Genomic DNA, 245,250 nt, shown 5'->3' with positions numbered 1-245,250 from the left:
TATTCCACATTGGTGGTTTTTTTTTTTTGTTTGTTTGTTTGTTTGTTTTAGCAATATAGTATATGGAGTGATTCTTCTAGTGAATAATAGGAAAAATACAAGACGTTCAACTATAGGAAGAAAAAATAATGGAAGGTTTGGTTCATATAAAGGATATCAAATAATAAGAATAGGGAAAATGAACACAAGAAAGGTGCCTGGGGAAGTAAAAAGAGGTAAATCTAGAAGAGTTAAACAGGGAATTCCCAATTAAGTAGTAGGAGTGGAATTAGCAGTTGTTCCTTGTTAACTTGTGAATGAAAGATGCAGAAAACTCTTTCAGAATACAGTTATTTCATTACCACCTGCAGGACTGTTAATAAAGTTTCCCAGAAACAGCCACCACTCTTTAAGTGACTGACAAATGACACCCTTGCATTGGCAAAATACCAGTGAAAAAGTGTGAGACATCATTGCAAGTCTTTATTTTATTTTCAGACTTAGTATGAAGTAATTTTCTTGTAACATGAAGAATCATCTTTCTTAAACATTACGCTCAGGCTACTATAAATAATCCTCTTTACCCATGCTCAAGCTTTTACGTCTCATGCATTCAAGCAAAAATGGTCTGTTTAAATGTCTGTATTCAAGGGGAAAGAGTCTTTGGATCAGCATAACTGTATATAAAAACGAGTAATTAATTTATACTTCTTGGAGAGGGTTTATTTTTTTCTTGTTTGGAACTTTTGAGGTGTATTCAACAGGAAGGTCTTGAAGGACAAATAAGTTCATGTTCAAAAAACCTCCCTTGGCAGTACTGAATACTATGTATTAGTACTAGTAGTGAGAGCTATCACTGAAGCTGCCAAAGGCTTGTGGAAGTTGCCTTTGTCTTTTTTCTAAAGTAAACACCTGATTTTGATAATTCATAATTTTACAACAGTCTGAGTTCTTCAACTGAAATGATCAGTACTTAGCTTCAGTTTAATGGAGTTCTTAGAGGACAGGGGCATTCTTGTTTTAGTCTCTTCAGTTTCAATCACCCGTGTAATTCTGTATGGTCATTGAAAACTGATGCAAAGTACAGCACTTGAAAAAATTTTGCAGAATGAGGCAGAGTTCTTCATTATGTTTGTGAACAGATGTAATGGACTGGGATTTTGCCAAGCAGAAAAATATAGCACAGAGTTCCAGAAACAGCATGGGCTCAATAAAGAAGGCTTCTGAGACACACTTTATACAGGTGGCTTATAACCTCACTATCAAGTCTGATTTCTGTATAATACAACAAGAGTAACTAGCTTAAGGATGATCTAACAATTTGATGGTGTGAGTATCACAGAAACCTGCTCAAAGTGTAACACAAGCTGGAGGAAAGCTTAATGTTTTTGGAGAGGAACAACACTTCGGTACTGAACGATGACACACAAACCCACTTTTCCAGGCAGGACTTGAGGGCATGTTTGTGTGGTCGTTTTGCTCAGGTGGGTGGCTGAGTTCCACCACGGCCACTCTCTCACTCCCCCTCCTCAAAGAGGAAGGGGGAGAAAAAGACACAAAGAGCTCAAGGTTTGAGATAAGGATGGGGAGATCGCTCAACAATTATTGTGACGGGCAAAACAGACTCAGCATAGGGAAATAGTAAGATTTATTGCCTATTACTAACAAGCTAGAGAAGTGAGAAACAAAGGAAAGAAACCAAAAACGCCTTCCCCTCATCCGCCCTCTTCCACTTTCTCCCCCCAAGTGGCACAGGGGAATGGGGGTTGCGGTCAGTCTATAGCACTTGGTCTCCACCACTCCTTCTTGGTCACTCGTGCCCTGTGCTGTGGGGTCCCTTCCACGGGATGCAGTCCTTGCCGAACTGATCCTGCGTGGGCTTCCCATAGGCAGCAGCTCTTCAAGAATTGCTCCAGATATGGGTCCATACTACAGGGTTCATCCCTCAGGAGCAAACTGCTCCAACCTGAGTCCCGCACAGGCAGCAGCTCCTTCTAGGTCCTTCTAGCTCCTGTGTGGGCTCCTCTCCACGGGCTGCAGCTCCGGCCCGGAGCCTGCTCTGGTGGGGGTCCCCCACAGGCTGCAGTCTCCGTCAGTGCAGGTCCACCTGCTCCACCGTGGTCTCCTCCACGGGCTGCAGGGGGACATCCTGCTTCACCATGGTCCTCACCACAGGCTGCAGGGAAATTCTGTTCCAGCGCCTGGAGCACCTCTCCCCCTCCTTCTTCACTCACCTTGGTGCCTGCAAGGCTGTTTCTCACTCCGCTCACTCTCCCAGCTGCTGTGAGGCAGTGTTTTTGTTGTTGTTGTTGTTGTTTGTTTGTTCATTTTGTTTTGTTTTGTTTGTTTTTCCTTTCTTAAATGTGCTCTCACAGAGGCACAAGCAACATCGCTTATTGGCTCATCTCTGGTCAACAGCGGGGCCATTACCTAACATGGGGCAGCTTCTAGATTCTTCTCACAGAAGCCACCCCTATGGCCCCCTGCTACCAAAACCTTGCCACATAAAGCCAGTACAGTTTGGAAATCAGTAGCTGACAGAAGACAATTTAAATTCTGGCAGTATTAGTTTTCAGGGCACCAGACGTGGTTTTGTGTAGGGAAAGGTACAGCGGAAAAGAGGCCATTCTTTCAACTGAAGAGAAAATATAAGGTATTGCAAGACAAAATACACTATTGATACTTGTGGACAAAGAAGAGTTAATTTAATGAAGAATATCTTCACTTAAGTTGAAAACAGAGATACTTTTTTTTAGAAGAGATACTTTTTTATATAGATACCCAAAATCTGTATTTCAAAAGGGATGTCAGTCCACTGATTTCTTTCTGACACTGAAACTTATTTCATGCACTTCTGCTGTACTGTGGTTTTTCTCTTTGCTGTTATGTAAAAGACACCCACCATGAACAAGAGACAGTTGGGTGTTTGGCAGAGAAGATTGTCTCAGTATGACAAATACCTTTTTCTTTGACAAAGGTAAAGATTTAAAAAATATTTTTTTTCCCTTCTGTTTCGAAGATCTTTGAACAAGTTGTGTTCTCTTTTAAGTGCCTTCAAAGTGAACTTTGCCTCTGAGAAATCAAACTGACAGGAACTGTGCACTCACCAGGATTGCAGCAACTCAAACCAGGGCACGCAGTACACAACCCATTTGCAGTTTAAATATAACAGCAAGATTTTTTGCAACAAATACAATTGCAAAAATGTAAATTATCCAGCAAGGCTATAGCACAGCACAGCTGGTGCAGTGCTGATCCAAGTCTAACTTGAAAAAGGAATTATCTGCAGCACAGGCAGGATTCATAATTTTTCAACTGAGGAAATAGCAGGGCAAAATGAGGAAAATAACTGGATTTAGTTCTTTGTAACTCATATATCTTTCTGCTGTATCCAAAAAAATTCTAATCATTGGTCTCTATTTGCCTATGATTAAGTCTGGAGTTAGAACTAAAATAAGTATTACGTGTTAGAAATCTAAATCATAAGGTCCACTTAATACCTCATTGTCATGGACATGGGCAGGCGAAGCATGAATGGTCCTGACAGAGCTCAGCTCTTTACCTCACCTACGCATCCCTCTTTCACTGTATTGCCGACGGTAATGAAAAGCTAGCATTAGGGTTGGGGGGGAGGTTCTGAATTAGTCCTCAAATCTCTCCTCAGGTGTACCTGTGCTTGAAGCTGGGGCTTGGTCAAGCTTTGGAAAGATAAAAACTTGAAGGGATCTGTTGGCAGATTTTAAAAGCCCCATGAGTTAAAGATAGCTGGCAGCAGCACGGATGAGGCATGTGGGGTTTTGTATGCATGTGTCTTAATGATTCATTCCCCTTCTGGTCTTCAAATTAGGGTTATGATTTGTATTAAAGTTAGATTATAGGAATCTAGTGATTCAGCTTCATGACTTTCAGTTTTAGGAGTGTTTCGGGCAGACCCTGTTTACTCCCATTTACCACAGAGATTGATCAATATGTTCATGTTATTAAGTATGTATATTGGCTCAGAACACCCAGTTTTGAAGTTCAGTTACTAAAGCTTAACTAAAAGGGTAAAAGGAGGGATGGGGATTGATGCAGATATGTTTCACTGTAGAAATTGGTCTTCAAAGTAAAATATGTTTTTTGTAGTTTGCACTATTAAGACCCTGATATGTGGCTACATTGTTGAGTAAGGCTCAGCAATAGTGTTACAGTAATGTTTGATTTATGTTTCAGCTTCAGGATACATTTTCAGATTACTTGCATATTGCTTACTGTAAACATTGGCCACATTCTTATAACCGAGGTTAGTGTAAGGATGTGGGCTGCAGCTAATATTGAGGAATTTTCAGCTTTAAGAACCAAGAAGCATGGGCAGACATGCACCACAGACATGTATTTTACTTTTCTAAAGGGAATGATCTCTGAGTATTAAAAAAGATTAAATTTAGGTTGCAAAGATCCAACAATTCAATACACCAGTATATACATTATCAAGGAACTACAGAGATTAGGTTAGAGTTATACATTGGATTTGTGTTGGAGCGTAATAAAGGTTTGTGATTGTAAATGTTCAAGAGCTTCCACTGTTAAGGGCTCTTTAGAGTTAGTCTGCTACCAGCAATTGCTCATGACTTAGGTTTTCTTTCATTGTTTAAGTGAGGCCCATAAGAATGAGTCCTGTAACTAAGTTACAGTGGCTTAGGACAGAAGTATGAGAGTTTTGAAATGCCTGTCTTATCTCCGAAAAACAAGAGACAGGGGAAAGGGGTGTAAAATTATCCTTAGATTAGTAACCATTTAATTTTAGAGTGATTTTAGCTTCTTGCTCTATTTCATGGGCACTGGACATCTAAGCATTGGATTGATGTTAGTAGGAGATAATGTTTCATGTTGGGGGGTGTTTTTGCATATATGAATCCCATAATTATGGCAGAGTTCAAAAACCCAAAGGCCAGACGTCTGTAAACCTCATGTTAACCAGAGACATAAAGAAGAGTTTTTTTTCATCAGAAGGTCTAGTGCCTTATATGCTGGCTTGGGATGCAAATAATACTTTAGATTTTTATTAAGTTAATTTAGCCATAGGGTTACACTAGAGGCTGAGAAAACAGCACTCCAGGAGCCTTATTTGTTGATGAGTTGAAAAGGGTCACAAGAGTCAGTACTAGTCTGTAGTTGGTAGAGAACTGGTAAAGAATTCAGGAGTTTGCATCATTCTGAGTGGGGCAGAAGTTTTACGGATAAAACCTGTCATAAAAAAAAAAAAAAAAAAAAAAAAAAAAAAAAAAAAAAAAAAAAAAAAAAGACCTGCAATAGAAGCTAGGTGTGAAAATGGCATCTTTCCTTGGCTGGACTGTGGTGACGATTCCCTTTTTTAGTGTAGCCTGTAGGAATTCATCTCCATTTTTTTTCCCCTCAAAGTTAGAACAAGTTTTGGATGTGAGGTTCTGCAGTGAAGAAGGAGGTGCCCTTTGAACTGGGATGCCATGAGAAGGTGTTTCAGGTAAGTAGCAAGCCATCTTTATAAGCTTCTGCTCTTCCAAAGAAAATCTCATCCATTAGCACTTAAACCACCGTGGGCATACTCCCTTGCAGGAATTCCCTCTGTTGGGCTCCCTAAGTTGGCAGCCAGTATCTTCTGGTCTTCAGCTGTATGTCAGTGAGTGATCCTGAGTCATGGCAGTTTGCTTTTTTATTATCATTGTTTCACAGTAATATTTTCACAAAATTTAGAATCTGTTCAGTGCTTTTCAGAACAAGAAAAAGTCCTCACTGTGTAGATCTAACAACCTAATTTTAGTATATCATGGGAGATGTATCTGGAGGATGGGACTTCATTCAGACAGCTTCCTTAGCCTTTCATACCAAGCTCAATAGAAATTCAGATCTCTTGATGTTTTGATTCCTCTTTTTTTTTTTTCCTTGATTCTTTGGGTATGCAAGGAATAGACACATCAAGTGTGTAAGAATATAACAAGTGTTTCAGTTAAGGATATGCCCCAAATCTACCATCCTTTTATGAAGAGCAGTTCCTTCAAAATATTTTGTTTTATTTTTAGATTTAAGTATTTTTAGGAAAGTGTAAGGTGAGCTCCACACTTTAAAAATGGCCTTTTGAATCCTAAAGTTTGACCTCAGTTACTAGGATGAATTATTAGGAAAGGTGTAAGGATGGAGAAGGTAAAGCAGGTGGATTACAGACAGTCTGGGCATTCTGAAATTCATCTTAGAACTTAACAACAGTGCATGACTTGTGTTTACAGGTAAGGAAAGATCTCCTCTGAAAGTACTGTATTTATTTTAAATAAATCTGTTCTAATGTGGGCTTATGAGACATGTTTAAAAAAGAAATATCTAATATTTAAACATGCACATAAAATAATAGATGGTATGGTAATGTATTCCTGTCTTTTACCTCCTGGCAAAAATACTACAAAGAATCTGAGCCTTTTTTTTTTTTTTTTTTTTCCCCAACATGGAATAGATTTTAAGTATTAGAATGCTTTCAAATTCCCAGGAGTTATGTAAAAGGTAAGTCATCTTCCATTCTAAAACAGTTTTGCAATATGTACGAAACCTGAATATTGTTTTGATGCTTTATTGAGATTATTGATTTTTTGAAACTATTGTTTTTGGTGTGGAAAACTTGAAGGACAGACTGGCACTACTGTCAGGTTGTCCCTTTTCTAGGTGGTGTAGGTTTGTGATAAGGCCTTTTGTTTCACTTCAAAATTACTGAAACAGCTGGTGAAATAAATGGTATCCTGTGTTGGTAGTTGTCTTCTGTTTTGACTAGCTGCATTATTAGATCTAGTGACAAATTGGGCCAATTAAGGTAAACTTAAAAATTTTTTTTAAAGTAAGATGTAAAATTTCACATCCTAGTGTGAAGTTTAGCAGCAGCATTACAGGCAAGCTTGAATCCCTGGCAGGAAAGTGCAAGGAGACCTTAGAGGACATAAGTAAAGACTGAGTGGCATTGAAAGCATAAATGAATACTGCAGTACTGGTGGAGATGAGGTATTGGTTTGTTTGGCCAGCGTGGCGTTGATGTTAAAGGGCTGGGTCGCAGACACAGGACGTGTGAGAAGAAGGAGAACTCAGTGTCAGGAGTCGGCCACCAAGCCATAAGCAGCGGAGACTGGCTGGAATATACAGTCATGAAGGAAGCAGGAACATGCCCTCTGCCAGCAGATAGGTTTATGTTTTTGTCCTTGGCAATCCTATGGGGGCTGTATGAGAAGGCTGTGGAATGTGCAGAGGTTGCAGGAGCCTGGCAGACTTTCAGGACTGATGTTACGTCCTGTTCCAAGGCTCCGGTTTGGGCTGATGACTCTGCCTTACTTCATGGTAACGCCCTAACATCCTGCTCCTGAGGGCTCGGATTACTCAGCGAAGTTCATTATTTGGCCAGATAAAACTTTGCGGTTATTGTGACATGTTGTTGAGATTTTCTGATGACATTTAAACCAGAACATCGTAGAGGTCCGGTGTCCTAGGTTCACTGAAAGTGGAGATCATAACTTAAAAATATTAACCCAACACCATGGGTTACTTAAATATTAACCCAACACTATATGGGGTATTATGAGCACATTGGACTACCTATGCACAAGTTACCGAGACTGAAACAGGTGAAAAAAGGGGCTAAAGCAATAAATTAGGTAATGGAAAGATGCAAGAGGAAATTCTAGAAGGGTTTGTTTTAATTCTAGCAAAGAAGGGCTTACAGTTTTATTCCTTAGTACCTCCAGGCAATAAGGATTGGAGGGACTGAGTGGAAGAGGGTTTTTTTAAGCTAAAGGGAACTAAGAGCTAGAAGTCAAGTAGTTCTATGCAGTGTGCAAGTAAATAAGGCAGAAAATTAGAATAAGGTTCTTAACCATTGTGTCACTGAGGGTTTGAAACAGCTTTCCCATCAAATAAGTTTAAAGATGGAGCCCGATACATTTTCGAGCAGGGTATTTTTGGAATGTGGCTGCGTGGGGAAGGGCACGCACAATGCTGCTCCTGCCCAAGCTCCCCTTGGGCAGCATCACCCAAGGGTGGCCGTGGAGCTGGGGCCGTGCTGGTCACCTGCCGCCACTCTGCGAGGCTGCTGCTGTCAGACAGCGCAGTGGTGATGGTTACTTTAGAGACATTACTTCACTGTAAGTGGATGTGACCTGTTTCCACTTACTAAGTCGTTTATCATGACCATCTGTAGCAAAGACCTTTTTGGGCAGCCAGGAAAGCTTTGCCATTACGTAGCTACATGGAGAGGCAACAACCTCGTTGTCTCCAGTTCCCTGGTTCTGGAACTCAAATGCCAGTGGCACTAATATTTTGCTCGTATCCTTTTTCTGCTGAGGGCAGTTTCCTTCTTAGAGTATTTGGGCGTCTGGGAAGAGGAAGCAAGAACTCCATCTTTCCTCTGAACTTGGTTTTTCTACTTCTGTGCACTCCCTGCTTCTCATACTGCCTTTCTCTTGCTAACCATGAAATTCAAGCAGTATAAATTTTTATGAGAGCAAGAGTCACAAAAACTATGTGTACCACAGTAGTCCTAAAAGATCAGGCATGTAGCGTCTGCAGCTTTGTGTGTCATATAAAATTTTATAGAATATTAATTCTTGTTGTTCAACACCAGTTCCTTTCCAGGTTGTTTTGTTTTGTTTTTTATGTTAGAAGGAATGTTGAATTTGATTGTGTTATTGTTGAAGATGATGTTGTTAGAGCTTCCTGAGCACAGTATAAGGTCATTTTTTAATCCAATTTTGGATCTAAAGCTAAATTTAAGCTTATATCTTCTTAGTGACAAAGATGATAACCTCCAATGTTATGCACTACTATTTCTCTGAAATGACAGGTTAGGATAGTACATTGCATTTAAATGCAGCTTTCCTTCTTCATGTATTTTATAACAAAATCACATCAGTAAATAGTGGAGAGAAAGTGTGTGTTAGTGATTAGCCCCTCCGTGTTACTGTCAAACAAGAGGAAATAGTTGTATTAGCCCAGCTGTAAAATAAGGTTAATGTTTTTGAACATTAACCATTCCAACATTACTTTTTGGGGAAATTAGTTTAATTCATGAGTCTCAAACTTAGCTGTCTCACTTCATTTATAAACAGTAGTCCTTTGGAGAATGAGGACATCCACAGAGCGTGATAAAAAGCTGTTGTTTTCTCTCCTGTTTTTGTCCTTCTTTGTGATCATCATGTATGTTCACTCTCTGGGATCTCAGACTTGTGCCAAGATGGTAGTTCATTTGTGATTCATATGTGATCCTCAGAAAATATGAGCACTTAGTGATAATTTGGGGGATGTGATGTTACTTCTGTCCTTTTAAGGTTTTTACATTTATTGTAATGGCTGTGTCTGGAGTAAAATTGCAAATAACATTTATTTGGAGAAATTACTCTTTCACAAGACTGTCTGGGAGATTACAGAATTCTTACCAGATGTTCTGATCTACAAATACTGTTGCTTGTCTTTCAAAGCAAAATGATTTTAAATAGGACCAAAAAAACCCATTGCATAATATGTGGATGCAAACTAATATTTTATTTACCTACAAAATCTGTTGAAACCTCCTGAAGAAAATTCACTGAATAACTGTCATATTAATGTTGCTGCTGCCAGCAGAGCTGAAATTTTTATGATGTTTGAGTTTTGTGTTCATTGTGTTGTTCTGCTGTCCAGATTTAATGTAAAAATTGTGAATTAATGTCTTCTGAGAACATCCAGCAAGAGGAGAGATCCTTTTCCTTTGCCGTGATAATTCAGATAATAACAATTATTTTGCCAAACTGAAGCTGCATTCCTTGTGCTCGAATCAGCTTATTTCATTGCTTCAAAAGCACTCTGAGATCAGGGATGGGGCACAGTCAGCTTTCAACTTTCACAGATCCGTCTGGATCTGTGGGAGGAGCCTCTGTTACCTGCTCCTGTCCTAGCCACTGAAGATGTGAAAAGGAGATCATTCCCTCTGTTTTGCAACAATTTTTTGGTTACCTGCAGGCTGTTCCCATGACTATCCTTAATTTACCACCTTTCAGCTATCCTTTTGGTTCTAATTCCTACATCGCATTTTCCAAGTTTCTCTTAATTCATCTCCTCATCAGAGTCTCTCAGAAACGATCTGCTGCTTTCTTGGAACATGGGGCCCAAAAATGGGTACGATACTCCAGATGAAATTGTATAATAAATAATAGAAAATGAAGCAAGAATACATTGCATATCTTGTATGCTGTGCTTTGTTCGAGTATTGGTAGGAAGCCTTTTCCACCTCAGAGTATGAACATTAACTCCCGTTTAGCTTGTGATCCTGAGTAATACCTTGAAATGCAGCTGTCACCAGACACTGTACATGGTATTTTTGTGCAATTGCCTTTTCTTGTCTAATGTGCAACACATCATTTTTGATCTTTGACCAGCACACTGTTTTTACACAAGGCATCTTCAACTGATCAGCTTTGTAGTTCAAGTCCTAATTCTACTCTCTTCCTCTCGGGTTGTCCGCTAATATTCACCATGCCCCAGTCATTCATAGAAACATATAACGTGGGTACCAAAACCAGCCTTTGCAAAATCCCATTGAATGTCTCCTTCAGACTGGACAGTAAACAAATAAGCAGTTGAAGGAAGTCTGGTTGCACAAAGTACAATGTGTGCCATCTATGGTTGCCTTCCTTGTGTTGTATTGTAATTCCATATTTTTCTCTACCCTTAGAAGCCTCAACACAAGAAATGCCAGGTGCTTATTTCTGTTGACAGACTTACAAATTTGGAAATTGATGTTCCTTACACACATGTCACAATGTTTCAAAACCCAGTATTTAATCTTCAAAGTTCAGAACCAAGGTCAAGCCCTATCACTACAGACATGCCTGTCACTTAACAAAGCTTTTTAATACTATGTTTATTGTGCTGTCATCAAAAGCATTCCCAAACATACAAAAAAATAATACTATCCATTGTTTCAGCAAATGTGGACTGACATTCTCTTTTTTGAATTGAAATTGTTCCAGTGGTTGCATGGTTGCATTGCAACTTGCATAGAAATACAGTTGCATTTATAAGCACTCAAATACTCCGTCAGTAGTTGCTCCAGATGCTGTGGGGAATTAGTGGTGGTTCTCACTAGGACAGGCATCATTCTGTAAATCCACCGCGTAATATACAACGGGATCCAGTGCTCTCTTACACCTTTTCTGATTTAAATGTAGAGATAGTCTTTGGTTTGGACTTTTTTTTGCTGTTGGTAAGAGACACTCATGTTCATTGATGCCCACAGATCCATGCTTTTTTTTTGTTTTTTCCCCAGTAACGATCACTTGAGACCATCATGTTGGATAAACCAGATAAAGAGTACTGTTTACAAACATGACATTATTCTGGGAAATGTTTGTCTTCCAAAGCTACAATAATTTTTATTGGAAAAAAGATGATTTCCTCCTTATCATTACTTTTCTTTCTCATAGGTATGTGTTTCCCTGTACCTTTGTTTTCCGCTGTCTTTAATGGCATCCTACCAGAGGAGCACTCTGGAGGAAGCTTTGGAGGAGCGAAATTAAATGCTTTTGTGTGCATGAGGCGCACTTCTGCTACGTACAAAGAGCACTTTTAGGGGAAGAGCAAACTTCTTGTCTAGTGAGTCTGTTTCTTGACGGTAAGGAAAGACTGCAGAGAACATGAAAACAGAGAAGCAGCAGCTCGTGTTATGTGGCTAAGGTAAAAGTCTTTGTAGCAGCAATCCATGTTATGGTGAATGGGGAGAAAAGGATGTGCTGTGGTCAGAGAAAAGGTTATTGCTACTAATGAGAGACAGCTGGGAAGTCTGGGCGCTCAGACACTTAACACTCATTGTCATGCTGCAGTGGTCATTATGGCTTTTCATAGATAGCCATGTTGTTATGGTCAATTAAAAAACACCACACCACCACCAACAAAAAAAAAAAAAAAAAAAACACGTTCAAACTAAATTTCAAATTAATTCAAACTAAATATCTCATTTGAAGATGATGTCCAGGTTGTGCAGAGTATCAGAAATACTTCCTGAAAGAGGCAAAAGCTGGGAAAAATGCCACTGAGGAAACAACTTTGGTTTTGCCAGGTTGAAAAGATATACATCTACCCATTTGGGGATGTCAGAGAAGCTGAGATTTATTTTAGCCAGAAGAAAAAGGGATGGGATTTTCTCAGCTCAGCTTTAAGTGCTTAGAGATCTTTGGCAAAGTACTATCAATGTTTCCACCTGAAACAGTCCTCCTTCAACGTTTGTAACTGGAAAATTAGCTAAGTATCCAACCATGGCACCTAGAGATCATGAAATAAATCAGTTTAGAGACAGATGGTGATATGCTGTGTAATAGGGCAGGCAGTCCCAAGGTAAACATGTCAAAGACAAGTGCGTATTGCAAAGTGTTATACAAATTATATGCTAGCCACTGATGGTTTCCCTCATACAAATACACGTAAATGTCTACCAATGGTTAATTTCTTCAAATTTCTTTAGATCCTGAAAATGTCTCAGATTGTATCACAACCGATTTAGATTAAAGGTGATTATTTTCTGTTAATTCATTCGTAGCACACAAAGTAGAAGCAAAACCAGTGCTATGTGATTTATTTAGGTAATCAACAGGGCTTTATAAATAAACAGTGACTAATTTGGCAAAGGCTGAACTTCACTGCTCAAATAACAATCTTACTGCTCCAAAAAGCTAGTTCCCAGCAACATACAGAGGATTTTGACTCACTGCTCCGTTCGAAGTATCTTAAGGCAATGTTTTGCTGTTGTTATCATCTGCTGAAAACTGGTTTTATGATTAAGAGAGATTGTATTGGGCAAGATTTCCAATTCAAGGACCTTGGGGTTGTCTAGAAAGGTTGTAACTGGCTCTCACTTGATGCCACTCTGGAAATCACCGGTGTCTTTTTTTGTTTGTCCAGAGTAAAGCTTATAGATGGTAAAGGTACCTTGGCATTCCCTTCCTGTGCAGTTCAGTTGGTGAACACAAATCACTTTTGTGATAGAGCCTCATCTACTAAGGGACATCATTTTTTGCATCCCAAAACTTTTCAAAACATGAGCTGCAAAATGTTAGCAGTAATACTTTGGCAAAGGCTTTGCAGGGTTACACCCAATTTGAGGTTCCCTATCAGCCTCCACATTGCTGAGAGCATCGCAAATGAACCAGTAGGCAAACAACAAATATTCTTTTAAAAAAGGCCAGACCACAGAAAACACAGAACACAGTCTGACCGGTATGGTTAGTAAATATTTGAAGATTTGTGAGCTAATTCTGTTAGCAGACAGTAATGAGGAGGGATGAATAAATTTGATGTAATCTGTGTTATTTATGAGGTTCGTATTCAAAGTCCAGTTCCTTTCAGCAGAAGAGGAATCAAAGATGTGACAGTTCAGTTGCAGATTTGTGTGTCTTTTCAGCCCATCTCCTGCTCATATACTCTCTGCCATTTAAGAGTTTTTGTCGAGTGGTGACATGCCAGCACGTTTATGCAGAAACCATACTACTCTGGTACAAGAATGTCTTGCCTCTGCCATTTATCACTAAGGCTCCATCAGCATGTGTTTTTAATGTCTTTCCTCTGCCAGGTGGCTAGACATGTGGGTAAGGCTCCCCCAAGCCCTCCTTCCAGGCTAAACTGTTCCAGCTCTCTCGGCCTCTTCTCATATGTCAGATGCTCCAGTCCCTTAACCATGGCTGGACTCCCTCCAGTACATCCGTGTTGGTCTTGTACTGGGAGCCCAACACTGGCCACAGCACTGTTGATGTCTCACCGGTGCTGAGCAGTGGGGAACCCCCTGGGCCAGCTGGCACTTCTCCTCCCAGTGGTGGCCTTTGCCAGCAGGGCACATGGCTGGCTCATGCTCTGCATGGCGCCCACCAGGACCCCCAGGTCCCTTCTGCCAGACTGCTTTCCAGCAGCTGGGGTTGTTCCTCCTCAGCACCTGGTCTTTCCCCATGTCAAACCTCACGATTCCCCTCTGCCCACTTGTCCAGCGAAGCCTCTTTCCCCACTGATGTCCTTGACTTAGGGCAGGGCACGACTGAGCGCAGAGATTCGTGTGTGCTGTAGGCTGCGGGGATGCCACTTTCAGCCTGCTCGTTCATCTGATACCAGATTGTGTAAATGTTGTCCTCGATGTTGTAATGGTAGGCACTTGGTGTGGAGAAGTGTGAGTCAAAAAGTAGTGGTGGGTGAGATCAGTAGCGTTCACTGTTACTGTTGATAGCTACTGCATGCCAAAAATTTTAGACATCTTTTTCACTTCTCTGTTCTTGTTATGTGTGATGTGATGACAAAGAAGATGTGTACAGAAACTTCCTCCTTAGTGTCTGGGACCCTAAGCTCATCACTCGGACTCATCATTGGGACGTGAGAACAAGGTGGGCTGCAGCACTGTGGGTGTGCCGTGCTCTCACTGAGGCAATGTGAGTGGTGTTGTCTCTTCTTTTTGCATGCCGTCTCTTTCTGTGCCTTATGTGATGCCAGTATTTTCACTGGAAACATGGAGCTGCATTGCTGCGGCTGTCACTGAGACTAAGGGCAGAGGAGTAACCTGGTGTGAAATAGAAAGGTTTTTCTGTGGCTGTTGGATTTCCTTCGTTCTGTACCCATGTGGGTACACTAGCTGTGCTGGCAGCCTCCTGCTCTCCCAGAGGGTGCCCTGGGATATGCTCCCCGGGGCGATTGCTGCCACTAAGCTTTGCAGCACTCCCCGGCCTTGCCATCGACAGAGGGTAGGGAAGGGATACCCCAGACACATGGTTATTGCACAGTGCTGCTTCAGAGCACATCCAAACTACTGCTCTGGGTGCTGAGCTGCTTCCTGGCATGATTATTCTCCCGATACCTTTGTCATCTGGCAATTCATAAATGATCAGGTGAACCTCTGTGTAAAAGATTAAAGCTATTTATTTCTATATTTATTTATTTTCTATATTCATTATCTACATTTATTTAATTTCTATATTTATTCTATTTAAATTTTAATTTCTCTATTTATATAATTTGTATCTCTGTGCCTTCATCTGTAAGCAGGTATTCTTCGTTTTTATTCCTTGTATAAAATTCATCAAATCAGGAGACAAAGCAGCAGTGCATACCGTCTGGCACCAGTTGAATGTTCAAGGTACTGGAGAGCTGAACTCAATGACCTAAAAAAGTAATTGGAGTTGTGTTCATTGCATCCACACATGCAAATGTGCTTATAAAAAACATCTGCTTGCACAGTAGGAATTACACCTAACATTGTTTAGGAGGCACAGCTGGATAAATTGTGCTTGGTTGTTAAGTCTATTCGTGCAATGCTGCTGGCTGTGGTATGCGTAACAGCCCCTTTTAGTTCTGTTAATCTGCTGACACTCTGTAGTGTTTCTTGTCTTTCCCAGCTCACACCCAGAGATATCCTTGGCCTGGCTTTCCCCTTTCTGTTTCAGAAAGTACAACTGGGGACAGAAAGGACAGAATCACAGAATCATCTAGGTTGGAAGAGACCTCCAAGATCATCCAGTCCAACCTCTGACCTAACACTAACAAGTCCTCCACCGTATAGCTAAGCTCTACTTCTAAACAGGAAGGTCATCTGCTAAGGGTGTCTCACATCCCACGTGGAGCAGCAGGGCCCAACAAGCCGAGCTCCCAGAGCACTGCCACAAGTGCAGGAGCTGGAACCCCCTCATGCTTCCCAGTAAGAGATCTGGCTGTGCTTGAGCAAGGCAGTGGCTGCTCAGGCTTTTTACCATTTATGACCGTTGGTGTAAGAACGTGTTTTAGCTTTCTGGACTTCACTTGATTTCTCAATTCGTTGTTGAATAACTACAGATGCTAGTCTGTCTGGGTTTGTGCTGATTCTCCGGACAGTGACCAAACCATGTGTGAAGAACAGGTTCAAGCCCAGAAGCCTGGAGGAGCCTCCATCTGCCCACAGGTTTTCCCCAGGGATGAAGCAGCCTGGCCTGGCAGCGCTCAGCCCCACAGCTCTGTACGTCAACACACCTTGGCGGGCGGGCGCGGAACGGAAATGTGCCAGACTCCTGCAGCGCCGTGCCTCGGTGAGCGGCCATGGGCAGTGCAGTGGTGGCGACACATCCCTCCCTGCACCGTCCCACCCATCCTGGCCACGGCCTGCATGCAGCTGGGGGGCGGATGGTTGGATTCCAGTCTCATAAACTAGTCTGTGTATTTCAAAGGTCATAACGTGCTGGCAGTGGTCTTAGAGTGGAGCTGCCAGAAGTAGAAATGCCTCTGAAGTCAAAGGGTGCCAGAGCTCCCACTTGTACCCTGAGAACATAGTCCTGCTGGAATCGCCATGCTGCCGTGGGAGTGATGACGCTTGCTTTACTCATTATCCTTCTGCTTCGTTTAGCATTAACTCTCTGCTCTGTACTTGGCAAGGGGACATAACCTGTCAAGCACTGTTACTCTCGCATTTTCCGAGCATCGTTCTCTTCTGGTAACTGTTTCCCCTTCCATCCATAGTAGTGTGTGCCCTGCATTGATCCATTGCTGTAAGCATTTAATAGCTTTTATATTCAGCCAGTGCAGGAAAACAAACAGTGGTGAATTCCTGGCTCAAAGCCTTGGCAAGCCAGCCTTGTACAAAAGGTGTGGGGGGGTCCCCTTACCCATCTCTGGTTCCTGAACACATCCTGTGTAATCAGTGGGATTGTTGCAGCTTCCCGGCCTGCCTCTGGCTCCTGGCCCAGGGCTCCTCCCTCCCCTCCTTTTTGTGCTGTACTCCTCTGCCAGGACTTAGATCTGGAAGAATTGCGCAAAGTGCTGCATCTCCGCATGGGTTGCAGTAAGCAAGTCATAAGTGGGAATGGCTGTGCCCTAGCAGTATGGTACCCTAGCTGTATGGTGCCCTGGGTGGAGTAACGCAGGGCCACGTGGTGCACAGGGCCGGTACCCAACGTGTGCATGCACAGAGACTTGTGTGACTAGCTGTGTGCCACTGGAGAGCCACAAGATGTCACACTTAAACCACCAGCATATATAAACTCATCTCTTCAACATATAAAACACATTTGCCATCTTTTGCAGTGTCTGCTTCATCTCTGTAGCACAGTTAGATGCTGCCCTGTTAGTGCCTACGGGAGGCCCAGGGATGCAGCAGGTATTATGGGTGTGGGTCAGGATGAGGATCAGAAGGAAAAGCCATGTCCCTTCCCTGAGAACTGAAAGGCAGTGGGAGTAGGCTCGTACAAAATCATCACACAGCCTCTAGGTAGCATGACATGTTACTAGCTTGCTTTTTGGCCTGTCTGAAAGAATCGAGAACTGGGACCACTGGCTTACTTGTTGTTCTAAGGTCATTCAGTGCTCTTCATACAGCTATTGTACAGCATGAAACAGCCACCAGCATATACTGACCATGTCCCTTAACAATTCCAGGATGCGAGCAGGAATGGTGATAGTGCACTGGGACAAACAGCAGGAACCAGTCAGTTACATGTGGTAAAGATCAGAACGTTTCCTTTACATACTTCTCTTTGCATCTTTTAATGGCTACATACTTTGCTCTTTGTCCTGGTGGTGGGGTGGTTGTTGTTTTTAATAAAGCTTTAGGTTCTCCTACACACCACACTAACATGCTAGGAAGGGTGTTTGCTCCACAATTAGGTAGCCAGAAAGTAACGAAAGGTATTTCTGTCTGAGAAAGAGGCCATGTGTCTAGCTGAACTCCAACAGTGTTCCTGACTCTTTGCATGGTTCCTCCCACTAAGCACAGTGGCTTCAGCACCAGGGCTTTGTCCCTGCTGTGTGCCTGTGGCTGTGTACTGCTAGCTGCAAAGAGAAAGTCAGTCTCTGGGCTGCTTTTAATTTTTAAGCCACATGATGGACAGAGATAGTAATTAATTTCTACCATTCCTTGATGCATTATTTAATTAAAATATAGGGTGATGACTGGGTAAGGTCAATGGGGAACCAACAGTTTGTTTTCAGCACTGATGCCAATGTAAGTGAGGCTCCCTAGGAGATCCCGTATTGCTTGCTGGACCAGCCCCAGTTCTGTAGAGGGGCACTGGCCAACAGGGCTGCAGGTTTGAGCCTACAGCAGCAGTCCTTAGACACTGAAAACCCCATGGAGTTATCAGTTTTAATGCAAAAGATAAAACTCCATCCACAGGATTTTGCTAACTTTACCTAAAGTAAATATAAATACAGTAGAATATTTATTGTTCATTAGGATTTATACAGATTTTGTTTTTAAACACTAACAATTAACAACTGCACAATTTGATGCAGGCATGTACACATGCACAAAAACCAACCTGCCTCTTACCACGCAAGTTTGTTTACAAACTAATGGCACAGCTGACATTCTGGCCTGTTAGGACTAGGGTCAAATAGTTTTTGGAGGTAGAACTGAGCAGATCTATTTGCTCTGCCAGTTAATCCAACATTTGTGAGTCTTAAAGCACAAGAGATTGGCGTTTTGTAACATAGAATGAGATGTTCAAGGAAGAGAAGGGCATGGCCTATATCTCCCTTTCTAATTCAGAAGTTCCCTTCAGCCAGTAAACCAACTGAAAACCATACAGCTTATGCCATACAATAAACCTAATTTTTTGCTCTTCCCTCAGGCCTGCGGTCCTCTGGCGCCACCTCAGCATAAGCAACTGCTTCCAGATGGGCAAGCGGCTCCTCCTGTTAGAGCTGCAGCTGGACACCTGAAAAACACAGCATGGGAAACCAACCAGAAGTGACAAAGATGTGGATCTGTCTGGAAGTGTCATTGATTTCTGTCTGGTAAGTTCCTAACCCTAAACTAAGTAATAAGGTTGCCATAAAGCATTTGAATCCTATTATTTATTTCCCCTCTCAAGTAGCGTATAATAGAAGCTGGTTCTTTTCCTTCATGCCTCACAGTGGAAATAAATTCCTTCAAGGGAATAGTTTTCAGTGTGCTTATCAGCCTTAAAAGAAATCGCATGACTGTACTTCTTAGCACTTACTCTAGTTTGTAGTTCCTTCTCATCTTTACCATGAAAGTTATCTCCTTTTTCTTCTTAAATTGCTTTTACTTTTCAAGTCAGGCTTACAAGAAACCAACCTGTTTCATTTGAAATCTGTCACTTGTATAAATAATTTGTACAAAGAGCAAAATGATGTTAAATAATCCTTATTTTTCAGGACTGTCTCACTTCTTGCAATGGATATTGAACAAAAAGCAGCTGAGGAAAACTGGTAGGGCTTTCACTAGGGACCATTATTAAGGGAAACATAGATTCAAAGTTCCATTAAGGAGTCTTTTGGCCCTGTTGTGAAAAAATGCTCTTGAATGCTGGTGATAATCGCTCACTTTGCCTTAGTGTCAGGTGGAGGGAAGACAGCAGCAGTCAGGTGGGTTATCACTGGCAGGAATTACTCTTGGGCTATTCCATGCAGCCCTATCATGCTGCAACAATCTGAGGCTGTCTCAGCAGCAGGGGTTCTGTTGACATCTTGTTCTCATGTTGACTGAAAAACTGCAGAACTTTCACAGGGAAAACTGATAGTTGCCAGTAGGTTTTAATCTCAATGCCCTCTGTGGATTTTTTTTTCCCATTTTCTTTTTTTATGTGCATTGGAATTATAGCAATGTATTTAATGTTTGGCAAGAATATTTGCAAATAGACACTTCCTATACATGCAACAAAAATGTAACTTTTTGCAAAATCTATTTCCTCAGAGGAAATGACATGTCTCCTAGACAGTAGATGCTGGCTAAGCTAAGAGGCCTTGGTGTAAGTAAGAGTACATATGGTAAGTGCAACAGCCTCCATGACTTCTGAAAAACTGGAGGATGGGGGAAGCCAGAAGATCACTAAGCAGGAGACATGGCTGCATTTGTGTAAGCAGCTCCCTGGTTTGCTGGGCACAGTACCTTTTGCATTCTTCTCTGGTACTAAAGGCAAGTGTGCCTTACACATAGGAAAGATTTTATTTTTTTTACAATGATAAAACTTGCAGCAATCTCAAAGGCAAAAGGAACTTTTATTTTGATTATTTCCAATGTACTGACATTGTCCTCTTATGAAAACTTAACTGTAGAACAGTCTCGAGATACTGCATAGAAAATACAAATAGGAAAAAACATATATACACTTTCATAAAAATAGAATACATCTTGGCAAAATTACTTGTGTACAGTGTATTGACATTATTGAACCAAACATACTACATCTTTGGAGAAAAATGTTCTATTTGAAAGAAAACAAAAAACAAAACATTTAAACTGAGGTGGGAGTACTGAAGTGGATATGGTTTTGAGCTAAATAAATGGCTATACCAGAATGTCAAATGTCAGCTAAAAAAAATTATAAGATACTTGCTGTATAAAGTAGAAGTAGCCATGTTGTTTTTTTTCTTCCAAACAATAGTGATGTTCTTAAACTTGCACAGGAAGCAAATGTACCAGTTCCAAATTCTACGGTAGATTCTTTAGCTGAAAACAAACTTTACTAATGTCATGTTTCAGCACTTGCAATCATTAAGTACAGTGGTATTTGTGTTTTGTTTTGTGTTTTGTTTTTTTTTTTTTTTTGAGCACATGACATAGTATATGTACAGCCCTAGTTCTATCAGGTATTTGATAAGAAAAAAAAAATCTAACAGATCTAAAATTTAACATACTTAGCAACCTTTAACATATGTAGACCATTTGAAATTGCCATTTCTTCTGGTTAGGCATTCCTTTAGTTGCTTTTAACAGAGGCTGCTCCTTGCTTACTGCTTTTGACCATATACTTCAGCTCATACTTTGATTTGTTCTGCTGGTTTTCAGAACAAACTATGGAAGATGACTACTAATGTAGCCAGTTGTGTAATAAATACAGGAAGCGGTAATGGGTCCTCAAAGCCATGGATTTTCCTCCTGACTTGGAATAATGGGACTGTATAGGCAGCCTTGGGGTAGGAAAAAGAAAAGAACATAGCACCATTTTCAAGTTACATGGTTCACAACTGTTTGGCAGGCAGTAGAATCAGTCTGGAAGTGGTAATACCCATTGGCATTTATGAATGTGGTTAAAATACTGTGATTACTGTCAAGTATTTTGGGTGTTTAATAGGGATAGGCTGACACAGCTATATAAACAATGAAAGTTGTCTGATACTCAATGTTTCCATCAACGCTGTAGGATAAGGCTCTGACTCTCATGCGGTATGTCTTTGGCTCTCGCAGTGGTCTGATGGTGAACACAACTCCTTTCAAATTCTCATCTCTCAGGGCAAATGGGATTGTGGGGTCCTCATCTGCCATTAAAAAAGTTGTCCTTGGATGCATGACTTGATCTTGTGTATAGGCAACCAGCCGGATTAGATCCTGACCAGCAGCTATGCCAAAGGGGAGGGAAAGGAGTTTGTATTCCAAGGCGTAGGTACTCAGGGCACACTCCAGATCATTGGCTGGGCAGTTTTTGAGACAGAACCTGGGAATAAACAGAGCACTGTAAGTCCTACTCCAGTACCTGCTACGTGGTGCCTAATCCCTTGGCTAAAGATCTTCTCATTGGTCCTGTTGTGATACACAGATTCGAACTTCCCAAGAGAGCTAACCTCATGCACTCTTTATCCATTCTTCCTTAAAGCTGCATCCCAGTTTAACATCCCATTTTCCTCAACAGGATCATCTCAGAAAACACCAAGAGGATATACAAAAGAAAAAATAATGAATGCAGTATTTGCCATTGAAGTAAATAGTGCATGTTTTAGTGACCCTTAAAAATTACAGTTGACAACATTCGTGTAAAGTGTACTGGCAGCTCCATGTGATGTGTTTGTGTCTTAAATCATAAAACAAAGAATTTGGAATAAAGAAGGGCAGAATTAATTTTACTTCTACTAATCTGTAGTCAAAATAGAAGGTCCCTTAACTCTGTTCATCAGTGAACGTTTATCCATTTCAATTTAAGTGTAATTCTAGCTCGTACTCAGAAACCATCTTTTGTGATCAGACTGAACCAAGCTATTTCCCTGCTTACATTTAAAGATTAAAAATAGTTAATGTGTTGTTTATTTTCCAGAAGAGGAAAAACAGAGTAATTTAAAGAAAAACTGCCTATGAATTGTAGTGTTATTTTCACAATGAAAATAATACTTTCAAAGCTTTGAAAATGATGGCACATTAGGACTTCACAGAAGTAAGTCAGAAAACTTAGATGCAAAGGTAGCTCTGTAAATGACAAACGAATGATGCTGACTCAGGAGAAAGGATTAAAGCACGCTGCCTTCCAGAGTTCATTTAAGAAAAAGACATTCTGATGTTATTTCCATGTGAATTACTAGTAACATTCTGCATGGATACTGAGAGCCAGCCAGCTGCCCGGACCTCGTACTTTCTTGTTTTGCTGGAAACAGGGAATACTGCTCTATGAACTCCTGATCATCCTGAGTTTTAATGCTTTGCCTTTTGCTAGAATAAGCTTTATTTACATCAGTTAAACTTAGATAACTTTTAATCATCAGAAGAAACTTTAAGTATTTGAGCTTGGAGTAGGCAGGAAAACAAGACCTAAAAGGGGCTGCAAATAGAACATACCCAGAAAGAGGCTCTCGCTGATAGTTTGGTGGACAAGGTGTGTCTATGCACTGGTAGCTGCCTCTCATGTTGAAACACATTTGATTTGATCCACAATCAATGTTCTGTTCGAGACACTCATCGATATCTGAAGGTCACAAAAAAATAGGCAAATTAGTCACTGGTACCATGATGAATTTAACAGAATTAGAAACTAGTTGGATCAGTAAAGGCTGAACAAGAAGACAGAGGGCACATGTACCCATAAGTGAGATTTTTAGAAACCTGTCTTGGTATCTGAGGCAGTGGTTCCAATAATATGCATTTATTATTTTTCATAAACTGTAGTTGTCTTGTCAATAGAGGCTAATTGTTTTTTTTTGTTGTTGTTGTTTTTTGTGGAACAGAAAATTTGACTACCTCTTTTTTTTTTTTCCTGTCTTTCTAATTTTCTCTTTTTTTTTTTTTTGACAGAGAATGTTAAAGATTTTATTGGCTTTGACCCTAGAGTTGCTGTGTACTTGCATGAGTTAAATGTGTAATGTAAGGGTACAAGAGGTAACTTCAGAGAATAAGAAGTTGCAGTTGTCTAATTTGCCTGTGTTGTAGGAAGTGTTATAACGCGAAATACTTGCCATTTTGAATGCTGTATCTCAAACCAAATTCAACAAGTGCTTATACATGCTCTGAATATGATCTAAATCTTATGATTTACAAACACGTTTCTGAACACTTAAAGAGACTTTTGTACCTTGGCAGGTTTTGCCGTTGGGTGTGAGACGATAACCAGGTGGACAAGTACATTGGTAACTTCCTAGGGTGTTTCTACATTCATGCTGACAGGTATCTCTGGTTTCACATTCATCAATGTCTGTGGAAAAGAAACATCGAAAGATAAAAATCAGGCTTACCAGAACATAAGTATTTCTTTATTTCTTGTTCTATTTATGTACAAACATATGGGTAGAGTTGGAAGTTACAGGGATCTTGTTTTCTAAGGGGGTTGAAAGACTAAGCTTAGCAAATTCCTTCACAACTTACCTGCTCCCATTCCCTATAGCTTTTAAAGCCACCTGTCCTGGTTTCAGCAAGGATAGAGTTGATTTTCCTCCTAGTAGTTGGTATGGTGCTGTGTTTGGGATTTGGAATGAGAAGAATGTTGATAACACACTGATGTTTTAATTGCTGCAGAGCAGTGCTTACACCAAGTCAAGGACTTTCCAGCTTCTTGCTGTCCTGCCAGCGGGCAGGCTGCGAATGCAGCAGGAGCTGGGAGGGGAGAAACCCAGAACAGCTGACCCAAACTGGCCAAAGGGGTATCCCACACCATATGGGGTCATGCTGAACAATTATATGGGGAGGCTGGCCGGGTGGGGGGACTGGCTGCTTGGGGATAGACTGGGCATCGGTCAGTGGGTGGTGAGCAATTGCATTGTACATCACTTGTTTGTACACATTATTATTAGTAGTACTATTATCATTATTATTATTATTATGTTCCCTTCTTTTCTGTCCTAATAAACTGTCTTTATTTCAACCCACAGGCTTCATTTTTTCTGATTCTCTCCTTAGAACCAGAGAGGGAGGGGGAAGGGTGAGCAAATGGCTGTGTGGTGCTGAGCTGCTGGGTTAAACCACAGCACCACCTTTGAGGGGATTCTCACTTCCTCTGACAGCAGCTATGACAGGTCTCTACTAGCTGGAGAGACCAGTCTGATACAGAGTTCTGGGAAGAAAAGGGGATACACAAGCTACATAAATCCACAAAGGTTACAAATATAGTCTTGTCCCAGAAAGCAAGTCAAGCTGCCTGACGATAAGATTTTAGGCAGTATGCTTAGCATATACACATATCAGTTTTCTTTTCAGAGAAAGCCTTCACCCCAGGGAGTTGTTCTTACAGTTAATCCCTCCTCTGGCAAAGCTGTTTCCTCTCCAGACCAATTTCTCTCATGCCATGGGAACGAATCTCAGTATCTGGAAAGACTACCAGTAAATGCTCTCAAACCTTTTTTTTTTTTTTTTTTAAATCTCCCTCTCAAATATGGAAGTAGCATACCACTTTATTTAAAATTTTCAAAGCAGACTAATGTGATTTAGATCATATATAATTATTACTTCTTTTGAAATTTCTGCCTGCTTCAGGAGGGTAACAGAGCTTCTACTCAAGTTACTCTCATGTGCAGGAATTAAGACTTGATTAAAGCAGTGAAAGGACAGTCTTTGCTTCCCCTCTCTTTGTCTGGTTTACAGGTCTTGCATTAGATACAAATGCAAACACAAAAGAGAAACAAATGTGACACTAAATATTTAATATGTGTTGTTATCAAATCCTGATTGTTGTCTACTCAAAGGACCCTCTTAAAAAAAAAAAGGAACATTATTGGGATGTGTTTTTCATATTAAACAGTAAATTTTAAATCTACATATTTATTCCTTTGAAACAGAAGTACAGGAACATTAACTACCTGGAACTGGAAGCTGGGGTATGGATCATACAGTTCTAGTTCTTTCAATTAAAGCTGCTACACCCATAACTGTATCTATGAGACGTCATTATAACGTATATACAAGGTTAATCTGATGTCTATTTATCTATATTATCACTGATAAAAATACATTCATATTTTTCAATATTATATATTGCTATATAATCGTGGCAATAACTCTGGTGGCTGGAATCTAGCTGTAGATCACTATTTATCCTGGAGGTATATTGCTCCTCCTATGATGTGCCATTGGTATATATATTAGGTTGAGGCACGTATCTAAAGCATTACAAACTGCTATGTTAAACGTGCTGGGAAAAGTTCTCGTAAGAGCTAGACTGCAGTACCCTTGGTCTTAAACTCAGCAGTATTATCAAAAAATGATTGACTATATATATATATATATATATTATGATATAATATATATATATATATAAATAAAAAATATATGTATATATATATGTATATATATAATGATACTCAAAACATGAGTTAACGTGGCAAAAACCTAAGAGAAGCTTATTTCAGAAAGAAAATATTTTTGCTATGCTTGCTTGGGAAATAAAAACATGCATAACTCACTGAATATTCATCATGGTAATATGAAAAAAAAAATACAGCACTGCAAACCATAGGCCCCTAACATATATATAACAGTAACCTAAGAATAAGGCCTAAAATAGAAGAATTGCATAGATATGACTGACATTTACCTACACATCTGTCATTTCTTGCCTCATAGCCTTCAGGACAAGTTTCTCTAATGTTCCTTCTAGTCCTGGAGAAAGGTATTCTGCTGTTCCTATACTCTGAGAAGGAGCTGTAGAGATTTGAGGAGTGCCTGTAATATTGTTGAGGTTGATAGTTGTCTCTCACAGGGGAGAATTGAGCATAGTTATAGCTATTGTAATAGGCACCATTATTTGGCAATCTCTCCAATCCAGCGCAAGATTTCCCATCACCTAATAAATGTTGTCCAGGTGGACAGATACACTTGAAGCTGCCGGGGGTGTTGGTGCATTGAAATGCACAGGGTTTAGGCACTTGTTCACATTCATTAATGTCTGCTCATGTGACATGATCCAGAGCAACAAACCATGTGGAAAGGAAAAAAAACAAAAACAACACATAACTATATGTGTATATATATATACATATATACTTAACTCAGTCTGCGTAACAAACTGAAGACAAAAGTGAGATCTTGAAGGCAGTACAATACAAAGAACACAAATGCCAAGCAGGGAATTTTTCTTCTATCCTGTACAGTAATATACCTTTATTCTTCTTGTAAGGCTACCTGTGACATAATATTTCTCATATAGGACAAAAAATCTGTTGAAGGTCTTGCCTTGATAGCTACTGAAGGTAAGATGTGACTACAAAACAGGGATCCAAATCTCTTCCCCTGCTTTTGCAGCAGCAGAGCTGTGTGACAGCCTGACTACTGCTGACTGTAGTGAGCAACTCCTGTTCACCCAAACAGAAATAAGTGACCCCTAGTACCCAAGCCATTCGTTGTTTCCCTATAAGCTATAATCACTGCTACTACAGAATAGTTTTATTTTTTTTACTTTCTTTAGTGCTCTGCAGATGAGCAGGAGAAGCTGTGGGGCTCCTTCTTAAAGGAGGACACAGCACAAAGCACTCTTGAGAAGTACAGTTAGTCTTCCAGGTCCTTCAAGCTGGTACTGAGGTAAACTCGAAATGCACTGATACGGTTGTTGCGCTGCTCTGTCAGGGGAAAAATCCCGTCTTGAGGACGTGTTGCAGGGCTGCAAGGGAAGAAGGCTGGGTATGTTCTAACCTTTTACATTGTTATTGGTCGTTCCAGTTATGAATGTTTTAACACTTACCAGTACATATTAATTCTCTTTCATACAATTTAAAAATGGAGTTATTTCTGTTTGCTTAGGGAATCCTTTTCTCAGGTCATTTCTATTTCCCTTTAAACTGTAATTCCAAATAACTAGACCAACCCTAGCAGTAAATTGTCATCTTTAAAACCAAAACAGAGGGGTGAGCATACAGAGTATAGCAGCATGTTTAAGGATATAACACCATGAGTGTCCTTGTGTTCTTCAATGAAAATAAATTCAGGATGAGTGCTGGATATTGTAGGACCCACAGTCTCTCTGGCACTAGCAGAAAAAAGTTTACCAAAGTTTTCACTGAGTTTCTCTGGCCCAACTTAAAATTTGACATATACGGTATTCAATTCCAAACTTGCAAACGTCCTATACTAGAAAAAGGCAAAAGATGGCCAATTCCATCCAGGAATGTGCAATTCTGGAATGACCGGAAATAACCTGATATTACTAAGATATTCTTAAAATACATGACATGTCTATTAACTGACATATATCCCACAACTTTTTAAACTACAATTTAAAGGTTATTTTAATGGTGACTCAGTAAGGGTTTATTTCGTATTAGTGGAAAGTGTGTATTTCTAAATTATTACTGTAAAAATGCCATTAAACTAGCATTACGGTTTCAGTTGAACATATTTTGTGCATAGTGTGTAAACCTATGCATACTAATGCATAGCATGCATGCATACTAATGGTATTTTGAGAGTAATGCTGTTTAGAAACTTGTTTTAAAGATTTTTTTTTTGGTCTTAGCAATTTAATGCTTTGAGAATCAGAAATCCAGGGGTAATTTATGGTAGAGTACTACAGTATTATCCAATTGTTACTTCAAAAACGCATAGTTTAACAGATACATGTCAGTTATCATTGGTGTAATATTGTCGGGTGTTGTAAAAAAAAAAAAAAAAGCAACTTTATTTTTAATAAAGTAACAACTAGTATGATTTTTAAGAAAACCAGAGCAAGTTCTTTTGCAAGGAGCAACCTATGCAGTATCAACAAAATTGAATACAACAAGCCATTGCATTTACATCATTGCCATCCTTGTGAAATTTGATCACTTACAGACTGGTAAGCCAAAGTTTCCCTGGACAGTATCCCTTTGATCATGCACCATAACTACTAAATATTTACAAGAATAAAGTGAAATGACTTTGAAACTTAAATTCTCGGGCTTTCTTTTATTTTAAGAATATTATTTGATTTTAAATTCTAGGTTACCTTACATGTGTTGGATGCAAAAATGCATTACAATAGCTTTTGACAATGCCCTTCCATCTACAATGTGGCATGTTGAGATGGGACATAGTTCACAGAAATGTTATAGTTAAGCTGAATGGGCACACACAACATATCTATCCATGTTTTGATGACAAATACCTTACCCCATCTAAATCTAACAGTCTGTGAACTGTGTCACGAATGATTTTACACAGGGCAGCAGTGGCACAGGTAGGAACAAAGTTCGACTCTTCTGTTTCAGTCTGGGTTCCTACTTACTTTTCAACTCTCCCATGTGCTCACTGGAAACACTAACACTAAAACCTATTTTTATTAACATGTGAACTAATATTCTTGCATATATGTTTCAAACATATTTTAAACAGATAAAGAAAAAATCAAAGGAGCATAAAAGTCATACTTCATTAATTTCAAGAGGGAACTTTCAGTTGTCGTTACCCGAAAACAGTTTTAGGGCAGCTGCTGTTGTTTTCTGAAAATCTGTAGTCCTAAAGTTCATCCCATTAATTACTGTAAGAAATTTAAATGTTTTTTAAGATATGTTAAGGAGTCTGGGACTGGTTTTATTTTAGTAGAGAGGAAGCTGGTGGAAGAAATTTCTTGGTCTGCAGCCAAACAGTTTCTTACTGAAATTTAATCTTTAAAAAAGCATTTCAGCCTGGCTTTTGGCACTACAAAAATTTAGGTACTTTAAAAAGAAAAAAAAAAATCCTATCCTCCAAAGCAGTTATTTATCACTTATGAAGCGTAATATTGAAGGAGTCATCATGGAGGAAAGCTTCTCTGATATACGTCAGAGCAATGGAAACTGACTTCACTTAGATGTCACATACCAACAGTTATAAATGATTATATTTTAGGAGGAAATTCTTCACTGTAAGGATAGCGAGGCACTGGAACAGGTTTCCAAGAAATGTTGTGGATGCCTCATCCCTGGAGGTGTTCAAGGCCAGGTTGGATGGGGCTTTGGGCAACCTAATCTAGTGGGTGGTATATCCCTGCCTATGGCAGGGGGGTTAAAACAAGATGATCTTTAACGGCCCTTCCAACCCGAGCCATTCTACATATCTAAAATTCTGCGATTATGAGCAGGGTGGATCAGCTATTGAATTTTAAATATTCTACATATATAAATTGTGAATATAAATGATCCTAGTGCCATGCTGAGGTCTGTGAAATGCCAAGGGATTTTTTATTTGTTTTTACACACTTGCACTGACATCATACATTAAATAAACTCTCTTGCTATCCACATTAGAATTACGAGAGTATCTGTGAAATGCTGTGTGTGTTTGCATGGGCCAAAGGTCTGCACATTTTTGCCAAAGGGTTCTACAGGGGAGTAACTACATGGTCAGCATTCCTATGTCTGTGGGGATTCCTCCTGTGATCCACCCAAATCAGAAAAAGGAGTGTTAATTGATAAGTGCAGCTTCATCCCATATGGGGAAAACCCTCTGCAATTCCAGAGGCTAGATAAGGGTGGTTGTGACATTTGCTTGCAGATGCAGGTTCTGGGTGTACCACACCGCTTGCAACACACTTCCTTTGGGTGTTCTCCTTTAGTAGAGTCCACATTGCTCCCTGCTTGACTAGCTTCAGGTGTGAATGGTTGCAGTCCAGTGTAGAGCCAAACATGTGTCACTGTCCAGTCAACTCACAAAACTGATCTGAATTTTATAAATTAAGCCTGTTGTTGAGTGGTAGGTTGTTGCATCTATCCATCAGTACCTTAGAGGTCCTCAGCCCTTGTACACTTTGTTTTCAAAGTATGGGTCTGAAGCAATCTCAGCTTGGAATCACTGAGTTTTGACTGGGAGACTGTTTTATATGGGTAATTTTGAACTTCAAAGCAGATTTATCTACATAGAACAATCTTCAAATAGAATAGAGTTGTTGGATGTAACTGCAGAAAGCACAGACAAAACCAGTAGCAGAAAATATGCAATACTAGTGTGATTGGACAGCTTACCCACACAAGGTCTTCCAACTCCCTGGGACCGATATCCTCTTGGACACACACAACGGTAACTTCCTCGTGTGTTCTCACAAATCTGGTTATAGCGGCACTGATGGGTTCCATCCCGGCATTCATCAATGTCTGCAAGCAATAAGGCAAGAGGACAAGAATCAGATTTTTTCTTGAAAGTTCCTACAGCTTTACATTTTTTACATGTAATGAATGCAGCTAAACCACAAGCAAATTTGGCTCTTTAGATAGATTTTGCTTCTGAATACACTTTTCTCACCATGATGAAAGGTTAATCTTTAACAGTTGTTACAAATCTGTGAAACAATCTTTGTTTCACAACCTGAAAGCAGATTTTGAACAGATACACATATTTTTTTTTAACTGCACTGCATTTACTCTTTCCATTAACTTTCAAAACTTTGAATTGAGGATTCCAGTTCTAACAGTTATGCCATCCAAATAGACATAATCAATCTTTCTCTCGTATCCCATTATATTTGGTAACCTCTGTGATGCTGGTTATGTTTAGAAACAGCCCTGAGTAGCAGAAAGGATCGCCAGTCTTGATTTAGAGCTCCTGAGACAAACTAGTTAGAAAGAACTCACATGAGTCAAAACATTTCAGTCAATGAACGATTTCTAGAAATGAAGGTGACAATGCAGAAGAGATGCCAATGAGAAGTTCCCCGTTCTCATTTAAGAGCAAAGGAAAACTGGAAGTGGTAAGGATATCTAATGTGTTTTTTGATTTGTTTTGTTTTAATTGATATTAAAAGAAGTTAAATATATATGTTCCCATAAATTAAACAAGTCAGTGCCTTGATATGTGTGAATCTTAATAACTGAAAATGGACCGTCTCAAGGATTTATTTCAAAATATATTAATAATTGTCCCTGTGTTTACCATCACCATACGGTACACTAATGTTTCTACTCACCAATGCAAGTTCCATTTTCTGCTTTGGTCATTCCATTTGGGCACAGATCGATGCACTTATAGCCACCACGGGTGTTTTTGCAAAGTTGATCAGGCCTGCATACATTCTGCCTGCATTCATTTACATCTTATTAAAAAAAAAAAAGCAAAGAAAGCAAGAATGGAAATGAACATAGTTCCTTATGTTCAGTTCCTAAAGAGCAGAATAATCCAGGTGTAGTTATGCTGTGTACATACATTTGAATGCATTTCATGTACATTTATTGGTCAGCCCAGTTCCCACTCTAGATTTTAGTAGTACTTCACAAACAAATTCAAAAATACATCCTGGTATCATTTGTAGTAGGAGTTTCATTCATAAGGTTTCAGATAAGATTGCATATAGTAACAAATACATATTGAACTATTTCCTTTATAAAGAGAGAATGAAAATTCAAAATTGATTCATACCCATGCATTTTCTGCCCTTTAGCTGGAATCCTGGATCACAGCCACACTGGAAACTTCCTATAGTATTGAAACAACGGTGGTGACAGGAGTTGGGCTCTTGACACTCATTAATATCTGTTGGACAAAACAGACTGTCAATATCATAGCTGTGAATCACCTTGTCGTCATTTAGATGAACGGTGTTTTGGTTTAGACAACATTTTGGGCTCTGGTTTGAACTCTGTTTATTACACTACTGACATACATTTGGAAGTGTATACTTTTCTCACTTCTTCATAGAAGAAAATGCAAATGGGACACAAAAGCAAGATTTTAATTTATTTATAAAGATGGAAAAAGCAAAAGGTTTTTAAAAAAATCTTGCTAGGGTAATATTGAAGATTTATAGACACCTTAGTTGCAGATGTATCTTCTTAAAAGTTACTTTTTTTATTTTGTGTGAAAGACATTTTCAGTTCATGAAAGCTAACACCAACAACCAAAAGGTAACTCCAAACCTTGGCAGCTAAATCCATCAGCTGTCCTTCTAAAACCATTCCCACATCTAACTACGCAACGGTATGAACCAATGACGTTTTCGCAGTCTTGGCCAGCATGGCAGGTATGTCCACCTAATGCACACTCATCAATATCTGTAATTAAAAAGAAGCTGTAAACCTCACCATGGCAAAATGACACAGACTAAGTAGCATCTTGAACATGATGGATTATGAAATACTTAATGCAAGCATACTCAGAATAATTAGAACACATTTTGTACAATGACAAAACTGCCCAGCCTGAACAAAGCATTTACCCAGCGATTTATTTGCCATGGGGCTTTTTCTGTCAATAACATCACTCATCTTACCTTGGCATGTTCTACCATCTGCGGAGATGGTGAGGCCTTTTGGACAGGAGCAGTGGTAAGTTCCTATGGCATTATGACAGGTATGGGAACAAGGATTTCGCACAACACATTCATCTTCATCTGGAAGAAGGAAATATTAGAAAAAACAGTCAGACTTTACAGGACTTGAAGAGAAACTACACCAAAATAATCTTCATAGGAGGTATATGTCTGGTACAGATCCCAGGTCAAGACTAATCTAGCAATTGAGCAGCTTCACAGAAACAGTTCAGCAATGCATGCTCCTTCCTTCCCATCCCCATTCTGTTCCCATGGTAAAGAGCACCTGCCTTGCTCTTTGTGTCACTCAGAACACCCCTTCACGGAACTCCCAGATCACATCAACAAATCTCATGAACGCCAGTCTCTGCTTGTTTGGCCCTGCTCAGCTAAAGCAAAAGGCCGCTGTGGTCAGCAGAACTACACCAGGTGACCACGTGCAGTCATCCTTGGCGTGCTTTAGGAAAGTGAGCAGAGGCAATTAGCAAGGTGCAAACCGGAGCATAAAAATGCTGTGACTGAAGTTCTAGTTAAAATCTTAGTAATAAACCCCGCTGAAGCCTCCTTTACATGTTACTGGTGCGAAATGCCCACTGCTACACATTGAGAAGACTAGAATTTGCATATAGTACATTCTCTATGTCTAATTTAAGATCCTGCTCTTTACTGCTACCAAACCTACACTAAGGTCCCAGAAGTCTTGCTTGTGTTAGATCTGCAGGCCTGGGCCACTATTGCAGTAATGAATGTTTGATACAATCTATCACAGGTAATCTCTATACAGCAGAAAAGATGGAGTTCAGTGTTATTCTTACCATTCCCACATAGACTTGCAAAGATTATTACATTTTTTGTATTAAAATTTTAGAACTCACTGTTTTACAGAAAATCTGCAGGTGGAAAACTTTTAAGCAGCTTTATTATTTTCAGCTTTCCTGGTTTTAAATTTTTCTGATGCCATAGCATTTTATTTTTAACTTCCTTAATTTTTAAACTTTCCAGGGGCAACGAAGTAAGTCCACAAAAGCATATCAAATGATTGTTTCCTAAAACAAACATGACTCAGTTATCTAGAGGAGACAGCTAAAACACTTGTGAGTTTCTTTTCACACTCACTCCCCAGGCAACAGTTGTTTTTTTTTAAGTGGGCTGTTGTCTAGATTGGCAACCCTCATCCTTCCTCCCCACAGATCATGTGTTTCGCTGCCTTGCAGGCTCAGCAGATAGCATAGTTCAGCATCCCCAGCTCACATCTGAAGAAAGGCTGCCTGGGCACTACTTCTGTTCTAGATGAATACAGAAGTGAAGTTCTTACCCACCTCTGGGATCCACACCCTGTAATCAACAGTAATTTTCACTTTTTGAAGTATGTACTGCATGCTTTGAAACTGCAAATAAGTTGCTGGTAGTTGATTACATATTACATTTGTTACATCATTACCTGTACAGTAAGGCCCGATTGAGTCCAAACCAAACCCAGCAGGACACTGATTGCTGCGATCTCCTACATGGTAAAGGAATCACATTACTTGTGGATGAAAAGTAAGGATGAAAAGTACGATGCTAGTAAATGCTAGTAAAATAGGATATTATTTTTCCATTGTTTTATTTCTGTGAAAGAATTGAACAATACCTTTTGCAATGGAAGCATGGATTTTAAAAGCCACAGTTTCTTCCTGGGGGTTGTATTCTGTTGTGATAGAGGAAGCATGGAGTGTTTCCACCAAGAAAGGCATTTTTCCTTTAGTATAATCATAGGTAATAGTGTGGTTCCATGTATAGGGAACACTAACTCCATCTATAGTGAAGAGACGAGTAGAATGGGCATACAGCTGCCCAGGGCCGGTTTGAATATAGTCCTCTGTGTAATCCTGAAATAGCAAACATCAGCCACTGAGCACAATTAACACCACTGGGGTCTTCATGTTTAAAGATTAAAACAAACAAACCAAAAAAAAGCAAACACTTTTTCAGAATGTACTAGATGAGCAAATTGTATTTCACATAATGTCTTTACTCTTAATTTGTCTTTCGAATCTTAACAGCCTCTGTATGTTTCTTTTAACAAGAAATAGGATGATGGTCCTGATAATTGGGACTACTATTCTACAAAAAACAAACCTGGCCATATTGTTCAATAACAATATTTTGAGGCCTAAATATTTTTAATCTTTTAAATCAGATTCTGACAACATGTACTAAATAAACAGTCAGTAGAGAAGAATTATGCTACTGAAAAGGGGTATAAATATTGAGGTTGCTTCTTATAGAAATGTAACAAAACACTGAGAATTTCATAAATATGTATTGTATTGTGGAATTAATATATGTTTGTACAGGTTACCTACCACCAACTAAGTATCACCTATGTAAAAACAACTTTAAAAAATGCTTTTTCTTCCAGAGTAAAATCAGTTATCAAGCACATGATTCTAACCCAAAATTTTAATACCATGAATCATATTAAGTAAAATGTTTTTCATGGCTTACACTAAACCCAAAAGGTAGAAAAAAATTCCTTTGAACTTCATCATTCTATTAAGTGTACAGGGCCAGTAACAGAAGCTTGCTTTCTTACTACTAGCATATCCTGGAAAAAACAGACAGATTATAACTTCTTACCATAATGTCATGCAAACCACCCTCTCTAATCATTCTTGAAAAAGTTTGAGAGATTTCATTCTTTGGAAAGGAAAACTCTGGAAAATGTTTCAGAGGCATTGTGTAACGGGACTGTTTGCCATATTAGATACATGCACAAGACCAAATTTTGATGTTATGGCAGAGAAAGGAGCATATCCTTAACAGCATCATGACAGCATGCGTGACATGAATGCGTAAAATGGCCTGTGATGTAATCTGATTTGGAATCTGTTAATGCTGTCATTGCAATTTTCTCAGCCAAAGAAACGTTTCTCTGCCAGACTATGTATAATTGTAGCTGCAAACAAATCATCAGTAACATTCCAAAGTTTTTTTGCAGGGTGCCGTGGCATAGAAAAACTGATGAAAAGCTGTAAAATCAGAGAGCCTTAAGACACGCTTCATAGCTCTATTAAAAGCCACACATGCCTCTCTGCAGTACCTAGCCCTGAAGACACTACAGTGTTCCCTTCTAACATCTCAGAATTTTGAGTGACCATTACTACCTTTCTGACAGCATCTTTTAGTTTTCAAAGGCAGTGTTAACGTCTGTCAATTAAACCAGGCATGAAATAAGTTACATACAGTAAAACATTTTTCAGGACTTAATGTCTAGCACTTTAATATAGATAGGTGAGGAAATACGGAAATATGTATCAATTAGAGAGGAGAGGGCGGCATCTGAGGGCAGCTTTACCTTCACATTAACATCAGCTAACGACTGGAGCTGCAGAACATGGCCACTCACAACGACATCCAGCATTAAGGCTCCATCTGAATCTAAGCCTCGGGCAATATGAGTCATTCGCAGAATCTCTCCTATGAATTTTAAGAGCATGCTGATTTATAAAACATCCTAACTAGGGACTCCTGTAAGCCACACAGTATCTGAACCAGATCCCTTGACCACTTATTTTACACTAGTATTTTTATAAGGCATACCATACCTATAATATAAACATTACATGTTCCAAATTAAAGCTCTAAGGGCTATATTTAAGCCATAGATACTCAGAAAACAGTGTCATGAGCACAAGACAAAATTCAGCAATGGTGAGGTGGTATTTTTAAAGGAATGTGGTATCTATTAAGCTTATTGGAAAGAGATGGTGTATCACAGGTAGCTAACCAGTTGCAAACTCCACTTGAGTTTCTCTCTTGAAGACCGCATCGGTGAGTGTAAACCCATTCATTGCTTCTCCAATTTCTTTTGCAGTTGTCCAATAAACTGGGCTCAGAATAGAAACAAGCTTTCTAATGGCTGGACCTGAAAGAAATCCAATATAACATGTGAGTTTTTTTCCCTAACTGTGTATGTTCCACATCAGTAGGTGCTGAAAGAAGACAAGTGCCTGAATCTAACATATAGCCTTAAGATTTAAACCACAAAAATTTATATAATTAAGAGGAAACATTTTACAAATATTAATATACTGGAGATAAATAGTGAAGATTGCCTTTTCCCCACTCTGTCTATGAAAAGTTTAGGTCAGTTTCTCCAGTGACATTATGGAAATGAAGTAGTGAAAACTAACATTGCACAGAATTCAATCTAGTTCAAGAAAAAAAGAAAAAAAAAGTAGCAAAAAGCCTACCAAGGCTCTGAGGGATGTTGGTAATCTTTGCTTGTATTACTCTGTTTTCAGAGTCAAGGCTGTCTGTTACTGTGGCATTCAGGAAAGCAATTCCAAATTCAATATTGTTTATGTTTCCAATGATACTGCCTTTGGCACGAGAAGGCCCACCTGTGCAGGGGAGGGAAGGGAGGAAGGGAAAAAAAAGTGCCATATGAAAACTCAGTTGTCTGATATTTTGGGGGGAGAGAAAATCCAGAAATATGGCCTATCGTGTTAAGAAATAAAGGTGTTTCTGCATATGTTATTACTACAATAATTGCAACAGTAAAGCTTACAACCTGCAAATAAGAGGATGCTGTTTATATATGATCTAAGATATACTCACAATAACATAGTAATCACCTTATACAGTCACCTCTGTCAGAAAAGCAGCTATGCTTTAAGAGCATACTGTAGTGCTACATAACAAGTTACAACAACAGAGTTATCCACCTGCAGTTGCAGGGAACATGTAAACCAAAAAAATGTACCAGTTAGATGAGGAGAACCACAGGCCTTCGTGACATTCTCACTCTGTATTGCTGTAAATCAACTCACCTGGACATGCTTGGACATTGCACCTGGAGATCTGAGAGGAGTCTCCAGGACAAGGACGTCCACGATTTAATGGGGCTGGATTGCTGCACAGCCGTACTCGGGTCTGCTCTCCTCCTCCACATGAAGCAGAGCATTGGCTCCATGTTTGCCACTGACCCCAGTTTCCATCCACTTGAAGAAAGAAAGAATGAGGAAAATAACATCTCAATTAAAATGTTTTAGATTGCATCAATCATGCTTTTGTGTCAATCCTTCTTGGTGGAAACAATGTGATAAAGAAAAGATAGCTAAAAGGATGATAAAAAGACCTTAATGGGTAGAGGTGAACAGTGAACACTTCTTCCTTCAAGAAACACACCACCTTCAAAATTTTGTTTGTATATTGGCTATACTGGAAATGAGGAGACTCCTCCAGAAAGCATTTCCTGTACAATGGTTGGGGATTTGGCAAGAGCTGGGCAAAATTCTTCCCTGTGTCATGTCGAATAGCTACTTCTTCATGGTTGGCCAGGAAAGTTTTGAACAGTGTGAACTATGCGAGTCCCTCTGCACAGCCGTGTACGACCGCACCAAGGGCAGTGTGTCGAGAGGCCCACAGTGCACAGAATTATCTCAGGCTGCCTCTGGGTGTGCCTATGCATCATGAAGTGATGGGTGAAGATAATCATAACCACGTAATCAACTGCTGCCTAACTTCTGCGAGCTGCCCTGTCCAAGAGCTTCTGTAGAGATTCCTTTTGCCAGTCTCTCTGCATCTGTCCTGAGAATATCAAGCTACACAGAAACTGATTTCAAAACTAAGAAGCAGTGTTGAATATATGCAGATCCATCAGAAACCAGTTTGTAAAGAACCACTGTCAATATCCACAATCTCCTATCATCCTTTTTGGTAGTCTTAGTAGAGAAGCAACCTATCTGTTCAGAGCTCTGGGTGCTTTTCCTCCTAAAAAGAAGTTATCTGAAATTGCATGAGGATAAAATTGATGGAAGATTACAAGAAACCAAACAAATCATATATTTTGCAAATAAAGAACACACGTAAGAGCTCAATTAGATTTGGCTCAAATTACATGGAGGGGGAGTCTCCATTGCCTCCTCTTGGTAGCATGGCCTCAGTCACAACAGATGTAACTATAAGAATGTGGCTGTATACAATGTGAACAGACTATCTGGAAACGCCTTATCAGAGCTGACAATTGCCCAAAACTGACAATGGTAAGGAGAAGGTAACAATGAAAAGTTTGCCTAACACAGCCATTGGCCGAATTAAGCAATAACTGGGGAAATACTAGGAGACTTTCTAATAAAGGGGGAAACTGTTTGAAAAGTGATATTAGGTTTACATGGCAAGGGGTTGGTAGCAGGGGGGCTGCAGGGGCGTCCTCTGTGAGCAGAGCCCAACAGCTGCCCCATGTCAGATCAGAGCCAGCTCCAGACGGCTCCAAAGGGACCCACTGCTGGCCAGAGCTGAGCCAGGAGGGCCTCTGAGAGAGCAGAGTTAAGAAAGGGAAGAAATTGCAGCTGGCAGAGAAGAGTGAGAAAACGAGAGAGAATGAATCCCACAGACACCGAGGTCAGTGCAGGAGGTGCTCCAAGCACCAGAACAGAAGTTCCCCCGCAGCCCATGGAGTCCCATGGTGAGGCAAGCTGTCTTCCTGCTGCCCGTGGTGTACCATGTCAGACTAGATCTCCACACTGTAGCCTGTGGAGGAGCAGGTGGATCTAGCCTGCAGCCCATGGAGAGCCCCCACAGGAGCAGGTCCCAGGTTGGCACTGCAGCCCGTGGAGAGTAGCCCACGCAGCAGCAGGTGGATCTGGGGGGAGCTGCTGCCCTGGGGGAGGCCTGTGATGGAGCCAATTGCTGCTAAAGGATGGACCACTTGGTACAGACCAATATGGGAGCAGTTCTCAAACTGCACTCTGTGGGAAGCCCACACAGGATCATATCAGGAAGGATGGCATCCCATGGGAGGGGCTCCATGCTGGAGCATGGGAAGGGAGTGACCCTGAAAGAGAGGCAGATAAGAAAGCAACACGGACTGATTCAGCCCCTGTTCCACTGCACGGCTCAGGGGGAGGAGGTAAGAGAGGAAGGGTGGGAGAAGGTGGTTTTAGTTTGCTTTTAGTTCTCACTGCCCTACTTTGATATTAATTGGCAATAAATTAATCTTCCCTACACTGAGTCTGTTTTATCCCCTGTCCTTATCCCATGACCTTTTTTTTTTTTTTTTTTTTTTTTTTTACATCATACGTGTATTTTCTCATTCTGTCCTTCTGAGGTGGGAGACTGAGATAGCAGTGTGGTGATACTTAGCTACTTACTGGTGTTAAACCAGCACACAAGTATAGAAGCATCATGAAAATCTGTGACTGGGGGGAGAAACCCCAATACAAGGAAGGTAAACAATCAAGTCAAACTGACCCTGCCAGAAGTTGTCCCATCAACACTGCAACCTCCATCAAGACCTGATGGAGCACTGTCCCCCTCACACACCATGAGCAGCTGGGATCCAAGATAGAAGAGCTGACGGTATGGGGTGCAAGAAGCAGAGGTCCACAGCCCATGAGTGTAAATGTGTCCTTGGTAGGGGCTTTGTCACCAACATGTGGGTCAGCAGGGTGTCAAAAGTGGCACGGGTACACAAAAAGATGCTGCACCTCCCACAAAAGACAAGTGTGTAAAGGAGTGTGCACAGAGCAGGGGTTTAATAATTTCTTATTATATCAGGAATACTAATAATTTAATAACAATGCTTTTCTGGGATGAATTATGGAAGGATGTTTAGAACTTTGTAGGTTTTTAGTAAGTCTCTAGCATCATGGTTTATCTCAAATATTGCTGATATGGATTTTGAATGCGTTAAGTTCAGCGACTGCCCTTTGGTTTTGTGTTGTTAGTACTGCTTTTATCATGACTTGATTTAAACCACATGAGCTTAGCATTCTTCCTTGCTCCTGGAATACATTATAAAATTTTGCTGGGAGCCTCATAAACTGTATTTACTGTAAAACAAAAGTAGAATTTCTAGGAGTAGGAGTGATTTTCATATGCTATTTCCTGTTTAGGATTATTCCACCTCATTTTGGTAAAACCTAACATGTGAAAGGGGAAAGCATGGTAAGGTGACAGACATGTAAAGAAGAAAAAAAAAGGTGGGAGTAGATTATTAGGCCGTATGAAAATGTAAATTACAAGAATGTTCTACATTCCTCTCACAACATGAAAATATTGTATACATTATGTGACCTGCAGTATTCCAGAGGAAGCTGCGTTTAATTTCTCTGTTAGGTTGAGGACTCACCAGGGCACAGTTCAGTGCTGCATCTCTGTATTTGCATATCAGCCCCTGCACATGCCCTTCCACCACTGACAGGGCGAGGATTGTCACAGGTCCGGTATCGCCTCATCTGCCCTCCGTTGCACGTGCGACTACAAGTTCCCCAGCTACTCCATGGGCCCCAGTTGCCATGAACTGTGAAAATAAATGTTAGATTTTATCTACATTCTCCTTAATAACAGACACTAAAAACAGACACTCAAGCTAGGAAAATATTCCTATTGGACAGTAATTTTTAAATACTTTTTTTCCTAAAATAAAAAACAAAATAATCGACTGACAGACTTACAAAAGTTATCTTGTCCAGCATTCAGTGATTTCTCAGTGTGTATTAACCAGCTTTGGAACATTGTAGCTCATTAACTGACTAATATAGAAAAGCATGAAGCAGATATTATTAACAAAGGGAATCACTTAATTATGATGTGAGATCCCAAGAGATTTGATTTGCAGTATTTTGTGACTGGACAGTTGTAACTTTACAGAAGTGCACAACCAGGTCATCTTGATGGTTAGACTTGATGATCTTGAAGGTCTTTCTCTCTCTAGATGTTCTGTGACTTCTGATAGTCTGGCAGGAGCTTATGCACCAGCTGCCACCGGTTTGTGTTCCTACCAACTGGTGTTTAAAATGCCACAGTTTTGCTGATGCAGAGATCTAGTACCACTTACCTGTGTTCAGATCCTCTAATTTTTCTGTGCACATAGAAAGGGAGTACAAATGAGTGTATAATTTGTAGAGGGCTTCTGTCCTCTTATCCATCCCTACAAAGCCAGTAGGTGGATAAGCAGTTCAACCTGAAGCACTTACTGGGACAAGGATCACTGTTGCAAAAATCAATCTGTATGTCGGATCCTTCACATTTGTGACCCCCAAATTGTGGGGCTGGGTCTGAGCAGTGCCGTGTTCTCTGCCTGCTGCCTCCTCCACAAGATACAGTGCAGGCACTCCAGCTGCTCCACGTGGCCCACTTCCCGTCCACTGGTTAGAAAGGCAAAGCATAGTACAGTTACAGTCACTGATGTTAGAAACAACAAAGTCAGGGTTACACCAAGGTAAAGCTTACTGTAATATGTTATTGGCAGTCTCTATAGAGTATCTCAGCTATGTAGGGATTTATACATAGGGATTTCCAGGAGTGAAGGCTGGTGAAAAGCACATGTCTTTTAGATAAGCTGTGAGCCTGACTAGATCCACAGTGAGGGATCATTGAGTCCTTGGGCTCAGTCACTCTCCTATTTTTAGGTATCGATGTATAAAGTGATGCCCAAAATTACTGCACATGGTACTCGTGCCATCCTAAAAATCTAGTTTTTAGTTGTGTCCTCCCTGATTGCAGCTGCACTCTCTGATGATGTGACAATTACCATCATCTCCCTGCTCCTTCTTAGCCACGCTTACTGCTTCCTTTGACTTACAGGCTCAGCTGTTTATGTGAGTTATTGTTAAATTATCTCACATGAGCAGGTCTAAGCATTTGAATAGTAGGGGCTTTGCTCTCCCACCACATCGTGGCACAAACTGTTATGCATACATCCATGTGAACACTTGAGCTGGTAGCTGAGAAGAGGCAGGTTCATCACAAATCAGCTGTGAGCAATAGCATCCTCTGCAGAGGTACCTCTATCCAGGTAAGTGTGCAACATCAAGCCCTCAGTTGCTCAGCTACTACACAGACAGTTCTCTCTTCTACTGCTTAATAGTTACAGGAGACACAGCTTAGAATCTGGCATGAGCAAAATGGAGTGTGAAGCCAGAGGAATCTAATCTGAACTGCTGCATATTCCACTTCATTAAATTTCCCTTCATTATCCCTGCAGTCAGCCAAATACAAAGGTCATATTTCAAAAATGAGCTTTCCTATCCAGTCATTGAGATGTAGAAGAAAAGGATAAATGAGTAACAGAACCTAGGAAAATTTAAATTAAAAAACAAGCTTAGGAAACCTGTAATTTAATTGCCAAGGATTCAAAATGCTGCTTTTGCACAGTGGAAGGGTAAAGAAAAGGACTGGAGAAGAAATCCCATGTTAAGTCTCTAGAGGATTGTTGAAGATGGTGAGAGGGGGCCACTGAAAACAAAAGACTTCAGTGGAATATTTTCTGGGATTTAATTTTTAGTACCGGAAAGCATTAGATTAAGTACAAATTAAGTAGAGTATGGAAACAAGAAGTTTGTCATGTTTCTCTTTGTATTTGATGTATCTTACCTGGGCAGCGTCTCTTGTTGCAAACCTGCATCTGTGCATCGGATCCCTCGCAGTATGATCCATCATGTGAAGGAGGAGGGTTATTGCAGAGCCTCAGTCGTGTCTGAGTACCTTTCCCACAAGTCTCACTGCAAGGACCCCATGGCAGCCAAGAACTCCACTCACCATCAACTGCAAAGGCAGCATAGCCATAAAACTGTTTAAACCATACAGCTACTTTACTTGAAATTATAGTTCCACAGCCTAAGGCAAAAAGAAAAGAAAAAGGGGGGGAAAAAAAAAACACACAACAACAACAACAAACACCACTACCTTCTTTAATATCAATAAATGAAATACTCTGAATAAGCACTTTAAAAAAACAAAACAAAACAAAACAAAAAAAAACAAACTTCACCTTGAGCAACAGCTGAAACAGATCAGAAGTTTCCAAAGGAGAGATTTTTTCCTTTTTGTTTCCTGAATCACTTCACCTGATTACAATCTTTAAACAACAGAACTGAATGCTCGAACAAGTCTGGTGTTTTCATAAATTACCTGGATCTGAATGTTATGTACTAGCTAGGCTGAAGGTCTCAGTAGGAGAAGGGGGCATGTCAGCTAAAAGCTGGCACACCAGCTTCAGGGGCTACCAGTAAGCAGGAGCCAGAACTGACTTTGTTGCCAGGATCCAGAGAAATCAATCTCAGGCTGTGGATGAATGTTTGGCTTTGTGGTGGGACGAACATCAGGGGAAAAGGGAAAAGTCAATATCATAAAAAATGTACAGAAGGAAACATGCCAGTGGTTACAGGCTATGAATAAACTACATCCTGTCAAATGGAGTAGGTAGTACCAAGGCAGAAAGGAAACCTTAATATTCAGTTAGTGAGGAGAAAGACATATAGCTGAAAATTTAAAAAGCAGAGAAAAAATACTGATAATATCTTAAAGTATTAATTAGCATGCTTTACATGGCATTTTTATCTTTTTTTTTTTTTCAATTTTAATAGGCTTTGCAGAATAGGTTTAGAGTAGTAAGTTTTACTCTGTGATCGTGTGTAATAAATACTGAAAAACATAAAAATACAAAATTTTATACAGCATTTTAATTGGGTATGGGAAAAAAAAAGAGCGCTGAAATTTCTCCTTGTATTTAGTTTTATGATTTCTATTTCCAAGAAGTGCTCCCATTCAATACATTGCAAATAATGTTAAAACAAACTAAAAAACAAAGGGCATTTAATTCTTTTATAAGCTAATCACTTGAAACAAATGGAAAGAATTTAGGTTTTTAGAAAAACAAGAAATCTACAGAGAAAGTGTCTTAAGCAGCTAATTCTTAACCAATTTTCCCTTACCTGGGCAAGGCCTAATATTACACATGACTGAATCCACAGCACTACCATCACATGGCTTCCCACCGTGCTGAGCTGATGGATTGCTGCAGATTCTTGTTCTGGTCCTGTTACCTTGTCCACAGCTCTTTGAACACTCTTCCCAAAGCCCCCACTCTGACCAGTTGCCATCCACTAAGAAAGAGAAAATTCCAGCTTTATTTTTTTTTATTTTATTTTTTTTTAACAGTATATGCTGAAATTTACTTTCCACAAAAGTCAAGATGAATTACACCTTGTTAAAAAAAAATCCAGCTGTCATGAAGATCCATGGTGATAATTGTTTATTACTAGGGCACTCAACATACAGCAAATGCATCAATTCATTAAAGAAATACCTGGACACAGCTTGTTGTGGCAGCTGCGTACATCTGTATCAGGCCCCTCGCACATCTTCCCACCATTTGCTGGAAGAGGGTTGTTGCACTGACGAATTCTCTCCTGAACACCTTGACCACATGTTACGCTGCAAGGTTGCCATTCAAGCCATTCAGAAAATCCACCATGCACTGCAGTGGGAAAAATGATGCTCTGTTTGGAACATGTGCTTGTGGTAATAACTCTTAGATTGGCAGAGCAAAGAGAAATATACATTTGTGAAGCCATACTTGGAAACTCAACTCACTTCATATCTTCATTACTGCAGAAATATCTTTCTACAGGTTCAGAGAACACCTCCAACTGCTCTGAAATAGTTAGTGTTTATGTTTCTAAATGCTTTTCTTTAGAGATATGATGAAGTAATGGCTTATGTTCTGATAATGGGATCAAGATCCTTTCATTATTATTTATGTCTCTCACTCCTTCACATTCATCTGTCTCACAAAGCTGGGTTAGGAGCATAATTACATGAAGGAGCAAAATTACATGAAGAACAAACCCACTGACATCTCAGACTAGATTTAACATGCACCTAATGCAATCTGCAATCACCTAATGCATATATGGAAGGGATAAAATAAAATCTTGCTCTTATACTGAGTTAATGCTGGAATCTAGCAGTTTGACAGTCACAGTCCTATATTTTGTGCACCTACCCTGGACAATCAGTGGTACTCTGACAAGAACAGATCCCATTAGATTCCTTGCTACACACTCATATTCAGACGTATCTTCTTTCCGTGCTGCAACAATACGCAAGGAGCCATTAGACAGGACAGTCACTCTCTCCTCACTCACAACTGGATGACCTTGACGGGACCATGTGATGGTTGGAGGAGGTTCTCCCTTTGCCTGGCAGTTCAGCATTGCTGTGGCACCAGCTTCAATAACAGTCTCTGCAGGTTCAATGGTGATGACTGGAGGACCTTGAAGAGAAGTAGCACATGGGTACATTTTTTCATTGGGATAAATAACAAAAGTCTGGTCAGAAAGAGGGCACAACAAAGCTGTTTTTAATGTGTAGCTGAGGGCCACGGTTGGGACTGAGGCCTAACGGTATGAGCGTACAGTATTCCTATATTACTAAAATCTATTGTTTTTTATAAAACCTGCAGGAAGACGCTATTAATCATACCTATTATATATTAAATTATGCATAATATATTAAAATTAAAATAGCTGTTATATAAATTATAAATAATATTAAATTATGCATTATACCTATTATATATATATATTAAACCTACTATATATATATTAAACCTATTTTACATTAAATTATATATTAAATCTCACACTATTGTATTAATCAGACACTATTAATCATTATGATCTTCAGAGGTCCCTTCCAACCTCAGCCATTCTGTGATACCCTAAGACAACTGAGACATAAGTAATACATCCATATGAGTTAAGGTTATAATAGAAAAAGGATGTTTAGAAACTACCACCAGTGAAAAAATATTTCTAAAATATTATTTCCACAAAGCATAAAATATTGTCAGTGAAGGCTGGAATTCATCTCATATAACTTTCTTGTTGTATGGACTCTAAGTCAGTTATGAGAAATGGACCCCTTCAGAGGGTGATTCTTCCCTATCTAAGCTGGTTTCTAAGATAAATGGGCTAAATCATTCCCTGCATTCTTTCCTTCATTGACCTCAGTCACTAGCTTAACCACTAATGATGAAAGATGAGGTGAATCTTAACCTTAAGTGCAGTGAGGTGCCCAACCTCCAAAATTTCAACAGGATCTGCATATACCTATCCAAAGGTAGATTATTGCTCCAATCTAGAAGTATTGGACTTTTCATTTTGAGTCTTACTCTGAAGTGTTAGTGTCAGACTGCGTTCCACCACACCAGCGTCATTGGTAGCCACGCACTTGTAGTCACCAGCATCTTCATTCTAAAGAGCAAATAGCAAGCAATCGTATAACTCCTCAACATGTTTGTAAAGAAAGTTTCAGTTTATAGTGCACCTCATGTAAGTGAATTTTCTGCAACATGGCATGCACTGGATTCTAAGAGGCACACTGTCAGATTTGACAGTATTCAAACATTTTGTTGTAATTAACAGAAATACTGTGAATTATTTTTACTGTGATTGTTCTATTTCTTACTACCTTGAATTTTTAAACTTTGAGGTATATATATATATATTTTTCTCCTAAATCAACTCCAGGGAGCTGTTTTTAACCTTACTTCAAAATACAGGCATGAGTTTATGGCAGGGGGTGGGTGGGAAGGATCTTGTCATTCATATTAAGAATTTTGATGCTATGAGGTTTTCACTTGAAGAACACAATTGCTTTTTAGCTGACCTAACTGGGTAGCACTTGGGCTCTTTTAAGGTCCAAAGAAAAATTCCCATGTAATTGGGCATCACCAGGATTTCACATGCCCAAGATTAGTGTGCAGATGCAGTCCTTCTTACAATTAAATAGAATGATGTCTCTCTGGATTTTTTGTCACGATAACTTGAGTGTATTCTAGCCTGAACTAAACCAACATTTGTTAAAGTTAAAGCAAAACTGGATTAAATGCCTAGCCTCAGTCTTTCAAAATGATACGATCTAGAATGCCTTTATTAATTAACTGCAATGCACAAACACATTCTAACAGTCCAGTGACTCACCACAGTGCCATAAATAGCAAGAGAACCATTGTTAAGCTGTTGGATCCTGTTGCTGATCTGAACATCCATTCCTTTTTTGCTCCACTGGATGGTTGGAGGTGGATCTCCTCTGACTTCACAATTCAACATAGCATTGCCACCCAAGGGCTCAGTTCGGATAGGATGGTAATCCCCTTTGAAGACTGGAGGCTCTGAAATTCCAAGTGATAGCAAACAAGTAGCAGAGTCAAAATAAAATGCCCTGAGTGGAAACATTCTTCCATGGCTTTAAGACATTCTGAAATGTGAATTTCAGCCTGTTTCTATTTTTTCCACTTAACCATAGACAAGGTACCAAATAATATGAAGACATCTGCATAAAACTGTGACAGTGATCACAACTGCTGTTATTTATACATACCTTTGACATACACAAAACCAATAGCTTTGATTGAGCCAACTGTGTTTTCTGCTGTGCATATATATGTACCGGAGTCATCTTTAGATACTCTATCAATAACAAGTTCACTGTGTCCATTTACATCATCATACTGTGCTGAAAGGAGAACACACAAGATTACTTCAATGATTTTAAACATATATTTCTTATGATTTTTTGAATTACCTTGCTATTAAGCAGCACAACGGCATCATGCCATTTAATTTCTGAGATGCCTCAGAAACACACAGAAAAGTCACAGCTACAACATTTGCCCACATGCATGTATTCATTTAAATTGTCTCTTAATTTCATTCTTTGTGCATCTGTATTCTATGAACTGCTGAGGTTTTCTTCATATTCGAGAGAAATAGCTTTAGCTGTTGGATAAATGTCACCAGTTACTGAAAGTTTTTAAAGTGTTACATTATTCACTGCAGAACAGGAACAATTTCTTCATTATCTTTCTTACAGCTGTGTCTCGGCAATTTAATCACGTAATTGCAGAATACTGAAGATATTTCTCATACAACTGCTGCCTAACAAGTTTCTCTCTGTATTCTTTTTCTCTCTTATGCCAAACTAATTGCAGTGCTGTGTGGGGAAAAAGTCTAGAACAGAATGACCAGTAAGATCCAGTGTTTCCCACCTGGAATGATGTTATTGTTAAAGGTCCATGTTATTTTGGGTATAGGTATCCCAGTTGCTTTGCAAGTTAATCTGAGTTGTTCTCCTTTAGTCAAAGCTACGTCTCCAGGCAGTTCACTAAAAGCTGGGAGTATCTGAACAATGAGAGTGACAGTATGTGTCTCTTCTCCAGCAGCATTGTTAGCAATACAGGTGTAATTGCCAGAATCTTCAGGCTGAAAAATCATATTAGGAAGATCTCAGTTTTGATATATCCTAAACAAAATTATCACATGTACTGACAAGAGAAGCTCAAAACAGCATTCAGTAGAATTGCTCATCTGTACTCTTGCTTCCTCTAAATTTGAAAGATGACCTATACTTGCTTTTGCCTTTTCTGAGAATTTATAACAAGTTTTTCACAGACATTTTACTCTTCAGTTGAAAATGAAATATTTATGAGGACTTTGCAATATTAACAATGAGAAAACAAGCAAGCAAGCAAGCAAGCAAACAACAAAAAAATAATCTAGAAATGGGTGAAAATGAAGAGAAGTAGGGTTGTATTATGTGCAAACTAGTCAAGTCAGACCTTAAGTTTAGTGAACTTACAACGACATTGTCCAAAATGAGGTCTCCATCTGGCATGGCCTTGTATTTTCCCACTCTCTCTGTTAACAGTGTATTGTCCTTCTTCCAGTTTATTGTTGGTGTTGGAATCCCATCAGCCACACAAGTCAGAACAGCCCTGGAGTCCTCCATGACAGTGTATTCCACCTCTGTACTGCGAATCTTGGGTGGAACTGTGAAAAGATTTATTTAAATAAATAAATAAAGTTACCTCTATGTGCTATCCAAGCTTTACTGTGAAAACATACAATAGTGGATTGAAGAAACTTGGATCTTATATATTGTTTCTTGTCTCAATCAGTGACCTCCCATCAAACATGCCAGCTAAATGTGTGAAATAAATGAAGCAAAGCAGAAATTGAGCTCAGGGAATGTAATACTCTTCCTTAATTCAAACAACTGGCTGATGCTACAAACCAATAAACTTCACACATTAAGGAGCATAACTTCTCCCTTACATCCTAGCTCCTCACCCTCCACGGGTTCATGCTGTCATACTCTACACTGTTTCCATACAATCCCACTTACTGTGCACAATGAGGTCCATGCTGGAACTGCTGGACCCTGCCAGGTTTGCTGCTATGCATGTGTATCGGCCCGTGTCAGCAGGCTGCACAAACACAATCTGCAGAGTGCCAGTGCTAAGAACTCTTCTTCTCATTGACTCAGTTATCTGCTGTCCGTCTTTATGCCAACTGATCTCTGGCCCAGGGTAGCCTTCAGCTTCACACTGCAGAGTGACAGATTGATCTACAGGAACAACATACTCCTTCAGGTGAGACTTGATGACAGGAGGAACTGAAAAAGAAATAAAAAATATTTAGAAAAGAATCAGATGATGTAAGAAGCATGAAACACTTAAATTCTTCGTGAAAACAACCCTAAAAGCAATCTTTGATCCTAAAGTAGACAGACAAATAAAGGGAATAAACCTCCTAGGCTCTGCTCAGTGTCACATCAAATAGGGAAGCATTAGGTCTTTTTGTGTTGCTCATATTTAGGCTTTGACTAACAGAAAATGTTCATGAATTTCCTGTCCATCAATCACAATAGTTTAGAAGACAATCTACCTTGAACTTTCAGTTTGATCTTCCCCAGAGCAGTGCCAGCTGGATTTTGAGCAACACACGTGTAAGTACCAGCATCTTCAACAGTTGATTTTGCAATCTGTAAACTGCCACTGGGAAGAACCATGTAACCGTTGCCTAAAACAAATATAAGCAAAGTATGACTTTCTTTTATTTAAATGAATGGTTTTCTTAGACATAAATTTGAATATTCATAGAAGAGAGAGAAAGTATCTGAGTTCCAGTAAATAGGCTAGAATTACAGGCTTCCAGAGGATACCTGCTGTGATTACATTGATGCCTTCCTTTTGCCATGTTATTATGGGTTGAGGTGTACCCATGGCTTCGCACGGTAATAGGACGGGATTGTTCACAATGACATCCAGCATCCCTGGTTGAGTTTGGATAACTGGTGGTTCTGTACAACAAAATGCAAGGCAAAATGCAACTGGTAAATTTTCAAGGCTAGATAACACAGAGGATATTAGAAATCACATAATATGAGGAGTCTGAAAAGGCTGAATTAGCAACAGCTTGATTCTGCCATCCTTTTGAAGAGCTCAGTAAGTGCTCTTCTACTGACAGTCCAATCTGTGCTTACCATTACTCTACAGCACTTGTACTTATCATATAGGTAATGCTTTCTGATAGAATGCATTTTCTCCTCAGCTTCCCATCTTACCCTGAACATGAAGAGTGGCGTGTCTGTGAGCAGAGCCAGCTGCATTGCGGGCCACACAGGTATACCGACCTGCGTGCACTAACTGCGCAGCAGGTATTTCAACAGCACCTACATCAGAGATAGAGAACATTACGACATACAGCAATACCCTGTATTCATGGAGAACTCTCTTAAAGCATTCATATTAAGAGGTCTATACTCTTATTCTAATAAAATTGGACAGTTGTGCTTTTTTTGAGAGACTGTATTTAATTTATTGCTTCCAGATATGCACAATTATCTCCCCAAACCCTTCACTAATTTTCTGCATCTGAACTCCATCCATGCACAGTACCTGAAGACAGTATTCTGTAGCCGTCTCCTCTGGGAATCAACTTTACGCCATTTTTGGTCCAATGAACTGAGGGAGTAGGAACCCCTGATGCGGTGCAGGAAATTATTACTGGAGAAAGCTTTGTTACCAACACATCTGTGGCTTCATCTGCTATGGATGGGGGCACTAAAAATGAAGATCAGTGTTACTTGCTCACTTTTATTTGTTGTTCATCATTGGAAATAACTTACTGTCTTTCTTGGGAATACCATAGACTTAAGGATATCAGTATCATAAAAGAACCATATACAAATCTCATTTTAAGATTGGAATAATCCAGTGAAATGCTACACATACACATGTAATAGCAATATCCCCTCTACCTTGAACAGTGAGTTCAACTGCTCTTCGATCTTCTCCTGCATCATTTGACACAGAGCACTCATAGACAGCTGTGTCATCAACAGTAGGAGAAATGATAACTAAGGAACCAGAAGACAGAAGTCTGAAAAAAGAAAAGAAAGTAAAAGACATTGAAATACTTCTTCTCAGGTAATCAGACGACTGATTTTATAGGCTATTCAAGATTACATTTATGTATGGCTGTTTTTTAAAGTGCCAGATTCATCACTGAACATTTTAAACCCACAAAGAAATGAAAACATCCCTCACCTGTAAGTATTCTGGTTCTGATCAACACTAAGAAGATGGCCATTCTTTTTCCAGCTAATTGCTGGCCTGGGAATTCCAGTAGTTTCACAGGGCAAAGTGGTCTGCACATTTACAGTAACTGTAATATTAGTATGTCCAGGAGCAATAGTTGGAGGAACTAAGGACAAACAAAGCCTAATTATTCAGAATCATTATACACACATGTCCATCCACCCCTTCCTCCCCCCTCATATACACAGAGCTGCACCGCCTGAGCACATTCACTTGATTTTTATACAGAGTAACTTGGCAGTAATTAACCTACTAAACATGTAGTACTGGATGTGTCACGTCTTTCTATTTCCAGTTGGTGTGCACACAACAGATAACAAAGAATAAATATTTTCTTTTCACTTATATTTGGTTGTATTCTTAAAGCTGTCAATTCATTTTTTTTATTTTATTTTTTAAACAGAGAAACTGAAAAGGGACTAAACTTAATATTGGATCAGGCTGAACAAGAAAAAATGATATATCTGGACTTTAGACTTGTAAAAATAAGTATATTGATCTAAACCCAAAACTTTTACCAAGGACCTGCAGATCAATTCGTTTGCGCTCAGTGCCAGCTGTATTAGTCGCCATACACATGTATCTTCCTGTGTCAGTAACATGTGCTGAGTGGATGTGTAGAGATCCATCCTCTAATATGGAATATCTGAAACAAAGCCACACAATTTTTCCTACTGTCCAATCAACAGAACCATAGGCCATTCTGATAGTACAGACAGAAAAGATGACCGTCTGCACAACAAATAACCTCAACACTCGGTGTCTGAATTCAGGCACATACAGTTTTCTCATTTATTGCAGTTATTATGACTTCATTTTTTCCCAGCACATCCATTTTCTTAAGAAATTATGAAATCTAACTGACATAGTACTCCTACATAAATGATGACAGATTTGCAGATGTCCAAAACTTGTTTTTATGAATTCCCACTGAACTTCAAAAACAAAACAAAACAAGTTAATGCTTGTATATTTTTCTTTGAAATATAACTGAATTCTTAACCATTTGCCCAGTTCTAGAAAATGCCTAGCTAATTTCCCCTAAAGCATTCAGAAGACAGAAGACATTCATTATAATAAATGAGATCATTCATTATAATAAACGTGAATACTAGAACATATATAAAGTATACTATATTGGAAGCTACAGAGTACACTCAAGGAGCTTTTGGACTGCATGAAATTGCTTGGCTTCATCCTGAATCTTCAAATCTATCAAAAATTGTAAACATCTCCCAGATTTATTGTTCAAAATCTTCAATACCAAAAAAAATCATTACTTTGAGGTTGTCAAGGAGGCTTTTGTTGCTGGTGGTGGTGGTTTTTTTTTTTTGCTTTTTTTTTTTTTTGTCTTTCTTAATAGTAAAAGGGTGAAATCTTTGCTACTGCTACTTTTCTGAAGAACAACTTCTTTAGATATCTATTTTTGTCACCGTATTTTCCATATTTGGGTCTATTTGAGATTATAGCACAAACAGCAGTTCTGATCTGTGAAAACAAAACTCATTTACGAGTTCTAGAAGCCAAATCAAGCTTTCTGTAACTAATACATTGTTGAAAAACAACAACGAATAAAAAAAATAAGGAGAATATTTATTCTGACTATTGCACAATACCTCGTATTGTTTCCAGTAAAAACAACCCCATCTTTCCTCCATGTAATTCTGGGGGTTGGTACTCCTTCTGCAATACACTCCAGAACAGCAGATGCGTTTATATGGACAACAGTAGTCTGAGGGCTACTTCGGATTGTTGGAGCCACTGTAAAGGAAAAATTCCAAAAGGTATCAGAAAAAAAAAAAAAAAGAATTCTGCTCTGACTGAAACTCTACACATGAAAACACATGCAATAACAGGTACAGGGAGGGTTACAATGATGGAACTAAGTTTCTTACCACTACATAATTGCAGTACATAATTGCCACACTGCAGTAAGGAATGAAAAACAAAGTCTGTCTTAAATGCATTGCGAAGATCACCTTTGCTAGTTACTGTAAAAGTTACTACATAACTAAATCAGCAGAAGAGTTTAGCATATTTAACTTAGCAAAATAAGGCTGTGAAGTGATATCCTTGATTAAGGAGGAATGAGGAACAAGCATTTTAAATGGACAGATAAGTACAGTCACTGTGGGGGCACAGCATAATGCAGGTACTTATGAGTGAGTTGCTAAAAGAAGAGAAAGAGGAAAAACAGTTTTTCAGCATCATGAGAGTGTGAGAAAAGAATAGTTTCTAATCAGTCTACAGTTGAGGAAAACAAAACAAAACAGGTTTAAAATGAAATTCAGAATGTACCAGCAAGCTGATGTTATTAGAGGGCATGTATCAGGATGCACAGGGCCCTCCAAACATTATGTGCCTACCATCTCCTGCTTGGAGCTGCAGAGAAGCTCCAGTTTTAAATAACTTGCAAAACCATTGGCCAAAACAGCTATGCAAACCAAGTCCCCCAAGATACCAGTGAATTGCTTTAACAATTTACATAAATTTGCCCAAGAGCATTTCTCTGTCTTGGATCTGTGTGTTCAGTCTGGATGTATCTTGACTCTGTATCAGGATGAAGGCAGGATGCACAGCACCCTCTGTCAGCAGGAAGCACAGGAGCCATGGTGAGTCCCCTGAAGGTCTTCTAGCATGGGGGACAACTGTGAACTGCAATGGTGAAACACGTGAGGTAATACACCTGGTTTCACAGTTCAGATGCAGCCTAAGTGGCCTGCACCTGGCTACAAAGGGACTATTAATGCTTCTTTCTTGCCGTTTGAAATCCAGCAGAAATACCATGCAAAGATCAAAACCAACAAGAACAGTTTCATAATTTTACCATGTACTGTCAGCACGAACTCCCTGGTCATTTTTCCTGCAATATTACTTGCCACACATGTATAGCTTGCTGCATCACTGAGGTCAGCATTATTGATTTGCAGGTATCGCCCACTGGATAGGATTCGAACTCGAGGAGTTCCCTAAGGGGAAAGAGAGAGAGTTTGATGGATTTAATTTTATGATTGTTCTCTTTCTAAAGATAGAGCTTTTTTTTTTTGTTTGTTTCAGAGTATGAACAGCCATGAAAGAGAGACAAAGATAAACAAAGGACTGAATTAACTGCTAGTTTAACTTTATTTATAGCCATGAAGATAATAGGATAAACAAGGTTTTAATAAGTTATCATTGAGTAGTGGTTCCACCTTGAAACTCCTTCTGGGGCGTGTGCCTGAATAAGGTGGCTTTTTGGGTTCACTAATCCACAACGTACAGCCAAAGGGCTTTCGAGTTTTTACAGAAAAGGGGAAGCCATTAGCACATGATTATTATCTTTTTCCCCCAAAATCCGTGCATACCACCAGCAGAAGAAATACCAGTTTCTCTAGACTGTTCTTCAAACATTACAAGTCTTGACCAGACAGGATCCAACATAAACTTAGCCTATTAGGTTTGCTAGCCAGCATTTCTGGATATGAGGAAACCACTCTTTTCAGCTCTGAAAATGTACAGCACCTGTTCAGCAGCCTTTTTTTTTTTTTTTTTAACCACAGCTAGTCTGGATCAGAACAGAACGACTGAACGACTGAATGACAGTAATGCCAACTACAAGTGTTCAAAAAGCTGACTGGATTAAAAAACAGTAACCCACCGCCTCCTCCCCCAAAAAAAAAACAAATAAAAAAAAACAAAAAACTTTACAGTATGCACTATGCACACTTCAGATAACATTTGAAGCCAACATTCCCATTTGCTCTTTTGGTTAGAAGGTCTGCAGAAAGTTAGAAGGTCTGTTGTAGCAACTACAACAGATATGTGAAACAATTCTGGTTCTGCACCTCTCTGTACTACCACTCAAGTACTCTGCTCTAACAATAGGCACCAACACAGCAAGTCTAAGGATGCAAACCAGACAACAGTGTCGGAGCCTCACAGGTGAAATGATTCACCACCAGGATGGATTACAGACACAGAAGGCAAAACACAGGCAATGAAGCTATTGTTTAAAACTTTCACTATACTCAAGGCATATCAGAAACATCAACTTTAAAAAAAATACAAATTCAGAAATTCTTTTAGTTTCTAAATAAAGATGGACTAGGTCCAGACACTCCTATTTACTTATTTTGGTAACACTCGAGGTGCATTTCCCAAAAGCAAGGAAGAGTGCCGAGACTATGACTGCCAAAGCTGTCCCAGGCTAGGTCTTCCTATAGTTCTGCTACTGAAAGTAGTGGTGTTGCACAATTACATCATTAAACACAGAGAAGTCTAGTGTTTTCAAAATCTGCACAGTGGAAGACAACAAAATGAGGAGGAATGACACCCTCTATTACCAGGCCGTTTCAAAAAGCAGTGATGACTTATACCAAAGTGGCACTGCAATCTGAAAATCTGACTTCTCAAGTCATCTCTTGTCATTGTGAATCCTCAATGTTCCCAAGATAAGGAGGTCCGTATCACAGAACCACAGAATTGTAGGGGTTGGAAGGGACCTCAAGAAATCGTCGGGTCCAACCCCCCTGCCAAAGCAGGTTCCCTAGAGCAGGTTGAACTGGATGGCATTCAGACTGGTCTTGAATATCTCCAGAGAAGGAGACTCCACAACTTCCCTGGGCAGCCCGTTCCAGTGCTCCATTACCCTCACTGTGAGGAAGTTCTTTCACATGTTGGTGTGGAACTTCCTGTGCTGCATTTTTTGGCCATTGCCCCTTGTCCTGTCCCCAGAAACCACTGAAAAGAGGCTGGCCAAATCCCATTGTCTCCCACACTTAAGATATTTGCAAACATTGATAAGATCCCCTCTCAGTCTTCTCTTCTCAAGGCTGAGCAGATCCAGGTCTCTCAGCCTTTCCTCAGGGAAGATGCTCCAGGCCCCGTATCATCTTTGTTGCCCTCCACTGGAGTCTTTGCAGGAGATCCCTCTCTTTCTTGTACTGGGGAGCCCAGAACTGCACACAGTAATATTCAAGGTAACGTTCCCTAGCAGCACTTAGTAAGACACAATCACTCCTCGTATTCTTACTTCTACCACAGATATTTCATTCTTCTAAATTTACAATAAAAAAAGAGCCTGAAGAACGGGTTGACGCAGGTAAAACAAAGAAGCAGAACTTTGTATGAAGACTACTGATGGGCTACAACTAAGGGAGACAAAAGTCATAAGACAAATTTGTTTCCTCTTTATTCACAAATAAAGATCAATATAGGGAAAATTATTAATTATTTTCAGTTAATAGCTTAATTTAAATTGTTCTGTTGTAAATCATCTGGCTTCTGAGTCATCATAAAATGATGAGAAATTTAGAAAAGAAAAAAAGAATACCGTTCTGTTTAAACTATCCTCATCTTGCTAATTGTCTCTCAACCACCAAGGACTCAATGCCTTATATGACACTACATGGAACCATGAGTGAAAAAGATGCATTTGATACAAACCCGTGGTGGTTAGCAATCTGTGGTTTGTTTTTTCCCCAATGTAAAGAAATTTAATTCCTTCCTAAATGCTACTAGAATATGAGGATGCATAATATACCCAAAGGAAACATATAGTGTAGTCTTCTCTCAGCTACCTTTCCTGGGAAGCCATTCAGGAGTATACCGAAGGCTTCTAGGATTGTTCAGAGGATCCAGGAGGAGCAAGGGATCCCCCTAAAGGAAAAAAGAACAAGTAACAGCGGGATGGCCACTTCACATGCTTGCTAGCTTCAGGTACTCATTTAGGACTAACTGTATTTGTACTGGGGCAGCTCAGCTTGAATTCAAGGCACTGTAACTTGGCTGCACTGAAGGAGCAAGTGAACAGAATAAGAAACCTCAAGCATTGTGTGTAAAAACTAAAGGGAGCAACAAACTAATACAAATAATATAACTGCTGTACCTCTAAAAGTTCTCCATTTTTAAGCCATGAGATTGTCGGAGGTGGTACAGCATCTGACTTGCATTCCAGTATAACTTGTCTGTTCTGCAACACAGTGAGGTCCTGTGGACCACTGGTACCAGCAATATTAGGAGGAACTGTTACAAAAATTAAGAAGAAAAATAAACACCACAGATATGAGCCACCATTAAAACTATTAATTGAAAAATTTGATTTTATTTCTCAATATTTAAAATAAAGACAAAGCTATAGTGCCACTGATTAGTTCTGCTCTTCAATACTTGTGTTAAATACACCATGTTTGTATAACTGAACCTGTTTCTTACATTACACACTGGAAACTACTGTGACAAATTAAAGTCCATTCTCAGCGAAGGCACCAGCATTTAAGCCAGGCAGAGTGGGGATCACAGAATTTCCATAAACTCTCCATCAAGAAAAAGGGAAGCTATAACCTTCAAGAAGAAACCTTAGTCATATTGTAAAACTGCATGAATCCTGGTGTATTCTACCTTAACTGACACTACATTTTATGTATTCATTTGTAAATAGATTTCTTAAGTTTTTCTACTGAAAAACTAATATCATGGACATCATTACACTTTATACTCTTTTTAATAAGCATAATAAACTCAGTTCAACTGATGTCGATTATTGATATCTGTAACCTTTCTGTTTACTCAAAAAACAAGACTTGGATTAAATCAGGTAGAACTTTCCCTTTTAATTGCTCATCAAGTTTAGAATACTTAATCTTATACAGAAATGTTAGTTATATGATATAACATCATTTTCTCAAAACACTATTTCTTCTTTAGTAATACATTAACTGTTAAATTACGATACTGTTACATACCTTAGGAGTTTACCGTTTGAGGAATATTTTTTGCCTAAATTAAACTTACCGTGCACTCTTACTAAATATTCCTTATCATCATCTCCTGCTGGGCTAGATGCCAAACATGTGTATCTTCCTGTGTCCTCCACCTAGAAACACATGGACAACTTCAGCAAGAATTGCAGTATCTGGGAATAATTCAGAAAAACAGTGAAATATAAACATGGACAACAAAATTTAAAGGGCAGCACTTACAAGTAAAGACAACAGATAAGAACTGTCTGAAAATAAATGAAAAAGAGTTCTTAGACTCATAGAATGGTTTGGGTTGGAAAGGACCTTAAAGATCACGTAGTTCCAACCCCCCTGCTGTAGACAGGGACACCTCCCACTACATCAGGTTGCTCAAAGCCCCACCCAACCTGGTCTTGAACACCTCCAGGGATGGGGCATCCACAGCTTCTCTGGGCAGCCTATACCAGTGCCTCATCACCCTCTGAGTGAAGAATTTCGTCCTTGTATCTCATCTAAACCTACCCTTGCTTAATTTAACACCGTTATTCCTTGTTCTGTCACTAAATTTCCTGATAAAGAGTCTATCCTGTAGGTTACCCATTTTTCCTATAGGCACCCTTTAAACACTGGAAGGTTGCTATAAGGTCTCCCTGTAGACCTGTCTTCTCTAGTTCTTGGAAACTTGCTTCTGTTGCCATGGTAGGATGGTACAGAGATTGCTTAGGAGCAGCAGGGCTCTAAATAATCTCTCTGGGTAATTTGCTTCCAGGAAGAACCTCTTCTCTTTGTGATGCTTTCTGCTATAGTTGATCAATGAAGAAGGAAGCAGCTGTAAGTATGCATCTACATGTATGCAAAGGTCAGTTCTAGGTACTAAGGAAGTTTTTTTATGCACAAATCCTAAAATGTCTTCATGCTTTCTCTGTCCTGTAAACTCCTCATTGTGAAGATGAAAAGTGTTTGCTTTAGAAACAAAACCAGCTCAAATGAATCAAACCGCTCGTCCTTCTTCCTGAGCCCCATCCCACTTGTGTTTGGTGACCTTCAACCTGGCTGAGCGTAGCTGAATACAGCTTTAGTTTAGTGGTCTAGTTCTGTGCAAGTTACTTTTCCATGGACTCTTTTATTGTCTGAATTAATCTGAAAGCCTTTGTATTGTCTTTATTTATTTTTATTTAACTTTCACATAGGTGGCTGCAAAGGCATTTTTTTCCCTGCAGTCTATGGCTTATACATGTGAGAAGAAAATAAATATTAGGAAAGTCTCAGTTCTCTGAAAAAGAAGAAAGGCTAAGGAAGAACTATAAAATATGGAAGAAGAAAAACAAGCGACAGTAACAAGATTCAAACAGGCAGGAAATCAACAATATAAGAGTACGGACACAGACTAAAAAGAGAAATAAACCCAGAAAAAGGCACAAGTCCCTAGACTTGATTGTTCTTCGTGTAAAAAAGCAGCAATAAATAAAGAATGAACTTGAATAATGCTCAGAAGAGGCAGAAGTACTTGGTCACTCTTAACCCACAATATTACTGCTTGTTTTGTATGGAAAATTCCTAGGCCAAGGCTTGAAAAATATATTCTCCAACTGTACATGCAAGCAGATTAATTGTATAGAGGTTTTTGAGGACCTTTCTTAGGACGGCCCTAATAGTGGACGATTTTGTATACTCCTCTAGAGTTGGCTGTTTTGAAACAAAATGTTTTCAAAACTTTTGAGACTGTTTTGAAACAAATGTTTTACCTGAGCACTGGTTATTCGAAGCACTTCTCTTAGGACATGAACATTGTCATTCTGCAGAAGTGGGCGCCCATCCTTCATCCATGAGATTTTGGGGACTGGAATGCCAGTAGACATGCAAAGAAGTTCAAGGGGGTTGTTGACAATCACAGAGAGCTCCTCTGGTTGATCAGAACCATTGATGTGAGGAGGCTCTACAGAAAGAAAAGCATTCATGTTGTTTACTGACTCAGCCTAATTCACCAACTTGTGTTCAGAATTTATAGAATTAGTCTGCATCAGTATTATGCCTGGCTGTACAACTGGGTATATCATGATTTCCATCTGCCTCTGTTTAGAAATTTGCACATTTTGTGAAATTAATTTAGTAGTCAATGTTTTCATAATCCCAGGGAAAAAAAATTTACATAGAATCAGCAAAGACTTTTATTATCTCTTTAGTTGTTGTACCTTCAGCTGTGCTATCAATCTGTCAAGCTGAATTTCCACTAACCCAATTTGTTTGTTTATACGAAATTACTTTGCAAATCACTTTACTGCTAGTTGGCATATTTCAGTACTCCTGAGATTTTGAGTAAAAATACATATATTACACAAACATCTTTAGGTATGTTCCATATCCTATTTGTCTTATTAAATACAAAAGATGTTTATTGAAAATACTCCCTTATCACTAGACAATTTTTGAATTGTTGCCCTGAGTAGATACTCATTTACTGCTCGCATTTTGTTCAGCTGACAGGTTAACCTTACCCAGCACTTTCAGGGAAAAGTGCTTGCTGATATCTCCAGCTTCATTGGACGCTACACAAGTGTATTTGCCTGTGTCACCAATTTCTGCTTTTACAAAATGAAGGACCATTCCTTGGTCACTTGAAGTTAGGTGAGCTCCAAGGCTTAGAGGATTTCCATTTTTAAACCAGGACACAGTAGGGGCAGGAGTGCCATCAGTAAAACACTTCATTGAGGTTGAACTGCCTTTTATTACAGTCATGTCCTCTGTTCCTCCAGCATTATCCAAGCTTGGTGGTACTGCAGAGAAACAAAGAGCTGATTCACACAGAGTACACACAATAGTTAATTCTGAATATAAAATAACTGCAGTGCAGCTACCCTTTTGCATCTCATCACCTGCACTCCTTATTTTATATTAAGTAATTGAGTTAAAATTCACTTGAAAATTGTACTTTATTACTCATTCTAAAAAAAAACAACCTGTGACACTTCATGGGTGTCAATTCAAGTAAGAACTCTTTGAAGGTTAAAATACTGCATTAAAACAAAACAAAACAAATAAACAAACAAACAAACAAGTGAATGTATTTCTAATGATTATCTAAGTATGAAACACTTGTGGATGTCTGCAACTTTGTGTTTATGAGAAGGAAAAAAGAAGATTAGGTTTAAGAAATTAACTGAGCAATAGATTTTTTACATATAGCTTTTCAGAGAAACTTACCAAAAATTTGAAGGCTGTAATGCTTGTTGTCCACTCCAGCTCTGCTAGATGCTACACAAGTGTACACACCAGCATCAGATATCTGCACTCGGGCAAGCCTAAGGAGAAAATCATTTTAGTTGAGCTGTAACTGGAATACAGTATCACACTTTTATTATGGTATGGTTTGGATCAAATTTTACTCTTGCTTCCAACAATGCTAGCTAGCAAAAGACAGAAAACCCGGCTAGCTATGTTAAAATAAATGAAAACCAACCTTAGAATTTGCCCAGCTGACAGCAACCTGATTTGGGAGGAGACAGACAGAGGAAGGCCATTCTTTAACCAGTTTATCTGCGGAGATGGAGTTCCAGTAGCAGTACATTCAATATTTATGGAGGTGTCCAAAAGAACAGTGAGGTCCTCTGGTTCACCTTTATTATTGGTTATTGCTGGAGGAACTACATTTTGTGAATGTTGAAAAGGAAGATGTTAAGACTGCTTCTTAAAATCATTCCATATATGTAATTTTGCAATACCAGGAAGCCTATGAAATCTTGCACCTAATGTCTCACAGGCATTAAAGAAAGAAGAGGCTCCCCAATTTTTTAACAGTAAAAACTCTAACAATAATATTGAGCATTAATAAATATTTGCTTGCATATTTAAAACCAGATGCACTGTAGAATGATTGTAACACTCCCTCTTATTTGTGCTGGCTGTGGCAAACAAGATCTTTGGGCTCAGATCCTGAAGCTCATGGGGAAAAAATGGCATTTCAGAGGGGAGCAAGTGGTCAAGAATTGGAGGGAATGGGTTGAACCTCTTAAAGGCCAAATGGGACTTTGCAGTTTGCTACCAAAGGTATCTACTTCAATGAACCTTAAATAACATGAAAGCTAGAATCACAAAGGAGGAAAGTTAGCTTAACTTTTAGATGTATAGGCTGACAATTTTAAAGTATACAGAAAACTTCAAAATGACTGGTTAAGTATTCTGGATCATGATTCTAAAAAAAAAAACATTGTTTTTAGCTGTCTTTTTGTTTGGTTTTATAGTCTGAAAGCCTTTTAAGTCTTGGGGGCAAAAAGGGACTCACTTTATAAAGAAGGTCCAGGCACATGCAGCTCCAAGCTCTGACTGACTTAGGATCCCATTGCACACCATTACAGTTGTATGGTAAGATGACTTAAGTTGGTTATTGCTTGAGCCTCAGCCAATACAAATTGACCAAAACAGTCTCCACTATTGTATAGGGATGTGACGTGGTACTTTTTTCAGTATTATTTTTTATTATATTAAAGGTCACCTTGTTACTCTTCTCACACTCACATTCCAACTAATTCTGACTCTCACTGTATAACTAGGACACATGCTTACACCTCTGTGAAATGCTTCCTATGCAGAACTTCTTCACACTACTTGCAGCACATCAGGATCTTATTTTGCAAAAAATAAAATGTCCACATACAACAATGGCAAAGAAGAATTATGCTGTCTTCTTTATATCGTTTTGTGTAAGAAAACAAGAATTTCATCCCAAACTATATCATATTTCTTTTAAACTATAAATAATCTATTTCTCAGGGAAGAGGGAACCTTTAACAATTAGTGTTCTACCTTATTACTTTGGTTTTACTGATGTACTTTGACAAGAATTAATGCAAATTGATTAACAGAAAAAAAAAAAAGGAATATCATGGTAAATCAGCCCCTAGTGAATCTCAACAAGAAAAAAATTAACAAAAGCAGAATTCCTCTATTATAAAATACACCAAAGAAACTAATTTCTGTTTATCCTACAACGTATTTAACAGCAATTTAAATAATCTTGTCATTGACAGAACATCCTGTGTAACATACTGTGATATCTACAGTACATGAAATTGGAAACGTGCATGTAGTATTATCCTGAAGACAGGCATTCATTTCTTGGCCCTCTCTTGAGTGCACTTACAAAGATAGGATTATGGACCAGATTTTAGTTTCACATCTGTGAAAACTCACCATATACATTCAAGTTGAAAATTTGATCTTCCTCTCCTGCAGGATTAGTAGCCACACAAGTGTATTTTCCTGTATCAGAAGTGAGAGCTCTGAAAATGGTTAATGTGCTGCCATCTGGAGTTACTCTACAAGGAAGGTCATAAAACACAGTGAATTTGTTTATATATTATTATGACCTGGCAAATAAACGTTCAGTTTTGTACATTTAAATCAATTCCCTCTATCCTCTTGGGAATTTCACTAGATAACCACTGTTTTCTGTAAATTATTATTTATTAGATATAGGCTAGGAAGCTTTTTTTTTTTTTTTTTTTTTTTTTAAAGATGTCCTGTTTAACCTTGTAGTAAGATTTAATTCCAAACAGGTTTTTCAAGAATCCATAACAAAAAGCATCAAGATCTTTCCCCTCCAAAAGAACTTAATGGAACTTGCAGAGCTTTACAAATTTGAATTAATCTGATGAACTTTCAGGGAACTTATTAACTGAGAAAAAAACAGATATCATATATATATCTCAGTATAATTTTATTTAAAAAAAAGCAAAGTAGTAACAGAGTATACTAGAATGATAAAAGATGAAGAGGGAGATGATGTTCTTAACCTGGCTAACCAAGACTCAGACCCTCTTTAAGCACACTTTAGGAACCTAGAATTAAAGAATGGTTCCTCTTTCCTGTCCTCTTTACACTCTTCGTATTTTAAATTATACAAGACAATAATTCAGTACCTGCTAATTTTTACTTGCCTTATTCTTTGTAAATCATCACTGGCAACTGTTTTTCCATCTTTAAGCCATTGCATAACGGGTGTGGGCACACCACTAGCATCGCAGACAAGCTGGATGCTTTCTCCCAGCAGGACACTGACCTCACTAGGCATTTCAGAGCCGACAATATTAGGAGGAACTAGGAATGTAGGATGGTAGGAAGAGAACATTCATCAGCAAGAGACATAATTTAAGCTATAAAAAGTAATGCTACAGTAGCTTAGTGCTACTACTAATTATTGTAGTACCTTCAACACAAAACTAGTTTAGAAAGTATAGTATTACTTTGTTTCTAGAGGAAGTTCTGTGAAGATAAGTTCAAAGCCCCTTTATTCATTTCTGAAACCCACTCATTTACAAGATTACAGAAATCATGTAATACTTGCTATTTAACATCTACCTACCTGCTCAAACAAGGCTGACTAACATGAACAATAACATTATGACAATCCCAGTTCACGCAACATCACAATACACTAACAACAAAATGCCAGCTTAATTCTTGAGCATATGCTTAGTACACAGTCAAACGCCCTACTGCATCAATGACAATCATATTCCCATCAACAGACAGACACTTGCTCTGCCCTAACCAGCAAGCCATTTTCAGTCTGTTCTCCTAAAGAACACGAATGACAGTCATGCTATCTGTCACAGTATCTGGTCCCACTTGTCAAATTTAAGTCATATTAGATCAAGCAATATTCAGTTCCTAAACTTGAGGCAAACATGCATGTAGACAGGGATACACAAGAATTAGTACCCCCACAGAACAACTGCTCTTTTGAACAGTCACTGGATCTGTGTGGCCTGCTGATGGCTAGCTGTCACATCTGTACCTGCTGGCACACCCAGCTCACAGCTCCTCTGCCTCTTCCCCAACCAGCAACTGCTGGCCTGGGAAGGGACCACAGCAGAAAGCTGCAGATGCTGTACAAGCAGTGTGTTACTGAACATAGGAGGCTAGTGAAATTAATGGGGATGAGTCATTAAGAACAGAGGAAAATAGAGGTGCTTGCAGTGTAAGAGTGATGTATAGGGAGGCAAGAAATATACAATTCCCTAACAAATAGGGGTTTCTTATTTGACTGAGGAAATAATTTTTTTTTTAATAAGAAAATTCTTCCAGTACTTCTCTTCTATCTCCTTCTGTTTGCTATGAGGAAAAAAGGCAACAGGTATTATTACTTCTAGAACACCATGTATGTGTGGTGTTCCACACTTGACCGGTGAAGCTTCAGTGATCAGCAGAAGGAAGGATGTGATCAGCTGCAAACACACAGTGTGTCAGTTCCTGACAGCTTTCAAGTTCTCCTACTATGAGAGGTAAATAATATTCTTTTTCATGCAAATTTCTCACTAGCTACATAATCTTCTAACCATTTTTTTCCCAATGGTTGCAAATGATAGGAATACTGGTCCAAATTCTCCACTTCTCTGTGTATGTTACCTCAGTGTCTCTAGTACAGATACAGCATCATACTCAAAAATTACTAACCAATTCTGCCCACTGCACTCATATGACTTACCTTGAATGGAAAGAACGTAACTTTTCTGAGCTTTTCCCTCTATATTTGAGGCAATACATGTGTAGGTCCCACTGTCCAGAAGCTGAGAGCGAGCAATCTGAAGCTTGCTTCCACCAGATAAAATATGAACTTCAGGAGAATCAGAATTTTCTGAAAATATGTAAACAGGTGGTCATTCCAAAGCAGGCCACAAAGAGTAAACATATCCTGAGAAAATTTTTCATCAAAATTTCAGAACAAAATAAAAAGATTCCAATCACTTAACGTAAGAGTCTACCTAGAGACAGATGAACAACAACAACAAAAAAAAGACTACAAATTGCACAGCAGTACTCCAAAGGGGGAAAAATGAGCAGGAAAGAGTATGAAGGAATGTTACCTAGTGGTTTTCCATTCTTAAACCAGGCTAGTTTTGGTGGAGGAATTCCAGTAGCATCACACACGAAGGTAATGGGATTACCGATTGTTTCATTCATCCACTCTTGTTCGGGGCCTTCTATATGTGGTGGCACTACAAATTGAATGGAAGTCTGAATAGTTTGCTTACCAAACATTTTTGTAAATTGATTTTGAATTATCTGCTCTACAATATCTATGACATTATAATACTGACTACTGAAGATAGTATGGAGTATGCTCACCATAAACATTAAGATGGAAATTTTTATCATCTTGTCCTGCAATATTTATGGCTTTGCACACATACTGGCCAGTGTCAGAAACCTAGAATAAAAATTTAAGAAAAAATTAAAAATAATATAAAACAAAAACAGCTTATTATGTAGATCTTATATTAATTCTACAGTATAGAGATATTAACAGATTTTGCCAACTCAAAATCCTTTTCACAGAATTAAAGGCCTCCAGCAAATGTATCTCCTACATACGTCTAGTAGAACACACCCATAAAGAACAAAAGAATTGCTTAACAGTAGTGGAGTAGTGGCAGATGCAGCATCCCACAAGCCTGACCTACCTCCGCACCCTTGATTCGCAATGTTTGCCCATCTGCTAAGATCTCCACATTTGCAGACTCTGAAATTATACGCCTGTTCTTGTACCAGGTGATGACTGGTGGTGGGATAGCATTGGATTCACACTCTAACATCACCGGGGTGCCCACTCTCACGTTGAGCACTGTCAGTGAGGTTCCACTATGGTCTTTGATGCTTGGGGGGACTGTAGAAGAAGCTCAGAGTTATTTTTGCCTTTGTTTTGTGAGAGGGAAAAAAACAACCTAAGAAAAAAACAAAATACTGCATTTTCTAAGCAATAGATATTATCTTAGGAAAATAGTAAAACTAAAACCAAACCAAGGACAGTTAGGAAGCTCCTCTTCTGACTTTCCCCAGCTTGGTTTCTGGCAACACAAGTATATTCACCATCATCTGATAGTTTGGCTCGAGGAATCTGCAGAGTCCGAGCACCTGAAGTAAAAAGAGAAGCGTTCATATTTATTCTGTGGTTATGGTATCAATTTCAAATACGACAACAGAACTGACAACAGATTGTGTCCAACAGACTGGTCCAACATAGGCACCAAATTAGCCTCAGATTTAAAAATGTACACAATTGCCATTGTTTTTTAAGCTTCATTAATCCATAAAAAAATCAAAGAAGAAAATTTTAGGGTCTTTTACTGGTGCTGTTAACTGTAAGTTTGGACCACTGACACACCTTTAAGGACTCTTTTATTTCATAGTTGCTAAACCCTCTCTGCTAACTTAACTATGCTCTTTTCCCCAAGCTCTGTCACTATCTGATCCTTTACTCCCTATATATCAATTGTCTCCATTTGTGAAGCTACTGTCTGCACCTGGATTACTAAACTGCACATATGCCTCTGCTGCTTTGTGGTGTAAATGCCTGAAGTGACTAGGAAAATAAAACTAACATTCACACTTTTAAGGAAAAGGTACAGCATTGAAGAGGCTTTCAGGGTAGGGCATAACTGCATTATCTGAGCATTCCCTAGGCTCCCAACCTTAGATGCTATCGCGCTGGGGAAACTTGGTGTGCTAGCTCTAAGGAACACCACGGAGCGTAGAGTGGAGTGGAGACACCACGGCGAGGCTCTGTAATCAGGTGGGGCCTCGATTGTTCTTGTGCACAAAGCTGCACTTTTTGCCACCCTAAGCCAAAGACCTGTCATGTTTTGACAAATGCTGTACCCTAGTGTACTTTTTGCTCATTATAATATCATTATAATACCAAAACACACCTCCATCCCAAAAGCTACCCGCCTCCAAGGTGCGACCACCCCTCACTGAGCATGCGCTCTGAATTTCTCGGAGCCTATTACTTTAAACAGAAACGGGAAAACTTTACACCAATCATAACTAAGATATGCTTGACTAGAGCCACTCAAGCTCCACCTAAAAGATAGAAAATAATATAAATTGGCCCAAGAGAGAGGGGATGTTAGGGAAGATACCATCGTCAGGGGAGATACCATCCCGAGGACATACAACATCCTTAGGACCTCCTGACTCCTGGGATCAGTCGACGGGCTGAGCCTCTCTTCCCCCCCCATTGGGACGCCTTTGGGTGAGATCTGAATATTTGCTTATAAATCTCTATAGAGTCTTTGATCCTTTTAATGCGTTTATTTCTAGGCTGCGCACCTAGAACACCTAGAACACCTAGAACACCTAGAACACCTAGAACACCTAGAACCCACACCTAGAACCCACACCTAGAACCCACACCTAGAACCCACACCTAGAACCCACACCTAGAACCCACACCTAGAACCCACACCTAGAACCCACACCTAGAACCCACACCTAGAACCCACACCTAGAACCCACACCTAGAACCCACACCTAGAACCCACACCTAGAACCCCTGTAACACCTGTGTATTTCATGCATACTAGCTTGCTTTTGCAGATAGTCACTATCACCGGCAATCCAAAAGAACCTGATTATCTGTTGCTGTAATAAACCATACTTGATTGCATTGTGATAGCTCTCATTAATGCAACTAGGGTGAGGGTGGTTATCCGTGATAGTTCGGTGTTCTGAATCTAACCAGACCCCCAGACGGTTAATGCATTGTTGGTGAATGTCTGAACGGACCCCCAGGTGGTTATTACGTTTTTGGTGAATGTCCGAACGGACCCCCAGTTTTGGTGAATGTCCGACTGGTTCAGTACTCTGAATCCAACCGGGCCCGTAACGGTTAATCAGCTACACCCCTTTAACGCGACATGCCTTTAAGCAAGTTCCATGTCTGCACTTTAGTCCATGCTGTTAACACAGCCCCCAGCCAAGTAATAGCTGTAGAACAGGACTGAGCACCACAGCAAGGGATCTAGATATTCTGGACTGAACATAAGCAGGAGTAGAAATGACACACTCACTCATCTAATTTAGTGAGGAACTTTGAATGAGTAAGGAGATAGCAGATACAAGGATTTCTTCTTAAGAATTCAGCAGTCACTAAGGGTTCACCCTGTTTCCCATGGAATTAATAGGAAGGTTGTTAATTTTTGCCATCTAAGCCAGCAGAACTAATCCCAGACTCCATCACTACTTCTGATCATTTATTTGCAAGGCGAATCAAAGTGCCTCAACTTTAATTGATAACTCTATCAGAGGACCTCTGTTTTACGTGACTTGCCCAACAGTCTTTTTCACACAGTTTATTTCAGTGCTTTCCGTCAGAGCTAGTTCTCCTTAGAAGAGAACCCATCCAATAGCCAAGACATTATTAAATGCTTTAAAAACACAATAGGCCAAGTGTCTTGTCTACTCACTGGAATAATACTAAGAATATACTAGCTCCATGAATGGCTGTCACCCTTATTAATACAAAACAGACAAAAGTCCAGTACAAAGGCTGTATAAATAGCTGAGATTCCTCACCAGGCACAATAAAAGTGTTAGCATTCAAACTGATAGGTTTTCCATTCTTGAGCCAGCTGAGATCAGGAGGTGGAAAGCCAGTGACCTCACAAGTCAGAGAGATGAAATTATTCACCACCACGGTCAAATTCTCAGGATTAGTACCAACAACATTTGGAGGAACTGCAGAGAGAAATACATCAATAGTATCTTTCACAGCATCAGCAAACAATATTCTGCAAGATGCTGATCTACTAAAATAAAGCTGAATTGCTGAGCTTTGCCAAAGGGCAAAGTTGCAAAAATCTTTCACACTTTGTGAATGGATCCTCTGCTTTTTGGATGTATCTGGAAACAATTTCATCTACAATTCTTCTCTGCTTGGAATTTGGGAAAGTTCAGTGACCTCTAAAAGATCTTACAATTCCTGATCAAAGTATTATGAATTTTAAAAGAATGTATTCACAGAATGTTTGTTACATAAGGCAGGGCAAATTTTACTTTGTCAGGATATCTAAGAGGGCTAAGCAACATTTCTTGCTGATATAGTATTTTTCCTGTTCTTACTGAAATATACTATTTTCCCGTTATAGAGAACCAGAGTACTTTTTTAAACCAGACAAACCTGTTGTGTAATAATGAGCTAAGCAGTTTAAAATTCTGACACACATGCATTGCTCATAGGGGTGCATTTTTAAGCTTTCAAGTCCCACTGCTGTTAAAGAGAAGACTATTTAGACATTTGACCTTTTTACAATAACTATTTAAAAATAAATAACTGTAAATCTTTTCCTTGTAATAAACCCCAAGTTTTAGTTTCCACGTTTTTGCAGTGTGGTGTATTGGGTCTGGCTGGAATGTTAACTTTCCCGGCAGCAGCCCATACAGTGCCATACTCTGTACTTGTAGCTGGAACAGCAGTGTTATCACACCAGTGTTGTGTCTGCTGCTGAGCAGCAGTGGCACAGTATTAGGCCTTTCTCTAACCCTCCTAGGGGGTGGGCAAAAGTTGAGGAGAGAAACATCACTAGGGCAGCTGGCCTAAACCAATCAAAGGGATATTCCATACCATGTGATGTCACACTCAGCAATAAAAGGGGAAAACAGGAAGAAGAGAGGAGGGGTGGGCTCTCGTTTGGAAGACGTCGGTCCTCCTCTCGAACACCGGCTGCGTGCGTTGAGGCCTTGCTTCAAGGACGTGGTCAATCATCGCTCATTTGTGGGAAGTAGAGAGTAATTTCTTTCCTCTGCACTTCCATATAGCCTTCATTTATTTTGTTTGTTTGTTTTCCTCCCTTCTTTTTATTTTCCTTTTTTCCCCTCCCTTTCCCCTTTCCCTTTTTATTTCCCCTTAGTTAAATTGTTAGTTCGGTAGTCTTTATTTTATTATTATAATTATTTTCCCTTTAATTAAATTATCCTTATCTCAACCCGTGAGTTGTTCTTTGCTTTACTTCTCCCCCTCCTCATCTAAAGGAGGGGGAGTGAGAGAGCGGTTGTGGGGTTTAGCTGCCCAGTACGGTAAAACCACCACAGTCCTTTTTGGCGCCCAACGTGGGGCACGAAGGGTTGAGATAACAATAGAATTGATTAAACGCATATAACTAACACGCTTGCTTGCTAGTAACCATGTACATTGCCCTGTTAATAATAATAGCTTTGTTCCTATGTCATGCAATCCGTGTCATATTCTCCTTTCTCCTATATATCCGATCCGACAAAGTGCTACAATCTGTGTTCACTTTTTTTAATTCGCTGTGCTGCCAAGCACTGACCTTGGTTTTAATCTGGAATTCAGGCTCTGCACTGTTATCATTTGGGTCCCATGGAAACTATCTTTCAGAGAATATTCAGAACTACACTGCCTTCCTTTTCTCATCTGGACACCAGTTTATTAATAATATTAAGAATGGTACCTTTCCCTCCTTTCACAGTGGGCTAATTACAACCGTTTGGGAGTATTTTGAAGATCCATCTGTAACCCATGTATTGCTATTTCTAATTCTGAACAACCAGTTTCATTTTCTCTCTAAGATTAGTCGATTGTTTAGAAAACTTACTTGGGAATCTGTCCCGAAACAGTCTTGTGGTGAGTGGCTAGGTGTGTGGGATGATGTTAGCAGATACCTGTCACGAGTGTCTCCTCCAATAGTTTTGAACTTCACCCCTGAGCAAGTGCTAAATCCTAAAAAATTAGTAGAATGTTTGAGAGTTGTATGTCCTGACCCTGATAATGCCGGAGAACGACAGCTTGCAGCATTGTGCTGGGTCCTGGCTTATTCCTATCAAACACTGTTTAACATCATCCAGCAACTTGAAGAGAGGGAGGAAGTCTCTGAATATGATGACCAAGTAACACACGATGTGGCTGACCCAAAAGACCAACCAACTATGGTATCAGTCGCCCCCATAGTCAAGTCAAAAAAATGGAAACGGAAATCAGCTCGTTTAGTAAGGGAAGAAGGCTCTCCTAAGGAGGAGGAAGAAGAGGAAATGGCAGGCACCTCTAAAGCAGGGCCATCACAAAAACAGCGGGAAGACGAGACAGAAATCATAAAGGAATCAGAAATCACTCGATCCTTATCCCTGAGTGAGATGCGAGAAATACGAAAGGATTATGGTCGACGCCCAGGTGAACACATCCTCACTTGGCTGCTTCGATGCTGGGATGCTGGGGCCAATAGCCTACAATTAGAAGGCAATGAAGCCAAGCAGCTGGGATCCCTCTCTAGAGAAAGGGTAATCGACAAAGTAATCGGGAGAGGAGCACAGGCCCTCAGCCTCTGGAGACGACTCCTGGCGGCTGTGAGAGAAAGATATCCCCATAAGGAAGATATTGTATATCAAATCGGCAAGTGGACCACTATAGATAAAGGTCTCCAGCATCTGCGGGAATTAGCTGTGCGGGAGATGATTTATAGTGATTTGGACAATGCCCAGACACCTCAAGACCCCGATGAAGTCCAGTGCACAACATCCATGTGGCGTAGATTTGTGCGGAGTGCACCACCAGCACATGCCAGTACCCTGGCATCAATTAACTGGGATGAGGGGATGGGACCAACATTGTATGATATGTCCTGCCAGCTTCAAAAATATGAAGACAATCTCTCTGCTCCGCTACAGTCCAGTGTCTCAGCTGTGGAGAAACTGTCTAAAGGACTTGACAAGCTCGTGGAACGAGTGGAACGAGTATATTCCCCCTCATTTGGACAGAGTGATACTTCAGCCACTAAGAATCAGCATTCGCGCACTCAAGAGAGAGAGTACCCAAGACGTACACCACGTGGCACCTTGTGGTTTTTTCTGCGTGACCATGGGGAAGATATGAGGAAATGGGATGGTGTACCTACTTCAACCCTAGCTGCTCGGGTACGTGAACTGAAAGGAAATACAGCAGCAAGAAGAGGGGTTCCTAAGAGAAATGCTGCTCCAGTTTCCATGGGGCAGTACCCCAGAGGCAGTAGAAGAGTTGATGTTATTCTTGACCCTGATGAAGAGACCTCTACCTCTCATTTGCAAGAATTAAGTGGCAGACGCTCCAGCCAGGACTAGAGGGGCCCTGCCTCTGGCCAGGTAGAGGAGAGGGATAACCGGATTTATTGGACTGTGTGGATCCGATGGCCTGGAACATCAGAACCACAAGAATACAAAGCTTTAGTGGACACTGGCGCACAATGTACCATAATGCCATCAGGCTACCAAGGGACAGAACTCACCTGTATCTCCGGAGTGACAGGGGGATCCCAACAACTATCTGTACTGGAAGCTGAAGTGAGTCTAACTGGGAATGAGTGGCAAAAGCATCCCATTGTGACTGGCCCAGAGGCTCCATGTATCCTTGGCATAGACTATCTCAAGAGAGGGTACTTCAAGGATCCAAAAGGATACCGGTGGGCTTTTGGCATAGCTGCTTTGAGCACAGAAAAGATTAGGCAGCTGTCTACCTTGCCTGGCCTTTCAGAAGACCCTTCTGTTGTAGGATTGCTGAAGGTTGAAGAACAACAGGTACCAATTGCTACTACAACGGTGCACCGACGGCAATATCGCACCAACCGAGACTCCCTGATTCCCATCCATGAGTTGATTCACCGACTGGAGAGTCAGGGAGTAATCAGCAAGACTCGCTCACCCTTTAATAGTCCTATATGGCCAGTACGAAAGTCTAATGGCGAGTGGAGGCTAACAGTGGACTACCGCGGCCTGAATGAAGTCACGCCACCACTGAGTGCTGCAGTGCCGGACATGCTGGAACTTCAGTACGAACTAGAGTCAAAGGCAGCCAAGTGGTATGCCACAATTGATATTGCTAATGCATTTTTCTCCATCCCTTTGGCAGCAGCATGCAGGCCGCAGTTTGCTTTCACTTGGAGGGGCATCCAATACACCTGGAATCGGCTGCCCCAGGGGTGGAAACACAGCCCTACCATTTGCCATGGACTGATCCAGTCTGCACTGTAGCAAGGGGGAGCTCCTGAGCACCTTCAGTACATTGACGACATCCTCGTGTGGGGCAACACAGCAGAAGAAGTTTTCGAGAAAGGGAAGAAAATAATCCAAATTCTCCTGAAAGCTGGTTTTGCCATTAAACAGAGCAAGGTCAAGGGGCCTGCACAGGAAATCCAGTTCTTGGGGGTAAAATGGCAGGATGGACGTCGCCATATTCCAATGGATGTGATCAATAAAATAACAGCAATGTCTCCGCCAACTAGCAAAAAAGAAACGCAAGCTTTCCTAGACCTCGTGGGATTCTGGAGAATGCATGTGCCAGGCTATAGTCAACTTGTGAATCCTCTATATCGAGTGACTCGAAAGAGAAACTATTTCGAGTGGGGCCCTGAGCAACAACAGGCATTTGAACAAATCAAACAAGAAATAGCTCGTGCAGTAGCCCTTGGGCCTGTCCGTACTGGACCAGCTGTGCAAAATATACTGTACACTGCAGCTGGGGAGCATGGCCTCACCTGGAGCCTTTGGCAAAAAACCCCAGAAGAAACTCGAGGCCGACCTCTGGGCTTCTGGAGTCGGGGCTATCGAGGATCAGAAGCCAATTACACCCCAACTGAAAAAGAAATACTCACAGCATATGAGGGTGTTCGAGCTGCTTCAGAAGTTGTGGGTACAGAGGCACAGCTCCTCTTGGCACCACGGTTACCTGTGTTACATTGGATGTTCAAAGAGAAAATTCCCACTACACACCATGCAACTGATGCTACATGGAGTAAGTGGATAGCACTAATTACACAGCGGGCTCGAATGGGAAAACCCAATCGCCCAGGAATCCTGGAAGAGATTATGGACTGGCCGGAAGGTAGAGATTTCGGAGTACCAACAGAAGAGGTAACCCGTGCTGAAGAGGCACCACCATACAATGAGTTGCCAGAGGACAGAAAGCAGTATGCGTTGTTTACTGACGGATCCTGCCGTGTGATAGGGAGTCATCGGAAATGGAAAGCTGCTGTGTGGAATCCCATACGACGAGTTGCGGAGGCCATGGAAGGGGAAGGTGAGTCGAGTCAGTATGCAGAAGTAAAAGCCATACAACTAGCCCTAGATATCGCCGAAAGAGAAAATTGGCCAGTATTGTATCTTTATACTGACTCATGGATGGTGGCAAATGCTCTGTGGGGGTGGCTGCAGCAATGGAAAGAGAGCAACTGGCAGCGCAGAGGTAAACCTATCTGGGCTGCTATCCTGTGGCAAGATATTGCTGCCCGGGTAGGAAACCTGGATGTTAAAGTACGTCATGTAGATGCCCACATGCCCAAGAGTCGCGCTACTGTAGAACATCGGAACAACGAAGAAGTGGATCGAGCTTCGAAAATTGAAGTGGCTCAGGTGGACCTAGACTGGGAACGTAAGGGTGAGCTGTTTGTAGCTCGATGGGCCCATGAAACATCAGGACATCTGGGGAGGGATGCCACTTACAGATGGGCTCGTGATCGAGGGGTGGACTTGACCATTGAAGCCATCACACAGGTTACCCATGAGTGTGAGACCTGTGCTGCAATCAAGAAAGCCATGAAGGTAAAATCTCCCTGGAACAGGGGGAGATGGCTAGGGTTTCAATATGGTGAGGCCTGGCAAATTGACTATATTGGACCACTTCCAAAAACCCGCCAAGGCAAACGGTACATACTCACCATGGTAGAAGCAACTACTGGGTGGTTGGAAACATACCCTGTAAACCATGCCACGGCCCGAAATACTATCTTGGGCCTGGAAAGACAAGTATTGTGGCGTCATGGTACACCAGAGAGAATTGAGTCTGACAATGGGACTCATTTCCGAAACAATCTTGTTACCTCCTGGGCAAAGAGGCATGGTATTGAGTGGGTATACCACATCCCTTATCACCCACAAGCCTCTGGGAAGGTTGAGAGGTACAATGGACTGTTAAAGACTATGTTACGAGCATTAGGTGCTGGGACATGGAAACAATGGGACACAAATCTACCAGAAGCCACTTGGCTAGTTAACAATAGGGGGTCTAACAGCCGTGCTGGTCCTGCCGAAACAAAACCCCTACACACTGTGAAAGGAGCTAAAGTTCCCGTAGTGCATGTAGGAAGGTGGATGGGGAAGGCAGTGTGGGTTGCTCCTGCCTCGGGAAAAGGCAAACCCACTCGTGGGATTGTCTTCGCCCAAGGACCAGGGTATACCTGGTGGGTCATGCAAAGGAATGGGGATATCAAGTGTGTGCCTCAAGGAGATTTGACACTGAGAGAAAACTAATCTGTAATCTAAGTTATATGTTGTAGGAAGATGCTGTAGGATCAACGACAGGTCATCATTGCAAGGAGCCGGGCAGTGCAACAAGAACTTGAGCTAAGTTGGTGCTCGCGTCCAGACATCCAACTCCACCTGCCTTGAGTGGCCACTTTGGCAGATGAAGACCTAATCATCAACAGTTCTTATGAACGTTTTCCAAGAAAGACCTATGGAATGAGAAGATACACCTGCCTATTAATCTTGTCCTATTAAATCCTTGTCCTGTTAAAGGACAAGGAATAATGATGAGGATGCTTGTATGCTAAAGTATGGGGATCTGAGTGTGACACAAATGTTATGGAATAAGGGGTGGAGGTTGTATTGGGTCTGGCTGGAATGTTAACTTTCCCGGCAGCAGCCCATACAGTGCCATACTCTGTACTTGTAGCTGGAACAGCAGTGTTATCACACCAGTGTTGTGTCTGCTGCTGAGCAGCAGTGGCACAGTATTAGGCCTTTCTCTAACCCTCCTAGGGGGTGGGCAAAAGTTGAGGAGAGAAACATCACTAGGGCAGCTGGCCTAAACCAATCAAAGGGATATTCCATACCATGTGATGTCACACTCAGCAATAAAAGGGGAAAACAGGAAGAAGAGAGGAGGGGTGGGCTCTCGTTTGGAAGACGTCGGTCCTCCTCTCGAACACCGGCTGCGTGCGTTGAGGCCTTGCTTCAAGGACGTGGTCAATCATCGCTCATTTGTGGGAAGTAGAGAGTAATTTCTTTCCTCTGCACTTCCATATAGCCTTCATTTATTTTGTTTGTTTGTTTTCCTCCCTTCTTTTTATTTTCCTTTTTTCCCCTCCCTTTCCCCTTTCCCTTTTTATTTCCCCTTAGTTAAATTGTTAGTTCGGTAGTCTTTATTTTATTATTATAATTATTTTCCCTTTAATTAAATTATCCTTATCTCAACCCGTGAGTTGTTCTTTGCTTTACTTCTCCCCCTCCTCATCTAAAGGAGGGGGAGTGAGAGAGCGGTTGTGGGGTTTAGCTGCCCAGTACGGTAAAACCACCACATGTGGATACATGAAACACTTAAGAGGAAAGCAAAAGCATGTTCTTGGCTCAAACGGGTGGAAAAGTCATTCCAAAGTACACATGGAATCCTCTTCTTCAAAGACAGAAGTGTTAAAGTATTTTGGATCATACCCACCAGAAATACTCCAGCTGCTTTCTGTCACTTGAATGACACAAAGCAGTCATTAAGCCAAGTTTATTGCTCCTCTGTGGCACAACAGAAAGAAGAGGAGTCGATGGAAACGGGAGAGTTCATTCCATATTTTTCAGCATGGAATATCTGAGGGTTATTTCCCTAATAATGAGTATAAAACAGTTCACTAAAATTAATGGAGAATTCGGATCTGATGACATTTTATAGATATTTATATTTATTTCCTTTTACAGTTACTTTCCCACAGATGTGATTACTGGCAGTGCAAGACAGTGGACAATTAAATAAAAAGGGCCAAATCTAAGTTATCTTTTAATGAATTTTGCTTAAACTGCATTTCAAATTCTGCAGGCTTCTACTGTGTAAGCAAAGCACTCATAAATGCACCACCGCAGGTAATGCACATATACAAAAGTATTTTTATGTGCATAAATTTGCAGTAATGGGCTCAATTTTAGCATTCAGTGTAAAAAATGGCCTGTTTATTGTTTGTTAGAGACAGGGATTTTTAAAAGTGGATGCTTATTTATTTTCAGGATTGTTAAGGTTTAATTTTATTTTTAAGGTTTAATTTTATTTTTAAGGTTTTATTACTCATCTTGGAGGTAAGAATTTTTCAACTTATTAAAGATAAGTTGATACACTTTAATTTTACAAAAGCAATGATGTTAAAAACATAAAAATAGTAGAAAAATAACCTTTTTTTTTTTTTCTGATGCTGGGAAAACAAAGATCATGCTGCTTAACGATAATACACTTCCATCAGTGCTTCACTTTGGGTAGTCCTTTCTTAACAGCATTAGTCTAATTTTTCACATGAAATTACATTCAAAGATTAATAGCCGCAAATTAGTAATATTGCTGAGCTAGAAATCAAAGAAGCTTCATACAAATATTTATTTTAAAATGACACTATTAGACTATGGTCATTGTAAACAAATATTTTAAAGACAAGAAATTTAAGTTAGAATACAAATGTCAAGAAATTAAATTTAAAAACAAAGCTCAAGCATCAGGAAATCTGGGTAGATTCCACTGAAAGAAAAGAACCTCTCAGAGAATAGGGGCAAATTCTTTCCATGATAACACTATTTTTTGGCCAATTGAATCACTGAATTGAAAAAAGCACTATAATTTGTTTCATTTACAATGTAAATTTGCTGCAAGATTTTTTTCTTTTGTATGTTATAACCTAAATCATCAGATGTCTCGGATTACAGGACTACACTCAAATAAGACAGAGAAGACTGCATTTGCCTTCTATCTAGTGTGTAACTGTAAGATTAGCTAGCTAACAAGGATATGAGAAATGATCCTTATCATATGTAGAAAACTCCAGAGGCTGGAATGGATGATCTTTAAAGTCCATTCCAACTCAAAACATCCTATGATTCTACGTCTCTAAACTATATTGTGAAAGCAAATAAAAAATTTAGTTGCCAGTATTCCTTGGTAGGTTTCAAAATGCAATTGTGCTGCTGACTTTGGGGGAGTAATGCTTATTTCATCTTCAGTTTGGAATAGAGAGGTTAAAGTGGTGGGATGAAGAGTGAGCAGAAATAAAAGGGGAAGTTATGGTTAACTCTGAAATGTTAATTAGAATTAACATGATCTTCTGAACTTATCAGAAAAGTTTAGGAAGGTGGTAGAGAAACATTTTTTAAAATAATGAAAAATGTTTTAATTTCTTGATTATATTTGTTTTAGACCTGTGACACCAAAGGCACAAATTTATTTCAACCTTGCTCTAACTCAACAGCAATAAAAAAGAATATAAAGGAATCTTAAAAGAGGAAACAGGAGAATACATAAGGTTTTACAATGCTTCATCTCTTTGGTTTATGTTTCTAATCATAACTTTCTTGAAAAATGCTTTTCTTAAACAAATCAAAACAGGCTGTTATTTAACCTGTTTGTAATTCTTAATCATAGGGCTTAGCAACACCTACATGATGTACACACACAATAACAATTTCTACCTATAAAGATGGGGTAGCAAAAGCAATGTACTGCCAAGGTACTACAAACTTGTATTTAATTTCTAGTACATGAGAATTTCCATTACATGCAATATGGTGACTTAAACACATAAAGCTAAGAATGTACCTAAATGCTCTGCTAAAACATTCAAATTGAACTAACATTTGGAAAAAAAATACATCAAATTATGGATTTATACTTACCATGAACATTTAGGTTAAAATACTTCTTGGCACTTCCAGCTATGTTTTCCACAACACAGACATACCTGCCGGTATCTGTTATTTGGGCATTCGAAATCTAAGAGAAAGAAGACTGTTGTTGAGACAATATATATATAAGACAACATTGTCAGAACATCAAATTTTGGGGTCTCCCCAGAGACCCCAAGGGTCTTTGGGGCTTACAAGTCTACAGGTTTGTTTGTTTGATTTGTATTTTTTGGCTAATGCCTTTGTAGTGTTATGAAGAAGTCTACCTGAAAACTGATGATACTTTCACTGATGCTACTCCTTTCAGAATCTCTTCTGCAAAACTGTGAATCTCAAACCTCCAGAAAGGTCACCGTAGTACCTTTCCCATTAAGTTCATTCAAAATTAATAACAAAAATAATATTCACAAAATAATTTAAATAAAAATCTCAATATTCCATATGGCTTTTACATTTTATATTATATTCCTAGATCATGCTATGAAAACAGAGAGAATTAAGCTCAGCTTTTTAACTGTTTTAACAGTTTGATTCAATTTCATCTACTGATAGGAAGGGAGCAGTTCTTCAGAATACATTTGTAAAAAACAGTAAATTTTACAATAATTAAACACCATTATTTTAGCACAATTGTTAATTAGTTTAACATGTGTTAATTGTTTAACACAATTAAACTCTCAGATAAAGATGGCAGCACTATGTTGTTCTCCACAAAAACCAATGCTATTTTAAACCAAGTGATTTCATTGATGTGGTTCACAGCATGACACCACAAACAGTTGGGTCAGTACAACTGAGGGAGCTACAGAGGAATGGGAATATGCAGCTGAGGGACAGAGACAAGGGAAAGAAACTCCTTAGGTTTTCAGCACCTCGTAAAAAAACATCCATAATCACATACTCAACAAATCTGAACAGATTTGTCTTTACAGGTGATTTTTGTTTGTGATGCTAAAAGAGTTCTCTATGTTCTTCACTTAGAGCTACCTGTAGTCTTCTTCCATTGGATAAAAATGCGGGTTTGTCATCTTCTGCCAGAAGGTGGCCATCCTTCTGCCAGGTAATACTTGGAGAAGGGCTGCCACTTGCGACACAGTCCATCACTGCAACCTTGTTCACAAGTACCGTCACTTCTTCAGGCAGATCACCATCAGCTCCACTGATGGATGGTGGTACTAGAAAAGAGCAAAACATATAAGAATACTGTGACTTAGCATGTTACAGAGGTATTTTTCTTAAGATGTCAGAGAATGGGTTTGCAGAAGGAAACAGTGAAATCTTCAGTGACTACAGTGAAAGATAATAAAATCCCAAGAATAGTTCAGCTCAAAAGAAACCGTATAATTCAAGGGACTGCAGGAGAGCTACAGTTATTCACAGCAACCATAAAGAGGAGGGAAAACTCATTTTCCAGCCAATCTGTTAAGTTCTTTGCTGCCAGAACAAAGTAGGATTTCCAAGGCAGGCCGTTCTTCCTAACAATACCTCAGTGCTTTCAGTGATAGATATAGAAATAGAAATAAAGGCAAAAACCTTGATTACATCAAGGGGCAATACAAGCAACATATAAATATTACACAAGATTTTTGTGCAATATCTGTAAATCCATCATACAAAATGGACTCTACAGGCATTCAATGGTGGATCTGAATCATCAATTCCCTTCTGACTTTGGGAGTTTTGCAGATATTTGAGAAAATCATGATGAAAATCAGGGGAGAAAAAAGTCTAGAACAAGTCAGATTTTTGAAATGGAAACTGGATAGAAAATAAGAGATACCAAGATAAAACCAGGACTTCTACATACACTTTTCTTTACAGTGAAGTGAAGCATGCTTGGCATAATGTAATTGAGTTCCTGTTACAATAACCGAAAGACATCCAGAACTAACAATATGACCAATGTCTTCATCTAATTCTATATATTTCTACAAAACTCTAGAAACTTATATAAACATATTAAAAAAAGAAAAGCAGAAAAGCTCACAGAGCACGCGGACATCGTAATGAATGGAATCCTCCCCAGCTTCATTTACTGCCACACACATGTATCTCCCTGCATCTTCAGCCTGTACCCGTGGAATCTGTAACACTCGGCCTCCTGGAAGATAAATCCATTTAAGATTTAAATGTAAAATCGAGCCATTTCCATCACTTCCACACCACATTTCACTAGAGACTTGAGCAGGCAAAATTATGAATGGTCAGCATTTGTTCTGAATTATAAGTAACTAAAGACTTTTATTTCCGAGCTACTTTCTGTACTGGCAGATACTTTAAATTCAGGAATGTTCATACTGATATGTTAGAAATGAGTAATTAATTCCACAGGAAAGAATAATGTTCTTCAGTAACTCACAGCCAGATGTTATCTCTAGCACTGTGCTTCTTCACAGATGCTACCCAAAATCATCCTCTGCACAGAAAGACCTTCCTTTTTGTACTCAGCATTATCATACCATGGAATTATGTCACAGAATGGCTCAGGTTGGAAGGAACCTTAAAGATCATCTTGTTTTAACTCCTCTGCCATGGGCAGGGATACCACACACTAGATCAGGTTGCTCAAAGCCCTATCCAGCCTGGCCATAAACACCTTCAGGGATGGGGCATCCACAGCCTCTCTGGTCAACCTGTTCCAGTGCCTCACCACCCTCTGACTGAAGAATTTCCTACTAACATCTCATCTAAATCTCTCCTCTTTCAGTTTAAAGCCATTCCCCCTTGTCCTGTCATTATCTGCCCAAGCAAAAAGTCAATCTCCATCTTTTTCATAAGCCCACTTCAAGTACTGAAAAGCTGCAATGAGGTCACCCCAGAGCCTTCTCTTCTCTGGGCCGAACATCCCCAGCTCTCTCAACCTTTCTTTATAGGAGAGCTGCTCCATCCTCTGAGCATCCTTGTTGCCTCCTCTGGACTCACTTTAACAGCCCCACATCCTTCTTGTGCTGGGGGCTCCAGACCTGGATGCAGGACTCCAGGTGGGGCCTCACAAGGGCAGAGCAGAGGGGCACAGTCACCTCCCTCGACCTGCTGGTCACACCTCTGTTGGTGCAGCCCAGGATGCAGTTGCCCTTCGGTCAGTCTTCCCTCGTCAACTGATGCAGTCACTCCATCAGAGAAGGCCACCAGGCTGGTCAGGCATGATTTGCCCTTGGTGAAGTCATGCTGGCTGTTCCGGATCACCTCCTCATCCTCCATGTGCCTTGACACTGCTTCCAGGAGAATCTGTTCCATGATCTTCACAGACACAGAGGTGAAGCTCAGTGGTCTTTCTTTCTACCCTTTTTACAATCAGGAGTGATTTTTCTAGTCACCAGGGACTTCCCCTGACTGCCAGGACTTTTCAAACAGGATGGAGAGAGGCTTGGCAACTCCATCAGTCAATTCTCTCAGAACCCTGGGATGCATGTCATTGGGCTCCATGGACATTGTTCATTTTCATCAGGTGGTCTAGAACCTGCTCGTTGCTCATGGTGGGAGGCACTTTGATCCCCCAGCTCATGCCTAGAGGTTCAGGGAAACAAGAGACATGGGAAGCCTGACTGGCAGGGAAGACTGAGGCAAAGAAGGTGTTGAGTACCTTCTCCATGTCTTTTGTTACCAGTTCTCCCTTCTCTTTTATCAGAGGGTGTACGCTCTCCTTGTCCTTTCTTTTCTGGCCAATGTACCTATAGAATTCCTTCTTGTTCTTTGCATCTCTTGCCAAGTTCAGGTCCATCTGTGCCTTGGCTTTCCTGATCCCATACCTGCACATCCAGACAGCACCCCTGTACTCTTCCCAGGCCACATGTCCCTGCTTCCAACTATTAGCTCCTCTCTCTCTTTTGCCTAAGTAGAAGCTCATGGTGATTTTGCTACTGTAATATTTCCAAGTCTCTGTCCCTGGTTGAGAGGCTTTTCTACTTTAATTGTAATTTTGTCAAAGCAAAACATATTAAGGAAATAAATTAGAAATACATCAGAAATACAACATATTATTGTATTTCATTTTTCAACGGTGCTCACATCCTCACCATTTCTGCATTTTAAATGAAAAACGGTAACAGTTTGCTTAAAACTGATCACTGGAAAGAAAGCCTGAAAGGAAAATTAATGCAATGTTTTCAAGGAGAAAAGTTACTACAAGCATTTGTATGGTAGTACCAAACACTACTTCTTAAGGTCCTAGTTGAAGTATTTTAATACTCACCAGGTAATATTAGTACTTTATCACTAGAGCTCAGAAGATAGCCATCTTTATACCACGTAAGAACTGGAGGAGGAACAGCATTGGTCTCACAGTACAGAGATAGGGGATTGTTGACAATCACATCTTTATTTTCTCCACCTCTTCCTGTATCCACCATGTTACCAGTTTCCCATCCTCTATAAGGCTTTTGGAAACTAGGAGGAACTATGTTTGAGAAGGAAAAAAAGATAATTTTACAGTGGAAACAACTAGTTATGAAGTCAAGAGATACAAAAGATACTGTAATTGTTAAATAGAAGTAAAATAAAGTTTATTAAATTAACCCCATTTAGATTAGCCAGGATAATTCTAGTTCTTTTCAACAGAACAAGCAATTGACCAATCTACTGAATGGAGGCTAATAAATAACAATGTAAGAGGACCTGATAACAAGACACAGAGGGTATTGATTAACAATAATTATTAAAATAGCAAACTACCTGCTTTTAATCAAATTCTAATTTTGTTTAAAATTTCAGAAATGACTAATGAATGTCTTGTATTTACACAACGTGTAGGCCAACTGGGTGCTTATGCCTGGAGCCTCCAAGTACTACCTGACACAATTAATAAAATACAACCTCTCAGTTTAAAAGCTAAACTAAAACTTTTTCATGTAAGGCAGAGGAAGATCAGATCTATGACAGCATTTCACTGATTTTACATACACTCCATGTCACAACATGTGAAAGAAAGAAGAATCAAGTACCGTATTTCTTAAAGATGAACTAAATATACATGCAATAGAAACCACACAGAACACAAGAGTATTACAACAGACCAAGAAGGGCTAAAGGATACAAAAATTATAAAGAATTCCAACATTCCAGAACATAAATAAAGAGGCTCAGACTACCAAAAAAAAATAGGAATTTTATTATTTGAATTCTGTTTACCTTGTATATTTACATCAAATTCCACTTCATCCTCTCCAGCAATGTTGGATGCCAAACAAGTGTAACGACCAGTGTCTGATACTTGACCCTCTTTAATCTGCAGAAAATGGCCACTGGCTTGGATAACGACATGATCATCTGGTTTAAGAGGCTGTAATGTATTTTTAACATGTTAATTAATAATATGGAAATCATAAATTAGGAATAGCCCTATCTGTGGTAGCAGTATGACATCATCTCTCTTGGTCAAATTATGATTGTTGCAAAATCCTTCCTAAGGCAGTATACTGGGAATAAGAACTTTTTTTTTTTTTTTTTTTTTTTTTTTTTTTAGTATTTCCTCTGTTTTGATAACACTGACAACCAAACATTCTTCAATCTTTGGTTATGCTATCAGCAAGGCCCACTTTCAATCCATGCAAGGGAAGCAGTTGCTTACGACGCCGCTTGGGGTGCAGTCCTGAGCCAGGTGCTCCTGGGCTGGCATCCCTGGCCATAGGTGGTACAGGGGAAGGAAAGCTTTGCCTGACAGTAGCAAACCCAGCTCTCCTCCTTCATTCCCTCAGCCCAAAAGCTGTTCCTCCTGGAGTAACTCTACTCAAGCCCCAAGCCCTTAACACTGGAGACAGTTTTCTTTTCATCTTTGTCAGACACTGTGTATATACACCTTTCTAATCTTGGTAGCTGGTCTCCCAAGGGGATGTTGTTTTACATCACACCTAACCCTGTCTGCTAGCTGCTGCTGAAAGGAGCAATGCCACCCTCGTCTGGCAAGTGCTCTTATGGCATCTGATTAAAGCAGGGTGACTCAACCCCTGAAGTCACTGGACAAGCTGATGAGCTGATGGAAAACCTACACATAGAAAAGAGTTTTCTGTAAGTTTTACAACCTGATCTAACTCACCCTACAGACACAACCACTACAATCTGCTGCCCAGCAAAAGACATGGTGTGAACATAAAACTGATGCAGTAGACATACACAGGATCAGATGTTACTGTACCTACAAGTTACGTCACACATGACAACACAGACTACAGCAATATAACCTACATCTCAATAACAAAAATGGAACACATTAGGGAGTCACCTAGTTCATGGCCTTCAATTCAGTCCACAGATATGAATGGAAGCCATTTTCCTGAGGGCATAGCAAGAAAAAGCTGTTGGATGTCAGTGCTCTGTCAATGGCATCAAGCTGCTTATAACCACTATCCTCCTTTGGGGTCCTTTCAATTCTCATTGGCAATATAATCAGTACGCCCAGGAGGGCCTAGAATTACAGCATATGCTCAAAGCAAGCAGAATGTATACACAGTCTCTCCTGTGACTTCAGATTGTTTCTGCATGCTCCTTAAATCTAGCAAGAGCTGGTCCAGCTGCAGAGATGCAGCAGTCTGCCACATATATGCCCTGCCAACAACAGCTAAAGCAAGAGCTGTTATGTTCTCCTTCCTTACACAAGAGTTGCACTGTTTCTTTGTTATTTATAGCAACTCCCAATAGGCTACATATCAGTACGATTCTGTGGCATCACCCTTCAAAACTGCTTCTCCTCCAGACAGATGCTGCTGCGAAGGCTGCGTGTGGCAGGAACCATGCCTCATTCCCCCTCGCAGAGGATCCAGATGCTTTTGTGGCTTTGCACACTCTGCCAGAACCAAGTGGGAGGCTCTCTGCAACTTCTGCAAGGGCAGGAATTAGAGGAACCAAGCATGGGGCCATTCTGCACCAAGGCCTTTGGGGAATACAAATGATGGCAAAGCAACATGTGGTAATACCACAGGATGCTACTTCTAGGTAGAGCCCTCCCTCTTTAAAGCACAGGCCAGCAGTAGGCCCTGGGAACCCCATGGCTGATGTCTCAGTTGTACTGCCGGGCACCCACAAAGAAACGAGGGGCAATTTGCAAAGATCTGACCAGCAGCAAGCATCCTAACAGACTCGAGGGGTGATTCTGCCAGCAGGAGACAGGGGAAGATGACTTCCTACTGACTTTAGCAGTGCAAGCGAGCGTGCTGCGCTACATAAATGTTCATTAGTAGTGATAACGAATATGCAGTTGTTTCTGTAGGAAATCCACCTATTAGAAGGAATTGAAGTAGTCACTGACCTGTCCATCCTTGTACCAGCTGATCGAAGCAGCAGGAATGGCATGCGCTTCACACTCCAGGGTAAGGCTGTGGTTTACTTTGATCTTCACTTCTTTAGGGGAGAGACCCATCCCTGAGCTATCACCCTTGTTAATGGTGGGTGGAACTGCACAAAAACAAAGGGAGTGAGAGAGACCTTCCTGAGATACTGTCTTATGCAGAATTTCAAAAACTAGCCTGACAAAGGGAAAACCCAGACAATAACCCTGGGAAAACCAAGTGCATTCCCCATATAATCTGGCTCTTTCCCACAGCTCAGTTAATATAGTTCAGCCGTATTCAATATTTGTAGACATGCAAACCTACTATAGCCTTACCTAGCTACAGCACTTTATTATGCATTTGGCTTAAATTCTACAAAGTTCAGTGTACTGCAGTCATTAAAAAGCATTTTAATGGAAACCAATATTCTCAGAACCATATGTTAGAACCAAAGTCCACACTCAGAGTAACTGGATAAAACTCAAAATTTCCATTCAATTGAAACCCCAATGTTGCAAAATCTTGTTTCCTTCTGAATCAGAATGAAAACAGAACATTTCAAAATTCTTAAACAACCCCCCAGCCTGGTCTCATAATACCTCTGAAATTCTTTTAAATGCTTTCAAGAATTTATTTTTTTTTCTTCAATGTGATATCTTAAACTCTCCCTAATGCTTACAGTACCATAATAGCTGACAGTTGCAATGGCAGTGGTGGGGGGCCGGGCCGGGGGTACTATATAGTCCTACTTCAATTATGAACTCTCTTCTCATTATTCCTAGTCCAATGGGGCCTTATTGTGTAATTACACTTTGTGTAATTAAAATAACAACATGGTTACTGTGACGGAGCAAACCAAACTCCAATTCAGACTGAAAGGTTAGCAAATTAAAAAAGAGAGAGAGATGAGAAACTATGCTTGACTGAGCCCATAATGAAGAGTTCGAGCATTAAAATAGAATATTAGGCACAGATGCCCAAAGGACAATGTGCTGACAGGAAAGCTTGAATGGGAAAGCTTTTGTGCATACGGTCTTTTACAGGAAGATATAAAAATAGTATCCTCCTGTTTTACCTTAGTCAAGAAAGTTTTCCATTAGATGTTAGGACTCCCCTCCTTTTTTTCTAAAAGAGTTTCAGTACTCATGAGATTCTCTGCTCACATCTATTGTACTGCATTTGCCTGATTTTAAAATCACGACCAAAAATATTTCAAAAGAAACTGAAGTTCATCATTTCTTAAATGTCTTCCCCTTGGTGGTACAAAGATTCTTGGCCCTACACCAGCACTTGTAAAGGATGCAACAGCAAACTTTTCCAGTACCTTTCAAGAAATGACATGAGCTAATGCAGATGTTTGGTAAACAAAACCACTAACAGAAATCCCTTTGTGCACCAGGATAGGTAACACTGAAAAAAATGGAAGAATGCAAACAAAAAAAAATTATATTGGAAGCATCTCCTTACTGTAGACTTTCACTTCATAGTGTTTCAAAGTTTCTCCAGCCTCATTTGTGGCTATGCAGGTGTATCTCCCAGCATTGTCCTCCTGTGCACTTAGAATCTGCAGGGTCCGACCACCTGCCAAAAAAGGTCATTCCTTAATAGGGTCTAAGTTATATTTTTTCTTTCTGATTATTTAAACAATTTCTGCAGCATATTTTCAATCCTTTGGTCTCGATTCTACCCTTAGATGAGCTTGAGAAACTGAATATTTACCACCATGTATACCCTGCAATAAATGAGTGTATAATTCGCAGCAGTGCTTTGGATCACAACACCTGTTAGTTGGAAAAATCTTGGAAAATCTGTTAACATAGTTTTTTATTAGAAATTTCTTGAAGATAGTTAGAAAGAAGTGACTTAGGATTCTGCACTTCATTCACAGAAAATGGAAAAGTAGGCATTACCACTGAAACTAAGCAAAACGAGAATATCCAACATAAATTAGTAGATGTGAGCCTCTGAACTGCATTTCATTTTCAGTGCAGTATTTCATATGAAATAGGCCCCCAACTCTCTCTCCACAGAATGGATAGAAGCAACAGCTACAATGTGAAATGAAATTTAAATATGAATGAATCAGTCGGATTTAAGACTTCAGGTGGCCTTTACAACTTTGATATCCATCAATTTCCTTCCCATACTGTCTTGTTTATGATTTATATTGTCTGCATTCTCAGAGATGAGTCACTGTTTAATTTGGCTACAACTTTTTCCAGACTCTATTCCTAAGGATTGTCCCCCCATGTAATAATTCACTTCCTCGCTGTCAATATCAAGACTCATTCCTTCTACGAACAGCTGCAGCTAATAATGCTAAAGTACTGGTTCATGTACATTACTTCAGTGTTACAAGTAAAGCCTTTTCCTGTTTTCAACCTCCATAGATGTTTTAGGTAACAGTTACTCCACAAATTAGAAATTGCAAACTACTAAATGCATAGAAAAATGACACCTCATTCTTATCACTAGCTTTGTTGTTTTTCTCTCTCCATCAAGTTCATTCCCACACTTAATTTCAAGATACTTCCATTCATTAGTAACTCCAATTAACTTGTTTGCTACCATTTAGCTCTATGGAACAAAAGGATAAATACTTGAACACAAATAAAATACACATAATTAGTCAGTTGGTTGTGAAGCACTTAAAAATAATAGAATTGCCAGTGCTAAAATGGTAAAAATATTGCACTTCACATAAATATACTTGATTTATTAAAAAAAAATGTAGCAGTAACCAAACAATAGAAGAGCAAAACATTATATTAGTTCTCAACAAGAACAAAAAATTTACCTGGCAAAATGCGGATATTTCTGTTTGATTCTAAAGGATTACCACCTTTCAGCCAGGTGACTGTAGCTGGAGGATAGGAATAAGCCTCACAAACCAGTGATGTTGGGCTGTTGAGGATAACAGTGATCTCTTCTGCATTGCCATAGCTGTCTGCACCCACAATGACTGGAGACACTAGGAGCAACAAAATCATCAAACAGAGAAACGACCGCTCTGAAAAGCCATTTTTGTGTTCAGTGTTCAGCCTCAGAATCTGGTTCCAGCCTCAAATAGCTGTGAGGCATTCCTACTAGGCATACTGAAAACCAGAACCAGACAGCATTCATTTGGTTTTATGTTTTGTACTGCAGTCAAAGGTCAGCCCCTGTTGGTGGAATCCATCCACCCTTAGATCTTGTCAAACACAGGTCAGCAGGATGCCAGCCACTTCTTGCACAGCAGCTGGCAGACTCGCTGCCTGATGATCCTGTGTGCAGCAAACTGGTAGGAGGTATGAGCCTAGGAAATGAGGATGTGGAAAACAAATTCACCATTGTTTGTATTTGGTTATGCAATAACTATTATGAAAAAAGCAAACTGCAGATGGTTTCAGCTTTTACAAAAAGATTACGATCTGATACTCTTTCCTTGAATCACAGTAAGCCAACATACTGACTTGCTTATTCACCACAGATAAGGTCCTCTTACAGCTCTACATTTTCTACCTCTATATTGTTTAAAGCATGGAACTGCTGTTTCTGTTGAACTACTGTCATTTATCAGTTACATAGCCATTAAACTTTAATCATAGCCAGGCAACTTAAACCTTGCCATAATTAAAAGACGACAAATTCCAATGTGATTATCTGTTTGTGTTTTTTTTTTTTTTTTTCCTGAGATTAATATTTTTCTCTAAGAGCCAGCCCAGCTGTCTTACCAAGTACATTAAGACTGTAACTTTTGCTCTTATCTCCAGCTGTATTGGATGCAATACATGTGTATCTCCCCGTGTCAGTGACATGAGCATTGGTGATTTGCAGGAAACGCCCACTGGACAGAAACTTGTGATCTTCATCCTCAGCTAGAGGTCGCCCATCCTTTACCCAGGTGATCTGTGGTACAGGATTCCCTTAATGGAGTTAAGAGAATTGCAAATATTAGCTGTTGTATAGCCTCCAGGATATTCCAAGATTTCTGAGTAACAGAAAAATTTAATTTTGATGCCACCTTACAATATATTTGTTAGGAAGATGCTTTGGAATATATATTCTATAGTCTCTGAACATCCTGAAGTAATATATACCTCCTCTTAAATTCTACAGGACTTTAGAGAAGAAATACCACAGCACCTAACCTCTTGGTTACGTTTTATACTACCTTTAAACAAGGGGTGCTAGTCCTGCCACATACACTAAGGTTAAATCTGAAATTTTAAAATTCCACTGAAAATTCCATTTAAAACACCCTGTTCAGAACCAGTGAAGATCAACACTATGAGATCAGATCAGTAAAGGTATAAATACTGTATATTTTTACCTATCACTTCACATGTCAGGGTAACACTGTGCTTCTCTTTCACTTTCATATCTTCCAGCTTATTTTCACCCACAATCCCTGGAGGCACTGGAATCAAATAAAGAGACAATACCAGCAGCTATTACTTACAAACAGTTTAAATATAGCAAAGACTTATTCAGGCCATGTGTGTCAGGATGTACTTCCCTTAATCACAGAAATCAATAAATGGCTCCGCTCTGACAAAAATAGCTCCAGATGAGAAACAGTGTAGAGCTACCCTGCCTGGACAACAGCTACACCTCTGTTCTGCACCCCTTAAACATACTGATTGATCCATGACAAGGACAAGAGAGGGCCATAGGCTGAGTATACTACCTCACTTTTTTCACAGCTAAAGAGAGTCAGGGTGCTGAGGCATATTCCCCACATTTCTGAGTATGGTTATTAGGGCAACATGGATGAACACTTGAGTTACTAATAAGGCCAGGTTTGATTGTATACACCACTAAGTTTTAAAAGTTTGCAAACAAATTGCTTCACTCACATTAAGCAGCAAATGATTCATTTGCTCAAACAATGTGCTTAAGTTTAAGAGTTATTTTCCAACATTAATTGAAAGCATCCATCTAGAAGTCTAGGGAAAGAACAGATTTAAAACAAAACAACAACAAAAGCAGTTGGACAGAAAAAAAGCTTGCTTGTTCACATAATATGTTTTTTTGTTTGTTTGTTTGTTTTTTGTTGTTGTTTTTTTTACAAGCACACAAAGCAATACAATAGATTGCCAACAAGTAGGTGCTCTGTAAAGGCACAAAAGTGTTTTATGCAATTACAGCAGCTGGAGAGGCAGCTGAACAAATTACACATCTTACTATGGTACAAATCATGTTTCTCTGGGGAAATAAAAGATAAAGCCATACCATTAAAAATACCTATCCATATCCTGAATAGCTTATTCTGTACAAGAAACTTGTACTGTGTGACTGACTACTTGATGATGTGTTTCCAACTAATCCTGGTCAACAGGACCACAGAGACTAACACGTTACTGGATGAGGGAGGCCAAGCTGTCAATGTGTTGGTGAGGAGCCTCTCAGGCCCACAAACTTCCAGAGCACTGATGAACTGCTTCGTTCAAAGTAGAGGTATTTGTAGATCCAGGATAAAAGAAAATGGCACTAGAAATCAAAGTAGGCATGGAGTATTACATATTTAAAAGGAGGCCTGCAATTATAAGAAAGCAGCCCAATCTTTAAGAGATTTGGGGAAATTTTATAACAAAAATGCTGGACTAGGGAGCCAGATACTCCTCTTTAATAATCCTATAAAATGCAAACTTTCAGCCAATATGGAAGGTCTAAAAAAAGAGGAAGTAAAATATATTCAACAGCTTATTTGTGACCTACCAGTAAGTTGGAATTGAAAGTTTTATTAAAATAACAACCACGATAATATGCAGAATTCACTGTTAAAAGAGAAAAATAGTATGATACATGTGATCTTCCATACTAATGAAGAGTGCAAACTAGAGTAAGGGAAAATGAAAAGTTAAAAGAGATTCGAATTTCAGTTAAAAGAGATTTCGAATTTGAAGCAGCAAAAATGCTGCTTCAGCACATCGAGAAGTTGGTTTCTGAACACGACACATGGCAAGATGAGGGTTAGCAGAATTTAGTATGCAGGAAGATGTGGCTGGTACTGGCAATTTTACCCCCTTGTGGTACAGGTATGATGACATATGATATGTGTCCTAGTGTTCAAATATGACAAGACAAAGATGCATCAACTGGAGGAATTAGATGGGATAAAATATAACCTATGATTATACAGGTCAGGACATAAGTCTGGCCAGAAGTTAGTATGCATAAACAGAGCAACTCATCACTTTGGCCCCAAAATAACACAGTAAGATGTCAACACATTTCAGAACTAAGACAAAGCCACACCAAATGTTTTGCAAATATGTAAGTATTAGGCTTGTTACACCAAGTTCTCCATGCAATCTGGCTTGCCTGTTGCATCTCCTACACCAATTTAGAGAAACACCAGGATGTCTCTGTATGGTTCCTATTTACAGTGAGCTGGTGAATAGTCTGTGTCACCATCAGACCACATTCCTGTAACTTTCCTCTAGAAGGACAAAGAAATTACTGGGGGGAGGGAAGAAGAGACTGAACAAAGGAATTTTCCACTTAGCCCACTTGAAATCAGCTTCACTGAGCATTTGTCTTCAAGGCAAACAAAGCCTATGCAAGAGAGATTCCCAAAAGCATCATGAACACCCTGCTACTAACACCTTCCAAAGAAAACAGTAAAACAATGAATGCTTTTCAGTGTTTATACATCTCTTCCATTCTACCAGACTTACACTTCCATGAGCTCATCAAATAAACATGAACTGACATGAAAATAAGTTATCATTTACAGACTGAATATGCGTAAGTCAGCTGAAGGCAAGGGAAACTGATAGCACTCAAGAGCTTAAGGCACTTGGAAACTTAAGGCAATTTATATACAGTAATGCTGCAAGACAACTTCCATCAGGCCTGCTAATCATTGATATAAACAATAAATAGCTACTCAACCATAAAGCAGGAAGTGGGAGGGGAATTAAGTAATGTGACACAAATTCACATTATGAGTTCCAAACAGCCATTAATAAGCCTGCTGTGCTTGTATAATATGCTAGCAGGGTCACCCACTACTACCACACTTAGCTATTTGCTTTACAATACCAAAAGCTCCAAGAATTGAAAATTTCTGCTGGATCAGAGATCTGGTTTTCAAAATTGATTCTATCTCCAGTGTTTAATCTCCCTGTAGGCCCTGGCTTTGCATTCACATCTTTGTTGCAACAGATTATCATCATGCAAGTCAGCAATACGCATTACACCCAGTGCTGATTTTAATTCATGAGCATCATCATACAGGGCTGCACTCTTCCGCCTTCAAATATTAGGTGCAACAGACAGAACAAGAACAGTTTACGTGGTTTTCTGAGGCTGTAGGTTTTTTTCAACTTTAAAACAGCTTAAATTCAGGCTGGTGCCAAAGGAAACGGTGCTACTTCCCCAACCACTCATTCTTGTCATCTTCCTTTCACCAGCACTGGCATTTACAGGCTATGTGGTGAACAAGCAGGGAACTGACCTGGCTGAAAACTAACCAGACCAGGAAAAAACAACCTCCCCACTTTTCCAGATCACCTATAATCTGATTCACATTGTTCATCCTATTCAAGGCATAGAGAAGCTATGAGCAACAAGCAACTGAAGGGAGGGTGGGAATCAGGCTGTAAGCATCCCCCCAACTTCCATGATACTGAAATAACAACGTAACTGAAGCCAGAGGTACGTCGACACAGATCCTTTTCAGAAAAGGACCAACAAACCACAAAATCTAAGTAACTGCCAGTTATTCTGAATTATGCCTGAAGAATCCTAGTTTTTAAAAACTAAGAACACAGCAAATTCACATGTAAAAGCAATTTCTCTTTAACACCTGATTTTCCAACCATGTTATCAGATGCTTCTTTCTTTCCCCTAAGGACATTTATTTTGGCATAATGATTTTTTAAATACCAGCAAAATATACAGTATAGCCCCGTATCTTTTCTTCTTCTATTGTAACAGAAATTATCATGTACCTACCTAGAACAGAAAGGTCAAAATCCTTCCTCGCTTCTCCTGCAGCATTGGTCACTACACAAGTATACTGCCCTTCATTTGATACAGTTGTGTGTGTCAAACGGAGCGTTCTACCCCCTGAGAATGAAAAAAATGTAGAATTATTAAAGTTCTGCTCCAACCAACCTGCTCCCAAATTGTTAGCTCCAATTTCTTATGTTTTACTTAAATTTACAGGAGTACTTTCCTCTTTTTAATGTGCTTATTTTTGTTATACAAGGAATAACGTAAACTGACCTTACTCCTACTCCCATAACTGCTGTGTCCCTGTGCAGCTCCTCAGCTTCCCAGTATTTTTAGACCCATGCTTTCCATTGATTATAATACTCTTCCTATCCAGTAATTGCCAAATTACCCTGACACATCCCTTCTCCCTCCATTCCCACACCTTTTTTTTTTTTTCAATCAATTGTTTTCTGGAAGAAATCAACAGATCAAATTAAAATCACTGAAAACTTGCAGAGAAAGAGCATGCAGAGAAAATGCAACCTGCTCTAGACAGGTCACAAACTATATACAAACACATCAGAGGTACAGCCCACTCGAAATTCATTGGTTCAGTGCGGACACTGGATGTATCAGGCACACTGTGTCTGCAATACGCAGGATTTGTGCACATTCCTTCTGTGCAGGAAATCATGACAGAATAGTGTCTAAGACAGCAGGACTTTTGCTTACCTAAGTACTTTGCTGTACTGGAATCTACATGACTGTACAGGAAAAATAATAAAGCAGAGAGAGAAAGAGACAGAGTGATGTACACAGAAAAATAAGTCTATTTTTTATAAACACATGCATACACTTGTATGGTTGACCAGAGGACCCCACTTCGACCTAGCAGCAAAACTTCTCATTGCATCCCTTTGGCAGAGGAACAGCAAAACGAGCATCGGTGACCATTTAAGTGTAAAAACAAATGTGGTGGCCATCCCTTACCCTTTTCCACTTTCTCATCAGCTGCTCTCACATTAACAATCATTACCACACAGAACACTACATCTAAACTGTCTGTGTATCTCTACTGGGTCTCATTACCAAGATGTATCCCACAAATTTATGTTCCTGGTCATGTGCTTTGAAGGAAGAAACTTAACCCGCTTGATGGATAGATTTCTTTCACTGAAGAAATCACACCTGCTGGACTGAGGAAGGCTCTGTTCTTGCAGTTTCATGTCACCCTGATCCCTTCTCCGACCCATACACTGAACAAAGCTACGTAAGACTCAAAATGAAACAGACACCTGCCTGTAGGAGACTAACTTTCCATGATTTCACACACTTGCATACCCAGAGCTCCCGTGCTGAGACAGGATATGATTCTTAACATTCAGCTACAACTTAATAAAAACGTCTCTCCTTTCTAAAGCTAATATGAAGCTTAATGCATGGTCTGCAAAACGGCAGATGTGGTGGCATAGTGAAAACTTTTTTTTTTTTCCCCTAAAGGAACTATATCAAGTATCTCCAAAAGGAAGCAGCAGCATAGTATCTGAATTAACAGACAGTTGCCAGCAGTGTGTCCACACATTTAAATCATCTGCAATGCCAAGTATGTTTTCAATCAACAGAACTGAAATATTGCTTTGGCAGAGTATTTTACCTCTTAAATATTAGTCAGAGTTTTTGTTGTTGTTGTTTTTCTTACAGCTATACAAGCACAAAGGGAGTCTCAAATGCCATGTTGGTCACAGATCACTACCACAATATGTAGATTTCCAAAGAACTATATGAAAGCATGAAGTTTGCTGGAAAACAAAGCACTGAGTTCTGGCTTGCTTCCCCCCTCCCACTGCAGCTAACATTCAGAGACAATAAACATCTACTTGTGTCTCACCCTTCCTGACACTGCAGTCCGGGTGGTGATATTAGTGTGGGTGTAGAAATCAACAGAGTAGGAACAATCAAGCCCAGAAAACATTATTTTTGTTGATGGCAACTATGCACCAAAAGGAATGCACACTAATTCAGATACTGCATAATAATCAGACACCACCACCCCTTTTTCCATGTGCCATAATTAAAAATAGGAAAGAAGAAAACAGGGCTACATGCAACGTCAAGTTACACTGATGGAAAAAATGCCTGATAAATTCCAGCTTCAAATGCAGTCTTAGCTGAGCTTCTAGTTTCTTTACCTTTCTGATAGTTTTCTTATGTTCATGCTGCAGGATGCCTTGTCTTGCATGGTGGCTACATTAGAATATTAGAAACTTTGTGAAAACTTACTTTCATGAGATTTCTGGTGGCAAACCCAAAATCAAAAGAAACATCTCTGTTGTTGTCTATATGTATCAGTTCTTAGCCAAAGGAACAGTCCACAAAGCTGATTTCCAGACACAAGAAGCCAAAGCAAAACATGTTGCCTGCTTGGTACACAACTTCCATTTTAATATCAAGGGTTGCTAACTCAATTTCCTATTGTAAACAAAAAAAAAACCCACAACTGCTGCTGCTAGTCAAATACTCTCACTTCCCTACAGTATTGCAAGATGGTTTACAGAAACAAGTGCTAAGGCCTCTTATTTCACATGCGTCTGTCAATTGCTACTGTCATAAAAGGATGCTTGAAGTAGTTCTTTGTAGGTTATGCCAGCTTGAAAAATGAGACCCCAGTGAATTGGGTCTGTCATTCTGAACACCTGTCATACATTTCTCCAGATCCCTTGGGTTTCATACTATACTTGCTAATGAAATATTCTGCACTGTCCTTGACTGATCATGCAACCCCAGCTTTTACAAAATGACATTCTGAAGGTCAGATTCAATTAGCTTCAGGGCTAGTAAGTATTTACATGCATTAATTGCTGAGGCTCATGAATAGATTTCCATTTGTTTTTATATACAGACACAGAGAAATGAAAGATGTATTTTGTTTATGGTCATCTGTATTCATCTGAGGGGAGAGGAAATGTCATATTATAGCTTTCTATGTATCAGCACTGACAAATAAATCTATATCTGACGTATTTCTGGAAACACAGATACTGGACTGACATACAGCTAGGACTATGGCTTATTGCATGACAAAGACTGAACAGTTACCACACCTTTGACCCACGCATGTAAAGTTTGGTAACAACTTACACAGTTTACTTTAGCTATTTGATAGGCACTCCAGCATGATCTGATACAATTTACTGAATACCTTGGATAACAGTTTCTCTTCTCTCCATGTCTTTACACAATTATTAAATGAAACTTTCTTCCATGTGAAATACCTACAGTACAGATTCAGAAGGCTCTTCACTCCGTTCCCTTTTTCAAAGATAACTACAGCTTTAAATATGTGCTGTACCTGAGAGGATGCGCACTGAGCTGTTCAAAGTGACAGGCCAGCCATTCTTGAGCCATGTTATTGATGGCAGGGGAATTCCCGAAGCTTCACAAATCAGAGAGATGGGATTCTTCTCCACAGTGCTGATGTTCTCAGGCACCTGCAGGTCACCAGCAATACTTGGGGGAACTAAAGAATAAGAGAAAAGTTACTTCAAAACAAATCAAAAAGCTTTTGCTCTCAAAACATTCTGTCAACCAAATAATAATTCACTGAAGCTACGATAAACTTGGCAAGTGAGGATCAGTGCAAAACTGAGATTTATTACAATAATGACTTTTCTTTTTAAACGGTGCAGCTGCATGGAAAAATTAAAATTTAATTCTACCAGTACTTTTACCTTTGTCTAATGTCTTAAGGCACCTAACGAGTAACAGTAGTTCTGTCCATTCTACATTAATTATAATTTCCAGTATCTAACAAAACAATATGGAAAATTCTAACATTGTCAAAAGTACATTTTTTTTCTACCTAATTTTTCTGTCTAAAGACACTTGAAAGCCTCTGTGATACAGTGGGATTCGCAGAGGAATATTGCAGCTAAACCCCTGTAATCTGATGTCCTGATTCAGTCGCATAGTAACTCCTGAAAGGAGTATCTCCCTTTCTTAGGGATAGAACTCCCTTTCTTTCTTGGTTTTATCCTTTTAAAACATAAATATTCAGAGTTATATGAGGCATTAAAAAACACATGCAAAAAAACGTTCCACCCAAGTTACAGTGGCTGTACCATAGCATCATGCTATAATCCATTCCATCAAGTAATTTTTAGTAATTTTTAAGTAAAATTACAGCAATGAATTATAGTTGGAGGTACCATCTTAAATTCTTCTGAGAGTAAAAAACAAGAGAACTTGTCTGTTAGATACTTGGAATACTGTCTATATTCATGACTGTCTTCTGGTAGAGGCCACACGTAAGGTGTTCTTGGTTAAACCTTAACTTGTATCTCCCAAAACAGAACCCAACAGAATATTTCCTACCATGAAACTCATCCTAATATCACATGAAATTGTACTGTATCTTGCTTTTCTCCTCTTGGGAAATACAGTAGCTAGGGGGTAGATTGATATTCACACGGACGGAGGTAAGATTTTAATTGGATTTGGATTTTTGTAATACATCTGCAATTGAAACTGCATTATGTATAATGCCTGCAATAAACATGGTTTGCAAATTTAGCTACACAACTATTTATTGAATATCCTTGGGTGAACTTAAAGGTCTACTTTGTTTGTTATGTATGCCCCACTTTTTGCATACTCACCATGAACATTTAGATCATATTTTCTGTCAGACAGCCCTGCCACATTGACAGCAACACAGACATAGCGGCCTGTGTCTGACACCTGGGCATTTCTCAGCTGAAGAAAGCGACCATTATGAAGTATTCCTATGTCCCTTCCACTGACCAGCGGATGGCCATCCTTCATCCATGTTACTGCTGGTTCTGGAATACCCTGAACCTTGCACTCCAAAGAAATTTCATTTCCCTGGGTGACAACAACCTCTGAAGGGTGGCTACCACTGTTGAATATAGTTGGGCGAACTACAAAAGAAAAAGAAACACAATTTACAAGTCAACTAGAAGCTACATTTCAGAATATTCACCTGCTTCTGAAAAGAGCAGCAATCAAGCTTGTCGGATGAGTATTTTAATGAAGACAGTTATTGCAGGCCACTACTGCCAGCCCAGTTAGGGGCACTCTGCAATTCATAACATTTTCCACGGGGTTGAGAAGTGACAAATAACCTCTCTTTCCTGCAGCCCACAAAATAAAAGTGTTGTTAAAGTAACTTACAGGCAATTTTAAAAATAAAAACAGGAAAATAACTTGAAATTTTAAAAAAGACTGCTCAATATTCTGTCAATCCATCCATATTTTTGGAGATTATCTTCTTCATGGGATTGTTTAAAAATACCTCGCTTTATTTCTGACTGAAATACCGAATTAGCAGTAAAACTGGAAGATCTAAGCTCAACTAGTTGTTATCACTAATACAGTTCAGTGACAAGAAACAGTGCACTAAGTAAAGGGGGCTATATCCCTGCAATCATCTCTGGTCAAATGCATTTTAAACAGATTTCTTGGTCAAACTCTAAGTCCAAATCATAAAAATTATATTTACTTATCTCCTCTGAATATCCTGCATTTGTTCCAGAGTAGACATTTTGCAGTTTAACATCACTATACAGATGACACTTTCATAACGCACCTTTTTCAGAACAGAATATTTAATGGTAACTTACTGTATACTTGCAAACTGTATTCTTTCTTTGCACTTCCAGCTACATTTGAAGCAATACAAGTGTAAGATGCAGCATCAGACTTCTCAGCAATTGAAATCTGCAATTGCCTGCCTCCAGATAATATCCGTACTCTTCCTGAATGGTCAGCCACAATTGGAGAGCCTGCAAGAGACATTCTTTCAGATAAAAACACAAAGAATAGTAATGAGCTAGTCCACTAAAGTCCACTGGCTCATTTAAAAACTACAGAGCAGCACAATTGTCTATTTTAGAACTGCCGTATCAGAGTTTCCCTGGACATCGGAAACCTTGTAGGTAGATTCTGAGGACTTCTCATATTAATTCCTGACTGCATGACACAGAGCAACCTGAGCTAAAGCACAGTAACTTTTGCCATGCTTACATACATCCAAAGTGTCTTGGACACTTCCACAAATTCAGTATTTTCAGTAAAACCTGACTTGTTGCACATACAGTATATGATCGTCTCAGCCAGCCCAGCCAGTACAGCACATCTTACACCTATGTGATGTAGTCTGAACTCCCAGACCATCTGCGTATTGTGTCACATGGCACATGTGAATACACTTCTGCTCAGCAGAAATGGTACAGTCGCAGCTCAGCAAAATGATGTGACATTCTCTGAGCAGAATTTTCAATCTTGGAGACCTAAGATTGGGCAACTATCATCACCTTTATAAACTGCAGGGAGATTTTGTGACAGCAAGAATATACCTCCCACTGATTATTCCTACAAGCTGAATTTCCACTTCTCAGTCACACATTTTAAATCCTCCCTCCAAAAATGTGCACTACATTTCAAAGGTGATGATTAATCTGGCTCCTGCATAACATTGAAAATTGCACTACTTTCTCACCACCCTTCAAGAATTTCAAGCAGGTTCAAGTTTACTTTCTGCAGTTTAAGCATACATACTTCAGCACTGAAATACATTATTATAACATCTTAGTGTCCCTTTTGGCTTCCAGTAGAGAGGGTTTAGAAAGAGCTTGATAAAATTAATTTTCTCTGAAAATTTTCAGCAGTAAAGAAAGTGTTTTGTAATTAAAATCTGCTCTTTCTACAAGTCATAATTAAAGTAGGCACACACTACACTGAAATGTACCTTCTGGGAAAAAAACAAAACAAAACAAAAACAAAAAAAAAAAACACACAGATAAATAAGATAAGATTGATTAATAACACAAAAATTACCATACCGGAAGAATTCATCATTTTGCTTTGTCTATTATTCTGTCTTCAACAGTGCCCATGCTGAAAAGAAGGTGTTAAAAATACCTACTTTCATAAGAACACATTTGTCGATGATTACTTCAAACCCTAAAGCAAAAAGGTGTGAAGACTACTCTTAAATATTACGATGGGATGAGAGAAAGGTTCAGCAAGCCCCCAAAGCAACTGCTATGCTAGATGCATTTTCATCACTTGGCTGTGTGCTACAGCTGCAAAAATCAAAGTAAATTTTGAGGAGACATCTATGTTATGCAAGTGGATCACAAGGTAGAGACCCCCAACTCAGTCCCACAGTACAGCACTGTGACTCAGAGCCACGCCAGCTGGGATACATGAATAAATCTTGAAGCTGTCCCACTGCACTGTGCAACAAGTAAGTGTATTAAGAGGGTTTAAGTGCTTCACTAACATATATAAACTGTCCAGTTTTAAGTCAGCTCAGGAATCTCTGCACTGCACTGTGTTCCCTCCTCTCCTCCTCCCCCCAACACCTTTAGAAATAATGGCATCTAGGCTAAGCACATGTGAGTTAGAGAATGGCATAATCTACTGCTGTAGTTTATTTTACTCAATATTGGGATTGTTTAGCTGGCTACATGTTTGTACTCCTCAGAACACACCACCTAAAATGTCCACAGGAAAAAAAAAAAAAAAAAGGGAAAAAAATGGCAAGTCAGAATTATCACATTTGCTTTACAAAAACGGTTTACAGAAATGGATGGTTACTCACCACTCTTTTTCCAGGTAAGACTAGGTGGTGGGATGCCACTAGACTCACATAACAGGCTTATCAGGCTCCCTTCAATTGCTGTCAGCTGAGAGATATCATCTGAGCCATAAATACTTGGTGACACTGAAAAGAAATACCCAATCAGTTCATCATTTGAAATAAAATGGTATCAGCCAAAAGTATAACCAAACTGACCTTAAAACAAAACTGTCCCATTGTGCTCTGAAGAAATTACAAGGATAGCATTCTCTTCCTTACCATGCAAACTAGACCCTGCCTGAATAGGGAATATACTTATGAACAACTGCATCTATCTTTCCAGCCTCTGAGGTCTGGTGTATGCATAGGCTCTATTTCTCACTGGCTTTTGAATAGACTTCCCAGTACAGAGCCATTTCTGTGAATTATGTAAACTGACTTCAAGAGGCTGCCCTGCTCATAACCTTAGCTCATAAACCTAATTCATATGTCAGAAAATAACTTAAAATTCAGCCAGTTTCTCCCTTGAATTTATATGGCAATATACTGGCTGCCACGTGCAACACAAAGGTCCCCAACCCTTCAACTGCCCTACTATTGCAGACTGCCAGTTTTGTTAAACAGCTCTGTGATTGTAAGCCAGTTGCAGACAAAAGGGACCACTGTTTTCAGTTTCATTCTCAAGGACTTTAGTTCAGTCATTAGGGAAGGGATAATTGCCTTCTTGAAATGGAGGAACCATTCTCTTTAGATGAAAATAGTGTAGGTAATACTTGAAAAGAGACCAAAAAAAGCAGAGGAGAACGTAGGCTGACAACAGAGTAAAAGTTCGCTAGTGAGCAACTTAACCAGTGCATTTAAAATACACATGACGGTAGACAGCTTCTCCTTCTAACACTTTAGACTAACTCTTTTTTTTTTTAGCAGCGACCAGATGTATGGGTTTCAGAATGACTGACTGCAAGCAAAGAGCTTTATTGTACTGGACTGGCTTCAACCTTTTATTTTGTCCTGCTTCAAGTCACAAAGTTTGTGCCATTCTCTGAGGAGGTACATCTTACATCTAACACATGGGCTGTTTCTTCTAGTTCTGGAACCAGAGTTAGCCCTCAGGATCTCATCAGTCCTCAGTAGGATACATTTCCTGGATTTAAAACTTAGAAATATGGCAGTCAGGACTTTTGGTCCCCGGGTGTAAACAAAGACTAATTCTAAACAGTTACCCACAGATGACTTTCACAGGCAACTTTTGGTTTCTATTAAGTTTAGTCCATCAAAGCTGCTAACTAGCAAAGAATTATCCCTTCTCTCAAAACCCTACAGAAATGGTCTCACTGCACAAAAGAATAAACCCTATTCCCTCCTGCACTAAAGGTCCTTTGCAACAGTACAAATCTTACAAATCTGAGGAAGGAAGAGATCTGAGATGATGATGACAAGCTCAGTATATGGACATATACTTTAGCATGGAAATATCACATGGCCTTGTATGTCAACCCCTTAATTTAAACACCAAATAAATAATGACTTTGTTCTCTACTAGGAATTTTAGTTTCATCATTCCATCAAACCCTATTAGATAATTCTAGCTTTGTGATTTAAAAGCAATAAATTAATTTGAAATAGCAAATAAGGTGTATTTAAACACCTTATATAGTGAGAAAGTAATGGTGCAGGAAAAGCTAACCAAAATCAATGGTTTAAATAAATATCATATGCTACATTCATCATCTACTCATAGAAACATTGTACTAATGCTATTACTATGATTTAGTTCTAGAAATTTTGCTGAGCAAACAAAGTTAGGTAAAATAGTTCGGTTTTCTTTTTAGATATGAATTTCCATGCTTCAGCATTTAGAAAAGTTGGAGGTTGGTAAGTTTCTCTGTATGAGTGCACAAACAGGAGCTGGATACAAAGCCATTTAGTTTCTGCTCTAAACTATCATCATGCGTGCAATCTGACAAAGGCCTACAAAGTAACTGGTATTAATTTAGAATCTAACCAAAGCAATTTGGAAAATGCATGCACTTTCTTTAAACTGTTAACTACAGCAAATATAATAATGTCACCCTGCACGAACCTCGGCTTTTATGTATTTATGAACTACAGAAAATTTCAGTGTCTCACATCATAACTCCACTCTGAGCTTCATTCCCATTCCTGGAATAAGCTTAAATCTTACCCCAAATATTAACATTATAGTTCTTTTCAGTTTTTCCAGCAACATTTGTCGCTTCACAAGTGTAACGGCCAGTGTCCTGTACTTGAGCTCCTTCAATCTAGAAAGAAAATAAAAATCTGGGTTTTTTCTTTTTGCATTGTTGTACAGGGAAGTTACAGGGAGAGGTTGCTCAGTATTTTTGTGTTGCTATAGGTCACAGCCAACACGGGTTCACAAGGAGTAGGTCCTGTTTAACAAATTTAATTTCCTTTTATAAGATCACCCATCTGGTCAATCAAATAAAGCCAGCTGATGTAATCTTTTTGGGTTTCAGTAAAGCTTTCAATATGGTTTCCCATGGGATCCTACTGGACAAAATGGACATTTTGTCAGTTACAGCTACAAAAAAAAACATCATGCAATGGGCGAACAATTGGCTGATGGGCAGGGCTCAAAGGGTTATGGTAAATGGGGTCACATCGGGCTGGTGGCCAGTCACCAGTGGGGTCCTTCATGGCTCCATTTTACGGCCAGTTCTTTTCAATGTTTTCATAAATGATTTGGATGTAGTACTAGAAGGTGTTTTGAGTAAATTTGCTGATGATACTAAACTGGGAGGAGTTGTTGACTCTGTTGAGGGTGCAAAGGCCTTGCAGAGAGATCTGGACAGATTGGAGAGCTGGGCAATCACCAACTGCATGAAGTTTAACAAGAGCAAGTGCCAGGTCCTGCACCTGGGACGGGGCAACCTTGGCTATACGTACAGACTGGGGGACGAGACACTGGAGAGCAGCCCCACAGAGAGGGATCTGAGGGTTTTGGTGGATAACAAGCTGAATATGAGCCAGGAGTGTGCCCTGGCAGCCAGAAGGGCCAACCGTATCCTGGGGTGCATCAGCACAGTATTGCTAGTCGGTCGAGGGAAGTGATTGTCCTGCTCTACTCTGTGCTGGTGCGGCTTCACCCCGAGCACTGTGTGCAGTTCTGGGCACCACAGCACAAAAAGGACATGAAACTGTTGGAGAGTGTCCAGAGGAGGGCTACAAAAATGGTGAAGGGCCTGGAGGGGAAGATGTATGAGGAACGAGTGAGGTCACTGGGCCTGTTCAGCCTGGAGAAGAGGAGGCTGAGGCATGACCTCATCATGGTCTACAGCTTCCTCACGAGGGGGAGTGGAGGGGTATGTACCGATCTCTTCTCTTCAGTGACCAGTGACAAGACCCACAGGAATGGAGTCAAGCTGTGACATGTAAGGTTCAGACTGGATATCAGGAAAAGTTTTTTCACCGAGAGGGTGCTCACACACTGGAACAGGCTACCCAGGGACACAGTCACAGCACCAAGCTGGTCAGAGTTTAAGAAGGGTTTGGACTGTGATCTCAGTCATATGGTCTGAATTCTTGGGTAGACCTGTGTGGTGCCAGGAGTTGGCCTCGATGATTCTTGTGGGTCCAACTCAGGATATTCTATGATTCTAAGTTTTAATTTTTATGTTTACATCTGTCTCCCTAAATAACAGAGGAGCACTCCTGCAAAACATCTAGAAACATCTAGTTGTCTGTGATCTCTCAGTCCTTATCTACAGTTCTCTGTTGCACCAGAGGGCCTGATGCTACCCAGCCTCTAACACGTATCTAGCACCATCATGATGGGGATACTACCCAGGAAGCAATCACTGCTGAAGCCTGACCACCCAATTTACCTTCAGTACACTTCCATCTTCAGAGATGCTAAGACCTAGTTTCTTCAGCAAGGGTCGTCCATCTTTGAGCCATGTCAGCACAGGTGGGGGAACAGCATTGCTCTGGCAGAGCAGCTCCACTGCTTCGCCAATGAGTACAGAGACATTTTGTTCCTCTCCCATGATGTTTGGTGGAACTATAGCAATAAAACAAAACAAAGGACCTTTGAGCATTGCAGACTCCCCAGAGTAAGACATACTGTAGAGCTAACAAGTCTTCATTTAATGAAAACAAAGTGGCAGTTACTACCTTTTTGACATAGAACTTAAGTTTCCTTTAGATCTCAACAAGCACCAAAATAATTTTGTTACCAACAGAATATCCTCTACACAATATACATGCTTGTAAAATATAAACTATAGAGAAATTGTGTAGGTAAGCTAAGACTTGCAGAAAAATATATTTAGAAGGGAAAATCGACATATTATATTATATTTTATATATATATATATATATATATTAGAGAGAGAGAGAGAGAGAGAGAGAGACAGAAATACACACCTGCTAAAATCACACACACACACAAATAATAGAGAGTTAATGAGCATAAAGGTTCACAAGATAATACTCAAACCAAGAAGGTTAAAATGTCTTAAAATGTTCCAAACAATGCCAGCATGCATAGTTGGCTCTAAGGAGAACTCTAAGAAGAATATTGTCCAAAGATGGCCAAATACAGAAGACAGAATGAGAATTTACACGTTTCCAGCCAAGTGAATGGGTTAAGAAATTAATCATCAGTGAGTCATAATTTATTATTACATTATTGTCTATTTGTTTTCTGTGCTGTCTGCTAGCTAATTATTGTGATTGTTGGCACTGAGCACTATATTTAAATTTGTGCAACAGTTGCAGTGGCAGCAAAAATTTTTATCACGTTTCCAAATTACAGGGTAGAAATATCAGCTTTTGGAACAAATGTTGCCCATGTAGAAGATAAAAACACTTCTGGACATTGAAACTGCAGCCCATTAGCTGTTCTCAAGTGGTATAAAGATTCAAGACAGTGAATACTTTTCCTTCATTTTAAAAATTAGCTGTTTTTTCCAAAAAACAAAGCAACTGAGAAGCAATTGAGAACTAAACCCTGGAATGCATCATGTGAGTAATTTTCCATTGAGAAAGTATTCATGGCTGGAGTTGAAAAGAACTCCCTAAATCAAGGAGGAAATATTACTGAAATATTACTGACAAGATGAGGTTAAATTAAAAGATTAATGACTGAAAACTCTTTGTCGTCCATGGCTTTGTGTCAATATTCACAGCTCAACCAAATGTTCTTTGGTAACAGCGTGCTGCATCACCGCTCACAGATTTTCAGACTTCCTGGCAGCTTTGAGTCGTTGACAAAACATTGCCACAGCAAGAGTTTTAAAATATTTCAGCCTGAGATACACACACACTCTTAGAAAACGGTGAGAGTGCAGTAGGCCATCATGCTATGCATTGTTGCTGCTTACTAGCAGCTCACCACTGGAAGTTCCCTTTCCCAGATCAGAGCCAGTGGGGCAGTAACTGGGAGTGCTCATAATAAATTTAGTACATCACTAACAGCAAACTAAGAGCAGAAGTGCTTTTACTGGGCTGCTCAAACATGATCCAGAAGAGAACTCCTATTTGTGCTCTTAATGGCATGTATGTTCTTAAATCCTTACAGCAACCAATAGGGATTTCCTTTCCTTTCTTGCAATTTAAAAATCTAAGGCACGCTCATTACAGACTCTTGACATTAAGACAACATTAGGTTTGCAATTTAAGATTTACAAAATCAAAACTTCTAGCAAGAATTAATTCATCTAGTTACACAGATCTGGTGAGATTTTTATACTCACAATGTACTAAGACTGTTCAGTTCACCCAATAAAATTTTGACCAGGGCCAAATATAAAAGCCCTTATTGTCACATTTCCTTTACTTTTTATCTTTGCAATCCGTTAGTCCAAAAATTGCATGTCTGATTGCCCAAAATATATGGGTATGAAGGAGGGAAGCAGTGGAACTGTCCATGAGAAATACTCTGGGCTTCAATTTGATCAAAAAAGATATTGAATTAATTAGCACACATGAGATTATAAAATGTCCCAAAGCAGTACTCAGTAAACCAGCAATACAGTTCTCAAGATGTCCTGAAAAATAACACTAACAATAAAGCTTTGTTTTTCTTGCACAGGAAGTACTCAGCAGAGCAGCTGATTTCACAGTTTGGAAATAATTTAGGGAAAAGTCTGGTCTCTGTGGATAAGAAATAGAGTAACTGAAAAAAAAAAATAAAATCTGTTTATCTTACTTTCTTTGTAGAATTCACAAAGGCCTAGATTCTTTACAAGTGTTGTGGAACTGAAAATTGGAAGCTAATCCATTACTGCAGAAGGCAAATTTATTTTCCAAACATTTTTCCACCAATTACTTTTCCTCTCAGCTAAATGAATTGAAATGTATTCAAAAGGAAACTGAGTTTATAAAACATAGAAAGACAGATACTACATCATTTGTTTCCGAAGGAATAAGGTTTGAAATTAATCTTATTATGCTCATGGCAACTATACATTATCCAGGCTGTTCCAACTCCTAGACTGGCTTAGTGTACCACTCATTTCTAACCACCTCAGCTCCAAAAGCATTCCAAATTATTTTCCTCCTGTGGCTTCTTAATTAGACTACCCATATGAGGTTAAATCCCAAGAGTGATATTACTTTTTTGTGACAGCCTCACTCAAGACAGCCCTGCAGCTGAGCTCAACCCTGGCCAGCTTCTGTTACAACAGTAATTGCAAACACACACAACTTCTAACTCTTTTCATTTCGTCTAGCTAAAAGGGACAGAGGTTCCAAAAAATAGAAGAGGAACAATAAGAAGATCCATGCTATTTCTGCAGTTATGTATACATACACACCTGTCCTCAAACTGCAAAATGTACTTTAATATTCCTTGCTCTAGATTAAAATGTTCTAGCCCACTTTAAACTTGAACTTGCTGTGCCAGAATCCTGACTTTCTGAACTGCCTCTTGCAGATGAAAAAAGTAGCCATGACTCAAGTCACGAGTGAGTATCCTAACCACAATGCCTTTGCAAGTCTATTCTGAAAGCCAAACTTGAAAACAAATAACCAGACAAACTGTTCCTATTTGCCTAAGGAAACATCCAAATTTCTAACTCCTCTTGCAAGATTTTCCAGAGAGTCTGCTTACAGTTGCCATTAACCTAGAGACTAGCAGACCAAAAACAGTTTTCTCCCAGCTGATCTATTAAAAAGCAAAAGAGAACCCACAAAGATTCTTTTATTCCAAAACCTTCTCTCCATATCTGGTACCATAAGATTTCTAAAACAAGTGGTAGATCATTGTTCATCCTCACTCAGCTGTCCAGGGAAACTTGAGACTTACTACCATCAAGCTCCCTGGCTTCCCTCCTGGCAGTACTTTATGCTCTTTGGTGTGTGTACATCACCAGTGATCTCTTAAGAACAAAATATGAAAAGGCATCTAAAACCAGTCTCAAGAATAAGGAGGAAGCTGGAAATGTTACACAAAATGAGGAGGAAGGATGAATTTACATGAGTTTAGTCAAAGAGAATTCAAAATCAACTGCTTGACACAATTTGGAAAAATAGCAAAGCGCAATGGCTAAAGAGTTACGTGTCGTGCTTTTTGAAAGAGACAAAGTTGACTGGTTGGGTTCAATATAGCTCACTACAGCATCATTGTTAGCACTAAAAAAGTCACCACCATTTTGGCAGGTGTAGTAAGGGCCTGAAAACAGAATGAAAACTTGAGATGCATATGGCAAATTCACACCAACTCATTCTGGTAAAGACAACTGAACTCTGGCCACAATATCATCTTTTGTCCATGTGATCTACATGTTATTCACACAAAGACAAATGTATTTTCTCCTAACATTTATAAATGAGCCTGTGTGAATGAAACATATAAATGCACTGCAACTATGTTTCTTCAAAGATACAAAAAAGAACAGATACCCATACTTTAATACCTGTCTGTATGCATATATAAACTTACATACAGGCACATACAAACACCTCCTGATCCCTTTGTCTTTCATTATGAGTTGGAACGATTTTTCTTTATGGTTGTTAATCATCTGGGCCACACTGTGTTTAATTAAAGCTCCATAAGCAGTTTTCATTATTCAAAAAAAAAAAAAAAGAGAAAATCTCACCATAAACTCTGAGATCAATATCTCTTTGACTCTCGCCTGCAGCATTCACTGCAACACAAGTGTATTTTCCTGTGTCGCTGATCTGAGCACTGGTCAGTGCCAGGACTCGACCCCCAGACAGAACCTGCAATAGAAGCACACCACATTCAGTATACATGCCTCAAAGTAAAACAGAACCATTAGGTTTCATATCAAAACAAAATACTTGTTTTGCCATTGCTTCCCACAATCTATACTTTTACCTACACTCTTCCCTGCACTCCATTGTTCTTTTTTTTTTTTTTTCACCAAGACATGCAAAAGCAAAAGTCTAACTTTACGCAAGTCTTCATAAACTCCTGGCACTTAAAAGTCTTTGTAGGATCTGGACATTCCTCCTTCTCATTAGTTTCAAACATTGTCACATCTTCTGTCTGTGCCCCAAATGACCCACAGACTTGCACAAATTTCCGCTCTCTCCTTTCAGATCATAAAACTGGCTTTAAAGGAGCAGTCATGCCTCCTCCTTTTAACTCAGAAGCATCTCCTTGCATCATAGTCTTCTTTTTTCCTCCCAAATTATTATTTTTTGTAATGAGATATTACCCAATCTTGGACCCTATGTATCTCTTCGGGATATATATGAGGTCCAATTTACTCTTCTTGCCAGTAAGTAAAAAACTTGCCTATCCTTACTCAGTATGACATCATTTGAAAGAACCACCATGTTTCAACATATCCATAATGACCACACTTCACACAATAATTACTGTAAACATGCCACAATATCCTAGAGCAAAAAGCCCTATACTCTCATTCCAAAACCTCCAAATTTTTAAGTTTCATTAAACTGCACGAGTTTTAAAGTCTCATACCAAAACAGGAAACAACACAGATGGCAGGTTTTGAACCCAGTACCTGGAGTCCGTCGCTAAAGCTGGAAACAGGGCTACCATCTTTCAGCCACGTCAGAATAGGCGCAGGGATGCCTCTTGCTTCACACTCCAGTCGCACTAGATTATTAACCACCACTGCCACCATGTCATTGCTGCCAGAGATTGATGGTGGGACTGGAAAAAGAAAATAAATCTGGAGCTGCTACGTAGGAGTATAAATCACAATGAAATTAAATGGGATGCTTACTTTTGGACATTGTTTCTCTTCCTGCAAGGCACTCTATTGTTGGAAAGATTTCTAATGTTACCACTACTGTCATTTGTTTGCTCTCTGCCAAATCCTGGTCTTTATTGACCTAAAAAGTCAGATAATTTCACTGAAACTACTGTGAGCAACGGTAAGCATGATTGGGCCCACAGCCCAGAGGACAGCTGTGAAACCCGGGAACCAGAACATAAAACCTGAAAATATTCCTTCAGACTTTTATAACATTCCATTTAGACCTCGTGAAAGGCATTAACAGCGGTGGAGATTAAAGAGGGAAGTATATAAGATAAACTGAATAAAGCAAATACATGCACAGAGTAATAAATCAACCTTGCAGAACTTACATGAACATTTACCAGATCAACCTGCATAACATCTTCCTGATGATAAAAATCATCTTAATGGAACATCTCAAAACAATTACTTTAGGTATAAGGCACATTTTGCAGCACTACGCTGAAAGAGGAGACAGGAACATATCTAAGATTTCCAGTATATTTCTTTTGTTATTTCTATGCTTCTTTCATTCGGGCTGTTCATCAGTAAGCAAGTGTGAGTGTAACACTGATGCATGGTTATGGAAAGAAAACAGCTTTAAAATCAAAAAGCTGTTTTCAATATATAATCAACATTTGCATTTTAATGTGTAAGTGTTAGAAAAGGAAGATGGTTCATTTATCAGGAGAATTAAAGCTATTATTTGTTCCTACCAATTAAAACTTAGTGATGTAACTTTACTTTCACTGTCAGTCACAAAACATAATACTTGAACCCCGAGAAAAAACATTAGACTGGTGTGTTCTACTCATACATATCCTATGCCAGGAAAAAAAATAATCAGAAATTCTTTAACGAAAATAAGATATGTTAATAAATTCAGCAATTTGTAACAGCCTGTAACTCAGACTACCTATCCTTAGATAAAATCCAGTAATAGCAGAAAAGGTAGAAAAAAACACAAGTGTGATTCTACAATCTTTTTTTCCATATATATGCACAGTTTCCCCATTTCATTTCAATAGCATTCATTGTTCTCAAATGCCTGAAAAAGTTCTAGTGGTGAGAAAGGAGTGTGAAAATCTTAATACAATGACATTAGAAGAATAAGCTAAGCTGAAATTCAACCAACTTCCTTTAAATAGGCTTGCCTAGTTTCATTCCATGTTAAGCCTGCAGTATCAGGCTTTGTTTTAATTCAAAAATCTGTTGATAATTTCTACCATTGCTACTACACCCACAACAGTCTATTAATAACAGAAGTTGTTGAATGCAACCAACAATCGACCAAGATAGGTGCTTACTCACAATGCCAGCTGCCACACAAAAATCTAGAGCAGGCTTTCAGTAAATGCAGTGCAACTTTCTGTGTTCTCCCTTTAGTAGTTGTTCTTGCTTCTACCATTAACAGAAAAGAAAGCTTTCTCTTATCAAAATCAAACTCTAAATAAACTGGATGAGAACCTTGTTTCTGTGAAATCGAAGAAGCACTCCATTTTAAGCCCTGTACCACACAAGCTGAATAAAGTAGGTTCATGGATAACTGTTTCAGCTTCCTTTGATGCAATTTGCACCGGCTGCAACTGCATATATCCTATTCTGGAAGGGGATACAATTTTATTTCTCCTGTCTATACAACTAAGTCAGAGAGTATGTGTTCCCCAGAAAACTCTGTACATATCTGCTGCAATTCCACCACCCATAAGAAGACACACATATACTTGGGAGTTATTTTTCATTTCTTGGTCTAACCAGAATAATGACCTTGGCTCTAAGTATTTCCTGGAAACTAATCACTGGGTGGGGTTAATTGCCTTTGACCATGTCTCGAGCCATCAGTTTCTCCCATGATGGTCATTAATCCCATGGAAATGTACTGCCCAAGTCCTTATTTATTAATTAACTTTAATAGGAACTACATACTGGGTATGCATATGAGTTGGGGACACTGGGCCAGATTTGGGATGCAGTTTTGCATGGAAGACTCCCACTGAAAACCAGTTACATGCATATGCACGTATCAAAGATAAGAATTTGGATCAGGGCCTGATCCTAAATCCACTGAAATCAGTGGAAAAGCTCCAATTTGGCTTTTGATCAGGTGTCTCATGTCTACAAACACCCACACTTTCACTTCATCTTATTAGACAGTATATTTTTCTTTAAGACTGTTGGATTATGAAAGAACGTTTGATTTGTGTCCTGTCTTTATCTACTGTAGGCTTTGAAGTAATCCCCAGCAAAACGCAGCAATTGCAAGTCCTTCCAAATTAAGTGGAATATAAATACCTTTATATATTTTTTTTTTAATTTATATTTACATATAAATATCTTGTATTTATGTTTGTATTTTATAAATATTTTATTTATGTTACTTCAAGTGGTAATATAAATACATTTTCCACCAATCTGGTGCCTCTGCTCATTCTTCCTAAAATTTAATTCCCTCGCCATATCTTCCTAATATTAAAATAGTATTGGTAAAACAAACAAACAAACAAAAGAAATTTTCTCACATTGAACCCTGCCATATCTCTTCCAGTACAATGGTGTGCTGAATGATGGTAAGACTCCTAAGCAGACTTGAAACTTGAAAAGAGTAAAAGTGGTGCACGTAGGTGTTTTTCATAAGTTTAGCAGTACTTACCATGAACCTGAAGATTGTAAAACAACTCAGCTGAGCCTGCAGCATTGACAGTCACACACTTATAAATGCCAGTGTCAGAGATCTGAGCACCCTCAATCTGCAGAACCTGCCCTCTGTTCCGGAAAGTGGCACTTGTAGCACTGGTAAGTGGACGATTGTCTTTGTACCATGTGATAGCTGCATAATGGAATGGGAAAGTTATCACAAGAATTCCCTGTTACAAACAACAGGACCAAAGGTTCTTCAAATTTTCCATCTGAATTTTCAGATACATAAAACTAACATTCATTAATTATAATGAATATATATTGATTTGTAAAAGTAAAAAGTAGCTAGGAAATGAGAAAATCAGCACAAAACATCTGTGCAAAATACCAACCATGCCTACAGGTCTCAATAGCACAAACTTGAAACTATCATACATGCACACCACGTACGCATGAAAATATGTTCTGAAGTTAAAAAAAAGTAACACAAAGCATACTTAAAGGGGTCTACTCACCTCATACTAAGGTCAACAGAAGCTGTTTAAAAATACACAATAATATCATTTTTATCTTTTAACCTAAAGTACTACTACACTAAACCAAACCACCTGGAAAATTTATGGAGTCAAAACATGAACAGTCAAAACAAAGTTCATCTGGGAGGCAAAAAAAATGAAAATGAAAACTGGAAAAACAGTATTATTTCAAAGCAATATATTATAGGAACCTATCAAAAAACGAGGAATTTCTTGCATCTCAGCCAAAAGATGGCACCCTCTATCAGCACAGTGCTGGTGCTAACCAATGCTTTATTGGCATCACTTCACTCTACAGTTACATGAAACTGCTGCTTACTGAATCATTTTTTGTAACACAAGTTTTCTGTGAAAGACTCTCATTCAAGAAGTAGTCTGGCCTGACTGATGATGACCAAGGCTGTGTGCAAGGTTATAACTACACAAAGCATGAATAAAATAAACCACAAACAGATATATAGGGCCTGGTTTTCAAAACTGATAATATAAGGAGAACTCTGAAAATCCTAAATATAATCTTATCATCTGGATAAGCCACAGAAAGCATGGCACACACACACAAAACATTTGCATTTACACATGCCAGGGGCCCAAACCAAACAGAGACTCCTATAAATTTCAACAGACTTTAGATAAGGTCGTAGATGTGGCCCCACTTGACAGGCACACTCAATACTAAGGTTATTGTTCTAAGTTTGCTCTACACTATAAAATATTGACCTGAAGAGTAGCTGTTTAAAGCGGATTTTGTAGAAGACTAACCATATTATTGCCTATGGAGCAGACACTGCTGTATGCTTGAGGGTGTAGTTTATCCTTCTGGTTTTGATTTATTTTACTAAAAATAGTGAATTCCTCAATATTTATTCCACATCACTCAATATATTGGCATTTCCCATCATACAGCATTTAATACTTCATAACTAGTTTCAATACCACAGAATTAACTTCATATTCAGAATACCTATTATTTTCAAAAGACATATAAAAGCGAATACATGCTATCAGCCTTTCTTCATGTTCTCAAAGGTACGTGTGCATACCTGGCAGAGGGTTCCCAGTTGCTCTGCATTCAAGATGGATTGGATTATTCACGACCACTGTTTCATTTAACATTTTCCCTGCATCCTCCAGACTGGGTGGTTCTGGGAAAAAACAAAAGTATTAGGTTTTCATTAGTTCAGCCACCCGGTTGGCAAAACTTCCAATCATAATCTGCCTTCTGAGAAACTCTAGGCAATTAATTGCCCAAGCTTTAACTAACTACTGGGTGACTAAGAAATTTCTCAAGAAACTGCACCTTTGGAACCGGACTGCTTTCATCATATAGCCTCATTAGTGTTAAGAGGAATAAAATGTGTAAAATGTGGGTGGTTTTTTTTTTTTTTTTGGGGGGGGGGGGGGGGGGGGGGGGGAGGGGTCAGAAAGAGAAGGCAGGGAAAGTGATTCTTAAAAATGGACTTGTAAGAAATGGGTGCACAACACAGAACAGCAGTTCTTCCAAGGTGGCAAGATCACTTGAACAGGTAATATTAAACCAAATGTTGTACAGTGCTTTAACAAGGCAAGACTCTGTATTACTGGTATCTGTAAATTTGGAATGTGCCATAAACACCAGACAGTGACACTCTGAACATGAAGATCACAAGCAAAATTTGTGAGCATGGGACTGACACCAAAATCAACTACGATGCAATTATCACAATATAAGATGAGTGCAGCTTCTCTTTCCAAGTCTCATTCAGGGAGATACTGAAATCTTATTTCTGTTTCAATTTAACATTTCCCAGTTACTGATTCTGTTTGACATTTAAAGTCCACATAATCATACTCATGAACACTTTGCCACAGTCCATCATCACTCCTCCTGTATTCTTTGAGGACTGAGTCACATCAAGAATGCACGACACTTCATGACCACTTCTGAGGTAAATATACGTAAATCATGGTGAGCGCATTTACCAAATTCACGTGCAAACAACAGCTTTTGAAGTTTCCCTGATTTATTTTGACTTGTTTTTAGCTGAAAAATAAAATTGTTTTTCACATGACAGAATTTTTTTTTCTCAGAGAAATTCATGTAGAACTTCCCCATTGCAAGTTCATGGGCAATGCCATTTTCTCCAGGAGATGTAGATTAAATTAGTAATGCCAATGGTGGGTACATCAGGTCTTGATTCAGAAACAGAGTATACTTCTGACTGTCTTGGTCAGAAGGTTTCTTGGGATAACAGAAAAGTTAACTGGAAGGTTTCTCTTTCGGTGGCCCTCAGTACCACACAAGAAAAGCCAAATCCCAAGAAAGACAGCTTTTGCTCTAGCTTCTTATGAATGGAGTGAGAGGAAGAATGAAAACTGAAGGATGGATGTGCACAGGTAACAAAAATGCCAGAGAGTTTAAAAGAGAAAGGAATACAGATGTAAAAAAGCTGCCTTAAAACCACCAAAGGTTTAGCTTCTAACTAGAGGCAGAAACATCATTACCGTGCACATGAAGCCGAACGTGCTGTTGGGCTTCTCCTGCAGCATTTGTTGCCACACAAGTGTATCGGCCAGCATCATCGAGCAGGGCCTTGACAACTTGCAGAATACGGCCTGAAGACTCCAGCTGTACCAAAACAGATAGAAGGGAACCACTTTACGCAATGATCACAGGCAGAGTCACTAAGCACCTCAAGTACTGTGTTCAGTTTTGGGCCCCTCGCTACATGAAGGACATGCAGGTGCTCAAGCGAGTCCAGAGAAGGGCAATGAAGCTGGTGAGGGGTCTGGAGAACAAGTCTTACGAGAAGAGATTGAGGGAGCTGGGATTGTTCAGCCTGGAGAAGATGAGGCTCAGGGGCAACCCTATCACTCTCTATAGAATGCCTTAAAGGAGGCTGTAGCAAGGTGGGGGTTGGTCTATTCTCCCATGTGCTTGGTGATAGGATGAAGGGGAATGGGCTAAAGTTGCACCAGGGGAGGTTTAGGTTGGATATTAGGAAGAACTTCTTTACCAGAAGGGTTGATAGGCATTTGAATAGGCTGCCCAGGGAAATGGTTGAGTCACCATCCCTGGAGGTCTTTAAAAGATGTTTAGATGTAGAGTTTAGTGATATGGTTTAGTGGAGGACTTATTAGTGTTAGGTCAGAGGTTGGACTAGGTGATCTTGGAGGTCTTTTCCAACCTCAATGGTTCTGTGATTCTGTGTAATGGCACAGTAGACATGTGTGCTGAATATAGCCAGTCTCATCTTTCTCCTAACCTGGCGCTGATATTCATGCAAGAGGTGTCTTGCTAGTTCAGAGACCTCGGTGTTCCTGGGACAATGGGATTATTTATTAGCTGTACAACTGTGAGAAGACCTACATGGCAGTGGGGCAGGCAAGCAAGGTGAAGATGGGGCTGCAAGCAGAGAGAGCTGCCTCTTGCATGATGTCAGAAACTGCTACAGCCTGAAGTAAATCAAAACTATTACAAGCACTTCATTCCCCGGAGCATGCAAGCACTAGGAAGGGCTGTTCACTGAAAGTTAGAATCTTACAATGAGACGGGAATGTACAAGTAGGTGCTGCAAGGGCAACGCTTATAGAAAAACTCATCTAATCCCACATCATGGTGGCAGGCGGGGAGAGGTACGTTCTAACTGACAGATGACCATACCTTGAAGGCTAAAGTATAACTGAAAGGAGCCAGATAATGAATTTACAGTCACAAACTCTTCTGGTACAGAGGTATCTAATGGGATTCAGTCTGCTTAACAGTGCTACTCAATCTGATAAACCATCCATTCAGGTAAAAAGCCCATCATTCTCCAGGATGGATCTTTTAGCATCTTTGTATCACAGCATGAGGAAAGCAAAAGGAAAATAAGCACTAACACATTTAACTTATTGTAACTATTTTTCATGGTTTGAATTCCATAAAAGTAGTACTTACTCTAGTATTTCCTCTGGCTGTGTTTACTGGTTGACCATCTTTTAACCAAGTTATGGAAGGGCTGGGAATGCCATTGGCTACACACTGCAGCGTTACAGGTTTGTGTATCACAACAGCTCTCTCAGAAGTGCCAGATGATTTGATGGTTGGAGGAACTGCAAGAAGCACCATAAACAAAAATAAAATATCATTTGAACATATACCTTTACATACACAGTGGCAATAGCCTTCCAATAAGAGTAGCTCTATTTTGACTTCATCTACTCTCATATCCTACTTTTCAACCCACTAATAAAAAAAATAAATAAATAAATTACAGAAAATTTGAGTATCTTCTTGACAGCCATGTACAGTAGTGGCAATCTGCTGCCTTTTTGCCCCTCGAATAACCTACCATGTACAGTAACATCAAATTCCTTTTCATGTTCTCCTGCCGTATTTGCAGCCACACATTTATAGCGGCCAGTATCTGACACTTGAGCTTGAGAGATAAGAAGTTTTTGTCCGTTTAATAAGATTTTATGTCCAGCTCCCTCTTCAACTGGCTGACCATCTTTTAACCACCTACCAAAAAGAAAGTATAAACTCAGACCTCTATTAGAGTAAGAGTGACAACAGTCCTAAAATATGCACATTTCTATTAAATAGAACATGTCAATAACTCTTATTTGCATTTCTAGGAAGGTTTGGAAATCTCAGGTAATATTTTGCTTTTCCAAATGTCATGGTCTGAAGTGGTTATCATGAGAAGGGAATATAGGGGAACAGGCACTAAAGAAGTCATCAGAAAGGTGACAGCTAGGAAGCAGTACAGAGAGCAGATACAAACCTCCAAAGCAAAGTCAATTGTTGCTGGTAGATGATAAATACACACTTGCGTTAGCCATGGAAGAAGAATTCGGTCAACTGTTTTTTATCTACACTACCTCCTAGGACATATATTTTGGCACAACCTACCCAATTACTTCAAAACAAAATGGGACTGAAATCTGGCAATGTACATGCCTGTTACTGTCTTCAGTGGAGATAAGAGCTTATCCTCCATACATTAACTATCACTACATAATATAGGCAGTTTAGAAACACTGCCTCTAAGCTCACTTCATCAAATAAAAGATTTTTTTTTATTTTACTGTCATACCAATCCACTTACATGATAGTTGGTGAGGGTGTCCCTGTTGCTGAACAATCTAACTCCAAAGGGCTATGGAGAATCACAAAGTAGTCCAAGAGCTCACCCCCACCTTCCACAAATGGTGGGACTGTAGGAGAGAAACATTCATCAGCAGAAATGTTTAAGTATCAGAAATGTCATAAAAGCTTATCAAAAGTAGTAACATTAAAAAAAATCTTGACATCCATCTCACTTTGGGACGTGGACAGATTTGGAGTTCATTAGGAATCATTGTTCCTAAGCAAAACACGTAGACAATGATATTTTCTTAATTCAACTCGCTATTCTCCATTTTTCATGTTTCTTTATTTTTTTCCAGATTTGTATGAGCTCTCTTGTGAAAGTGTGTACATGCTAGTGAGGAGAGCCTTTTAGCACCCTCCATCAGTAAACGGAGAAAGCAAAGGCATAGAGCAAAGAGGACCTGCAGGAGTGGCACAGGTTCTCTATCTCATCGTCCTTCAGGGGTGGGTGGGCTGGGAAGGAAGCACTGCGATATGGCTTCTCCCAGCTCCTTCACTGTCTAGCAAGATCAGCAAGATAAACCTGGCAATGGATGCTCTACATGTGCATGCAGTAGAGTGGCAGCACTCTTCAAGAGGATACTTCAAAGTGTCTATAGTGTCTATACAGGAAAAATCAAGTATTTTTGAAGGCCTGAAATAAATCCTTCCATGTCAAGAAGGTCTCTTCAACAATTAAAATTTGTACAATTCATTTACCTCACGACAGACAGAAGGGACTGCTGAGATTCAGACCATGGTAAAATATTAAATAGAATGAAGCGGAGAAAATCCTTCTCAAGAAAATGTTCCAAATTTGCAAAACACAATTCAAACTCAAGAGAAAGATGTTCTCCCTTCCCCCCCCCTCCCCCAGGCAACTACTCAGTGATCTTTTTTATCTAATTCTTTTCACATTTACAATCTTTCTCTAGGAAGAGAAGCTAGAAGAATTTTAAATGTTCCTGAGAATAATATTTGCCTAACCACATGCATGAAAATTCTCCAAGAACTAACCTGAAACTAAGTGTATTAGAACTGTCCTGCAACCCTGGGCAGAAAAAACTGTGCAGTGCCCAGATTTAACTAAATAAGCAGCAGATTATATAATGATATCAACAGAAATAAAAACTTAATCAGGTTTATATCAACATGATAAATCACTACTTCTGTTGCTCACACACCTAAGATTTCAACTTCATATTTGATTTCTTTTTCTCCAGCTATGCTTGTGGCCACACACAAATACTGGCCCTGGTCAGCCTCAACAGCATTGAGAATCTCCAGCTTCTTCCCACCAGACATGATGCGGAGGTTGCTGCTTGCTTTCACAGGCACGCCATCCTTTAACCAGGTAAGGAGAGGCGGAGGGTTGCCAGCAGCTTTACACTCTAACGTCAGAGAATTGCCAGCAACCACCTGCCTGCTCTGGGCTGTTTCAGCATCACCCTCAATTACTGGAGGAACTGTAGAAAAGAAAAAATATATTGCAAGTGATTAATTCTGTAGCCAGAAAATGTATTAAGAGCAAATGGGTTAGTTCCTCCCCACCCACTTTGGCTCTACAACCCATTATGTCATGCACAATTTCATGTGAGAATTTGCTGCTGTGGCAAGCCAAGACAAAAAGGAAACAGAGAAGTCAAATGATGTAGTTTAATATTGACCAGTTGCATAAAAGAGAGAGGATATTTGGGGCTTTGAGATGGAAGAACTGAATTTGAAGCTCTTAAAACAATACACCAGAGATCCTGCCCACAGTGTCTATTTCAGGTAAACATTGTTCACCATGCACATGTGGAAGGAGAAAGGATGCGTGGAAAATAAATTGTTCTGATACATCACTAAAGAAAAGGATCAAGGTCCCTGAAGTCAAGAGCTTTTTAGGAGTCAATTGAAGCACATGGTGTAAAGCTCCCTGTACAAAGACTTGCTAAACAGATCAGAGTTTAAACGCAACCCCTGACTGCTGTTCAACCCTTGACAGGCCTGCAAAGGCTTTGCACAGCATGAAGGCAGAAAAACTTTCAGTACACACTTCCTGTAACATGGCAAATAACCAAGTTCAATAAACTCTCACTTACCGTATACATCCACCTCATATATTTTTTCAGCAACTCCAGCAGCATTAGTCACATGGCAAGTGTACTTTGCAGAATCTGACACTTGGGCCCGAGGTATTTGCAGGAACTGCCCTCTATCCACGTATAGAGCTTGGGGGTTGGAAATAATTGGACGACCTTCTTTGTACCATGTAATGGTAGGAACTGGGATTCCCTTGGTTTCACATTCCAAATTTATAAGATTGTTAAGAAGTGCTGATACCTCTGTGGTAATATTTCCTCCTTTAATACTAGGAGGGACTATTTCAGAAGACAAAACAACAGCATTAAAGCCTTAGTATACACGTCTGTGCAACTTTAATTCAAATAAACATTAGAACATTGTAAGAATAAAAGATTTTTAGCTTAATCAGACTTCCAACCCATGCTGGTGTTTTCTGTCTTTCTCCCCGCACAGTTACACCTTGTCTGTACAATTCCACAGCACACAAAGGTGGAACCATGAAGACATCACTACACAAATGGAATCTAATGTCAAAAGGCCACCCTAGATTTAAGAAACAAGTGCCACAGCATAGGGCACTGGAAAGCATTGCTGCCCCACTGTAGATACCTGGGACCATTTCTACCTTCTAGGCTCCAACATGCACTAAGTAAGGTCATCTGGGCCTCTGTGACACCTGCAAAGCATTTGAGCAGGGCTCTGTCCCTTCCCAGTCTCTGAGGGGTAAATAAATAGCAATCCCTATATGTCTTGGGAGCTGCACCCTCCCAGGAACAGAAATCTGCTACTTAAAATACCAAATACATCCAAGAACCTCTGTGACTGGAATGGGAACTGCTGGGTACTCAGAACTTCTAAAGATGAAGTCACTTACTTTGAGACTAAATATGAGCTTAGCAGTCTAGCTTTATGCTCCTATTTTTGAAGCTTTTGGCCCATAGTCATTTCACTTGCTCACTAGGCAGCAGTACTCAGATTTTTTCTAGCAAACAAGCTCTCGTGTAAATCAGCCAATATAAAGAGTTCATAAATCTCTGTAGAAGTAATAAAAACACAGTGCAATTGGCAACAACTAAATTTATGACTGCTGAAAGTACCAGACACATCTGGCAAACACATTAACTCCTCTGCTGCCAAACATGCTCAGTATATCCTTGACTTCCACTGACTTCCATAGGACTCATTTAAAATGGCATCACAGAAATGTAAAAGTCAAGTGTCAGTGAAGGGACCTACACCTATGAGATGGATCTTGCCAGTTATCAAACCATGATGAAATATTTTCTTAATATTATCTGTGCAAAAATATGAAAATTTATAAAATATACTAAAATATACCCAGTTCAAAGGTGAGTGCATTTCTCTATCAATGGATGCTTTCATTCACAGAGATGGGGAATGGTTTTAACACAGTATTGTGGGAAAATATAAAAGCCAAAAGTCGGGTTAAAGATATAAAACAAAGTAAGAACTTCTGCAAATTAGCATCTAGGTTCCTCACTTACTCTGTGGGCTTCTGTTTGTCTGGCCAGGCTGAAGAAATTTGAAAGTAAAGACAGATTCCATTGTACTACCACAAAATCATCTCTCCTTGTTGAAGAACCTAAAGTAAGGTCTACTCATCTAGGGGAGATCTGAGAGGTTTTTATGCCTCTGATCTCATGACAGCCACAACCTTGATCACCAGAGAGTCCTCACAGCATTTCGTCTGCTCCCAACAGAAACAGACTTCACTGTGATTGATGTACAAGCATATTTCTATGCATGTGGTTACCCCATTTTTCAAAAATGTCCAAATGAGGGAAATAATGTAACAATTTTGATCGGGAACCTCACAGGGATTGGCTGCAGTGAGGGCTCCTGGCAGGGAGATGAACAAAGCCAACCCCAAACCCCCCAATAACGCAGCAGAGATGCCATCCGTTGCAGCGGTTGGTGGTTGGTCCGAGGCAGCAACCCAAACGGAGGAGATGCTGCCTCTCTGGGCTCATGTGGGCACCCATGTGGATCCCCTGAGGGGGGAGGCAGCAGTCCAGACAGGTGACTGCGGGGAACTCCGGAATCTGGAGGCCTATGTGGGCCATGAGGGAGGAGAGCGCTGTTATGGCTACAGGTGTGCCCTGCTTCAGGGACTGCAAGTGGCTGGGCTGCAGCAAGAAATCGGCAACCTGAGGGAGTCTCTGAGGGTGGCAGATAGGAGGGGTCTTCCCACCCCTGCTGTTGCTCGGCAGCCCTCTCCTATGTCCTGACAAGGGGTAGAGGCTGCCCCTGTTGAACACATGCAGAACAGAGGGCCAGACTGTCCGCAAGAGTCAAGGGGATGGACCCTTGTCTCGGCTCAGAGCAGAAAGAGACGTCTGTCCCTGACAACCAAGGTGCCACCTACCTCCACGGTGTCCCTGGGAAATAGATTTGAGGCTCTCAGGGAGGTCGCGGAAGAGGCTGAGGATCTGGACAGTAGTCCAAACCTGGGAAGCAACCCCAAGAAGAGAGTCAAGACTGGGGGAAGTGCAAAGCATAAGGATCAGGGCCAGATGAAGCACCACATTGTAACCTGTGCCACAAAAAAACCGCAGAGTCCTGGTGACTGGGGACTGGTAATAGGACAAAGGGTCTGGGAAGTGGAGGTCTCCCCCTGGTGGACATGGGAGTGGTTCGGGAGCATCTGAGTGGGCTCAACGCTCACAAATCCATGGGTCCTGATGGGATGCATCCGCATGTGCTAAGGGAGCTGGCAGATGTGATCGCCAAACCGCTCTCTATCATCTTTGAAAGGTCCTGGAGAACCGGTGAGGTGCCTGAAGACTGGAGGATAGACAATGTCACTCCGGTCTTCAAGAAGGGCAGGAAGGAGGATCTAGGAAACTACAGGCCAGTCAGTCTCACCTCTGTCCCTGGAAAGGTATTGGAGCAGCTTGTTCTGGATGCCATCTCCAAGCAATTGGAAGAAAAGAAGGTTATGAGGAGTAGTCAGCATGGATTCACCAAAGGGAAGTTGTGCTCGACCAACCTCATTGCCTTCTATGATGGCATCACCAGCTGAGTAGATGGGGGAAGAGCAGTGGATGTCATCTACCTTGACTTTAGCAAGGCTTTTGATACTGTCTCCCATGCAAAGCTGAGAAAGTGTGGGATAGAGGAGTGGATGGCAAGGTGGGTTGAGAACTGGCTGACTGGCTGAACTCAGAGGTTGGTGATCAACGGAGCAGAGTCTGGCTGGAGGCCTGTGACTAGCGGTGTTCCCCAGGGGTTGGTGCTCAGTCTGGTCTTGTTCAACATCTTTATCAACGACCTGGATGAGGGAATAGCGTCTGCCCTCAGCAAGTACACCAATAACACAAAGCTGGGGGGAGTGGCTGACACACCAGAAGGCTGTGCTGCCATTCAGTGAGACCTGGACCAGCTGGAGAGATGGGCAGGAAGAAACCAGATGAGGTTTAACAAGAGCAAGTGTAGAGTCCTGCACCTGGGAAGGAACAACCCGAAGTATCAGTACAAGCTGGGGGACGACCTGCTGGAGAGGAGCTCTGATGAAAATGACCTGGGGGTCCTGGTGGATGACAGGTTGACCATGAGCCAGCGGTGTGCCCTTGTGGCCAAGAGGGCTAATGGGATCCTGGCACGCATTAAAAGGAGCGTGGCCAGCAGGTCAAGGGAGGTGATCCTCCCCCTCTACTCTGCCCTGGTCAGGCCTTACCTGGAGTACTGTGTCCAGTTCTGGGCTCCCCAGTACAAGAAAGACAGGGATCTCCTGCAAATAGTCCAGTGGAGGGCAACAAAGATGATACAGGGCCTGGAGCATCTTCCCCATGAAGAAAGGCTGAGAGACCTGGGTCTGTTCAGCCTGGAGAAGAGAAGACTGAGAGGGGATCTCCAGATATATAAATATCTGAGAGATGGGGGACAGAAGGATGTAGCCAACCTCTTCTCAGTGGTTTGTGGGGATAGGACAAGGGGCAATGGCTGCAAGTTAGAGCACAGGAAGTTCCGCACTGACATGTGAAAGAACTTCTTCATGGTGAGGGTGATGGAGCATTGGAACAGACTGCCTAGGGAGGTTGTGGAGTCTCCTTCTCTGGAGATATTCAAGGCCTGTCTGGATGCCTACCTGAGCAGCCTGCTCTGAGGAACCTGCTTTGGCAAGGGGGTTGGACCCGATGATCTTCTGAGGTCCCTTCCAACCCCTACAGTTCTGTGATTCTGTGAATTTCAGATATCAGCACAAAAGATGCAACAGCTTCAGAAGCAAATCTACAGCTAACAAGGAATCACCCATCAACTTGAGGGCTCATGCAGATTCACACAATTTACGCTCTGGACTTAATAGTTTAATCGTAACTATAGATTCCTGCATTTGTTTCCCCCATCATTTCTGCAAGCACTGTATGCTTGAAGTTTTCAGGTATGACTGGGCTTTCATGTGCTCTTTGTCTTCCAAGTGGAAAAACTGTTCTTGTCTCCTTTCACTTCTCCTTCAAGTCTTCTTTCAAAAACTCCTTTCTGCTTTCATTGATTTTTCCCTTCCTTTTCTCCCAACATTTTATTTTCCATTTACCTAAAACTTTTGTGTTTTGATCACAGGAATTAATCACAAGCCTGTTCCCTGTGCAAAGACTTGGCTATTAGTAAAAATAAAAAAGCACACTCATTGTGCTTTAAAGTTCTTAAAATAATGTTAACATAGTTATCCACTGCTAGTGCTTCTTCCCTTATTCTTCCTTTATTTTTCAGTTTACACCAGCTAGAGAGAGATGACACACCACACTACCTGAAGATCTTCTGGACCATTCTGTTTCAAAGCCTATTGGGTCTGATTCTTACTGGTTTTGCACTTTGCCTTGTATTTTTGCGCTGAATTTAGTTTATTCCTTTTATAATTAATTTATATTTGTTTGAGCATCTCCATTCAAAATAGAAATCGTATGTGCAAAATTGAAATATCTTCTAGGATCATGCATTCTGTAAACTTACCATGGATAATCAGCTTTATCTCCTTCACTTGTTTGCCAGCAGTATTAGTGGCACTACACTGGTAACGACCTTTGTCAATCCTTCGAGCACTCCGTATGTGTAGAACTTGATCTTTGTCCAGAAGCTCAACATTCGGATCACCCAAGAACAAGGGCCTGGAATAGAGATTCTTTCACTTCACAGAACTCTGACCCCATCCTTTCAACATCAATTTAAACCGACAATAATAACAAGGGGTCCTTTAATGGCAGTAATTGTATTAAAGAGTATCATTTAGCACTAGCAACAGCATTCATCTGAAGAAACACTGTAAAGAGGCAAACTATTATAATTATTTTGATGCTTAGTTTTCAGAATAAACCAAAACACAAAGGTACTTTATGCAGGTCATCCAGAATACCAGCATCAGAGCCAGAGTCCTACTCCTGATCTCAGTTTCCTTTTCTAATTACTAGGTCTAATTACTAGGTCTTACTTACTTGCCATCTTTGAACCAGTGAATGTCAGGAAAAGGAAAGCCTTTGGCTCTACATTCCAGGCTGATTTCCTGGTTGAGGATGACTGCAATTTCACTGGGGGTGTCAGCACCTATTATACTTGGTGGAACTTTAAAAAGACAAAATGTTACAGTAAGAACATTTAAACAGGAGAGGTAAGCTATGAAACGAATAAATACATTAGTAGTGAGTCATACTAGTCCCTTGAAACAACTTTTGTTTACACTGCAAAACTACACGTGCTAGTTCACAACATCACTTCTACCACAAGCATTTCCACACTTGTGCTGCTGAACTGCACAGAATAAAACTCCTTTGTATCATGGAGCACAGTACCCCAAAAATACAAAATAAAGTATTAAAGACCAAAATCCAGAAATGAAAAACAGCATTTTGCCTCTGCTACTGTGAAAATGGCAAATTTTAAGTATTCATAAGCCATCATGAAGAGTGCTTCAGCAGCCAACACTTAATGGACAGTGAGAGGAAGAACTTTTTTTTTTATAGTATTTTGTAATTTACTGGCTTCTTAAATATCATTTGTTTTTGAGATCACCATCTTATAAAAAAAAACACACACACACACACAAAAACCAAAAACAACAACAACAAAAAAACACTAACCTAGTATATCTAGGTTAAAGAGTTTCTCAGAACTTCCTGCTACATTTATGGCTTTGCATGAATATTGTCCGGCATCATCAGTAGCAGCTTTAAGGAGCTTCAGTATCTTCCCGTTGTGCAAAATCTGGAGAGCACTGCTTTCCACAACCTCAAAAGAACCCAAGATATTATGTGATCCAAGTTACATCAGCCAGATTTTTTATTTTATTTTATTTTACAATAAAATGGTAATTTCAGTCTAAGGATAGCCTATTTCCCTTTTCAGTTATAGCAATAATCTCCTCAGTTTCTGCAATCTAACCAATATGACTTGTAGTTTAACAAAATAGAGGGTGAGAAAACCAAAGAAATTCTTTGTTTATCAGTAATGTTTAGTCATGAAGTTGCATAAAGAGGTCTCTCTTCATTTAAACTCACTTATCAGCTATGAGTAGAAGCACAGGACCCTAGGATAATCCTGAAGAATTCAAATCACCTCCAAGAATTCTCATTTCTCCAACTACAGAATAAAGAAAATACTACTACTGGTCCCCCCTACAAGTCTGTCATCTATAGTACTGGGAAATTGCTAAGGTTAATTTTTAGTGAAATCTTAAAAAAAAGAGTTTATTTTTGATTTGTTGAATAGATGAATTAATGGATTAGTCATATTCATCTGTCTTTGTGTGGGCGTTCTTAGTGCAGTTTAAATATACATACAAGCATGTACATGTATTTACTTTAAATGAGATCTAATACCAAGAACTCAAAATCAACACAAAATATTCTGAAACTGTTAATGGCTATGGTTACTTCAATTAGCTTAATAGTACCTACCTGGGTGTCTTCTTTATACCAGGAGATGATTGGGAAGGGGTTACCAGACACTTCACAAAAGAGACTTACAGGATGATTAACAACTACAGATGTATTTGTCACCTTTTCTTGATCTCTAATTTCAGGAGGAACTACGAGAAAGTTCAAAATCACGTAATAAGTCTTTTAATCCAGTGATTTCCCACTTCATCCTTTCCCTAAGTCACGGACTTCTATCTTCTACATTTTTCAGACACTTTTCATTCCCTCCCTGATGTTTCTGTTTCCCTTTTGGCTCTGGACATATCTCCCTATGTCTTCTCTTTCTCAAAGAACAGACTCTTCTCTTATCCTATAACAGACTCCCAGTGAAATCCACTGAAACACAATCACCAGCAGTATTTTAAAATAATAATCTGTAAGATGTCATGTTATTTGCTCAACATATAAAGGAAGTTGGACTCCCTAGAGTCATCTTTCCTCTTCATTGCTCTAGTCATCTCGAATAGTATTTACACATCACTTATCTCACTATGAGTACAAAGAGAATGGTCCTATGTGGTAGATTAGAAAATTCAAATCTCACTGACAAGGCCCTGCTGGCACATGATGGAATTCCTACATTTCTCACAAAAAGATATAATCCTGCTTGGGCATCAGTGCTCACAGGGGAAGTGAGCAGGGCTGGAAAAAAAAAAATACTCTGTAAGAAGCAAAGTGTACCATATAAAAACATACCTCACAGCCATCTATAGATTTTTTATTTTGCAATTAGGATTGGGAAAGAAAAACGTCAGGAACAAGTCTTCTCCCATTCTACACTCATTCTGACAAATAACTTATCTCTTATTTATGCTTAAAAATGCAGACCACCCAAACTTTAATTTTTACAGTGCAAAAAGTCTTCACTTGTTACTTGTATTAAAGTTATCAACTATAACCAGAGCTCTTTACAAATGAGACCCACCTAACTCTTTGAGAAAAACAAACATGTTTTGTATACAATGTTACAGTAAAGAGAAATAATAGAAAATACATGAAGTGTAACAGAATTGTAGAAATACGAGTACTCAGATTCATTTTTTTAATGAATTAACTGCACATGGGCAAGTTTGGAACACACAATTTCCAACAATGAAACGGAAGATGCTCTTCCAAAACAGTTTCTCACTAGTCGTACTTATTATTTACCATGAACTTTCAGGTTATATTTTCTTTCTGTGTTTCCAGCTTCATTGGTTGCCACACAGATATACTCTCCATTATCAGAAGGTGTTACAGAAGCTATGACCAGCAGTGTGCCATTCTCCAGAATTGAAATTCCTGGTTCACTGCCTGTCAGCTCTCTTCCGTTATGTAGCCATTTGATGACAGGCTTTGGAGTACCTAATGAGAAACACGAGAAACTTCAATAGTTCACTTAGCTCAGAGTAAGAGGGATTCAAATAATTACTATTGCTTGCTGGAAGTCTTGCTGGCAAGCACAATCCAGAGGGAGGCCATGAGCCTTCTAATTTACAGGCAGCCCCTACTGTTACAGTATGATGGTAACATAAAAAAATCTTAGTGCTAAACATTTTAACTTCCATGTTAGCTAGAAAGGACTTTTTACAGAGTTTCTATATGCAGTGGTTGTTTTAATAACTGTTAGTTTGAATTTTCCATATAAAGTATACATGCAAAACACTGTGTATATTGTATATTTTTACCATGACAGGGAATACAGAGAAATTTAGTGATCATCAGTGGTCAGCAGAAAAGGATACTTTTGTCACTGGAAGAATTAATAACGATACACACCTCTTGCTGGACATGGGAATGCAATGCGTTGATTTGCTACTCTTTCTTGAAAAGGACTATTGTATGGAGGGTCAAGATCATCTATAGTAGGTGACTCTGAAAGAAAATCAGATTTTCAAAATTTTTTGACCTCTGCTTCCAAGTGTGAAAATAAAGTCTGGCAACTCCTAACTTTTAAGTCTTAGTCACACAAGGTCAGATTCCAATAACCTGCAGTGACATAGCATACTACAAGAAGTTTTGACTTCAAGAGGAGTATTTAGGAAGCAAGCAGTACAAAGAAACTTTCCAGCTTGATTGAAATTGATTCTAAAATCCACTACATTTGTTTTGAAGGCAGAGACAACATTTCTGCAAATTCTGAAAAATATTAGATAAATTCTTTCCCATGCCACTTAGTATTCCTTCCATCCTTTGTTCTTACATCTCATTTTAAGCTTGTGTGTGGACTAAGACTACACAAAGAATATTGTTTACAATTAAATAAAGTTACTGGCAGTTCTTTGTTGTTCGTAATGAGCAGTTCCCAGCAGCTCTAATCCAATGAATCAGAATGTTGCCTTTAAACTATTATGAAGAAGAAATACTGCCTGCTTAAGTCAGTCATGCTACACTGCTGTATGTCAGCCAATCAAGTGACGAGTTACAGTATATATTTAAATTGGCACATAACCATTGTTGCCCCATCACCATTTTAAAAGCATACTGTCTGACAGAGCTCTTCTTTCAGTTTATTTCAGCAAAACTCTAATTCCACTTAAAGCTATGCTATCAGGCTCTGATATTCAGAAATAATCTGTGACAATGTGAGATGTGAACATACAAAGAATATTTTAAAAGGAGGTTTCCCATACTGGAATCTGGTTTTAATTATCTAGTACCAAACAAACAAACAAACAAATTGTAAGTACCTTTAAGTTAAAAAAAAGAGTAATATATTTTGACTTTCTTATTTCTGCTAACTCTGCGAAAACTGTGTGCCTACTCTAATTTTCCTTAATTAATATCAGAACATAACAACATCTAAAACAGGTTTGGATTTTATATTATGTAACTGTCGACAGCAAAGGGCACTGTCCTCCAAAAAATAAACCAGACAGCACTGGCATGACATTATATTCAGACAGGGCAGGAGGCAAGATTATGACCCTAGCAGAAATACCTTGAACTTGTAATGTTATCTCTGATGTGTCACTGCCCACTGCATTACTAGCAACACACTTGTAGATTCCAGCATCAGGAAGCTGGATGTTGCTGATGCTCAGAGCTCCATCCAGGCCGCGGGTGAACTGCCTGCCATCTATCAGCACAGCACTTCTGCCTCTGAACCAGGTGACTGTTGGTGGAGGGATCCCCTGGGCACTGCAGGGTATGTCAACTCTGTGGCCAGCTTGGACTTTCATAACCCGAGGCCCACGCTGTATCTTCGGAGGAACTATGCAAGAAGACAAGTTAAGTCCACTTAAGTGAAGAAAATGATGTATGAGATCATTCTTGAAGGAAATTCTTCTCCTTGTCATTTTAGACAACATTCATTCTTATTCAATGAAACACAATTCCAAGTGACTAAAAAAAAAAAACAAAAAACAGAACTGCACCTCCTCTACAGATAGGAGGTACAATCACCTATTGCTAAACTTATCTGGAGAAGCTACATTTAAAATTCTACTGCATTACTTGCATGAGTAATTAAAGCTCATTATATTGAGCACATTTGAAAAACTATGGGTACTGACTCTTCACAACAACAACAAAAAAAATCAAAAGCTTTTATGATAATTACAGTTCCCCTTTGACATTCTCATTTCCTAATCCCTTATCTTTGTATGCTTCCAAACACAAGTTCAGACAAGGAGATAAAGTATGACTGGAGAAGATTTTGCTGGTCCCAAGGAATAATACAAGTCTGACTTAACTCTTTTGCTGCAATGTTTTCCTTTCTAAGGATCATTGACAGTAAAAAGACTTATAAAGAATGTCTGAAACAATTACAAGTGCCATTTTTTCAGACTGTGTTAATGTACAGTTACAGATAAACAAAGATGTGCACTGATAGGAGACCTCTCTCTACAGAAAACCAGACAGTAGTCTGTTACAGTCATTGGAACTGAATTAGTGTAGTTGAAGTTTTCAGAACTGCTGAGGGCATGAGTTCCAAGCTGGTTCGTTTGTGGTATGTGATCCACTTCAAAGATGTGTGCTGGCAATGGGCACTGGCAACAACACTTCCAAGCTCTACATGAACCACAATGATAGATCAGCTTTGTCTGTGCTGTGCCAGGCCACAGTTCCAGCACCTGCTCTCCTCTGTACTTTAGCATTTGCAGCAGGTATACTTGCACAACCTGTGCTTCTGTCTGATGCAGGTGAGGATGAATAAACAGGAGCATAGAGCTAACAATGTGTGACTATATAGGCAGTTAAGAGACTGTGGCTGGGGTCCCACCACAGAGAGAGCAGGAGACAAGGGTGTGAGAATTTGATGACTTATGGTAAGAAGGGGAGTGAAGGGGGCACAGGTCCTCGCTTGAGCAAGAGAGACTAGAAACCTTCAGTGAGGGGCAGGAAGGTGGGTTCTTGTTCTCTTGTTTGATCAGAGAAAGGATGGTAAGATGGGCTAAGGTATTAGTATGAAAATGCGGGTACAGAATGCATATGCACACAGCAGGAGACAGCAGCAACTGCCTACGCATAGGAGATACAGCTGCATGCTGGTTTATCTACCACTAAAGCCAGTGTGCAAGCAAACTTAGACTTGCACTGCTAACAGAGTTTGGATATGTAATTCCTATCAAGTTGTTGGGAACTTGGCATCTGCAAGCCTTGAGCAGCTTTGCTATTCTCAGCCAGAAAGTCTGTTTGCAGACTTACTTCTGAGAAACTTTTTGCACAGAGAACATGCAAGTTCATTAGAACAAAAGTTTTCAGTTCTTAAAGCTCTTCTGTCTGACTTAAGTAGAGTCAAATGTCCTGTATAGCTATAATTCTTCCTTGAGTCTAAGTAACATTAAAGGAAGGTGTACATATATGTATATACATATACATTTTTAGGTAGTATGTGTGTATACAATAATTTCATTTCATATAATCAATACCAACCATTTGCATATGAAGATAATATGACCAGAAAATACACAGGTTGTTAGCATTTAATGTACATAAGCGAAAAATGTTTCAAGATCTCCACATGATGCTAAATTCCATATGGAAAATTCCAGATGATCATCCTTTCACTTAAAACTTACCATGTACACTTAGCTTCACTGACTGAGTCACATTCCCAGCAATATTTGTGGCTACACAGAAATACATTCCACCGTCTGAAATTTGTGTCTCACTGATCTTCATTGACCCTGAGGGAAGGTAAGTGTGTCTGGAAAAATAAGAAGCAGATACACTGTATAAACATGTACTGAAAGGTGAATGACCTCTACTTACACATAACTGATTGCAATGATCTATAATAACGCTATTCTACACAGCACACTGAGCTGTGTCATATTACTAAACTGTGACTTATTCATTTATTCTAACTCTTTACTGAGCCATTACATTTAGAATACACAGCAAATATCTAAAATATAAGGTCCAAATTACAAAATTTGGTTCTAGCTATGTACAGGACGTATTCAAACCTGTCTTATTTCTAGAAACAGAAAAAAAAATCAGGTAGAGAACTGGAGCTCTTCACCCCACCCCATCACAAATTTATGCTCATCCCATGTTAGCAGGATCAGAATGTTTGGGTTAAACAGCTTGATTCTACTTCATCAAGGTCTAAAAGATGTTATGGTGTTAAAGACAGCGGGTGGGGGATGAGAACGTGTGTGTTCTGGAGAGAGTACTCTGACTCAAAACTGCCGGTTCTGGTGTTTATAGAATTTGTCACTATTCTTGACTAAATAATTAACCACATAGCACTGGTTTTTACTATAGCTGTGGTCACAGGCTTGCAACATTACAAAATACAGTCTTGGCCAGCTAAGCCAAAGTCTTCTGCAGAAGTTAAAAGCAATAGAGGAAAAAAAAATAGGAGGGAAGAAAAAATGACAGCTAAGAATTAGCAGGAAGTAATTAGCACTCAAAGTTATATGCAGAATTTAGGCAAAGTTGGTGGGAATTTGTGGTATCACCCATCTTCCCTTCTCTGGCAACCCTCTAATCAGGACAATGTTATTATATGGGTATACATGGTTAATTTGGAGATTGTAACAAGCTGCAGAGATGAATGGAAAGTGAAATGCACTTCATCCAGACCACCCATATCTGTCCGATATTATGATTCCTTTTCTGTTGTCCCTATTTTTCCTTTTTTTTTTTTTAAATAACCCCAAAAGATACAACTACAGGGATAACTTACCTCCCATTACTTTGTCCATTTATTATATTTGCTTTCTGATAGAAGTTCCTTTATTTCTGCTTTCATTTTTCTTTTGGTCACTTTTATAACATCAACTTTGGGTGGTCTCAAACAATTTTGTTTGGACTAATTCTTTAACTTTTGCTGACATCTGTAAACAATTTTATGGAATGAGCTGAGCTGGACTGCTGCTACTCTGGACAACTTGAATCTCTCCACAGTGAGCAAGTAGCCTAATTTATCTATGTCTCCTGAGGTAAAATGAGGACAAGTAATGGACCAAGAATGCAGATTCATTAATTCAAGCAATTTGCTCACAGGACTAAGCAGAAAATTCCACACAGAGCATTAACACCAAATTAACTCCCTGTGCACAAGCCTCTTCCACATAAACTGCTGGGCAAGCAGTTATCTGTTGCTGAGGCTGTTACAGACTCACTGGAATGGGTGGATCAGAGGCCAAGGTCTGGCTCACTTTCTGGTCTGTATGATTCCTTAACATTTCATTCGGATCACTGAGAGACACTAGGCAATAGGCACCGCAATTGCTATAGTGCGCACCTGGCAACGTTACCATATCCTGGTTTCCAGACACAGCATAGCCCTTACACCTTCTGAGGTATCTTGGAAATTAGCAAGCACTAGCACACTCTGTGAGAGTGCCTGGCACTGAAAATGAGTGCATACAGCCAATAATTGCCCTTTTCCCTCTCTTTTTGTACCATACTAAAATAGTACAGAAGAACTCCAACATCATAGCCCACAACATATACAAGACAATCCCCAATGCCACAGTTTCTAAGGCTGTCTGTAAAAACTCAACATTTTTACAAGCGTTTCAAGAATTCATGAAGAGTTTGGGATTCAAAGCACAGTGACCTTGTAAGTACACGCAAACATTTATCATCTCTGTTCCGCTGGGGTCCCAGACTTTATATTAGTAAGAGACCAGACTTAATATTAATAAGAGACACTGTTGTCCTGAGCATACATTCAAAGTTTTTAAGAAAAGAAAAACAGATTTTTAAAGATTTAAAATCAGGCATAGATTATGTGAGTACCTGGACACCACCATAGTACACGTACTACAGGATCCTCTTTCGTCCTGGCCTCCTGAAATTGCAAACTTCAGAGCAAATGCTGAAGTTCTGTATATAAACATATGCTGGAATGGAAGCCATACAATCACGTACAGTCCTAGCATATTTCAGAAAGACATACACTCAGTTTGGGAAAGAGCTTTTTTAGACTTACTAAAGCAGGGTTCTCTTGGAAAACAACTTAATACTTTCCAATGGATTGTTAAGCAACTGGAAATTATATACCCTTCCAAAAATCTTGGTATCTTAGATGCAATTTCCTTTTTCTTTTGTTTTCATCAAACGTTACCTTGGAGAGAACGGAGATATGAGCTGCATCTCTTTGGCCCAGGTAATTATGGGAGGTGGCAAGCTCTTTACTTCACATGGAAGGGTGACATCTTCCCCTGCAGTTACTGAGATATCTATGGGTTCGTCATATGCATTTCCTTGCTGGTCTCCAGGCCTGGACACTCTAGGTTTCACTATAATATGGAACATGTTAAGTAGATGAAATGAATATACATATTTGCACAAATGTAACACCATACCATTTTACTTCAGATTACAGAATCACAGAATGGCCGAGGTTGGAAGAGACCTCTGAATATCATCTAGTCCACCCCCCCGCTAGGCTGGATCACCTAGAGCACATTACATAGGATGGCACCCAGGTGGGTTTTGAATATCTCCAGAGAACGAGACTCTCTGGGCAACCTGTTCCAGTGCTCTGTCACCCTCACAGAAAGGGAATGCCCTGCCATATTCAGCTGGAACCTCCTGCGCTTCAGTTTGTGCCCATTGCCTCTCATCCTGTCACTAAGCACAACTGAAAAGAGATTTCCAGGAGACTCCAAAAAGAGATTCCAGGAGTGGCCTCACCAGGGCTGAGTAGAGGGGGAGGATCACCTCCCTTGACCTGCTGGCAACACTCTTCCAAATGCAGCCCAGGATACCGTTGGCCTTCTTGGCCACGAGGGCACATTGCTGTCCACCTCCCAGGTCCCTCTCTGCAGAGCTGCTCTCCAGCAGGTCAGCGACCAGCCTGTACTGGTGCTTGGGGTTATTCCTCCCTAGGTGCAGGACCCTGCACTTGCCGTTGTTGAACTTCATGAGGTCCCTCACAGCCCACCTCTACAGCCTGTCGAGGCCCCTCTGAATGGTAGCACAGCCCTCCGGGGTATGAGCCACTCCTCCCAGCTTGGTGTCGTCAGCAAACCTGCCGAGGGTGCACTCCATTCCATTGTCCAGGTCGTTGATGAGTAAGTTGAACAACACTGGATCCAGTACTGATACCTGGGGGACACCACTAGCTACAGGCCTCCAACTAGACTGCACCAATAAGCACAACCCTCTGAGCTCTGCCATCCAGCCAACTATCAATCCACCTCACTGTCCACTCATCTAGGCCAAACTTCCTGAGCTTGTCTATGAAATTAAATGTTTATTTCTTGTATCAGGTATATAACGTTACAATCTTTTTTTTTTTTTTTTTTTAAAAAAAAAAAAAAGGATGAATTTTTTTTTTTTAAAAAAAAAAAAAGATGTTTCTGCACTGGACTTGCTGCTGTAAATCACTGTAATGCTGATGTATAATGCCTGGTTAGCTCAGACACTGGCTGATGCCTACCTGCAACACCACAAATATCAGCAAGACTGCACTGTCCACCTAAAAAGCTGGACAGCAAACAACATATGCAGTTTATGTACATGCTGAGGTCTGTATTGCATAAGTAGTTTGCAACCAATACCTGAATGGACTTATACTTCAGCATCAATAACTACAAGCCATAAACATCTGGCAACACAAATCTAATAAGTCAAATTTTTTACTATACTGGGAGATGGTATGAAGCCTTGGGAACAATGAGATTAATCGATCTTCATTCTTTTATCAGCAGGTACTTATATTCCTATACAGGTACTTCCTATCCACTTCTATAAAGGATGAAATTAAATAAGCCCAAGTTCCTAGGTCCATGAACACAGGGTAACAGGCATCAGGAGGTTTTACGGGAATCACAGAGGCTGAAGAATTGGCCTTTCAATATCTGCCATTTGCAAAATTGCCTAGTATGTAGATCCAGTAATCTAGGACAGAGCCAAAAGCACTAATTGGAGATTAGTTTAAATCCTGTTTGCACTGCAGGTATCATACTTCACTATCTACCTGGAGGGGGATTGCAGTCTAAACTAGAACTCAATGAGCGGATTGAAAAATGACACTAGATTTTAGCTCATATATACCATAGACAGTCAGCTGGACTTTCCGCGTAGCATAACCAGCAGCATTTGTTGCAGTGCACACATATTCCCCAGTCTCTTCACCCCCTGGTGAAACTACATACAGACTTCCATCAGACCCTGCAGAAAACTTCCCATTGCTGGGAAGAATTACTTCTCCTTTCTGTAGAAAGAAAAAAAAAGTCCATAGTGCCTGGATGTTAAAAAATACAGCAACTTATAAATATTTAATTCAATAAAAGCTAAGCCTTACAGAAAGAAAATCTAATGAAAACATAAAAACCATTACAGGAATATAAAATTTGTTAGTGCCTGTAGCAGCTGAATTCATTGCTGCAACCCATTTGTATGAAGACTGCTGTATTTTCAATATAATGCTGGGTCCAATTTTTCACAGTTCTGTAGACAAAACAACTTGCAGGCAGTCTGACTAAACTAACCAATATGTAATATACATTACAGTACCACTTCTTTTGTTTATGACTTCTATTGTTTATGGCTGAGATGGGCAAAATATTTTGAATTAACCAAGAAGTTTAGCCCCAAAATTCTGTCATTCTTCATTGAAACTCACTAACTTTTTGCACTGTTTTAGGGTCACTGTCTGAGCAGTAACAACAGCAGAAACACAAGGATTCATATCTAGAAAACCTGTTATTTTGCTATATATTCAAATATAAATATATATATATATAAAGCAGGACCTAATTCTGAAAAAAAAAAGTCAGCATTTCAACTTAACTAATTTTGATATAGGTTTCCAATGTCAGAACAGATCTTGTATACATAGCATAAAAAGTTTCCCAGCAGACCGCTCCTTTTCCATATTGAACTTCCAAGACTAAAAATCATCTTAGAGCAAACCTCTTAAACAAAAATGAATTTTCAATCTGTGGCAGGTTGCCTAATCTGAAATTATCACCTCATAACAGGAATATCAACAATTTCTGAAGTATTAGAAAGTATAAAGATACAGGGATAAACCCGAAGAAATCTTTCCAAAGAACAGAACCTTGATCTATGTCTGGACCATGGCCAGGAAGTACTACTCTAAGAAACAAAAGCAGTTACAAATAGAGATTTCCAGATCCCTCACAACGCAGTTTTTTGGTTGCATCTCTTGCCTACAGTTTTATGACAAGTAAAAGATGTCTTCAACTTATTTTCCACCACAAAAAGCTCAAATATGAGATGTTACCTTGGACCAGACAATAGACGGCTTAGGAACTCCACTTGCTTTGCATGGCAATGTTACTGGGATTCCTTCAATGGTGCTGAATATCTGCTGTCCATGCTGAATAACAGGCAGAACTAAAAATAAATGGAAGTATTAAACACATGCAAAATATTTCAAACCACAGCACAACTCTTGCAATAAAGTCCCTATACTCAACTACTAATTCCTACAGACAGCAAGGGTTGGGAATTTTCAGCCTGTTCTCTGAACCCTCTAACTGACATTGACCTGTCACCTCTTCCTCCTCCACTCTCCAGTCTTCTATGACAGAACATGGACCTGTTCATATCAAAGCATGTTAGTCACAGGTTGATTAGTAGATCAGATACACACAGCTTTAAACTAAATGTAGGTATTTTAGCTGATTGCAGTCATTTTAGGCAGTCTTTATCACACCATTCACTGATGACATTTTAGGCTAGATGCCTGAAACAGTACTGTACAGGATCTATCCTATATAGCACATTTCATGAGAAGAGGCTCAGCATTTTTGTTGCTGAATCAGTTTCTATTGCTGGACAACACTTTGAGAAGAGCAGATTTGAAAGTGAAGAAACAATCACATTACAAGTTCATTTAATCTTTGTTATAAATGCTACAAAGTTGTAATAACTGCACTGATGGTTTCTGCGTGGACTGGGCAGACAGAGAGGAACTTGAATAAAACCACCAGATTACTTTATTAAATCACTAATAAGAGGTACTAATAAGAGAACCTCAACACCCCTCCCTAACGAAGCTGGTCTTCAGTTAACAACAGAAAGAACAGATTTAAGATATGGTCAGACTTAAGGTTGTAATACCAAGAACTAGATCTTTCAAAGACCAAAATATATTCCCTTCTTTCCTCAGGTTCTGAAAAATTCCAAAACCTACTGTGCACACAGAAGACCTTATCAGACACTGAATATTTGTCTGAATTAACAAGCAACAGCTACTGTTAACATAGAACAGTGTTCAAGCATCTTCAGTGAAGCTTAGAATAAATCTTCCATGATTAATTTAACACATTAGAAAATTTCAGTCTGTAAACCATGAAGTAGATGGGACCCCACACAGAGTTAATGCAAGAATTTACAGCAGAAATACAGATGGGTTACCACAATCCTAACACTTGTCTTGCTGGCAATGTAATTTCCAATAGGGCTACAAAAAAAAAAAAAGTTTTGCAAAAGTTCTAATTTATTTTAATTGCAATTCTCCCATGAGTTGTGCATGCTTTTATTAGTTATGAAACCCCTCACACATTGCTTTTCATGGTTTTCAGTAAACTTGCATCTGTTTTGTTAATAAAGCTAAAGATAAGTTTGCACAGCTTGACCTTTCTAGATGTTTCAAAATGAAGATTTTTTACAACCATAAAATGGTGTTATTTTTGTTTAATTTCAAAACAAGTCTCAATTGCTCCATTCTCTCCTGTGCAGTGGACCGTGCTACTTTACAAAGCAACATTACTATAAAGAGGAAAACTGAGAAATTAGTATAGCTATAATGAGAAAGCACTAATGAGAGCTCCTGTTAGTAAGATACACACTTATCTTCCAGCCAGCGCAAAACAAGACAGTGTTCCTTACCATACACATTAACAGTAGTAGTTTTGTTGTTTGTCCCAGCAACATTACTGGCCATGCAGGTATAATCACCTCCATCCTGCAGCCGAACTCTTTCAAGGTGCAGGCTTCCATCACTGCGAACATTAATGTAGGGATTGGGAACCAGCTGCCAAAAGAATGATGTAACGTGTTGCTAAAGAAAATACTTGCTTGATAATATTTACTTTGGGATGTAGCGCAGCTGTAATTTTACTCTTTCACATTTAAAAAAAATAAAATATGTTCCTGAAGAATTTTACTAGAGCTTTTCCTACTTGCAATCTTTCATAAAAAGTTAATTTTAAATTAGAATTTTAGTAGCACCTTGTATGTAATGCTGGAGTGAGATTAACATCTACAGCAGCAACTCTGCTCTGTCACAGCACATATGCAAATGCCACTGGTGCTTCTAGTCATGCATTAAAGCAAGAACAAACTTAGTTGAACTTTGTAGTTATACCAGTAACCCAGTGTCATAGATCACCTCTGATGAGTGCAATGACTTCTTGACTTCTTCTACAAATAGGTGACTTGTTTTTTTGTTGTTTGTTTTTGTTTTGTTTTTCTGTTTGTTTGTTTAGTTATCAGAACCTTCTAAATACACTTGGCATAATCATCATGTAAAAGGGATCAGCTCTAAGCATACCTTCACCCTCTGAGCATGCTGTATAGACTTTAGTTGGCAGCAGCAACATTTAAAAAGTATCTATTGTGAAAGATAACGAAGACCTTTCACCAAAAGACAGTAATTATTAAAAATTACCTGCCCTCTAGCAACATTAAAAAATTCAGAGATTTTTACCAATCAACTGGAAGAGCTCTGCCTAGAATAAGCTCAGCAACACAGACGTGCCTTACACAGAGGCTGTCAGAATGAGAAATTATTCCAGTCCTGCTCTGGTCAGAGAAAACTACATTATTTTCTGAATGCAACTTGCTCCAACACTTTCTTTGGAGTGGAGCTTTTGTCACGTGCTTACAATTACAGGAAACTAGTACTACTGTACAGAAGAATTAGCAACTCAACAAGGAGGATCCTGACAGTATTTCTCACAGAAGTTACAGCCTGTGTTATTTGCACCTTCACAGTCTAAAGAAAAGGCTGGTGATTCACAATGACAAAAAATTCAGCAGAAAACTCTTACAAGTAAAGGGTCAAGTAGTGCCAGGGTTCTGCTTGGTGGCAATAAAAATCGAGCAAGGTCTCCCTGAAGCCACCATTATGAAGGCAGTGTTGCACAGCAGGCTGCTTGAGGAAAAAACATCACAGAAAGCATATCTAATGGAAAATGTGAAAACCCACATGAAGACATTTTTGCTACCTTTCTCTTTTAACTACAGCCATGAAGAAAGGGTGCAATTTGCAAGCAAGATTAAAAATTGGGGATCTCAAATTCAGCAATTTAGCTGCTACTAAATAAATTAAACTTCACTCAGACAACCAGCCCAGGCGCAGAGTCTGTGCAACCTTCCTGTCTGCAAGAGTTATAAACTGACAGTGGTGTGCTCTGAAAGGAGAGAGAAAAAATACAAGGTTTCATGCTCTGAGCACTGCATCACTAAGAAAGGACTGCACAGTACAGGGATGTTTACCTCATGTCAAAAAATTAAATCTACAGAGATTTTCTAGTATCTTTATTTTAAGAAATTAGGGAAAAAGAAATACTTTTCAGTCAGCAGGGTTTAAATTCCAACACTTTTGTTATTCTGGTGGGTATTTTCCACTAGCATTCCTATTTTCAGAGTCAAAGGCTACCAGGCAGGAGCTAACAAGAATGCTTGCAACAGCTTTGACAGTAAGTAAAATAGAAGATAAAAGGACAATTCACAAATACTTTGGTTCCAAGTTCATTTATACGAATTCCTATCCCCCCACTACCATCTTCCATTCCCTCATCCATGCTTCAGAATTAGAAATTTCCTACAGTGGGCAGAGATCACAGTGAGGCATAATGGTCAGCATGCCACACTTCCACTTTTGTATTTCAAACACTAATAAATTGTCATTTCTCAAGGGGAATGGCTGCACCCTGAATGACAGCACATGTGGAAAATCAGAAGCAGCTACTGCCTTACAGATACAGGCACCTGGCTTCTCCTGGGAAAGCAGCAGCTTCTGCTGCATGGTGGCGGTCAGCTGTAACTCACCTCATTGACACCACGTCCTTGTTTCAAGTGAGTCAGACAAATCTCATGAAGCATCTTTATATTAAGCATAAAACCTGTCACTATATTTGAACATCAATTTTTTGAAATTAAACCCAGTTGTCACCATGGCTTAAAATATCAATTGTTGATTTCCTATGCCAACAGATCTTACAAGAAACAAAACACAGTCTTACCACCATACTGTTCCTAATCCATCTCCGGTCTGGAATGGGGTTTCCAGCAAGCAGTACGCATGGCAAAGTGAGCTGCTGCCCCTCAATTACATTGGCTGTGTCTGGACTTATTCCAATCAGAGGTGTAACTTGGGAAAAAAATAAAATAAAAAAAAAATTAGAAGAAATAATAGGATTTTATTTTTTTTTTAAATATATATTCATGTCCTATCAGTAATGCTACTAGTGATGCAGCAGCATCAGAAAAAGGTCTCCTTGTGCAAGACACTATACAGACACAGAGCAGGAAATTTTTCTGCAATGAAAACCATATGATTTAGACAGAAAGGGGAAAAAAAAGTTAGAAAGAAAAAAAATGTAGCGGTCAACAAACAGCATGGTAAGTACCAACATACTTAATCTTAGGACAAAGCATACCAGATAAGGTTCTGGTATCTGAAATGTCAATGATGAAGGCAGGGAAAAAAAATAAATTAGAATAGCATAGGAGAGAAAAGGAAGCTGAAGGAATACACATAAAGTGATCCTAAGATTAAGGAATGGCAGCAAAGAGCTGCCAGTTGAAATTGGATCCAGTCCAGCATTTTCCTGGAAGATCATGTTCCTGTGGATACCAAGTTCATATACCATTTTTCCTTACCTGGGCAAAATACTGAAGAACAAAAGTAGCAGTTTTGGTGAGCACAATAAATAAGCAGTATTTTCCTCTGGGCATAAAATTTTAAAGGCTTAGAACTGAGGTCAATAGCACAGCAGAAAATTCTGTGTGATGCAACAGAACAAAACCCCGTGCATTTGCTTCATAAATTACTTTTAAATAATGGGAATTAATTAACAATTTTAAATAGGTAAAAACATCTTGTCTATAAAATATTATTATCATTACAGATTTCTACCACATGTTTTAGGTTAACAAATGTTTTCTTTGATGGCAGACAGATCCATTCTAATCCTCCCACAAATGTGTACATTCCATCGCATTATTTTTCCTTTTATTGCCAATTGCCCAACAGAGATAATAAACAACTCCTTAATAGCACAACTCTTGTCAAAGCTGGACATTTATTGTCTTCTTGGATCACTAAGATTCCTTTCCAGTTATATCAATGCATTGGCCTAAGCAAGTTCATTGCTGCTTTTTTTTTTTTGTTTCCTTTTTTTTTAAATATGAATTAAATGTCAGAAAACCAATCATTAGCATTCAGCATTATGGTGATTTTTCATTCCTTAATCAATTTATTTAGCAATAAGAAACAGGACACAAGATAAATAATTTTTAAGGTCTATGCTATAATATGTAGTTGGAATTCATTCAAATTATTGTAGCCAGTAAAAAAAACAATGTTATAATGTGCAAAATTCACTGAATTTAATCATAATCTTCCATGCAAATGTTTTCTGATTCAGTTGTTGTGGCCGACTACACATGTAAATGCAGCTACAGATGCAAATATATAGTTACATGTATACCCCTGTTTATGTACATAACCCATAGACATCCTACATATCGTAAAAACACCACTGACTGCCATCTACTCCAGTATATTCCTGGTATGGAAATGCTGCCACTCTTTCCTTTCAGGGATGTCACTGACACCAACCAGTCTTACCCAGTCCAGTTACTGTGATTGTGGCTGGCTGTGACTGAATCCTTCCAAACTGGTTTTCAGCCTCACAGATATAAGTTCCTTCATCACTGACCCACAAATCTAGAGGGGAAGACAAACAAACAAAAACGAAAGATGAGATTGCAGCAGTTGAAATGATACTGAGAAGTTTACAATACACTAATACCTTATCCTTTTACCTTTCATTTTAAATATTCTCTTTTTGCTAGATCATTCCTTCTGTCACCAAGTAGGGAAACGATGACTATATATGTTCTTCAGTGAAAATGCATCACACAAATATGATACTTTTCATCACAGTATTGCATATACTTTAATACTGTATACACTACTGCGTATAAATAATATACAGTAGTTATTTACATATCCACACATACATATACACTGCATTTTTTGTGATATACTGCTTACTACATACAGCATTGGGTGTCTGTATTTGACTAGATACCCAGATAACACATGAATTACTGTACTGTACAGACAGAATATGGGAATTACTTTACCCATCCTGATTATGTCTAGAGAGGAATAAAAGATGATTAAAAAAATAGGATAACATCATTTAGTTTATGGGTAACCGCAGTGCTCCAGGTAACTGAAATTGCAAAGACACTCGCAGAATTCTTAATTATTACACAAATTAGGACTTGTCTAAAACAGGAAGTTTAAAAACACTTCTTAAAATAAATAATAATAATTATTATTATTATATCATCATCTGTGGCTCCTCAGTATCAACACAGACAATGACACACATTTATTTAAATAAAAGTGCAATTGTTTCTATTAAGAAGAGCAAAGGCAATGACCACTCAAACAGAATTCACAAGCTCATGGGAAAACGATATATCTCAACAGCAATGAAATGAGTATCAGAAACACAATCTCTGACAAAATACAGTATTTTTATAGAGGTAACAAATTTATATAGTAGCATAACAACTTAAATGCATTGTATATATCATATTTCCCTTCGGCACCTTTTCTTCATAAAGTTTAGTCTACTTACTATTAATTGATAGAGCTCCTGTTCTGAATTGACTGATGGAACTAACAGCGAATGGTCTCGAGAAAAGGGAAGCACCATCCAGCCGCCTCCATTTAACCTTTGGTTCTGGGTAACCCTGAACATAGCATGGCAGCGTGATATTTGAGCCAATATTAGCAGATTCATCACTGGGTTCTTGCGTAAAAACTGGTGGAGCTGGGAAAGAAGACAGTAGAGTATGAAAAGTGAATCAAGGTTGTAACATGACAGTAAAGTTCTGCTTGCACTACTGACGACCCACATTTATCTACCATTTATGTACAACAGATCCTAGCAACAGATTCCCAACTTCAGTAACAGAACACAAAAGCAGCCTTGTCACAATACTTAGTGATATTGAGGAGGTCAGAAATGGACTAAACATTTCAAAATAATGAAAATACAGCCATCCCTTTCACATGAATGTGAATGCTCAAGAGTTAACACCAAGTTCCTCCTATCCTTCAAACAGTTTTGCCCCTTGTTTCAGAAAGTATACATGACTGACAGGAACATCCATTTAATGGGGCATAACACATCAGGCCACAGGCAGTTAGAAAGACTTTTGAAAAGAGGACAGGAAGAACTAAGTTACAATAAACTTACATTGTAACTCAAGTTGTTATATTGTATTCTCTACACAAGAATACTACAACCTATGTTAGGTTGAAGTTTGAACACTTTCCTCCTTCTCTGGCTCTGTCTTCCTCCTCAAAACTTTTAAGCTTTGCAAAAGAAGAGCAAGGGTAAGTCGAGAATCCAAATAGGACAAGGCAATTTAGCTCAGTGAACACCACCAAAAAGGAGTTCCCAGTACACGCAATTATTCAAGGACTTGTACACACATATTTGTGAGAAAAGCTCAAATAAATAAGGCACTACAGCAAGCTACTTACAGCCAACATCCAGCGTTATCTTTGCAGAAGCTGTCCCTGCATCATTCGTAGCCACACAGGTATAATCACCTGCATCCAGATCTTGTGTTTCCTGGATCTTCAAAAGACCCCGATGAGAATCAATAATGAGAAATGCTGATGGTCTTAACTCTAAGTCACCTAAGTTCAGACAGTAGAAAAAAAAAAACACTGAAATCTAACAGGGTATTTACCAAAATTACTCCTACTGAACTGTGTCCAAATTTGGGATTAGTTCACAACTCGACTGTATTCATTCAGTAGATGAATACTCTGATTTTCATTCAACTCAGTGGGAAAATTCATTCCTGTGTTAGACACAATCTCATTTTATTTGTATCTGTTTTACAAGGGAAATATAAACTGAAGTAGCTTTGGACAGAGATCACCATTAGGATAGTATGCCAGGCTGTACCAGAGACTATTTGTGGCAGCCACTTAATTAGAGACTATTTATGGCAGCCACTTGTCTGCCAGTTCCATGCCAAGTAAAGTTTAAAGTTTTACTCTGTAAAACCTAGAGAACAGCTCTGCTACATCTCAAGCTCAGCAGGAGCCATAATACTGCTGTGTAACACTCAGAATTGGCCCATACATTGAAAGATGTTTTGTGACTTTTGTAGCATATAGCTAAGCATGAAGCACAAAGCATAAAGCATAAAGCATGAAGCTTAGTTAAGCACAAAAGAGGCACGGCTTTTTCTTTTTGTTTATGCTAGGGTAAGTTCATTCACTATATTTAAACAGGAGAGAGAGGTTAAGTGCCATATCTTCTAGATTTAGAGAATTTCACAGGTCAGTCACTGGTTGAATACTACATAAGCTTTTGAGAAAAATGAAGTCCCTTCAAGATCATTGTTCTAAATATTGCTGCTAAAGTAAATAAATCAAAGAAGTGCACCTTTAAACCATTTAACTTGGGGATGTGGGATTCCGGTTGTTTTACACTCCATAATAGTTGTGTCTCCAAGAGCAACCAGAATTTCACTCTGAACTACAGTCAATGTTGGGCCCTCTATAAAGAAACAACAGAGAGAAAATGAGTTCCTCATCTAAAGCATTCACCATTATTAAGACATAAACAATGAAAGACTTAACTTTCTCTTGGTATACAAAAAATATTTGCACTAAAAATCAAACAGGCTTTAAAATCATGTGAGGTGACAGATAAATACTAGGTAACAGAAAAAAAAAAAAGAGTTTGGAATGTCAGAACACCTGGACCTTATATAGAATATGCAGGAATAAAAGGAAAGAATTGGAAGAGTTTGACCATTTAGAAAGTAAAAAGCTTCAAAGCCTTTATCTCCCTCTTCAGCCTAAGTTTGGTCACTAAGAATTTTAGTACTCAATTAAAATATGTGGTAGTATTTAGAGGACATGATTTGGACTAGGACTCCAGATGGCTAAGCACACTACAGGAATATACAGAAACATGATTCCATCTCCAAAGACCTACTCAGTTTTGCATGCCTACCCTACATTAGTATTCTTTTTTTTTTTTTTTTTTAAACAGCATAAGAAACAGAAAGCCACTAATGAATCCTAACAATACTGTTCAGATTTTAACAGAAAACAAAAGGGGCAAATCTCTCCAGAGCTTTGGGAAATTTCTACAAATATGAGCTGCATAGTACCACAAAATAACTGTACCACCCAGATGCTGTATTAGTTTGCTTTTTTAGTTTCACTACATTACCTCCTTTACTCACCAATGTATGTAAGGGTGGATGTCTGTTTCTCTGTCCCAGCTGAGTTACTTGCTAAGCAACCATAAACTCCCTCATCTTTTGGAATTGCCTTTTTTATGATCAAGGTCCCTTCTGGGGTCAGCCTGTACCTGGAAATACATAGGGGACCAACCAAAAAAGCTAATTAAAAAAAAAAGTGTTACATCTACACTCCATGCAACAACAGCAGTATGACCAGATGGTTTACAAACAGGTATTGCTTTTTCTCATGATAAACAACATAAACAACTTGGTATTATTATTTCTATTAGAAGAAATCAATGTATGTTATGAAGACAATTGAGTTAAATCTTGTAAAAAACATTCCCAAAGCATTCTCCTGGAGAAACTGGCTGCTCAAGGCTTGGACAGGTATACGCTTGGTTGGGTTAAAATCTGGCCGTGTCCCCGGGCCCAAAGAGTTAATGGAGTTAAGTCCAGTTGGAGGCCAGTCACTAGTGGAATCCCCCAGGGCTCAGTACTGGGGCCAGTTCTCTTTTTCACCTTTATCGATGATCTGGATGAGGGGATCGAACGCACCCTCAGTAAGTTTGCAGATGACACCAAGTTAGGCATGAGTGTTGGTCTGCTCAATGGTAGATCTGCAGAGGGGTCTGGACAGGCTGGACCAATGGGCTGAGGCCAACTCTATGAGGTTCAACAAGGCCAAGTGACAAGTCCAGTATCTGGGGCACAACAACCCCATGCAGCGCTACAGGCTGAGGGAAGAGTGGCTGGAAAGCTGCCCATCAGAAAGGGACCTGGGAATATTGGTTGATAGCTGGCTGAATATGAGCAGGTGGTGTGCTCAGGTGCTCAAGAAGGCTAACAGCATCCTGGCTTGGATCAGGAACAGTGCAGCCAGCAGGACCAGGAAAGTGATTGTCCCTCTGTACTCGGCTCTGGTGAGGCCGCACCTCGAGTACTGCATTCAGTTTTGGGCCCCTCAGTACAAGAAGGACATGGAGGTGCTAATCACAGTATTTCTAGTTCAGAGATGAGGTAATTGAAATTAAAGAGTTATAAAGATGAAAGTTGTGGTACTATTTCCTAAACTTGCAGGCTCCTGTGGCAGAAAGTCAGAATATTTCAGCAATCCTCACAATCTCTTCCTCAACATGAAAAAGGGGGAGAGGGAGAAAGAAAGAGAAAGGGGGGGGGGGGAGAGAGAGAGAGAGAGAGAGAGAGAGAGAGAGAACTTAACTCCTACCTGTATGAACCAATAATAAACATTTCATTGTGTGTCCATACTACTGTTGGCTTTGGATAACCTGTTGCAGAACATCTGATGGACACTTCAGAGCCTTCTGTAAAAGTCTGATTCTTAGGCGAAATGACGACCCTAGGTGGTTCTATCAGAAGAAAAGAAAAGCAGCAATTAAGAAGATCGATTTTGTAAGCACTTACACATTATAACAATCATTTTAATTCTGCTTCCAAACAGTTCCATAGTGAGAAAACGGTCCTGATAAAGGTCACATGATTGTTTCCCTACAACTGCCTCCACTTAGCACAAATAATGACTGTTACACACACATGAACTAACTCATAAGGTCAATTACTGTACAGGGCACAGAAAAGAACAGCAAAAGACCTCAATCCCAGTTGCTATAGGCTGATTTGTCCCACAGGGCATCTTACTGCGTCTGAAAGCAAGTTTGCCAAGGAACACAAAAATATCTTTAAAATTTATCAAATATATATATATAGTTTTAAAATATATTAGTGGTAACATCAGCATACAAGCCCTGAACATACTGTTATTTAACCTTTGTAGTATACTTTCATTTCAAACAATCGCAACATGCTTTGGATTTCATGATTAATTCACGTCTGTTAGTATTTCATGAAAACCTATCTGCAGGCCCCCATCCCACACATAAAGCCCCTCTGTCGAGAGAGGGCAGGAGCTGTGCTGAGGAAGGCTTTTGGCCACGGTCTGGCAGCAGGTTCTGTGGGGGAGCAGAGCCAGTGCCAGGATCCGTGGCCTCCGCTTTCAGTTACTGAAGGAACGTGTCAGTGTGTCAAGGATCCTTCAATCCTTGTAAAAATGCATGCAAAACCACACAGCCACACTGCCAAAGGCAAGGAAAAAATTAAGTAATAAACAGCAACTAATTTGCACACAGATTTGCAAAACTAAACACAGATGCATCTACATACTGCCTCATCCTTTTCTTTCTCAAATTCATGGTGTTAAGCTCCCCCAGTTTCATTTCCACTTCTAGAGGGGATTCTGCAGGGTCCTGAAAAGCCTCTCTAGCATCTCGTGAGGGTCTGAATCCTCCAGAACCCTGGATGAAAGGCACCAGAGGAAGGCAAAGCCGCAGCGCAGTAATACCGGGATCAAATCCAGGCACAAGGGGGTAGGGAGAGGCAAGAAATGGATGCTGGCTACAGGATTGTCCTCAAGTGATTGAGGACGTGCACAGCTTTCTCAGCTATTTTTGTTTTGTTTTAAATCCTGCCAAGAAACACTGGGAGATATTCTGCATGCTTTGGTCTTAAGGAAGGCCTGTGCTCCTGTTGATATTAGGAAGCTCTTTGTTTCAGATAGTTACACACTGTGCTGTGACACTGTTGCCCACAGTTATTGTCACACTGCAATAGCACCAGGCGAGCAAAAGAAGGTGCAAGTAATATTTAACATGCAAGCTATTAAACTAATTAAAAGAAATCAACAGACACAGCTGTAATACTCAAGCTACCACCTAGGCCACCCAAGGCCACAGTCAGCACTAATTAACCATCTGGTTTTCTTGCTCAAAAGCCAGCCAGGGGCACAGAATTGGCTTTCTTGTATGGCAGGACAATTTGATTAATTTTGCTTTGCTGTTTGTACCAGAAGGGACAAGATCCATGGGCAGGAGAAGCACAAGCTCCTTACCAGACTCATCCCATTCAAGTCTGTAGAGATAAAAATAATATATATACATATAGCCTTTTAAACAAAGATCACGTGATTTTTCTGAAGATAATGAAGGTTGGTGTGGAGACTCCAGGCTCTGAAACACTCACAATTGCACCTTCCCTTGGTCCATTTAAATCATTAAAAGAAATTTAACTTAACATGAATAAAAGGACAACAAATGCCAAATTTTTCTTTTATTCAACATTAAAAAAATATTTACCACCATTTATTAGCAAAAAGCAAACAGTCTCACTGACAATAATTGTCATTACTTTCTGCATCTTTTTTCCAACAGAAGCTTTTCCCCCAAGCCTCGCTGTAGAGGATATTTGATTTAACTATTACTTGTATCAATATTTTTTGTGCCGCACCCTCAAGGTTATTTCTTGCCATTTTTGCTAAGAGCATCTTTTAAAAGCTGAAGGATTCCAACTGTTATCCTGACAAGTAATGTCCTAACAAGGCTGATTAACTATTTAACCGTGTTTTGATCAAAACCAACCATGTAATAATGCAATCACTTCAAAAGTTTGCATACACTTGCTGCAGAATTTTTAGTTATTTATTTATTTTTACAAGGATTGATTTCCATCAAATGTCACTTCCTCAGAACCTTACACACACATATTCTGGCCAAGAATAGATGAAGCCCCTCTCCTGGGCTCTTCTCTGGCACTTCTCTGCCATTTCTACTCGTTCTTATTAGCAAACATTAAAAAGGGACTGGACTGAGCTCCCTGGGCTTCCAATTACCTAGATGCTGCATGAGCAGAATTTTAGCACAAAGCCCTGCTTTTAGTAACACAGCAACCGTAGTCCTGCTGTGAAATATGAGTTCTCTTCTCTACTCCTGTGTGACCACAGCAGTGTCTACACATTCTTGTGTTACTGTGAGTTTTATAGATATGCCTTAATTTTTCCATGTGGGAGCACATAGATGGGATTGCTTGGCTTTGATCTCAAACTTGCTAAAAACCTACAGGTTAGTATCAGGAGTGCACACTGGAAGGCAGGGGTGGGGTGGGGTGAGTGGAATCTCATTTTAATAGCTATTAACGTATGTCAGCAAGCGAGACAAGACGAGGGTTATGCACATACTGAAGAACTCTAGTGGAAGCAGATTTCCACTTTGATGTCAGTTCAAGCACAGAATTCAGGTTATGTCCTATGCCATGAAATAATACATGCATACACCACCTCTCATTACACACACAAAAGGAATCCTCTCTGCTTATCTGATTTCTATTATTTATTTTGAATCATGTTTCAGCAATATGCATCGGAATTAATATTTGATACAGTATTTTTCTACTTTTGCTCACTTACAAAGCTTCCTGTTTGAATGAAAGCTGAGAACAAATTTGTTACAGCAGAAATAAAGATCAGAACATTAAATGTGAATAAATATAAAGCAGCCTTCAACATTAGCCAACCAGCCAGCCACATTCATCTGTCCTTCTGGCATCAACCAAGTGAACCTAATGAAAAAGAAATATTGTCTTTGGACATAATTATCCTACCCCATTCACTTGCCAGCCATCTCATTTAGCTGCCACTTTCCCACTGTCCCCTTACCTGCACACCCATGCCCACAGAGATGCGCAGATCGTCCTGCATCACCCCTCACCCTGGCACTCTGCGCAACACAGCGGGGAAACACCCAGTCCGTAACTGCCTATGCACTAGAGAAAGATAAGATAATTCCCAAAGCTCCCAAGCACAAATTTAACTTCTGTGGGGCAGGAGGTGGAACACCACTTGGGACCCTGTTGATTGGCCCGGAGGGCACACAAGCTGCAATGTCAGCAGCTCCAGCAGCACGCCCAGGCTGGAACAAGCCGCTCTGCTTCAGAACCAGCCTCGCAGCATGTACCATGACACCACGGCGGTGTGCCAAGAGGTGTGATGGGGAGAGGAGAACCCAACCCATTTTCTCTCTTACTCAGAGGGGCTGCTTCCCAAAAGGCATGTGGATGTGTGCTGTCGCCAGGGGCTTCTCACCGAAGTTGTCTCTCAAAACCTCTCTTCACTTCCTTGTGATTTGACATTCACTGACCAAATGCATACTCTACTAGAAAACATGAAGTGCATGATTGTAAGTATTCACCAGTTGTGAACAAGAGGCCAAACTAAGGAAACATCTAACAACACACGTACCACAAGCACGGCCTTTACAGGCCACAGTGTCCTGTGGACTTCCCCACAGGAGAAAGGCATGGAGAATGAAAGAGAACGGATTCTGTCCTCCTCATGTCCCTGTTCTGGGTTTGTGCTCAGCCCTAGAAGCTGGTAGAGCTGAAATGAACTTGTTATGCACCTTTATAAACTCAAAGGAGGCAGGCGTCCTGCTCCAGCAGAGCAGCACCAACAAGCTGCAAATAAACAAGCATCTTGGAAAATAGCATTTTTCAAAACAAGAAATAGGGAATTAGTGGATACTTCTCAGGGGATGTGTCCCAGTCTTCACTGGGCAGATGGTGCACTTCAAGCACATCCAGACTGAAATTGTTCATGCTTCTGTGAGCAATCTGTACCAAGGACTGCACGCAACCCTCCTGAAAGAGGTACCAATGCAACACTTTTCTTACAGCTGTGGGTACTATACTTAACAGCTAAACTAATCATTTGCTTGTGCTTTTTACAACTACTGCAGTAACAGAGGCCAAATACCCTGCAAGAAGCTAGTTCCCATGGGATTTGCAGGGACTGCAATGAGCCACAGGTTTGGGTGGGTCAGCATAAATCTAGAAATGCTGATTTCTAAATTTGTTTCTGCTCCTTCAAATCTCCTCTTAAAAATTCTTCTGAAGAGATAGACTTTCCATGAGAAAGCAACTAGAAAATAATCTCTTATTTGATGTCATGCACTTGCTCATTAAGATGCATGATGCTTAACACATCCTGTTTTATTTAATGCCTGAATTTTTCATCCTTCATCAAGTCTGAACTCAAATTCATTGCAGTAAGTACTCTCCCTACTATGAATAACCTGAATATTACAAAAATTACAAGAGATTAATCATCACTTATTTAGCTGAATTTGTAAGAAATGATACAGAAGAGACTTGGAAAACCAAAAGATATCTTTAGCTGGATGAGAAAGCTTTGTTTGTCCCACTTTTGCACTGATCTATAGAGGATATCACAAAGGAATTTTAACAAAAGAAACGCCTGGAATAATAAGTTCAGGCCAGATCATAAAAACAAGCTATCAGCGACTGGTCTTATAACACAAACCTTTTTGCCCCATCAGCTCCCTTTCTCTGAATGCAGACAAGAACCTCTTAGGACCCACAGCACGGGGAGCAGATGAGCAAACTTTGGGACTTCAGCTGATTTTCCTGACCTACAGTGAACTTGAGAAGGGCTGCTCGGACAGTTCCTGACCCTGCTGCTAACTTGCTTCTCCTGCACAGGAAGCTTGCTTCTGAAGGGCAGCTCACGGACCTCCTCTGAGCCTGCTGTGAGTGGCAATCAGCACCTAGCAGAGGGATACCTACTGATTCATCTCTTTTTCTTTCAGACAATATTGTCTTTTGCATCAAAGAAGTGCTGAAAGTTTAACTGCATTTTACTTCCTTCCCTTTTAGAGCAGGAAGTGCTACGGTGGTAACAGGTTACAAGTCCAACCTGTTGAGAGGAGTTCGAGCCATTCACTCTGTGGATCCATCTTGTAATAACGTCCAAAACTGAAGGTGCACTTTAGAAGTCAGAGCAGTGAATCAAAACCAACACAACCCTAGGAGGCCCAAGAGACTGTATTCCTCAGTATCTCAAAGGCCACAAGGTCCAAGACCTTTCAGCCTGCTGTGAGCAGCACAGTGCCATGGCACAGGTGGGCACAGCTTTTAACCAGGACGTCTGGCCAGCACGACTCAGTGCTGGTGATGAACAAGTCGTGGCTCAGCATAGCAGCTAACACAGAACATGCAGCCTCAGAAAAAAAGTCAACTCCCATTCAAGTATCAGGCTGTATTTGTACAGCTGCTGGTCTAGAAAGAACATTAAAAAAATTAAAAATCAGATGAACATTCCCTTTCAGGAGAGCTATCAAAAGAAAAAATTTCAAAACAATTCTATTCAAAACAAGGGTTTACTACAACCCACTTGTAAAGCAGACGCTGGATTATTTTTAGAGCTACAAACATGTGATCTCTGCCTTAACTCCTACTGCAGAAAGAAAATGAGGATGAAAGCATTGTTTGTTCTCTTATGACCCAAAATTCAGAGGTCTGTATTGGATCTGTGCCAACAATAATAAAGGGATCTGATATGAATTTAATATGACATGCAGAATTACGTGCAGCTACATAAAACATGAACCCATCTCTATTAATAAGACCACAAATTGCCTTCTTTCAGAAGGAAAACATTACAACCCCTTTACACTTTTTCTTCATATGTGAAGCTATCCTTGACTCTTTTGCTGTCAAATATAAACCATTCTTTTCAATATTCTGGACCCTAACAAACAGTATGGGCTGTGCATGACACAGTTAATCATACATCAGAGTACCTCCAGAAATTTGGTAAAAATCATTTGGTTCAAGCAAAGTAAAACAATACACATACAACCATTCTGACACCACTCAGCTTCTGCATACAGCCATTCAAAAGGTTGTCTGGAGTTTACATTTTCCAAACACCACAAGACAGACAGTGCTGCAGGAATCTGAGTTCAGCTGCAGCCCAGTGTTTGCTACATTTGCTACTATCTTTATTCTATTCCAAGCATCTTTCATCAGAAAGAGAAGAAAATGCTTCTCAGACTGCCAACTAACCCTGTATAAACTGTCCAAGAAGGTTATCTCAGGCACGTTTTAAACCTGTTAGCAATACCAGCACCAGCCAAAATGCAATTCTCAACTATTTGATATAATCATTCTACATATACAAATGATTTGAAACTAAATATTCTGCTGTGGCAACACTAAACTTCTCTAGCTCTACTGTCAAAACCTGCCAGATGTAATTTGCTCATCGTGTTAAATCTCCCAGCTGGTCTGCAGACCTTAGGGACAGAATCTAAATCCCTGGAAGAGAGGAATGAGGGAGGGGGCACTTCTCTTGCCTTTGACATGCTTGAATGATTGTCTTGATGGAAAAATCCTGTGGAATTCAAAACAGTTTTCCAAACATGTATGGGCTGAGGTTTTTTCATGGATTTCCCCCTCTCCCCCTTTAACTTACTAGAAATTTAACAGTTATAACTCAGCCATAGATATCCAAATGGTAATTCTGACAGAGCAGTGAAGAAACACCTCACCACTACATTTTGTAACAGGTCCTACATAACTGATTACACACCTATTTATTCTGCCTTGACAGATCAATCTACTCTCCTACATCAAAAGCTGCATCCCCTCAGTAAATGTTACAATTTCATTTTTGACCTCTTTCTTTTAGAGCACCTTAATGCAGGCAATTCTTTTTTTTTTCCCCATAATTTTAAGTTTTCCATTAGCTAATAAAGTAGTAGGATTACAGCAAAGAAGTTAATAAGGTACCCACTCTGGTCAGAATATCATTAGCAAGCAGAAATACTATTAGAGTCACTAACAAGTAGCTTATCAATACAGCCAAAACCTAAAAATATAGGACACAATAGTTTTCTATAACATTTGGCAGTTCTGACTCTTCTTATCCACAGACTGCATGCTGGGAAACCAAGGTTCAAACCTCCACATGACCAAGGCAGTCAAAACCAAATCTGAAGTACTTTCAGATTTCAACAGAATTTGCCCCAATTCAAATTACTATGTTTTTACTTTTTTTTTCTTCTTTTTTTTTTCTAGTTTGTTCTTGATTTGAAGCAATAACATGGACCTAGAGCTTGCTTGGTCTCAACCCATGGCCTCTTCTTCAGTCCTGACGTACTCTGAAAGTCCTTATCTTATCTAGTCCTTCATAAAATCTTGATTGATTCTTAGCTTGTATTAAATGACACAAGATGACAGATACAGTAATACATAGAAACACTTAGAAGTATTATTCTAAGGAGATATAAAGTAATCCAGAAGAACACAGGAACTCTTACCAAGTAAGTGCATGTGTATAACTGTAGTTTCACTGAAAGGGGAAATAAAAATCACACATGCAGTCCTTAACTTTTCTCAAAGTCAGGCTCGGCTACAAATATTGGGGACTGATGCCGCTAAGAACATGAGTGTGCACATACACAAACAAGAACAAAGTCTGTCTGCAGCTACCTCTTTGTGCTCTACACTTTAGGAGACACTAACAACGAAGATACCTGAGGCTCTATACAGATATACAGCAGAATTAAGCTGGCAGTTTCAGAAGAGGTATCAAACCATGGTTCATAGAGGCCCACATCATGAGGCAGTGTCACAAGCTGAGCACAGGTCCTGTTTGGTGATTTGCACCAGTATTTTAAAACAAGGAAGAACTACATTACTTTCTACCAGTCTCTAAGTTGTTTCATCAATAGGCATAAACTGCAAAAGTAACTATGAGAGATAGTTCACAAAAAAAGATGAAGCAAGTTAAAACCATATCAGAGGAAGCTTAACAGGCAGTTTTCTTGTTACCTTGTACTGTAAGGAAGACAGATGCTGTAGTAGATCCACCCTCATTAGAAGCGATGCAGTTGTACTTGCCAGCATCTGTGAACTTTACAGTCTTCACCTCTAAAGACAGGTTGCTCAGCACCCTTATCCGTAGGGGCTCCTTCAGCCGCACATCTCTGCCATTCCTCTGCCAGGTGAGATTGTAACGCACAGTGCTTAATGTTAGGCAGGTCAAGATGGCTGCTTCACCAGGGACAGCTGTGATGTTGTTAGGAACCTGAATTATGGGTGGAGGCTCTGTGTAGAAAGAACAGAATAAAAAACAAAATAAGGAGAAAAAAGATTTGGGAGCCTTTGCTTCATTGGTAGATTCTTGGTAAATAAGTTGAAGTATGCTATAGTGCAAAACAATTGTAATATTGGTTACTATTTTAGTTTCATTTCACCTTGCTCAACCCATGGAACAGAGATCCCAGGCCAGCATCATCACTCCCTGACACTAAGCTACCTGATGAGAATACACCTGTTGTATGTGAAAGAAATACTGCATCACCCAGGATGAAATGCCACATCTTGTGTGAGAGGATGTTGTGCTGTTCTTTGAGCTAATCTTGCACCAGGAAAAGCCAACATGAGATCACAGCCCCGCAACCAGGTCTCTGAGTTCTCTGAGGTATGACCACGCATGGTACAATCTGAGTTCCACTCTCGAGTTTTGCAGGCTTGTTTATGAAGAAAAAAAAGGAAAAAAATGCTACTACAAAGCTCTTCTAACAGAGACAATGAAACCAAGTCACCAGCTGCTGCAAGCATCATCATTATGTTCTTTACATGATTGGTTTGTTTCTAAGGATATGTGGAAGGAGACACTGTCTGCTCCTTTAAGTCTCCCTGATCAAGGGTGTTACTGAGCACAGTGAAGGAAAGGCAAGGCAGTAAACAGAACACAGAGACACACACTTGATAGACAAACAGTATCAGAAACAGTGACAAGAAAACTCAGTCATGCTAATTGATGGGTAATCAAGTAGCTTCTGCCATCACTTCAAAGAGGGACGTTTTTAATTGCACTTCTAGAAGGATGCAGCTGCAACAGTATTGAGTACTGGAATTTAGCTTTGAAGCTACAAATACTAAAAATAAGAGCAGTTGTCTCGATACTTCTTGAGATATCACTGACAAAGCAGAAAACGTTTAAATGCTGGAGAACGTAAATTACGTAACGCTAGCATTCTGTATGCATTCCACGTACATGGTATGCATAACGTGTTACATAAATGATATATTTATATATTCCATTTGCTGGTTTCCCCAGCACTACCCCTGACTGTTTCGTGCTAAGAAAAATCTGCAGTGAATAATATTCTGACCAGGATGCTTCAGCAGAAGTAAGACAGCTGTAAGAGCAAGACCAAATCTTTACCAGCACACACCAAAAATCAATTATCCTAAGCAAACCAAGCCTAGAGAAAAAAAACATATGTACTTATTAAGGGTAAAAGTTGCTCCTAAACTCAGAGCCAGCCATAACTCTTCCTCATTTAAGTCTCCTGTGGGGTCTCAGATGAGGTTCACAAGCTTTAGGCCAGCTCTCTGCATACCAATGACTCCCTCATACATGCCACACGCTGGGCATACAGCTCTGCTTCCCATGGAGCACAGCCCCTAACACCTCTCACTCTCATTACCAGAGCAGTGCATTTCAACATAGAGCAGTATCAAGAAAAGCTGGACTTGCTTACTGAGACTGGAGATCCAACGTTGCACTTCAGGTTGGGGGTGGGGGGTATTTTGGAAGAAAAGATAAATCTTCTCAAGTTTTCCATGGTACTATCCCTAAGATCATGATACTTAAACTTGGAAAGCTAAGAATAGAAAGAGATGAAGGCCAGTATAGGACTAAAACCCCGCCATTATTTGACTGTCCGTCCTTGGGGCACACCTCTAGACTCAGAATAACAGTGAGCACATAGCAATCCCCTGGTCAAACTCTAAACTGAATTCCTGGTATTCAGAGCACTTCAGTTAATGTGTCTGCACAAGCTAACAAGCCATTTGACATTTGAAACATTTAATACTAGTGAGACAAAGTCAAACTCAAGTGTTTGCTTTTCCTGAAACTGGAAAATGTTGACACAGTTCCAATACCTTTCACACAGCAGCTGACAAAAATCTGTGATATACTGTCTGTCAGCTAGTCAAACTACGAATACTTGAAAAGATTTTTTACTTTGCTCAAAGAAGAAATTTCAGATACTTTTCTTACAAATGTTTGCATACAAGGCTTTCAAAGCGCCTCCCTCACATTACTCCTCTGTATGGCTCAAAACAGAACTAGCTGCTCATGTTTACACAGTGTGTCAAGTCTTGGTGGATCTTATAGCATTTTGTAAATGAGACAATACAGCATTTTCCCCACACACTCCCCCTTTACTCTCAAGTTCTACCACCAGTATCACATGAAAAAAAGGTTAGGAATCTCTTTCAATTATCTCTGTAAGGAAAAGGATGGTTGCAACATCCTAACCAAGAATCTTTGTGCACACAATTTCTGGGGGCAGAATATAACAGCTGCTGGTACTGGTACTCCAAAGCACAGACTGAAAGAAGCAAATGTGATACCTTATTCACCAGAAGGATTTTGGTATATAAATATGAAACAGTGCTCAGCTAGGACTTGAATAAGTATTGATGTTACTTGAGTACATCGTGTGACTAAAAGGATGTTCCTCATCTCAAATTTACCACTCGCTATAAGAAGGCTGTTTCTCTGCAAACTTTGCCTTGCACAGAATCAGTGATGTCAGGCTGTTTGTTTTTTTTGTTTGTTTGTTTTTAATATACTCATTCTGCAGTGAGAGGAATGTGCATGGCTGTAAAAAAGAAGATGGAGGGATATATAAGCACAGTCTTAACTACTGAGAGGGCCGTTTTAGAGAATATGATCTCTGAGCACAAAGGATGAGAGCCCATGGTTGTAATATCCATAATGGGAAATTCCAACTAGATCATTACGCAAACTATTTTCCTAGTGAGAGCAATTAACCACTGAACAGGCTGCCCATGGAGCTTGTGAAATCTCTGTCCTTAGAGCCATTCAGTGTTTGATTGGACAAGTCCCTGGGAAATGTGATCAAACTTGGAAGTTAGCTCTGCTATGAGCTGAAAGCTGAACTAGGTAACTTCCAGAGGGCTCTTCAACCCGAACAGTTTTGTGATTCTGCGAATCAGATTATTCAGGTTAACCATTCTGAATTAGCTAATGTGGGAGATAAAAGACAACCTTGGTTTCAAGCAGTTACATGAAAACCTGAGGCTGAATTCAAACTGCTGTGTTAAGCTCTGCTATCATCACTGACGCTTTGACTCAGCTCCAGTGTCTTCCTTATTCAAGGGCACTGATTTACACTTCTACATGCCATCTGGCAATGACTGACATCTCAGATTTCAATTTCTGGTTCTGTGGGCCACATCCATTCTGTAAGTCCAACTGCTTGCAGGAACTAAATAAAACAAATCCCATGCTAGTATTCAAAACGGGTTTCCTGAGTAAACATCAAAGCATTTGTGTACATCAGTGAGAAAAAACATATTAATTAAACATATACTTAGAACTGGAAATACCTTTTATTGGTACTAAGTGTCATTTCTTTCCGTTAAACATCCCAGTACAACATGTTACCATATTTCAGCATGGAAGGATGAATTAGTACCCACCTGATACATCCAGAAATGTCTGCGCACGTCCAGTCCCTGCACTGCTAGTTGCAATACATTCATAGAAGCCTTCATCAGACAAGGAGACTTGGTCTATTTCCCAGCTCATGCTAGATGATTCTCTGAAGAAATGAAAAGGCATGTTTCAATAAATTTCTGAAGGAATAAAGAGGGATTTAGTTTCCTGACTGCAGGCAAAGATTTTCACAATAGGTTAGGTTACAGGAAAAACAGATTCTCTGCTGAATCAAACTGGATTTATCTATTAACTTTAGTTAAAGAACAGATAAATACATTGTCAGTCACTATTAAGTCAGTATTAAAAAATGCAAGCTTTTGCAGAATGTTTCAGTTAAACTTCTACAAAGATGACTAACATACATGAACACGTGCCATAAAGTAACTAAGACCACAGCATTTGCAGTCATTCACTCAGCTGATTGTACCTCATTGTTGCATTTACTACTTGAGAAGCAGTAGTTCTTCTCTCTCCTTAACACCCACCAGTTTCTACATGGAGCCAGTCGCAGTACTGAACCCACAGCTCTTACTAGAAAAGTTAATGAGGGTTCACCTTCCCAGTGAAGAGCTTCTCATCAAATCTTTCTATTTGTAAACCCACTCTTAGGCTCATGGGGTGGGGAGGGTAGCACCTACCCTACTATCTGTTTCAAAGGGAATGCATCCAGGCAGCTCTTCCTGCTTTTCCACCTGCAGGGACTACCTGCACCCTAAATATTTAAAATCCAGCAACGAAGTATCCATATGAATATGTCAACTTCAGAGGTACAGCCAGGAGAGCAGAAGTTATGACAAGCACCAACTACATTAACTCAATAATCTGCACATTGATTGCCTACCCACACAAAAATAAACAGTGCAACAACTATAAAGAGTGAATTGATAGATCCAGGACTAAAAACATAGAGCAAAATACAGAAGAGATATGAGCAAAATGACAGAACATGAATTCAGAGAAATATGTGCAGTTTTTTCCTACAAGTCGTGCAAGGTAAAGCTGATAGGTAATTAATATCATGCATCTGTCACATGTAACATTAAAGTGGAGAAGGAAATAAAAACATGACTGCATTGACTGGTGGGGGTCACATGTTTAAAAGCAGACACTCTTACAGCTCCTTAAGATTCAAAACCACATTTTTTTGTTTTGTAACAAATGGTGCAACAAGCACATGGACAATGACATAACGGAGCAAAGCGGGGGTTTGTGCGGTGCCCCAGCGCTCCCTGGGGCCAGTTGCTATGGTTTACAAACAAAACCAAGGAACACAAATATATCCACTATGGCTTGTCAAGTAATTTCCATGTTATGGGAAAACACTGAATTAGTGACCCCTTGGTCTCCATTTTGCTTGTCAGAATACAGTGATTTATCATCCCTTAGCAGATGCAGAAAAAAAGAGAAAGTGACTTGGAAAACCTAAGGAAATCAGTGGTGACCTTAAATGGCTTCCTGGTTATTCTTCTTCCTTTATATTGATTCTAGATAACCTAGTATATCATATGTCAAATCTATGACATTTAACAGTGCTATGCTGGCAAATGGAAATGGCAGCAACCACAAATGCTAAGGATTAAAACACTATTTCTTCCAAGTGAAAAGTGAGAAACTTTTTCAAGGAAAGTATATTAAAAGTGAAGTTATGCAATCCCATCCTTCTTTATTCCCAACTTTTGCTATATACCAGATGTAGAACACGGAAACCCTGAGAATGGAAGCATACAAGGAGTCCAGAGTGGAGAAGCTTGGTGAACACAGGACAGGGGGTCTGTTAATAAATAGATATAGAAATACAACAGCAGCGATGAGTAACGTACACCTCAATGTTTCTGCTGCACAATTCAGCGGTAACTATGCACAACTCCTTGCAGTATGTCTTACGGCGATAAGTCAGCACCTTTCACAGCATCAAGTCATTTATATACCCAAACCATTTTATTTTCTCCACATACACAGTATATGTAATTAGCTGGTCAAGCTGCTTATCTTTCAGAAAATACAACCTAGCCAAGCTGCAGAGTCTGAAGACCAAATCACATCCTGGTTTTTGGTTACTGTAAAAACCATTGGCAGGGAGCACAGTGATAATTCACATCATATTGAACTTCAACTCTTGGTCACCCCAAATGACACCTTGTCACTAAAACAAAAAAAATCAAATTCACCCAGTGCAGAGTGATAATCCAACTCAGTTCTGAGTCCAACTAGTAAACTGGACAAACCCATACAAAACCTCACTAATAAAATGCAGACAAGACAACTCAAATTATATCCTGTTTACCTGTGATCATTAACATTTGGCTTGAGATATATTTTGTGAAATTAACTCAAGTGATCTATTCATTCCTCTGTTCTGTGATGAGAAAGAAAAATGAGTCCTGATCATGAAGGTGCTGGATATGTGAAAAGCAGGGAGAAGATGTGGGTGGTTTGATAACTGAAGAATGGAAAAAATTACAGAGCTACCAAAGTATGTACCAGAGTTGAGTAAACGTAAATGGTACATCATTAAACAAAACAAAAACAGAAGAGCTGCAGCATTTTACACTGCCAGCAGCATAAAAGGAAGTTTCAGAGTTTATCTATTTAGTCATCATGTACTTGTTATTGAATGTTAGAACTTTGTCTTCAGTTTTCTCCTGAAATGCTTCAGAGGCTTTACGAGAGGCTAATGGAGGCTGCTGATGTTTTTTTCTAGTATACATTTCCTTTTGTTTTCAACTAGCAGAATCATAAGGAAGACTTTGAGTCTATTCACTTGATTTTATTTATTTTTTATTCCTACTGCATTCTACAGCAAAAGAGTAGTCCATTTTCCATACAGTAATCTGAAGAGATTTGTGATAGATTCGGTGTAAGGTTTCCTCTTTTGGGGGATTTTCTAAAGAGGATAATTTTCTAGGATAGGTCATAGATCACATGTCAAAGGGATCCATGAAAGACAAATTGAAATAAAAAGTAAATTCCTTTATGCTACGTAGTAATCTATATATAATTGCAGAGGTGTCTTGGGAGCAAGGTAGTTACTGATCTACTTTACAGAACTTTTAAATATATATATTAAAAAGCATTTGCCTTCTAAACACAGCTTATGGTAATTTAAGAGCACACTTTTGAGGGGATTTTTGACCAAAACAGTATCTCTCCATCTATACAGATGGTGTACTTCCTCGTTAAACATGCATACTTACTATAAATCTCTGCATAGAATACAGCTTCCCTAACAATTTTCACTAAAAATAAAAGAACATAAATAATAGGACATAAAGTATAACAGTAAACAGAAATCATAGGATATAAATAGGATTTGAAAAAAAAAAAAGTCACTACTTACTTGAAGAACTGATCCTCTCCTAGTTTTACTCCATTTTTAGTAAAACGCTGAGTAAAAGGTATAAGACTTTCTACATGGCAAGGAACAGACCCTGGCTGTAAGTAATACCCTGGAGTCTTGCTGGGCATTGTAACTTTGGGAGCATCTGAAGAAAGGAAACATTTCCCAACAGATTATTAACAGCTACTAACATACCTCGTCTTTTCCTATTATTAAAAGGAAAATCAATTTCTGTTTTTATTATATGTTAAGCATAACAATTAACTTGTTCTTCAAAACTCTGAAAAATGACTTTGGAATAAAATGGAACACAAAGAAAGTACTTGTATAAAACAGGAAAAAAAAAGATGAGATATCAATTTTAACTAAATCAGATATGACAAATTTACATTACACTGAAGTTCACATCTCTTACCAGGAGTAATACTAGAAAATGAAACGCTTGAAACTCTCTGAAAAAGATAATCATCCTTGTCATAGCCCATTATTTTAACAAAAAAAGCTTCATCTGGTGGAATAAAGTCAGAAATATTCCATAGTCCATAGGGCTTTCTGTCAGGATAGTATTTCACAGGCAAGGTCTTAAGAAGTTCCCCTGTAATACTCAGAAGTTCCAGTCGGTCTACTCTAGCTGGAAGAAGGATTCCTGTGGTATTTAGCAGCACGAAGGTAGGAATCCCTAGAAAAATAGAAACACGCTATTTCAAGTGTGTGTTTTTTATTTTAATAAAAAAAAAGAAAAAGATTAAATGCCATATGTTTGGCCCACCATCCCATAATTGCACCATTCAGTTTCAACCTTTACTTACCAAGTAGCAGGAAACTAAACTGTTCTAAATTATGCTCTGCATATTAGCTGTCAGAAGACACAGCACTGATTAGGGCTGAAATTACTGACTTCCAACAGGTGTTTCTGAAATAGCAGCCACTTTATTAACTTCTCACCATGCCCCAAAGAGAAAAGCTTTTTCTTAGTCTCCAAAAGTTAACAGAAACAGAGTTGCAATTTTGAGGCATTTCATAGCAAAAACGCCAGGATTTATGGGACATTAAAAATAAAAACCACAGAGCTAACACAAAAATACATGGCAATATGATGAGAGAAGAACGTTGGCTGTTCTCACACATTCAAAGCCCTAAGAACAAGAAGGCAGTGGCCTCAAAATTATCACAGTTTGCCACAGAGATCATCCTAGAGTTCTACTTGATTCTGGGGGCCTCAACATACTCTCAAAAGAGGTTACTGCTTAGCGTAGAATAAAATGGAAACAAACCTTGCACTGGCCTGCTGGATGTTTTCTTGAAGTCTAATGTTGGCTTCTTAGAAAACCCAGCTCGAAAATCAATAGTGCTGAGACCTGTGATCCGAACAGAATGCCTTCCACTGCTCGATGTCTGAAAAAGCAAGTTGAAGATCACAGGCACCATGAGCAGTTCAGAACCATGAGCAGTTCAGAAGTTTCTGAACCATCCACCAAGTTCAGTAGATAGAATTCAGCTTTCATTAAAAACAAGACAGAATGGAGGCCTACATCAAAAGTTATACATAAGAAGGCCTTAATAATGCTTTACTTTTAGATAATGCACCCGACAGCTGTAGCGTCTGCAAAAAGAGCCAATTAATTTGTCTCTGAGGTACACAAGTCCAACAATTACTTGTATCATGTCAGTGATGGTAATTGGAGAACATGTCTGGAAGTTAACATTTTGGCTACTTGGAAAGTATATTACAAAACAGGAAATAAAACCTAAGTCAAAAGGAAAAGTCAGTGTAAATTTTTCACTTATGTACAGAAATAACAATTTATGTCCAGTGCTACAATAATTTATAGCACCTTTTCTATTTAATAATAAGATCATTTTTTTTAAACATACACATAATCAATCTTATCTGTGAGGCATATGCAAACACTGCAGGCTTTGCATATCCTGAGGTAAGCTGCATGTACAGACCAGCCTCATTCAACACTGCACATTAAAGTTCCTCTCCTTCCTGGTCAAGATCTCCATTGGAAAGCAGAGGTTGCAGAAGTACTTCTTGCTCCTCATCCTGCCTGTCCCTACCCTGCCTTAAGCTCATTCCAGTTGTATCAGCAAAACCCCAGAGCACAAAGCACCCCCAGCCAGCCACTCTTGCACAGGGCCGACCACTCTGTGAAAAGCCTTTGTTTGATGTTGGTTGTCTGGGGGTACAGCGACTTCCATGCAAGTCCTCAATTCTGCAATTCTGTTGATTCGCCTTCTTTGAGCTACCTTCTGTCACTGCATGCTGAGAAGGAAAAGGCTGCCTGCCCAGAGTGCCCAGAAGCCCAGGGGCTTTTGTCCTCCCCTACTTCCACACCATTCGGGTGTTAGGGAAAACCGCTGTACTGCACTGAGCACACTTGTTAGACTCTACAGACACCTAACACTGACAAACCCATGGATAATTTCAACCAGAACAGTAGGAAAAGACGTGAAAGGCTGTGAAGTGTGATGTCTACAATGCCAGTATCTCATCTGAATTTAGTAGAACCTACGCTGATTTTTTCTTCTGAGACAATGCAACCTATGAGACACACAACGTAAAGAAAATCAATGAAGTGACATCCTTCCATTAAGATTTATCTAGATAGAGTATTATCTGATCTAACCTAAAAATACATAATTCCTTCAGTTAGCAAGCATCTCCAACACAGCCACATGTTACTATTAAATTAAGCAGTTGTTTCTTATAACTAACTGCCAGGGGAGAGCTGTTCAGATGCTATGACAAATTGCTGTTTATGTGATTAAAACAACCTATTTGCTTCTACTTGGTTGGCCTTTCACCTCAGAAAAAAAACTACCTTTAAGGCCTTCTTCTATACAAACCAGCTGTTAACAATACAAAGAAATATTTAAGTGAAGTGTGTGAAACTCATGTTAACAAGCAATAATTAGCTGTTAAAATTTTGTTAGATACAGTGACAAAATTATTTTTATAGCCTTATGCATCTGTATTAGAAGTATACATTGCAATTAAATATTTCAGAAGGCTTTTCCTTGCACCCTTAAAATCTTAAGGCAAATGAAAAAAGCCAGTGTAAACAACCCAAGGAAAAATAATCCATTGGGAAATTATTTCTCTTTAGGAATTATTCAGACTTTTGGATACTTGTGAAGTTTTAAGGCAACAATAACCGTATCAAATATTATCATTTATTAACAATAAATGCATCTAGCACTTTCGTAACTAGAAGCTGGCAGTGCTATGAAAACACCTAAGAATAAACTTCATCCCAAAGCACTGCTTTCCAATTAGTAATTTTCTATTTTCAGTAATATGTAGTTTATCAAGGATCGCTGGAATTGTAACATAAGTGTTTCTCCTCCCAGGCTGGATGACTGAAATAAGAATAAACAGATATATGAACAGTTCCAGCACAATACAAAAAACAAACACATATTTGTCAAATGAGTCAGGAAAAAATGCCTTCTTGTCTGGTAAACAACAGAAAATAAAAACTGCCCCAAATGCATCCATAAACATGTTTGAAAAGTGCACAGGTTTTTTTTGTTTGTTTGTTTGTTGTTGTTGTTTTTTAACTAACAAAAAGCACTCATTTTTATATTTGTTTCACACAACTGAAAAAAAAATCAAGCTACAAAGGCTAGATAATTTTTAATTGCATAGTTATACTTATGTATTTATATTTACAATGATGGAGATATGCAGCTGAATTAGGCTTTAAGGAATGCACTCATTAAGCAGAAATTTTCTGGACTCATTTGTCATTTCACTCCTTTGAACAAGCTGCATTTGGCTACAAAGCTGACTTGATCACAAGTTTTTTTCTGCTGATTCCTCACTGATTTTTCTCTTCCTTTCTCAATCACAAAGATGATCATTTAACCCTAACCAGGAAGGTAGATTTTGTGGCATGGTTCAGCTAGAAGAGTCGCATCCTACTGCTTAACAACAGACTTCAGCAGCAGCTGGTGACTTCCCACTTCTGCCTCTCCCCCCCAGACTCACCTGCGTCACCCCTTTACCTTTTCAACTGGAAACACCTTCCCAACCTACTTTAAAGAATCTTTTGAATCAGCAGACAGGACTTTGTGAGAGGGACTTAGCAAAAATAAATTGATGCTCCCTCTTCTATTAAACGATTCAGACTGTTCTGTTGAGGGCTATCTGATGGTAGGTAATTCAGCAGTGTGACCAGCTTGTCTCGATGTTACACAGTAAGCATTTAAATGTGGCATGCTCTTCTCTCAGCAGCTTCTAGAACCCAGAAATTTGGGTGGCACCATGCAGGCACACACAAGTTGGAGGTCTCTTCCAACCTTGACAATTCTGAGATTGTGTGACTTGGCTCAGCTCCCAAAGAGGCCTCTGAGCCTCAATGGCCAATCAGGGCTAGGAAGAGACCCCAGAGCTCTCTGCACTCTGCTTCTCTGTAGGGCATGGAATGTTTATTAAATTGCATGTTTCTCCTAAAAGACTACAACAAGCTATAGAGCTGAGCTGTGAGACCTAAGGCTCCAACTGCAGAAGTTTGCTCAGTACTCAGTATACCTGATGTTACAAAGTGCAGCAGGACCCAAACCATTTTTTTTTTTGCAGATCACCAGGGTGTCTCCGTACCATTTTTTTCAGCATTTCCAGTCCTGGCAGCATACAAACATCCAATGAGTTCTCTATATAACTCAACACTCGAGTATTACTGCTAGTCATGTTGATCTTACCTTCTTAATGTTTCCACATCTTTTGGGATTCATTCTGTAACTGAATGTGCTAAGATACCACACACATGAACAAACTGATTTACAATTATGTAGGACTCAAATAATTTACTGAGAATGAGTTTGAATTAAATGTAGATTTGCTGACTTTGTGAACCCACTAGCAAAAATCTTTGGCCTACGAAGTACATATCATCTCCCCTTTACAGCCCTCCAGACTTTGTGCACAGCAAAGCCTCTCGATGCCCCTGATCTCTACAGTCTCTGCTCACTAGATATCAAAAAATTCAGTATTCACTTCATCTTTTTTCCATCCAAAGAATTTGACCTAAACCAGTAACTTTTAATACGTTAACATCTCATTAAGAATTTCATGCTACTGCCTTCAAAATATATCACATATAGTTCAAAAAGGACATTTAGTGTAACACAATCTCATCTGTGGCTATTTATGATAAGAATATATAGTAAATCATTACGCAACCCTCTTGTAAACTCTGGGATAAGTCATACACAATTTTTACAGTAACTATACCTTAATTGTCCATGTTCCAGGCTCTGGGTCTTTGACATTTACTACCTTTGCAGAGTTGTGGATATTTAGCAGTTCATTCAGTCCTGATCCTTTACTGATCTGCTTACCTAAAAAACAAACAAACAAAAAGAATCAAACAGAGAGTAAATACAGTACTGCCTAAAAAAAGAGTAAATGTAATATTTTTCTTCGTGTCTGATGTACAGTTGATATTTGATTTACTATTCAGTTGAGTCAATGACATTTGCAACACTCAAAACCCCCTGTAAGTTCTTGCAGGGAATAGAACACTGAAAATGCTCCTTTATTTTCATTCTTTTAATTCATGTGGGAGCCTTAATACAGCCTTCAGCATTACAGTTGCTGGGTTTCCTTACAGCTGTAAGTAAAGCAAGTTCTCTTCACAGACAGTACTCAGCTCTCAGTGAAAGAAGGCAGCACAGAAGCAATCTCCCTCACAGGGGATCCTAGAAGACACTTACCCTAACCCACATGGCAGCTGCCAGCCCTCTCACTTGTCCATCCTGCAGACCTGTTCCAAGCTGGATAAACCCCACAATGGATAAAATCCACAAGTAAAAATATTGATAAGCAAGGTACTCTTGGTAGACAAGAATTAGCCTGTGACTAACAACAGCAGGAACGCTTATAAGGTCCTCACAGAAGATTTAGCCTGTTAGACATCACAGACCTTGACAGAAGTTAAGTTTTCATAATGGACCATACCACACTTAATGTGTACACCTTTCCATGCAAATATATGGATGGTTCTATGTAGGAACAGGTTCCCTGTAGAGGAATTTTTCTCCCCCCAAGGCTGACTGAGGAGTACCATCATCAATCAAAACAGGTCTGGATGTTTCAGAGCACTGAAGCTTAAGTTATGGATGGGATGTTCCAGTATCAATTTTTAAGAGCTTTAAGACAAGCCTCCACTAAATTCAGTTAAACTACATAGATTTAGATGCATGGAGCTAACCTACAAGAAAGGAAAGCAGACAGATGGGGTGAAAGCTTCAGCTGAGCCTCAGAGTTGCACCCAGGATTTTGTGTTATTGTGATTTGAAGGGACACTGAGTAAATCTCTTTCTTGTAAAGAAAGAAGAATGCCTTAGTGGAGGACACACAGATTGTATTACTGGGAAATAATCCCGTGCATAGAATATTTTCAAGATACTATAACTTATGCTATATCCTCAGCCAAAAATCATTCAAGGAATACAAAGTATGATTTGAATTTATTTCTGGAGGGCTGGCTCCACGTTCCTAAGGCATCAACATAACAACAAACAATAACAACAAACAGTAGATTTGTTGAAAATACTTTCAACTACAAATTAGCATCCAAATAAGTGATTCTCCTTCCCCACCACACACTGTTCAGCTACAGATGCAGCATGAGAGAGGATGTGATTCTGAATGCTCTCTCAGTTCAATGAATGTGGAGCTTGGTTTAGCACTCACCGCATAAAAACAACCATCATGTGCAATCCATTAACAATGGTTCAATAAGTATACGTATATAGGATATGAAAAGCAAAAGTAAAAGTAGCCAGAAATTTGGAATGCAAGGACAAATACCAAGAAAGCAGAAGGAGGTGAGAAGTAGTCAGAATAGGTAGGATTTCCAGGTTCCAAGTGATTCTGTATTTTAAAAAAAATATAATAATAAAAATATATATATATATCTCCTGAAATCTTGGTACTGCCTTTCAAAATTGGAAACACATTCATGGATCACATAAATATGGTCTTCCCTGTTTGAAGGCAGTAGGGGTTATTTGTCTTTTTCATTCACTTTAATGGTATCATAAAAAAAATCATGAACTACTTCACCTAATGAATCACGAATCTCAATTGCTGGTGAAGGACCACTCAAGGACACTGTAACCTCTTTTAGACTTGGATCAAAAGGGATCTGCCAAGTATTTACAGCCATGGTCAAATGGTCTGTAGACAAGAGATGCACTTTGGAGGCTTGAACTGCTTCTTCGACCCATTTCAACACCTATGAAAGAAAGTAACCGTCATTATTCTGTTGAAGTATCTTCTGTTGAAGTATCACAGAATCATAGAATAGCCTGGGTTGAAAAGGACCTTACAGAACAGCTAGTTTCAACCCCCCTGGTCTGTGCAGGGTTGCCAACCACTAGAGCAGGCTGCCCAGAGCCACATCCAACCTGGCCTTGAATGCCTCCAGGGAGGGGGCACCCACAACATCTCTAGGCAACCTGTTCCACTGCCTCACCACCCTCTGAGAGAAAAATTTTCTCCTAATATCTAACCTAAATCTCCCGTCTTAGTTTAAAACCATTCCCCCTTGTCCTATCACTATCAACACATGTAAACAGGCATTCACCCTCCTGTTCATGCACTCCCTTCAAGTTGTGGAAGGCTGCAATGAGGTCTCCCCAGAGACTTCTCTTCTCCAAGCTAAACAAGCCCAGTTCCTTCAACCTTTCTTCAGAGGAGAGGTGCTCCAGTCTTTGATCATCTTAGTGGCCCTCCTCTGGACCTTTTCCAAGAGCTCCACATCCTTCTTGTGCTGGGGCTTCAGGCAGGCCTGCATGCAGTATTCCAGGTGGGGTCTCACAAGCACAGAGTAGAGGGGGACAATCACCTCCCTCTCCCTGCCGGCCACCTCTTTTTAATGCAGCCCAGGACATAGTTGGCCTTCTGAGCTGCAAGGGCTCACTGCCAGCTCAGGTCCAGCTTCTCGTCCAGAACTGTCAATAATATTTGTCAATATTATTAATAATAATTTGTCAATATAATTATTAATATTTGTACTGTCAATAATATTCGTTATTGTTTTATGTTGAAGTACTGTCCCTACTGTCTTGTAGAGATTCCATGTTAATTTGTTGTAATACCCCCAACTTTCACCTAGGTTGTTTTGTTTTTTAAATCATTGGACATCACACAGCTACCACATCACACTGAGCAAAAAGACTGATAAAGGACTTGCCTAATACAGTGACAATATATTAATTGCAATGAAGATATTCTACAGACAGTGTAAACAGGATTTGCACTCATTATCAGCAAGACGCAATAGCACATGAATCCAAAAAGAACTGACATTATATCACCTCTGCACTTGGAATACATAGGAAAAAGCACCAACGCCAAGCGAAGGCACGCTTCTGTTTCTACTTCAACTGTTCACATCAAGAACACACACACATAATATGACAAAACAGATCACCTGGAAAAATAACAAACATTATTGCAAACTTACTGAAGGTGCACTCATTCCCTAAATACCACACAATTTTCACAGAAGATATTAGTGAAGGCAAGATCAACATGGTGTTGAAAGGAGTAAAGAAAGATCTCTATAGAGCATCCACACTTACACTGTAGCATTATATTTTCAAATAGACATTAGCAATACAAATGCAAATACAAATTCTGGTCATACCCTACTAATTACTTGAAGCAAGAAGGAAAGTTCCCTTATTCAGGCGTGTTGACTAATCACCATCCATGGACTTCATTGCTTTTTGTTTGTTTGTTTTTAAATCTAAAGCACCTAATACAAAGTACTGTTAGACATGGAATGCAGGACAGAATGGAGAACAATGCTGTGGAAAATAAAGTTCTGTGACTAAAACTGAATTTGTGCTTTACAGAATTTTAATCTTTAACTATACTGTTTTTAATCAACAATTATCAAATAAAAATTCAAAACAGATGTACATCATCACCTAACCTCTCTGTGAGGAAAGCTGGTTCCACAGCAGGCCCGCCAGCCAAGATGGTGGCACTTTTGTGAAGGCCTCCTTTGGAAGGGAGAATGCTGCATGGTGCTGAGGAAAAGAAAGGGAGAAACAGCCCTGCAGCACCACAGTGACTGCACAAGATTTTGAACTGAACAATAAGCTAACCTGGATGCGTCATCTACCAGCAATGGAGGGCTCTCAGCAGTGTATTTTTGTTCATACAGTTTATACTACAAATGCCCAGGAACCTTTGCATCTTTGTGCATATGTAGAAGAATTTTAAATAAAGGTCATCATCCAAAAAACATGTGAAGTGGTGGAGGCATGTTTTCATAAATTATTATCCCCATACTACCAAGGATGCCTCACCTGAGACATGCTGAATGCTCCCAGTGCAACATGAAGCGAAACGGCATTGGCCATGTAACAACAGCACTGTGTATACTTCACACAAGGGTCTGCGTTAGCAAGGAACTTAAGTGTACTTTAAAAAGAACATACAAAAATCAGAGTAAAATCAACTATGCTACTCAAAGCCTCTGAAGTAACAGTACCCAAGGGAGAAAGATCATTTCTGTAACAGCTAGTGATATCAGCTATTCAGCAACTGTTTATTTTAGACGAGCTGTTGAATGCCGAAACAGAAACAACAAGGCTTCAAAAAGATCCAGCTAATCTTACATTATACTTTTAAAAATTATACATTTGGCTCCAAAAATGCTTCCCAAAGTGATTTCAATCTGCTCTACTTATGTTACACTGAGATGACTGTGTCACTTGTTTGTGGTAGGTATATGGAAAGGATTCTAGTTAATTCCAGGATCTTACCTTCACAGGAAAGTTTTTAAACAAATTGTAAAATTTAATTAACCTACATGAATTTTCAGAAGAAAGGAATTTTCCAATCTAGCTTAAATGTGTTTCATATTAAGCAAAATAAATCAGGTCACAAGGTAAACTTCTGCATCCTTGTAGAAGTTTTACCAATAAGTAAGGCACACTGTTATTTATACACAAAATTCTCTCAGAACTCAGAAGGATTAATGTTATATTCTTGAAAAGTTTCTCAAACAAGACCGCAACATTTATATGATAGAGAAAAAAAAAAGTCTGATTCACAAGATATTAATTTAAACAAAGTTAGGTAATAATTTTAGTTCCCCAGAATGCATTTTTTTAGGCTCCTCCTCATGATTGCTGCCTAATCCCCAATCCTGACCACCAACTTGATAGGTCTCACCCTGAGCAGGAACTACAGCAAGTGACAGGGTGAAGATGGCAACCCACCCATTGAGTGCTCCTGGACCAGGTCCTGCGCTTAGTTCTCACATTTGTAAAGAATCGGAAGGTCCGAGACATCAGCAGTTTAGCTCACTCCCATTCACTAGTCTTGTGAGGGATGATTCTCTGCAACTTGTTCAGTTTTCTAATAAAATCATTATTTCACAATAAAAATAAACTAGAATTTGATTCCTTCCTAGTGCAGCATAGCAATAACTACAAGGCTTTCCCAACAGGCTGCTTTGCAACAATTTTACTCACTGGGACGAACCCTGAAATGCCTTTTGTCAGCAATTCTCCCTTCCTCTCCTTGCCCCCACCCCCATCTCCCAAAAAACACAAACAACCAACTTTTTTGTATTACTAATTAATCATAATTAATTTTTAGTTGTATTAATTGAAACTTTTTTTTTCCTTTTACAGACGAAGCCACGTGTATTAAAAAGCAGATGGAAAGAACACACAATTCTACCTAGGTCAATCAGGAAACACTACTAAAGCTTGACAAACCATCTCTCCGCATTATAAACCAACACAAGATACCTGGCCAAGACTGGTCTAAACCATTTCTGCACCGAATAAGTGATTTACATGTAAGTTTGTTGTGATTACAAAAGACAAATTTACTAATGGAGAACACATATGATCCCAGTGATCCCAAAGCACTTTGCTGGCCTTTGACTTAGCTATTGCTGCAGTCATGCTGAAAAACAGATTTTTGAAGGATCTGGATTTAAAACAACCCAAAGAGGGGGACGTCTTAAAGTGCAGTCACCAAAACTCCATAGCAAGGAGCTTCAACAAAAGAATTTACTGAAAGACATATCCATCCAGATTTAAAACAAAGAGCCTGTGTTTTTTTTCCCCTCCCATTATTTCTCTTAGACTACTACATCCTATTAATTCCCTTTAGAAAAGATCTCACTTTTATACAGCACAGCTCGCTTCAAGCCACTATAGTACTATGTTACAGCTTGTAAAATTATGGGGGGCAAGTGGGAAGGCTCTCCAGTGGGAAATTTATCAGCAGCATGCAACCGTTTATTTCAAAACAAAAATCTAATCAAAACAAATATTGACCTCCTTCTTGAGTTCTGCCATGAGGCAGACCAGGTCGTCCACCTGCTCGCACCTCACACACACAGTCTCTTTGACCCCCACAGGTGGTAGCAACAGGCTCAGGCACTCCCTGCATCCAGAGACCTGAACTGCCAGTTTTGAGCGGGCAGTCGGTCTGGGTGTGCACAGACTTCCTGGAGAGTGCACTGTGCCTGGTGGAGACCATTGCAGCTGAGCTAGCTGTAGACCACCGTTAAAGGAAGTGTTCGTATGGACCGGGGGGGGGAATGCTCTGCCCTGCCTGCGCGAACTGTCACGCCATTCCCTTCTGATGCACCATACCCTCTTCCACTATGTAAGAGTTTTCCAGATACCCTGAGGACTATTCTGCTATAGTTTGATAATTTACCCAGCTGGGATGGATACAAAATTAAGAAGACTGGTTTCATCTCAGATATGTTACATGAATTTCCAGGATACTAGATTTCCATTTGAGTATCTGATGGAACAATAACGTTTACCTTCTGGTTCTGCTTGCCTACTACTATTACGACACTAATGTAATCCCTTCATCACCTTTCTGGGCACATAAAGTAGAAGGTGCCAGGGACCACTCAGCATGGATTTTCCAAAGGTGGTAATGGTTTAGGGATTGAACTCTACCCAGGTTACCATTAATGGGAGTTTGGTCTTTCTTCTTTCACTCTAACAGCTAGGCAGTCAGATGAGGACATGAATACACAAATCACTGCCAGGATTTTAAAAGTAGTACCTCCTACTTTTATAGCTTCTGACATTTGTAGCATTTAAAATAAATAAAATGAAATCATAAAAAAAGCAAAACAAAAAAGTTTGTATCTTCCACTTTCCAAGTCTATGAAACAAAAATCAGTAGCGTCACCAAAGTGAGCAGTGTTTCTGAAGAGCAGCCATGCACATTTCAACCTATTGTGAATACACGGTAAAGTAGTGTTGGCTTGAGAGTTTCAGGAAAATCCAACAAACAGTAAACATGAGGCATGGGCTCTCAACCACATATTATGCTAATGTAGTCTGACATTAGGCACATGGAAGCGTATTACCTTATACAAATATAGATAAAGTATAATCTTTAGACCCTTTAGTTCCTTCTCTATATTTTATATTCACTAAGTTGCCACGGGTTCTGTCTTCATTCCTTTAATTTTAGTTTGTGTAGTTACTTTGTGTAACTGCCAAGCTGTTACATTAGCCACACCACATTAATTCCTTTGGTACTCTTTTACCAGAAGAAGAGCAATACCTTTGTATCTCTCAGAACTGTTATGGGAAAAGATACAGCAACGCTTAGGAAGTACTCTGATACTACAGTAAACATTAGCTAAAATTCCACTTTATGAATTGTATGCAGGCTGGCTGATGGCCATGAAGCCATTTCAATTCTCTTATGGTAGAATTTGCCCTTAAAGTAACTTTTCCCTGGGATGATGCATTTTGGTTGTGCAACTGACATTACAGAAAAAAAGAAAGAAAAAAAAAAAGAGCGCAAAACCACCTTTGTTTTTAACACAAATATACATCAGAACTGGAAGCTACTGTGAGTAGCTTAAATTCAGAGCAGAACCTAACCTCAGTTTTTAAGCAAATGTTTTTGAGAATTCAAGTTCAAAAGTGAAAATGGAAGCCAAGAGAATGACCCAGCTGTCTTCAGTCTGGCAATAACTTGTTTGTGAAGTTAACTTTTTTCCCCACAAAGTTCAACAGGCAGTTCTGAGAGATGCATTTCCCAACCCTGTCATTCCAACAAGGTTTGCAATACTGCTGTAACACTGGTTTTGAAGTAGCTTTTTTTCCTTTGGGACACTTACAGAAAGCCCCCAAAACAACTGCAACTTTTGTTGTTCTGCCAAAATCTGACTCGATTAATATTATTAGAGGGGGAAGGGCAAACAGAGAAATTTATAACACTTCTCCAGAGAATTTGCTCTTGCAACCTGCCCTGCTGTCAGGTCATTTCTTGGAATGCATACTGAAACCTGGAAAATATATGGAGAATGGTCTCTATTCCCATTTGTTTATTCTTAGTCTCAAGAATATTTCTCAAACAGTCAAAGCAACAGGATTTGAAGTTAACTGTTTCATTGCTTAACTATATGTAGGCTCTTACTTTCATCCAAAGAGAAAATATTCTAGTAATTCTATTCTAGAAAAATATGACCAAGATACTGCATGTGAAAACTACACTATGAAAATATGTCCTAGTTTGTACATAAAAGTATACAGTATATAGACCAAAAAACATTACTGAAAGAAATGTGTTAGTACTGGATCTCAAGCACTTCAAAATTAGGAAACACGGGAATTAAGTCTGCCTGCTTTCAACTATCTTTAAAACATCCTCTTTGCAGTTGCTTTGTGACAGCCCTTACATACATGATCAGAGTCTATTTCTTCCAGAGAATCCAAGTTCCACATAAACCAGAGAAAGAACAGCTGTAACTACTTCTCTTGCTTGGCATTTACTGTACAATCCATATCTCCAAAGTAGAAGCATACTCGCCCAGGCAGCATTCAGCTGCCTCAGCCATGAAACCAATCACTTTTTCTGTGATAATGCACGCTGACTGCTAGGGAGGGAAGGAGGGAGCAAGAAGGCAATAAGAAACAGGGCTAAGCAAGTGACATTAACAATATGCTGCAGTTTTGTGCTTTGACTTCATGGCCTTCGTGTTATTCTTGTAAAATGCTGAAGGGGCCTTTTATATTTTTAGCAAAATGAAACAAAACTTAAAATGATTTCCTCATGCAGCGACATCTAAACATACACCTGGTGTTCATCCGTGCTGCAGACCTTTAATACTGACCCAGACCATGTAGGTGTAACTCAGAGTAGCTGTCCTCAGTGAGGACTAGCAGCCAAGAGAAGTAGGATGCTTTCCAGCAGGTTTGAGACTTCTGTTTGGAGCAAAGAATTCATCGCTGTGAAGAATACTGGGCTCCATGCCAGATCCGTGTGAACCTACAGACATTCGCCTTCTGCCTGCAAACATGAATCCTTTTGTACCACTTCTTTTAACATGTTCTGTTACTGCTTGTCCAATCTCTGTCCTCAGCTCCCTTCTTAGTTCCTCTCACTCACATCATCGCTTATGTTTACGCACTCGAATTCCAACCTTTTTATTTTTATTTTTAAATGAAGTCCCATTTCCCTCTCCAGTCACTCAGTAACACCCTCTTCTACACCAAAGTCAACACAATGTCTCTAGCCACCTTCACAGTCACTTTCAGTTCTCCTCCCATCAATGTTCTAAAGCCTGCATATGAAACATCCACTTCTACTTATTTTAAAAATCATTAGGAAAGCTGTATTTTTAAGCAGTCCAGGAAAATTTTCCCTTCTTATAGCAGGTAGGAGCAGAATATTTAGAACTCAGGTAACAGTAAGGTAAGAAAAAAATCAAGCGTTTCAACCCTAAAAGAAATAAAGAACTCTGCTAGCTCGCATTCTTGTGAACTCCTGCCTTTAGCCATACCGACTGCACACATTCATCAGACCCAGTAATGACTCATGTTTACCACAAACAAATCAAAACAACCTGGAGGCATGATCTAAACCACTGATGACTAATTATTCTCCACAATTTTTAAGCTGTACCAAATTCACATTCTGCTAATTGTCACTGTTCATCTTACTGCCAGTTGTGGCATCAGTACAAACCTTTGGCATCAGTCATTTCTAGAAGTTTACTTACTTATTCCCCTCATAACAGAGTTCTGTAAGTGGGGTGAAACATAACTTCAGCTCATGTCAAATTTAGTATTTTCTGGGAAGATACTAATAAAATTGGATGTGGGTATAAAATATGCAATCTGTTGTAAAGGGAGAGTCTAACCCTTGTTTAATGAGGATATTCAATGCATTTAATTTGGAGCAATTACTGATTTTGTAGGCTCTGACCTTAATTTGCAGCCATGGAACTTTACTGCAGCCAAGGAAACCTTAGACTACTGAAACACCTTTCAAGATCAGAACTTAAATGCTTTGATAAGACAAGCGTAACCACCTTCCTAAGACAGAGGCAAAAACAAGAAAGCTATGGTTCTTTCATCTAGAAGAAACTTCACTTTCAAATTGACTCACTGAGATAAATCTCTGAAGACTAGGAACCAGCTGGAAAACTTCAAACTGAAGACTGCTTAATGAATCTGTAGGTAAGCGCAATCACATTCACAAATCGTTAATAAAAGTAGAACTTCAAAACCAAAATTTGAACAGTAAATCTTTCCCTTTTAAGAATCATGAAATACTTTTACGCTCTGACAGACCTGGAACCATATAACCCATCAGGTTTTACCAAATATGATAAAAACTTAGGTGGACTCATACTATTTGAAACCTGTAATGTTTTCTTTCTTGGATAGAGTTACCTCTGCAGACGATGGTAGACCTAACCCACACCTACAAGAAATCTAGAAGGAGGTTTAGGTAATAAAACCACAACTTGTATTTTGGACATTGAGAATATTCTTATTTATCCATGCACATAAGCCTTTCCAATTTCTTCTACCAGTGGGAGAAGAAGATCATGTTTTGAAGATCTTCATTCAGCAAATACATGAATAGCTCCACTTAGCTCTCTTATTTCACACTTTTCTGGCCTGAAGCCAACGCAACTTGGCCAACTGACAATAATTGTGACCAAGTTAACTGTAGCATTATCATAAAAATATTTTTTGCAGAGGTGGAAAAAAGGCAAAAAGCTTTCTCTTGACAACACAAGCATTGGAAAAGTGTCAAGTACTGTTTTGTTGTGTTTCCTTGTAGCTAGTTATAATATTGCTTAATTCTGTTCATTCTGAACTTAAAGCACAAAGGGCAAGGATGAGAGCAATGGTTTGAAACTTTATACACTAAAAATAGCTTTGTTTATTTGGGGGGGGGGGGGGAGGTAGAATACTCAAAAATGTTGAAGAAAACAAGACATCGGTTTGGCAGGGTATTCACAGTCTTGGTTCTTTCCTGGTCTACAATTCAGCATTAGTCGTCTCTAGGCCCAAAACAGTGACTGTGCTTTAACATTTATAAACTGCATTCTTCACACATCATTGACTACTCAGATAAAAAGGAGAAAGAGTTCTGTGTCTGATGAATCTGAAATATATACCATTAACAGCTAATGCAGATTACTACTACAACTCCTATTCATTTGCATCCACACAGTAGGGCATATGTTCCTCGAAAAGTAGTATTTCTGATCCAGAACCAACATCTGCAGCAAAGGTTTTATTTGAGACTGCAGACTTTTGGTAAGCTCATTTTCACAGTCCCCTATCCCAGGAGTAGCTGTATGTAAGCTCACTAAGGTGTTGTGGCTTTTTGTTTTTGTTTTCTTTTAAAATGCAATTTGTTCAGCAGTTACCATGTAGGACTTCCAAAAGTGTTTTAGAGTTTTACCAAGGGGACCATTTGCAGCCTATGATCACTGAAAGGAGGTGTAATTATATAATGCAATTCATTCTTCCACCACCACACCCCCACCCCAAAAAAACACAACCACAACCTGCAAGAATAGCACCTAATGATATAATCACTTGTCGGTATCACCCTCTGGCTCTTGTACAGGCTGTGGGTTGTCTACCCCAGAGATGAGAAGCCCCATTCTTTGCCCAAAGAAAATTCTGAGACGAAGCAGGAAAGAGGTAGAAATGGCTACTGAAACTCCCAGCTTGAAACCTTACTCAAAATTCACAGACAGACCAACAGTTCAAACAGAAGCTGGTATTCTTCGAGATGGAAAAGTGCTAAGTTCAGAAAGCAGAAGCAGACAGCCAACAGAACAGTGTATGTCAGCTCTTCTTAACAATATGTTACTGCCTAATACATACAAGTCACTTCTGCTCACTTACCTCCCAAAACCAGAAGCAAAATAAAACAAAAATACTTTATCCTCAATCTGCAGACCTGACAAAGAGTATTTCCCATTGGCAGTATCATGACTATTTCAGTATAAATGGATTTTATGGAGTCTCACAGACAGAAGTTTTACCCTTCTTACACAAAAAAAATGCAAAATGCAGATCAGAAACTGCATAGTCCTAACTGTCAATTTCTTTTCCTCTAACTTTTAACCTAATTCTGGGAGGATAAACCCTTCGGGGAAGTTCTTCCTTTTGATCACTTCCACATTATTGCCAGTACCTTATTACATTCCCGGTAAGAATATCAATCTCACTAACCAACAGCAGAAGAGAGCTGCAATGCATGTTCAACATTTGTCACTGTCAAAGTTTTAGAAAGAAAAAGAAAAGGAAAAAACTGAAACTAAAGTTTTATTTAAAAACCTCATCCAGTTATGGCCTATACCAAGAAGTCAAAAGAAAACATTTACAACATGTATAAACAACTGCAGCTCCCCAGATAACTAATGTGTGATTTCATCTCTCTCCAAATTATTTTCTCATGCACTACTGAAATTTCATTTCTGTCTAAGAATCACTGGAATTTTCAAAGAAAATATTCATTCAGGGCTGTGAGTCAACAATTACAACAAAGCATTTCACCATGACTCAAAACTACCATTTGACAGCAAAAGCGTCAAAACTGTTGAAAAAACAACCTCAATTAAAAATTATCACAGTTGCTTTGTGAACAATGGAAGCCTGCTAGCTTACCTGTCCATAACCTTATATCCTGGCTTATTAGTCATCCTTTGCTTGCTAACAAAGTGTTCATTTAAAGCTGATATTGCACTTGCATTCAGAGAGGAATAAAGCCACTGATTTGACACTCACAAAGCACAGAACTGTCCCTTTATATTAAAGGCTCTCCTCCTGGAAGCTTTCCAACAAAGACATATGGTAGTTCAGACTTCCCTAATATAAATAAAATTCATAGAATCAAATCCTGATATAGCAGATGGAAAGATAGAACAAAATCTATATACAAATTTGAGAACATTTAGATTTTCTCCTCAATCACACTAGCCCACAATCAGGTCATTTAAAGACTTAGAGAATAAACCCCTGCCTTGTACTATATAGCAGAATTTGGGCAAATTTACCTCATTAACTTGCTTTTTGTCCAAGTGAAAAACTTGACCAGAGCTCGTTGAGGCAATTTCTTCATAGACTTTGTAACCAATATGATCCCTGTCATCACAGTCTCCAGTTAGCACAAATACTACCTGTATTAAAAAAAAAAAAAATCAAATCTAAGTCACATTGGACATAGTGAAAGCTTTTGTAGGAAAACATTTTACAGCTAGTATGTAGGCCTGACAAGAAAAGAACTGTATCGCTCAGCAAGGGTTCATATCGCTTTGCATATGAGGACAGACATACTGTATTCATTGCTGATGAAAACAACAACGCAGAAAGAAACAAACAAGAATAACTTTATAAGTCACACTCTTCTATCAACACTTAGACTTCACCGAACACTCATTTCAGAACAATATAAGGACATCCACATAACTGGAATGCTGACCATATACCAGCTCAGAACGTAAATCCCTTCTATACCTGTGATTGTTTCTGTTGAATGAGCTGAAGTACTTCATGTGCAAGTCTGTAATCTTTGGATCGTGCATCAGTAAATACATAGATGAAAGAACCAGGAAGAGAAATTTCTAGAGCAATCTTAATTGCCCCAATGCTCATCTCTGGACAGTCTCCACCACCCTGTTCACAATTAGAAGAAAAAGAAATTATAAGATAAAGGACATACTAAAAAATATATTTTTCTTTTCAAACATTCAAGGCAGATACTTTCTCAGCTTCTAATAATTTATTCACTTTTTTTTTTTTTCCAAAGCACTGTACAGTTTCTGCAGAGTGTAGTCACAAACTCAGACAAGCAGCAATGACAATAATTCCTTAGGGAAAATAAAGTCAAAGGAGGAAATTGCAGTTAGCACTGAAAATGGCTGGTGTCTTTTATCTCTTCTGGGAGCACCCAGCTCCTGCGACAGCTCCATTTCCTATACTCACACGCTCCCTTACTGACTGGCAAGTTAATGGCTCCAGTAGTGAGCAGCAGCCCCAGGAGGTCACAGTTAGAGGCGCAGATGCGAAGTGACCTCAGCCCAGCAGCGCTGCTCTCCAGGAGGACACTCCAACACCAGGACAGCAGGAACTTGACCTAGACACTGTGGGGCGGGCAGTGCCAGTGCTCAGCAGGTGATGTTCCCAGTGACCTGCACTGCTGCGTAGACAGCTGCACAGCTGGAGATTTTTCAGACCATGGATTTAAACAATACACTTCCAAGTATGACTGTATTTAACTTTATGGGAAGAGAAATTGACCCTTTCAGAAATCAAGAGTTAGAGAAAAATACTATTTAAATAAAAGTTCACTTTCACTTACGTAAAAGTTAACTTGACTTATGGAAGACAGAACTTTCCAAACAGCTGAACACAAACTATAAAACCCAGCCCTGCACACAGCAACAGATCTCTTGCTTTCAAAATTAAATACAGAAGTCATTCTTGTGTTTCTATAATCATCATGACTTCACACATTTTACACACAAAACTTCATAGGCTGGGAAGGAAGAAGAAAAAAAGATAACACAATTGTTGCATCAGTTTTTAGTTCTTAGATGCAATCAGAAATTATGCTTTGAGATTAGAAGTTCACATGGCAGGGGAGGGGGATAAAAAGAAAAATCTGCCTCCCACACTCCCCAGACTTTAAGAATTTCAGCTCACCCCAACAAAATGTTCACATCAGTAACAATTCTTAATCTATCAGCATCTCTGACCTGATTTAAAAACAAAATATCTCCAAACTTCTCATTTATGTTAAAGAATAGGTACTTGGTCATGTTTCTTTTTTGTATTTTGGTCCTTTCTAAATGTAGCCTTACTTTAATGGGAGAAACAAGTGGCAAACTCCAGAATGCCTGAAAGTCAGGAGATAATTCTGATGTGCTAAAAACGTTTTTGGAGAGCTTCATTTAGGCAATGCTTATACAATCCTATGGGACAAAGCACAGGATTTTTCACCCAAATGATTTTCTTCCTCCTCTTGCAAAGCAAATGTCATCTTCAGCAAAAGACTTTCCTGCATTAAGCTTTAATTTGTAGGCAAAATCAAGATAATATCTAATTTCTCAGGTACTGAGAAGGTGGCTGTAAACTCTCTATCCCACTTTTGGTCTACTAGATTACTGTTTCACATAATATTTTAAGTGTTTTATGTGGCAGCATCTGCTGATAGGAGAAACACCATCAAGCTAAATGGTTGTTCTGACAATAAGCATGAACGTGTCATTTTTATAATGTAGAAGAGATGTTTACTCAAAAGGCAGCTAGGCAGAACTAGTAAACCAAAATATATCAGTTTTATTACCAACAGTTTTCCTTTCAACATTTCCTGCTTTTCTTTCCAAATTCCAATTAAATATGATTACAATTGCCTTGCGAAGTTTTCTGGAAAAGAACAGGGGTGACAACTACAGCTCAGAAAGTTTTATTTTCCTCTCAATTTGGACATGCACACAGATATTTGGGTTGTTAGCTCAGCTCATCTGTATTATTCTCTTTCTTGGGTCTGAATTTAATATTGATATAACTATTTATTTAAATGGCATTGTGTTCACTTATAAAAAGATAACACCTTTCAAATTAGATACTAAAATTATCAAAAACTCTTAAAGACAACTGATTTTGGTAAGTAATTTGTCATTTTTATTTTCAGGAACACCCAAATAAGGCCTTTTCTTAACCACTCATGCAACTTTATAGGCACCTGTACCAGGGGATCATGCAGCACTCCCTATGCTTTAAAAGACTTTATATAGACAATATTTCATTATATTGCTTATGCAAATAAGAGATAAAAACTGTAAAAATACGTTAAAAAAAAACAACAACAACAACATTGTAAAAACTGTATTTAGTATGAGGATACACAAAAAAATCTGGTTGCCTCTTAAAAAAGAAGTGACACTAAGAATGCAAGTTATTGTCATGCTGCCCCTAAGAACGATTCACACATCTGTTTATCTGTTAATGACAGATAAAACATGTGCAAAATACTAACAGCTTACCTAGTGTCAAAGGGGTACTTTCTTCATCAATTTAAACATAAAAAGAACAGGACATACTTTCTTTAGTCTGTATACATTTCACTGATCTTTACTATTGTCAAGTGCCAACGTTAACTTCCAAGCCTATTTCCAACGTCACATCCAAACACTCGAATTGTTCTGCACCCAGACGGATTTTGTTGGAAAGTAAGAGCTGGGTTTGTCCTGATAACTGGGGAGGGCAAATTTCACAGATGTGCTAGGAAGACTGGCTTGTTTTATATATACATAAGACTAAAATAATTTAACTTCACCTTAATTTTAGCCTTGTTCACTAAAATCTGTTCTACAGTCTTTTTCAAAATGCATCTATCTCAGAATTTTCCCTTTCTGCACATTATTCATTCTTGCATCTTTTTACCACCTCTCTAGGAAAAATACCCATAATGGACTTCATGGAAACGTTCACATTTTCTGGGAGAACTACTGCAAGATATCCTATCAGTCCTGACCTAACCACTTATTTAATTTTTACTTTGGTCCTTCATCAATGTAAAGAAAAATAGTAAATCAGTTAATGTCTTAAATCAGTGGAATGGGCACATCTTCAAATTATGAAATATGCAATCAACCAAGATTAAAGACAGAAATCTTACATTCATTAGACAGTGACTTTTAAACAATTTGCTAGCAAATTAAGAGTTTTAAATTCCCAAAAGCTTCATCTGATTCATACACTTTTTCAAAACAGTTACAGTTATTTTCCAGAATAGCTATTACAAAAACAAAAAACAAACACTAGAAGGATTTTTAATTTCCCTACAAAAGGGAAAAGCACAACAACGACTGGCATTTTCTCTCTCCTTATAAATTTACTACTGTTTTCTCAGAATTTCAACCTTTCTGCCAAATTTTAATCTACTCATTCTCTCACTCTACCCCAACTAGCACCATCGACTTCCAAACAACCTTTTATTACAGGCATTAAACCATACGCCCATTTCTAAAACACTGTTCTTCAAGTCAGAAGTATGTCAAGCACTACTAACTCAGGCAAGGCTCTTCCCGAAACAGATGCATTTTGCTTGATTGAAGAAGGTAAGAGAGTAGGATCTTTCAGTAAAGGTAACTCCACTCCTATACCTCTCTTTCCTTCCAGCACCTGATCCAGGTCTCTATTGCAGTTCATTCTCATACCAAAGAAACTCCACCAAGGGAAACATACTGGTATACTGGCTCAAAAAACAAACAAACAAACAAAAAACAACACTGCTCATCTCAAAAGCATGGCTGGGGAAGCAATTCACAAAGCTTGGATAAGACCAGAAAACCTAATCAAACCTGTTGTTGCTTTTGAATCAGGAGGTGCTGGTTAACACAGGGCAGCAGAGGAAGCGCATATGTCACATCTGATGGGTCTTAAGAGTCCTGCACATGAATTAGTTCGCTAATTGGAACTAAGGAAATAACTTCCAGAAAACAGCAAAACAGTTCATAAAAGCATCTGTGAACAAGTGGCAGGACTAATAAAATGTAAAATAAATACTGCATTAAGTAACTAGTCTTTCTTGTATTACTAATCAATTAACCAAGTCTCTGTATACAATTGTAGTGGGTTGACGTGGCAAGGTTTTGGTAGCAGGGGGCCATAGGGGTGGTTTCTGTCAGAAAGATCTAGAAGCCGCCCCATTTTTGGGAAGGGCCCCATTGTTTTCCAGATCTGAGCCAATAAGCGATGTTGTTTTGCGCCTCTGTGAGAGCATATTTAAGACAGGGAAAAAACGCTGCGCCATGCAGCAGCCGGGAGAGTCAAGGGAGTGAGAAACAGCCTTGCAGGTGCCAAGGTCAGTGTAGAAGGAGGGGGAGAGGCGCTCCAGGCACCAGAGCAGAAGTCCCCTGCGGCCTGTGGAGAGGACCATGGTGAAGCAGGTTGTCCCCCTGCAGCCCATGGAGTACCACGGTGGAGCAGGGTTCCACGCTGCAGCCCGTGGAGGAGACCACGGTGGAGCAGGTGGCCCTGCACCGATGGAGGCTGCCACCTGTGGAAGACCCCTGCTGGAGTAGATTCCGCGCCGGACCTGTAGCCCATGGAGAGGAGACCACGCAGGAGCAGGTGATCTGGCAGGAGCTGCTGCCCATAGGGGAGCCAGGTTGGAGCAGTTTTCTCCTGAGGGATGGACCCCGTGGTACGGACCCATATCTGGAGCAGTTCTGGAAGAGCTGCTGACTGTGGGAAGCCCACGCCGGATCAGTTCATCAAGGACTGCATCCCGTGGGTGGGACCCCACAGCACAGGGGACGAGAGTGACCGAGAAGGAGCGGCAGAGAAGTGCTGTAGACTGACCATAACCCCCATTCCCCTGTTCCCCTGCGCCGCTCGGGGGGAGGAGGTGGAAGAGGGTGGATGGGGGGGGAGGTGCTTTTGGTTTCTTTCCTTTGTTTCTCACTTCTCTAGCTTGTTAGTAATGAGCAATAAATCTTACTATCTGTCTTCTTATGCTGAGTCTGGTTTGCCCGTTACACTAATTATTGCATGATTTTCTCGTCCTTATCTCAATCCTTGAGCCCTTTTCACATATTTTCTCCCCATTCCTCTTTGAGGAGGGGGAGTGAGAGAGCGGCTGTGGTGGAGCTCGGCTGCCCACTCGAGTGGAACCACGACAACAATGGAAACTAAGACAAAGTAAATTGTAATCACAAAGTAAATTATAATCATAAATTAAGATGACCAGAGAACAGGCAGATGATAGTGCAGGTAAAATGACCAAGATAGACAGCCTACCTCCAGATGAAGCATTACAGCAGAAACACTAATGAGAGGAAAGATTAGAAGGAGGGAACAGGGCCTGGTGCTAAAACCACACAGAGAACAAACATGTTACTCACCTGAACATAAAGCTCCCTGAGTTCAAACTGAAATTTCTTGGGATCTGTGGTTATCGTCACTGGACCAATTTCTGGGATAAAAAATAAAAATAATAAAAAAAAGGAAAACATAACATGAAGAAGACAGAAAGCTATCAAAAGAATTTCAGCTTAAGAGTTAATGTTTTTTCAAATTGATAAAATTTGACAATAAGAAAAGAAAGAATATTTAACAGCAGAAACGAAGGACTTGATAAAGATATATCCCACACTGCAATTTGTAATTCCAAACCTAGAAATGCTACCATCATTCCAGCATTGCTGACTTGTAAGTGTCTTAAGGATTTATAGGTACGTATGATGTGCTGTGTTGTTTCTCTCACATACATTTATTTTTGACCCATCATTTCACTGCTCTCAGGAAACACAAGGGAACAAAACCCCACAAAACAAAGGTGGCAGCACCAGAAAATCGTGTATTTTATCTATACAACTCTTTCTGAAAAACACGAAGGAGAGGCTACCTGAAAAAACTACCCAGCAGCAGTTGCCATTAAGAACTCTGAAAGCATCAGCTTTACTCATGGTGTTTGCCATGTCATTGTATGCTGAGCAATGGCACGGCACCATCCAAATGAAGCCAGCCCGGTCGGCACAGAACAGCAGCACGTGTCTGAGAGCTCCACAAGCACACTAGCTGCACCACTAGCCTCCCTCTGCTGCTCAACAATTGCCTTCCTAATTGGTATCAAATGTGATTGTAGGCAGCTGTTTTCCTGAGGCTGCTATTTCCAGACAGTTTACCTCAATCTAACTTGGCACCCCCACAGTCCATGCACTGCCTGCCCCAGGCTCGCATTCCTGCTGCTCCCAGCACAGAGACGGGGCAGGGCACTCATCTAGCTCGGCAAGCTGGTTCACGGCACTGAGCCAAGCACAAATAAGTAAGCACATCGGCAAGAGACAAAAACTGATTTCCACTAGCTTAGTGCCCCAAGCCACCTCATAAAGAGATCAGCTGAGTACCAGCACACAAAGCGGGATACGATTACGCAGTCAGGATGAAAGAAAAGCATGAGACTGCCATGGTGCCAATTTAATTCAGCTGCAGCTTGCATAGAAGTGCTGCCTCAGCAGACCATGCAGTGCTTTCCAAGCTCTATAAACATTAACATGTACTTATCATCCATGTAATCTAGACATTTGTCTTTTTTGAACAGTCCAAAGTTTTATTTCACTGGAGTTTCAACAACAGCCATCCCTAAAGTCGACTACAATCACACTTAAGTTTGCTTGAGGGGCTGTATTTATGCATGCCTTAGCTGAATGTAGGCTTTAAATTTGGTTAAAAGTCACTCATTAGATCACAGAAAAGCTCTCCTAGAATATTAAAGTGTCTTGAGGGTTTGTTGTATGGCCTTGATTCGAGCCATTTCTCTGTGAGTGTTACTTATTACCCGAGTCAAAATGCTACGCTACCACCAGAAGAGCCGTTCCAAGAACTCAGGCACAGAGCTCTGAAGTTATTGCCTAAAGTGACTAGGAAAATTAAACGAGTATTGACATTTTAAAGAAAATGTAAAGCACTGAAGAAGCTTACAGGGTGGAGTGTAGCTGCACTACCTAATCATTCCCAGGTCCCTAACCTTAGATGTCACCACCACTGGGGGCACCTAGTGTGCTGACTAAGGAACAGCATGGAGCGTAGAGCGGAGTGGAGACACCGCGGCTAGGCTCTGTGACAAGAGGGGGAATCAATTGTTCTTGTGCACACTGGGATTGGTAGGCTGCACATTTGCTACCCTGAGACAATGGCCTGTCATAGTTTTGACAAGATGCTGTGCTCTCGTGAATTTTGTTCATTATAATATCATTATAATACCAAAACACACCTCCATCCCAAAAGCCACTCGACTCCAGGTGCAACCACCCCTCACTGTGCATGCGCTCTGAATGTCTCGGAGCCTGTACCTTTAAATGAAAGCGAGAAAACTTTTTACCAATCATAAGCAAGATATATGCGACTAGAGTCACTCAAGCTCCACCTAAAAGATAGAGAACAATATAAGCTGGCTTATAAGAGAGAGGAGATGTTGGGGAAGACATTGTTGTGACTTCTGGGATCATTCAATGGGCTGAGCCTCTCTTCCCCCACATTGGGACACGATGGGGTAAGATTTGAACACTTGGTTATACCAGGCGTTTCTGCAGAAACTTAGAAATCTCTATAGAGTCTTTGTGCCTTTTAACGGGTTAATAGCCAGGCTATGTACCTGTGTATTTCATGCATGCCAGCCTGCTTTTGCAGACAGTGAATTTATTGCTGGCAATCCAAAGAACCTCTGTAGCTGCAGCTGTAATAAAGTGCACTTCACTGCATTGTTCCTAGCCATGATAGTTCTCCTTGAACGCAACTAGAGTGAGGGCATGCTATGTTGCTGGTGAATCCGCAACTGTGATAGTTCAGTACCCCGAATTTGCTCGGCCCCATAACAGTTAATCAGCTACACCCCTTCACACAAGCTCCTCCTGCTGCTACTCAGCCTGGTACCACATTACAGGCATATGCCTGTACTAAAGCTATCTCTGAAGTGTTTTGCTTAGCTTCTGTCCCCTGCCAGCCATTGTTCTGAAGCACAGAACTGAGTGGGTTTTATACATGTAGTAAAACCACAAGCTCCATTATGCCCCAGCAGTCTAGGGATTACATTTTTCAATTCTAGAGCAGTAAATCCTTTGGAAAGGCTTTCTTTCCCTATAAAATAAAGATCTGAAAAGTAACGTTACTTCAGCTAAGTTAAAACAGCCCATCCAGCTTAGATGGGAGGAGAACGTTGCCTCTTGCTCTGCAGGCAGCCAGGGCTCACTCCAGCAGCATGCAGACGCCAAGCGGGGCCCTAGTCAGCACATGCCGCAGGATCACTGCAAGGCACTGGCTGCCCTCTGGTCTGCTCTCAGCAAAGAGCAGATCTTTGGGATGGCACCTAGCTCCGAGCTCAGAACGGGACCTCAGGACAGGAGGTCAGGAAGGGAACCCAGGCTAGGCAACGTCGAGCAAGGAGCTTTGTCAGGAAAGACCCGAGACGCTCTTGAGAGCTGGACAGAGCACAGATATCCCCGAGCAGCTCTGCAGTGGGGGCAAGCAAGACCCCAGGCACAAGTGAATGGGCTCCTTCATTCCTGGAGAGATGCTGGACTCCTCTGAGGGAGGAACAGCAGCAACACAAGTGACAGAGCCCCAGAGCAAGACCGCAACCGAGCCTCCCAGCACTAGCTGTTAAGAGGGACGTCAAGATACCTCCGGCTGCAGTAAAGTACTCTAGGCAGGCCGGCAGCCACAGGCCAATACAAGACCAAACAGTCACAGGCCCAGAAGGCGTTTGAAAAGGCAACACCAACCATCTCCAGACTGGTGTCACCTCACTGCCCTCACGATCTGATGGCACAGTTACGGGGAGGTTATTCAGTGCCCCCCACACGTAACTTATGGGACCACCGCTCTAGGTATAACAGGTGCTGTGACTGGCTCTCACTACCTGAATGCCCACTGGCCTGTACCAAAAACACAGCACCAACTGTTTTCAAACACTACCATGCCTCCATTGAGCGTGCGTGACATGCATGCCCTAAGGGCTGAACCAGCCTCCACCGAGCTTTCCTTGCCCTTGTTCTGCTACTCCCCAGCTGCAACCCAACAGGACCATTTCCCCAGTGCAGATGAAGATGGGCCTTCAACGCACTCCAAAGAGGAACGACTTCCAAAAAGGACTTGAAGAAAGAATGGTAACTCCTCTCATGTAGTGCCATAGAATTCTTACAGACTGTCAAAGGAGCAAGACAGTAAGGTCTCTGGAACTTGAAGTCTAAATCACGTTACAGCTGTCAGGCCAGACATGGCTCCATGGAACAAACGAGCAGAGGCAGGTCAGAGAGGCAATGCAATCAAGACACTACTGCTAAAGTACAGTGATGTAAAAGAATGACAGGCCACAGTGGGGAATTGTTCCTGGCACTTCAAAAGATGCTGCCTGTGAAGCAAGAGTGGGTGGGCAGAGCTCCTGAAGGAATTTGGAGGATTTAGCAGCTACCGTCCCACACTGTACAGGTTCACCTTGTATAAGGACTTCCACTCGAACAATATGGAAATGCTTTGTAGAATTACACTAAGATAAGACATGAAAAAAACGTATAGTCAAGTTACATAAAATAGTCAATATTATAGAAAAAGAGAAACATATCTGCATTCAGAACACTTTTTAGTGCCCTGAGAGCAGCAGTGAAAGCACAATGCTGTTCCTTTGTGCATCAGTAATAGCACACATATAGCCAACTCAGAGATCTAACTGCACATTCACCCACATCCAAAACTGCCTGAAGTCTCAACAGCTACATGCAGAAATCAAGCACACAAGTCACGCATTCCTCAAATCGAGCATACATACAAATGTGAAACTCTAAATACAGAATATTTACACTTACACTAGGTCCTGCAAACATGCCAAGAAAAAACGACACACACACATTCATATACATATATATTTATATTTACTTCACTAGTTCTTCACCAGATTGATAGCTGAACTACAACAGAATAATACATACATACAGGTGTTGCAATGCAAATCCATGTTTAGGTGCTGACATTGGAACATTTAGGACTAGTTTGTTATGGAGGTTTTCCATACTGCTTGTTACCACAAAGCTCTCCCTGGTCCTTCAGCAGTGATTATGGGAAAGGTGAAAACCCTGATACAGATACAGCAAAACAGCTTACCTTCATTAGACAGTAACTAAGTTCTCTTGTGTGGAAAGTACAACATAAATGACAGTTCTTTCAAATTGACATGGTGATCCAAGGCTTAACATCACACAGAGAACTGATAACGCAGGAGAGGAAACATTTTAAAGGAACGGTTGCATGTTGTTAAACAAAGACTGGACTTTCTAAATCAACATCACCAAGCTCTATGCAACCAGTACAGCATTGGAGCTTGTATCTAAGCAACCGAAAAAATGCAACAGCATAAAACTGAGTACCTGTCCATTGGATAGATATTACGAATCTCAATGCTGGGTTTTTGTGTTAAATTTGATAAAAGTTCTCTCCCTTGGAAATAAGCAGAGAGGTCCCCAGTAATGCCAAGGAACTGGCCATTCTGAAAGGCTCTGATGCTCTTCCATGACTTTCTGCCACATCTCAAATGACTGCTTCTTTATATACATGCCAAACAGCAAACACATTTGGACAGCCACAAACGACCCACAGACACACAGTCGCTCATAATTATTGCTGAGGGTGTTCGTAGATTTGGCTCTCCCTTAATCCTGACCATGCAAGACATCTGCTCTATATAGCTGGTTTGGAGAGCTGGAGGCATTAGAATTTAGCAGAGAAAAATTGCAGCCATTTACCTACCTCTAATCCATTCAGAATACTGAATTTGTTTGTTCTAGAAGGAAAAAACCACAACCACCACCTCTAATTGGTGCTTAGCAGCCAAATGGATTTCGGCAGAGAAGCCAAATCCTGCAGAACACTTTCACCCACAGAATTCCTTCTTCTAATTCTGAGCAGGGACATTGTTCTTATATATCCAGCATTAAAAACAAGTAAATAAGCATCCAAAACAAGCAAACACAACCCCAAACCTGTGGATACCTTCCAAACAGGAAATAAACTTCAGAACTAGTACCCCATGGAGGAGGGCCAAGCACACACACAAGCAACAACAACCTGATATTTTTAATAACCAATATAATTATGACAGCCTTTTACTGCATGTTTGGCTACATCATTCCTGTTTAGCTCTATCTTTGCAATGGAGTCAAAGAGTAGTCCTCCATGGCCCAGAATTGTACAGGAAGGCTGGGCACTCCTCAAGAAGGAAATCTTTATGGCTCAGGAGTGGTCTCTCCCCACATGTGCAAAGACAAGCCGGCGCAGAAGAAGACTGGCCTGGCTGAACAGAGTTGTGGCTAGAGCTTAGGGGAAAAAAAAAAAGAGAAAAAAAAAAAAGAAAAAAAAGATGGTTTATGATTTTTGGAAAAGAGGGCAGGCCACTCAGGAGGACTGTAAGGATGTTGTAAGGATGTTCAGGGACAAAATTAGAAAGGCCAAAGCTCATCTGGAGCTCAGTCTGGCTACCCAGCCCTCTTTACCACTCGTGAGATGCCTTCAGAAATCTTTCACAGCAAGTTTCTTCTCTTTTCCAATACTGGAGCAAGATGTCACAGCTGCAACTACAGAGAAAATATTTCTCGTTGCAATCTTTCAAATTATAGTGAACCTTTTTATTTCTCAAACAGCTGTATTATGACAGAACCAGATGAATTAGTGTTTTCAACATTACTGCAATTAAAACACTGCTCCAGTTTTAACCAATTCCAAATTTCCTTAGTAGACCACTCAATGCAAGCATCTGACTGAACACCTAAGTTAGGCTAAGCAATGCTAACCACCACCTATAGGAAAAAAAAAAAAAAAAAAAAAGCCTTACAGCCCTGTGCTTCATCCTCTATAGCAAAGGACCCCTCAACTCACAGTGAAGCTGTGAGCTATGCAGACAGACACCTCACTGAAGCCTTCCTGCAGCGCAAGCAATAACTCTGGGGGTGCTGCCTACCTCCACCACCACCACCACCCACTCCCCCCAGGCTAATGCAAGCCCCACTGGCAGCATCCTCCCAGGGAACTTGAGGGGTGCTGGAGTCAGCCAGGATGCTCAGCCCTAGTGTGTGCTACTGGCTATTTAGTTTCTTCCTAATGATATTCCCTCACAACTCGGTCACTTTCACTTTCAGGCTCTAAGCTGGGTATAATTATATTAATGTTTAGAAAGCCCAAGAACTGCAGTGAGCAACTTCTGCCAGATTCTTAACCAAAGAGAAAAGAAGCCAAACCAACCCAGCAACCTCATGTTCCTTTAACACTTTTTTTTTTAATAACTTTCAGTCTCATGACTTATGACTATTGACTTTAACATGCAGCTTCAACTTAAGACTGGAAGGGGTCTGTCTGCACAGGAGCCTTTCCTCCTGTCACTGGCCATCCATACAAAACCCATGCAGACCATCCAGACAAAGAGCAAATCACTGCCAAGCAGCCTAGCGTGAAGGCTTGCCGAAGGTCCGTTCTCAGGTCACTGCTGGACACAGTCACCACCCTCATCCATCTAATTCTCCAGCAGTTACCTCAGGGCAAGTGGCCAAAGCATGGATGAATCCTAGAGACCAAAGGTATAAGATTTTGCTAAAAATCTGCCTTAAGTTATTAATTATTAGTATCTATTATATTTCTCATTCTTATAACATCTAAGAGCCTTATGTTGTTTTTTATTTGATAAAGAAAAAAAACAATGGTAAAAAAAATGACACTATACATGCTTATATTTCTTGGAAAAGGAAAGCCAGCTTGGGGATTTCCAGTGAAGAAAATCTTTCATCTACTACAGCCAGCACTAAATTCAGCTTACGGGTCAAGAGTGTCATTTTCTACAAGTTATTTACCAAATGCAATAACCAATAATAAAAAATAGGTGCTTGTTTGCCTAGCACAGTAGCAAGCCTATTGTTAACTTCTCTAAGAACTACAGAAATAAAATAGGATATGCAGAATAGCCTCATTGTCTACAGAAACAGTTAAAATAAATGTTTTCTACAAATTCCCTGTGAATGATGCAGAAAACAGCCTTACAGCTTCTCCAGTCCCTAGCACGGGTGGCACCACATCCCATTCATTATGGACCCACCCGCAGAAGACCTATTTCCTCAGGCTAGAAATAAGAAAAAGAATGCCTGAATTAAGTAGGTCTCCAGGATGATTTTTGTTCCAAGAAAACAATGCACTTGAACATCCCCTCTGGTTCCACTGTTAGGGGAGAAGATTTTTGTCTACTGCTGGTGCACAAATACCAGGCAAGGAGACCAGAAACCTTGACGCTGTGTGGTTAAAATTCAAAGCAATGCCAGAGGCTGTTACCCATCCCAAACATAAGGAGACTGACACAAGGCAAGGTTTTTCATTCTGGAGACAACAGACCCTTCTGAGTGCTGGCACCTGCAGGGGACCCACCTTCCTGCCCCGTCCCCTGGCAGCTCCAACAGCCCCCCAGGTCCCTCCTCACCAGGGCCGGCAGCCAGCATTTCTGAAGTGACTCTGGCCATCTCCAGCCAGCTGTCAGTGGACAATTGCCCACACTACAGAACACACAGCCACAGCTGGCAACCCCTGGGAGAAGCCAAGGGACAGGAAGAGCCACCGGGATTACAGAGCCTCAGCCAGGTGGTCCTCCGCGTGCAGGCCTGCAGCTACCCCAGGGACCCAAGCCCGTACACAACTGCTGCCCGTGCTCATACGCATCTCCTCCGTGCAGGAAGTCTTTTGGTTTTAGGCTTCTTAGCCTAAGAGTACACAAGTTTGTGATGCTCCTTTTCTTGTCTAATAACAAATCACCAGCAGACGAGGAAAATGCATTTGTTGACTCTATACAGCACGCAAGCATTGCCAAGCTGCTTTGCTTCCTTCAGCCCTACAGTAAGGGATAAACAGCTGATAAGAGCCGCAACCGCCGCTTCCTTACCGCGCAGCAGGGGAGCAGCAAGCGTTTACTGAAGCTTGCCCACGCTTGTAGCTCCCAGGGAACATCTGAGAAGGTCATCAGATTACTTTCTGCTTGTGTTTATTTCCCTTGTTAACAACAATCTGAACTGAGTAAAATTCAGTTCATAACACTCTTTAAATTCTTTCTCCAGACTGAACTCCAGTTCAGTCCAGGTCTATTTCTGTCTCTTCTCTGTGTCTGTGTATTTTGGCAATACTCCTTCAACACTTGTAACAGTGCTGGATAAAGAGCTTACACTGAAGGATAAGGCAGGAATGAATGTAACTACAAATTTTACAGTCCTATTTTGTGATTAACAATCATAACATGTTGAAGTCAAATCAAATTGTCTTTAAAACTCAACTTTTAAATCTCAATTTACACTTGGCGTTAGGTTACAGGGCTCACTTATTTGCTGCAGCATCCTGCAAAGCTCTGTGTCAAGCTGCTGCCCATGCAGCTGCTGGCCGGGACCCTCCGAGCTCTGCTGCCAGCAGGCTCCGCAAGTTTCCCCAATGGCTCTGTCTGCGCTCACCTCTGCTTCCCACCACATTCCCTGAACGCATCCCAAGACAGTAGGGGTCCATAGGCTGAGTGACAAAAAAGAAAGTCATGCCTTATTTTTCCAGAGTCAATTAATTCAATTACAAGGTCTTAATTAAGAGCCTGTTCTGCTTGAATAATTATATTCACCAATTAGTTTGCTCAAAGAGACTTGGAAGATCCTTGGAGAGCGCTACCTTACTCAAGGCCAGGTCAGCTTTTTGATCAGACGCACAACCAGAACCAAACAACTGGCTCACGCTGGAACTGCAGCCACATGGCTTTCATGAAGGATAGGGGATAACTAACAACCTTAATGATTCTATACGGTTAAAAAATATAGCTTAAAAAGATATCACAGATGTAACAGTGCCATACTTAAATGTCTCCATTGGGGTTTCTTTGCCCACAGAAGGTTAAGTGATGTGGGACAAGGCAGAACAGCACATGACTGACCTAATTCAGATGCCAGACACAATCCTTGAAAAGTTATTTAAATAAGTTGTTTTCTTGCACTCCTGGCAATTGCACGTGCACTTTCTTGCACTCTTGCAATTTTCTTGCATTCTTGGCAATTATCTGCAAGCCACACAATTAGCCAATCAGCCCTAAGGAGAAAAGATGATGAGACTATAACCACAGACCTAACTATCCTTGCATAATTAAAACAAAACTAAGTTTTCCTCAGTTTTCATACCAAGCCACCGGTTTCTCAAAAGAACACACACACAGAAGATTTCTGACAGAAAATTCTAGGAGAATGAAAACAATGTTCCATGCCATGAGGCCTTGCACATGCGTATATGTGCATTTCTGTGCTATAAAATGTTTTATGATGTATCCAATTGCCATCTTTTGAGAATGGATATTTCCAAGCATAACAAAAATAAAGTACTGAGACCAGCTGCTAGGAAAGAAGTTGCTACACTCAGTACATGGCTCCTTGTATTCTGCATATGGATTTACTCTGTACCAAAAGTCTCCTTTTTTTTTTTTTATATACTATCAAAAAAGCATCTGTATTCAAGTCAATGACAAAGTTTTTCTTGATTTCAATTAGAACTGACCCATGCTCCCAGTAAGTCTTACACCAGATAATTAATGGCTAAAGGATTACCAACGTAAAACCATTAGAAACCCAAACTGTTCCCTTTCAGCCATTATAACTGTAAACTCAAATCCTCATACCTCATTCTAAGTAAATGTCCACTTCACAAAACTAATCCATCTGCAGCTGGCAGCACATGCAATTTTATGGCAAATAATGCTGTCTGTATACACTGCTCATTCACTCTGACAACACCCAGTTGTTAGCACTACCCCCAGGGCTCTAACCATGGTTCAGCACTGCCTCAAATACAGCCGTGAACAAAGGAGCAACAAAGAAGCGACAATTTGCTTAAGTTAAAGCATCTATTTAAATATGTTTGATAAGGGCCAGTAACTGGTGTGTCTCATTAAAAGCAACTTTTTTGTCCTTTTTAAAATCTACTATGAAGATAGAAGACTTCGTAGATATTTTATTTCTATTTCTACTTACAGACACCACTCATTATTCCTGGCAAGGCTCTATTGCACAAGAAAGTGATTGGGAAAAAGCTGCAGAAAACACCTGCAAAACTCCTCATCTGACAAAGCCAATCTGTGCAAAAAAAAAAAAAAAAAAAAAAAAAAAAAGATTCTGAAACATTTTAGGTCTATTTTTGAAAAGATGAGGTTTGGATTGAAGCAGTGATTTGAAAAGAAAGATATAGCAAGTTTTTGAAGGCCAGCTAAATCTCTCAAAACCCTTACTAGAGCACTGCTTATTTTGGTAGCTGATAAGTCAGATGGAAGCAGTTCTCTCTCATCCCTTTGCTTTTGCCCGTATCATTTGCAATTGTGTAATTTTCTAAAAAGCACCAACAAAAACAATTTTAAGCAGCAGAAATCATTCAGGAAGGAATAAACTTACTGCAGAATTACACACAAGGAAGCCTGAGAAACTTCAATGGCCACCACAAACCCAGGGAAGGATTTGCACAGCCAGCCTGTGGAGTTCCTCCAGGGCTGCCAGAACAGCTGGGTGGTGACAACGGCCTTACGCAGCTCCTTCCTTTCTGGGCACAAACCACCAAAGGTGCCTCATGGTGTGGTTTCTTCTTCCTTTCACCGCTCACACTCAGAGCAGCTGACCAGCCACGTCCTGGCACTCACAATCCTCCTCGCTTTAGCTGCTAGGAGCCATTTCACAGCTGTGCAGAAAAGGAGTGAAATTTCTGCCACCTCCGTGGAAGAGCATTTATTTAATCCTTTTAATTTGAGGGAGGAATCAAAAAAGCAGAGCTTGTCCCCCAAGTAGTCATGCAATTAATGTCTAAGAGCATTTGTTAAATAAATCCTGTTGTGTAGAAGTCTCCCATCCTGACCACAGAATCATAGAATATCTGAGTTAGAAGAAACCCACAAGGATCATCAAGTCCAACTCATGGGTCCCCCAAGGACCACCCAAATACCAGGCCCTGTGCCTGAATGCATTCTCCAAACGCTCCTTGAACTCCAGCAGCTTGGTGCCATGACCACTGCCCTGAGAAGCGTGTCCCAGTGCCCCACCACCTCTCAGCAGTCTATCCCTACAGTCCTCTTTCAGGTCATTCATGTTTACTGACCATTGGGGAAAGAAAACCTGCAAATTCCCTGACCTTATGTACATGCCACGGCATGTAAACAATCTTCCACTTCAAATCCAATTCTCTGCTGACAGTCATTTGGGCTATTGAGTTGAGACCTCAGACAGTAAAACACTATCATGTAACAACATACATTTTTAAAATCTAATAAGGCTAGAAAAGAACCAAACCTGGAAGTCTCGGGCATTTGTCAGAGAGCTGTTTGAGCTTGCTTGGCCAGCTGTGGAACACAGCAGTTTCATCACCAACTGCACAGGCATGTGTGCAGTGCAAACTGCACTTGCAAGCCACCTCAGGGTAAGAAAGCCCCACTCATTAGTCCCTGTCCTAAAACTTGATTTGTCACTTTCTTGTCCATTCTGCAGGCTCTACCTAAAATCATTTGGGCTTGAGCAGCTTTTGAAGCAGACGACGCTGCCCTACCAAGCCAAAGGACATCTCTATGGAAAAGACGTAAGCAAAACAGTTTTGTACATTGTACGGGTTAAAGCTGAATCAGGTCTGGGACTCCACTGCCAAACACACAGTACTACCAGTTAGTTACTTCTGAGCAGGCAAAGCAGCACACTTCCTTTTCTACTAGCTCTCCTATGCACGCAGTAACTCCGGGCAGCTCATTACAGCAAGATTCATGAACACTTAACTGGTTGGCTACAAATCCATCCAGATTTACCACGCTTATCCATGCAGCGTGGCTCATCATGCCAGCAGGATCCCACTCAGGTTCTGCGCAGATTTCTGTCACCCCTTCACGGTGTCACAGTGCCCTGCCCACAAGAACAGGACACGGCACATCCACGGGGGGATGCCCCAGCAGAGCAGGGGATTGATGCCTGTAGGGGAGCTGTTGCTTGGCTTCGGGAGAAGAAAGAGGAAGATAGTGAGAATACATTTGCTCTTCTTATAAATGAAGTCTCAACTCAATCAGAATTTAGTAATATTTATAAAAGGAATATTTATAAAAGGTATAAAAGGCAAGTAAACAGTGCTGGGTGTGTGGGGAGTCTACGCTACACCAGCCCGCGCACACGAACATCAAACATTCTAAATATACAGAACATTGCTTTTACATACTAAACCCGACTATGCCTATACATACAAATAATCAGAAAAGGTAACAATCCTTTAAGTTCCATGACTTAACAGTCTCCATTTTCCATTCCTTTTGAACAATGTCTTGCTTTAAGTTGTCAAGCAACTCAGCCTTGAGCTTCTTCCCAGCTCCGGTGTGCCCATGTCCAGCAATTTTCAGTACGAGCTTCTCTGAGCAGTTTGCTGAGTTTGGCTGAACCTATCTTCATGAGGCGATCAATGTGCCTGCTCCCATCCTGGTCTCCGTTCTGCTAGCCTGTTCCTTTTCATTCATTCCTTCTTTCTGCTTCTTTATTGATGACGTAACTTCGTCACATTGTGTTGCCTTTTTTTTTTTTAATCTCGAGGACAGGCTCCCCTCTTATATCCTTCTCCCCACAGCAGTTCTTTTCAAAACAACTTCTCATTGGTCAAACAACTTTGCAAATAACAGCAACTGCAAGCACCCAGAAACTTCGTGCCTTAACGACTGGAGAACAAGCAACCCGAGACTGCATGGAATCTCCTGAATCACCCTTCTTAGTTCCCTCTATACTCTTTTGCATTCCTGATGGCCTCATCGTTAAGAGTCTGATGTTGTCATCAACCACGGGGCTTTACGACTCCCATGGCCACACTCCCAAATCTCCCCCTTCTTTATTAATATCAACCATTTTCTCGACATGAATTACCACTCCATATATAACAGGAAGAAAGCTTTGTGCTCTGTGTCAGTTAAACAGCCCAAACAGTTTCTTGTAAACATTATGTGTGGTAAATGCTTCCAGTTTTAAAATTCAGTAACTCTCTAAGAGTAACTATTAATTACTAGTGATTTATCATTTTGCTTCCACAGGCACACGTGCTGCGTTTCTCCAGCAGTGTGTTGAATACCTCCCGGTCTTGTTGGGCTACATTAGACAGGAGATGGAACTGGCAAATACCAGGATCAAGGCAATTGAGAATCCTGAGCTGATTTCTGTGTTTCAGCTGATGCCAGCAGCCTGAGCATAAATAGTGGAATTACTTAGAACAAATTATAAAAGATGAGAAAACAGAAAACAATGTTTTTGCATGAAGTATTCCTGTTTAGCTCATTGAAGTAATCCTTATGTGTTGTGGAAAAAGACTATTTTGTTTGGGGTAAAAAAGTTAATGTTCCCATATCCTCCTTCTCCCTCCTTCCCCACATCTGCTTTTTGAATTAGTTTGGAGTGTGCTTGCATTTTTAACATGGTAAAACTCAGTGGAATTTTATAATCCACAGATAGTATTTAATTGAATAAAAATGTTTCCCTCTCGTCCCCAGCTTCCTAAAACTGTTGAGCACTCAAACCTGCATTGAGAGTGTTAAGTATGGAGTGGTAATTCGTGTGGAGAAAATGGTTGATATTAATAAAGAAGGGGGAGATGTGGGAGTGTGGCCATGGGGGTCGGAAAGCCCCGTGGTTGATGACAACATCAGACTCTTAACGGTGAGGCCATCAGGAATGTAAAAGAGTTTAGAGGGAACTAAGAAGGGTGATTCAGGAGACTCCATGCACAGGACATGAACAAGTACATTGATCGCCTGTTAGGTTCGGGCAAACTCAGCAAACTGCTCAGAGAAGCTTGTACTGAAAGTTGCTGGAAACAGGCGCACCGGAGCTGGGAAGAAGCTCAAGCTGAGAGAAGCGGACCCGCGCACACAACTGCCCCTCGCTGGTAAGCAGCCGGGCATTATGGGGAATCATACGTCCTTAGAAACAAAGACTGTCCTGGTAACCTTACAGCTTATTCTCCTGATTAACGATCAGACAGTTTATGAGCCTGAAACACTGGACCAAACTGATGTCAAGGTGTGGGACTCTGCAACTAAAAATGACAAGGTTGCAGTGGGATTGCTCGGTACCTGGTGAGCAGTCTCTGAGGCCTTAAAGAGCCCTGTGGGACCGCAGTCAGAAACGTGTGGTTTGCCAGACAGTGAGGGAGCTGCGGGCTCCTTTACTGATCCGACTGCTACGCCATGGGCCCTCTGCTGCTACAGCCATCGAGGGCTTTTGCTGTTCCGCCCCCTGGTGACCTGGACGTGCCTTTTGACACAGGCCCTATTGGCCTTGAAAAGGAGATGGATATGCTTTTCTTCGATCTGTGAAGAACGGGATACATAAGGCCCGAAGGCTGAGTTGCGTGGCAACTTAAAGCAAGACATTGTTCAAAAGGAATGGAAAATGGAGACTGTTAAGTCATGGAACTTAAAGGATTGTTACCTTTTCTGATTGTACGTATGTATAGGCATACTCGGGTTTACTATGTAAAAGCAATGTTCTGTATATTTAGAATGTTTGATGTTCGTGTGCGCGGGCTGGTGTAGCGTAGACTCCCCACACACCCAGCACTGTTTACTTGCCTTTTATACCTTTTATAAATATTCCTTTTATAAATATTACTAAATTCTGATTGAGTTGAGACTTCATTTATAACATTCCTTTGCAAGAATTCAGATTTGGGGATGCCATCAAGCACCCTCCATAGGGCAACAAAAGATGATCCTCCTCCAGACACAACATAATGCTGAGAAAGCCCCACTCTGTGAGTGGGAGGGTGCTCTAATGCACCCTCTGACAATTCAGGCCAGGATACTTTAACTAGGACCTGCTCCAATGCTGGAGTCAGCCCAAGGGAAAGGCGGGTGCTGGCTTCCAAACAACAGCTGCCACATACCAGGACTGGGGGTGCCACTGGCAAGTAGCAGAGTGCTCTCGGTGCAGCCTAAAACTTCTGTCACCCTCTGGAATTTTCTCATACCAGCCACAAGGCTTCCACCACCAAGGGCCTGAGAAAAGGGAGCCAACATCTGGCCCACAGTGCAGACCTTTCTAAGGAGAAAGCACAGCTATCCGAGCTGATGGCTGCGCTACCGCTGCTCTGGGCTTCTCCCTTACGCATTATCTCTTGCCTTCAAAAGAAGGTTTGAGATTAGATAAAAATTCAAAATCATGAGAAAAAAAAAAAACACACAGCTATGAATGGCACTCCCAAAGCAACCCAGAGGTCCCACACACAGTAACAGTCAGGCTAAAGTGCCTGACGAACTCTAAGTTACTGTCTGTGTACAGAATCAAGGAGCTGTCTGTTTCTACGAACTGCCCATCCGTATGCTGATGGTGCAGACTGCAGCTACCTGGAATGCAGGAGAGATTCAGGTACAGGCATGAATATTGATTCAGGCTTTCCATGAAGTTCAGGTTCAGGTTTCTGCAGTGTAAAATGCCACCCAAACTATTAAGATCGTATCATTCAAGTTCAATCACTTGCTCTGCCAAAGATTCTCTTTGTAGCCTGAGGCAAACCCTTAGGGCCTCATTCAGGAAAACACTTAAGCATATGAAAAAAATGCATCAAAATCAACAGAATATATCCAAAACCATTTGTATGTGTTTTGACACAGACTTAGCTCCTTTCTGCCCACCGTCTCCAAATCATGAGAGAAGGGGTGCTGCTCTTCTCTTGTCCTTGCTTTACCACCATAGTTAAGAGCAGGATACTCTGGACAGGACTATACATGATCAAATGAAGGTCAAGACACTGTAACAGTATCACAGAATCATCTAGATTGGAAGAGACCTCCAAGATCACCTAGTCCAACCTCTGACCTAACACTAACCAGCCCCCCACTAAACCACATCACTAAGCTTTACATCTAAACGTAGAGCAGCTTAGTTACAGTAGAAGCCCAACTGTAAAGCCATTCATACCAGTGCTATGATCACATGGACCAAGACCCCAGTGGACCAGACAAGCTACATACAAACTGATAAAAACCACCCAAGCATCCAATCTTAATAGCAAACCCAACAGAATAACCCCAATGAAGCTCAGATGTCTCTCACACATCCCAAGTTAAAAGGCTCTGTTGCAGAGCTCAGAGTACACTTCTACAGAGCTAATGTACATGTAATGTCAGGAAATAAAAACAAAAACAGGAACAATTTAATTCATCCTGCTCTCCAAAGTCACATCTAGCATTTGCTAAGCTCTTCCAGAGGCATTATGGTGCTGATTAAGAGGAATGCCTTCAGGCACAACCTTTTGCGGAACTTCAGAGTTAACGATGCCTTTGAAATGTCACTGAGGCATACGGTTCTTTCTCAATGATAACATCGAAGGGCAGCCTATAATTTAAAACACCGCACTTCTAATTGACAAAATTGAATCAAGTAGGAAAAGCAGGATGAATGCAGATCCTATCTCAAGTACAATGAAACTTCAAACAGGGCTGAAAAAATAAGAAACAGCTGAGCTAATAAAAAGCAGACCCTGGGTAAATAATCTTTCAGCAAGTACATTTTACCTACATTGTTACTCTTGAAATTTGGGAAAGGAGGAGGAGACAGCAAGGGCTGAAGAGGAGGTTAGAAAGGATATTTGGGAAATACGCAGTATTTAGGAAGATAGAAAAGTGGACAACCCAAGCCAGACTCTGACCTCAGTTATACTGGTGTAAATCCAGACTAATATCATTTCCTGTAAGGGAATTACTCTGCATTTACTCCACAGTAACCAAGATCAAAACCTGCTCAATGAGACAGAGGATCAAAGCGGAAAAACTGGCTTTTATATCTAGACAATGGGACATTTCATTGCCAGTAACTAAGGGCCTTTTTAAGGCAGTGAAGCTACAGCATAAAAGGTGAGATGCACTTGAGACACCACAAATTTTGGCTGTGGACATTTATGATGTTAGACTTCAAGTGCACAAAACCTTCCCATCTCTGAACAAGTTTTACACAAATAAGAGAGTTAACTTAAAATGCACTTAGAGCTTCATACTTGGTTTCATCTCAAATCATACCCATCACGAAACGAAACCCATCCCCATGAAGTAAGCATGCAACAGACGCCTCCCTTGTGCCCTTCCCACGCCTACCCTGCAAGAATTTCTGTGCTCCCAGTTAAAACTGGGGCACGCACCCACATCGGTGGCTATGCTGAAGCCCAAAGGGCTGGAACGACCCACTTCAAAGCACTGCTGCTAGACAAGGGCAGAGCTGGAGGCCAAAGAGGAGCAGCCCTACTGCCGGCCCTCTTCCCTGGGAGGTTCAGCTTCCTGCAGCCGCTTTACTCCACACACCGCTACCATGCTATTCCCAGGGAGTCGCTCCTTCCATGATAAAATTGCTCATTGCTTTAAAATGCCACAGAGCCAGCATGCGCTGTTCTCACCTTCGTGCACTGTGGCAGCAGAATAATACTCAAGTGTTACAGCAGCAAGGCCACCTTCCCTTTCCATGCCCCAATGCCAGCCCTCGGGCAGCACGCCATGAGGTTGGGAGGCAGTGCTTATGCAGGCCGCAGCAGCGCCGTCAGCTCCTCACCCCACGCAACCTCCACCAGCCGCCTGCCTCTGCCTCCCAGGGCCAAGCAGCACTCCTGGGGCTTCAACTCCGGTGAGCATCAGCACAGCGATGCTGGAGATCTCCAAATTAAACCACACTGCCACTGTCTCGGTGCCACACGGGCCAAGTATCACACAGAATGATTTCGAGTGACGAAATGCAGAGCCGTTTGCCCAGCTGGCTCTTGCACACTTGCCTGAAGCCATGTGCACACCCAACCTGCTCACCTACTTACAGCCTAAGAGCTAGCTGAGACACCAGTTAAAAAGTCACAACCTCCTAGTTACAATGCAAGTTAGTATGGGGACATAAGGGAACTCAGAGTATTCCAAGCTGTTCTAAAGCACCTCATTTTTCTTGCACAACTTTCTCCTCTTTTTCTGTTCCTCAATAAATTATAAGTGGAAAAGCTTACTAGTTCAGTGAACTATACCGAGACCTCACTAACTAAACAAAAGGCTCTGTCCTTTGGAAAACAGATTCGGACATACCATTGTGCAGCTTAAGAGAACTCAGGAAATGTTTTAGCGATATTCAGCATCCCTAGAGACACTTAACTTCAGCTCATGAAAATACACTGGTGTCCACAGCATGAAAATTACAATGGCTTCCTGCTTACACCCCCCTAGGCCATGAATGTAATTTAAACAAGATGGCAGGGATCCAGCAGTAACCTGTGGTTGCAGATTAGAGCTGCTATCCCAAGCAAACACAGGAGGCATTTGGCTAAGGCTGCAGCTACCCAAGACATTCCTTCATTTTCACTTAATTACGCAAACCCGCCCCCACTCCCGGCACTTCAGCAGGAATTTTCCAGGCTGAAAACATGGGGTCCCATTCTGCTCTCAGCTACACCTAATTGCATACTAGTGAGGTTGCGGGAGAGCTCTACTGACTGCAATTTCTCCTCTAATTATAAAGCTGATGCTGAGGATTTGGCTCTACTGTGTATCAGGCTGCATGAAGCTGTCTTTCAAAGCCGGCTTCGTACTTTGCACTCCTGTGGCTGGAGCAACAGCAGAGGCAGGAAGCGTTACAGCTCCCATGAAAACACTGAAGTGCAGAAGTACAGAGTGAAAGCTCAGACCCTCTCCACTTCAACCCCGCAGCAGGCCCAGCATCATAAGGGGGCAGCTGTCTGCCCCAAGAGCTATCACATGCTGTAAGGAATGGCTTTAAATCCTTAAGAGACCTTAATGGGAATGCATTACTAACAGTAACTTCAGCACTTTCAATTCTCTTTCATTGTGTGTGATGTATGCAGCTTATTGGCTTGGTGTCTGGGAACATGTCACATTCAAATATGCAAATATTTTACCAGTAATGTGTTGCAGACCAAACTCTGCGGTTCAGTATATTTTAGGAAGATGGCTACAACTCGCATAGAACTGGAAAACTGCACACAGTGTCTCTGCAAAGAGGAGAGCTAAGGATGCCAAAGAAAACCAACATGGAAGAGTACATGGACAATAAGTTAACATCTCCTCAGAACCACACAGCCTGGTGACATTTGTAATACACATTACCAAAGTGCATCGTAGCCCCCATCTGTGGTCAATCCCATCGATAGCATCAGTCTCAGAGTTGCCAGTTACCCCATCAGCTTGCACAGAGAGGGGCTCTGGTCAACACCCAGGGTTCAAACTGTGCTGACAACCTGTGTGAAGGGAACACGAGGTGCACTAATGAGCCACATCCTCCAGCAAAAGTTGTCCCCGCCACCCTTGGCAGAGTAGACTTGCAGGAGCCCCTACACTTGTGCTGGAGGCCCATCGCTAGAGCCAAGCATCACTCCGCTTTAGCTCAAAATGCCCAACCAGAAGAGGATCTTCACGGGGATGGAGTAGTGGTCCTGCTTTCAGTAGCAAAAAAAAACAAAAAACAAAAAAAAACACTAATAGCCACTGAGATACTGGCAGTTCTTCAGCACCTTCCCACAGCCATACCCCACTCCAAGGGGCATGAGGGTGCCCCAGAGCTGCACCAGGGAGGATGCCACAGAGGGGTGTAACCCATTCCCTGTGGGAGGTGGGCTCACCTGGGTACATTGTGTGCTATGGCAGGGCAATGCCAGGACAGAAGAAGCCCGAGGGACAATGAGCTGGACAGCCAGCCCCAGAGCAGGAGGAAGGCAGCAAACAGAAAGCCTCTCACTTGACTTCATTGCTCCTCAATTTGGGGCTTCAGCTGAACTAACTTTTGTGCCCTCTGCAGTCAGTGAAAGCAAATGAAACCTGTGCACTTGGCGGCCTCATGCTCCCTGACATAATGCAATCCCATTCAAGTGCTTCAGGAGCATGGAGTCACTGCACCTCTCCTTTGGAAAAACATGGAGAAGCTTGGCACAAATCTGCAGTCACCAAAGAACAGGTTGCACATGTTTGTCAAGAGGCAACAAGAGAAGTTCAACAATAGATCACGAGGGGATGTGTGATTTAAACCCCTCTGACCCCACTTCAAAATATAAGGCAAACTGACCCTATACAATGTGCAAACCTTGGGCTTCGAGTCTGACCCACAGCAATGGCCCAACATGGACTCGCAGTAGGCAGAGCTGAAGCTCACAAATCAGGTTTAAAAGCAATGCAACTGACACAGGAAAACCTAACCACTGGTTGTATTGCACAAACTCAATTATGTTCTACAACGTAATTGAGGGGTAAAGCCCATCCACCCTGCCAGTAGTAAAGAAAGCATATGAAGAGCACATTTTGTTAAAGCCATCCTATTTCTTCTAACAAAACTGTTGATCATCAAGGCATGGCAAGGCAATCAAGTAACACCATCAGTCTCTTTCAACATAGAAATTGTTTTGCCATTTGCAAACTCAAAAACATATGTTCCCAATTTTTTCCTCTGCTGTATGCATCTCCTTCAAACCCAAGCTCACAGAATATGCCAGAAATCAAAGCATTGATTAGAAAATATGCACTAACTGGCATCTGAGGGCTTTCACCATCTGAAGGGTTCCTCCTGGCATTCCTTAGGCCACATTCAAAATCCATTAACTAAATAAAGAACCTGCTCCTTTTCCAGGAATCCAGCTTGTCCAGACCCTCACAGACTGAGCTGAATACGCTCTAGCAAGAATTCCAAGCAGCCTCCAACACACACACAGACACACAGTGTCAAGCATGAGCCAGGACACTGCAGAAGCTCACACCTCAAGTCGACACAGCACCCTGCAAGCAGCCCCAAGGCTGCTAAGGAGCGGGCACAGCAGGACAAAGACAGCCACAGCACGTGGCTCCAACCCAACAAAAATTTTCTCTGCTCACAACTGGTTCAGAGACGTTCAAGCACAGCCTATCCCAGCAGGCTGGATCCAGCCCCATCGCCCCAAGCTTCTCCTCCTACAGCTAGCCCAGCTCTGTGGCACCAGGCAGGGCATTCAGGGGGAGCACAGGGATGTGATCCAAAGGATGGTAAAGAAGCACACAGAGCATGGAGTTCCTGAGCAGCCTCTCAGGTGTTTTCTTCTTCCTTCTCCTAGACAGCCACTGCCACAAACAGGATTGGCTTGGCCTCCATGTGAGATTTCACATGGAAACACAAAGTGCTGCAACTCTGGAGAAATGAAGTCTAAGTGGAGGAAGGAGACGGAGCAGAAGAACAGACTGGTAAGCCGGATGGCTACGAAATTAGCTCTTGTACTGTCATTCCCTGTTACAAGTGCCTTCCTCAGCTGCCTCAGGCAGGCAGAGAAGACTGCTTCAACAGATGCTCCTTCCACCCTGCCTTTTAAAAGAATTGTACCATAGCTGCTGCCTGGGTCATTCATAGGATCACAAAACAGTTTGGATTGGAAGGGACCTTAAGGATCACCTGGTTCCAACCCCTGTGCCATGAGGGTTGCCCACTACATCAGGCTGCCCAGGGCCCCATCCAGCCTGGCCTCAAAAACCTCCAGGGATGGGGGCATCCATGGCTTCTGTGAGCAGCCTGTGACAGTGTCTCACTGCTCTCTGAGTGAAGAATTTCCTCCTAACATCTCATCTAAATCTCCCCTCTCTTACTTTAAAGCCATTCCCCCTTGCCCTGTCGCTTCAGCTCAGGACAGGGTGAAACACTGTGCCAGCCACTTGTTACATGGGGCAAGTCTTTGCTGTTCTTTACCCATACCATCTCAACCGCTCTCTGGCCTGAGTCTGCGCTGTGTAACACCTACCTCAAGATCAACCAGTTAAGGGTGAGGAATCACAGGGCAGCCGCCTCAAGCAGGAAGGCACGGGTAAGTCTCTGTGCAAACAGCAGCAGCCTAAACGTTGACCATAGCTTCACAGGGTCACTCAACATACGTGCTGCTCCCTATCTTTGTGTTTTGCAATGCATGCCTACACATCTACACTGATGTTAGCAAAGACAGCAACAAGTGGCTTCTGAACAGGCTCTGCCTGCTGTGAGTGATGGCAGCCACGTGTCAACTTCCTGCTCTGCCCAACTCGCAGGACCCTCCAGAAGAGCCCTTCTTTTGCCGTTGGCTGCTCTTTGGCAAGCATTGGAGTTGTATGCGACACAAAGAAAAGCCCACTAGAGCTGGAAGTGAACGAGTCTTCAAGCACACGCAGGGATAGTAGCGAGGGTAAAGATTTTAAGACAAACAAAAAGCTTTCATAACAAAAAATACTGTATTCAGGAGTGAATTTTAAAGCCCACACAGTTACCTGTTTGCACACAGAACGGTTGAGGTGTAAGGGCACTTACAGGGATGTCTGCGTGAGAAACAGGAACGTATGAGGTATTTGTCTGGAGTAAGCATCCTCTACATAAATTCAAGGAGCTACAGAGAACAGGCACGCACTGCTAAACAGTAAGGCTCATTTGCACAACTACATCAGTCATAATTATTGGGACATTGTAACACTGGGATGCGTTACTAATGAGCTACAGAGCTTTTCACTTATTGCCACCACTTGGAGCCAGGGATAGCAAAGCAAAACAGAACAAGTAACTTCTGTGCAAGTTCAGTATGCAACAATGTCAGATGCAACATGAAAAATAATTCATAATGCAATGCAGAAGAGAATGAAATCCTTTATATCTTTCAGCAAAAATAGAGATACAAAACCCTTCCCTTCAAAAAAAAAAAAGATTCAAGAATTGAGGGTAAAACTTGCTGATGTGCATACACAGACTTTAGGTGGTAGAAAAACAGAATTTAAAGTGATGTTTTCTCATTGGTCTTTGGATGATGGCACCATATTTCAGCTGTCTCAGATTCAGGAGCTTCTGGCACTGGCAATCTACATAATTAGCTACTTCTAGAGGGACCCGGATAAATCCCTCCAGAAGATGAAGAAAACATCCATACAGTTACATACAAATGATTTTATAGATACCACAGCAACTCCATCAAGGACAACAATCAGGTTTCAATGGGAGAAGGTTTTCTACCATTGATTTCTATACATTCGGGCTTTGCTTAAAAATGTTAACAGCCACCCATCAACCTCAAGGTTGACACAAGGGGGAGGAGAGCGCCCAAGGGCGAGGCTAGGCAGCAGGTGAGACTCTCAGAAGCTTGCTGCAGGAGGCCAACGGGGCTGGAGGATGCTGCTTGCCCCAAGACGTGGAGCTACGCCATGCTGGCTGAGGCCAGACAGATCGCAGGGAAGGCACAGGAGCAGCTCCAGCTGGGCAGGGGCAGAGGCTACGGCCAGAGTAGTTTGCTCTCCATCACTCACACACATCTTCCTCAGGGCAGAAGGGAAGCCATGAAGGAAAGCCCGTGCTCCTCTGTTTTTACCCACAGCCTCTCATCTCCCTCTGTTGCCCATCTGATCTAACTGCTAAAATTTTTGTATCACAAAGTATGAAATATTTTAATACCTCTAATGGCCTGGTTTTAATGTCTTCTTTTTCTCCTCTAGGGGAAAAAATATTTCTTCTTTGTAACTTCTAAAAAAAAAACATCAAATGTACAAAAAACAAAGCTCTCGGGACCTTCCTATGGCCTTCTGAACTTCTCCCAAGTTAGGATGTAGACCAGCAACTTAACCTTTTTTACAACTATGACACTGAAAGTCTGCTAAATAGAGGAGACTACAGGTTATGAAGTTAAACACAGTTATGAGCCCTTATTCCATTTTAGTCAGAGCTCTGCTCTCAGAAAAGCAAAGCGGGACCAAGGAAAAAAAACAAAAGTTTTATTTCTAGCTCTCCTGTACGTTCATTGTGTCGCCCTAAGTGGATAACTTCAGTTCAATACTCTGAACAAAGCAGCATGTTTTCCTGTTTGTCACATAGGCAATACATTGCCTGTCCCATTTGTAAGAAGGGACAAGAGATGCTCATGTCAGACATCCGTAGACATTAGGAGTATTAAATGGTATTAACACCACCCTGTGCACTTAGAAGCCCAGAGCCTACATAACCACATAGCTACACTACTGTAAGAACAGTTAAATTCCCTGAGAGGAAGTTGTGGGGAGCTGGGGGTCAGCCTCTTCTCACAGACAGCTATAGAACAAGAGGGAAGGGCCTCAAGCTGTGCTAGGGGAGGTTTAGGTTGGAAATTAAGAGAAATTTCTTCTCAGAAAGAGTAGTCAGGCATTGAATGGGTTGCCCAGGGAGCTGTGGGAGTCACTGTCCCTGGAGGTGTTCAAGGCAAGGTTGGATGTGGTGTTTAGGGACATGGTTTTGTCGGTGACGTTGGTAGTAGGGTGATGGTTGGACTAGATGTTCTTGAACGTCTTTTCCAACCTTAAAGGTTCTGTGATTGTATTAAATATTGCTGTGTGCGTATTCCTATGCACAAGCTCAGGCACAACAAACTCTGGCAGCTTAGCCCAGGTCTCCAAACACCTTATATTCAGAATGCAACTCAAACAAGACCTTTCTTCAAGATCACAGGGACGAGTGAAGAGTCAGTTTTCCTCTATATTTGTTCCATGGAAAAAAAAAAAAAAGTATTTAAATTCTGGCTAACCCATTAGAACAACATTTATAGGAGTGGGTTACCTCAAAACTTAATGATATCACTTAACATTACATATATTAAAAAAAATGGGTAAAGCAACCCTATTCTCTTCATTATACTTGTAATTAAACCGCTGGAGTTTGGTCTTTAAAATAGTCATTCACTCTAGAAGAATGCTTGATTGAATCATGCAGAGTCAAAGTTATTACTGGGATAACTCCATTAGCTTTACAGAAAAATGCTAGGGATGAATGTGTCCTCTTGGGCTTGTTTTCCGTTCCAAAATTCCTTAATGGCATAAAGAAAAAACAGAAAAGCTGGCCACAGATGTTAAATAGAGATGTTCCGAGCCCAGTTCTGTTTCCACAGGATACAATAGGAGTGAGTTAGTAGGAGATCAGGACCCACAACACGCAACTACAAAAGCATTCAGTTATCTTAAGCCTTAGCTCCAATACAGTATTTTCCTGTGCCAACTCTCCTTGATTTGGGAGATATTTTTTCATTTTTTTCCCACTGAATACAAGTCTGGCAAGAGATTTCTTTGTCAAGAGCCCTTTTCACTACCTACAAAACTTCCATGACAGTGTTCAGGCATTGAAAAACCACAACAGAAAAATTCCTGTGATCTGCTGGCATATTCTGACACACTCAAGACAAAACCAAAACCAAAAGGCTTTTTCAAAATAGGGATCTCAGCATACGCACAGATGGCTCAGTGGCATCAGCACGTGAAACCCATTACAAGTCTTTTCTGTAGGCCGTAATTCTGCACTGTGCCAAAAACCTCAGGTTCAATTCAACAAAATAAACTTGTCAATTATTACTGCTTTACCAAAACACCGCAGTGCTAGCAAAGTACCACAGCAGGGGTCATGACACTACATTTAAATCTACCATCAAAGGCCACCACAGTGCATAGGCACATCACTATGCAGCATTTTAGTAACAACACATTTGAAAATCCTGCTATATCCTACTGCATAACTCAAATTATTTGTAATCCAGATGTACCTTGTGCAACGTCAAATACTCTTTCAGGACAGATTAATGCATGGTTTTGATGAATATTCTTCTCTTTTCACCAGAAATCTGTCCGTCCTGAGGCTGGTCTGAAAGCACTTGAGCTGTGCCACCAGCAACCAAGCAGTGCCGCAGAGCAACTGCCCCGGCTCTGAACAGGGAATGGGGTGAAACATCAGTGATGAGACCAAAGGAGTTACATTTGTAATTACCCATCAACAAACAGTGTGTCTGGATCAGGACAGCCTTGTACAAACCAGCTCTATGAAGCTCAGGTTCAGCTGCATGTTGTGCTCCTCCTAGCGTCCCATTCACCTCTGGGACACGCTACCTCACAGAAACATCAAGAAAGCTTGTCTGCGGGACAGCTGTGTACAAAGCTTTTTTCTGAAGAAGCAAAAAGAAATCACCCAATTGTGCAAATAAGCAGACAACTTGGGGGGAAAAAAAAGAAATCTCATGCTCATCAGTTTAGTTGAGCTGCCATCAGACAGAACAACACTAGGTAAGTGAATTGGATGCTGACATACATGCCAAGCAACTTCAGTTTTAAATTTTTATTTTATATTTTTTAATTAATTTACTTCCTCTAGGTTCATAGAAGGTGGTAAGGAGGTGTTCACAACACTATTTCCTTCTTTTTCGTTTGTAGAATCTAGATTTGGTCATCAGTAGATGTAAAATACCAGATTATCAGCAGCTATGTCCATAAAGTTCAAGACACCAGCCCATGCTGTGTCCTACTAACTCTAAGAAAGACATACAGAAATAATTTTCAGAAGTCAAGATAAAGTCAAGTTTAAACTTAAGCACCTTTCAAACCACGTTAAGACCTAACAAGCCACTCGTGACAGTGAGAAGCATGGCCCCCTGGCTGCGTAAGGAAGCTGGACTTCCCTAACAGGAGACACCAACACAGATCGCTGACAAGAACTGTCTCTCTTTGCTCCGCTCCCCGTGGACCAACGTTTCAGCTACTCTGCTGGGTGCAATCTGCTGAGGAAAAGGATCTCCTGGGGAGAGAGAGCAAACAGGGCAGGAGAACAAGGAGCCTGCGAGGGGTAGAGATGTGAAGCAAGGAGAGCAAGTGGCAGCAAGGGATGCAGGGAGCAAGGTCGTGGTGGCACAGGAAAGCATGGTTACAGGGCTCTGGCTGTAACAGACACAAAGACCCAGAGAGCCAGTGGAAGCAAGGGGGCCAGGGAAGAAAGGAATAAAATGGAGAAACCGACCAAAGGGAAGAGCAAATGAGGAAACAAGCACACGTGGGATGGGGGGGGGGGGGGGGGAGGGAAGCAATGACTGAAACAAGGGATTTGAAGCTGACCTGTGATGAAAGCTAAGCACTGGAAGTATCAGTGACACCATGGCTGCAAGTTTTTTTCTACACAAATGCACAAGAGTTGCGAAGAAAGGACCAGGCTAACAGACTCACAAACTAAAATCACATCACACAAGGCCATCTTCTGGCTCTCAGGGTTGGTGCAGATATCCAAGCCCTCTGAAAAAGTGGATTAGCAACCTCATAACGAACCACTTCAGTGAGCAGAAAGGAACGATGTAAAGAGTAAATATAAAGTGATAAAATGTAAACATAAAGATATAAAATCATGGGGAGAAAAAACAAAACCACCCCAGCCACCATGGTGGTCTGCTGCCCCATCCCAGGGAGAAAGAGCTCCAGGGAGAACTGCTAGCGTGGCTTTGCAGCAGGGCAGAAATAAGCTCTGGGTGCGACTGCCGCAAATCCTCTCCCCTCTTGCTCACATCTGTGGTATGGCATGCTTTACGTTCCGCACAGGTTTGTCTCATAAAAGAACAAAAACACAGAATTAGAAGAAAAAGATGTGACATCAAAGGTGAAAATAGTAAGATACATAAATGGATGTTTTTCTGATACAACAAAGACAGGCTCTTCTTTAAAGGAGAGAGAACCTATGCAAGCTCATGGCTAACAAAACAGAAAAAAAATGAAAGTTTTTCCCTAGTTTTCCAAGCAATTCGATTAAGATATTGGTAACAATGGCAAGCAAATGCTTTGCAGGCAGAAGTGCCCATGGCTGGGGAGAAACAGGAGGGGCACCCGGTTTTGTTCGAGGACATTCCTGAAAAAAACGAACTCTAAAGCACCGACCTCGGGAATACCCTGCAGAGTCCCATGGAAACTAGCACCAGAACGGCTACTTTCAGGGGCCCTTACGCCCCATCCTTCTCCGATTTCTTTTCCTAAGAAAAAGCGGGCGTTTGCGGCGCCGGGTAGCGCAGGCATCACCGGGCTGGGGCATCCTGCTCTGGTTTCAGGGCTGTGGCAAGGAGGGAGGCAGACGGCCGGGGAGAAGCAGAGCAACGGGAACCAGCGACGGTGGGGGGACAAAGGTGGGCCAGCGGGCGCTGGGCGAGGGGCAGGGAGCGGGTGAGGAGGAGCCCCCCGGCGGCCGCCCCGCTGCCGACTCCCCGCTCCCCGCTCCGGGGCGCCGGGTCCCTCCCTCAGCGGGGCCCGGGGCGAGCCCTCACCTGGGTCGTGGAAAGGCACCAGGGCGAAGTTGTACAGCGGCCTCTTGGGTCGCTTCAGCGACGTCTCCAGGATCTTCGACGCCCCTTCGATGACTTGCACCAAGTCGTCGTACATGGAGCCGGTGACATCGAACACGAAGGTCAGGGTGGAGGCTCCCTCGGGAACCGCCTCGGCGCCCGGCTCGGGCTTAGCGCGGGGGCAGAGGGCGAGCAGCAGCAGCAGGAGAGAGCCCGGCCCCGCCGCCCGCGCCCCGCCGAGAGCCATGTTCGGCCGGCCGCCCGGCTCCCCTCAGCGCGGAGCGCAGGAAACGCCGCAGCTTTTGTCTGCGCGCCGCCGCAGCCCCGCTCCGCCTTTCTTATCGGGCAGGGCCGGGGCCGGGGCTGGGGCCGGGACCGGGGCAGCGCCGCCCCGAGGGAGAAGGCAGAGCCCCGGCCATGCCGTGGGCTGCGGGAGCTGCCGCGCCGCAGGGAGCCCCGGCTGCGGCGCCGCCCGGCCCCGCCTCCTTCAGCCCAGGGCCCCCGTGCGGGGCGACCGCCGAGGCTGAGGGGCAGGGGCCGCGCCGGCACCTGCCGGGGAGGGGCGCGGAGCCCCGGGGCGCCAAGAACCAGGGCCGCTCCTCCTGCGCCGCCGCCGCTCGCCTCCACAAGCGCTACCTGAAAGGTGCGGGCCGAAGCCCCGGTCCCTCCCGGACCGAGTCTGCCCCTGCTCCTGCGAGGTGGTGCTGAGGGAGGACGGAGAAGCTGCAGGCACCGCTTGAGCAGGCAGCGAGGTAAAGCAAGCAAGCGGGCTGCGCGGTGCTTCCCGCCTGCCCTGCAGCCCGCAGGCAGCGTGCCCGATTTAAGGCCAGGTTTTTCAGAGATACTTCGCTGCCTCCCAGCAGGCACATAAATACCTCCTGAAAATCTGACCCTAAGTGCCTGGAATACCTCCTGAAAATCTGATCTAGCCCAGTGCCGCCTGAAAGTGGAGCGGGGCTGAGGTGAGGTGGCCACAGCCCCACTCAGCGCTGGGGTCCCGGCCTTACTGCCCGCTGGTGGAGGCCACCGCGCTCCCAGGTGAGCAGCATCACCTGGTTGTAGTTGCAAAGCAGGAGGAAAATCGCATCCTTAGTTTTTGGTGGGATGAGGCAAGCGGGTTCTTGTCAGCTGCGTTTGATGCGGCTGGGGAGGTTGGGCGATGCAGCAGAACCAGCCTCATTAGCAGAATCTGCCTCTATGCATCTTGAAATTGGTGCTACAACTGTGCGCTCAAACCATCATATTGTGACTGGAAAATTAATCACGTCGAAACATTGCTTATCCTAATCAAGTTATAAGCCTGGAATTGAATTATAAAAAACAGATGTTTACATTCTTTCTCCCCTTCAGCACTGATGTCATGAGAAGGAAGCACATAACCAGAGCTGTGCAACACATTCGCCATAAAACCCCAAACCATGGAAAACTTGCCTCATCTGTAACTTTCCTACCAGAAAACTCAGACCAGGTTTGTCAAAATATTCACAAATCTTGTAAGTAGAGACACGTTCAAGCCATAAAGTAGGAATATGTATTTTGAACACCCTGGAGACTGGAAACACTTGGATTTAAAGATTTTGTTTAGTCCTTTGTGAAGATGGATTCCTGTTACATTTTTTCTGACAAAGAAAGCTCTCGTGTTCTTTCTGTCTTAAATTATTTCTCATTTAAATGTAAACAAGCTAGAACAAACCAAGGCAGTGTCCCTGTGAAAAAAATCAACTCTTTGACACATTGTGTCGCTTCTCAAAACAATGTCATTTAATGCAGGTTTTAAGGTACAACATAAACCATAATAAATCTTACTTTGTAACAGTGGGAACTGATATTTGTTTTGGTTGCCTAACACTTTCCACTATAAAATATTCTTGTAGCTTGGAAGCTCTAACACTATTATTCACAGCAGACCTTTGAAATTTGCAGGAAGAAAGCCCTGTAGCAAGAGAATTTTTTTTTTCCTTCTCCAACAAAATTATTTTCATAGTTTGCCAAAGAATCGTCTATCAATAAAAATCACCATGCTCCTCTTTAGAGCTGTGACCATGTGCCAGAGCCACAGCTGAGCGGGGGACAGACCCGTGCCCCTGGCACAGCAAGACCCTGCTGCAGCCTGACTCTGTTGAGCGTGATTGCCCTGTTCCTCCCCCTGCACTTACATCACTCTGAGTGTGAGTAAAGCGTTACCCACCTGGACTGATAGGTGGCTATATAATTGCCATGAGTGGCTGTAAATTGTTAGGAGAAATGGAATAAAGAGTTAAACGATTTAACTCCTTTCTTCCTAGCTTGTCTCAAATATAAAAAGTATACAATTTGTACACTGTGGGGAAAATATACTAGTTCAGAAGACTGGGAAGGAAATAAAGTACATTTCACCCTTTGGGCCTTTGTCTTAATCTGCTTCATTTTGTAATATGCAGCTAAAATATGTTACTGTCTAATGGCTGCTACCAAAGACAGAGTTGCTGGTTTCAATCCAGTTCACAGTAAACAACCGTCCACTTCAAAACTGAAGTTTCCATCTGAAGGAGAACATCAGAATGATTGTTTTTAAAGCTGGTGCTACTCTCTAATTACAGAGGAAACTGCTGATACCAAAACAGATTCTCCTCCTTGGATCCCATGGACCACTCTCAGCAGGCTGCGCCTACGGAGCTCTTTCTCACGACACCTCTTTGCTGGTCAGCAGACTCTGCACGTATACCAGATACTCTGAGCTGTTTTGTCACAGACATTTGACAAAAGTTCCTCTGTATCTCCACGCACATTAAAAAGTTTTACTCCCACTCCTCCTCCAAGTCATCATGTTCCCCCACCCCGTTTTTTTAAATTTTATTTTTGCTTTGTTTGAACTTCATTAATTGTTGTGGAAAAGGAGGGAATCTTTGCTGTTTGTTTTGGGTATGTTGCTTTGGCTATCTATGTAATTAGTATACTTATTGTATAGCAAGAACTCTCCAGTTAATAAGACAGTGTTTTCTCAGCCAGTTTTTAGTCCTGTCTTTGTATTTTATGTATATTCACACTCCAGTCATGCACACGAGAAGTGTAACTTTGTATTTGTCAAAGACATTCACTACTCCAAAACTGAAAACAATGTTTTAGGTCTCAAATTCTGAGATTTGAAGTATCCTGCAGGCAGAACTTATGCTTCATTTGGGAGGGACATGGTTAAGGTGCCATCCTAGAAGAGGAAAAGGAATTAGCCGGTATGCCAAAGAGCCTGAAACCCAGTAAGGCTGCTGCTAACAGCTCTGCAACAAAAGATAAACAAGGAGCAGAAAAGAGGAAGGACAGACAGCTGAATCTGTGGTTATATGTGGCAAAATCTTCACATTTATATACAAAGAACCTAGCACTACTTTTGGGGGGAGACTTTATCATGTGAATGCAATTACAGGATCAGGGTTCTAACTCAGAAGTGAATAAATAAACACTGACCCCTTCCAGCTAGTGACTTCTATTTTGTAAGCCACACGGCTGGCCTCATATGAAGACAGTATGCTTTTAGCACTCATCTTGTCTTTCCTCTGGGTGAAACCACTCGACCACTTCTGTTTTATAATTGCAAGCTAAACATTGTCAGGTATAGAGTCATTTACACTGTGTCTGAAGAGCTACTAGGGAATATCCTTCCTTGTAAACTATATTCAAGATCAGATCAGTATCGTTAGTTGCAGCTGGGCCTCGTCTGACTGCTGAGGAAGGGAGCTGGAGGTGATAGGTTCAGAGAGCAGGTACTGGCGCTAAGGCTGGTGACTGTCTCCCATATGGCGAGTCCTGTGCACCTGCATGCATGACCACTGCTTCACGTGTGGATCTCTTCTCTTCTAAGCTTTTGAGATAGGATTTCAGAAAGGATTTCAAAACTGTTGCCTGTAGGTCCTATTTGAAACAACCTTTCCAGCAATATAGGCACTAGATTTCTGTACAGAACTATGGGGTTGTTGCTCTGCAGCTGTAAGAGAAAACGGAGACCACCACATGAGAGGTATGCAACATAATTCTGTACAGATGCCTCTGTCAATGAGAAGAATCACCTTCCAAGTCACCCATTTGATTTCCCCAAGAAATGCCCATGTGTGTACATTAAATCACACTCACAAACCTTCCATTAGCTCACATGCATAGAGAGCTAACGCAATGGAACCAGCTAGAGGTGATCATGTTACAACACTTTGACTGCTTTCACCACTACAGTAATTGCCTGCTGGATGCAGGAATTTTTGCAGAACTCCTACAGCACTATTATAAAGGTGTTTTTTGTGTGTGTGACTTTTTGTTTGTTTGTTTGTTTGTTTTTTTAATCACTGAAAGTTAGTTTATCCTCAAGAATTTCAAGTCAGGATTTTCAAAAGAGTTTACAGACAATTAGACAACCATGCTGTATTATGAAAATAACTGTAACAAGTTTAGATTGAGCTTCAAGAACACCATCTCCCTCTACTGGTAAATCAGAATTAAACTGGATTACAGAAAAGTATACATTTTGATTCTTATTTTTAATAGAGAATAACATAAGATTTTTTTCTTAGTTAAGGTTGAAATAAACCTTAAATTATAAACAGAATTTCCCACAAACACACAGGAACAAACGGTCTGTACATAGCAGTTACACTGGTCTCTTTTACAGGAAAAGTTTTCTGCAGAGTAAGTTTAGTTGGACAGACTGATTCTAGTGACAAGAGAATTCAAAAAGTTTACTTTTTACATTTTAGGGAAAAAAAGTTTTTTTTTACAGCATACTTTTTCAAAACTGGACCAGAAATAATACCTTTAATTAATTTGACCAGAGTAAATCTAGCAGTTATGCATAGTTTTATGTTGCCTTATTAATACTTTTGGATTAATTACAGTGGGCTTTTGAAATTCTGAAAAACTACAAAATTTCCATTACGCTATCGTCTATAGTGTGCAAATGGCTACTATCAGTATGAAGAACTATTCTTGATTATCTTAATATTATAAGCAATTCATACACATTGAAGAATAATATCTTAGCCACTTAATATTATAGCCACTTGCCGAGGCGATCGGCTCCAGGGCAGATGCGTTCTGCAGCGGAGCAGGGGATCAGACAGGCAGGGCTAATTTTCCCGGCACCAAGCCCACTCGAGGGAGCCGCCAGGACCCGTGAGTCCTCGCGAGGGAGGTGAACGAGGTGAGAAGGAGGCGTAGGCAGAGCCAGCAACGCCCCCTCCCCGGCCGTTCAAAAGCTGCCCCTAGGGAGCGCGAGCGACCCTAGTGGTGCGGCAGAAGGGAGTGGTGCGGCAGTTCGCGCAGGCAGGGCAGAGCGTTCCCCCCCCGCCCATACGAACACCTCCTCTAACGGCGGTCTACCGCTAGCTCAGCTGCAATGGTCTCCACCAGGCACAGTGCACTCTCCAGGAAGTCTGTGCACACCCAGACCGACTGCCCGCTCAAAACTGTGGCAGTTCAGGTCTCCGGGTGCAGGGAGTGCCTGAGCCTGCTGCTACCACCTGTGGGGGGCAAAGAGACTGTGTGCGTGAGGTGCAAGCAGGTGGACGACCTGGTCTGCCTCATGGCAGAACTCAAGAAGGAGGTCAAGAGGTTGAGGGATATCAGGGAGAGTGAGTGGGAGAAAGACTTGTGGAGCAACTCTGTGCGCAGCCTGAAGGACAGGTACCAGGGTGAGACACCCCAAATGGGGGTGAGCCCCCTGCCCTGTTGCTGTCGGGCAGAGGAAGGGGACCTAGGATTTGAATGGAAACAGGTCCCTGCTCGACACTGCAGGTGAGGCACCCCCCTACCGGCCCCACCTTCCCAGGTGCCCTCATGCAACAGATTTGAGGCCCTGCAGCTTGAGAGACCGGTAGCTGAGGAGGAGGTAGAAAGTCTACCCAGGAGGATGCTTAGGGTGAGGAAGTCGACTCCACGCCTCAGGACTGCCTCCACCAGGACAGAAAGAAGGGTGATTGTTGTGGGCGACTCCCTTCTCAGGGGAACAGAGGGCCCTATTTGTCAGCCTGACCCTACCCATAGGGAAGTCTGCTGCCTCCCTGGGGCCAGGGTCAAGGACATTGCCAGAAAGCTTCCCAACCTAGTTCGCCCCTCTATTATCCTCTTTTAATAGTCCAGCCTAACAGTGATGACACTGAAGAGAGAAGCCTGAAGACTATCAAACAGGACTTTAGGGGACTGGGATGGTTAGTGGATGGAGCAGGAGTACAGGTGGTGTTTTCGTCCATCCCTACGGTGGCAGGGAGGGGTACAGAGAGGGCACGGAATGCTCACCTGATAAACACATGGTTCAGAGGCTGGTGCCAACACAGAATTATTATTATTATTTTGACCATGGGGCACTTTACTTGGCACCCAGCCTGATGGCCGCAGACGGGTCCCTATCTCTAAGGGGAAAACAGATCCTAGGCCAGGAGCTGGCAGGGCTCATTGAGAGGGCTTTAAACTAGGTGAGAAGGGGGACAGGGCTGAAACAAGGCTTGTTAGAGCTGTGCCAGGGGGAACAATGGCAAGGCTGGGAGAGAAGGCAATGGCTCGACTGAAGTGCATCTACACTAATGCACGCAGCATGGGTAACAAACAGGAGGAGCTGGAAGCCATCGTGCGGCAGGCAGGCTACGACTTGGTTGCCATCACGGAAACGTGGTGGGATCACTCTCATGACTGGAGTGCTGCAATGTCTGGCTATAGGCTCTTCAGAAGGGACAGGCAGCATGGAAGGGGTGGTGGTGTGGCTCTCTATATCAGAGAGAGTTTTGATGTTGTGGAACTTGAGGCTGGGAATGATAAGGTTGAGTCCCTATGGGTTAGCATCAGCAGGAAGGTCAACAAAGGAAACATCCTGATGGGGGTCTGTTTGGTCACTGAGGAGCAGACACCAGAGAGCCTGGCCCACACCCCATGAGGGATGCTGAGGTAAACATGGGGCGAGGCACTCGGCCCAGTGCTGACAGCGCCATCCAGATCGCGGCAGGACATCCGAGCACACAGCCGTTCAACTCACCTCCTTGAATCCACCGAGAAAGCTGAGCAGTTGGGTTCCTGTTATTAGGATTATTATTTATTTTCCTTTGTCAGATGAAAAACTTCAATTTTAGTATTTCCTACAAGGCTCTGTATATGCCACTGGCCTGGTACTCTGGTGTCTCCAGCCACAAATATGTCCTGCCACTCAGAGTTTCACTTCTTCAGGCACTACAAGAAGCAGGAGAAATGTCTGGTTGAACAAAAAGGCCATGTACAGCCCTCCAGCTACAAAAGCTGGAGACCACAACCCACAGGTTTCCCTATATACAACCCATTTTCTGACATATTTTCAGGTATCATTTCATGTTCTTGATTGTTCATGCGCTACAGGTACCATGCAGTATCTTTACTGGGGTGCTACAACATATATACACAACTGTCTTTGTTAGATCCATGCTATTTCACTTTTCAAGAGCCATTTAAAGCAAGCATTCCAGCAAAAGTTGAACTAACTACACTTAAACTAAAAATCATCCGATTTCTCCCAGCTAGTTTATCAAATCTGATTTAATTAGTTGAAATATGTATTCATTATAGGCAACAGATTCAAACAAAAAAATATATGGGCATCCAATTTAATATGAATAATCAATGACATATTGAAGATTAGACTACATTATTTACTAGCAACTTAATAGTCTCCTACTCTGATTTTAAAAAATAATAATTTTCACCCATACACAACTGTAGAAGAATCTAGTGTTTTTTCACAACACAATTCTTTGAACAAGCAAGGATAGAAAAGAAAGCAGGGTATCACATACTGTATTCAGTAACTAAACATGTAAAAAGCAGTCAAGCACGGCATTGCTAGTCGGTCGAGGGAAGTGATTGTCTTGCTCTGCTCTGGTGCAGTCTCACCCTGAGCACTGTGTGCAGTTTTGGGCACCACAGCACAAAAAGGACATGAAACTGTTGGAGAGCGTCCAGAGGAGGGCTACAAAAATGGTGAAGGGCCTAGAGGGGAAGATGTATGAGGAGCAGCTGAGGTCACTGGGCCTGTTCAGCCTGGAGAAGAGAAGGCCGAAGGGAGACCTCACTGCGGCCTACAGCTTCCTCACAAGGGGGAGTGGAGGGGCATGTATCGATCTCTTCTCTTTAGTGACCAGCGATAGGACCTGAGGGAATGGAATCAAGCTGTGACAGGGGAGGTTCAGACTGGATATCAAGAAAAGGTTCTTCACTGAGAGGGTGGTCGCACACTGGAACAGGCTCCCCAGGGACACAGTCACAGCACCAACCCTGTCGGAGTTTAAGAGTTTGGACTGTGATCTGTCATATGGTCTGAATTTTTGGGTAGACCCGTGTGATGCCAGGAGTTGGACTCGATGATCCTTGTGGGTCCCTTCCAACTTGGGATATTCTATGATTCTGATTCTATGTGAAGCCATAAAACCTGTCAGTATGAGAAAGTGTTTTGCTGGTGGTGTTTTGTTTTCCCTCTTTTTGCCACTCCAGAGATAAGGACGCAAAAGTCTGTCCCACTGTGGGACTGGTAGTCCTTCAGAGAGACTGTGGGAAGGATTTGGAGAGAGGGGAGGTGGTAGTGCCTTGTTAAGAACTGAAAGAGTGGGCCTCACATAAAGCTCCCTCAGAATGAGGGTTGCTTAGCTGCCACACCCTGCCTTTGGGTTCCAGCCATAGCCACTCGCAAGGATGCTGCATGTGGGAGCGAGGAGCCAAATTTCTCAGAGCAGCCAAGAGCTGTCATGGGTCAGCTCTTCACTCCATTTCTTCCACTCTCCACATGCTTTGCCAGTTCCTGCGTCTGACAGGGCTGAACTCCAACCCTGGTGCCCCTAAAAAGCTCTGTCCGTACAGCACTTCCATGCTAACTAAAAGCAGAAGTTATCTGAAGAGTTATAAACTGATTTTTGATGGCAAGATTTCAAGCTCATATACTGAAACTCAATAAAATCTAATTGTATGCACAAATACCCACAAACACAGCTGGACTTCTACACGGCCCTTGCAGGCTCTTTGGCTTTACCTTACAAAAAGCTTACCACAGCCAAGTGGCTTGTCTGCAACTACAGTGAGCATAAAATGAGTTCCTACATGGCTACTGGGATGCCTCTGGAGCAGCATGGCAAATGAAACCACAAGACAGCAGCAGAGAAAGCAGCAGCAACACTTCTAATATAGTTGCTGGATCCCTCAGCATGGCAGTGGTTGCTGTCACTGCTTCAAGACCATGGTATAAGATAAGATTTGCAGGTGCCACATCACAGGCTCAACTTCTTTTATGAAGACTAACTTGCGAGAGAGAAATTAGGTTTGAAGCCAAAACACAGCGGCATGTGAGAGAAGCAAGCCTGTTCTACTCTAGCTCAGCAGAGCATCAAGTCATTTGGTCATTGCCTGTGGTTTGTCTCTGGTCCAAAAGAGTTAGCTGTGTTTTCTCCTTATTTTGTATAACTTGATGACAAGCCCTTTCTAAAGAACCCCAGCAGATCTTTATAAGTTTACATCATGAATAACTAACATTGGCTGAGCTGGAGAACTGTTCATGCAACGACAGTTGCTGGCCTATACCTGAGAAATTTTTCTGAGTGCTTGTAAGCAAATTACCATGGCTACACTTAAAAAGACAAATTCTTGTTTAAATGTTCCTTTCTTGCCACATGTCTCTCTGGTAGGATTTACCTACTGGCTTCAAGTTCCTAGGACTAAGCATCTGAAAACCCAAGATTGTCTGCTGTGCAGAAGGGGTTCAGAAATAATCCTGATCACAGCTAAATAGAAATTGTAACTCACCATTGGCCAGGACTGATGCTCACTGAGATGAATGGGCTTCTTCCATTTGCTTTTCAGCCATCTTCAGATCAGTCTGTTGCCTTTTATACAGCCAGTGTGATCATAACAAGAATAAGCTGCAACTCAGCGTGAGGGAGTGCATGAGTCTACCTGGCAGATCAGATGTAGTCAGCTAAACTTTTTCATGTCTCCTAACCATGTACTGAATTTCTACCATGAGGTTTTCTGAATCCATTGACTGACCACCTCTCAGCGCAGAACTTTTCCCTAACACCCAGCCTGATGCTCCCATCACAGCTCCATGCCATTCCCTCAGGTCCTATTGCTGGCCCCAGAGAGAAAGTTCTGCCAAAGAAGAAGAAATGCTCACAGAACAATGTACAGGAATGCAAACAGCATCCTCCTATTCATTTTAATCTCATTTAGAAACAAGACAGAGAACTGAATCCCTGCTAGATGCACACATTGTGTCTGGAGACTCCAAATGTCAAGCTCTAGAAATATCAGTGACATTTTTCAGCAAAAAGTTCAGCTGAGCTTTCAGGCAGTGCCATTTCATTGCACACTGAGTGCTATGGCAATCCAGTGCTTATGAACAGCACTGCCTTATCCATTAAACACAAGAATTTCTTCCTGTTCACAGGTGTGCGCACCAACACTGCAGTGCATCTTTTGGTGCTCAGTAGAAATGACCACAGCAAAGGCTGATGTGAAATGATTTCTGCCTTTGAAGACAGAGTCTCTCTTATGGCCACTGATTTCTTTGTCCCTAAAAGGCACCCTTTAAAGACTAGCAAAGATCAATACAAGGTGATTTTGAACAAAAGCCTACCAGCACAAATAAGGTATTCCATATGACACAGACAGAGATAAAAGCCTATGTCTCTCTGAAACTATTGTATTTTATGGCATCCTCTGTGAGCATTTAGTGACAAAATAAAAATCCAAGTGTCACAATATTGGCTTCTAAATCCTACTAATGGTAAGTGACCTATGCCACCAAAGAGAAAGTCAAAAGGAGGTTGCTTCATGGGATATAACGGGTATTTTTATTTTCTTACAAGAGTGAATGACCTGCCAACTCTATACACTCTTGTACAGTGACATGGCTTGCCATTAAGCAGAGTGGTATTGCCCTGCCTGAACTCTTTCCTATCCAGATCTCTGCAGAACAGGCATGTGATGGCAGATTTTGTCCCTAACACCAGGTTTCTTGAAGACAGAGTTCTCTATGCACGGCTTCACACACACACCAACCTGGAAATAACCTCTGCTTCAGCATCCTCTCAGTGTGAATGCATGCATCTGTGCTCACCTGCTGCAGCCACATAGACACCCTAAGGGAATTAATGTGAAACAGGGTTAGCTATGTTGGTGACAATTTCTGTATAGATGGGTTCTTATTTTGTGCAAAATTTTTCACTCAGGATCCACTGTGAAAAGTGAATTCATTGATATACTTTATAAACAGCTTGTGTATTGTCTTCTACTGGATCCAATATGCTTACAAACAGCTTTTCTAATTACCAGCTCAAACTTAAACACAGGATCTTTTCTTTGTGCATGTCATCCTAGAGATAAGGGCTCGCAAGTCTCACAGCGTCTCAGTTACACTCTGCTGTTTTAGGGTAATCAGCAGATGTGAAACTAATTGGCCCTGCACTGCAGCATAGCCTGTAAATTTGGCTTTGCTGCACAGAGAGGTGTAGAGCTTTAGCACATCTCACTTACACTGGACACCATATTTTTGTCACTCAGAAAATCCTGAGACTGTCTCAGAAGAGCCAGGGAGACGACCATCTTTGACATGTATGCACGTCTTTAAGGATTCACAAAGACTATCTAGCAAAGTCAGAAGGCAACCATAAAATGTGCGGCTTGACTTCGGAAGTGTTGAAATTACAGGAAATTAATGATGCTTCTAACTCGAGAAGGCTGCACGTTTTACACTGCTAGCCACAAGGTGGAGGCCTTTACAACACATTAACCCAAAAAGTAAGCGCTGCTGGGAATAGGTACACCTGTTTATCCAAGGTTGGGTTGTTAGCACCTGCATATACAAGCTATTTCTGCTGCATCGCCACCGTCAGAAGATAGCATAGGGAAATGCTGCATCTGGCGCTGCTTTCTGCATTTAAGAATCACTTGCAGAACGCAAAGCATGCGAGAATGGCACCTTCCTGCCAAGTGTCACATTAAAAAGGACATCCACTGTTACTAAGAGTGATCATAACCATGGAGGAGAAACGTTTCTTTTCTGTTCAGAAATATACATGTGTTGCTGCAATCTACTTATTCTTTTTGATAAAGTTCCTTCATCTACGATTGGTGTCTTGGGGCTGAGAGACTTGCTTTTGAAAATATGCATTTATATACTATATATAAGCCACTTCTTGTGGCTTTGAAAAAAAATAATACATAAACCTATGCTTTTCCAGCAGTAAAACAGATGATGCTTTTACTTTACTGCTTTACAGATTATTTTGAAGGAATTTAATTTCTCTCTCACAGATTAATAATTATTAATATTGCTATTTCCTTTGCCCACACTTAAATAGAAACAACAGGACATACAGTAAAATGTCCCCTCTCTCTGTCCAAACTTCCTTTCTTCTGCTCCCCTTGAAGTCTCTAAGGTAGTATCACCTGCCTACCAGCAGAACAAGCTTTGTGGAAGGTATTATGATTTTACTGTTCGTAATCCAAGACTGGCAAAAATATTCAGTATAACTACCAGACAGTTACGAATTTGACCATGCCTGTTTACAGAAACCTAAAAGGAAGACTAGCATTACAAAATATGGAAGCAATATTAGCAACGTTGTATAGAAAAATAAATTTAGCACTTAGGGAAGACACTGGACTGGCATGCATGCCCCTCTTGATCCTACAGCAGAGATTAGCACAGCCCCTTCAGGCCCCACTGGCAGCTCATGTTGATGATTCCTGACTGTTTGGGACGGGTGGAAGGGCTAAATAAGCAGCTAGAAGCCTGGTGTTTGGGTTCTGAGTTGTTATCCTCACAGGTCAAGAGAGAATCTGAGGAAACTCTACCCATGTCTTTGCTTGGGGTAGAGGCTGTGGTGGAGGCATTTGAATTTTGACCAGGTTTGCACATGACTGCAGAATGTAGAAAAGAAATGAGATCCCAAGGAACTCTACCATAAACTGCCTTGGTCAATGCCCCGATAATCATCAAACACTGTCACTAAGCTGACCTGGTAGTTCATCTAATATTCCACCTCTTTATTCCACCAAGTGCAGGTTTTCTCAATCACAATGCCACGTGACATTAAGTCAGCCAGCTCCATCATTCAACCAAAAACAGATACGTTGCTTGTTCAACAAAACCTACCTTCCGTGAAACCCTACTGATGGGCACTGAATATATTTTTAGCCTCTAATTCTTTGCTGAGAGAGTCTTAAGTAACTGTCCCATGACTTTTACCAGAACTGACACCAAGCAAACACTCCAGTAACTTTCTGGGTCACCTTTTTACCCTTTTTAAATATTGAAAGTATATTGGCAAACCTCCAAACCGTTAATAATCTTCCTATTTTCTTTGGGTTTTGTTAAACACTAACACCAACAGCTCTGAGGATTTTAAGAAGGCAGTTGATGAAATTAAAAGCAACAGAGCTGGACTCTGAATTGTTTGGATTTACTCTGCATTTTTGCCTGTATTCCCAGTTACATTGCATTTTGATATTAGTAAAGAGCTCTACATGAAAAGCAAAAAAATGCATTTGATACATTGTGTTTAATTTTTTGCTTTGACAGTGAAGCAACTGTAATTTTCCTAACTGGGATTATAGATAACCTGTATACAGGAAGTAGCAGCCCATGGGTTGTCTAGTATTAAGTATATTCATGCAGCAGGAATTAATATTTTTTCCCAGAGTTGTAAAAAAAATACAGGGCTAAAGATTTTTGTGGCAATCTGATTAAATACATGAAATTAGTAAAAACAATGTTTACTATGCAGTGATCTACAAATAGGCTTTCAAAATATGCAACTACTACAAGCTGACTGAAAAGGGCTATGAAATACACACCGTGTGTAAAACACAGGAGGCATTATTATGCTACAAACTCTAGGTGCTGCGAATTCTTCGTTACCATCTACTGGCATTTCAGTCATTGTATCCAAAAAGGCAATCTCCTGTCCATGACCCATTCTTTCAAGAATAACACACTCTTCTTCATTAGTATCCCCCAACACCACCTGAAGTTATTTAACATGCCTGGCCATGCTGAGCAAGCACTCACATAGTTACCAAATCTCACTATATTTTATAACCAGTCCCAGATTTCAGATTTAGCTGATCGCATAAATCAGAACTTTCATAAATAAAAAAGTCAAAATTATGAAGACCACCCAGCCCAAGAATATCTGTGTGGCACCAAAAAAGGCCAGTCCTACATAAATATCTTCCCCAGCCCAGCTAATAACAGTTTTAAACCAATTTTAACATTTGCATCTTTCACAAGTTTCTTGAATACTTAAAAAATGATAAATTATGGACATAAATGCAACTGCTCCCCCTCTGAGACACAGTCCTTCCCAGTCATCTCAAAAGCACCTGCAGCAGAAAGCAACAGAGTATGTCCCCCCTCATCCCCTCCCCTCCTTTTTTTATTGTATTTCCCCAGCAGATGAATCAAAGGCTGAAATTTATATATTTTTTTTAAATCAGGCCAACCAACTCATAAGCAGTAGTCACAAGATTCTAAAGTTTCACATTTAAAATCTGGCACTAGAACTATAATAATACACACTTAATTGACAGAAAATCTCTTGTATTATTAGAACGCACAAACACTTCCATAATGCTGGGTATTGTGATAAAAATAACTGCAAGAAACAGTTAACTCCTTACAGAAGCAATTTTGGATTTACGTCTTGTGTTAACTTAGCTGAAGTATTTTTCAGCACAAAGTATTCATTTTAATAAATATGCTTAGCTTTCATTGATCTCCAAATAAGCGCATCCACACCCCTTGAGAGGGATATGGAAATGGTATTTCAACTTTAAGAACGACTTGAAAACAAGATATCCATAGGAAAAGCAAGGCACTGCCAGCTTTTTTTTCTTTTTTTTTTTTAACATTAACTTCTCTAATTATCTTTTCTACTTCACTACAGCATTATTGTAACAATTGCAAAGGATCAGACTCTTAACAGAGGTTGCATTAGATGTTTATAAATGCACAAGCCTTACCTGCGCTACTTGCTCTAGAAAGCAGGGGTTATCTCATGACTGTCTCCCTAGGAAGCAGAAAAGGAATGCATTAATTCAGCTTAGCTCCAGATGGGCATGTTTTGCATCAAAAACTGTGTATGGCTAAAGTTGAGGCATAGCCTTCATATAGTACTCAATGACTGGCTGATCTGGAATATCTCAGTTTTGTGGATGCCTCTACAAAAACAGCTTGAAAGACACTAAAGCTGTCTGAAACAGAGCAAGCCAACAAGCAATCTGCTTATGCATGTTGCCTAGGCTGAACATACCCTGCTGAGAAAGGACTTCAGTTTCTAGTGCTGCCTTTTGACATTTTACAAAATAAGATGTGTTTATGCTGTATAGTTTTTGGATTCATGAGCTCACTTGTAGGTTTTGTACATCTGCTCCCATGTACAATGTCTTCTTTTCTTACATAAACATTATTAAAAAAGAGCAGGGAAATTCTTAATAAGGAAATGATGGATGGCCATAGACAAAGCTGCCTCTACCAGTAGGCTGGTGGTCTGCTGCACTGGGTAAAGTATTATTTTCTTGAATGCTGAGTGTATAAATTTAATAATCCAAAGGCAAACCTTACTGTGCAAGAGCCTACCTTATAGCACCAGCAAGGCACGTGTTTCCACATATCTAATTCACTTTTCTTTACAAGTAGTTTTATATATGACATACTCTTGTGTTCTAAACACAGCTTTCTCAATATCTGCTTTCATACACACTCCACATATCGAAATCAGAAACTGATAAAGCCAGGAGCTTTAGTACATACAAAGCTTAGTGTTTCTTTTAATTAAAGGAGTAAAAGACTGCTTAATACCAGATGGAATCATAAAGGAGAAGGAACACAGATGATAAACATGCCTTGGAGACCAGATGTAGTTTACCATACAAGTTGCTTAGTTGAGGTTGAGTTAGATCTTGCAAAATAAGACAGAAAAAGGAAAGTTAAAAGTTTTAAAATAAAAATCCATAAAAATAAATGCATTACAATATTCGTTAGAGGAAATACAGATCTGTTCTATCACTGTTTCTTAACCAGTGGTCCAGTGATCCCCAGGATATCAGCAATTAGTCTCAAAGCAACTACACAGGAAAACAACCTATCAAACACATTCCTACATTGTAAGCAAATGAACAAGTAAAAGGGAGGTAAGAGGGGAACAAATGGAACCACTGATGTTAATTGTTAGCTAATTGTAAATGCAAAGAACCTGCATGAACTGCATTCATGTTTGTTTGCCTGTTTCCCCCAAAAGGCTAGGTAGTTCCTTTTAAAATTGTGAGTCTCTTTGTACTGTGCAAAAATAATGGAATTGAGGTTATGTCATAGAGGTATAGCTCCCAAGCATAAATGAATATTTTGCCTCAATTAGCAATAAAGATATTGAATGTATTAATCTGAAACAAAATGTCCATGAACTGATAATGTGATGCAATGAACGAAGGAAAAAGTAAACCCAACCTTTGGCACATCAGAAGCTTCCCATTAAAACCATACAAGCACTAGTACCGTTGTGCTGACACTGTGAGACTTCATTTGTGTATAATTTTATCATCTAAACTCACAAAATATGAAAGAAAGTGCAGAAGGCAGCTTCAAGAAAGATCACAAAAGGATTCAGCTTATTTACATTGGAAAAAATAGTAGGGAGCCAACCAGCTGGACCCAGTTTAATACAAGGGGGTACTAAACATGACTCTGAGCTTGTCATTCAGTGGACTTTTTAGCTCTGCAGATAATCTGTGTAATTATGTTTTAAAAGCTTATGTTCCAACTTGTAAGACATAATTGATCTGAAAAGTCCACAGCTTGCTCTAGCATAGTGCCAGATGCAGAAATACTGGACTGAAGGATAAAAAAAAATTCTTTAGCATATAGGACAATAAGAATACCAACTGGTACTGAAGGGTGTTAAAAAAAGGCCCACCTAAAAAGAGTCTTGGCAAGGCCGTGGTATGTTTCTGCCTAAAACAGCAATGGACATTTGATTTCTTTGTGAATCAGCAATTATGGCTACCAAAACACCCATGCTTCAGTCTCATCCCTTGTGAAGTTCCTTTCAAAAGGGACCTATGTACCCTGAGCAAGAGATGTGTCAGGTCTCACATCATGGAAACAGACTGGAAGGCAAGGCATGCAAACAACTCAAAACTGTAGACTCCAACCATTTCAGCAAAAGAAGAAATTTTACAGCATACAGTAAATAGCATACCGATATACCTGAGAGACCAGAAGAAGGAATCCTCCCACTCACTCAGAATCAGTATTAGGAGACCACATTCAGATGAGAAAGCTTTCCTTGCATAGCTTTAAACATGTGATGTTTAAAGAAAAAAAAAAAAAAAAAAAAAAAAGTTTACTTTTCCCCTTTAATTCTCCTTTGCTAGGTTCTGCCAGTTACAACATTTAAGGCATTTTCAACTTTAAAGCAAGAAGCATGAACTCTTCTCACTATGAGTTTATCAGCTTAAACACAAAGGGCACAGAGTAAAACAGCATCCCCTGGTTTGAAAGAAATGATATCTTTTTATTTTCAAAAGAGATTTCAGTAGAAAAAAAAAAAAAAGACAGAGATTACCTGCAAAAATTAAATATCCTGGCAAGAGCAATGCCCTGCCATATGACTTAAGCATCACTGAGATTAGATATTAAGTATGAATAATTGCAACCATACAACTTTCCTCTTTATCTCCCTTATGCAACACAAATCTAAATAAATCTGAAAACAGTGACTCATACTCATCTACTGCACACTAAACCTGATGGTATGTAACCCCATTGTTCAGACTTTAATAATTCCATTCAGAGCTATCTTTTGTTCCTCTGCTTTGTCAGTCAACCCACTTTAATACCCATAGAGGCTGTTAAATCTATAAAGCTTCTGAACTTTTGCAGGGCTCATCTTGTTACAAAAGCTTATTACACAACGTAGCAGTTCTTTTCATGGTGCACACTGATTAAGAGTGGATACACTGCGGCTCTGGCAAAGCAGGAGCACCACACTGCTCTAGCCAAAGGATGTGTTTAAGGTAACAAGGTACATGGGCACCAGTCCTGCTGCTACCTGTGTGTTTCGCTGTAGTCAGCCTCTGCGTATCATGTACTTTTGTAATTTTGGTTGCTTAAGGAAGATTACTTCCTCTGCCAAGCAAAGCATATGATTTAATGTTAATGTTCTCAACTGACATAGACATTTTTTTGGTGAGGGCAGGCCTAAAAACTGATCCAGCATTGTAAAAAAGAGTGGCTGTATCGCTTTGCTGAGGATAACAAAAGCAACTTAAAATTTTAATTAGCATTTTCAAGGTATCTCAAATACCAAGTCTACATCTCCGAGTAAATGGGAATGAAGCAATTCAACGAGTTTCCAGTTGTCATATTCCCTTGAACAGAACCCATGGCACATGAGAGGTGAAAACTACTGTGTTTGTTCAGCTCCAGGAGGAGAAGTCTAAGGGCAGATGCCTACAACCACCTTATGAAAAAGTGTGGAGGAGACAGAGCCAGCCTTGGAAGTGCTCTGTGAAACTGCAAGAGGCAACAGACACAAGTTGCAATGTGGGAAATTCCAGTCACATGCAAACAAAATCTTTTTCACAATGAAGTCACTTTTTCACAAAATGGCACAGGCCCAAAGTGTGTAAAAGCCCCATTACTGGAGACAAGCACACCTGGGCTGGATGAGGCCCTGAGTAAGTAGATCTAATTTGACCCAGATCTAATTGGACCTGCTTCAAACAGAAGGTTGGACCTACATGGCCTACAGAGGTCCCTTCCACTCTAAACTGTTCTGTGATACAATTATTCTGTGATGACAATTATTTCTTTATTCTTAGACAAATATTCCAGGAACCAAAGGAGAAGGAAAAGGTATCTTCTGCCAACAGATAATCTCTCTCCTTTCCCCAAGCCTTTTTCCTGTATTTTTGCCAAATTCCAAACTCTTAACCTTCTTCAGAAACACCCACAAGGTAACTTCAACTATTTCTCTCTGTGATTAATTCTTAACTTCGGAATAGCATATTTTATTTTCCCATTTCATCTCATCAGGTGGCATTCCAAATATAAAGTTAAGAGGGAAAAGAGGGAACCCTTTTTTTTTTTTTTTTTTTTTTTTTTTTTCTCAGTGAGCCCAGATGAAAACCATAGGCCCAAGGATGTTCTGGTGTTAACCAAATGTAGTACAAATATTTCTGAGTTGGGCTATTCTGTGTTCTTACACTGGATTTAGGCTAATTTCTGGTAAGAAGTCCCAACTCACCCACTATTGCCATATGCATTGTGGGTGTTATTTTCCAGTAGAGTTTTAATTACCTTTTGAACCTGGTTAAACAACAACAAAAATAATAATCAAGACTCGGTTCATTAAACATAAGAGAAGACAGACATGTTCATTAGCTTGGATCAAGGCATACTCTTCATTTAATTTTCTAACAGTTTCACTGCTTTCCAATGAGACATTTACATTAAAATAGCCTCTATTGTCTCCCCCTTTCAGGAAGTTTTATCTATTACATAACCTACTTCATTTAGAGATCTCAAAGCACGTTTTATTCATGAACAGAAAAGCAGTCAAAGAACTTGCCAAAGTCACAATCTGCAGTTCGTTGTTAAAACAGAGCTTCATACATCCAATTCCCTGCTACTCAGCCCACTCATCTTATACAAGTACCCACCTCAACAGTCAGGGAAAACTTTTGGATGGCTGTTGTTAACCAGATGTGGAAGGGGAGTGGAATATGAGCAAATTTGCTCAATTTGCAAGGCGTCATGCAGCTTTCCAGACTGCAATCTCAGAAAATGTTAGTATTATTCCAACAGCAGAGCAACATTGTTCTTTCACATGCTCCTCCAGAAGTGTTCTTGCCATCCTTTCTCATGTGCAGGCAGAACATTTCCACAAACTATCCCCAGGCAGGCATCCTTTCACAGCCTGCCTATGCCACTCCAGCTGCTAAGGTCAAAATTTCTCTTTTACAACAGTAAAGTGTAGTGTACATGAAAAACACTATAGAGTGTTTTGTGAAGTAGTAGTAGTAGTTCTTGCTTAAACAAAAGAAACTCAGTGAAATTCAAACAACTGTGAAAATAAAGAGCCCATCACCAGCAGCTAGTAAAGACAGTTAGATTATCTGCACTTCTATATTCACAGCAGCATTATGAGTATTAGAGAGAGATAGAACTGTGACTATTCACAAAAGTTCACTAAATCCTTTCCATTCCAAAACAAGATACATTTCTCATGCATATCTCCATCATGAGCTCTGTATACAGAAAGGACGCAGCTCTGCTTTCCATGTTCATCAACATGCTTACTATATTTTTTTTCTTTCCATTTGTGCCAGGTCACTGAAACAAGACATTGACAGCAAAGACTGGGGGACTTAACAGAGAGATTTCTTTTCAATTTCTGTGCTTCTCTGTCCTTGCAAGCTCAATCTGCATTTAGAACTACTTTGCCTGAGGTTGGAGGATATTTGAATAACTTAATTAGTTTTATAGAAAGATGGTCTCACAACACAGTGACACAGTTTTACTATTTTTTTAATTTTTTTTTTAGCTTTTAATTACATCAGATAATTACATCAGAGTTTCATTTAAACTGTACTAGTTTGATGGCTCCAGATGATAAAACTGTCAATTGATGCAGCAGGTCAAGCTTAAACATAGACTTTGTCCACACTGGTGCTACAGTACATCCACCCTGAGGTGAATGAACCAGGCATGGCTTTAATGAAGGAGAATCTGGAATGGAAGAAGAGGAGAGAAAAAAGGGGGTCTTTGAATAAAACTGGCTTTCTCAGCACTAAGTTTTCAACCATCTTTCTTTATCTGTCCATCTTTTCCAGAAGTCCCAGATGAATGGTCATGGTGCACACCCACAGCACTTGTCTTGGGAAAATGAAGTACTTCTAGTGGATGCAGGAAGCACCCATCGTTCTACTCTGAGGGGAGGACTTGAGTCACACCACAGCACAGAGTGAACTTTCCAATCACATACAACAGCACATAGCTCTCCCCAATCAGAGTGGATCTGTATCCACCTTTAGAGCCACACTCCCCCTTTCACCAAGGTGGAATGATTAGTGTTGTGATGCCTCATGTACACAATGTGCCATGAATACTTACAAGGGTGCCAAAAACTGGTCAACTGATGGGGCAGTCAGCATGAGAAACATCTTCATAGTGCTTGCTGGTCCTTATGCACTGCTGACTTCAATAAGTCTAACAATGATTGCAGGTCTCTTTCTAAAAACCTCCTAACTACCTCTCAAGAGGGGCCTCCTCTCACTGCCCTTGCAGATTTAACTAATCATGTTGTTCTGTCAAAGCCCTCAAAATTTAATTTGCTATTGCATTTCTCAATTTAAAGCTCCTGTACACAAAGCACCAGCTTGCTTGCAAGTTGAACTGATCACTGTCATGTTAGCAGAGACCCTGGCAGTCAAACATACTGATTTCTTTCCTCCCCTAATCACACTTCTAGAAACACTTTTTAAAATTTCTTGAACAATGAACAAATCAAGATATAAGGAACTGAGGGTTAAACTCATATCTGCTACGAGAGACAGAGACAAAGCCTTTCTCCTGTTCTTTGGGAAGTAACACCAACACTGAGCAGAACCCAAGACCCAGCACTCAGGAGCTCAGGAAAAGCAATGTGGTGTGGGGCTACAAGAGCTTTTCCACTTGCAGGAAGACGCCTGGAGCAAAGTTTCTGAATAAACATTTTTAGAAAGGTGCTGGAAGCAGAGGCAGGGCAACCATATCAGTCCTAACAAAAGCTGGCCACATTGTTTCATCTGAGAAACTTCAACCTTTAATGGCTTGAAGACAAAATGACAGTTAGTCATCCCAGTTTTGAATTTAACTTTTGCATTAAAAATGAGAATACTTGCTTATGAAAAGCTACACTTACACCACTGGGAGGAAATAAGAGGGAAAGCTGGCTCCTGTTACTCCCGTTCTTCCTCAAGTGAGAAGGTTTTAACAGGAGAGAGCATTCCTGTCAAAACAGGGTAATAGATCAGTCTTCAATCCTATTAGAAAACCTGTTTCTTTTAGGAGCCAATATTAAAACCAGTCAAGTCCTACCACTCCTCCTACAATCCCCATACTCAGTGATGAACTTACCCAATTAAACAAGTTAGAAATATCTTCCTGACTCCACCTAGGGATAAGATTTGAAGCAGAAGAATAAAAAGCTTTTCGTTATTTCCCAGCTAACTGCAAAGTAAGCTCAGAAATTGTTTCCTGACACGAAGAAAACAATATGTTGGCAGCATGTATGCCTGTGTGTGTTGGTGCACTGTATGAAGATCCATTGTTTGGCATGTCAGTATGTTTGTGTACATAAATATTAACGAAATAAAGGCCAAACAGGAACTGAACTCTCTCTGGGAACTGCTCCTTCATGGCATACCCAGGGAAGCAGGACAAGAAACATTCAGCAACTGTGCAAAAAAGTGCTGAAAAACAAACACTGCTATCTTCTACTAAGGCTACCTTCAGCATAAAAATAACTCTGAGAAACTAAACAGGCATGTTTATGTTCCTCTCAAGTGAGGTTTCTTGTTGGTTTTGTTTTGTTTTAAACTAATTTGATTTAAAAACAGGAACAGCCCAAAAGTTATTCTCATTGAGGAACTTACAAAGGAGAATTGTCTATCAATGCCAAGCAAATTATCTAGTACAATTTACGCTTTTTAGAAAGTATTTGGTAAATATATAAAGCAACAGTATAAGCTTTTTGTACTGCAGAAGAAACTCAGTCTTCTAATGATTTTCTCAAGAAGAAACAACACATATCAACAGATAGTATTTACAGGGCAAAACTAGTTGTTCTGCTGTACAATGAGACAGATCTAAATAGCTCTTTAAGGATATGTTAATTTTTATTTACTGTCATTTGTAATTTGCTTTAAACAGTTGTTGGAGCTCCAAAGTGACAGGATTTTTACCACTCTGATGACAGTTATGCCAAACTCCTCCACTTTGTGCTGGTATATCTTTTACATCCATTTCCTATCTTCAGCCTATGTCCGTGCTATAACTGATAAACATAACTGATCTGTTCTTAGGCACTCTCTGGTACTAATGGCTAAGAAAACACAGGAGCACACAGACTTGTCCTTGGTGTCCCAGTCTGTCTTGGGCACTAGGTCTTCTCTCAAATGTATTATGCTGCAAAGGCAACAGCTGTATGAAAACACAAAGATTATTTAGAAAGGACTCAATTTCCCATACCTCAAACAGGAAAAAAATGTGCTTTCTAGGGACTGAAAGTCATTTATCAAAAAAGCTTCCTGAAGGGGAAATGTTTTTTGTTCCGTTTGTTTTATTTCTGAAGTGTTTATCAAAATGATTAAGTTCCAAGGTTCTGATTTTGAGAGAATGGCCACTTGCAGAATGGGTACCTTCCAGATACCTCTAAAAGGTATCTGGAAGAAGCCACTTTTTAAAAAATCTTTCTTTAAATCTGCTGTGACTGAAAATTTTGTAACTATGACAACACTGTACCATCTCTATAACAGGATCCTGTTACAGTATCCATCTGGTAAGAAAAGGATTACTTCATCAAATTTTACATTTAAAAACCCATGCAAGTTGGAAACATTTATGCTGCATGATTTGAATGGAAGAACACAAGACAGCAGAAGAGCTGGCTCCTTTGTCACAGAATTGGATGGACCATAAAAATAACACCAAGGTTTTGAGATGGTTAAATGATTAAAAATGAGCCATTACATTTATTATATTACACCTCCCTCCTGTCATCTGTTGCCAGGGACACCCATGTCTGCCAACAGTTTAATTCAAAGCTCTGGTTTCAATGAGCTGATAGGCAACACCTAAAGTAACAGCACAGCTGAGACAGGAAAATGCTGTGCTTTAAATATTATATTATTAACTGTTTTGTATGAAATACAGAAACCTGGACTAAGGGTTTGTCATTTTTTTTCTATTCCGATTTATTGCTTGAAAGATCAGGTTAATACTTATACAAAGGATTCATTAGTCAATTTTATAAGTGAATGAAAACACCCAGAACAAGGAAAGGAATTTATTATACTTTGAAAAGAAAGCCATGGGGGTAGAAAGAGAAGCAGAGAGAGGGAGAGCAAAGCACTTCTAAAGGAGCAATCCAGTGACCTTTTCTGTTAGTTCTGTGGAAATTAATTTTTTCTTTTTTTTAAAGAAAAATGAGATAGGACCTATCCAAGCAACAGGACGGCCTGTCACATATATGACTATTAGTTCATCTCTAATAGGAGAGCAAAAGAGTGACGATCTGTGGAAAGAAAAGATATGTAAGTCAAGAGAAAAGGGGAAAAAAAACAAACAACCTTCAGAGAACATCACAGAGTAGTGGCAACACTGAACTGACACCAACATCTCCTTGGGCTTACACATCCATCAAGGTCAGCAAACAGCACTGTCTGGGGACATGCAGAAGTGAGACAGGTCAAAAACAGACTGATGGAAAAGTTGATCTTGATGGCTTGACAATTTTCCCAGCCAACTGCTTCAAGAGTTTCAGTCCAGACTCACCTGAACATTTAAGCCAAACTGAACTTCAGAATTTAACCACTGATTCTGTCTCAAAAGTGTAGGTTGTGTTATATATGGAGTGGTAATTCGTGTTGAGAAAAAGGTTGATATTAATAAAGAAGGGGGAGATGTGGGAGTGTGGCCATGGGGGTTGGAAAGCCCCGTGGTTAATGATAACATTAGACTCTTAACCATGAGGCCATCAGGAATGTAAAAGAGTTTAGAGGGAACTAGGAAGGGTGATTCAGGAGACTCCATGCAGCCTCGGGTTGCTTGTTCTCCAGCGGTTAAGGCATGGAAGTTTCTGGGTGTTTGCTGTTGTTGTTGTATGCAAAGTTGTTTGACCAATGAGAAGTTGTTTTGAAAAGAACTGCTGTAGGGAGAAGGGTATAAGAAAGGGAGCTTGGTCACAAGATAAAAATAATAATAATAATAATTAAAAACAAACAAACAAACAAACAAACAAAAAACAACGGTAAAGTTATGTCATCAATAAAGAAGCAGAAAGAAGGAATGAAAAGGAACAGGCTAGCAGAACAGAAACCAGGACGGGAACAGGCACATTGATCGCCTCATGAAGATGGGTTTGGCCAAACTCAGCAAACTGCTCAGAGAAGCTCGTACTGAAAGTCATTGGAAACAGGCGCACCGGAGCTGGGAAGAAGCTCAAGCTGAGAGAAGCGGAGCCACGCACACAACTGCCCCTCACTGGTAAGCAGACGGGCATTATGGGGAATCATACGTCCTTAGGAACAAAGACTGTCCTGGTAACCTTACAGCTTATTCTCCTGATTAACGATCAGACAGTTAATGATCCTGAAACACGGGACCAAACTGATGTCAAGGTGTGGGACTCTGCAACTAAAAACAACAATGTTGCAGTGGGATTGCTCGGTAGCTGGTGAGCAGTCTCTGAGGCCTTGAAGAGCCCTGTGGGACCGCAGTCAGAAACGTGTGGTTTGCCAGACAGTGAGGGAGCTGCGGGCTCCTTTACTGATCCGACTGCTACGCCATGGGCCCCTCTGCTGCTACAGCCATCGAAGGCTTTTGCTGTTCCGCCCCCTGGTGACCTGGACGTGCCTTTTGACCCAGGCCCTATTGGCCTTGAAAAGGAGATGGATATGCTTTTCTTCGATCTGGGAAGAACAGGATACATAAGGCCCAAAGGCCGAGTTGCTTGACAACTTAGAGCAAGAGATATTGTTCAAAAGGAATGGAAAATGGAGACTGGAACTTAAAGGATTGTTACCTTTTCTGATTGTACGTATGTATAGGCATACTCGGGTTTAGTATGTAAAAGCAATGTTCTGTATATTTAGAATGTTTGATGTTCGTGTGTGCGTGTTGGTGGAGCGTAGACTCCCTGCGCACCCAGCACTGTTTACTTGCCTTTTATACCTTTTATAAATATTCCTTTTATAAATATTACTAAGTTCCGATTGAGTTGAGACTTCATTTATAACAGCTATGACATACAATCCCAAAAAGGTGTAGGATGTTTAAGGCTCCAGGTGAGTGCTGCCTATTTAAACCAGCCCAAAAGAGGGGAAGGCAGCAAAAAGTGCTTAGTGCCACAAAGCAGGTGAGGTAAGGTCTTCACAGCAGGGCTGCCCTACAAGCACCGGTATCCAGGGCACCCTGTGGGGTCCACACACGTGTGGGGTCCATCCCAGCATCGGGTCGCTTCTGCCCTGTAAGGCAGACCTTGAGGTGCAGGGGACCCTGGTGGAGGCAGACCCAGGTGTGCTTGGGTTTGTGTCGGTCCTGGTGGGTTTTAGGAGAACAGCGAATACCCCACAGCCGGTCACAGGTGGGCGCCAGCCCCACAGGGCTCGCTGGCGGTGCCCAGCAGAAGGCAGCGCCCTACAGCACCCCGAGCCCCCCACGGCGGCCGCTCGCCGGGAAAGGGGAGTGGTCTCATTAGCATACGGTACGGTGCGGTGCATGCTGGGTACCTCGCCCTGACCTAAGCAGCCGCAGCGCGAGCCTTTATATAGCCCACTTGGCACTCCTACATAGCCGGGGTAAGCTTCCTGCCGAGGCCCTAGCGTGCCTGAGGGGGGGCGGCTGCCATGTTTTCCTCGCGGAAGGTGGGCTTAAGTTGCGCAAGGGGAGTTTTAGGTTGGATCTTAGGAAGAACTTCCTTACCGAAAGGGTTGTTAGACACTGGAACAGGCTGCCCGGGGACGTGGTGGAGTCACCATCCCTGGAGGTCTTTAAAAGACGTTTAGATGTAGAGCTTAGGGATATGGTTTAGTGGGGACTGTTAGTGTTAGGTCAGAGGTTGGACTCGATGATCTTGAGGTCTCTTCCAACCTAGAAATTCTGTGATTCTGT

At 40.5% G+C, this 245,250-nt stretch overlaps 1 protein-coding gene and 2 long non-coding RNA genes across 7 annotated transcripts; 2 read left to right on the top strand and 1 right to left on the bottom strand.

Moving 5' to 3' along the window:
* The first annotated feature begins 3,215 nt into the window (after positions 1 to 3,215).
* Positions 3,216 to 18,816, top strand: LOC137860690 (uncharacterized). Its single transcript, XR_011099130.1, has 5 exons — positions 3,216 to 11,423; positions 14,279 to 14,402; positions 15,411 to 16,025; positions 17,368 to 17,430; positions 18,561 to 18,816. It is a non-coding gene; the product is annotated as an uncharacterized lncRNA (long non-coding RNA).
* Positions 18,163 to 218,742, bottom strand: HMCN1 (hemicentin 1). 5 transcript variants are annotated; one of them, XM_068691241.1, is made up of 107 exons: positions 218,334 to 218,742; positions 189,638 to 189,708; positions 184,242 to 184,400; positions 183,782 to 183,904; positions 172,513 to 172,684; positions 170,677 to 170,783; positions 166,709 to 166,829; positions 165,850 to 166,113; positions 165,435 to 165,579; positions 162,079 to 162,200; positions 158,383 to 158,658; positions 150,131 to 150,272; positions 148,903 to 149,030; positions 148,092 to 148,205; positions 147,173 to 147,331; positions 146,259 to 146,453; positions 145,232 to 145,330; positions 143,622 to 143,749; positions 141,262 to 141,406; positions 139,649 to 139,761; positions 138,454 to 138,613; positions 136,517 to 136,691; positions 134,013 to 134,140; positions 131,930 to 132,202; positions 130,768 to 130,863; positions 130,159 to 130,353; positions 128,989 to 129,119; positions 128,173 to 128,320; positions 127,531 to 127,657; positions 127,052 to 127,206; positions 122,098 to 122,376; positions 121,198 to 121,479; positions 119,991 to 120,099; positions 119,232 to 119,401; positions 118,838 to 118,992; positions 117,403 to 117,526; positions 115,962 to 116,063; positions 114,396 to 114,572; positions 111,506 to 111,657; positions 110,609 to 110,732; positions 106,388 to 106,563; positions 104,707 to 104,803; positions 102,543 to 102,665; positions 100,558 to 100,719; positions 99,574 to 99,855; positions 98,268 to 98,435; positions 94,937 to 95,050; positions 91,305 to 91,391; positions 90,706 to 90,897; positions 89,790 to 89,963; positions 88,460 to 88,573; positions 86,971 to 87,116; positions 84,858 to 85,008; positions 83,923 to 84,126; positions 81,718 to 81,831; positions 80,718 to 80,905; positions 79,722 to 79,818; positions 69,621 to 69,782; positions 67,065 to 67,178; positions 66,728 to 66,930; positions 66,393 to 66,474; positions 66,131 to 66,262; positions 65,752 to 65,901; positions 64,202 to 64,361; positions 63,456 to 63,580; positions 61,726 to 61,909; positions 61,470 to 61,567; positions 60,764 to 61,042; positions 60,014 to 60,204; positions 58,321 to 58,402; positions 57,416 to 57,552; positions 54,377 to 54,518; positions 53,166 to 53,310; positions 52,068 to 52,195; positions 51,499 to 51,655; positions 51,210 to 51,331; positions 50,848 to 51,012; positions 50,514 to 50,621; positions 50,112 to 50,249; positions 49,835 to 49,969; positions 49,293 to 49,562; positions 48,747 to 48,937; positions 48,157 to 48,370; positions 47,490 to 47,624; positions 47,090 to 47,280; positions 46,279 to 46,360; positions 45,109 to 45,378; positions 44,410 to 44,580; positions 44,036 to 44,206; positions 42,696 to 42,866; positions 41,297 to 41,467; positions 40,450 to 40,620; positions 37,148 to 37,318; positions 36,569 to 36,718; positions 36,103 to 36,240; positions 35,671 to 35,792; positions 33,964 to 34,201; positions 33,772 to 33,834; positions 32,292 to 32,411; positions 31,939 to 32,073; positions 31,442 to 31,555; positions 30,993 to 31,118; positions 30,055 to 30,183; positions 25,680 to 26,030; positions 23,229 to 23,348; positions 22,499 to 22,625; positions 18,163 to 18,647 (listed from the first exon to the last, which is right to left on the bottom strand). In XM_068691241.1, exons 1-107 carry the CDS (start codon positions 218,596 to 218,598, stop codon positions 18,584 to 18,586), a joined length of 16,614 nt encoding a protein of 5,537 aa, XP_068547342.1. In that variant the 5' UTR covers positions 218,599 to 218,742; the 3' UTR covers positions 18,163 to 18,583. The 5 variants fall into 5 exon arrangements, with proteins under 5 accessions (XP_068547342.1, XP_068547340.1, XP_068547341.1 ...); XM_068691239.1 differs by lacking the exon at positions 18,163 to 18,647 and adding an exon at positions 19,935 to 21,389; XM_068691240.1 differs by lacking the exons at positions 18,163 to 18,647; positions 218,334 to 218,742 and adding exons at positions 19,935 to 21,389; positions 190,141 to 190,260.
* Positions 218,743 to 218,963: 221 nt separating this feature from the next.
* LOC137860689 (uncharacterized) lies at positions 218,964 to 221,068 on the top strand. Its single transcript, XR_011099129.1, has 3 exons — positions 218,964 to 219,103; positions 219,702 to 219,819; positions 220,931 to 221,068. It is a non-coding gene; the product is annotated as an uncharacterized lncRNA (long non-coding RNA).
* The last annotated feature ends 24,182 nt before the right edge of the window (positions 221,069 to 245,250 follow it).

This window comes from Anas acuta, chromosome 8 (assembly GCF_963932015.1).
Source record: "Anas acuta chromosome 8, bAnaAcu1.1, whole genome shotgun sequence".
In the NCBI taxonomy this organism is placed as follows: domain Eukaryota; kingdom Metazoa; phylum Chordata; class Aves; order Anseriformes; family Anatidae; genus Anas; species Anas acuta.
Note: the sequence above shows the minus strand (reverse complement) of the source record. Positions and strands in the feature narration are given on the sequence as shown.

Coding starts and splice junctions, on each gene's coding strand:
- HMCN1 (XM_068691239.1), bottom strand. CDS start 218,598: ATGGCTCTCGGCGGGGCGCGGGCGGCGGGGCCGGGCTCTCTCCTGCTG. Junction 46,361..47,089: donor TTGCTATTTATGGCACTGTG/GTGAGTCACTGG, acceptor TTTGCTCTTTAG/AATGAAGATGCTGGTGACTA. Junction 26,031..30,054: donor AGTTGGAAGACCTTGTGTGG/GTAAGCTGTCCA, acceptor TCACATGAGCAG/ACATTAATGAATGTGAACAA.